This window comes from Polypterus senegalus, chromosome 8, assembly GCF_016835505.1.
Source record: "Polypterus senegalus isolate Bchr_013 chromosome 8, ASM1683550v1, whole genome shotgun sequence".
Taxonomy (NCBI): domain Eukaryota; kingdom Metazoa; phylum Chordata; class Cladistia; order Polypteriformes; family Polypteridae; genus Polypterus; species Polypterus senegalus.
The window spans coordinates 162,223,023-162,511,380 of NC_053161.1; the positions used below are offsets into that span (position 1 = coordinate 162,223,023).

Sequence of the window (288,358 nt, forward strand, 5' to 3'; positions counted from 1 at the left end):
CAGGTGACGATTTCAGTAGTGGACACTTTGATGTTTATGAATGTTTAAACTCTCAAAAGCTGGATGTGATTTTATCGATGAAACCGGTTGTGTGCTTACAACGCTTGACAGATGCCGAATGTTACTTCAACACAACAAATCCTGCAAATACTGTCGTAATTGAAACAAACCATGAAACTGAAACCGATTAAAGAGTAAGCTCATCGCACAGCTTGGTCATGTTACAACCGGAGGACCGAACTGACAACATTGTATACAAAGAGATCCTTAACAAATATTTATTGACATATTTTCCCTCAGTTTAAAAAGGTTTAATTTTCTTCTCAATAAAAATTTGAATGCAGTACTTTGCCGCTGCGAAGTGCGCGTCTTTTGATACACACACATATATATATATATATATATATATATATATATATATATATATATATATATATATATATATATATATGCCAGCAACACTCATAGCAATGACAAAGCAATTAAATTGTCAATCATATTACGCTATTATTAAAATGTTTCCTTTTCTTTCTCATTACTTCTTTAACACATTACTTCTCCGCTGCGAAGCGCGGGTATTTTGCTAGTATATATATAAACCAGCAATATGTATGAAATAAAGAATGGCGCTTTAAATGCACTACTTTCTTATCCTAAATTGGGGGTTGAAAGGGTGACCCTTCTCTTTTTAATCGAAATAAATTCATCACACATAACACATTTTCATACCTATCACTCTCATTACATTTCCATTTATTTTGTAAAAGGTGTAGCAAAGACTGACAAGACTGCAAGTAGGTTCAAGTAAATAAGGGGTTTCAAACTCATTTTCCGGCGTTCCAGTTTCTCTATTAGTAACTAATTACTGATGCAAATACCATACGGTGTCACCTTTATTTCGAGTGACTTGAATTCTAATTGTTTCTTTTTTTTCAGTTAGCACCTAAATAATGATGGCATGCAAAAGCAAGCCAGGAGCAGACCATTCTAGATCATACAATATTTGTCTCATTAAAACATTTTGGGGAAAAAAGTCAGAAAAATTGTGTGGTCCACAAATCATACAGATAATGATCTCAGGAAAAAAGAAAAACGGTAACGGAATGACTGGTGTGCCAGACTAAGAGCACCAAGGAGGCATAGAATTAAATAATGGATTAGAGCTAAATAGAAGATGGGCTGGTGTGAGAATGCTGTCCCTCCAAGACAATTTGCGTTCCCCGAGTTTGCTAGGCTGGTCACGTTTGCTTGCTTTTCTTTTCTTTGTTGTTAGGCTGCCCGTTATCGGAAAAAAACACGTACTTACACACACAGATTAAGATACGGAAGCGTATTAGGGCCACGCTTCCGTATTAAGACTATTAACAAGAAATTGACTGAAAAAAAAGACAGCCGGCGCTCACTACAGCCGAGTTTGAGAATGACAGAAAAAAACGAGACCGAGCGAGCGAACGTGCGCGCGCACGTATGTAAATTTAGGGCAACGAGACGTTTTACACGGAGCATGCGCTAAACTCAGAAACGGAAGCGTACGTGACCAGTTCCGCTCGCGCACCTCGTGTTTCGTTAGTGTAAACTGCAATTATTTGTCGGGTTTTTGCTATCGTAGACGGGTTAACTATGGATGATTCGCGTGTCCTGGTGGGTGTAGGCTGTTAGAAGTGAACAAGCTGCTTCCAAGAATCGCATCAACGAGGAATCTGAGGGTAAGTAAGCCGACTTTGGCCTTCTCACCATATAAGTGCAGAGTTTTGCATGACCGCCTATTAAATGAGGCTAAAACAAGCTGTTTATTTGCAGCTTCGTTTTTTTTTTGCGCTCGAAATTGAGTTCAATGTTGTTTTCTATCATTATTGAGGGGCTTTCTTTTAATTCTGTCTTGTTGTTAACACGATCACAGAGTGCGATTAATTTAATTAGGACGTATGAATATTAACTTGAGCAACACAGAAATACAGATTTTTTCCCCATCCCCCTTTGGTTGCACCTTAACTGACAATTGGATTTCTATGTTCAACTGACTGGATGTCATCTAATCAATGCATACGTTTAAAGACAACCAAATACGTATTTAAGAAATGGTTTGTACAACACCGTTTTGATGGAAAATACAGGCATTAATTTTTTCTTTAATATGACCCTGTAGTTAGGATATAGCGGGTTGGATAATGGAAGGATGGATAACAATGTGCCTTAAATGAAGACCAAAAATGCCTGTTGGTAAAAACTTACCAAAAGTACAGTAATAGAGATTTGGAGACGGCGGGTGGTTTTTTTAGTGCATCCTCAGAGCGGCAGGAGGCTGGATTTGCACCTCAGGTTTGGTAATGTCTGTGAGGAATTCTGTAGTTCTCGTTGTTCACACACATTCGTTTGTTCTAAAACCTCACAGAACAGGCACAGATTTGTTTTAAATGTCGAAAAATCTGCTAGACCTCAACCAGCCTTGTAACGTACATGCACACGTAAGTAACACCTCTATTTATTTTTTAAGTATTGCAATACACACCCTGACATGAAACCAGTCTGCCCACCAGCTGTCCTCTGCTATTGAGAAGATCCTGCAGTTGGCTGAACTTTGACAAGAATAAGGAAGGGTCTAACGTGAACAGTGCTGCTTTGTAGCCCAAATAATTTGTTGCTTGCTATCCATCGCTAACTTTACACCATTTGTTGTTTGTAGTATTAGGCCATTATGGATGTATTGAGAAGTTAAGCAAAATGAGACCTTTTATTGGCTAACTAAAAAAATGACAATATGCAAGCTTTCGAGGCAACTCAGGCCCCTTCTTCAGGCGAGGTGTAATTATTTCATCTCGCCTCTAGAAGGGGCCTGAGGTGCCTCAAAAGCTTGCATATTGTAATCTTTTTAGTTAGCCAATAAAAGATGTCATTTTGCTTGCCTTTTCACACCATTTGTTGTTGAACATTTGCCATCTTTGTAAAATTAAACAAATAGTATAGATTACTGGTTGCATTTAAAACAAGGACATACAATTTATGGGAAGTTTAACTATAATAACCGAATGCAAACATCAATCAATAAATAGATAGCAGCAATACCTAGTTACATGTGCACGGAAAATCATTTTACAATAAGGAAAGGAATAATAAAAATTTCAAATTCACAAAAAGGTATACCTGCACATGGAATAACTTTTTAAATAACATTCAGTTGGGCAACTGCAAAGGATAGAAAAAATGTCATTATTTGCATGTTGTTAATTTATCTTAGCATTTTGTCTTATCTGGGATAGAAAATAACTTGTGGCAAGTGGTTTGTATTCTGCAACATTCAAAGCTTAAAATGGCATTGTGCTGTCATTCTGTTTGAGATCAGTCCATAAAACAAACATAGCCAACCAATGTCTTAGCATCACAATATAGCATAGCTTATGACACTTTCTACTTAAATGAATTATAAAAACCTTCAGAGAATTCTTAAGCAAACACCAAATCATTAACAGGCAAGGCATGTGGTCAGTAGCCAAGTTACAGGCTGTCTCAGTGTAGAAAGGAATAACGCATTTTTGCTTAGATACTTGTTAAACATTACAAGAAAAGGCCTTTCAGAAAGCTGTTTCTTATTTAAATATCTTCAATGACATTTTACAAACAATTATCAAAATGTTGTTAGTCTACGTTACAGTGATTTATTAGAATATCTTTTAAAACATATTTTATATATTCTATTACATTCTGTTACTGGTATTTTTGAATTTGACTTACTGTTAAATATTTAATGCAGAGAAATGTGATTTCTCTCCCTCTCTCTCTCTCTCTCTCTCTCTCTTTCTGTCCCTTTAATGAATTAAACATAAATGAACAAGTAAAAGAATGTCTTTGTGGTGTAGCATTAAAAGTACATTTGGAGACTTGGTTAACTATTTTGAAGGTTGCAGCATTTTTACATTTTCTAGTCACTTCACAAAACAGTTATCACATTTTGTTTATTAAATATTTTTGTAACAGTCCTGTTCATACATTACAGTGATAATAGAGCGTGATTACACGTTACTTGGGTACATTAAACCATGATTTTTAAAAGTACGTTACAATATTGTGTAGTTAAAAATGAAATCAAAATTAGTTTGTGGGGTCTGAAGAAGTTTTCATAGACCTGGAGTTGCCAACTCCTGGAGGACCACCGTGGCTACAGGGTTTCATTCTGACCTTTTATTTATATTATATATATATATATATATATATACACACACACTCTCACCTAAAGGATTATTAGGAACACCATACTAATACGGTGTTTGACCCCCTTTAGCCTTCAGAACTGCCTTAATTCTACGTGGCATTGATTCAACAAGGTGCTGAAAGCATTCTTTAGAAATGTTGGCCCATATTGATAGGATAGCATCTTGCAGTTGATGGAGATTTGTGGGATGCACATCCAGGGCACGAACCTCCCGTTCCACCACATCCCAAAGATGCTCTATTGGGTTGAGATCTGGTGACTGTGGGGGCCATTTTAGTACAGTGAACTCATTGTCATGTTCACGAAACCAATTTGAAATGATTCGAGCTTTGTGACATGGTGCATTATCCTGCTGGAAGTAGCCATCAGAGGATGGGTACATGGTGGTCATGAAGGGATGGACATGGTCAGAAACAATGCTCAGGTAGCCCGTGGCATTTAAACGATGCCCAATTGGCACTAAGGGGCCTAAAGTGTGCCAAGAAAACATCCCCCACACCATTACACCACCACCACCAGCCTGCACAGTGGTAACAAGGCATGATGGATCCATGTTCTCATTCTGTTTACGCCAAATTCTGACTCTACCATTTGAATGTCTCAACAGAAATCGAGACTCATCAGACCAGGCAACATTTTTCCAGTCTTGAACTGTCCAATTTTGGTGAGCTCGCAAATTGTAGCCTCTTTTTCCTATTTGTAGTGGAGATGAGTGGTACCGGTGGGGTCTTCTGCTGTTGTAGCCCATCCGCCTCAAGGTTGTGCGTGTTGTGGCTTCACAAATGCTTTGCTGCATACCTCGGTTGTAACGAGTGGTTATTTCAGTCAATGTTGCTCTTCTATCAGCTTGAATCAGTCGGCCCGTTCTCCTCTGACCTCTAGCATCAACAAGGCATTTTCGTCCACAGGACTGCCGCATACTGGATGTTCTTCCCTTTTCACACCATTCTTTGTAAACCCTAGAAATGGTTGTGTATGAAAATCCCAGTAACTGAGCAGATTGTGAAATACTCAGACCGGCCCGTCTGGCACTAACAACCATGCCACGCTCAAAATTGCTTAAATCACCTTTCTTTCCCATTCTGACATTCAGTTTGGAGTTCAGGAGATTGTCTTGACCAGGACCACACCCCTAAATGCATTGAAGCAACTGCCATGTGATTGGTTGATTAGATAATTGCATTAATGAGACATCGAACAGATGTTCCTAATAATCCTTTAGGTGAGTGTGTGTGTGTATATATATATATATGTATGTATGTATGTATGTATATATATATATATATATATATATGTATGTATATATATATATATATATATATATATATGTATATATATATATATATATATATATATATATATATATATGTATATATATATATATATATATATATATATATATATATATATATATATATATATATATATATATATGTATATATATATATATATATATATATATATATATATATATATATATATATATATATGTATATATATATATATATATATATATATATATATATATATATATATGTATATATATATATATATATATATATATATATATATATATATATATATATATATATATATATATATATATATATATATATATATATATATATATGTATGTGTATATGTATGTATATATGTATATGTATGTATATATATGTATATATGTATGTGTGTGTATATGTATACGTACCTGCCTGTCGAAACTGACCCTGGCGATTTTTGTTTACTTTTTGTCTTGTATGTCACCAAGCTACGGCTACTGAGCTTATGTTCTCTTTTATTCATACTGTAGAAGTTATTCACAAACATCGTGCAACTTACCTACTGTGATTTCAAGTAGCAGGAGAAGTGAGCTGCTGTTTGGCTGCATCTCCTACACGTAGCAAATCAAGCAGAAGCTGTTACAGCATACGTAACTTTACAGAGGTTTCACTGATTTGCTTTTGGGAGCTGCTGTTGAATGTGCAAGTCGAAAATGTACAAGTTAAAGCAAAGTTTCTCACGGGAAATTTGAAATGGTTGAGTGATTCATATCTGAAGTCGCACAGAATGTTTCTCTGTGGTAAGACAGATGACTTTGAAGAATCGCATCCTCTTGTAAATGAACATTTTTTTTAATGTCACTCTTGAATTGTTTTTCTTATAAAATAGTAATAACTAAGGCTTGCATTTTGCAAGCCATTTAGTTATTCTTGCAAAGTAAATGGCACATTTATAATGATAATACATATAGGAACAAAGAATATACAGTAGAATACTAATAACATACTTATGAACTAAAGTGATATTCCACCTTAATAAACTAATAATCGTCTGTCCGGTTGCTATGCTTCTGTCAGGCTAAAAGATGGCACATCACAAACATTAATTCTCTTTTCACAAATCCTATACCAAATTCCTTGTAAAAGAGATGTATGCATTGCATTTGTCATTCCAACAGATGGTGTATCACAAATATTAACAGTGCCTTTATGGCATATAAAAGGGGCATGGTGCACTGTAAACGTCAACTCTGAGGTCTATGTTACTTAGATTTCAACTCCTCTTAGATGGATAGCACAGCTAGTTTTAAATAGTTGTATAGGTGCAAGTAATACACGTTAATTGTAGGAGAGACAGCAACATTTCTTAAGGGACATTGGCAATGTACGCAGTGTAAAGTACAGCAGATGGCAAAATTCAAAGATGATGTCATGCCTCATGGTACTAAAATATTGCTATTATTGTTACTGCCATTTAACCCTCCATTCTTTGTTTTCTTTAATGAATGATATTCTAATGAATTATAATGGTTCCAATGCATTTTTAATTCAAAAGATTATATTAATATTGTCATTTTTTTCTCTAAATACAATGTTTTTAGAATATTAGAAATATCTCATTCCTAAAACTTTCTTTAACAATGTCAGCTGCATGTCATGCTATAGGAATAAATAACTTTTTATATTGCTTACGTAGCGTTGATAATGTTCTGATCATACAGCCATCTCTAGTTCATAACAGGAGTTTCATTATCTATGGTGAATTCATGGATGCTATCTGAAAGTGCAGAAGTAGATCCATAAAATCACTGTAGTGTGGTACAGAGTTTAATATCACCCTCCACCCCCTAAAAGTGTACTTTACAAACATCTCAGTTACTTTTGTTAAATTTTTTTAATTATGCCTCAAGCACAAAACATATTAAAAGCTGCATTGAATGCATTCTTAATAATTAAGTCTCCTTAAAACCTAAACTGACATCAGCAGTTGTTAGCATTGCAATTATATGGTTGAAATACCTGGCCGTGTCACATTTGCATTTTTTGTCTAGGTGGCCATTCTTGCCCTACTCCAATTCCCTCCACTTTCCACAGAAGTACACATTCGGTGAAATGGCAGTTCCAAATCGGCTCAGTGTCTGTGTCTTGCTTTGTATCCAGTGCTGTTGGTATAGGTTAAGGTTCTTTGTGAAATTGTTTAGGATTTAGTGGATTTAAAAAAGGGGGTACCTTTTCAGGTTATTTTGCCACAGATCATTTCCTTGCTAAATCTTCATATTTAAATGCTGAGGTCTCTTTCCATTTTAACTATTTCTTATCCCACACTTGAGAGTTCATCTTCATAGCTTTTGGTTTACTAGCAGCAAAACATTTTTAGTATCACATTATGTAGTGCAAACATACATCTATTACTCATTTACTATATGCAACAAGACCTTAAGAAAAGACTTCTTTTGATCTTCATAACACTTATACCTCACTAGATAGGGTGTTCATCTCTGTGCAATGTGGCACCTTGACATGATGGGAAAATTATCTCTTAATATAAAAGATTCACAGGTATTACACTAAATATGTAATATCACGGGAAACGTGTCTTGGGTAAGCCACGTCAAACCGCCACAATGTGAAGTTTTTTTAGTAGGTCACGTTGCAGAGATGAATAAACACTTTACTGGTGGTTTGTAAGTGTTATGAAGACCCAACGGAGTGTTTAAGTTACTGTTATGTGAGAGTAAATAAGTAATAGATCCATCTCTACAGTCTTCTACTTTTGTTGGCTGCTCCTGTTAGGTGTCGCCACAGCGGATCATCTTCTTCCATATCTTTCTGTCCTCTGCATCTTGTTCTGTTACACCCATCACCTGCATGACCTCTCTCACCACATCCATAAACCTTCGCTTAGGCCTTCCTCTTTTCCTCTTCCCTGGCAGCTCTATCCTTAGCATCCTTCTCCCAATATACTGAGCATCTCTCCTCTGCACATGTCCAAACCAACGCAATCTCGCCTCTCTGACTTTCTCCTAACCATCCAACTTGAGCTGACCCTCTAATGTACTCATTTCTAATTCTGTTCATCCTCGTCACACCCAATGCAAATCTTAACATCTTTAACTCTGCCACCTCCAACTCTGTCTCCTGTTTTCTGGTCAATGCCACCATCTCCAGCCCATATAACAAAGCTGGTCTCACTACTGTCCTGTAGACCTTCCCTTTCACTCTTGCTGATACCTATAGGTCACAAATCACTCCTGACACTCTTCTCCACCCTGCCTGCACTCTCTTCTTCACCTCTCTTCCACAAGCCCCTTTACTCTGTACTGTTGATCCCAAGTGTTTAAACTCCTCCACCTTCACTAACTCTACCCCCTGCATCCTCACCATTCCACTGACATCCCTCTCATTTACACACGTTTTCTGTCTTGTTCCTACTGACCTTCATTCCTCTCCTCTCTAGAGCATATCTCCACTTCTCCAAGGTCTCCTCAACCCACTCCCTACTGTCTCTACAGATCACAATGTCATCAGCAAACATCATAGTCCACGGGGACGCCTGTCTAATCTCGTCTGTCAACCTGTCCATCACCATTGCAAATAAGGAAAGGCTCAAAGCCGATCCCTGATATAATCCCACCTCCACCTTGAATGCATCCGTCACTCCTACCGCAGACCTCACCACTGTCACACTTCCCTCGTACATATCCTGTACAACTCTTATATACTTCTCTGCCACTCCCGACTTCCTCATACAATACCACAACCCCTCTCGAGGCACCCTGTCAAATGCTTTCTCCAGGTCCACAAAGACGCAATGCAACTATTTCTGGCCTTCTCTAATCTTCTCCATCAACATCCTCAGAGCAAACATCACATCTGTGGTGCTCTTTCTTGGCATGAAACCATACTGCTGCTCACTATTATCACCTCACTTCTTAACCTAGCTTCCACTACTCTTTCCCATAACTTCATGGTGTGGCTCATCAATTTTATTCCCCTGTAGTTACTGCAGTCCTGCACATCCCCCTTATTCTTAAATATCGGCACCAGTACTCTTCTCCACTCCTCGGGCATCATGTCACTTTCCAAGATTCCATTAAACAATCTGGTACTCCACTGCCATCTCTCCTAATCACCTACATGCTTCCTCAGGTATGTCATGTAGAACAACGACCTTTCCATTCTTAATGCTCTTCATAGCTGTCCTTACTTTCTCCTCGCTAATCCGTTGCACTTATGATTTACTATCACCTCATCATCAAACCTTCTGTCTCTCTCATTCTATTCATTCATCAGCCTCTCAATGCATGTATTTCTGCAGTACCTAAACTAAAGTCTTACCACATGTCACATTTTCTTATATATATTGAAGCATGCAGTCTTTCTTTCACAGTTGTGGTTGTTATGATATGGTGTGGCTGTCCTGCTTTTATCTCATCCTGAAGTGACTTTACCTTGCTGGCTTTTTTAGCTGTAGGCTCATTCACACTTGAACTGGGGGAAGTCGCAAGTAACTGAATCACAAAAAATGATGCAAAATAGAGAGTGCGACAGTAAGAATGCAAGGATGAACACAGCCAGAGTGCTATATGGGCACTGAAAATAGTAGGAATAAAGCATGGACTGAAGACACTACTGATATTTTAATCTTTCCTCATAATTCATCCCCTGTAGCCCTGGAATCAGCCTAGTCGCTCTTCTCTGGACCTTTTCTAGTAATGCTATGTCCTTTTTGATAACCTGGAGACCAAAACTGCACCCAGTACTCAAGATGAGGCCTCACCAGTGTGTTATAAAGCTTGAGCAGAAACTCCTGTGACTTGTACTCCACACATCAAGGCGCTATATAACCTGACATTCTGTTAGCCTTCTTAATGGCTTCTGATCACTGCCTGGAAGTTGATAGCTTAGAGTCCACTATGACTCCTAAATCCTTCTCAGAAGGTGTACTCTCGATTTTTTCAGACCTCCCACTGTGTATTCAAACCTAACATTTTTACTTCCTATGTGTAATACTTTACATTTACTGACATTAAATGTCATTTGCCACAAATCTGCACAAGCCTGTATGCTGTCCAAGTCCTTCTATAATGATATAACAGATTCCAAATTATCTGCTAATCCAATTCTGCACCCGTCTAAAAACATCACCCTGAACTCACACTTCTTTTAGTTCAATGCCCAACCTCACATGTGGCACCTTATCAAATGAAAGTCCAGATAAATATGTGCTCCATTCTGATCATATCCTTTTGTTCAAACATGAAAATCGCTTTTTTTTTTTTAACCAAATGATAGTTACATAGTGGAGCAAAACCTATTAGTCTGATCAGCTGGTCACATGTGTACAATCTAAACATACTGTTGTATTTCTGCAAAGAATATGATAAGCATCTCTTCTTTTATGAATGAGCTAATTCCAAAGAGGCTGCAACATTAAGTCAGTTGTCTGTAATTTGTTTGGATATGAAAGATAAGATGCAGGATAAACTAATGTCAAAGGCTAAGTTTTCAAAATTGTGATTGCAGTTAAGTGGTAGCACATTCAGTTTAGTTCAACGCTTAAAACAGAAACAGTCAACAGAATGGTGCTAGAAAGCATGAAGTGAAGGTAAAGCTTGTCTACGACAGACAGCTCCCAAGTATTCTTCATCCTGCTTCAGCATGCTTCGCATATTTACGCACTCCCTACTACATATCCCATTAGACAGCGTGAATACGTAACATTAGGAGCAGAGGATGCCTGGTCCAGGAGCTTTGGGAAGAGTACACCAGAGCTGTACATCACGCCTTCTTACCCTGCATTTGTGACAATGGATAAGAACGAGCAAGCTATCTGTAACAAGCTGTCCGGTGGGCTTTGAGAGTGCACGTGGTTGGTTTGGGGGGAGGGTTGGGATTGGGCGTCTTCTATAAATGACTCAGTCCAGACAGGAGAGGGAAGAAGCTGGCTGGTGAGTTTTGCATGCAGATCTGTTTATTATATGCTTTAAGCCACTGTGGTATAGCAGGAGCCATGTCTTAAATATAGGGAAAAGCAATGAAAGCTGTAAAGAAAACTACACAGTTTAAGGAAAGGTCCCTGTAAGTGATTTGTAAGTAATGTGTAGTCAACAGGGAAGAAGGTGGGCTTCAAATAGGGGGGAAAAAAACAAATTACAGAAAATGTCTGCATAACTAGGGTTTCTTGTTTTGTACCTTTGACAATAAAGTGTATATGTTTATATATTTCTTGGAAGGACATAGTTCTGTTTTCAGTGTGCAAAATGTGAACAACATCTCATTTTGTTTTTTTATAACACCCCTCACAATTAGTTGAAAGTGTGTTGAACTTTTTAAATAAATTGTGAATCTTCCATTAATTGAGATTTTATTTTTCTCTCCCTATTGCCCAACCCTAATCTTCAGATAAATGTAATGCCTTGTTTCCTCTGTGGATTGTGCTTTTCTAAAAAGTCGTCATTTTACTAAATTGACAGCAATTGCATCCCCCCCCCCTTGCTATAAAAAAAACCCACCCACCTGCCTGAATGACTACCGGCCGGTAGCACTCACTCCAATCATCATGAAGTGTTTTGAGAGAGTGGTGCTGGTCCACATTCAGAGCAGCATACTGGACACTCCGGACCCCCTGCCGTATGCCTACCGGCCCAATAGGTCCGCCTCAGATGCCATCGTGGTCGCACTACATTATTCCCTTTCCCATCTGGAAAACAAAGACTCCTACATAAGGATGCTCTTTGTTGACTACAGCTCCGCCTTTAACATGGTTATTCCCCCATAAACTCGCCCATAAACTGTCTGCACTTGGCCGGCACCCCACCCTCTGAGACTGGCTCCTAGAGTTTCTGACTGGCAGGCTCCAGTCTGTCAGGATTGGTAATAGGATTTCAACCACCATTATCACAAACACAGGCACCCCACAGGGATGCATCTTCAGCTCCATCCTCTACACCCTGTTCACCCACGACTGTGTTGCCTCCCACAAAGATAACATCATCCTAAAGTTCTCGGATGACACTGCAGTGATAGGACACATCACTGGAAGAGACGAGGTAGCCTCCAGGAGGGAGATGGCCAGTCTCGTGTCATGGTTTGAGGACAACAACCTCACCCTCAACACAGACAAGATGAACGAGAGGAGACCTCACCGGCCACTGTTCATCCGAGGGCTTGAATTGGAGACACTTAACACTACACAGCTGGTCAAGAGGGCCCAGCAGTGTCTGTACTTTCTGAGGAGGCTGAGGAAGTTTGGTATGTTGACTTAGATCTGCGGCAAATTTTACAGCTGCATTGTTGAGAGCATCTTGACCAGCTGCATCACCGTGTGTTACGGCAACACTACTGCTATGGACTGCAAATGTAGTACTAGTAGTAATGAGAGTAGTAAAGACTGCTGAGAAGATCACCAGGACCCCACTGCCCTCTCTGCAGAGCATCTACCACTGCAGAGTCTGTAGGAGAACTGGCTCGACCCTCGGGGAACCAACTCAAACTGTTCACACTTCTACCCTCAAGCAAGAGGTTCAGAAGTATGAAATGCAGGACTTCCAGGCTAAAGAACTCTTTCTTTCCCAAGGCCATTAGACTCCTAAATAACTGACTGGAGTTTATAACCCTGGTTCACCTCATTCCGTCTACCTCGCACAACTGTAACTGTTTTTGACTTGTCCATCACACACCTACCTGCACATTACACTTTATACTTCTATTTTGTTTTTAATACTTTATGCTACCTCTGTTACTTATTATCTATCTGCTACTTATTTATGTTTATCTTTACACGTTCGTTTTTTCTTTTGGTGTAGACAGCAAAGAAAGAATTTCTTGTTTCCTTACTGTGTACATGACAAACTTAATTCTATGAAGGAATTAAAACTGCAATATCAAAAGCCCTTTTGCCTTTAAATAAGCAAGATTCTTCTGCTTTGTTTAGTTTTTGCATGGGGGATTTTTGCATTTTTCACTCAATCCTGCGTTGGCATTCAAGCCCCATTAGGAACAGTTAATAAGTCTTGCACAATAAAACATTAAGGAATACGTATTAAAATTATTATGTGATAGAAATAAATAGGCGTATGTACCTGTAGTTTAGACTGTTTTTCAGTGATTAGTTCTGGTATGTGTGGCTATCAGTTGTTATCACGGTACAAGTCCTGGGCTGGGTACCCGTGTGGAGTTTACATTTTCTCGTTATGTCTCCGTAGGTTTTCTCTGAGCACTGCAGTTTCCTCCTCATCCAAAAGAAGTGCACGTTGTGTAAATTGACTCAGTGTAAGTGTGTGCATCTGTTGTGTCATGTTACTGTATAATTTAATTCATTTTCTTTGTAGATCCACAATCCAAATGTTCCATTTTCACATGAGCCTTAACACACACTTGAGACACCGTCTTCGCAGTTTTTGGTGCACCAGCAACTATGGTTGTCAAAAATACCTAAATAGCAAGAAGTATCTATTTTAACATTTCAGTTTCAGTACTCAGTTTTCATGGTATGGATTCTACAGCCTACATTATAAATGTACTTTCACTTTGCCATGGCTCGAGTTGCAGCCCTGTTTCCTTCCACGTGAGTGTTAAGATGGCAATGACAGCAGCGTAGGGGCCTTTACCAGCACTCTTCACTGACAGAGAGGGCAGCTGGAGTGGTGTCTGGAAATATTTAATGGTTTTCTGTCCCCGCTTACCAGAACATCAAAGGTACATGCAAGCCTATATAGAAGATTTGCAAGATTTATCGATACGAAAAAATTTTGTGAGGCGCCTTATTTTGAAATTATGTAAAAAATGAATAAGTATATACTTGTAAACTGTTGCATTTAAATTAGGGAGGAGATGTTTGTTTTTTCCCTAAAGGGTAAAAAATTTCTTGTCAGTTAAATGTTTAACACATCAAGACAGGAATCTGCAAATATTGCAAGTTTTCAATGAATTTAAAAAGGCAAAAGTGGGACCAGAAAGGTTGAGAAATACTGGTGCAAGGAAGGTAGTTTGGGCTGAATGCACCAGAATTGGCTGATGTGGAGAAGTGGTAATCAAAATAAACCTTAACACTAGAATTCCTTAAGCCTAAGAAAAAAACCTCGTAATCCTGGCCTACCTTCTCACCTCTCCATTTGCTTCTTTTGTTTTGTAAATGTGTTGATCAGCACAAGCAGCAAGCGGCCTGCTGTCCCATCCACTCCCTCGATGGAGTTCAACTCAGGCAAAAGGTTTCTCCCAGCTTAAGTCAAAGCTCCTTATCTGCATGTGAGGTTGCTGGAGTTGTATAGGGTAAATAATACAGTATATTGTTATTTGGAATACATGCATTTCATGTGTGTTCCATGTCTGCAAAGATCTGGGTAAGTGTAGGATGGCAAGAAATGCTGAACACATACCTAAAACAGAAACTTTTCCATGTTATACAAATAATGACATCAAGTGTATAATGTGTTAAAGCTTTTATTCAAGAATATGCTGTAACCAAAAAAAAAAAAAAAAGCTTCCAATTTACATGTGGCAGACAATGAGTTGAAAACCCAAGCTCAAATGTCAATCAACAGGAAAATGATACGTATTCTTGAATGGTGCACAGGTAAGAACTGCTGCCTTATAACCCAAAGGTCCCGTGTTCGAGACTGGGTGCTCCGCGTTTTGAGTAGAGAGCTGCTTTTATTATTATTATTATTTCTTCTACAATACACTAAAAACATACATTTGATTTGAGTCTAACACCCGGTGTAAATTTTGGCTACTTTTAAAATTTAATGCTTTGTTGTTATTCATTTTTATTCTCTCAGTGACGCTCACTTGGTACAGCGAACTTGCCTCTCCCTCTCTGGGTTGATGGCGTTTATCTCCATTCTTTTCACAAGGGCAGTGCTGTTGCTGATGCCTGCTCAGAAATACAAGGTGGTCCAGATCTAATTATGCAGATCCAGATCATCTGGATGACTTTGATTTATGTGGGGACGATTCCAGTTCGGCGCGAAGACGATTCTTCATGTCGTCAGTTCGCACACTTCTTGATGGTCCGGGATTTTTCAGGTGATTTTCTATGTAATAAACGTATTAAGTTCTAGCGTAATGAAAATTGCATAATTAGATCTGGACCCCCCTATATTTGTTGTACCGGCAGTCAAAGATACAATGTCCCTTGACCGCTATCAGACTGGACAAAGACAGCACCGTAACAACAGACAGGTTCTATGTATTTCTTTGGTAAATGTGACTATGCAAATGCTAAATTTGTATAATTTTGGTTTTTGAAATCAAATTAATTTTTATTAGTATAAACCTTGTATTAGTATAAATACATATGAATATTTGAACGATACTTTGACGAATGCAATGTAGTCTATCAGTTACACTGCAGATCGAGTTAATATTGTAATTCTGGATTAGTACACAGGCTAAACAATATCAGCATCTTATTAGTCATTTAAGATACTTGAAAAGCAGCAGAACAGTTGGTGTTTTACAGGAGTTTGGAACCAATGAATTAACATAAAATTAATGTTTGATTTCATACAAGAGAGTACAGTTTGAACACATGTTAAAAAGGGACAGATTTGGAAAAAATTAAAGCATCAGGATTCAAAAAATTGACTCTGTTTGACTCGTCTATTAAATGTTACTCTTTATTAGGGCTGCCACAATTAATCGATGTAAAAGAATGCAAACAATGAATAAAAATAAACAGAAAAGGAAAAATGCAGCAATCTGGCAACGTATTTTAATTTTTTTTAATACTTGATCCTTAACTTGGTAGGAATTAAAATGAGACATTAAAATATGTTTAAATAATTTTGGGTACAGTTCTGGTGTAATTAGATCAGTTTTATTTTTCCAGCAGAGAAGAAGAACCTGCCGTTTTACTGTAGCACAAACATGGCTGTGACAGAAGAGGTGTGCCATGCTGATATGAGTACCATGAAGAAAATGAGAGCAAATATGAAGGAGGAGGAGGACAGTAAGTGACAACTGCTCTGTGTTAAACAGGAGAATGTGGACATTAAGGATGGGGAGGAGTGTGAACTAGAGTCCGTAGTCATGAACCCTCTGAGGTCTGAAGTAAAACACAAGAAATGTGCTGTTTTTGCTATACTGTCACATTTTATGCAAGTTTCATCAACTTTTCACACAGGGTTTTGGCACTACGTTGTTTTCATTTTTTTGCAGAAACTTGGCTGCAATATGCAAGTAGTGTGTCCGAATTATGTGGAACTTTTAAATTGCCTTAAACACATACAAGTTATAAACAGTGGTTTTGAACAAATGAAAGAATTTTATGTATGTAAAAAAAAAAAAAGCATTTTTTAAGAAGCTTATTGAACACTGAAATATGGTTACCAAGGTGTGAAGAAAGTAAAGATGCCAAAATAGTCTGGCTATTGTACCCAGAAAGACATTTATATTTCTAACACCGTCTTATTTTCACTAATCTCTTTCAGGAAAATGTGGCAGTTGAAAGGTCAAAGTTCTTTCCCTGTTGAGTGTCTAGTAGGGATGAGTTGTTCTCACATTGGTTACTCATATCTGAAATTGGGTAACAGAAAAGAAAAACACAAAAGAATGTCTAGTGAGGTGCTTGAAAGATGAGGGGATTAAGAGTGGGGTGGTGGATTTATGGAATTTCATCCATCCATTCATTTTCCAACCCGCTGAATCCGAACACAGGGTCACGGGGGGTTTGTTGGAGCCAATCCCAGCCAACACAGGGCACAAGGCAGGAACCAATCCCAGGCAGGGTGCCAACCCACCGCAGGACACACACAAACACACCCACACACCAAGGCCAATTTAGAATCGCCAATCCACCTAACCTGCATGTCTTTGGACTGTGGGAGGAAACCAGAGCGCCCGGAGGAAACCCACGCAGACACGGGGAGAACCTGCAAACTCCCCACAGGGAGGACCCAGGAAGCAAACCCGGAATCTCCTTACTGCGAGGCAGCAACCCTACCTCTGCGCCACCGTGCCGCCCATTTATGGAATTTTGAAACATTTATTTAAAGTTCCATGCTTGAGGACAGTCGCACCTTTCATATTAAAAAAACACTTGACACTGGGGATTTTTGGTGCCATTCCTCAAAAATGTTTCTTTGGTTTTAGAACATTTTCAGGCACATGTTCACAGGTAATTCAGACAGACTACATAACTATAATGTAAACTTGCCCTGATAATTAATCATTTTAGCTCCGAGTCGCATACGGAAATCTTAAAAGTCATTACTTTTTCACAATATAGTTAATCAACATATTTGTAAACTACAGCAGTGCAAAAAAAAAAAAAATCCGGCTAAGCTAGAAAGACTTGCATGCACATTCACAGACTACTAAGGATACTTTCTCACTCTGTCCGTTTGTTCAAGTCCACATCCAAGTTCGTCTATCCATCCCGGTCTCCCTGCCCCTGCTGGTTTGTTTTCCCTTTGTGTTTTGTGGGTCCACACCCAAGTCCGTTGGATGAGAAATGTTTAAACTTTTATTAAACATATTTACTGTGCCTTTATGGTAGTCTGTTGTCTGTGTAGCTGCAGGAGTGTAAGGCCAGCTCAAGCATGGGTAAAATGCGTGCCCAAAGAAATCTCTCAGTCCAAAAGTTTGTTTTAAAATATTTAGTGAAAATTCAAAGCAAATAATCCACACAAGAAAAAAGTTGTTACACACATAGAATAAAAGGCAAAAAAAAAAAAAAATTATCAGATAGATACTTTATTAATCCCAAGGGGAAATTCACATACTCCAGCAGCAGCATACTGATAAAGTATGCTATACATATTTATCTTCTCTAAACTTAGCTTTTCTTGTCAAATTTCAGTTGTTTCTATACTTAAAGATGCTTTATTTATTCTTCTGTACACTTTAAACGTACAGTGCTGTACATTCAATAAAGATCGTAATCTTTCATGTTACTTGGCACTAAATGCACACAAGGCATGTGCCCTCAACCTCTGGTAAGGCAAGATCACTAACTGAGTATAATGTATAGTCAGAGAGGCAAAAAATATAATATACAAATTCTATTCAGCTTACGGGGGTTGTAATAACCTCTCAATAGAATATGCACTAATATTTAGGCAAACATTTATACAACTTAAATAACTATCTCATGGCTCTTACAGTCTATCTGTGTTTTATTTTGTCCTTCTAGAGCTGACCCTGGAGGGATACTCGGGTTAGTGGTGAAAAGAATGGAGGCAGTGATGGCCTTAGGTGCCTTAAGGTTTACCTTGCTTTTCCAGATCTCTGGTCTTGGCACATGGTTTTGGGGCTTTCGCAGGATTGGCTTATGCGTTGTATGCCGTTACCCTGCCGGCCTGCATTTCACATGCGTAACCCTGCTTGAGCCCTCAAAAAAAAAAAATAAATAAAAAAAAAAATAAATCTGAGGTTGACACGCCAACACCTTGACTTCAAGACCAGGAGAATCTAGAACAAGCTCAACTCTTTTAATAATATCTTATTTATTAAGGCTGTGAATATTCCAGCCCAGATCACAGACAGACGTTAAGGACACAAGTTCCAAAGCACACGTGATTTTATTTATACAGTTCCAACAAGCACCAACACCCTTTACTTTTGTTTCTTCTTAATTTCCCTCTCACTCTCTCGCCTCTATCTCTCTCCATCTGGCAAGTTTCATCCTCCTCCTCCTCCCGACTCTGGTTTCTTTTATATCGCACCCAGAAGTGCTCCAGGTGCTTGAGGACTTATTTGTGGTGGAAGAGCTGCTCTGTAGGGCTCAGCAGCAGTTACGGCACCCCCTGGTGGCGCCCGTAGATCCCAACAGATCTGTACCAAACTCCAACTCCTATGAAGCCCTGAGGAAGTACTAGGCACTGCTGAAACCTGGGGGGGCTGCCATCTACTGCTCTGGGGGAGGTAACGCTCTGGATAGGCTGGCTCTCCCAGTCCTCCCAGCGTGGTGGCGTCCTGGCTGGGCAAGGGCCCCGGCCGTCCACCACAAGGCACAAACTAAAATACATAAGATTACATTCCAATTATATATAATAAAAAAAAAAATGCCTAGAATGAGTGATGACATAGATTCAGTTTAAAGAATCTAATTAGAGAGTCCAGATCTAATTATGCAATTTTCATTAAGCTATAACTTATCAAGTTTATTACATAGGGAATTCACAAAAGACTCTTTTTGTTGCCGACAGATGGCAGCACCTGCCCTGCATTCCAAAATGGCGGGGAGACGGCTGTCAGTCGAACAGCGGGTGTGATTTGTTCGCCTTTTCATAATTGCATAATTAGATCTGGACCACCCTGTATAATATGCACACACATTTAAATGCATGTGTGTATATTTCTTAATTCATTGTTCAGTATTATGAGTTTCAATATTTATTAAGATCTTCCTGTGGTGTATTTTTTTATCACTATACAACCATGCATTGTCTTTTTCTTTAAGTCTAATAATCTATGACACACATGCAGGTATGTTTATCACATTTCATGCTTTTTATTATCTAAAATGTATATCTATGTTTAACTCAGCTAAAAAATTCAGAGCATAATACTTTAGCAGTAAAATAGCTTGGTTCAGAGCTATTTAACTGCAATAAACAAAAGAGGACCAGAGTTTTTAACTAAACTCCTTGGTTTTTCTGTTCGATGGAGTGGCGGCCCTGAGGCTAGGGATCTGTGCCAGTAATCCAAAGGTTGCTGGTTCAAATCCCCTAAATGGCAGAAGTGACTCTGCTCTGTTGGGCCCTTGAGCAAGGCCCTTAACCTGCAACTGCTTTATCCTGGGTTTGATGTTAACCTGCAAGCAGCTCCTCTAACTTGGAGGGAAAACTCAGGAGTTAATGGCAGGACTGGCAGTCCAGTCACCATCATAAAACCTTACACTGTTCCAGTGTGGTGCTGAGGTGTCACCCGCTGCACTCTGGTCTCGATCCAGGTGGTTCGGCATGTGGTGGGTGCAGCAGTGCGCTCTCAGTGCAGAAAACCAACCCACCCCTCTCTCATATTAAGTACATTTTAAATCATCCATCTGAGCTGTTATGTCTTCATATGCTAATCCTGATTACACCTGAAATTCACTTATTGGGAAGAGACATTACCTTTAAGACACCAATACATTGATAATTACATTTCCTCTTACCTTTGCATGCAAGCTTACAGATTTCCATGTATTTTGCTAGAACATGTTTCACAGTTAAACGTGTCATATATATTTTTGTCCATTTTTTCAAAATCCATACATTAATCTTTGCTGCCCCCTCCTGCCCTCAACTAATATGCATTCTTTCTACTTTTCAACATCAGTGGTGCTTTAAATGCAAAGATGTTGACTGCAAAACAAAAGTAAAAAAAAATCCTAAAACAATTTGAAAAGCACTTCGGGGTTCTCCTGACTGCTTATATTTGGGCACCAGAAAGAGAAAATGATAAAAGAACACACACTTTGTCTTTAGAGGCAAACATTTTAAAGGATCTGAGACTTTTCATCCATCCTTGGACTGTTATGGATGTGGCTAAGGCTTCCTGTCCAAATGCGGCCATTTTGCTTTATCAGGAATTAAATATGCCTTTTAAGTGAACACAAAATTCATTTATTTTTTATCCAAAGTGATGTTTATTAGTATAACAACTACAGTGTTACTAATGCACATTAAACACAAGCTTATTTTAATTATACACGAGTGCATGGGCTGCTGTCTCCAGTTATAATTTCTGCACTTTCAGGCAGTCAAATTCTGTGACTAGTTCCACTTTAATGTATAGGAATAAGCAAAGTCGTCTTCAAATGAGATAAATACAGTTGGTTAAATACACTTGCCAGTTGCCACCTTGATCATTCACGAGTGCACTGAAGTAAAATGTTTTAATGCCCTTGACTAAACTGTTTAAATACACTTGGTAGCTTTATTTCACCCTTTGCCAAGTATTTATGGCAGGGCGGCAACTTGTGGCTCTTTTAACTGTCATCTTGTAGATCACAAAGAAATGTACATATCAGGTCAGGTTGGAGAGCATGCGCTGGTACAGTGCGTTGCTACACCCACCACATGACGAAACACATCTTTAAGATTTAAGTAAAGATTTACCAATGTTGTTTCTTGTCCCAGTGTGTATATAAACACAAGGAACTCCAGTTTCTGTATTACATCTTGCCTGAAGAAGGGGGCCGAGTTGCCTTGAAAGCTTGCATATTATAATATTTTTAGTTAGCCAATCAAAGGTGTCATTTTTGCTTGACTTCTCACTACATAATTGCTAACACGGTACAACTTCAAATCAAGTGCATTCAATAAATGATTAAGCTTCCCTGGAAGATGTATTTGCAAGTCTAGTGCAGTTGTTGCACCAAACCTAAACTAAAAGAATATTTGCAACAGAGCACCACACGGTGCTCCACACATAGGTGTGTCATGTTGTACGAAAAGAAATGCACTTTCTACTACAGTTCAGGTTTCACAGGAGAACCAGAATCTCACTGAGCTGTGCGGTCTGTGCACTGTTGGAATTGTAGGGGTGGAGTGGCAGATTCAGAGGGGTTGAGTCCACGTCTTGCTAGGCAGCCTATCCGCTAATTGTAAGGGTAAGTACTAACAGATAATTGTATTTTTTTTCCCCCTGTAGTGTTGATTCCCTTATCTACAAAGCATTTCTCCATGATGTCACATGATTAAATACTAAAGTCCCTTCACAAAGAAGAACCAATGAACTATTATGTATAAAAATTATAATTTTTGTTACCTTGGTGTTCTCATTTTCTTTTTTTCCCCCATTCACATGCTTGTGACAGAATAGCAGGCCAAACAGATTCTGAGGGAGCTCTAGGTTAGTAAAGGATTATGGGAAAATGAGACTGAGTTTGAGCACTGGAGTTTGAATCATTTGTATTTTAAGGTTTCTTATACATAATATTTAAACAAATCTAATCATCAAAAAATAAAGTGGTAAAGGTCAAAGTTGGAGCTGGGAGACTATTTGTTTTTTGTAATATATACATCCCTGAAGAATTGTGTATATATACTTGGCAGTATGCATGTCTATAGCTGCCGAAATTAGGTGTGGCCAAGCATGGGTAAACGCTTGCCGAAAGAAATTCCAAAGTACAAAAGTTTATTTATAAAATATTTAGTGAAAGTTAAAAGCAAATTTATCCACACAAGAATAAAAGAAAAATAGTTACACACAGAATAAAAGGCAAAAAAAAAAGAGGAAAAAATGTATCTTGTCTAAACTAAAAACTAAAAGTTCTTTACTTCTTCTCTACTTAGATTCTTAAATTCTTATATACAGGTGCTGGTCGTAAAATTAGAATATCATGACAAAGTTGATTTATTTCAGTAATTCCATTCAAAAAGTGAAACTTGTATAAGATTCATTCATTACACACAGACTGATGTACAGTATTTCAAATGTTTATTTCTTTTAATTTTGATGATTATAACTGACAACTAATGAAAGTCCTAAATTCAGTATCTCGGAAAATTAGAATATTGTGAAAAGGTTCAATATTGAAGACACCTGGTGCCACACTTTAATCAGCTAATTAACTCAAAACACCTGCAAAAGCCTTTAAATGGTCTCTCAGTCGAGTTCTGTAGGCTACACAATCATGGGGAAGACTGCTGACTTGACAGTTGTCCAAAAGACGACCATTGACACCTTGCACAAGGAGGGCAAGACACAAAAGGTCATTGCTAAAGAGGCTGGCTGTTCACAGAACTCGGTGTCCAGGCACATTAATAGAGAGGTGAAGGGAAGGACAAGATGTGGTAGAAAGTCTGAAGTCCCTTCATTGGTTGCCTGTTCAATTCAGAATACATTTTAAAATCTTATTATTTGTTTTTAAAACACTACACCAACAAGCACCCATCTATTTATCTGAATTGCTTCACCAATATACCCCCCTGAGAAGTTTGAGATCCTGTGATCAGAACCTTCTTTTAATTCCACACTCCAGACTCAAGTGTAGAGGTGACTGTGCTTTCTCGGTAATTGGGCCTCGTCTTTGGAATGATCTGCCTATTGAAATCCGAATGGCTCCTAGTCTGACTATTTTTAAATCTATTTTAAAAACACACCTGTTTTCTCTGGCTTACTAGGCTTTATTTTGCCTACCTAGATGTGTGTATGTGTATGTCATACACCTGTGTATGTATATGTATATTTATACAAATTATTTTTATGTGTTTCTGCTGTGCTTCCTTTGGCTAAATCATATATTTCTATTTTATATTGATGTTTCTAAATGTACAGCACTTTGGTCAGTCGTGTGGCTGTTGTAAATGTGCTATATAAATAAACTAAACCTAAACCTAAAAAGTGTACAAGCAATAGGGATAACCGCACCCTAAAGAGGATTGTGAAACAACCCATTCAAAACTGTGGGGGAGATTCACAAAGAGTGGACTGCAGCTGGAGTCAGTGCTTCAAGAACCACCAGGCCTACAGACGTATGCAAGACATGGGGTTCAGCTGTCGCATTCCTTGTGTCAAGCCACTCTTGAACAAGAGACAGCGTCAGAAGTGTCTCGCCTGAGCTAAAGACAAAAAGGACTGGGCTGCTGCTGAGTGGTCCAAAGTTATGTTCTCTGATGAAAGTAAACTTTGCATTTCCTTTGGAAATCAAGGTCCCAGAGTCTGGAGGAAGAGAGGAGAGGCACAGAATCCACGTTGCTTGAGGTCCAGTGTAAAGTCTCCACAGTCAGTGATGGTTTGGGGTGCCATGTCATCTGCTGGTGTTGGTCCATTGTGTTTTCTGAGGTCCAAGGTCAACACATCCGTCTACCAGGAAGTTTTAGAGCACTTCATGCTTCCTGCTGCTGACAGACTTTATGGAGATGCAGATTTTATTTTCCAACAGGACCTGGCACCTGCACACAGTACCAAAACTACCAGTACCTGGTTTAAGGACCATGGTATCCCTGTTCTTGATTGGCCAGCAAACTCGCCTGACCTTAATCCCATAGAAAATCTATGGGGTATTGTGAAGAGGAAGATGCAATACGCCAGACCCAACAATTCAGAAGAGCTGAAGGCCACTATCAGAGCAACATGGGCTCTCATAACACTTGAGCAGTGCCACAGACTGATTGACTCCATGCCACGCCGCATTGCTGCAGTAATCCAGGCCAAAGGAGCCCCAACTAAATATTGAGTGCTGTACATGCTTGTACTTTTCATGTTCATACCTTTCAGTTGGCCAACATTTCTAAAAATCCTTTTTTTGCATTGGTCTTTATTAATATTCTAATTTTCCGAGATACTGAATTTGGGACTTTCATTAGTTGTCAGTTATAGTCATCAAAATTAAAAGAAATTTGAAATACATCGGTCTGTGTGTAATGAATGAATCTAATATACAAGTTTCACTTTTTGAATGGAATTACTGAAATAAATCAACTTTGTCATGATATTCTAATTTTATGACCAGCACCTGTACTTAAAGATTCTTAACTTCTTCTTCTGTATGCTTTAGACGTACGGCACAGCACAGCACATAAATTAAGTGCTGTTCTTACATATTTACTTCACAAACTCAAAAGGCCCATAGGCCGGTTGGCACGTAGGCATGTGCCCAGGCACTGTTTAAAACCTTATGCCTTCCACACTTTACACAAGGCAAGGCTGGTCACTAACTGAACAATATTGTTCACTCAAAGCTGTTAGAAATGGCAAGAATATACCAATACAATTCTATTTACGGGGGCTATAGGAACCTCTTAGATTATGCATTGTTATCTAATAAAATATTCATGAATCTTGTAGAACTAGGAAAATGGTCTTACAATGTCACTGGAACCAATATTTCAGTACCAAACTTAAGGAAAATTTAACATTACCAGTTTTTTTTTTTATATAACAGTATCTGTAGTACCAATAAAATTGATGCATGACCATAAGTAGACAAATTGCTCTTAAGGCACAATAACACATGACAATAAACTGAGTAAAAACTGCTTAAAATAGCTTACAGTGGTGATAATGAGGTCATATCTGTCTGGAAATGTTTTATGTGTGTGTAAGAGAATTTCACCAAGAAATATATACTTTTTTTTTTTTTAATATACCAAAACACACAAGTTCTTGCCACTTTGATCTGTTTTTGAACACATTCCATAATAAGATAAACCAAATGAGTTGCAACTGTTTAACTTGTATTGTCATTCATTTATAAGAAGAGCTGAAAAGATAATGAGTTGAATCACTTTTTAATTATGTCTAACACAGGCCAAATAAATGAAGAGGTGCTTCTCATTCGTTCTCCGATTGTAGTGAGCACTTCTACAGATCTCCTTCCATTCAAACACCCAGCCATTTTCTAACCAGTGTAAAACAGTACAGGGTCATGCTAGGGTTTGATGCGTTCACATCCACGGTTACACCTGGAGGACTATCGGATGGGAGAGGACTGCCAATACAAAGGACAGTTGTAGGATTAATGCAAGATTTCATCGAAGGGGGTATGTGTCTCATCTATGCCGGCCATGACATGAGTTGCTCCATTTGTTAATACCAAAATATAATTTTACTGTTTCAGTTCTTTAAAGGACAAGGCACATCCTCCCTATTAATAGAATGTGTACTGCATTAATGGAGATTTGTAAAGGCTGAAACACACCCATTAGTAACATAATCAAACGGCATACTTCCCTTGCTAAGTATGAATCTGCAAACACGGAGTCTGTGTCATTTATTTGGTTTTAGACAAACTACTGGTCATTAATATAACCTGGAAGTGAAAGCACATGTCGTATATTTCAGTTGTACATTGAAGAATGTAATTCTTTCTCGCAGTTAATGTATGGAGTATCAATAATGAAAGCCAAAGTAATTTTTAAGTTCTGGATTTGTACACCAAATGGGTCACTCACACATGGAACGATTAAAACAGCAAAACAAAGGATGTTTAACAGGATTTCTGAAATAAGATTAATGTAAAACTGACCAGATTATTTTCACACAGGAAGCTTTAAAGTTGGTGACAAATGTCGCCAAATTGAAACCACAGAGAAAAGAGAAATTCACTTAGCCACTGATAGACAAAAGAGGATGAGCACATCGGCAAAACAAAACCTCGGAGGAAGGAGAACCTCACTTAGCTGCTGATAGACAACGGAGGCGAGCGTGTCAGCAAAACGAAACCAATGAGGAGCCGCTAATACACAACCGATGTCAATTGATTGAAGTGCCAGAATCCATAGTTTGTTGGAGCCTGGGATTTTTACAGTACCGGCTTACACAGCTAGTCTTATAAATGTCTACGCGTGGAAGTGTTGTGTGTCTGTCCGGCCTGAAAGCGGGAGGTTACAGCATGAAGCTCAAATAAAGCAACTCTTGTTTCCAAAGTAAAACTGCCGAGAAAAGAGAAACTCGCTTAGCCGCTATTACACAAGCGAGACGAGCAGGTCGGAAAAACAAAACCTCAGAGGAGAGAGAAACTCGCTTAGCTTATAATACACAAGCAAGGTGAGCAGGTTGGCAAAACAAAACCTCTGAGGACAGAAATTCTTTTAGCTGCTGATAGACAACGGCGGCGAGCAGGTCGGCAAAACGAAACCTCCGAAGAGAGAACCTCACTTAGCTGCTAATGCACAACTGATGCGATTGATTGATTTGAATTGCCAGAATCCATGGGTTTCTAGGTAACCCGGCCTTTATACAGCACAGGCTTACACATCTAGATTGATTATATTTAGTATAATAGGTAACTACGTGGTGGATATACCAGTATTTCAAATCTGTTGTTAAAGTTAGTATTTATATTGTATTATAGGAAAAGGTCCAATGTTGTTCATTTCAATAAATGAATGTACTTTTAATTAAAAGCCATCTGAAATAACTAAGTATAAACTATGCTAATCCACCTCATACATAAGAACTTCTGTCTTTCACGCTTCAATGTTTTTTGCTCTTTGCCTCTCTTTTGTTGTCATCACTGTCTCATCTTGCTTGTAAATCAGTTAATTGTTTCTGAAGTACAGGCACACAGAGAGCTTTTATTTGGTGGCCTAAGCATGAGTGTCGCCAACAAGCACAAATATACTGAATGACCTCATGTTCCTGCTGCTGTGAATGCGCAGAACTCTACTGGCCACACCATCATCATAATAATTTTTTACATTCATATACTGTAGTGCTTTTCTCACTACTCAAAGCACTCTCGGTGCAGGGAGGACCCTGGATGTGAACCCATGATCTCCTTCAGTGCTACCACTGCACCAACTGCACACCAAAATATAATAAGGAATGACTTTAAGGTAACGGCAAAGAAACAAATCGCTTGCGAGTGTCGGAGTGCGATTGCTGTGGTAGGAGAAAAAGCACATCTGCACTCGCTGATTTTAATCTGTGAATGGCATCTGTAATAGGAGATACCTTATTATGTAACATTCTGCCAGATAATAAAGATGTAGCAAATGAAAGAGCTGCAGTGGAGTGCGGCAAAACACTTAATGTATGCCTCAGAGTTGTGTTTCACAGCCTTTATGGTCTAATAACCCATTCCTTCTTGACATTCCCACAAGTGTGCTGTTCTTGGCACCCCTTGGTGAGACTAGCATGAATTTGAATATGGATGGTAGGTGGGGTCCCCCTTGTTGAAATGTGCTGGGATACAATCGGGGAGAAATAATGCACAGTGCGATTGATCACCTGGTCAATATTTGACCCAGAAGTGGGTTGCGACCCAGTGGTTGAGGCAAAAACTGCCTTAGAGTGAAATAACCACACTAATACAATATATGCAGCTGCCAATAAGTGAGTAGGTACTAAGAAAAAGGCTCCTCTAACTCCCCCCCCCAATGGGTAGAAGATTATTATGCAATCACAATGCTGCAGACCTTTGTTGGCTGGTAGAACAGCCTTTCTCCTGATGCATCCTAACGCCACCACCACCACCTATATTTGAGGAATCTATGATGCTCTTTACGACTCGGCATGCAAGAGACTATGCACAAGTACAACTTGATTTTGGGTAGTCTGTATTTCTAATACCAGGAGCAATTTGGCATATAATTTCAAAAGAATGGCTCTCGGAGGCCTAAATTGGCTCATAAGCCAGTCAACAAAACAAAAAAGAAATCCTGCCAGTCCTTAACCTGTTCCCTTTATATCTGTCCATTTTCATATTCTCCAGGCAGCGCCAAACAAGCCATGTTGTGTCAAACCATTAGGCTATGAAAAGGCAATAAACCATGAGATTTATATGTTTCTGTATGCGTGGAGTGAATCCCACTTCTGTTTTAAATTATTGCAATTATTGACAACAAGTGCTTTGGCATTTTAGTTCTGAGAAGTGACAACAGGAAGCCTAAACAGTAGGAAAACTGCATGATAACTGAAAGACAAAGATGGGATGATTTGAACCTGAAGTTTTTTTTTCTTTCTTTCATAAAATTGTAACTAAATGAAAATTTAAGACAGGTAAGATGTGAATTTGTTTTGACTAAACTGGAATTGGAAGGTTGTCATTTATATTTTCCTGACATTGTTCTGTTGTCTTATTCTGCAGATTTACAGAAGATCTGTGGCCTCTTTCCATGTTCTCTTCCTCAGACCTCTCTTCAGTACAGACTGCACCAGATGCAACATGATAAAAAGCTGAAGAAACCAACTTTTGGATCAGAGAAATTCACACTGGACTCTTTCCAGTATAGTTCCCTGCCCATTCCGAATTTTACAGGAATGGCCATTAACACTCATCAACAGGTGCACAATACAAATTCTTTGGCTTTATGTCTCTACCAAGATATGAGGAAAAGTTTTATTCACAAAGCTGGCTTCAGAGATGATCTCTGTATTGATATGAGACAGAAGCCTTACCGCTGTTCTGAATGTGGCAAACAGTTTTCACACAAGAGCAGTCTTCAGAGTCACACAAAAATACACACTGGAGAGAACCTGTATTACTGTTCAGAGTGTGGCAAACCATTCTCGCGAATGAGCCATCTTCAGGACCACTCAAGAATTCACACTGGAGAGAAGCCTTTCGGCTGTCCTGAGTGTGGTAAACAGTTTTCACAAATGAGGTATCTTCATAGCCATAAAAGAACTCACACAGGCGAAAAGCCATATTCATGTTCTGAATGTGAGAAACGGTTTGCTGACAGGAAAGGTTTCCGGTGTCATATAAGAACTCACACTGGGGAGAAGCCATATTGTTGTACTGAATGTGACAAACGATTCTCGGACAGGAAGAGTTTTCGGAATCATACAAGAACTCATACTGGAGAAAAGCCACATGGCTGTGAAGAATGTGGCAAAAGGTTCTCTGACAGGAAAGGACTTCAGAGGCATACAAGAATTCACACTGGAGAGAAGCCATATTCTTGTGAGGAATGTGGCAAAAGGTTCTCTGACAGGAAAGGTCTTCAGAGACACACAAGAATTCACACCGGAGAGAAGCCCTATTCTTGTTCTGAATGTGGCAAAAAGTTCTCGGACAGGAAGAGTTTTCGGAATCACACAAATTCACACCAGAGAGAATCACTATTGCTGTGTGGCAAACTATTTTCTGAAGCAAACAATCTTTAAACACACACTATGACTCAAATTTGAGACCTAGGAGGAAAGAAGGAATAAGTGATAATGTAATCATTAAGTCTTAATGAGTGTCTTCAAGTGAAATGGTTTATTGCATAATCTTTAAACCAAGCCTATTCAATGAGGAAATTAATAGTATTAAAGGATTCTAGGGAGAAACTTGCTCTGAAAGTATACCAGGGAAAAATGGTGTGGACCGCCATCTCTGCTGGAGAGTCAATCATGGTTATGACAATCTAAGTATAATATAACGCACTCTCCAGGGGGACAACATATAAACCCAAAGAATCACCAAAACATTCTTAAATGAAAGAAATCTGAAACAAATCTGCGCATTGCAGACAAAAAGAACCCATGATGTCTTACAAAATCCCAACTCGTCCCTGAGTGATTAGTATAGATGTGTTCAGTAATGCTGGAAAAAGACTTGCTACTTATTGTTGATGACTTCTGTGATTTTTGAGAAATAGAGCTTTTCTTTGACCCAAGTATGGAAATAACAATCGGACGCTGCAAGGTGGAGCTTACCAGATACAAGCTACCAGACAGGGTCTTCTCCAATGAGGGCCCTCAGCATAGGTGTATATATAGCGAGATTCTATGTTCGCTTCAGCCTGGCACATCTACAGTGCTGCTGTCATTTCATTTAAAAGGAGTATACAAAATGTGGATTTTTTGTTAACCTGTTACTTTTGCAGAAGACCACAAAACTGCACAGACGATGGGTGTGATGCAAGGAGAAACCTGCAGACAAGGCAGAAAGGGATCACACTTCGACTGAGAGCTCTAACATGTGCTTTCATTTTATTACTAGTTTGTATTCACTGTACAAAATAAGAATTTTTTTTTTTAAATCTGTGAATTTTACAGAATGCCTTTAAATCTGCACAGCCAATGGATGTGATGTAAGGAGAAACCTGCTGAAAAGGATCACACTTCACCACTGAGAGCTGTCTTTCATTTTATTACTAGTTTGTATTTTCTACTACAGGTATTCCCTAGTTTAGTTGTGTAATATAATCTGTCAGACTGAAAGTAGAAAGAAACAACACTATTTGTATTTTGACTAGTGTAAACTTATTAATGATGAACTATTTAAGATTTGTTTGCCTGTATGAATATGTAGTCATATTTTAGGTTTTGGTTTTCAAGTCCTTATACAGCAGCACAAAATATTATCGGCACCTGTCCAGAATATAACGGTATATAAAACACACACACGTGCTGCCTTAGAAAAATGAACAGTATTATTAAAAACCTCAAGCATTACGCATGGTTCCTCACCTCCGTCCTCCCTTCTGGACCATTGGCAGTCGCACCAGTAGATTCAAAGACCAGGTTCTAACCTGAGGTCATAAGGTTATTGAACAGTCCGGCATGCCAACACATGCTGGACGTGTATATGTTGCGTCTGTTGTGTGTGTATATATATATATATATATATATATATATATATATATATATATATATAAAAAGATGAGGGGGTACCCAAAAATAACAGGAATTGTTGGGGAGGGGGGTGGTGCATTTTAATAATTTTTGCTTCCTGAAACTTTAGTCTCCTTCAGAGTCTCCATGTGAATGAATGCATTTGTCCCAACAGTTTTCCCACTGGTGGAACATTTTTTGGAATTGCTGAAGAGGAGTGTTGTCCAATGCCTGCAGCGATTTTTTTTTTTAATTCCTTCACAGTACAAAAACACTTTCTTTTGAGTTGGTTTTTTCATATGTGGGAACAAGAAAAAGTTGCACGGAGCAAAGATCAGGCGAGTAGGGACATTAGCAAGAACTCCAAGACACGCAAGTCAGTTCAGAAATCTCTTCAGTGGTCCAATGACGATTTTTGTAAATTGCCTTGTGAACTTTTTCAAGCTATTCTTCATTCCTAATTGTGAAAGGTCTGCCAGATCTTGGTTGGTCTTCAAGTGACATTTCCCCTCGTTTGAAACGCGAAAACCATTCGTTGACCGGTGTTTTATTTAAAACTTCCTCTTTAGCAGCAACTTTAAGCATCACTGCAGTTTCAGCAGCTGTTTTCCCTAAGAGATCACAAAATGTAACGCAAACTCGCTGTTCTTTATGATCACCCATCACAAAAATCACAGAACATTTTAACAAGCACCAAGAAAAACGGACATGGAATGCTGTACGAACATTACAGAGCAACGTCACGTGGCAGACTGTCACAGAATACTGTAAGTGTGCTACACCTAGCAGCGAAATTCACAGCTAAGTCGAGATTGAGCATCAGGTACACATTCCAGTTATTTTTGAGTACCCCCCTGTGTGTGTGTGTGTGTGTATATATATTTTACATATATTGTGTATATATGGTACATTGTATTGTATACTTTGTGAGTGTTTGTGTGTGTGTGTGCGCGCACGCGCTTTGCCACTTCATTTAATAATTAATGTCACTATTCTGAGGAGGCATAATCAAAACTTTCATTGTGTTATATGCACATGATGAACTTGGGTTGTGTGCTCCATTTTACAGCGACATTATTTATACTTGTATATTATCAATATTGGCAGAATTATATTGTTTTTAGTGATATTCATGCAGTTTGGAACTGTTTTATAAGGTTTGGAACTGTGTGAAAATAATTATTGTAACCTCCTCTATTATTGAATAACATAACAGTGTACATTTAAATAAAATAAATCGGACACCAAAAAGTACTTTAGCTGTATTGAATGTTTCATGTACTTTGGGCACAACATTTTGTTAATATTTTGATCTCTCCTTTGTACATACATGGCATTCTGTATACCAGTTGTATTCTCAAATGATTGTCAGAGCTGTTCCAAGAAGTCTGCAGTACTTGCAAGTAAGTGTGCCTTGGAAGATGTTTCCAAATGGGTTGCAGTGGTACCCTCCTACCAGTTGCGTGCATCCCCTGGATGGACTTGGAACCCCTGACCCTCATTTCATACCTTACACTGCATGCTGTTGGATAAAAGGGGAGAAAAAACGATGAGTTGTTGCTGAGGCTGAGTTGTCATGACAACCGTATCACCCTGGCATGGGTACAGTCTTGACCGGGCCAATTGTTGACGCCCGGCTGACTTAATTCAGTCAGCTTGATCTCTCTCGTAGGTTCCTGAAGTTGTTCTCACTTTAACTCTTTCCTTGGGACTCGTGTCTCCTTTGTACGCACGGCTTACATGTCTGCATTATCAGTTGGTTACTCTGCAACGACTCGTGCGACCAAATGGACATCCTTCAACGGTATGAAATTAAGCAACCCTGGGAGGTTGGCATGCTGGTGCTTTAGGGTTGCTAATCACAAATTTGGTAAATGTTTTTGATCTTTTACAGATGGTCTTGTATGTTTAGGAGCCTGCAATCTGCAACGGTTTTCAATGACAACCATAAGCATGTGAAGCATCATTTTAGGCTCTTTTAAGGTCAGTGACTATGAATGTGATGTTATTTTTGATCCTTTACTGGGGATCTAGCCCTCTGTGGGCCTTGACCAGAGGGTGAAAAATGTCAAATTTCTGTTAGAATAAAGAATATTTAAACTTTTTAAGAATGAAATTCACCTTCTAATATTTCAAATATTTGATCCTTGTGAATTTTGTACTTGCACCAGTTCAGACTTTTTAGCCATCTCAATGTGTCTGGATAATAGGGTGTGACCACCAGACCTTGCACACAACCACACCAAAACAGTCCCAGGTGCAAATACACATTTTTTTTATTTCCAAAAATAAGTTTGTCCCTTTCCTCTCCTGACTCCAACTCACCTGGATGAGATGGAGCTGCTTCTTTTAGCTATGACATGAGAATACTTCTGGTGCCAGGGCATAGCCCGCTGGTGCACTTCCAGGTCAAACGTCTCTGAAAGTAAGGATTGTGAATCCTGGCAGCCCCAATTGAAACCAACAGGGCTGCCCCACGGAACTACAAGTCCCACCATACCCTGTGGGTGACTTTGTGGGAATTCTAACCCAGGAAGGCTATCATCTGGTGTATTGGGGTAGAAAATATTCAGCAGGGCTTCTCTCCCCCCAGTTCTTTCATTGCACTGGCTAGATAAGGATCCCTGTTCAGTTCTGGCCAGGATGCCAGCCCATGTGTGCTGGGCTGTTTTTCCTCCAAAGGCCCAGGGAACCTTGTTAGGGTACATGGTGTCATGCACTTCATGAAGTATCCCGTGATTTTAAATTTGAGAAACTAAAAGTGGGTCATTAGTGGATCTTCCAACAGCACAAAGATGTACATCGAAACCTACATAAAAATGGTTAGAGGAACAGAAATCCAAGCTTCTGCCACGGCCCCATTGATAACCCATGGATGGGCTGAAGTGGAGATGGCACAAACAAGACAGGACCTTGGATCCTGGAAAATATGAAGAAACTTTATAAAGGGGAATGGTCTCGGAATTCCCTGCTTGATGTTCTTCAACTTTTATAAGATGATATAGGAGCAAACTCGGTGTTGTTTTATTGCCAAAGGAGGTTTGCGCAAAATATGAACTGCTGGGGTGCCAATAATTATGGCGCTTGTGGTTTTTGTTAATTATTTCTTAATGAGAAATTTATTTTATGAAAGAATAAATATCAGTTAAAATATTGGATTTCTCTCATATTTCAGTGTGAGATTTAAAGTTTATGTGAAGAAAAATCCCACAAAACGGTGATTATATTGTTAATAGCCCATTTTTTACTCATCTTTCTCAGAGGTGACATTAGTTTTGAAGGATACATATTTTTTCCCCATGTCATTTTTATTTATTTACTTATGTATTTTTTTATAAGTTACGTTACATAGACCATTTAACTTTCCAGTACCAATCCAAACAGCAGATGGTGTGAATTGTGTTGCTGAGGTTCACTTAAGCCAGCTTTGACTTGTTTTGTTGGATCTGTTTTGTCATCAGGAGCGGCCATCAGACAAGTAACTGGAAAATATTCAAGCTGAAAGAATCTCTTTCAAGGTAAGTAAATCAGTAATTGAGGTCACACCAAATGTTTGTTGTAAGACCAGAAGATTTAGAGAATTCAACAGTGTTTTTTAAATAGGCGCTTTGGAAAATAGAGCATGATGTACTCGTTTTTTTTCTTATTTTGAGATATTTCAACCAAAAGTGAAGTTTTCTGACAAATTTCCTTGAAAATTAAGTGTACCAAATTTCAACTAAATGGATCCATTTGGAAGTGAATTTTGTTTTGGGGGGATTGGTGTTGGTTAGTCTATGAGACAAACCGGTGGACATGATGACAGCAATAAGCACCTCATAGTTTATGTGAGCAGATGTAGAAAAAGTTGGTGCCCCTACTGGAAGGACTGTGTTTTTGGTGTTGTATCTTCCTATCCATATTTTTATTGAGGGAGACTTGACAATTTTTGTGTATATCCATTTATTGGTTTTGTTTGTTTTTCATTTGGGGATTTGCTATACTCACTTTAAATATGTACAGCTTCACTGTTTTTGGGACGTTGCTTCTTTGCGTTTTGTGTGCCAGTTGCAGACACTGTTTGATGTGCACCTGAAACTAAAAACCCACTTTTGTTTTGAAATACAATTTTTTTGTCAGTGCCCCCCTGTCTGACTTCTCTCATTTCTGATCCCACTCGGTCCCGAACTGCAAGACTCCCAATGTGTAGTTTGGTGCCCTCTTTCCCACCACATGCACTTCAGAACAGGTCACCCATCTGAAGAGCAGCATGTTCAGACCTGGCTAGTACTTGGATGGGAGACCAACCAGGAAAAGCTTGGGTTACTGCTGGAAGAGATGTTGGTGAGGACAGCAGGGGCGCTTACTTTGTGGTCTGAATGTGGTTCCCAATGCCACAGTGCACTGTGCTGTAAAAATGACGCCATCTTTCAGATGAGATGTAAAACAGAGGTCCTCATTCTCTCTGGTCAATAAAGGTCCCTGGGCATCGTTTGTAACGACTGGAATGTATTCTGATGTCCAGGCTAAATTGCCCTCCATGGCCTAGTAATTCCGGCCCCCTAATAATTCCCTGTCTCTAATTGGCTATCTCTCTCACGACTTCACCACCTAATAGCTATAATGTGTGGTGAGTGGACTGGCGCAATAAGGGCTGCCATCTCATCATCTAGGTAGATGCCACACATTAGTGATGGTTGAAGTAGCTCCTCGCTCACTGAAGAGCTTTAAGTAATGAGAAAATTGCTATATAAATTTAAAGAACTACAGTAGAGTCTTGCTTATCTGACATAAATGGGCCGGGAAAATGTTGGATAATGGCAGGTGTTAAGAAAAAGCCTATTAAACGTCAAACTGTTATAATTTTACTACTACTGAAAAAATGAACTTACAGTTACATAATTGTCTGACGTTAAATACAGTATGTACTGTACTTAAAAAGTTCAGTCCTGTGATGATCTAAGGACATTTTTGATCGTAGTCTGCTTTCCTGATGAGTGCCGTTTCTTCGATGTGAAGTCTCGCCATCTTTGCAGCATCATTATGTCGATTCCTGTAGCTTCTTCTTGTTGTAATTAATTGCAGCTTTTGGACCCTTAACTCCGTCACTAATATAGTCAACATCTGTACAAGCGTGTAATGTTTACTACAGCATTGTGACTGCATGTGTGTGTTTGTGCTGTGACGTGCGAATCCCTGTCTTGCACCCGAAAATTCAAAGCTGAGTCTCAGTACTTTTAGCAACACCAGCTTTAAGCTTGAAACAGCAACAGCACGGTTATTTATTGTAGCGGGATCTGCCATTCACCTATACACAGACACAGCAGTCAGGCAGGGTCGGGGGGAAAGTAATACTGAACCCTACGCATTTATAATGTTCCTTGTTTCTTGTATCACTCATCGACGACAGGCGCTTATAGCATGGCCGCGATCTTTTCGGATTGGCTTTTACGTTGAACCGCTACAGCGCTGGGAGACTGCGATTGCTTTGCGACGCTCTTCCGCGTGTCGCCCCGTTGGGTGGAATCCCACAAGAGTTTAGAAACTCACTCACACCAGCCATGATTCTTTTCAAAGGTGAAGTGCAGGTTAATTTGCTTTATATATTTTTACTTTATATTTTGTATTAATCATTTTTATATGAATAGTTTTGGTTTGTGGAACGAATCATCTGAGTTTCCATTATTTCTTATGGGGCAATTCACATTGATATACTGTACGAGTGCTTTGGACTGTGAGCACATTTCTAGAACGAATTATGCTCGCAAACCGAGGTTCCACTGTAAGTAGCTGGAGCAGAGTCGGGAACAAGAAAAAAAAAAGACTATGCTCACGCTCGCAACTTGCAGTTCTTGTTGCTGATTGACGCGTATTTTTTTTTTTGCGGTGGGACGTCAGATAATATGGAATGTTGGATAAGCGAAGGTAGGATAAGCGAGACTCTACTGTATTATTATTACCGTGAATACTCTCGTTTAAGTTCTCCCGCAGATAAGTCGGGGCTTGATTTTACCATATAATTTCCGGTATTTTATAATGTCGGTTGTATAAGTCGAATGCAGAAAACTTACGCTATTGGTCCAAGAGATTATGATATGAGAGTGTAACCACAGAGCACACTGCCTTTTTTATTCTACGTATTGTGCCTACGTGACCACACGGTAATACCCAAACTATTCCGAAGCAACGTTTGCACTGTTTTTTATATCTCACACCCTTATACACCTTTATCACAAGAGCATTCCTTATCTACAATGGAGCGTTCAATCAGAAGAAAATATGAAGCTCATTTTAAATTAAGTCATTGTAGTGGCGAAAGATATTGGTAAGTACGCTGCCGCAACAAAATTTGATGCGTCTGAGAAACTGGTGCGTGTTTGGAGGAGGCAAGAAGATGTAGAAAAAAAAATTTAAGTGTTGTATTTTTGAATGGGTGTATAAGTCGGGATCTGATTTTATGATCGATTTTTTTTCAGGTTTCAAGACCCAACTTATACGCGAGTATATACGGTATTATTAAATTGGGGTGTCACAGGCAGTGCCACCCATTACATCGCCTTGCTGGTCTACACCATGTTGTTTCTTCAGATAAATCCATCCAGTGGTCAGCCATGTAGAAGTATCTACTGTATGTATTTACAAATGTACTTGAATTGTAACCATAATGCATCACCCAGGAGGAGGTCTATCAAAACAGTTTAATTGCCGGCAGAATTTTTGTATAGAATTGTTGCCTATCGCTATTTGAGGGCCAGTAATTTTTCATGCAAAATTCTTTTTGCGTTTTGAAACGGAAATTACGTATGACCACAACAGTCAGGTTACACAGACAAAGTGAGAGAGAGAAGGCTCACAGGCTCGCTGATCAACGTATACGACAGTCACAATCGAGGGCCTCACAAACACCCGAACAACGTGCTGAACAGAATCGAATTTGACGGATGCAGTATTCACAGGCTACCACGTCACACAGGCGTGTGATTATAACATTGAAAAAGATTATTGCCTACATCCAAAAGTTACAGTAGGAGAAATGGACATCATGTGCGAGTACTGGAGAGCACAGAGGGTTAAATATGAATCACGTGGGATGTGGTGTTCAGACGGCAACGTCAAATTAACACCTTTAAGCCATCCACTTGAACCGTTGCTGTCTCTTATTTCTGGCGCAAATCCACATTCAACTCATTTTCTACAAAACATTAGGAAATATAATTCGTGTTTTCAGATGAAATCGTTTGGCACCGTAGCTGCTACCGAGGAGTCTGGCTTTATGCCAACATTTAAAATCTATCATAGAATTGGGTCATTAATGCCGTTGCCTCATGACAGCCACAAATTTTTCCCTTCCACTCAGTGAGCGAAGCCACTGGGTAATCTGCTAGTGTTAAGATTAAAAAAATCCCTCTTCCAGTGAGGTCTCATTATGGTTTCTTAGTCCTGTACCATCATTTGAATACTAACACTCCTTCGCATCTACCTGCTCTCATGTTTCTTCTTCACTACACAAGTTGTGCAGTTTGCAGTAGCGCCACTTTGATCCTCCTTGTTTCGAATGCCCACTGCTGTATCTGAAGCTTGTGTGAATGGTCAGCAGGTAGCCTGTATAATCTACTCTTTTAGTAATAGAGATTTAATATGCAGTTTATACAGAGATTTGACTTGGGCCTTCTCAATAATATCATATCATATATGTGCAAAAGTTGTACAGTGAAAAACTGGACATGATTTAAAGACAATCAAATGATGGTGTTGCCGGAGAATTCTGCGCATACCATAAACTGCCCGAAAACAAAATCCGCAGGAGATCAAACCAAAACTATCCCTGGAAGCTAAAATAACAAAGGCTTTGATTTTCAGGTTTCTAGTGTATAATGTGAATAGAAAATGGAGAAGAGTGTCATGCATGGGAAAAGTGAAAGATCATCACAAGTGAGGAAGACTCACAGTGCAATGGATGGGTATCAGGCCTACAGCTATGGAGGGTCTCCACTCTCTCAATCTCTAACGTGCCCCCATCTCACACCAGAGGTGAGCAGTTTGGCTAAAGTTGGAACACAATTCAGGGCAACTATCGATTTGAGTTGATACTAAAATGGCGGCACTTAACAATGACATTATGAAGAAATCAACATTTGGGCATTCATATTTTTAACAGATTTACACATTTTAGATGTTACTTGATGGTCTGTATATAGCATAAAAATAACAGATGAAGATTTTAATGCTCAAGTAGTTTACAATTCAGAAGTACCTAAATGGAATAGCATGAATCTAACTCTGATTAACCTGCCAGCCATACGGACACCGGAGTAAACAGCCAGTCATTAGACAAAGCGGCACCTTTGGACTTCATTTTAAGCAGAGTTGGCTGAAACTTTTAAACTCCAGACTCTTGAACGCCATTCTAAACGCGCTCTGTGTATCTTTTTAAATGACTGCTATGCTATAGATTGATTTTAAATTCTGTATCTTTACTGGCTGGAACCTTGTATCTTTTAATCGTAAGCAGATTTTCACAAACACCTTTTTTGTAATTTATTAGTCCCGGGGTAATTAGGATCCGAATAGAGAAACAACCTGAGAAAGATAAACACTTTTTGAATATTCTTGTAATCCTTGTTAATTTGAAGTGAGGCCTTTAAGTTTGGGGTACATGCTGAGAAGAGCGAAGAGAACAAAGAAGAGAATGACAAAAGCAAGAAGAACCCAAAGAAGCTGGCAAGGAACTCTGTGGACAGAACAACAGTCTAAAGAAACCCTGCGGCCAGACTTGAAAGGACTCATCCTCCATCACATTTATTTTCTAAGTAACAAGAATCTTTTTCAAATGAATTTCCTAACCTGTTAAGTGAGAAGTTAATCAAAATGACACCTTTTATTGGACAACTGGAAAGATGACAATATGCAGGCTTTCAAAGCAACTCAGGCCCCTTTTTCAAGCAAGATGTAATTACATGTAATTAAGATGTAATTACATGTAATTAAGATGTAATTACAAGATGTGATTACATGTTACATGTGATTACATGAAGAAGGGGCCAGAGTTGCCTCGAAAGCTTGCATATTGTCATCTTTTCAGTTGGCCAATCAAAGGTGTCATTTTTGCTTATTTCTCATTACATCCATAATGGCAAACACGGTATAACACCCTAGTACTACTAACCTTTCAAGACTCTTTTCAAATACGTCTTCTCTTATCCGTTTTGCTGTTTATTAATTTTGCTTTGTAATAATATTGATGCCATGATTTGTTTTGATTTGTGGTCCTGGAGGGCTGCCAGTGTTTATTTCCATTGTTATGTCTGCTTCCGGTGTTGCTAGCGGTGTGGCCCCTGAGGTCAGGACTTGGGCATAATCGGCGGGATAAATGGACAGTTATGAGTACAAATCTTTATCCGATTTGCAGATACCAAATCTCTGAAGTGTTTAAAGTTTATCTTTGTGCTGTTTTCTCATGTGGACTGTTGGTTTTAACCCTCGTGTACTCTCGACCATGATTATTGTCTCTCAAATTAGGCCTCAGTTTCATCTCAATTTAATTTTATTTTTTTTATTCACATCTCCAGGTTTCTGCTCAAACGTTTATCAGCCAGTTTGCTGAAGAACAATTGATTTTATATGGTTTGATTTTTGTCAAGGGATATAGGGCACCTGGTGTGGGTGTTTGCTATACTCCCACAAGGGTGTGGCAGCTGAAAAGAGACGTCTTCAATAGAAAGCAGTGTGGCGAGTGGGCACCTGCTTTGGTGACTGGCACAGGTGTAGTGTAACCATTTGATCCTCTTGTGCCAGTCACTTAGCTTGAGGCAGTTGTCCATGTGCATGTAAGGCTGTACATGTGAGACAATGTAAAGCAGATAACCAAACACTCAACTGTTCTGCTTGTGCCAGCTAGTAAGTCTCATATCCTGAGGCAGTTGTCCATGTGCAGGTAAGATTGTACATGTGGGGGCATGCGATGATGTGGGATGTCTAGAACCCGACACTGTCGATAATGTCACCGATGAGCTGGACAGTGAGGCATAACAATGAAGCATGGGGATGGTGCAAAAAGTGCCAAGTGCTTTTATTAAAACAGCAACAACAAAGCAGTATTCAAATAAATACGTGCAGTGCTTTAAAAATCTTCAAATAAATAATCCAATAAAAGCTAGTGAAAAACATGGAGGTTCAAATCCAATAGAAACAAAATCCTTTAAAACAATGAGGTTACAACAATGGCTGGAAGTAGTCTTTTGTTTAAAATTCTGGTGCATACTTCTTTCCCCCGGCAAATCCCCTGCCACTCCCTCCTGGGCCCTGCAACAGGGGAGTCACCCTACCAGCAAAATGCAGCTCCTTCAATACTGGTCTGGTAGCCCTCTGATCCCTGGCTAAGTCGGGCTCCAGCTGGACCGAGACTTGGGTTTCTTCCCCCAGCGGCCAGGGTGCTCACGCTGGGACACAACACGCCCAAAGCCTCCACGATTTCCGCTATCGTCAACGGCCAGTCGATTCCACTGCCGGTCTCTCCAGCTCCTCATAATTGCTCAGCTGGAGCGACTGCTTCAATCTGCCTCTTTCCGAGAGTCGGCCAAGCACTCCTCCGGGGGGCTCCTACCAGCTGCCTGCCTTTGCTCAAGCGAGCCTGCTGTCGCTCGCTCGCACCGGCTTCCTGCTACCTTCTTCTTCTCCCTTAACCTTACGTTCTTTCTTCTCTCATTCTTTTTTCCTCTCCTTTTCTTGCCGCCACGCGCTTCTATTATATGATCCGGGGACGTGGATCAGGTGTGGCAATCGGCAGCTCCCGGCAACAGTTACGGATGTGGACGACTCTTCACCTGTGCACTTAAGCAAGGACCGCCCACATCACAAATTCCCGGGAACCACTTCTGGCCACACTACCACGTGCCCTCTTTAAGCTGCGAAGGCAGCGATTATTTATTTAAGAAGTGGCCTATTTGACTTGAACTGTGGACCTGCTACACCACATGGCACTACAATATAAAGCAGATACCAAACACTTGTAAAAAGAATATAGTTAACAGTAACTATAGCACAAGCAAAACAAAATAATGAACACGGGAATCTCCATGAAGATACATTAAAGGTAAAGTGATGAAAGCATCTGATGTGGGTGATTGCCACTTTCCCAGAGGGGTTAGTAGCTGAAAAGAGACGTCTTCAATAGAAAGCAGTGCAGTGAGTGGGCACCTGTTTTGGTGATAGGCAACAGTGTAGCTTAACCATTTGGTCTGCTTGTGCCAGCTTTCAAGTATCTTAGCTTGAGGCACTTGTACAGCCTTACCTGCACAAGGACATGTGAGAAAATGGAAAGCAGATAACCAAACACTCGTAAAAACATTATAGTTAACAGTAACTAAAGTGCAGGCAAACCAAACTAATGAACATGGGAATCTCCGTGAAGATATATTAAAGGTAAAGTGATGATAAGAGCACCTGGGGTGGGTGACTGGCATACTCCCACATGGGTTAGCAGTAGAGAAGAGACGTCTTCAATAGAAAGCAGCATGGTGAGTGGGCACCTGCTTTGCTGCAGCTCGGGTCCGATTATGACTGTTTGTTCTGCTTGTGCCAGTTAGTAAGTCTTGTATCCTGAGGCAGTTGTCCACGTGCAGGTAAGACTGTACATGTGGGGGCACTGCAGTATAAATCAGATACCAAACACTCGTAAAAACAATATAGTTTAACAGTAACTTTAGAACAGGCAAACCAAAATAATGAACAAGGGAATCTCAATGAAAATATATTGAAAGTAAAGTGATAATAAGAGCACCTGGGGGTGGGTGACTGCCATATTAAATTAATTAAAGCAGTACAGTATATTCTAACCACTTGGGCTGCTTATACTGAGCTAGTAAGTCTCTTTGCTTAAAGCAGCTTTCCACATACAGATACAGTGCATCCGGAAAGTATTCACAGCGCATCACTTTTTCCACATTTTGTTATGTTACAGCCTTATTCCAAACTGGATTAAATTCATTTTTTTCCTCAGGATTCTACACACAACACCCCATAATGACAACGTGAAAAAAGTTTAATTGAAGTTTTTGCAAATTTATTAAAAATAAAAAAACTGAGAAAGCACATGTACATAAGTATTCACAGCCTTTGCCATGAAGCTCAAAATTGATCTCAGGTGCATCCTGTTTCCCCTGATCATCCTTGAGATGTTTCTGCAGCTTAATTGGAGTCCACCTGTGGTAAATTCAGTTGATTGGACAGGATTTGGAAAGGCACACACCTGTCTATAGAAGGTCCCACAGTTGACAGTTCATGTCAGAGCACAAACCAAGCATGAAGTCAAAGGAATTGTCTGTAGACCACCGAGACAGGATTGTCTCGAGGCACAAATTTGAGGAAGGTTACAGAAAAATTTCTGCTGCTTTGAAGGTCCCAATGAGCACTGTGGCCTCCATCATCTGTAAGTGGAAAAATTTCAAAACCACCAGGACCCTTCCTAGAGCTGGCCGGCCATCTAAACTGAGCGATCGGGGGAGAAGGGCCTTAGTCAGGGAGGTAACGAAGAAACCGATGGTCACTCTGTCAGAGCTCCAGAGGTCCTCCAATCAGGCCTGTATGGTAGAGTGGCCAGATGGAAGCCACTCCTTAGTAAAAGGCACATGGCAGCCCACCTGGAGTTTGCCAAAAGGCACCTGAAGGACTCTCAGACCATGAGAAACAAAATTCTCTGGTCTAATGAGACAAAGATTAAACTTTTTGGTGTGAATGCCAGGCGTCACGTTTGGAGGAAACCAGGCACCGCTCATCACCAGGCCAATACCATCCCTACAGTGAAGCATGGTGGTGGCAGCATCATGTTGTGGGGATGTTTTTCAGCGGCAGGAACTGGGAGACTAGTCAGGATAAAGGGAAAGATGACTGCAGCAATGTACAGAGACATCCTGGATGAAAACCTGCTCCAGAGCGCTGTTGACCTCAGACTGAGGCGACCGGTTCATCTTTCAGCAGGACAACAACCCTAAGCACACAGCCAAGATATCAAAGGAGTGGCTTCAGGACAACTCTGTGAATGTCCTTGAGTGGCCCAGCCAGAGCCCAGACTTGAATCTGATTGAACATCTCTGGAGAGATCTTAAAATGGCTGTGCACCGACGCTTCCCATCCAACCTGATGGAGCTTGAGAGGTGCTGCAAAGAGGAATGGGTGAAACTGGCCAAGGATACAGCAGGTGTGCCAAGCTTGTGGCATCACATTCAGAAAGACTTTAGGCTGTAATTGCTGCCAAAGGTGCATCGACAAAGTATTGAGCAAAGGATGTGAATACTTATGTACATGGGATTTGTCAGTTTTTTTATTTTTAATAAATTTGCAAAAACTTTAAACTTTTTTTCATGTTGTCATTATGGGGTGTTGTGTAGAATTCTGAGAAAAAAATGAATTGAATCCATTTTGGAATAAGGCTGTAACATAACAAAATGTGGAAAACGTGATGCGCTGTGAATACTTTCCGGATGCACTGTAAGAGTGTACCTGTGGGGCACTATAATGGAGCCATATTAAGGCCAAATTCCACAACAAATACAGTCAAATGAAGTCTGTAGATATGAGAACTCAAAAATGAGTCCGCCAATCCAAATGAAATTTGGCACCTTTCTTAGCACTGTAAAATGCCTTGTGATTTTCAGCTGATCCGCCAGATTTTGTTCTTTAGAGATGATTTTTTTTTTTTTTGGCACAAATTTGTACCCCAGCTGAAGTACAGCTTAGGAAATGTGGATACATATTTCTTGCAATAAGTTAGGATTCTTCTGCTTTATCCCTCATAATGAAATATTTGACTGGAATCTTTTTTTCCTGATACAGCCACAGGTTTGTCTGGGGAATAAAATTGTTTGGATACTCCACTGTATGTTTTTTCTTAATTAACTGGCATGCATATTTGACCGTGTAAAACCCCCCACTCATTTTTCCTCTCATCCTAGGCTGTTTATTTTTTCTGTTTCAATGACTTGAAGATCTTGTTGATTTTCTACTATCCTGTCTCCTTTTGCTACAATTTTATATTATTCTAACTTCTGTAGAAAAGTATGTTTTCGATGCAGGAATGACTTTTCTGGATTTCAATGTTGTATATACCTTTTTGGCATAGTCTTTAATTTAAAATTCATTGTTTGTGGTGTAGAAATAGCAATGCAAAATGATCTCCTCTTTACATTTAGCCAGTCCTTCTCAGTACGCTGCCAATCTGACACCACACTGGAGTTCTTCTTTTTTGAAGATGTCACAGTAGCCTTACTTTCATAAACTTTCCTTGCTATTTAAAGATGGCCCTTTTAAGAAAATTGTACAGAAAACATCAATATGGCTTCCACTGTGGGTGGACTTCTCCATAAAGGTTTTGACTCACTTGTAAGTCATGAATTTTGTACAATGGATTGGCATAGCACTTCCATTGTTCCTGCTGTCTCATTGTTTTCTGTCCACCCTGGCCATCGGACCTTACTTATTCTATGTTAATTAATGTTGACTTATGTTTATCTTTTATTGTGTCTTCTATTTCTCTATTCATTTTGTAAAGCACTTTGAGCTACATTTTTTTGTATGAATATGTGCTATATAAATAAATATTGATTGATTGAATTAGCAGGGCATTGATTGAGCCTGGGTGCTTCTTTTAATCAGTCCTGTGGATTCAAGCACGACTGGCACAAACATCTGGTGATGGCTTTTGGAAGAGCAATATGGCTTCTCTGGGAAGTTCACTTCTCCATGAGGTTTTCAGTCATACACTGGCAAGACAGAAGTGAAACCTCCCTCATTAGTCATGACTTGTATTGTTAGTGATTTCATTCTGTTAAACTGGTGGCCTAGTACTGTACTCGCATTGTGTTTGTATCTGCTCCTTTATGAAAATCTTTAGCCCCATGCAGAACGTCTTCACCAGGTTTATTTCTCCCGAATGGCTTTGCGTGCTTACTGTCAAGGTTGGAGTGTAGCTCACTGTCTCATCATGATGTGATGTTGTACCCCTACTATTGTTATCCTAAATTAGCAGTGAAGGCTCCGTGTAGCATCTGCATTGGTCCTAATAATGTGCCCTTATGTAACTGATTTGAGGTCATGGTGATTTTTAGGGTCTCAAGGTGGGCCTGGAAGTTCTTTTCAGTTAGTTCTGTGGATCCTAGAACTACTGCCACAATGACTGCATTTCTTGGTACAGTGGAACCTCGGGTAATTTCCTTATAGGATTGTATGTAAATACTATTAATCTGTTCCGGACCATACGAGCTGTATGTAAATATATATATATATTTTTTTAAGATTTTTAATCAGAAAAAGTTAATTATATCATATAATGCACAGTGTAATAGTAAACTAAATGTAAAAACATTTAATAACACTGAGAAAACCTTGAACAGAGAAAACTAAAATTGCAAGAGTTCACGCATAGCCTTATGAAACGCTTGCAGTAAACACTTTTTTTTAAAATGAGTTTTAAGCACAGGGAAAAATCCGTAATTTATGCAAAACCTAACCATAAACAACCAAGAAAACTAATCTTACCTGAGTCGAGTTCTGGCATGAAGGAAGTGAGGAGGAACTGGGTGGAGAGGAGATTACAGTTTTGAGGTAAAGTCCCTCTGCACGATGCACGTCTGACCAAGAACAATGTACCGTACAGGGAGAGACTGAACACGTGCGTAAATCATCGGTGCGTACGAACCGGAAGGGAAACTGGCTTGTTTGTCACCCGAGTGAGTGGTCGTGAACAGATGCAAAAGTTTGGAAAATTTTTTTGAACGCAACCCGATTTGTACGTGTTCGAAAATGTTCGTGACCCGAGGTTCCACTGTATTTTGTATTTTTTTTGTATGTCTGTGTTTTAGCACTGAGTAGTTGTTTGGGACTACAACTTAATTCATCCTGATTTTCTTAAGTTGCCATTTGTTTAACAATGTCTAGTTATCCAGCATCTGTTTTACTGTTCCTTGAATTAGCGCGGCCCAAGTGACTAACACCTCCTCATTTTCTGTTGTGTGGTACCAGTGCATCTCTGGTGCTGGCATGTTGTGTTTTTTGACAGTTTTTCCAGTGAATTAATCTGGCAACTTCTTGTAAACTCTTCCCTAGACCTGCAACGATTAGTCGATGTAATCGATGACGTAAACTACAAAAAATCGTTGACGCATCATAAACAGAAATTTCAATAGACGCTCCAGTCACAAAAAGCCACATTGGTTTTTGTAACTAGAGTACAATGCACTACATGAACATCTGGGGGGCAGTATCGTTTGTTATTGTTTGTCAAGACTGCACACAGTCCTACCAATGAAGGAGAACGTCTGGGGAGAAGAAGAATGTAGAGGAAAATAAATGTGGTCGCAATGGCGAGTCGGGTAGAGTAGGGGGAAGGAGATGGAAAAAAATTGAGACAGAAACTTTCTAAAGTGTGGGAGCACTTCACCGAAAAAGAAAAAAAAGGTGAATGCACATCTGAAACGCAAGCATCCTGGAGCTGTTTTAGCGAGTAAAGTTAGTATCACGTGTTAACGTTGATATTTGTACTATAATGTGTATATCAAGGTTTTGACAATGATAGTTAACCCTTAAACCGACACATACATGGAGGTTAATGCACCCCTGGACGCCAAATACTTTTTAGCTTCACTTTTTAAGTAAATGTCACAATTCATAAAGAAAATGTGAAATTTTAGTGGAACACATTTTTTTTCATGTAAACAGCATCACAATTACTGCAACACTGATCATTTTACACACTGCAAATGGACTGTAAAAACTATTAAAAAAAAAAAAAACACTACTGCAACAATATTATATGTTCAAGGTGTTCAAGTCATTGATGAAATTCAGTAAATCACCGAGCCAACTGCGCTTGAACTGGCTGCACACAAACACACAGAGGTAAACGCTGATGATTGCAGGCTTGTCTATTGCAGCGGCTGAATCCCAGAGAAAGTGCTGCTGCAGTTCTGCCGGGGCCGGCAGTGCTCACAATCTGGCTGCTCAACGAATGTACGGCACTGACTGATCAGCTCCAGCGTGCTGCCAGATTGCTCTATGAAGCAAATATAGCCGGTTGCGGGGTTCAATGAATGTATGTCGCTGGATATACTTGCCCCCCTGCGTGCTGGTAAATTACACAACTACAGCCGGTTGCAGCATTCAGTGAATATACATCGCCAAATTTACTCGGCTCCGGCGGGCTGGCAAACTCACTGAGAAACAACTTTAGCCGGTTGCAGAGTTCAATGAATCTACGTCGCCGCATATACTCAACTTCGGTGTGCTTCCAACTTGCACTGGAAACCGACTCTAGCCAGCTGCGGCGGTTTAAGGGTTAATTGAATATGATTTCAGTTATGTTTGCTAATGTGTTTGGAGCTATAGTAAACGAGTAGATAGGAGTAACTGAGCCGTCCTAGTGTTTTGGTTTTTTTTTTCTTATTTTTCATATAATATTTAAGTTCATATTAATAGTAAACCATCTCTAACGTACGTTAGGTAACTTGTGTTTTGGAGTATATCAGTAATTAGCTTGTTACATATTTTAGTCCGTTATTTTGGCATTATATAGTACATGATGTGATAAACTACAACACTTTTTCTTCAGAGTGTGATGATTAAAACATCTTTCTCTGTCTGCAAAATCATTCTTGTGTATTCCTGCTACCTCTACTCCTTCTGAGAGTCTCTTTTTTCAGCAGCTGGGAACACTGGCTCAAAGACGAGAGACAGCCTCACACCAGAGCATGTCGAAATGCTCATGTTCCTGCACTGCAATAAGGAATATATGAACTGAATCTTTTATAAACTGTACATTAATGTTTTATTTTATTTGTATTGAAGCATTATTTAAACTTTTGGACTTTAAGACACACCGGTGGCCATTTTTGGTTAAGTTAAATGCACTTTTGTTTAAAGACTATGTGCACTTTAGTTTGTATTGTTGTATTGTTAATACACACGGTGTGTGTGTGTATGTATATGAGTATATATATATATATATATATATATATGTATGTATGTATGTACATGTGTATATATGTATGTATGTATGTGTATATATGTATGTATATATATATATATATTATTTTTTTTTTTTTGTTTTTTCCTTGTTCTACCACCGATGAGTTGTATTGACAAGGTGCACATGGTGCAGGAGTTGCTGTCATTCCTTCTCTTTTACAGAACAGCTGTCCAAGCTTTATAATTGATGTTGTTTAGAGTTTTATTGGTTTCACGGTTGAATACTTTCTGTACATGTCTATAGACTGCATGAGGTAAGCTTGAAGTCCAATGGTCATTGACCCTTCTGTGCATTCTGCTTCAAAAAGTCCCATACAGCCTTCAGATCTTGGGATGTAAATGCTTGAAATGCATTGATTTTTGTAAAGTCGTGGCCAAAAGATTTTACAATGACACAAATATTCGTTTTCACAAAGTTGGCTGCCTCAGTTTTTATGATGGCAATTTGCATCTACTCCAGAATGTTATGACGAGTGATCAAATGAATTGCAAAGTCCCTCTTTGCCATGAAAAGTTAACTTAATCCCAAAAAAACCATTTCTACTGCATGTCAGCCCTGCTACAAAAGGACCTGTTGACATCATTTCAGTGATCCTCTCGTTAACATGGGTGAGAGTGTCGATGAGGACAAGGCTGGAGATCACTCTGTCATGCTGATTGAGTTACAAGAGAGAGGTTCAAATATTGTGAAGAAGGCTTCAGGGCACCCAAGAAAGACCAGCAAGCGCCTGGACCGTCTCCTAAAGATGATTCAACTGCGGGAACCACCAGTGCAAAGCTTGCTCAGGAATGGCAGCATGCAGGTGTGAGAGCATCTGCACGTACAATGAGGGAGGCAAAGTTGGAGGATGGCCTGGTGTCTAGAAGAGCAGCAAAGAAGCCAAGAAAAACATCAGGTACAGACTGATATTCTGCAAAAGGTCCAGGGATTGGATTGCTGGGGGAAAGTCATTTTCTCTGATGAATCCCCTTTCTCATTGTTTGGGACATCTGGAAAAAAGAAAAGGTGTGTGGCACTACCATCAGTCCTGTGTCATGCCAACAGTAAGGCATCCTGAAACCATTCATGTGTGGGGTTGCTTCTCAGCCAAGGCAATGGGCTCACTCACAATTTTGCCCAAGAACACAGCCATGAATAAAGAATGGGACCAAAACATCCACCAACAGCAACTTCTCCCAACCATCCAAGAACAGTTTGGTGACACACAATGCCTTTGGCAGCGTGATGAAGCACTGGGCCATAAGGCAAAAGTGATAACTAAGTGGCTCTGGGAACAAAACATAAAAATTTGGGGTCTATGGCCAGGAAGCTTCCCAGACCTTAATCCCATTGAAAACATGTGGTCAATCCTCAAGAGGCGGGTGGACAAACAGAAACCCACCAATTCTGACAAACTCCAAGCATTGATTATACAAGAATGGGCTGCCATCAGTAAGGATTTGGCCCAGACGTTGATTGATAGCCTACCAGGGTGAATTGCAGAGGTCTGGAAAAAGAATAGAAGGGCCAACACTGCAAATATGGACTCTGTGCATAAACATAACGTAATTGTCAATAAAAGCCTTTGAAACTTAGGAAATGCTTGTAATTCTACTTCAGTGTACCATAGAAACATCTGACAAAAAGATCTAAAAACACTGAAGCAGCAAACTTTGTGAAAACCAACACTTGTGTCATTCTCAAATCTTTTGGCCACGACTGTAGAGTTGACGATATGTATACAGCAATTTTCTTGTTGAGGTATCCAGTTTATGGATGGATAATTTTTTTTTTTTTTGGCCTACCTCAATTCCTGTACTGTGGGACAGGATAGGGATTGCTAGCTGGATTATGGGTTGACGTTTTTTGTAGGCTTTTCAAGGACTCTTGCAGCTTCTTGTTTTTGCTGCTGCATTCTTTGCTGCCTTAGTGATTTTTGGTTTAGAAGTGCACCATTATTAATCCCTAAACATTCACAAGTTTCTTCTGGAACTAGTGCTCTGCCGACACAATTTTGATCAAATGCTGATATCTTCAGTGGATGTTAATTGTCTGTTTATGAAGGTTGCTTTGGCACATTTATCCGCTTGAAGCAATTCAGAAATGTCTTTTATTAAGCAAAGCAGTTGTTCTGCAGCTGTATGTCATTCCCAAATAGCAGGTGAACGAATATCAGAAGGTTCAGTTAATTTTCGACTGCTAATGTTGGGTCCACTACTGAGGGTTCGAGGAGGATGCTTGGTGGGTTTAATGCTATCCACAACAAGAGTGAAGACAGCAATTCTCCTTGAAATATCCCTCTTCTTATCTTTACATGTGTGATTGCGATTAGGCCTTTATTATGGTAGCGTGTCACCTTGATGTTATCGGGGTTAGCTGTTTAAACATATTTATACGGTGGTCCATATCCTATTGTTTAAGTCAGAAGTCTTCCAATCAGCAGCAGGTTTGAGTTCATTTCCTTATTCTCCTGCTGTTACTTTATGCCATTCTCTTTCTTTTGGCCAAAGGTTTCCCATTTCTTCCTGTTGTTTGCTTGTTTGTGTCCCTTCTTTACTGTATTCTTGAGCATCCATGTTTGTGGTTCTCCAGAATGTTTTGTTTCTTTTCTGTCTGGTTGGAAAGTTCCTTCCATAGTGCCCCTAGAACTTTTATGGACTGTCTTTTGAAGTAGTCTATCATGTACCTTTTTCTGTCGGTTTCTGTTCATATCTTCGCTTTCGGGGCTCTGCTGGAGTTATGAGTTTGTTGTTTGTCATTGTGACGTTTACTTCTTCATTGTTAATTTGCTACTTGGTACTTTTACCTGTTGTATTTTTGGCAGAAGTCTGAGATCTCACTCATTGTATATACTTGATTAACGCCACCTTTCTTCTTATGGCTTTTATGTTTTCTTTAATGCGGTTTCATTCGGGGTGGAGTGTAATTCTGTTGATGTTTCCTTACTTTGGTTTTCCTACAAAATAGTTTATCCACTTTCCTTTTGTTCAATCCATAAATTGCTTGCCTTGCTTCTCTTAATGTTCTTCTTGACCACTTCACTCTTCCGTAAGTTTGTGTGCTTTTCTGTTGATTTTGTTGTTGTTATTTTTTTGGTCACTTCCTCTGATTGCTCCTGTTCAGGGACAGCTTTTCTTGTCACTTTTTGTCTGCTGAACCACCGTTTCTTCCGTTCTTGAATCCTCCATAACACTCTCTGTTTATTGTTAGTATTTAAATATTTACGAATCACTGGTTTTTGAGGACATTCCACTTCTTTGTGATAATCATTTTTTAAGTGTGTCCAATCGTATTTCGGTATTTAGTTCCGAATGTTTTCAAATATGTCTTTTTAACTCAGTTTGGCTGCTTGTGCTTTCATGTTGGTGTAAATGCCAATTTTTCCTGTCTTATTTCTTCTTTTGCTGTTCTTTGCAGGTATTCTAATTTCTCTTGACTTATTTGTTTTCTTTCTTTAACTACTCCAATTAGAGATCTTAAATTTGCATCAGTTACCTTATCTAATTTAGAAATTGAGATTCTATTTCTGCGCTGCAGTTTTGTGCGCGCCCTCCTTGCATATCCTTTAGTTGGGAACTCTGGGTTAGTTGCATAGAAATAGCAGTACATGATCTCCTCTTTATCTTCAACTGACCACTGGACTGTGTGCAGTCCTCTTAACTTTTTGCTCAAGGTACATTTTTGGGGTCTTCCATTTTCCATTCTGGTGGGGCCACTGTGAATTCTTTTGTGGCTCTGAAGACTGCTCCTTTGTGAAAACTGCTTGCCACATTCAGAACAGCAAAATGGCTTCTCTCCTGTATGAATTCTTGTGTGTTGCAGAAGAATTCTCTTCAATGAAAACTGTTTGCCACATTCAAAACACCAATATGGCTTCTCACCTGTGTGAACTGTAGTGTGTCTCTTAAGGCTGATCATATGTGAAAATAGTTTGCCACATTCAGGACAGCCATATGGCCTCTCCCCCGTGTGAATTTTCTTGTGGCTCTGAAGATGGCTTCTTTGAGAAAACCGTTTGTCACATTCAGAACAGCAATATGGCTTCTCTCTAGGTTCTCCCGTGTGAATCCTTTTGTGGCTCTGAAGATGGCTCATTTTTGAAAACTGTTTGCCACACTCTGAACACCCATATGGCTTCTCTTGGGGCCTCCCTCCAGTGTGAATTCTTGTGTGTCTCTGAAGAGTGCACTTCAGTGAAAATTGTTTACCACATTCTGAACAGCAGTATGGTTTCTCACCCGTGTGAACTCTTGTGTGTCTCTGAAGATTGGTGACTCTTGAGAATTGTTTTCCACATTCCAAGCAGCAATATGGCTTTTCTCCCGTGTGAATTCTAGCATGTCTCCGAAGAGTACTTCTGTCACAGAATCGTTTGCCACAATCAGAACAGCAATGAGGTTTGTCTCCTGTATTAATTTGGGGAAGAAAAAAAAAAAGGTTACTTTCATACCACTGCACAATTGAGTTTAAGTCGCATTAAATAAACTGTTAATGAAATTAGGAATGACATATTGTAAAGCATATAAAATGCATATGTAATAAAGAAGGCAAAATTAACTACTCAACCTTGAAGCAGAAGCATTGTAGCCAAGAAGAATAGATCACATGCAATAGACCCAATTAACAATATTATTGGTAATTTTTTTCTTAACTGTATTACTGAATTATGTCAACTTTGCTCTTATACTCATAGCCACTTATGTTGGAGGGCCATATTTCAAGGTTGTTTGTATACATTGCAGCAAACCCACAAACCAATCAAAAGTAACAATGGTATTTTTACATACTCAACAAATAAATCATAGGTTTCCATGTTGTCTGCTCTTTCAGTATTTAAAATATGCAATTTGCACATGTATACCCAAGGCGAGTGAATCTGATTTTATCAACTATCGCACTAAATTTAAGCCACATACAGTGAAACGGCTTATTAGCATTGAATAGCTGAATAATTTTAGGCCATTTTATTGATGTAAAGTTATAATATGAATGACCAATCATAGATTGCGTGTAAAAGACAGGAAAGAAATGGCTTCTGCGACATGCATAGTTGGGCAAAAAGCTCAAGTCTGATTCTAATTATATGTCTCTATTGAGAATGGTGCATTTGATGAAGGACTTGATGCTACTCTTGATTTATATGTATTGCTTTTACTATAACTTTGAAGCATCACAGCGTGCAGTTTCACAGTTCAAGCATCATGGGCTCAATTACCATTCCCAGACAATGTCTGTTGCTCATTCTCTCTTGTTAGTTTACTAGGGCCGCAACAACTAATTGTCATAATTGATATTAGATTATTAAAAATGTTGGTCATGGATCACTTTAATTGATTAGTTGATTAGGCTGAGTACTTTGTGCTGTGCAATTGCATCACTGAACGCATTTGAAAAAGGACAGTGAAGACAGTGCGACCTAAGACTTGCAGAGTTTAGGAGCACTTTATTCTGAATGCAAAAAAAAATAAATAAATAAACATTTGAAAGGGAAACATAACGTTACAGGCTCAGTGGAGGAGGAGGAGGACTTGCCGTCATCCCAGTAAGCTGAATGTTACTTCAGCATTACATGATACAGATACATGTATGCAACATTTGCTAGGCTAGTTTTAGATGTGAAATGAGGAATAATTTGAGTCATACTTCAGACCCCTACAATGTGAATAAAAGAGCTGCATATGCAACCGAATTCCATGATAGGCGACTAAAAAAATAAGTGTCACTAGCCACGAGCTAGTAAACGTTCAGATTTTCACTTGTCGTATTGGGTGTTTTGCGGGTTCTCTGCTAAATGATGGTACTGCATTACATACTTGCAAACACATGTAACGTTGACATATACATGATTACTAAAATTTGGGTGTGAAGAAGCATAAGTCCCTGTCTGAGAAGTGGGTTTGTTTTTTTTTGTTTTTTTTAATATATAATCAGTCTCATTTGCACAAAAAGACAAAGACTCCAGCAACACACAGATAGAACAAAGCAGCAAGTGCAGCAGTGAATGCAACAGCACATTTAACGCAACTTAAAGGTGTATCGCTCATTTCAAGTCAAAAGGCAGGAGCGCAGTGGAAAAGCAAAAGTTCCAGACTAGCGGAACTTCCCCTGGCTTTTATACAATCTGGAGGAAGACACGGTGATGTGCAAGTACTTCTACAGCAAGCCTGGTCTAGAGGATAAAACATATTTTGTGGCAGGATCACAAAGTTTCAAAGGTGAAAATCTAACGGCACACTCACACTGGCAAATGACATTCAGACTGTGACAGTGTACTGGCTGCAAGCAAACACGCCAAAGTATCTGCAGTGGTAAAAGGTTTCCAGACACAAACACGCAAAGAAAGACTACTGATGATTCAAAACAATATGAACTTTCAGTTAAAGTAAACTTGGCATACTACTTAGCAAAAGAAAGAACTGAGTTTCACACAAATTAAACCATTTGTGTTGTCACTACTTGTGAGATATGACAACGATTTTTGTTGTGCTGAACCGCATAGGAGAAATCAAATCCTGGTTTTCTTCAAATTTTCTTAAATTAAATAGTGACAAAACTAATTGGTACAAAATCAACATTATCCAAAACTGATAAAAGTTTTATTTGTTATTGCTAATTCCTCTGTCTCCCCTTCCCCACAGGTTAAGAGTCTGGGTGTCATCCTTGATAGTACTTTATCTTTTCAGTCCCACATCAATAACATCACCCGGTCTGCATATTTCCACCTGCGTAACATTAATCACATTCCCCCCTCCCTCACTCACTCCCCACACCACTGCTATCCTTGGTCATAGCCTTGTCACTTCTCGTCTGGATTATTGCAATGCCCTTTTCTTTGGTCTTTCTCACAAATCTCTCTACAGCCTTCAACTGGTCCGGAATTTAGCTGCCCAGATCATTACTAGAACCCCCTCTACTCACCATACCACTTCTGTTTTGCAGCAGCTTCACTGGTTTCCAGTTAAGTTACGCATTCAATTAAAAAAATCTTCTGTTAACTTTTAAGGCTATCCACAACCTTTCACCTCCATATCTGTCTGACCTCCTGCACCCTCAGCTCCTCTTCCTCCATTCACTTGACTGTCCTCTTCGTCCTTTACCACCATGGGGAGCAGAGCATTCAGTTGCTCTGCTCCCCAACTCTGGAACTCGCTACCATCTGAGCTGAGAAATATTGAATCATTGTCACTTTTCAAATCTAAACTTAAAACTCTTATGTTTAAGAGAGCTTTTTCTCTTAGATTGCAATTGCTCTGTCTGATTTAAATTTTTGTATTTTAGTTTTGTTTATAATGTGTGTTTTATCTATTGTTCAGTTGCCTTGAGTGTTTAGAACGGCACCTACAAATAAATAAAATGTATTATTATTATTAACTAATTTTAAACAGTGCTGCAGATATATAATAAAAGTCATGATGGTGCAACAGATTCTTTCGTGGTGGAATATTGTGGTGGTCAGAAATTCACATGATGCTTTGCCAGTAAACCGAGACTTTCACAGAAAAGAAACTTGTAACTTATATTATGTGGTAAATTTTAAAGTACTGGCTTAATGTGATAAGATACCATGCAGTGAAGATAACTTTTCCTAATAGTAATCAGCTTCAGTCTCCGTTTGCCAACCAAAACAACTGCCAACCCACCAACTAGCCGTGCCACTTTTCACCAGGGTCACGGAGCATGACTACAGTGCCATGTGCGGGAAAGTGTGGGCTTCTAAATACCTCATGAATGAACCCAAATGAATGGTTAAGTTACTACAAGGAAATCTGTCGCTACATATAGTGATTTATCATGATCATGCACTGCTAAGGGTCAAGTGAGCATCACATTCTCAATTTACAATTACAAGCCCGTCTGTCTAAATAAAAATTTTATGTCATAACATTCTAATTTCTTACAGACCTTATTTTCTTCACCCATACTTGTGGCAGTCCTATTAAATAAAAATTGACATCATCACCGTCTAATTCATTACAAACCTTATTTTCTTCACCCATATTTGTGGCACATCCTATTTTCTTCAAAATAAACGGTTATGTAAAAATAATATTACTATTTCATAATTAAAGTGCAAATAAAGTTATTCATAGCATCACAAACAACTGTCAGATGCGAAGAAGACGCACATGTGAGATGAATGGGCAGGAAGTGTGCTGTAATGTGCAAGCTATTAAAGAAAGAGCCGTCTGAGGCCCATGTCTTACTCCTTTGTGGTGATGGGCTCCAGGGGCCTCGACATGACATATTTTAAGAGAATATAATTGAATTAATGCTTTATTAACAGAATTAATATCCAATATCACAATTTGTAATTTGGTTAGCTGTCTTGTTTGTTTAACTGCTGGCTATTTTTAGACAAACTAGTACGTTTCAGTTATATAGGGAGATTCACTCGAAAGAGGCCCTGAATATTCTTTTGTAACTCCAGTTAGGATGAAGCAATTTGAACCAAAAAATATATGCTCTATACCTTGACGTATGTGTAATCAATTGCATTGACGATGTGGGTTCGGCTCCACGCTCCCATCACTGTTCAGAGGCCCTTGAACCCAACACTGTCGATAATGTCACCAAGTGAGCTAAACAGTGAGACAACATTTGAGCAAGGGGATGGTTCAAAAAAGGTGCATAGTGCTTTTATTAAAAACAGTCCATCAAAAACAAAGTGTTCAAAATAAAGTGCAGAGCTTTCATAAAGTTCAATAAATCTATAAAAGAAATCGTGGAGGTTAAAACCAATAAATAGAAAAAACAATCCTTCTAAAAAGGAGGTTAAAACGTTTCATGTGGAGGCAGTCTTTAAAAACAACAAGCTTGGTGCTTCTCCCTGTCCAGGCTTCGCAACAGGGGAGCCACTCTTTCTGCAGCTGCCCTTTTCCTTTCATAAGCACGAGACTGGAGACCTCCCGATCCCTGGCTTCGGTCTGGCACTCATCCCAGCCTCGAGACTTGGTTCAATCCAATGGCCAGGACGCTCACATTGGACATTCCCCGACCAAGCCTCCTGACTCCCGCTGCCTTTCTGGCCTTCTGCGGCCAGTTGCCTTCCCCTGGTCACTCCCGCTACCTGCTCGCTCAGCGGGAGCAACTTCCAACTCCAACACCTGGGTGTCGGCCTCGCTCGCTCACCCACACGCTCTTCGTGGCGCTCTCTCCCTCTCGCACCGACCTGCTTCCCAATAACCTCCGTCTCTTTTCTTTTTCTCTCGTTCTTTTCCTGATCCTCTCCCAATCGACTTGCACTTCTTTTATACAGCGAGGGGCCATACCAGCTGCAGCACATTAGCCACGGGAACAATCACGGATGTGGGCAGTCCCTCACCTGTGCACTAGGTGAGAAACGGCCACACCACAGATCGCCCCGTGGCTTGCCATGGCCCAACGCCCCCTCGCTAAGCCGCCGCGAGAGCTGTGATTATTTATTTAAATGGCCTTTGCTAAACGAGCTGTGGACCCATAACACCACACCATCCTGAACATATCGGCAAGCATCTTGGGGGTAATAGCAGCAATTTCACGTTGGGTGTTTTCCTTCAAATCTTCCACAGTGCAAGGCTGGTTACCATAGACTTATCCTTTCAGCAGACCCCAAAGGAAGTCTGGTGGTGTCAGATCCGGAGACCGTGGTGGCCAAAGCCCCTTTGAAATTGCCCTGTTGCTGAAGAAGGATTCAATTTCTGCCATGCTCCTTGTCAAATGTGTGACACCTTGCTCCATCTTATTGGAAGTAAACCTTCTGTTAACTCACAATCATCCTAGTTGATTCTGACATCGCTTAAACGAACTGGTGACCCAACAGGTTCACACCATGAAGATGCACTGCTCCTGATGAGAAGCTGAGTGACTGAGTGAAGGGATACTGGTGGTATGCACCCAGAAGTTGGAAATGGAGGTTAAACATCATGAAGGCTTTCCGGCGCTTACCTCATACCCCGGCTTGTTCGAAGCTCCATACACTGAGGAGTACGTTGTTTCGTTCAGATTGCTTTGTCCTAGCGAGAGCTATTACAGCATATTTGGGGCCTCTTTCGAGCAAATCTTCCTGTATATTGAGCTATACTGTTTAGTGTCTGAAGGGGTCAGTGTTTTGTTAGTTCTAGGTTTGCAAGTTATCAGTAGTCCAAAGACTCCACATATTTTCAAATACCTGGTATGCAATAACTGCTAAACAAAACATGGCAATTGCTCAACAATCCACATGTGTGTCACCAGTGATTGCAAATTCAGGTGGTTATTTTTCTTCTTACATTGGCACCATAGCGGACAACATTACCTTAAAGATCAAGAATCTTGGGTTAGATTCTGTGTAGAGTCTGCGTGGTCTCTCTGGGCCCACAGCTTTCAAATGGTCCTGTATTAGTGATTGTGGATACATACGTTTAAAAGGGGAGAGGGGTGCACAGATACCCATCCATGCATTTTCTACTGCTTATCTGCATCTGAGTGGCAGGGGCAGCAGTCTAAGCAGAGATACCCAGGCGTCCCTTTTCCCTGTCACCTCCTCCAACAGTTTTCAGCAAGCCAGAGCTGTGGACCAACTATTTTAGAAGTTAGACATCTAATGCTAAAGAACAATCCAATAAATGTTATGCAACTAGCATTAACAGTTTAGGTTATGCAACATTGTCATATCTTTAACAGCACTCACTTTTACAGTTAAACTAAACGAGATACAAGTCTAACATTTGGCACACTATTTTTTTAGGTACAAAAACATTGCTTTCATAAAGTATGAAGCAAGTTGGAGATGTTTAGTTGTGAGGCTTCTGTTAACTTCATGTGATTTTGACCCCATGTTGTGAGCACCACAGTAGTCAATGAATGAGCTACCATTGGACAGGCTTCCCGACCAATGGGTGAAGGTGGGTAGACTGTGTTCAAATGGGATCAAGCTATTAAACTAAAGGACATTTAATAGGTTGATTTTTTAGAAATGGTTTATTTAACAAAATATGTTTGCCAAAATTAATTTGTTTGGAATGTTGGATTATAGATGGATAATACAGTGGCATTCAAAAGTTTAGGCCCCCTTGCTTAAAATGTCTGATACTGTGACCGTAACTTTTGCAGGCCACTATTGATACATACTGTATAACTAAATACCCAATATCTGGATTATGCAACAGAAGTAATGTAACAATGTTTTTTCATGGATGTTTTAATATAGTTTACTGTCTCCAATGCATTCATTGCATCAGGAATTTTTTGATCTGCATTCATTTTGAACAAAAGATTGAAGGTTTTTTCTCAGAAATCATTACAAACAATGCAAGGTAAGTAACAAATTAAAAACAAAATTGGGGTGGAGCATTCCTTGAAGAGGCACAAAGCATTACTGGATAAATAATGCAATTAGTATTATTAGCATGGGAAATAACAGTTTACAGGGTACCCAGTATTCAATCTGACAAGACTGTGTGTACCAAAGAGAGAGCAAACTTCAGGACAGACCGCCAATCACCAAGTTCATTCTTCCCTGCTTTTCACTACCTTCTATCCAGATCCTCTGGGACCTTGCATTTCTAGCTTAGAAACCCCATAGGGGTTGGTAGTGAATGTGAAAAGGGCAGGTGAACTCAGATATTTGTGACGCCAGAAGGTGGACGTAGGTAGACAAGAAACAAAGTTTTAACCAAATGGCAGGTTTTAGCCATCCTCTTTAAATCCTCACTCACATACTTATCAGAAACATTCCAGCTTTTACACAATTTAGCTTGAAAATGACACCTTAGAGAATAAAATCAATCAAACTGATCCCAGGTTATCAAGAAAAAAAAAAAAGCCACACAACTCGACACCACAAACAAACCAATGTACTCTCCTGAGGCCTGCCAAGTGCCTACTTTAAAGAATATAGTGATTTTTCTGAGAATTTGGATAGGTTGAAGATTAAAATTGCATAGTTTGCTTCACTTATTTCTGAATTCATGCAATTATTTCCAGCTATTTTAATAATGGAAAATTAGTGTTGGTGAAATCCTCATTAGCCTGCTGTTCTATTAGCCTTTGGCCTACCAGACTATTCAACTCTGCTTCAAGTTATTTTTATAAAATGGTCTTTATTCATTCTGAAGAATAAAGCATTCCCAGTTAATTATTAAACCATGGATATTTATGTACACAAACATGCATACTGGGCTAAGCATACAGTAAAACAAAAATAAAACTTCAAGAGTAAACATAAACAAGTCTTGATTTATACTGATAATGGAGGAGAGGGAAACCAAAATTCGAGTCAACAGTAATAAGTCAGTCAGTCATTTTCCAACCCGCTATATCCGAACACAGGGTCGGGGGGGGTTCTGCTGGAGCCAATTCCAGCCAACACTGGGCACAAGGCCTCCAAGTTAATCCAAAATGCGGCTGCAAGAATTATTACAAGAACAAGAAAATATGAACACATAACCCCAGTTCTTAAATCTTTACACTGGCTCCCGGTTAAGTTTAGGGCAGATTTAAAAATCCTCCTTTTAACATATAAAACATTAAATGGCCAAGGTCCGGCTTACTTGTCTGAACTTATCATGACTTACAAACCTGAGCGCACATTAAGATCTCAAGATGCCGGTCTTCTTATGATTCCAAGGATTAATAAGATAACAGTGGGAGGTTGAGCTTTTAGTTACAGGGCCCCTAAACTGTGAAATGGTCTTCCTGCTTCTATAAGAGATGCCCCTTCGGTCTCAGCCTTTAAATCCCAGCTGAAGACTCACTACTTCAGTTTAGCATATCCTGACTAGAGCTGCTGATTAACTGTACATACTGCATCTCTGTTGTTAGTCATTAGCACTAAAACAATAGTTATAATTGAATTCTAACCCTCAACTATTGGCCCACCTGCCAAGTTGTTTGCCTGCCTATGGTAAAGTCATCCCTGATGGAGGATCGCAGGAATCGTGAGAAAGAAAACTGAGCATCAGAATGATGAAGAAAGATGATTTAAGTGACTTTGAACGTGGCATGGTTGTTGGTGCGGACGAGCTGGTCTGAGTATTTCAGAAACTGCTGATCTACTGGTATTTTCACACACAACCATCTCTAGGGTTTACAGAGAATGGTCCGGAAATTGGAAAATATCCAGTGAGTGGCAGTTCTGTGGACGAAAATACCTTATTGATGCCAGATGAGAATGGCCAGTCTGGTTTGAGCTTATAGAAAGGCAACAGTAATTCAAATAATCACTTGTTACAACTGAGGTGTGCAGAAGAGCATCTCTGAATGCACAACACGTCGAACCTTGAAGCAGATGCTAGTCCTGTCAGCTAAAAATAAGAAACTGAGACTACAATTCACACAGACTCATCGAAACTGGACAAAAAAAAAAATTAGAAGAACATACCCTGGTCTAATGAGTCTCGATTTCTGCTGCGACATTCGGATGGTGGTGTCAGCAACATGAAGGCATGGATCCAATCTGCCTTACATCAATGATTCAGACTGCTGGTGTGGAGGATATTTTTTTTGGCACACTTTGGGCCTTTTAGTACCAATTGAGCATTGTTTAAATACCACCGCCTACCTGAGTATTGTTGCTGACCATGTCTGTCCCTTTATGACCACACTATACCCATCTTCTGATGGCTACTACCAGCAGGATAATGCACCATGTCACAAAGCTCAAATAATCTCAAACTAGTTTCTTGAACATGGCAATGAATTCACTGGACTCAAAATGGCCTCTGCAGTCACCAGATCTCAATCCCATAGAGCACCTTGGGGCTGTGGTGGAACGGGAGATTCACATCATAGACGTGCAGCGGACAAATCTGCAGAAAAGTGTGTGATGCTATCATGTCAATATGGATCAAAATCCCTGAGGAATGGATCCAGCACCTTGTTGAATCTTTGCCACAAAGAATTACGACAGTTCTGAAGGCAAAAGGGGGTCCAACCTGGCACTAGCAAGGTGTATCCAGTAAAGTGGCTGGTGAGTGTATACTACCTCTTGCTTTTCAGTCATTTGCTAAGGGAAAACTGTCCTCACTTTTCAGCTTAAAATATTAAACCTTATAAACTGCCCACATTTCTCAGAAAAACCACAAGATTTCTTGTTCAGGCCCATACCCCCAAATCTAAAATGTACACATTTTTACTTTTCACTTACTTTCTCTAGACTGAGTTTTAGCTGGTAACTGCTCTTCCAGAGTTTGAACAGATGAAATTTCCCCAGTCCTCTCCATCTCAGACTGTAATGACTCAGACCTCATCTTGAGGTTGACACACTTTAGAATTTTATGTTTGCGTGTCTCAATGCTGACAGAGGTCTCCTCGGCCTCTTGTTTCATGCCGACTGTCACCAGTTGATAGTCTTCCTCCTTAATGTAGAGACTCTCCTTGTTAGGGTGGGCCGACTTCCATTCACAGTCCTCCTCCTTAATGCTTACAGTCATTATGTCCACAGCATTGATGTCAACCTCGCACCTCTCTTCTTTCACATCCATCTTGGCATTACAGTAAATGGTGGCCAATGTTTTGTTTTTTTTTTGGCTGTTGAAAGAACAAAATTTAATTCCATGAAGACTGCACTATTCGAGAATAAAAGCATGTCAGTGTCTTTTTATGGAATTATATCCAGTTATGTTATCTCAATTGAGACATTTTAGAAAAAAATCACATTATAATATATTGGCATGAAACTCATTACCCTTATCAAACTATCTAGAAACAAACTATATCAAACTATCATTATTAAACAAACTTTGAAATGTGGAGTAGGGATGCTTGGTATACTGGTACTGGAAAAGTACAGAAAAACCCAAATGTTAAAATGATACAGTACTAGCATTTCAGGATTTTCGGTACCTGAAGTAATCATCTTTCCACTCAATCTCCCCTATCAAGAAACGAAACTAAAGGCTTCGACAAAATCGAGAAGTGGTGTGGAGTGTGGCACGACAAGGAGGCTGAAGTCGAGTTACCCCTTATTTGCTTTGGAACTGTCTCTGTAACTAGTACCGAGGTTCAAAAGATGGCAAAGTCAAAATTTTAGTACTTTGCCCAGTTTGGCTGACCAGTACTTAATACCTGGCTTACACATACAGTAATTGTGTTTAAAAGTAAAAGGTCTGTATGACAGGCCACCAGATTTGCTTCATATATTAGTGAAACATAAGATGCACTTATTCAATTTCTATGACAACTTAGGGCAGGTTTATACTTCACGCTCAGAACGTGTATGCACACATATCATGGCTGCCACGCGTTCCCAGTGTTCATTTGACACGTCCTCAGAAATTAACGTGACACGTGCATTAGTTGTAGTACCAGCAAAAAGTCGTTTTGGGGACAGTGTGATGAAGTTGGAACGTGACGTCAGAATCTCTGTTTATGTGACAGAAAGCCGCTTTGTGGATCCTCCAGGGTCGATGTGCCTGCTTCGAAGTTTGAGGAATGGTTCGATGTGGTGAAGCAAAATGCCGACATACAAATGCATTCGTAGTGCTTTTATATTTAACCATTGCATATTCCACGATACATTTTAAAAGTCTGACATACCACCTGCGGCGCGTGGTTTTTTTTTTTTTGCACCTTACAATACCGTCAGAATGTATAGCACTGTATTTGAGCCACAGAGAAAAAAAAAAAAAAGGACATAATGAAAATGTCTATTTTTTTATGATTAAAGTGGAAATTTCGGCATAAATCTTGGAATGTCCACTTTAATCTCGTAGTTCATTTTATCATTAAAGTAGATAGTCGTAAACGTCATCTTAAAACCGACACAGTTGTTAATCACTGCGAGCTTCTGGGGCTTCCTACTGAACTGACAGCAGCAATCGCCACACAGAACACATTAAATGTATGATATTACAGCTCTCTGCACATTTAGACTCCTTAGAGCGATACTTGCTAACACTTTCATGATGAAATGCATGTTACATTTTACAGATAAGTCGTCAAGTCAGTTAAATAATGAACACTGCTAATAATTACACATGTTGTGGCGGCACAGTCTGCCTCTCCGGGAGTCACATCCCTGGTGTTCCCTGCCTGGAGTTTGCATGTTTTCCTGCTGTGTTTCCACAGTGTGCACCGGTTTCCTTTCAAAAACATGAAGGTTTGGGGATTTGGTGACGCTAAAATGATGCCAGTGTGTGTGAGTGTGCTTGTGTTCACCTTGCGATAAGCTGATGACCCATCCTGGGATTGTGTTTCTTTCTCGCACCTGATGCTTGCAGGAATGGACACATCCCTGGATTGTTGGATGCAACCATTAAACATCCTTTTCAGAGATAATGCGGTAAGGTGTCCTCAGAATTTAATGGGTCTTTCTGGCAATTCACAACACAGCGAAGCTGAACCTGTTCTCCCCGCAATGATATCCCACACTGCCACCTGGTGGAATCTTCTAGATTAGTAAGTAGACACACTAAAATGCTAACGTAGCAGTAGTATCCACAGGCACATGCATCGTGTCATATGCAATATAATCCTGGCCTTAGTGGAATCAAAGTAGCATAGTATAGTCAAGTCGTTTCATGGTCTGAAACTTAAACTTTATCTTAGGTGTTATCAAAAACAGAAGGTGCCATCATTTAACTTTCTTTACAGTAAAGATTATGATAAAGTATTATGACAGTTAAAGATAAATAAAAGTGATTAGTATGATAAAAGCAAAGCAGCAAATGTAAAACAAATATCCAACAAGGGTAGAATCAAGAGGACTTGGAATGGTACCTCACATATTTGAGCAACAAGCTCAGAAGTTTGACATGTGAAACGATCACAGGATGTTTTAGATCAGGGGCCCTGGAGGGCTGCAGGTTTTCCTTCCTAATTAGAACTCAGGGCTTGCTGATAATGAAATGTGGTATTTAACTGTGTGGCTTGTTAGTATTTCCGCATTCACCCAAAAGAAATTGTAATTGCACTGTAGGGGTTTCCTTCTCTTAGAATATTATCCATGTGTTTTAAGGACGAGGACAGATTTAAACATAACAGTCCTTCCAGTTCCCCTCTCATTTATTTCTAAACTTTTTTTTTTTTTTTTTAAACATAGACATGTCATGGTGCATATACACAGGTTTAAAGGGAAGCACCTTGGCTGGAGAGCTGCTGGTTTATTTGTTATCTGTGTTTCAATATCAACTAATGTCCGATTTAAGAAAACTGGCAATGATTAAAACTTAAATGCAGCTGCTAAAAAGTAAAACAGGCAGTTAAGGGTTCTGAATTGTGGCAGGCAACATAACTAATTTTTAGCCCAAGAAACGTATTGCTTTAATAGTAAATAAATGGATTCTTATTAAGAAATTGGTTGAAGCAGCCCACCAGGACCGTGATTGAGGAACTCTGATCTACAATGTAACTAAAATGTGTCTATGAATGAAATTGCTAGCAGGCATATATAGTTAAATACCAAGTTTCAAGCTTCTGCAGCTCAAGTTATTACTGAAGCCACCTCTATAGAACACCTTACCCTAGTTCTTTGTGATCTTCACTGGCTCCCTTTTAAATACTGTTTTAATTTCAATATTCTGCTTTTAACATTCAAAGTTCTTCATAGCCTGGCACTTTCATATCTTTTGGATCTGCTACATATTTATACACCTGCTCATACTCTTATCTTCTTATTTAAATCTCTCAGCTATGCCGTCTGTTCATTTATCTACCAAGGGGTCTTGATCCTTTAGGTTTGTTGCTCCTCACCTTTGGAGCTTCCTACCTCAAGATATCCACAGCATTGATTCTCTTCTCATCTTCAGACCTTGACTTAAAACTTATCTTTTTAAACTTGCCTACTCCCCCTGATTTTGCCCCTTGACAGTGTTTTTGTGTTTCATTATCACATACATAATGTTATTTTAATTGTATTGTTTTTATTTACTGCCTATTTCTTTTATTATATTACATTTTCTTTTGACATTTTGTAAGGTGTCCTTGAGTGCACTGAAAGGCGCCTTTAAATAAAACGAATTAATAAACAATAATAATAAGTTGGTTAAGTGTTACTTTCTTTTTATTTCATAGATATTTTGGAATACAACAACAGCAGCACCGCCGTATTGCGTTTGCAAATGTACTGTATGCAACTCTAGGTGTTTTACTCTGAAATTAAAAAAAGAAACATAGAACTCAAAACGCTGTTTCTGGGTGAAATTGCTCACTCCACCAGTTTAAACAATTCGGAAATTCTCCGAGGCCACTAACTGAAGGGAAATACACCAAGCAATGAATATTAATGAATTAGCGGAGGTGTGTCTGGGCACTGCGAAGTAGAAACTGCACTGAAAAACGTGACTCGAAGGGATCCGCAGACAGAGCCCAATGAATGGCAAGTCACACAGAACTTCAATTAAAAGAAGTCGCGTGCTATGATACTGACTGAAGCGAATGGAAAAATCTCACATCTATAAAGTGACGTCCTCAAACTGAGATCACGTACCTTTCGCCACCAGCTGTTTCAAGTTTTCAAGCCGGTTCACTCAACAGGAGCATCTTGTAGACTGCACTCGGTTTACTGTTCACAAGTGAGAACAGATGAAGCGAACACGGTCGCTGACTTCAGTGAACGTCGCCACTTGGTTACGTCACATGGCACGTCATCTTGCCGCTGTCTACGTGCACGCGCTTTCACTCATTGCTGCAGTGTAGTTTATTTGACACGGTGTGCCACAGCCAGTCTTTTTTTTTCTCTCTGTTCCATTTTAAAACGAAGAATAAATGTTAAAGAAAAACACTTTGTAAATGGAGGCATGTGGTATAACTGTGTATATGTATATATATATATATATATATATATATATATATATTTATATATATATATATATATATATATATATATATATTATATGTAGTGAAAGTATACATCGTAGGCATAGTAAATACAATTTTAACAATGCTGCGTGCTGTTTTTCCAAGGTGCATAAAAGACATACTTCGCGTATCTGTGTGGTACTAGCTGGGCTTGTTTTTCCTTATAGGATCGTAGTCCATATTCTGTACAACATAAAAAGTAAAGACTAACAGGAGTGACCTTGACAGTAAATACGGGACATTTTTGAAGACTCTGCAAAAACATTTAGTTCTGTTGCACATTTTCATACAAAGACTAACTCAAAGTGCTTTGCAGGATGTGAAAGAGAAAGCTACAAGAAAAGAAAAACAAATACAGTTAGGTAAGAATAATGACTAATTGAGAAAAATAAAGAAGTTAATCCATATGAGCTTATATAACATAGTGTCCATATATATTATTATTATTTTTATTATTGTTTTTATTTTTATTATTATTATTATTATAAGTATCATATTGTAAGTCTCTACAGATAAGTACAATGATAAGATCAGGAGTGTATGTACATTGTTTTAATTTTTAGTGTTGATCAAGTTTATTATCATTTCTATAGTACACTGAACTTTGTACTTGCATGTTTCCTGCAGCCATTCCACCTCCATCTGGGCCCGGTCAGTACTTGGATGGGAGAGCATCTAGGAAAAGTTTGGGTTGCTGCTGGAAGGGGTGTTGGTGAGGCCAAGAGAGGCCTCTCACCCTGTGGTCTGTATGTGGAGCACCCAATTCCCCAGTGTAGTGACGGGGAAAATGTGATGTATAAATAGTGCCATTCTTTGAATGAGATGTAAAACCAAAGTCCTGACTCTCTGTGGTCATCCTTTGGCGCATTTTGTAAAAAGTAGGGTGTTCTCCAATATTCTGGCAAAATTGCCCATCACAGCCTGGTCTTTGTGGTCTCATACCTAACTAAATATCTCTTTCACACCTTCACTACCTAATGACTATTATATGGTGAGCATAACTGGCACAAAATGGCTCTTATTGGTGGTAGTTGAAGTGCCCCTAATGTAAAGTGCTATATAAATGTGATGTTGTTGTCGTCTTCTTTTCTGTGGAACATCTGACATTAATACCGTACCAAAAAATAAATGAAAAAGTACACAGCAGTCAGCAAACAACATATGCTGTATATATTGTACATACAATATATTTGCAAGTATTATATGCAGTATACACATTATGTTACAAAATTTGTTGTTTTGATTGATTGTTTGTCATCCTCATAACTTAAAGGTAGAAATGAATTGGTGTGAGTGCAGATGGTCCTATATCATTTGCTAGAAGGGAGAAGTGAGAGACAGCTGTGGAGGATAGCTGAGATCTTTAGGTGTCTTATTTGCTTTTTTAAGTTAGTGAGTGTTGTGTATGTGCTGAAGAAAAGGCAAATGGGGGGACCTGGTAACATTCTGTGTTGCCTTCACCACCTTCTTCAGTGAACCTAGCAGTTGCCATGCATGGATGTTATACTGTACAGCCAGTGTGAATGGATTCCACTGTGCACCTGTGGCAGGAACAAACCCTGGACAGGGCATCGGGCCATCACAGGACAAACACACTCTAGGGACAATTTAGTGTTGCCACTTCATCTAACCTGCAGCCTTTTGGAGTATGGCAGGAAACCAGAGGAAACCCACTCTGGCATGGGAAGAAGATGCAGACTCCATGCAGGGAAGAACTAAAATACTAATTCAGATGTTCTTAATGTGAGGCAGCAGCGGTACCATGGCACCACCATACTGCCCATAGAGGTAACAAAGAAACATATTCTCTCTGCCATCTTCTTGTGGACAGATGAGGCACAGATGAACCTGCATCAGATTGATAACAACAGCAAAGTACGGAGACCAAAAGGAACTGCCTAAGATCCAGAGCAGACCACCTCATCTTTTAAACTTGGCAGTTGGGGTGTTATGGCTTGGGCATGTATGGTTGCCACAGGTCCTGGCACGTTTCTTTCTTTTCATTGATGATGGAACTGCTGAGGTGTGTAGAAACATCTGATCTGCTCAAGTTCCTGTAAATGTCTCCAAACTCTTTGGACGGCAATGCATCCTAAAACAAGATAATGATCCAAACGTACTACAACACAGGAGTTTATCAAAGCTAAAAAATGGAAAATTCTTGAATGTCCAGTCACCTGATTTAAATCCAACAGAGCAGGCCTTGTATATGCTGAAGATAAAACTTAAGGAGATAAGCCCCCACCCAAAACAAGCAGGAGCTGAAGATGGCTGCATTAGAGGCTTGGCATAGCGTCACCAGAGAAGATCCCCAGCACCTGGGGCCTCATGTATAAACAGTGTGTACGCACAAAAATGTTGCGTACGAACATTTCTACATTCAAATGGCAATGTATAAAACCTAAACTTGGCGTAAAGCCACGCATATTTCCACGGTAGCTCATAGTCTGTCGTACGCAAGTTCTGCGCTCGGTTTTGCAGACTGGCGGCACCCAGTGTCAAAGCACTGCTACTGTTCCTGTGTGGTTACCGCATTTTGTTTATTAGTTTAATACATCTGATTGTAATTGACCTGTAACAATATAATGGTACACAGAATGGTCAAACTATTTCAAGTACCATAACTGCTTTAGCGTTGTTACTCTCACTGAACCTTCTTCTTTCAACTGCTCCCATTATGTGTTGCCACATTGGATCATCTTTTTCCATATTACTCTCACTGCACCACTCGGAGTATTTATATCACTGTATCTGAGTGTGAATCCTAGCTATACAGCAGCTGTTCGGAAAGAGAATTATTGGGATACAGCACCAAGCACACGCTGCCTCAGCCATGCTGTCTATTGAACTGCACTCATATGGCAAACACTTCAGAACCTTTCCTCGCGGTTCAGAAACAGTTTCATCCCAAGAACTCTAAATGCACTCAATCAGTCCATCAAGTGCTCCTTGTAGAACTGTCGGTACTTATAAGTACAATTACCTCACTGTAAACTTCTGATACAGTTATAATATTGCACAACCTGAGCCACTTGTTCCTGCCTCGTGCTGTATTCTTGCTGGTGCTGACGCGACACTGGAAGGATAGATGGATAGGATAATTAAACACGTACTACCGTACGAAGATATTTCAATGTTCCTTAAACATTTTGAAGAATCTGCGTTCTAAGCTTACAGATTGCTTAACGTCTATTACAGAGCTGATTGTATGGCGATTTGGAAATTTGGAGAAAGAAAAGTAAGGACAGGAATTGCAGGTTAGTACGTTTTGAAAGAGACCGCACTGCTGCATTAAATTATTTCATCGAAGGTTGCGCACAGCGCAGCAAGCATCTTGCGTGAGACACGAACAATGACTGTGCCACCTTGTTCCCATGTTTAATAACATACTTTAACTCCTATCATCGTGAAAATGATATCACGTATACATCTCAGCATTTTATTTATTCAGAGAGCTATAATATTATGAATGTCATGGATTCTGTGCCCTGTCGGAGGAAGAGAAAGCCCGGAAGCACGTAGTGATTCACACACATAGAGCACATAGAAGATCAAATACAAAACAAAGCATTCAACGTTCTACTTTAGTTATGATGGGATTTGAGAAACTAGTAAATTAAACAATTTTAACGTGAAGTTTATGATGTTCTACTTTAATGACAAAATAAACTACGTGATTAAAGTGGAAATTTCAAGATTAAAGTTGACATTTCGTGCTTTTTTCCCACTGTGTACCTTTTTATTCTCTCTACACTAATAAGCTTTCATAAGACACTCAGACAGTGGGCTACAACTCGCCTTTTCACGGCGACTTTGATATCTGACAACTTCTTTTTTATTTCAGGCACTGTGCGACTTTGTGAACTTGAGCTTTCGAGTTTCTCCAACACGCTATGTCACTCGATCAACTTCCTTTTGTTGTTTATACCACTCTTTAAACTAATAAATAGTACATTTTTCCTTGCCTCCACTTGGTATTCGCTGAAATTCTATTTTCCTTCATGCTATTGCTATTGCCTTTTCACAGAACGCTGAACTTAAGGGCTGTTTATATTGATTTGCATATTCAAAGAGGCCTAATTCTGGGAGGAGTTGGGGTAGGGCAGGAGGCGCATGCACGTGCGTTTCTTTTCGCGCTGATCGGGATTTATGCAGCGGAAGAGCATGGAAGCTGACGAATGCACAGATTTATGCATCTGGATTTTTCTGTGCGTACGCACATTCCCACTTTTGTGCTTACACCATTTATAGTGTGAGTTCTACGCATGGCGTTATACATGAGGCCCCGGTGAATCGCAGACTTCAACCAGTCATTGCATGCGAGGACAAAGTCCTAAATATGACAATGGATTTAATCCACCTGCCATTGCTGGATCCCTAACATTATGGTATCCTGAAATGGAGGGGGACCCTGTAGAAGTAGTCTTGTCATTTCTGCATGCTGTGACTGAAATGACTGCAAATCCCTGTAAATGAAAGACTTGCAATTGGCACCTATACAGTCATATCTAAAGTGTGTGATTTGCAATTTTAAACTGTGGAGCAGGGGAAGAAATGAAGAAAAAAATGTGTCTTTGTCCCAAGCCTTATGGAGTGCACCATATGGTAATTCTTTTAGGGAAATTTCAAATCCACAAAATGAAGTGGTTACATGGTAAGTTCAGTAAAATATTTTCCTGATTTAAAAAGTAAACAAGAATAGCAACGCATTAAAGACCTGTCAATACAGGACTGGTTTTAATATATTGTTACAATAAGCATCACCCTTATGTTTGTGAATAGTTTATAAGGCCCTATAAGGTAGGGTTCTGTATCCTTATGCTGTGAATTTCTTGCAAATTCCTCAATACTGCATTTAACTAAAAAACTACTGTCAGGTCCCCTTAGGTGTGACTCACATTGCTGTTTGCAGAATCAGCTGGCGGACATCACAATATACATTGGGATGCTAGATAGCAGTAATACTACAATATAAAATATACAATACTTTGAACCCAGGCTACACAGCCAGTATTCTTTTCTGATTATCACCCAAGCAGTCCACAAATCATTGAATGGTAAATAGTAAGCATTTTAAAAATATGCAACACTATGAGGCAAGTTGCTTGGTTTGCTCCTTCTCATAGTTCCAACATCATGGATTCACATTTCTTGTCTAGATGAGCCTTGTAAAAGCCCATGTGGAGTTTTCATGTTCTCCTTCCTGTCTGTGTGGCTTTCTCATCAGCATCTCCAAAGCCATGCATGTTAGGTTCTGCACTGGCCATCCATGTGTGCATGAGTAGACACTACAATTTCCACGCTTAACTCTTTTTGTGTTCTTTGATGTCCCAGTCTCACAATTGCCTGTTGCTGTTGATATTCTTCTTGAGTCCTTGGTTCACAGGTAAATGTATTGGTGACCGCTGTACTTGTTAGCTCACATTTGCCTCTTTTTTTCAGCTCTGCTCTCTTCTTTACATTATTCTTCATGTGATACAACAGCCTTCACGGCCTGTCTTTTATTTCACTAAATATTTGCATTTATTAACACACAACTAATGGAGTCTTACAGAGAAATTTCTAGAGACAGACAGAGTCACCAGAAAATTAATGGAAGGAATTATTAAAGATAAGATTGAGCAACACATGGCAAATACAGGAGTTATTAGGAACAGTCAACATGGGTTCAGAAGAGGGAGGTTGTGTTTTACTAACATGTTGGAATTCTATGAAGAGACAACAAAAGGATACGATCAAAGTGGAGCTTATGATATTATTTATCTGGACTTTCATTTGATAAGGTGCCACATGAGAGGTTGGGCATCAAACTAAAAGAAGTGGGAGTTCAGGGTGATGATTGTAGATGGGGGCAGAATTGGCTCAGACACAGGAAGCAGAGGGTGATGGTGTGAAGAATTTCATCAGAATTGGCCGATGTTAAGAGTGGTGACCAGCAGGGGTCAGTGTTAGGGCCGCTGCTATTTTTAATAAATATAAATGATTTAGATAGGAATATCTGCGGTGGGCTGGCGCCCTGCCCGGGGTTTGTTTCCTGCCTTGTGCCCTGTGTTGGCTGGAATTGGCTCCAGCAGACCACCGTGACCCTGTATTTAGGATTAAGCGGGTTGGATAATGGATGGATGGATATGAATATAAGTAACAAGCTGGTTAAATTTGCAGATGATACCAAGATAGGTGGATTAGCAGATAATTTAGAATTCGTTATATCATTACAGAAGGACTTGGATAGCATACATGCTTTGGCAGATTTGTGGCAGATGAACTTTAATGTCAGTAAATGTAAAGTATTACACATAGGAAGTAAAAGTATTAGGTTTGAATACACAATGGGAGGTCAGAAAATCAAGAGTACACCTTATGAGAAGGATTTAGGAGACATTGTGGACTCTAAGCTATCAACTTCCCAACAGTGTTCAGAAGCCATTAAGAAGGCTAACAGAATGTCAGGTTATATAGCACGATCTGTGGAGTACAAGTCACAGGAGGTTATGCTCAAGCTTTATAACACACTGGTGAGGCCTCATCTGGAGTACTGGGTGCAGTTTTGGTCTCCAGGCTACAAAAAGGACATAGCAGCACTAGAAAAGGTCCAGAGAAGAGCGACTAGGCTGATTCCAGGACTACAGGGGTTGAATTATGAGGAAAGATTAAAAGAGCTGAGCCTTTACAGTTTAAGCAAAGAAGATTAAGAGGTGACATGACTGAAGTGTTTAAAATTCTGAAGGGAATTAGTCCAGTGGATCGAGACTGGTATTTTAAAATGAGTTCATCAAGAACACGGGGACACAGTTGGAAACTTGTTAAGGGTAAATTTCGCACAAACATTAGGAAGTTTTTCTTTACACAAAGAACGATAGACACTTGGAATAAGCTACCAAGTAGTGTGGTAGACAGTAAGACGTTAGGGACTTTCAAAACTCGACTTGATGTTTTTTTAGAAGAAATAAGTGGATAGGACTGGTGAGCTTTGTTGGGCTGATTGGCCTGTTCTCATCTCGAGTGTTCTAATGTTCCTCTGCTGGGGGACCAGCCGTAGGTGTCCTTCAGTCTTTCCCAGGTTTTTACAGAGCCTAGGGCTGCTATGCAGCAGCACTAAATTTTAGAGCCACCCCTTATACAAAGAACACAAGTAACAATACCTTCTAGTGGGCACAAAAACAAGAGTCTGTGATACCTTTGGGCTATTCAGTCACTCATTTGTTAAAGTGAAATTAACGGATTTGTAAATTGGCAATTGAGGTTTGGAGGTGGCTCAGCTCAGTAACAGTGATGATTCTGAGAGGATGGTGTGTGATTTTTTTATTTTTTTTTTTCCTTTTGCTGTCTAAACAAATGAAGTCCAATGGTCTGACTATGACCAGGTACTCCAGTACATTTGTGCCAGGTGGGTTTCTGCACTGTGCCAATGCTGCTTACAGTATACAAACTTCACCCTGTGTGGTCCTTCCATAATCAGGGCATCCCGGCCGCGTAAGGGCCCTGGCTGTATGCTGCGACATATATAAATGTGTGACTTTTCTCCTGCCTGTTCTGGTGCTCCATCTAATTGTTTGGGGTTATAGAATGATAAAAGGGTAGGAAGTCCTCAACAACATTAGTAGTCAATCCTGACAGTGTGGTAAGCGCATGGGGTTTGAAGCTTTCCATTAAAGTCTACAAAATAAAGATTATAAAGAGGAAGAGGGTCACACTAGGCCCCTACCAAAACAAAACATGTACTCTTAAGAATGTACATTGAAGGGCTGGGCCACGGACGAGGCGCCAGTCTGTCACAGTCTTCTGTACAACTTTGTCTAAGGTCTCCTCGTCTTTTGATTTTGCTCTTATTTCTTGTCTATGAAGACACTGCATCCTACTGAGAATAGAAGTCAAAACAACAGGGAAGTAGAGACCAGCGAATGAAAAATAAGAAGATGAGAAAAAGAGACTTGTGCGTGTTTATGCGTCACAAAAATGCAGGGACAAAGAGTGGTCATGAATTGTATCCAAATGTAGACAGTAAACAGGGGGTGGAGACATGAGTTCAAACAACATCAATAGCAGCTTTTGGGACATTTCCACTAGCAGTGTCCTGTCTGGGGATTACTTCGGTGTCACGTCCAATTCTATGATGATTCCAGGTTGTGGCCCCCCAGCACCCACATATTGGGACTTTCTAGGTGTACAGTATTTGCTCCTACTACTGCTCTCATGGGTTCAGGCTTACGGAAGTTCATTATAGTGTAAACAAGAAGCACAGAGCGTTGAGAAAACATTGACAGTTTATCATCCTCAGAGTATAGGTGGAAAAAAAACAAAGGATAGCTTAAATGAGTTGTTGACAGGCAGGGTGGCGCCATCACTGGGGTGTCACTTTAAACACCAAGATCAGTCTGCTCAATAACAAAACAGCCCTCGTCCAGACCTGTTCAGCTCCTCCTTTAGTGATGATATGGGCTTGTAATCCGAATCACTCATGTCGAAAGAATGCACACTGTAGAAAAGACACAATAAAGAGTTACAAACACAGCAGTGCATCACTTCACATGCAGGAGTATCTCAGCAACATGTCCCCCCGAGGTCACCTTCCCAAGAATTCCTCCTGCTGTCTCTGGTCATCTAAATCAGATGATGTGTGTATAACTGTGCCTGTCTGTCACCAAACCCAGTGATGATTTGGTTTGATGTCCTCTGCAGACGTGCAGGTTATGTCTTGCTTGATGATCCATGTTCTCTTAATTTGAACCTAAAACTGGACACCTTCTAAGCCCTCTGTTCTGTCTGTAAAGACCTCCTTGGTCCATCATTATGTATGTCACTTCTTCCTGACTCCTGCCTTTCATTTTCTTCCACTGGCTTGTGTGATCATCTGCTGTCATGCTAAACTTTATTTTCTGTCTCATTTGTTTCTCCTGTTTTACTATCTACTGATTGGTGCTCCTCTGTTTTTTGTTTCCCACCGCCTGTGTTCCCTGTGACTCGAAAACCCTCATCATCTCCTTCTCCCTCTTCTCCTCTCCACACGTCAGTGTCCACACAGCCTGCCATCTCTCTCCCTGTCCTGTTGTCTCTCATCCAGATGTTTCCTCCTGATCTTGTTGCCTTTCCTAACTGAATTGATAGGCCTGACCAGTGGTGCTCAGCGATCAGTCCTTAAGACCCCGTGTGGCTGCAGGTTTTTCTCCCATCCAATCCCTTCTGTTAATTGGACTTCTGCCTTAATTATGCAAGCCGTTATTTCCCAGTTTCTTTGTTTTTTTACAACAATCCAGAAATCACAAAGTGGTTATGCTATATTTTACTGAATGAAGGAGGAATTTATTTGTGTTAGATGTGAAAGAATTCATTTTTCCCGTGTAGCTCCGCCCTCATAGTAGTGAAGCAGGACAAACTTTAAAAATAAATAAACAAACAGGTATCGCTAGCTAAGCGGATGCAAGGACCACTCTGAAAAGTGGCGACAGGTAGAGTGATTTGAATGGAGGCTGACGCGTGAATGAGGAGGGCCGCGCCCGGATCCCTACTCCTGACGTCATGCTTCCTCATCCTCTGAGCCCGCAGCCTCTGTCTCAGATTAGTGCGAATAAATCACTCCTGCAAGCGAACTATGGTTCTTAACGCAATGACAGAAGTCGCAAAATCAACCAGAATGTTCAAGGAAATTCTAGAAAAAAGCCTGATCTAAATCCGTTAAGTAGTTCTATCATTCACTAACTAAGTGGAAGTAAGGTACACACCCCAAGGCTGGAACATTAGTGAGGAGGGCCCCTCCCCTTAGCCCGCTGCATCTCTCTCAGATTCACGCAAATAAATCGGTACCACAAGTGAACTATGATACATAGCGCAATGAGAGAAGTCACAAAATCAACCTGAATGTTCAAGCAAATTATAGAAAAAAACCCAATCTAAACCCGTTAAGTGGTTCTCTCGTGAAAGCGGAAAGTCAGTGTAATAACAAAGATAGCCAAGAGCCATCAAAGGTTTGGGGTAGCCATCTGTATAATATGCCCTGGCTGCAAATGGGTCATTTTTTGAATTGTGTTCAGTTTGAAATCCAAAACAGGACTGACTTTAGTTTGAGAACATGGCAGCTTTAAAGGCCATGACAGGAAGTGACTTCATCTGGACCCGAATCGAAAGTGATGTCACCGAGACCTGAAGTGACACCATCCATGGTGCCGCAACCAGAAGTGGCGTCTTCTAGACCGGAAGTGATGTCATCAATAGTGTCTGCACCTAGCAGAATTTCCCATGGATAGTCTGCAGAGGACGGAGAGAGAAAGTTAGTGCAGCTCACCACCCCTGGTTTGGCATGGTACTACTATTATTTAGGCCCTCTAGCTGCCTCCCAATCGCACATGTGTGACAGCAGACAGACAGACAGATTTTATATATAGGATATATATATATATATATATATATATATATATATATATATATATATATATATATATATATATATATATATATACTAATAAAAGTATAGATACTTTTATTACTCACTCACTCACTGACTCACTGACTCACTCACTGACTCATCACTAATTCTCCAACTTCCCGTGTGGGTGGAAGGCTGAAATTTGGCAGGGTCATTCCTAGCTTCCTTACAAAGTTGGGCAGGTTTTATATCGAAATTCTACACGTAATGGTCATAACTGGAAGCAGTTTTTCTCCATTTACTGTAATGGAGATGAGCTTCAACGCCGTGGGGGCGGAGTTTCGTGTGACATCATCACGCCTCCCACGTAATCACGCAGCACATAGAAAATCAGGAAGACCTCAAAAAAGCGCTGAAGAAAACATATAATTGAGAAGGCAGCGAAACAATAAGAAGCGAGCGAGTGACATATACAACCATATTGATGAGTTCTGCTACTTCGGAAACAAAGCACGATGTAAACCTACACTTTAAATTAAGTTCATAGACAGGCTGCCGCTGGCGTTTGTAATTTAGTGCCTGCCCATATAAGGTCGTCTGTCAGCGGCAATCCAATAGCAAACTCCCACTAAATATTCACGGGTTAAGGACTGTGCTTATGGAGAGGAAGATGAGATGGTCAGTGTGGTGTTTGGCACAAAGAGAGAAACTTTAAAATGCCAGGAATAAGGTAACATTAAATAAAGCTATGGACATAGCACGAGATGGCACCAGCACAGCTGGGAACCTTCGATGCAAGTACACCGAGTGGCTCACGTGAACTGACGCAGTGCACAGATAAAAAGCAACAGTTCCAAAGAGCGCTGAACAAAAACCGAATTACACAATTGAAAAGGCAGGAAAAAATATGAAGCGTCTGATAAGCATATTCATAAATGCAGCTACTGTGGAAACAAAGCACACGGTGGAAAAAGTCAATGTCCCGCTAAAGGAAGACAGTGTAAAAAACCCGTGCATGCAGTGTGTCAGGTCTCAGATAAAGAAGAAGACGAGCTGTTTATTGATGCAGTAAGAAACGAATCGATGAATGAAACCTGTCATCTTTACAACGATTGACAAACACGGAATGTAACTTGAACACAACACATCCTACAAATACGAACCTGATTGAAAGAAATAATGATAATCAAATCCTTGATGACAGCAACACTCAGTAACACTCACAAAACAAATACTGTATATTGACAGTCACGTTATTTTTAAAATGTTCCCTTTTCTTTTTCTACCTTTTTAACACACTACTTCTCCGCTGCGATACGCGGGTATATATATATATATGTATATATATATATATATATATATATATATATATATATATATATATATATATATATATATATATATATATGTATATATATATATATCCTGCTCTACATACTCGAATAATGGATACTTTATTCGCCATCAATGATTGTTTTGGTAAAGCCATACTCAGTGTATTCATTAGATGAACTGTAAAAAAGTAAGAGCGAGGGGAGGATGACTCATTGAGGCATGCAGGCTGTAGTGCGCGTCAACTCTATCTGAATTGCGCGATCACATTTGAAAAAATATATCTTTTCAAGTTCTATTTAGTCCATATGTGTCAAACTCAAGGGCCGCGGGCCACATCTGGCCCGGCGTGTAATTATATCCGGCCCGCGAGATCATTTTATATACTGTATTATTATTATTAAAGCCCGGGTATATGAAGCGCTGGTAACACAATAAACTACAGATCCCATAATGCAGCGCTTCAGCCGCCTTGCCGAACAAGTTATTGTGAAGCTAGCTCACACGATGCTGAAGAGAAAAGTTGATTCTGAAAATAGAGCCTTTAAAAACCGATGGGAGGCTGAGTATATGTTTACTGAACCCGTGTGTCTCATTTGTGGAGCTAATGTGGCTGTAATTACAGAATTTAATCTAAGACGGCACTATGAGATAAAACATAAGGGTAACCTGAATGCAATGCAGAAGATACAGAAAGCAGCATAATTAAATAAGAATCTGACACTTCAGCGGACGTTTTAACCGTGCACAATCACAAAGTGATTTCAAGTGAAGCTGCTTTTATGGGAGACACAAATGCACCAAGTGCACCTTGCCCCACTTTCCCTGTTGCCAAGTACTGTTAAACCAAGTCGTCACTACGGTGTTCCCAAATACGCACTTTGCTGATAAACTGAGCGCACTGCGCACTGAGTTTGCACGGCGCTTTGGTGACTTTGAAGAACAAAAAAAGTCCGTCTACATGCGGCTCGAACCTTGTGCATGTTTGGTAGCACATATCTGTGTGAGAAGCTCTTCTCAGTGATAAAGACTAACAAAACAGCACACAGGAGTCGCCTCACTGATGAGCACCTGCAATCCATCCTGAGAATCTCCACAACACAGAACCTCACAGCAAACAGAAACGAACCTGTGGCCAAAAAAGATGCCAGGCGTCCAGCTCTAAAATGACATATGAGCAAAGACAACTGAATGATTTGATTTGTTATTGCTGAAAGGAACACATTTTATTTATATTTCCAGGTTTTGTTATGCAGCATGTTCATATTTGAATTTGTATAATTTTGACAGGATATATTTTTATGGAGAGCAAAATCTTTTGGGATATTTAAAATCTAAGTTTATTTTTTATATAAAATTACATAAGAGTAAAGAAATTTGAATGTTTGTTCTTTTAACGTTTACTTTATTTCTAACTTGTATAATTTAGACAGGATATATTTTTATGGAGAGCAAAATATTATAAGTTGTTTAAGGTTTGAGTTGATTTATTCACGAATAATATTCCTGTCTGTTTTTACCATTCCTACCAAAGATATTTCTGTCGACTAAATAAAAATTCCTTCTATTTAAAATTTAAATAGAACTTGAACAAATACGATAGTTCATAATATCCACGCAGACTTGCAACGTAGGCGGGAGTTATCCGTTTTAACAAGCAGCGTATTGCACTGATACTGAAATAGCTGTGTGTGTATATATGTAGATATGTATGTATATGTATATATGTTTATATATGTGTGTGTGTATGTATGTATATATATATATATATATGTATTTGTGTGTATATATGTGTGTGTATGTATGTGTGTATGTATATGTATGTGTATATATGTAGATATATATGTATGTATATATGTGTATATGTATATATATATGTTTATGTCTGTGTGTGTAAATATATATATATATATATATATATATATATATATATATATATATATATATATATATATATATATATATGACAACATTCATCACTCACAACAGTGACAAAACAATTACATTGACAATCATGTTACGTTATTTTCAAAATGTTTCCTTTTCTTTTTCATTGCTTCTTTAACACACTACTTCTTCGCTGCTAAGCGCTTGGTATTTTGCTAGTATACTAATAAAAGGCAAAGCCCTCACTCACTCACTCATCACTAATTCTCCAACTTCCCGTGTAGGTAGAAGGCTGAAATTCCACAAGTTAATACACACGCTGTCTCTATAGAGTTTCTCCACACTGAATCCTCCAGGCACTACTTACAAAAGGTTACATTGACAATCGTGTTACGTTATTTTTAAAATCTTTCCTTTTCTTAGCACAAGCACAGCTGAGAAGCTTCGATGCATGTGCTCCATAACGCGTTAAAAAATAATGCATTTAATCACACTTTGCATTACAAGCAGATTACATTGATCAGCACATCCCGATTCATTTTACCCTCGCACCACCTTAGTTTGAGAAGAAGTCTGAAAAAATATGAGGTTAACACAGAAAAACAGATCACCAATTCAAGCTTTATGAATAATCGATTCGCCATCAATAATTGTTTTGGTAAAGCCATCCTCCTTCCATTTTATAATTTTTCCGCCAATAGCCATGATTAAATGAACGGTAAATAAAGTAAGAGCAAAGCGAGGGTGACTTATTTAGGCAGGCATATATATGACAGCAACACTCATGACAAGTTCAATCATGTTACGTTATTATTAAAATGTTTCCTTTTCTTTTTCATTACTTCTTTAACACACTACTTCTCCGCTGCGAGACGCGGGGATTTTGCTATATACTTTAGCCCAGAAAGTGAAAATTACTTTTAAACACGGCAATTGTTTGGATTCACACTTTCTGCATATCGATTATAGGTTTTGTTTTTTATTTTCCCGGTAAAAATGAAGTCCAATGGCGATTAAGGGCCGGGCGTACCAGTACAGGCCCAGGGGTTTGCCCCCAAAAGCCATACGTTAAATTACTTCCTTCTAATAAAGAAAAGGCAACCCTTTCTTAACCTTTTCCTACCCAAAAAGCCTTTTCCCCTTGCCTGCAGGAAAAAAACTAATTTTTGGGATGAAGGAATTTAAGAGGAAATTTGAACGTCAATAGAAATTAATTATAACGCTGTTGAAGCTTTCAAAAGGGATCTACAAAAAGAATATAAAAAAGGGGCTTTAGGCCCTCCCCACACAGTCTTTAAAATGAAATTAAGCAAACCCGGGCCCAAGTACCTGTACTTCTTAACTTAATGTTTTAAGTTTTCCTAGCTTTTTTTTTTTTTCCCTTGCCTGTGAAAACTATCACCTGATAGGTATAATAATAAAAAATAATAAAATAATAAATAAAGTAAAAAAAGGAACCTTTAAAACAAAAACCCAAAGGGAAAAAAAAATTTCCCGGGAATACCCAAATGAATAAACGGGAAAATTGTTAAAAAAGGTGCAATCTTTTGGTTTTAATAAAATGTCCCTCGGGGTTAATTAAAGTGCACCCCAAAATTCAGATGAATTTGTGGCGGGCTACCATTTGATTTTAATTGACAAAAAATTTGCCCACTATCTTTTATGGCGGTTTTTTGATAATGTAACAAAAAGCAGCTTAAAAATGACAGAGGTTTTATCCCATTGGGTTCCCAAGGGCAAAAATGAGTTTTGACGGGCGGGTGCAACCTTCATTGGGGGGACCAAACCATAAGTCCAGGTGTTCTTTTGAAGGTCAGGAAACCCCTCCGTATGTATTTTTCCCAACCTATTAAAAATGAACCAAAAAAGCCAAAAAAATTTACAAAAAGCGGACCAAACCCAGTGATGATTTGGTTTGATGTCCTCTGCAGACGTGCAGGTTATGTCTTGCTTGATGATCCATGTTCTCTTAATTTGAACCTAAAACTGGACACCTTCTAAGCCCTCTGTTCTGTCTGTAAAGACCTCCTTGGTCCATCATTATGTATGTCACTTCTTCCTGACTCCTGCCTTTCATTTTCTTCCACTGGCATGTGTGATCATCTGCTGTCATGCTAAACTTTATTTTCTGTCTCATTTGTTTCTCCTGTTTTACTATCTACCGATTGGTGCTCTTCTGTTTTTTGTTTCCCACCGCCTGTGTTCCCTGTGACTCGAAAACCCTCATCATCTCCTTCTCCCTCTTCTCCTCTCCACACGTCAGTGTCCACACAGCCTGCCATCTCTCTCCCTGTCCTGTTGTCTCTCATCCAGATGTTTCCTCCTGATCTTGTTGCCTTTCCTAACTGAATTGATAGGCCTGGTCAGTGGCACTCAGCGATCAGTCCTTAAGACCCCGTGTGGCTGCAGGTTTTTCTCCCATCCAATCCCTTCTGTTAATTGGACTTCTGCCTTAATTATGCAAGCCGTCATTTCCCAGTTTCTTTGTTTTTTTACAACAATCCAGAAATCACAAAGTGGTTATGCTATATTTTACTGAATGAAGGAGGAATTTATTTGTGTTAGATGTGAAAGAATTCATTTTTCCCGTGTAGCTCCGCCCTCATAGTAGTGAAGCAGGACAAACTTTAAAAATAAATAAACAAACAGGTATCAGCTAGCTAAGCGGATGCAAGGACCACTCTGAAGCGTGGCGACAGGTAGAGTGATTTGAATGGAGGCTGACGCGTGAATGAGGAGGGCCGCGCCCGGATCCCTACTCCTGACGTCATGCTTCCTCATCCTCTGAGCCCGCAGCCTCTGTCTCAGATTAGTGCGAATAAATCACTCCTGCAAGCGAACTATGGTTCTTAACGCAATGAGAGAAGTCGCAAAATCAACCAGAATGTTCAAGGAAATTCTAGAAAAAAGCCTGATCTAAATCCGTTAAGTAGTTCTATCATTCACTAACTAAGTGGAAGTAAGGTACACACCCCAAGGCTGGAACATTAGTGAGGAGGGCCCCTCCCCTTAGCCCGCTGCATCTCTCTCAGATTCACGCAAATCAATCGGTACCACAAGTGAACTATGATACTTAAGCGCAATGAGAGAAGTCACAAAATCAACCTGAATGTTCAAGCAAATTATAGAAAAAAACCCAATCTAAACCCGTTAAGTGGTTCTCTCGTGAAGAGCGGAAAGTCAGTGTAATAACAAAGATAACCAAGAGCCATCAAAGGTTTGGGGTAGCCATCTGTATAATATGCCCTGGCTGCAAATGGGTCATTTTTTGAATTGTGTTCAGTTTGAAATCCAAAACAGGACTGACTTTAGTTTGAGAACATGGCAGCTTTAAAGGCCATGACAGGAAGTGACTTCATCTGGACCCGAATCGAAAGTGATGTCACCGAGACCTGAAGTGACACCATCCATGGCGCCGCTGTGGTGTTATGGGTCCACAGCTCGTGGAGTAAAGGCCATTTTTAAATAAATAATCATTGTGCTCAAGGACTTAGCGAGGGACGTTGGCCATAGTGGGCGTGGACGATCCGTAGGGTGTGGGCGTTTCTCACCTAGTGCACAGGTGAGGAACTGCCCACATTCATGATTGTCCCGCTGCTAATGCTGCAGCTGCTGTGGCCCTCGTCATTTTAAAAAGAAGCGCGAGTCGGTTGTGGGGTAGTGTAAGAAACGTTCGGGAAAAATGGAGGAATGAGAAAAAAGAAACGATTGGGGAAAAGATGAAAAAAAAGAACGAGATGAGGAAAAAAGAGAGGAAAAGAAGACGGAGGTTACAGGGAGCGAGGAAGCAGGTGAGACGCTAACAAAAAGAACACCGGATTTGTTTGTTGTTGGTTTTAAAACTGCTTCCAAGAGAAGATTTTAACCTCCGATTTTTAAGGATGTGTTTTTTCTATTTATTGGTTTTACTCCACGTTCTTTTTATGGATTATTTATTTAATGAATTTGAAACTGCACTATTTATGGAACACTGTTTTTTTGTTGACTGTTTTAATAAAAGCACTTTTGTACTTTCAACCATCCCCTTGCTCAGATGCTCAATTTGCCTCCATTGACTGGCTCACTCGGTTTCATTATCGACGGTGTTGGGTTCAAGGGTTCCCAAACAGCCATGGGAGCGTGGAGCCAGAACCCACATCGTCACAGCCGCAACCAGAAGTGGCGTCTTCTAGACCGGAAGTGATGTCATCAATAGTGTCTGCACCTAGCAGAATTTCCCATGGATAGTCTGCAGAGGACGGAGAGAGAAAGTTAGTGCAGCTCACCACCCCCTGGTTTGGCATGGTACTACTATTATTTAGGCCCTCTAGCTGCCTCCCAATCGCACATGTGTGACAGCAGACAGACAGACAGATTTTATATATAGGATATATATATATATATATAGGGCGGCACGGTGGCGCAGTGGTAGCGCTGCTGCCTCGCAGTAAGGAGACCTGGGTTGCTTCCCGGCCCTCCCTGCGTGGAGTTTGCATGTTCTCCCCGTGTCTGCGTGGGTTTCCTCCGGGTGCTCCGGTTTCCTCCCACAATCCAAAGACATGCAGGTTAGGTGGATTGGCGGTTCTAAATTGGCCCTAGTGTGTGCTTGGTGTGTGTGTGGGTGTGTTTGTGTGTGTCCTGCGGTGGGTTGGCACCCTGCCCAAGATTGGTTCCTGCCTTGTGCCCTGTGTTGGCTGGGATTGGCTCCAGTAGACCCCCGTGACCCTGTATTCGGATTCAGCGGGTTAGAAAATGGATGGATGGATGGATATATATATATATATATATATAGGATTTTATATAGAGAGAGATATATACATCTATTTGCTTCTTGCACCTGAGTGGGCATGGTGGACATCTGCCGACTGGCCGACCAACTGTAAGCATTACCAGGTAGGTAACCTCCTAAATATATTAGATTGTGATCAGACTTATATATATCTGGTCCTTTAGACAATTATTTACAAATTATCATGCAAGTGGGTAACACTGAAGTAGTTGCTACTTTCAGAGTCTCTGCTCACTGTTAATTGTTGGTCTTTAGGTACAATTAAGAAAGCAAACTCCACAGAAAAAGTGCATTAAAACAAAGATACAGAAAAAATACAAATATATCAATTTCTTTTAAGTGTAAATGTGACAGTACTACGCTTTGCCAAATACAAAATAAAAGGAATAAACGGGTCACCTAATTAAGCAACAGGATCAATTAAAGATAAAAATGGCTGACTGACTAAGAAACCGGGTGGGACAAAAACCTGCAGCCATAGGTGCCCCCCAGTACTGAGTGCTGAGAACCACAGGACAGTCGGTCATTTCTACATCTGAAATCCATTATAACTGGCGGCACACACAGTTAAGCTGGAAAAGGGAGCTGTTGCACAAAAAGTGCACTTCAGAAACTAAAAGCAATATCAGAACTTCTGACAGCAGTCGCACAGTGAATTCTGAGGTGTATTGAAACCTCTTATCTGCTTAAGTTCAGTGAATGTCTCCAAACTCACTGAATGGCTCTTCATCCTACAGCAAGATAATGAGTGAAACATACTGCTGAGGCAACATAGGAGTTTTTCAAGGCTGGAAAAATTCTTGAATGGCTTTCCATATGCTGGAAAGAAAATTTAAGGGAACAAGCCCCCCAAAACAAGCAGGAGCTGAAGATGGCTGCATTAGCGGCTTAGCAGAGCATCACTAGAGAAGATCCTCAGCACATGGTGATGTCTGTGAATCGCAGACTTCAAGCAGTCTTTGCATATGAGGGATATGTGACAAAGTGCTAAACTTTAAGAGATGTGTCATTGCTGTGTCCAAACATTATGCCCCAAAATGAGCCTACCGTGTATAAAAAATGTTGTCTTTTCTACATTCTTTTACGCAAACCCCCTTAAATGAAATCCTACAAGGTGCACAAGGAAAAATGTGTCTTTGTCCCAAACATAATGGGGGGCACTGTATTTGCCACTGAAGTTTCACTCTTGGGGCAATACCTTTAATAGCCATAGTCATAACTAAACTCTTCCTATAATTTGGTGTCAGTCATTGATAGGTTTGTGAGCATTAACTGCTCGCTTCAGGTCCTGCCACAGCATCTGACTGCCAGTTTCAAGTCCACTTCAAAACTTCAATTTATTTTCTTCTGAAACTTTCAGTATTAGACTTCATTTTGTGTTTTGGGTCTTTGTTCTGCTGTACAACCCAGTTATGCTTCAGTTTCGGGCCAAATACAGATGATGTGACATTACCCTTCAGAATATTTTGGTAGAGCATGGAATTCATGGTTCCTTTAATAATGGCAAGTCTTCCAAAGTATCCCCACACCATCACACTAGCATCCCCGTGTTTCATTCTTACTCTTGAACGGAAGACATAGTGGGACCTGTGTGCTCCAAAGAATTATGCTTTGGATTTGCTCGTCAGGTCAGGTTGGGGAACATGCATTTTTCCGCACTCAACACACAAAGAAACAGCTCGTGATCCTGGTTGGAAACCCCCCCCAGGCAGACACGTGGTCCAGTCCCACCCTCCAGAAATTACCCTGTATCTGCCGCAACCAGGTGTTACTTGGGAGTCCCCTTGGCCGGGTCCAGCCACTTGGGTCCTCAACAATGAGGATCCTGCGAATTGGGTCACCCTCGGGTAATCGCGCAACATGGCCGTAATGCCGTAGCCGACTCTCCCTCATCATTCTATGTGTCTTTAGAGTTTATTCAGGTGTTTCTTTGTGAATGCGGGATGGGCACAGAGGTTTTTCACCTTGTTACTCTACCATGAATCGTTTTAACTCTGTCTCTTCCTTATTGTGGAGTCATGCTGAGACTAAAGATCCCTGCAGTTCTTTTGGATATTGTTGATGGGATCCCTGAGAATTCTTTAATGAGACATGACTGCCCTTAGGGTCATTTTGGCAGGCTGGCCTTTCCTGGGAGGATTCCCCACTGTTCTGGATGTTCTCTGTTTGGAGAGCACAGATCTCATGGTGATGATTCAAGATTCAAGAGTTTTATTTGTCACACGCACATAGGTACAATGTGCAGTGAAATGGAAAGCTGGTCTGCTCCAAAATTGTGCAAAACAAAAGCAAACATACAATAGAATAAGTAATAAAATTAAGAAAAATATATTTTAAATTAAGTTAATCTATATTAAAATTAAGTTAAACTGAAATTTGAAACAGTACAAAGGGACTGTGCATTAAGTTGAAGTGAGTGTGCTATGAGTTTTAGGTCCGGATGTTTCTTGGCATATCAGAGTTCAGGATTCTGATGGCCTGAGGGTGAAAGCTCCTCTTGAGTCTTTCTGTTGTTGCCATTAGGCTGCGCAGCCGCTTGCCTTTGTTGAGCAGGTGGAACAGTCTGTTGCTGGGCTGGGCAGAGTCCATGATTATTTTAATCGCCCTGGTCCTAAAGCGCCTGGTGTAGATGTCCTGCAGAGAGGGCAGTGCTGACTTTAAAATTCTCTCTGCTGAACACTCCACTCTCTGCTGGGCTTTGCAATCTTGGACTGAGCAGTTCCCTAAACATGATGGGCAGCTCTGTGTTAGGATGCTCTTAATGGTCCCAGTGTAAAAAATTTTTTAAATTAGGTGGTGACAATTTGAATTTATTTAGCCACCTTAGGTGATAAAGGCGCTGTTTTGCCTTCCTGGCCTGAGTTTGCACATGCTGGGTCCATGTCAGGTCCTCGGTGATGTGCGCACCCATGTATTTTCAAGCTTCTCACCCTCCCAACAGGATCAAAATTTATGCTGATTATGGACTGTAGATCTACTGCTGCTTCTGCCAGAAGCCTACCACTAGTTTTTTGGTCTTGCTGGCATTCAGTGAGCGGTTATGAGCCTGGCAACATACTGCCAGGTTCTCTACCTCATCCAGATAAGCATTCTTAACGTTGTTGAAAATGAGTCCTAAGACCACTGTGTCATCAGCAACATTAATAATGGTGTTAGCGCTGTGCTTGGCCACACAACTGTGTGTGTAAAGGGAGTACAACTGGGGACTCCGTACACAGCCTTGTGGAGCTCTAGTGCTGACATTGACAGTGTTGGAGAAACAGTTACCTGTTCTCACTACTTGAGGCCTGGCTGTTAGAAAATCCAGCTAGTCTTGTTAACCATTTCCTATTTAGTAATTGTCAAAATCCTATTCTTTCTCCTCTCTTTATAGAATTTTCTTTGATTTAGGTATAGTCAACCCTCGTTTATCGCCGTTAATCTGTTCCAGACTCTGCCGCGATAAATGAATTTCTGCGAAGTAGGATTCTTTATTTATAAATCGAATATTTTCGCAGTTAGAGCATTGAAAACCTGTTTACGACCTTTTAAGTACATTTTCTAACATTATTAGAGCCCTCTAGACATGAAATAACACCCTTTAGTCAAATGTTTAAACTGTGCTCCATGACAAGACAGAGATGACAGTTCCGTCTCACAATTAAAAGAATGCAAACATATCTTCCTCTTCAAAGGAGTGCGTGTCAGGGGCAGAGAATGTCAGAGAGAGAGAGAGAGAGCGAGAGAAAAGCAAACAATCAAAAATCAATAGGGCTGTTTGGGCTTTAAAGAATGCGAGGCACCGCCGGACAAAGCAGCTACAAGGAAGGCAGCAATGTGAAGGTAGTCTTTCAGCATTTTTTAGAGGAGCGTCAGTATCCTCTAGGCCAGTGTGCGAACACCCTCTCTGCTCACACCCCCTCCGTCAGGAGCAGAGAATGTCAGAGAGAGTGAGAGAAGCAGAGAAAAGCAAACAATCAAAAATCAATACGTGCTGTTTGGGATTTCAAGTATGCGAAGCACTGCACGGGAAGCAGATCGTATAACATTAAAGAGTTTTATTTAATAAGTAATATGTGCTCTGATTGGGTAGCTTCTCAGCCATCTTGCAATAGCGTCCCTTGTATGAAATCAACTGTGCAAACCAAATGAGGAAGCATGTACCATAAATTAAAAGACCCATTGACCGCAGAAATCCGTGATTTCTTTAGTTATACTTACATTTAAAATCCGCGATAGAGTGAAGCCGCGAAAGTCGAAGCGTGATATATCGAGGGATCACTGTAATGTTCTACTCGAAACCTTGTTATGATACTTTGTTTGTATGGTGATGGTCAGTATGTGGTGACATTGAGACTCAAAAGGGCTGGCCATGTTCAGTCAGAATTATCAATTAACTTGGGTCAGCTGTTTGAATGAGTGACAACAAGGCAACAATTACCTTTTCACACTGGCAGTACAGGTATTGGATAACTTTATTACTTAAATGCATTACGTAACAGTTTATAAAATGTGTTATCTGTTTATTTTGGTTTCCTTTATCTAGTTATACATTTTACCTAAAGATCTGAAGCTATTCATTGCAACAAATACATAAAAATAGAGGATGTCAAGATAGGGGCAAATACTTTTTCACGTCATTGTCTTTTTGCTCTCCTATCTTACTCCTTCCTGACTGTCACCTCAGTCCAGCTGCATTGCTCTTTGTGCATCATAACCATGGTAGGCTCTTCTACCTTTGTAGACCATATTTCCATTTCTTATTTTCTTTTTGTGACTCTAGAGGAACTTCAGAGAGGCTTTAGCAGCGCTACTTAAAATGGCCTACAACTTCCAGCAGTCATGGCAATATTATGCTATTAGGCAGATTGGGGAGGTGTTGCTGGGAAGAAGATTAATCAAACAGGCTCTTTAAAAAGAGCCAACAATATACAGAAAGGGGTGGGGTGAAGGGACCATCTGTCTGTTTTTGTTTCTATTCATCACTCAGACCATTGGATTACAACAGTAACTACCATGGATCATAGTTTCATCTGATTGTACGTTCTGTCCTGTGCCTGCTTGTCAGTGTGGGTTCATCTTGGTTGGCGTTGTCTTCATTTAGGGAGCACTCCCAGTCTCATCAAATCTTCATACTGCAAACAGGAACCTGGTAGGACAAAACTTTACATTTTCTTCAGAGGACTGTTCACAGGGTTTTTCATCCCTCTCTCCATTGTCATCTGCTTCTGCTTTACTGGAATGTATTGGACTTTGTTGTTAGTGTTTTCTGTTTACTGTGTAGTGAATGTACTGTAAATAATTATGGCCGTTGGGGAACTGGGACAGGCATTTGTCTATGTGTTTATGTGTAATACTGTTTTTTTCTTTTAATTATGCAATTAATGTATCCTTTATTATCTTTATTATTCATTGGTTCATTAAGCCGTTAATTATTGTCTCTGTGTGTGAGTTTGGGGTCAAGGCTGGGTGTGTTCCTGGGGTCGCTGCAAAAAAATAAACAAATCACCATCTTTGGATGGTTTGAATCATAGCATCCCCATGACTGCTAAAATATGATGAGAGAATGAACACCATTGAATTCTGGGTTATAAGTGAAGTAATAGATTGGACAGCGGTGACAACAAAACAACAGTCTGCACTGAAGGGGGAGTGGGCTCCATAACACAACCTAAATTTAGGGGACTTAAATGAAAGTGTGGGGTAAAGATGGCTGACAATGAGACATGGAGAGAAATGTTTCAAAAATTTAAAGTAAACTCTCCTCTTGTCTTCAGCTCATGTCCTTCTCTCTATCCATCTATGCACACATTACACTGCAGTCTGGCCTCATTTAAAATGAACATCTTCAGTCTGTGTTTTGAACAGTCATTCATTATGCACCCATCCTCTTCGTCACTCGGTTCACTCACCAAAGTGTCTCTAATTTGCAGTTTTCACTCCTGATGCCCTCACATAAGAGATGAAGCCCTGATTCCTCCAGTTTATTGTTTGCCAGATTCAAATAAGTCAGCTTTGAGTGTGAAGAAGATAAAATAGAAGAAAGAGCTGCACAACATCCAGAGGTGAGATGACATTCTTTCAGGCTGTGGAGATGAAGAGACAGAGAGATGTAAGGACATAGGTAGTGACAGACAGAGCTGGCATTTTGATTTTTAAATTAAACCAACTTTGATAGCATCCTCATGAAGAAAACAAGTCTTTCAAACTGACAAGCTGATGCTAACATTGGACAGGAGTGTCCATTAGCGGGATAGACATGGTGATCCACATGCGTGTTCAATTGAACTTTTCTTAAGTCAATAACAGCAGAGTGAGGAACCAAAATATCTTTTTCAAATTGAGAATCCAGAGTTTGTAGTAAATTTGACATATTTTAAGGCTGATACTTATGCTCATTGGTCAACACTGGATATCTCACATGATGTCTGATATTGTTAGTTGATGAGAACACACACACACACACACACACACACACACATATATGTGTGTGTGTGTGAAAATATATGTATCATATTAAAATATAACCTGGTGAATGAATTCTACAGCCACATCAACTCAGTATTACCCGCAATTCAATTCATAATGCCTATACTGTATAGGTGTCACCCCAGACCTCAGCAAACACTCGATTCCAACTCAGTCCCTCACCATACTTACCACACCCTCCCTTATTACAGTGGCGTGCCAGAAAGTACAACACATATCCTGTCCAGATCTGCGATCAAGCTAGCACACAAATTGGCAGACACTTTATGGACTGTCCTTTTCTATGCCTAAAGCAAAAAGTCAACCACAGAGACAAGAAATGCAGTTTACAGCATTTCATGCAATGCCTGCCCTGTGGTACACATGGGACAAACATCTAATACACTCGCAACACATGTACAGGAACATTGCAATGCCATCAGAAGGAAAGACCCACAGTCTCTGATTTATGCACATACAAATTCCACCAGACACACATTTAAATGGAATACTGTGAAAGTAAAATTCAGGACTAATATTAAGAGTGCCAGAGAGCTGGCTGAATTGTGGCTGTCTAATGTGAATGCCATTAACAGACGCTTGGACTTGAGCCCAGCATATGCAGGCTTAAAAAAAAGAACATTCAAATAATAATTAAGACTTTATGAGCAACAACTTCCAAATTCCACCCCCCACTTGCTCTATATTGCCTTTGATTCCTGTATGTCTAATCATTTTCCTCTGATGATGACACCTGGCAGGCTGTCGAAAGCTCAGGAATAAAAATCTATTTTAAGATATGTGACTCATTTTCTCCCTTTACGGAACTCTCTCTCTCTCTCTCTCTCTCTCTCTCTCTATATATCTATATCTATATATATCTATATATATATATATATATATATATATATATATATATATATATATATATATATATATATATATATATATATATATATATATATATATATATATATATATATATATATATATATATATATATATATATATACTGCTCAAAAATTAAAGGAACACTTTTTATTGGGCCTGGCATGAAATCAATTAAACCTGTCTGATAATTTTCTGGTTGGTTAAGCAGCTGAGGTCATTGTTAATCACTTTCAGCTGTATTGGTGTTCATGGACTTAACGACAGGTGCACTAAAGTGGCAACAATTAGAAAACCCTCAAAACAGGACTGGTTTTACATGTGGAGGTCATTTCAAGTTTCTCCCTCTTGATCTTTTTTGGCTTGTTTTCCACTCATGCTAGTTATGGCTTGAGTAATCATCTCTACTGGCAGTATGAGGTGATTCCTTAACCCTACAGAAGTTGCACAGGTTGTCCAACTTCTCCAGGATGGCACATCCACACGTGCTGCAGCAAGAAGGTTTAATGTGTCTCCCAGCACAATCTCCAGAACATGGAGGAGATTTCAGGAGACTGGCTGTTATTCTCGGAGAGCTGGACAGGGCCGTAGAAGGTCCTCAACCCATCAGCAGGACCGATACCTGCTCCTTTGTGCAAGGCGGAACAGGCTGAGCACTGCTCGTGCCCTACAGAATGACCTCCAGAGGGCCACTGGTGTGAATGTCTCTACCCAAACAATCAGGAACAGACTTCATGAAGATGGCCTGAGGGCCCGACGTCCTGTAGTGGGCCCTGTGCTCACTGCCCAGCACCGTGGAGCTCGACTGGCATTTGCTCAAGAACACCAGAATTGGCAAGTCCGCCACTGGCGCCCTGTACTTTTTACAGACGAGAGCAGGTTCACCCTGAGCAGCTGTGATAGACGTGAAAGAGTCTGGAGAAGACAAGGAGAACGATATGCTGCCTGCAACGTCGTTCAACATGACAGGTTTGGTGGTGGGTCAGTGATGGTCTGGGGAGGCATATCCATGGAGGGACGCACAGACATCTACTGCGTAGGAAATGGTGCTCTGACTGCCATAAGGTATCGAGATGAAATCCTTGAACCCATTGTCAGACCCTACGCTGGTGCAGTAGGTCCTGGTTTCCTCTAATGCACGACAATGCCCGGCCTCATGTGGCAAGAGTATGCAGGCAGTACCTGGAGGATGAAGGAATTGAAACAATTGAATGGCCTTCACGATCCCCTGACTTAAACCCAATAGAACATCTGTGGGACATTATGTTTCGGTCCATTAGGCGCCACCAGGTTGCTCCTCAGACTGTACAACAGCTCAGGGATGCCCTCATACAGATCTGGGAGGAAATGCCACAAGACACCATCCGTCGTCTCATTAGGAGCATGCCCGACGTTATCAAGCATGCATACAAGCTCGTGAGGGCCACACAAGATACTGAAAAGCATTTTGAGTAGCAGAAATTAAGTTTTTGAAAAATGGACTAGCCTGCCACATCTTCATTTCACTCTGATTTTACGGTGTCTACACAATTGAGCCCTCTGTAGGCAGAAAACTTTTATTTCCATTAAAAGACTTGGCATCCTTTTGTTCCTAAGACATTGCCCTGTCGTTATTTGTATAGATATCCAACTTCATATTGAGATCTGATGTATCTAATGTGTTTCTTTAATTTTTGTGAGCAGTGTATATATACTAATAAAAGGCAAAGCCCTCACTGACTGACTGACTGACTCACTGACTGACTGACTGACTGACTCATCACTAATTCTCCAAGTTCCCGTGTGGGTAGAAGGCTGAAATTTGGCAGGCTCATTCCTTACAGCTTACTTGCAAAAGTTGGGCAGGTTTCATTTCGAAATTCTTTGCATAATGGTCATAACTGGAAGGTATTTTTCTCCATTAACTGTAATGGAGTTGAGCTGGAAAGACGTGGGGGGCGGAGTTTCGTGTGACATCATCACGCCTCCCACGTAATCATGTGAACTGACTGTCAACGCAGTACGTAGAAAACCAGGAAGACCTCCAAAAAGCGCTTAAGAAAACATGCATTATATAATTGAGAAGGCAGCGAAACAATAAGAAGCGAGCGAGTGACATATACAACCATATTCATGAGTGCTGCTACTTCGGAAAGAAAGCAAGGTGTAAACCTAAACTTTAAATTAAGTTCATAGACAGGCTGCCACTGGCGTTTCACATGCCCACAGGTAATGCGGGATACAAGTTTTATGAGAGGACGCAGGATATAAGCGAGAGTTTTGATCACTTTGTAACTAAGTTAAAATTGTAGGTGAAGGGCTGTGCTTATGCAAATTCTGAGAGACTGTGTTTGTGGGGGATTGACAGTTAATGCGGGTGGGGGAGTCACGTCATCATCTCCCCTCCCATTCATCTCATTTCACTGTGAGCTGAGCTGAGCACCGTCTTTCGAAGCAACTTCATCACACTGCCACCAAATACTCACAGAAAAATCCACAAGTTAATACACACGCTGTCTCTAGAGTTTCTCCACACTGAATCCTCCAGGCACTACTTACAAAAGGTTACATTGACAATCGTGTTACGTTATTTTTAAAATCTTTCCTTTTCTTAGCACAAGCACAGCTGAGAAGCTTCGATGCATGTGCTCCATAACGTTAAAAATAATGCATTTAATCACACTTTGCATTACAAGCAAAGGGAGCTTTTGTCAATGCATGATTTCCTGGTACACCGATTACATTGATCAGCGCATCCCGATTCATTTTACCCTCGCACCACCTTAGTTTGAGAAGAAGTATGAAAAAATATGAGGTTAACACAGAAAAACAGATCACCAATTCAAGCTTTATGAATAATCGATTCGCCATCAATAATTGTTTTGGTAAAGCCATCCTCCTCCTTCCATTTTATAATTTTTCCCGCCACTAGCCATGATTAAATGAGCGGTAAAAAAGTAAGAGCAAAGCGAGGGTGACTTATTTAGGCAGGCATATATATGACAGCAACACTCATGACAATGTCAATCATGTTACGTTATTATTAAAATGTTTCCTTTTCTTTTTCATTACTTCTTTAACACACGACTTCTCTGCTGCGAGGCGCGGGTATTTTGCTATATATATATATACCTGTATATGAATGACCTCCAAAGAGCGCTGAGACTTTTGATATCGTGAACGTGTCTGCAAAAACTGGGGTCTCCTGCCCAGCAAAAGTCGAGCAGCCAGCGTGCGCATAGCTGTGCCGGCCTTTGAGACGCTGACTGCGCTTCTGCCTTAAGTCAAAGTGAGCACTTTTAATTTTTTTTCATCCTCCCCCTGAGCTATAGCCCAGACAAGTGCAAACACGGGACCCCTTTTCTACACCACGGCAAAATAATATTAAGGCATTCACACTTTCTTTTGCACGTATGCGATTATGAGGTCCTCAGCTCGGATTATGAAGACACTCATAGAGTGGAGGACTGACAGTGCCATCACAGCTGATTAATGGCGGGGACGTCTCACCAGTCTACACAAGACCCACCGCAACTGTCCCCAAAAGGCGCTCATATCGTCAGCGAACACATCTCTCTACTATATAAAAGAAAAAGGCAACTTTCCTTTCTTTACACCTTTTTTCCTTTTATCCCAAACCAAAGCCTTTCTCTCTTAACACTGCAGAGGACACAAAACTAATTTTCTTTAATTGCTGGTGATGCCGGTAAGGCACATTACCAGAGGCACAAATTTGAGCGTTCACATAGAAAATGTAATTTCTATACCACAGCCGTCGTGTAGCGCCTTTCAAAAGGGATCTACTACCGAGAGATGATCCATATACATTTTAGCTGCTGTTAGTTACTTACCTGTTGTGTTACACAGTCTTTAAAATGTAGTTTACCCAACCACTCCAGTAGTGCTCAATGTACCTGTACTTCTTAAAACGTTAATGTTTTACTGTTTAATAACTTATAGACTATATTTTATTATTTTTCCCCTTGCACTCAGTGACCAAAGTTATACACACACATATAGACACATACATATATATACACACCTGTGTGTGTATGTTTGTATGTATATATATATATATATATATATATATATATATATATATATATATATATATATATATATATATACACATACACACACACACACACACACACACACGTATATATATAATTTGTGTGTGTGTATTTATGTATGTGTGTGTATATATGATGTAGATAGGTATATATATATATTGAAACAGGTGTGGCAGTAATCAGGCCTGGGGTTGGCTACGGAAATTGAACTCAGATGTGATACACCACAGTTAGGTTATTTTTTAACAAGGGGGCAATTACTTCTTCACACAGGGCCATGTAGGTTTGGATTTTTTTCTCCCTAAATAATAAAAACCATCATTTAAAAACTGCATTTTGTGTTTACTTGTGTTATATTTGACTAATGGTTAAATGTGTTTGATGATCAGAAACATTTTGTGTGACAAACATGCAAAAGAATAAGAAATCAGGAAGGGGGCAAATAGTTTTTCACACCACTGTATATATATAAGGAGCAGAGGTTGGATGGTGTTAAAGGTGCTTAAGAAGTTCAGAAACATAATTCTTACAGCACCACTGCCTCTGTCCAAGTGGGAGAGGGATCAGTGTAGCATATAGATGATGGCATCCTTCACTGCCACCTTCTCCTGGTATGAGAACTGCAGAGGTTCATGCTGATCACCTTTTCTTCTGGTTCAAAAGGCCCTTGATGTCACTTGTAATCCATGGCTTGTTGCTAGCATAGCAGCGTACTGTTCTTACTGGAACTACAATGTCCATACAGAAGTTGATGTAGTCAGAAGTGCAGTCAACAACCTCCTCAATTTTAATACCAGATTGTAATGTGACAAAACAGGACAAACACAGAGGTGGATGAATTCCTTCGCAAGGCACTGTTGATGATTTTAGCCTCTTCAGAATTGGCACACCTCACTTCTAAAAGTTATATGAAGGTGGACATGAGAGAAGATGAGCTGTCCCAAACTTATCCAGGAGGTCGAAGCAAGATGGTTGTTCTCGTCTGTTATGTGAAATGGACGTCTGAAGCGGAACTCCGTTAGCAGTGGTGTTATTTTTTCTCATATTTTATCATCCCGAGGTATCCTGTATTTACCCAACACAAGGAGGTTCTACTACCGTATATGCAAGCATATATAAACATGGCCGGCAGGAAAGGGGCTCAGAAAGAAGCGGAAAAGAAAGCTAAAGCTTCATCCAAGCCTAGACAGGCATCAAGTCCAAGTTCAAGGTAAGGCCTTTCAGAGACTGACCTGGAACAGACAGACAGAAGTGCAGATTTCCCGGGACATGGCGCTGCTGCATTGTCTCCAGCCGAGATCGAAAGTGGGAGCGAATGTGCAAGTGATTCAGGTCACGATAGCTTGTTGATTCCAGAAGATTAATTGAAACTGCAAATGGCCTTGCATTCAGTATTGTCATCTACTCCTCCGGGCTGGGAGCATAGACTTTAACTGGGCTTGCCACTTCACCGAAACGATCTGTTTGAAATGAAGGCACTATCAGAATTACTAGATTCTATAAACTCACTTCAGAATGGGAAAGCAGCAGGCCCTGATGGCTCCCCTTTTATTAGCAACATTTACAGAAGCTTGAGACTATACAATTCTACCTCAAACTTTTCACCAAGCATTAATTACCATATTTCCTAAACAGAATAAGGACTTATTACAATGTGCATCATACAGACCAATTTCACTTATGAATAATGATGTTAAGATACTGTCCAAAGTCCTAGTTAGAAGGATTGAAAAAATGCTTCCTTCGGCAATATCACAAGACCAAACTGGATTTATTAAAAGCAGACACTTAGCTTCAGATCTTCAACGCCTGTTTAATGTAATATATTCACCCATGAAGTCTAACACTCCAGAGATATTATTATCGTTGGATGCAGAAAAAGCATTTGATATGGTTGAATGGAACTGCCTTTTCACTACATTGGAGAAATTTGGGTTTGGCCCAAACATTTGTGCATGGTTCAAACCACTGTATACCAGTCCAGAAGCTTCAGTTTGTATTAACAACATTAATTCAGACTACTTTAAACTATAATGTGGTACCAGACAAGAATGCCCCTGTCACCACTGCTTTTTGCAATCACCATTGAGCCACTGGCAATTCACTGTAGAAATGCTTATGAGATTAAGGGGATTATCAGAGAAGGACTTGAACAGAACAGTTCTCTGTATGCAGATGATATGGTACTGTATATATCAGACTCACAAAATACTGTGCCTGCAGTCCTAACAGCACTAACAGAATTTCAAAAGATTTCTGGTCTCAGAATTAATTTGAGTAAAAGTGTGGTCTTTCCAGTAAATTCTCAAGCACACAATATTAGCTTGGACACCTTCCCTTTTTTCATCTCGGATCAGTTTGAATACTTAGGGGTAAACATCACAAGTAAAAATAAAGCTCTTTATCAACAAAACTTTGCCGTCTTTATGGAAAGAATCAAGCAAGACTTGCATAGATGGTCAACCCTTCATCTCACTTTAGCTGGAAGAACTAACATTGTCAAGATGAATACACTTCCTATACTTCCTAAGCTTCTTTTTTTTTCCAAAACATTCCAATATATATCAGTACATCTTTTTAAAGAAAATAGATTCAACCATAACCTCATTTATTTGGAATTAAAAACATCCACATATCCAAAGAGCGACCCTACAAAGACCTAAGGCGGAAGGCAGCATGGCTTTACCTAACTTTCAGTTTTATTACTGGGTAGAAAATATACAAGCAATAAAAACCTGGACACAAATAGACAAACATACACAGGTTTGGTCCGCAATAGAAATAAAATCCTGCAGTACTTCTTTATATTCCTTGCTTTGTACCCCAATAAGTACAAGTCATCACCAATATACTAACAACCCAATTGTGCTTCACTCACTCAGAATATGGAACCAATGTAGGAAGTATTTTAAGATAGAGAAACTTTTATCTGTGGCACCTCTGCACAAGAACCACCTTTTTCCATCCTCTCAAACATATGCAGTTTTTAATGTCTGGAAAATATTTGGGATTAAATCACTTAGAGATCTGTACATAGACAACGTCTTTGCATCCTAGGAACAATTACAGTCCAAACTTAACTTTCCAGCAATAAATTTTTTTGACTACCTTCAAATTAGAAACTTTTTTAAACAGAACCTGCCCGATTTTCCTCACCTCCCACCTACCTATATGCTGCAAAAAATACTGATTTGTCTTGAGGACTCAGACTGCATCTCCATAATATATATAAAAAAAAATTACAGTCCCTCCCTTTAGAAGATCCAAGAGGACAGTGGGAAAAGGATTTCTCACTCAACATATCAGAAAAGGAGTGGAAGGTAGCAGTGCAGAGAATTCACTTGAGCTCCATATGTGCAAAGCATACAATCATTCAACTCAAAATTATATATCGAGCACATCTGTCTCACTTAAAACTGTCCAAAATGTTCCCAGGTCAAGATCCAACCTGTGAACGCTGCAATCAAGTTCCAGCCTCACTCAGTCACATGTTTTGGGCCTGCACCAAAATAGCATCATTCTGGACCAAAACCTTTAAATGCCTTTCAGACAGCATTGGTGTCACAATCCCTCCTAACCCACTAACAGCTGTGTTTGGTGGGCTCACAGAGGGGCTTAAAGTGGAGAAGGACAAACAAACTGTGATTGACTTTACTTCACTATTGGCACATAGACTTATCTTGCTCAACTGGAAGAATCCTAACTCTCCTATTCTAAGTCAGTGGGTAACTGATGTTTTATATTATTTGAAATTGGAAGAACAATCTAATGCTCACTTAGAGGATCTGTGCGAAACCTTTTCAAAACCTGGCAGGTACTAATCAATAACATTTTACAATAAGCATTTTAATTGAGAATTATCTCCCCTCTTTTTTATCTATTTTTATCCATTTATTAATTTATCTATTTACTTATCTTTACTAGCTTAAAGTCTTACTCTTCTGGCCTAGATCTCTTTCTCATGGGTAGGGGTTGATTTGTTTTGAAACCAAGTCTTGCAAAATTTGACTTATCTGTATAGAATGTTTTTTGACTTTAATAAAATCCAAAAAAAAAAAAGAGAATCAAGATGTAACTTTTGTAATGTTACAGTGCTTGCTCGACCAGCCTACCCAGCCACAACAGCCTTCACCCCTCTCAGCACTCACAGAGCTCCCATAAATACTGTTCAGAATGAAACAGTCAAATAGTAACTTTCAGATTCAATATTGACCATATGCTTATATGCATAGAAATATAAAGGTAAATACACTGGGAATGAACAGAAAACACAATACAAACATTTAAAGAATGTCTGCAAGTGTGCCAAAGGTAGAATAATAAATAATATGGTCTCTGATATTCAGTTATTCGCATGCATTTCTCCACAGAGTGGTCTAGTGTCCTAATGATTGCCTTATTTGTCCTGTAGAAACCTTGGCAGTATTACATGATTGGGTAGATTCAGAGTGGTTAGAGTTGCTTGGAATTTGCCACTGTCTTTAAAAAGAAGCCAATAAGACAGCACGGGGATTGTAATCAACTGTTATTTATTTGTACGCATCACACACACACACAATTGGATTGAAATCATAACCACCATGGAATGCGGTTTCTATCTGGATGCATCTGCTTGTTTAATTTATTTATTTGCTAACTTAAAGAGCTTCTGTAAAAAGCCAAATTTCCCTTGGGGGACACAAAGTTTGTTCACTCGTTTGTTTGCTCCATTTATCATTACACTTTATGATTGGTCTGTTGAGTTGGAAGCTTAACCAATCGGTGTTTTCCATATAGTACTTAATTTATGTCAGCTGCAGAGTGGATGCATTTCATCAGTTCTTTAATGTGAGAGTTTTTCATAATTATATGTAAAGTAAGTTACAGTATTTTACGAGTAAGTTTGTATATTTTAATTTGTTTACCTACATTTCGGAGAATAAGGAGAATTTAAAATACAGTGCTTACAAACAGACGGGAAATATATGTATATTGTATTCTATTATATTAATGTAAGTAGTACTTTAATATTTAACCATATGTGAATATCAGTTTATATATTCAGGTATCTTATTGATTTCATGTTTCATCGTTGAACACTTTGATCTGTATCAAGGGAATTCTAAGCATATCTATTGGGCTTATTTTCCAGACAGAATGATATATTTTAAGCTTATAATGCTTAACATATATATGTTAATAAGTTGTGATTGCTGGTAATAACCTTTGTTTTTGACCATACTTTCATGCTTTAAGTACATTTTTCAAATGCATTTATAAATACATTCTAGAGATCTGAATTAATTTGAACCAGTTCTTTACAGCAACTGGACAAAGACAACCAGAGAATGAGAGTGTCGACTTTTGGACAAGGGCTTCATGTCAAAGCATGCATTTAGGTGACTTTTACAAAGATGAGGAGTACATTTGACTGACAATGAGACACAGAAAGAAAAGAGTCAGTTCATTGAAGGGAAATCTCCTTCTTTCTCCTTCTCATGTCTGTCTGTCCACATGTTACCAGCAGTCTATCCTAATTTAGATACAGAAGTTTTATTCTGGTTGTTTTGAGTACTGATGTGAACAGAGCCATAGTAAATAGATTTACAAACATAAATGCAAACACTTACCCCATTTACTCACCTCAGAGATGTTAATTTGCAGTTTTTGTTCTTCAGCCCCTCACACAGCAGGTGTGCTCCTGAATCTCCCAGATCATTACCTCCTATCTCCAGGCTAGTCAGTCGTGAGTGTTCAGCAGAGAGAGCCAAAGACAGAGCCGCACAACATCCAGAGGTGAGCTCACAGTATTCCAGCCTTTGAAGATATATAGAGATAGTAGGCTCCAGATTATAAAGGTAACAAAATAGAGAAGTTGAGCAGCATGAAGAGCAAGTGCCACTACCACCATGAAAATCACTTAGCATCAATGACACCTAAACACCTGACATGAAGATTTTACATCAGACAGTGAACTTCACACACACAAACACACACACACCCAACTTACAACCTCAGTTTCACCGTTTCTCTGAATTTCTATCATCCTTCAGTTCATTGTCACCTCCTTTGAGGGCCCTCTTCAGACCCTTGTGTCCCGAGTCTAAGGTGAGTCACGCTTTCTATTTCTTCTTCAGTTTTGTTTTTTCTCCATTCCTTCTGTTAAGACCCTGGTTTCTTTGAATACACTCTAAACATTCAAATATAAGAGGTGACAGACTAGAGCTTCACTAAGTACAGAAGAACCAAGAGAATTGGTGAACATTCGGATACAAGAAACCTTGTGTACCTTTAAGAATAATCTGGATGAAATATTAGCTAAAGAAATGGGCTTGATGGACTACATGGTTTCCTCTCGATTGTCAAATGTCTTATGGTTTTAAGGTGTTAACGTCAGGCACGACTTTTGGCATTTTAAATACTTCATTTAAACTAGAGATCAATACAATTATTATGAGTGCATTGCTGTTTTCCTGGGAGTATGTTGTGACATCACATTGCACTGATTTATAAGAACAAATCATCCATCTCTACATGTAGGCATTGACATTGGACATAAAGAAAATAAATGGGACTCACATTAGTGTCCACATGTGTGCTCAGATGGACAGTGCGCCAGGGCTGAGGGGAGGATGTCTTTATCAGAACACACTTAAAGGATAGGATTGGTATTTTCCAAGTTATATTTTCACAATCACAGTATACATTAATTTGGCATAGAAAACTATGTCCTTGTTATTTTCTTTTATATTTAAAAAAATTCCACAAACTCCTGCCTCCTCATGCACTTTGAAATGGCTTCGACAGGCCAGCAGTACAAACATGACATTAAAAGGTGTAAAACTTACTGAATGCATCCATTTTCAACCCAACAACGTTCCCAGATACTGATCTGTGCCTTGAGATTGCACACGTCTTAAAACAATGTTAACATGTCAATTCTGTAAAATTCTGTATAGTTCCTAGTTGGTGGAACGAGCTGCCCACCTCCAACCACATTGCGGACTCCCTCATTGTATTCAAGAAGCAATTGAAAATCCATCTGTTTTGTGAATATCTAATATTTTATTTTGTTTAAATAATTTATTGTTAACTGCAAAAGCACACAAAATGCTGTAGAGCACAAAGAGAGTGCAGGTAACGCATGCACGTCTGATTGAGAACAATGAACAGGGCTCTTGCAGCCACGCGGCTCGCTCGCTTTCTCCCTCTCTCTTTCTCTCTCTCTCTCTCTCTCTTTTTCTCTCTCTGCCTGCCTGTGCCGGGGTGGAGTTTGGGGGATGGTTTGCTTGCACGTACAGACTGCACTCGAACCATCCCCCCAACTCCACCCCGGCACAGGCAGGCAGATAGGCAGGCAAAAATGTGCAGCAATCTTCCCCTCCCCCTCGCCCTCCTCAGCAGGCACGTGGCTCGCTCGCTCTCTCTCTCTCTCTCTCTCTCTCTCTCTCTCTCTCAGCTCAGGCAGGCAAGGGAAACTGGCTTGTTCATATACCAAGTGTGTGGTTGTGAACCAAGGCAAAAGCTTGGCGAACTTTTTGGTCGTAAACCGAGTTGTACGTGAACCGAGACGTTCGTGAACCGAGGTTCCACTGTATATATATATATATATATATATATAAATATATATGCCAGATGCCGCACCGATCCGCCTGTCGATCTTACGGTCCATTCTTGTTATACATATATATATATATATAGCAAGAATGGACCGTGAGATCGACAGGCGGATTGGTGCGGCATCCGCAGTGATGCAGGCTCTGCATCGGTCTGTCATGGTGAAAAAAGAGCTGAGCCATAAGTCAAAGCTCTCAATTTACCATTCGATCTACGTTCCTACCCTCACCTATGGTCATGAGCTATGGGTAGTGACTGAAAGAACGAGATCGCGAATACAAGCGGCTGAAATGAGTTTCCTTCACAGGGTATCTGGGCTTTCCCTTAAGGATAGGGTGAGAAGCTCAGTCATCCGGGAGGGGATCTGTCCATGAACTGAATCTCAAGAGGTGGGTCATGCAGCAAGGCAACAACCTTAAGCACACAATTCATTTTACCAAAGAATGGTTAAAGAAGAATAAACTTAATGTTTTGGAATGGCCAAGTCAAAGTCCTGATCTTAATCCAATCTAATGTTGTGGAAGGACCTGAAGCGAACAGTTAATATAAGGAAACCCACCAACATCCCAGAGTTGAAGCTGTTCTGTATGGAGGAATGGGCTAAAATTTCTCCAAGCCAGTGTGCAGGAATGATCAAAAGTTACTGGAAACATTTAGTTGTAGTTATTGCTGCGAAAGGGGGCGGGGCGAGGGTTGGGGATGATGTCACACCAGATACTGAAAGCAAAGGTTCACATACTTTTGACACTCACAAATCTATACTAATAAAAGCCAAAGCCCTCACTGACTCACTCATCACTAATTCTCCAACTTCCTCTGTAGGTGGAAGGCTGAAATTTGGCAGGCTCATTCCTTACAGCTTACTTGCAAAAGTTAAGCAGGTTTCATTTCGAAATTCTACATGTAAATCAAATCAAATTGCTTAAATTGCTCAGAGGAACCAGACACACATACAGCCTTTACCTTTTCATTATATGGTAAATTACTGTGGATTGTGTTGGTGTGTTTAAGGGTGAATGTATCACAGTTAAATTTTGTATATATTAAGTGATTTACATTTTCCTCCTCTCTTGTGTTTCAATGTCTTGAGCAACTGAGCCAAGGTTGGGTGAACTACTTCCCAATAAAGTAAATAAACTTACTGGATTAAATGGAGTGAAAACTAATTTTTGACATTTTAACCTTAGGATGGCCAAACATTACTATGGGAAATTGGATGGAAATGCAAGGCGAATGGCATCACTGAAGCAATAGAATGAAGGTTAGTGGCATGCACATTCTACTTATCCAAGATTATGGATTGCCCAAAAAGTATTTGGTTTTGCTATAAGAAATTCCATTCATTATGTTTGTGTTATATTTTATCAACTACAAGTTGGGTTTATTGTTTTGACATTTTTGATAGATCTGATATCATACTTTCTGGTCTTGAACTTTGGCATAGTATTATGACTGCACTTTTTCATTTTTTATTCTTCATAACAGCTAAAACTACTTCTATGCATTTAAAGCAGAATGGTGTGCTTGGTTTTCATGGGCACTGCCATTTTGTATTTTTATTTGTATTGGGAATGCCATTTTTAAGCTTTGGTGCTGTGACTTACTAACCACTTGATGAACACCCTACATGATTAGTTGCAACATCACAGTAATGCGGTAAAAGATGGGTGTGTGTATTAAACAGCAGCAGAACTTTAAGTAATTGAAAGAAAGATGCTGCAAGAAACGTAGCAAACGTAGAATTGTGTATGAATTCTGCCTCTTCCTTCATTTATTTCTTAACTTTGTAATGAATCTGGGTTGTTGACACCTGCATAATCAGTGATATTCATTTTCAAAATGATTTGACTTTGTTATAATTTTTGGGGTGCTGCCATTTTGTTTATTATGTTCATCCTTGCAAGGCCGTGTTCATGCAGTTAACTGTTCCTAGGAAGGTTGTTGGTCACATGATTAGGACATCAAATGTCATGTGTCAAAGTTAAATCACAAAGCCAGTCCAGGAGGAGAAGAATACTTTTGTTGACACCTACATGGAGACATCCTGTACATGGAAATATATGACTGACTTACAGCTGGTGGTAACACTTCTTAAATACACTTTGTCAATTACAGAAGTGCATAATTAGTTTAATTTCTCTTCATTACTCCTTTCTAGGTACTGATAACAGGACCGTTGGAGTCAAGATTCTCTTACACTAGATTATGCTCGATTCTCTTATCCATACTTGCTTTGTGCTAAAGTAGCAGCGGCACTGGGTCACAGATCAAGGGACTTTAATTAAAATGCTTTCTAAGACTGCTAAAGGCAAAAGCAAAAGTAGTTAACAAGGAAAACAAGTTAAAAACCAAAAATCAGTTAACAAGGACAAAAGTCATTCAATATAATCACAATATAATCAATTTGTGAAAATCATATTAAATCAGTAAAAATGTACTCTCACACATGTTACACCATTAACACCCTAACTATTGAAAATGACTGCACCCAGATTCAAACATTCAAGTTTTTTCCACTTCTGAACTATAACTACATTTAGTTAGCATGACAGCAAGGCCAGGTTTATACTTCACGCGACGCGACACATGCTCCAGCGGACGCTCCTGCTACACAAGCGTTGTACTGTTCATACTCGCACACATACTTTACGTAAATCTGGAAGAATCCACCAGGTAGCAGTGCGAGATATCATCACGGTGAGAACAGGTTTGGCTTCGCTGTGTTGTGAATTGCCTGAAGTACCCATTAAATTCCAATGACACCTTACCACAATATCTCTGAAAAGGATGTTTAATGCTTAAATCCATTAATCCAGGGATGTGTCCATTCCAGCTAGCATTGGGCACCAAGCAAAACAACAACAACATTTATTTATATAGCACATTTTCATACAAAAAAATGTAGCTCAAAGTGTTTTACATAATGAAGAATAGAAGAATAAAAGACACCGTTAGAAAATAAAACAAGTCAACATTAATTAACATAGAATAAGAGAAACAATCCCTGGATGGGACATCAGCTCATCGCAAGGTGAATACAAGCACACTCACACACACTAGAGTCATTTTAGTGTCACCAAATCTGCATATCTTCGGATGGAAACCAAAGCACACTGTGGAAACCCAGCAGGAAAACATGTAAATTCCAGCAGGGAACACCAGCGACGTAACACCCTGCGAGACAGCAGTGCTACCGCTATGCCACCGCGTCACCCACATGTGTGTAATTATTAACAGTATTCAAACGAAATTAACAACAACAACATTTATTTATATAGCACATTTTCATACAAAAAGTAGCTCAAAGTGCTTATCTGTAAAATGCAACATACATACTTTAATGCATTTCATCATGAAAGTGTTATCAAGTATAAATCTAAGGATTCTAAATGCGCAGAGAGTTGAAATATCATACATTTAATGTGTTCTCTGTGTGGTGCTCTATTGCTGTTTGCCACTGCTGTCAGGTCAGGAGGAAACCCCAGAAAACAAAAAAGACGGCATAAAAGATGATATGTGAGACTTTTTAAACGAATCGTGTCATTACTAATCGGGAATATGCAACGCTTGAATATAAAAGCATCACGAATGCATTTGTATGTCGGCATTTTGCTTCACCACAGCGAACCATTCATCAAAAATCGAAGCGCGCATATCGATCTCGTAGAATCCGCATAGAGGCTTTGTTACATGTGGATAGTAAACAGAGACTCAGACATCACTTTCCGACTTTTATCACATTGCGCCCCCCGACTTTTTGCTGGTACTGCAACTCACGCATGCGTCAGGTTAATTTCTGAGGACCTGCTCAGAGGACACGTCAAAATAACTCTGGGAATGCGCAGCAGCCATGATGCGTGTGCGTCCGCGTTCTGAGTGTAAAGTATAAATGAGCCCTAAGGATTGGTGTGAATATACAGTATGTGGGTTGGGCATTTCTAGCTTCGATGATCAGTATTGCCTGTCTTTGTCATTATGGGCAAAGGAAAAAAGAGCAAAAGCAGAACCAACTGTTTGATAAGCAACCTAAAAAGTGATCATAAAAATGGTACTTCAAAAGAAAAATAATGTATTCATGTTCAAAAAGAGATGTACCAATTCTTCAATTAAAAAAATCTTAATATTATTTAGTTATTGTGCCCTAAATCTAAAACACCGAACATCTGGTTCAATTTCTTACTCCTTCTATGGCAACCATATTAGGTGGCTCATATTAAAATGCCAGTGTTCACTAGCACTCAATCCAGAATTTTCTCAACTGCATCCATTTGCATTTTCATACAACTGTAACTTCAAAGTAAATCATCCTTCCGACTTCCCTGCCTGCTCTGTGGACTAAAGCCAGTGGCACATTTGTAGCCGGCGAGCATGTCAGACTTAGCGACTACAGTTGCAGATCACACAACTTCATATCACTGGGAATGACAAATTACATAACTCTGTGATGATTTTAAAGCACATTTTCACATTTCCAAAGTATTGTGAGCGCTTTTCATTCTGATGCCCAATAACATACCGCTTTGAAATGCCTGTGAGCGTACAAAGGATTTACAAGTATGGTGAGTTCAACTGCAGTCTCGGTCATTTTATTTTCCTTTAAAATTCTGTTATGATACAACAAATGCCAGACATCAGTCCAATGAGCCTTTCTCTTGTTTGTGTAGTTAAAAAAACGCTTTCCTCCACCTTGTACACATTTTACTTTTGGGTGAGTGCTCATTCCTTCTCCTTTCTTGCAAGCTGAGTTGCTGGAGGTGTCAAACTACTTGACTGGTGGTCACAGGAAAAGCTGGAAAAGTCCCAGAGCTTGACGGGGCTTAAAATGTTTTGCCGACTCCTATTAGCTTTATTTCGTCTCTGTTTTTTTCTTTTTTGGGTCTCTAATAACTCCAGACATGCTTCTTTTTGCAAAGTCCAAAATGGTCTTTAGTTTATGCCTCTGCACTTTGGTGAACACCTGAAAATTTACTGATCTGACCTTTCCTTCTGATCCTTCTGATATGTCCTGAAAGAAAGACCATTATGATCACCGCAACTCTTAACTCATACATACTTAAATTGATCCTCTTCTCCATACTTGTTAAAAACAACCAAAATTTCTCCTTTCTCATGTTCATATACTGACACTGCATTCTGACCTGAATTAAACTGCAAAAAAAAATTCACAAAACCTACACACGTAATGCAGACACATACACTCACAGTCATTCACTCCGTGTTGACTCACCCCAGGATCTCTAATTTACAGTTTTTGTCCATCAACCCTTCACACAGCAGATGCATTCCTGAATCTCCCAGGCTATGATTATAGGTCAGAATCAGACATTTCAGCGGCAAGTGTGGACAAGAGAGAACTGAGGAGAGAGCTGCACAACATCCAGAGGTGAGATTACATCCAGACAGGCTGTAGAGATGAGAAGAGAAGAGAAGTGAGAACTGAGAGAGTTACAGATGTATAGGCCCATTTCCATACAACAGCCATTTTGCACGGCAGATACTGTTGAAAATTTTGAGCAAGGATCAATGCGCTGCATTATTAGTTTTTGTGCACTTAGCTATGAAAAGTCTAGGCCTGAAACAACTTTAAAAGGACACCATTTATTTTGTTAGAGAGGCCTCTTGCCTGCCTGTCCTTCTTACTTGCTTTGTGTTGAGTTTCTGCGAGTCGAGCTGTGAGACGAGGTCATCATGCTCTCTGAGGAATCAAGCAGGCAAACTTTGTTCTGAGAAATGAAGGTGCGGAGCTTCTTACTGACAGAAGATGGAAACAAACTGCATGTAAGGCCTTTGCCTGTGTGAGTAAAAGGCAAACTCATAAGCTAGCATATAAAACATATAAGCCATTAAAATGGCATCTAGAAGCATTAGGGCTCATCAATACCTTAGGCAATAAAATTAAAACACAATGTATTATGATATTAGTTAGTTTGAACACTATAGGGACTTGAGAGTTGGGGGACTTTTCTTGAACAAGTGCCGTGACGTAAGCCTCTGTCAGACCACTGGGCAGCTGTGTGCCATGATAGCAGCGCTGCTGCCTGCGTTCATGGGCTTTTATATTAGCACACATGTATATGTTTTACAGTAGCATTTAAGTTTAGGGCGGCACGGTGGTGCAGTGGTAGCGCTGCTGCCTCGCAGTTAGGAGACCCGGGTTCGCTTCCGGGTCCTCCCCTGCGTGGAGTTTGCATGTTCTTCCCGTGTCCGCGTGGGTTTCCTCCGGGCGCTCCGGTTTCCTCCCACAATCCAAAGACGTGCAGGTTAGGTGGATTGGCGATTCTAAATTGGCCCTAGTTGTGTGGGTGTGTTTGTGTGTGTCCTGCGGTGGGTTGGCACCCTGCCCAGGATTGGTTCCTGCCTTGTGCCCTGTGTTGGCTGGGATTGGCTCCAGCAGACCCCGTGACCCTGTATTCGGATTCAGCGGGTTAGAAAATGGATGGATGGATGGATGGATTTAAGTTTATATGGCAATGTTTCTTTATACAGCTTAGTGATAATAATAATAAGATATAGTAGCACATGAGTGACCTTAAAGAATCAATTGTTAAAGGCTTTTCTCTCAAGCATGAAGCGCCGTGTCACGGTTGTTCACAGCTTTGCCCTTATCAGTGAAGCTGTGTGCTGCCATTCACTGGCACAGTTGCCTATTATGTTAGCCTTAGCCTTTCATGATGCTAGTGCAACAAGTAACCATTTATTGAATTATAATTAAGCAGTCCAGTTTTCATACATGGGTCCTTCTGATCCCAACTTAAGTGTTAAGAATTGATTTACAACTGAAAGGCCATCGATCTTAACAGCTCAGGATTAGGCCGTAAGATTAAAGGGAGGGGTAATTGGATGATGCTTATCACCAGATGTCAAATATGTCCTGCCAGCAAAAATATTGTTATGAGAAGATTTATCGGGAAGAAGTCTGTTATGGAGATGTCTTCAGGGTCAAGAATATTGGTATGAGAAGGTCTGGAACACCAGGTCATTGTAATGGGTAAAGGTGCTGAGTGGGGACAACATCATGAGAACCTCTATACAGTAGATGTTGGGAAACGAGTCTGGAAGGGGGGGCATTGTATGATAAGAATTGTAATATATTCTGGGCTCTCTGGACTCACTTCATGAACTGAGACAGGCTTTATATGCTCTGTAAATGTTTTCTATGCTGTGCCGTAAAGTCTTCAATTCTGACTGCCTATCTAAAGACTCTGCTTGTTTTTTCTGAAGATTTGTCCACAACAATACTTTTATCACTCCTCCCTTTTGGCAAATGGTACAGGACCACTGGCATTCACACCAGCAGGTTTCTACTCACAAATGAAAAAGCTGATAAATATATGTGTTCAGGCATAACTACAGTTGTGGCCACAAGTTTTGAGAATGACACAGGTATTGTTTTCACCAAGTCTGCTGCTTCAGTGTTTTTAGATCTTTTTGTCAGATGTTTCCATGGTGTACTGAAGTAGAATTACAAGCATTTCATAAGTTTCAAAGGCTTTTATTGACAATTACATTATGTTTATGCACAGAGTCCATATTTGCAGTGTTGGCCCTTCTTTCTTTTCCCAGACTTCTGCAATTCGTTCTGACATGCTGTCAATCAACTTCTGGGCCAAATCCTGACTGATGGCAGCAGCCCATTCTTGCATAATCAGTGCTTGGAGTTTGCCAGAATTTGGGGGTTTTTGTTTGTCCACCCGCCTCTTGAGGATTGACCACAAGGTCTCAGTGGGGTTAAGGTCTGGGGTGTTTCCTGGCCATGAACCCAAAATTTTGATGGTTTGTTTCCTGAGCCACTTAGTTATAACGTTTGCCTTATGGCCCGGTGCTCCATCATGCTTGTAAAGGCATTGTCTGTCAAACTGTTCTTGGATGGTTGGGAAGAAGTTGCTCTCAGAGCAAACTCCAAGCATTGAAGTTTCCATAGAAACATCTGACAAAAAGATCTAAAAACACTGAAGCAGTGAACTTTGTGAAAACCAAAACGTGTCATTCCAAAAACTTTTGGCCACAACTGTATATACACACAGACACATACTTACACTCACACACAGAGCCCTCCATAATGTTTGAGACAAAGACACATTTTTCCTTGATTTACCCCTTGGCTCCACAGTTTAAAGTTACAAATCAGACCATGGAATGTCGTTTAGAAGAAAGAACACACTGGTGAGCTCAGTAATCGCAAAGGGACTGCTAGGCCAAGGAAGATCTCCACTGCTGAGGACAGAAAAATCCTCACTCTGGTAAAGAAGCAGCCCCCAAACACCTGTCTGACAGATCAGAAAACAGTCTTCATGAGGCCAATGTGAGTGTGTCAGAGATGACAATCCAAAGAAAACTTTATGAACAGAAATACAGAGGCCACACCGCAAGAGGCAGAGCACTAGATAGCCACACAAACAGGATGGCCAGATTACAATTTGTGAAAAGGGCCTGCAGAATTCTGGGAAAATGTCTTGTGGACAGACGAGACAAAGAATAACCTCATCAGAGTGATGGCAAGAGAAAAGTGTGGCGACAGCAAGGAACTGCTCAAGATCCAAAGCAGACCACCTTATCTGCTTATCTGTTAAACTTGGTGGTGTGAGTGATATGGTCTGGGCACATATAGCTGGCACAGGTCCTGGCACATTTCTCTTCATTGATGATGGAACTGCTGACGGCAATGGCACAATGAATTCTGAGGTGTGTAGAAACATCTGATCTGCTCAAGTTCCTGTAAAGGCCTCCAAACTCACTGGACAGCACTTCATCCTACAACAAGATAATGACCCAAACACACTGCTGAGGCAACACAGGGGTTTATCAAAGGTAAAAAATGGAAAATTCTTGAATGGCCAAGCCATTCACCTGATTTCAATCTAACTGAGCAGGCCGTTCATATGCTAAAGAGAAAATATAAGAGGAAAGGCCAAGAAACAAGTCAGGTAGCGTGACTGGTATGCCCCCAGGTGGGCCACAATGTACTCATGTGAAGGGGGTCCTATGTGGAATATTGCATATTGTGACTGGCAACTGGCATCACCCATGACTCTGTCTGGATTGGATCTCTAAATGTACAGGAGTAGGAGTAGATCAATCTGGTAACGTACCTGGTAAGTCTTACAAATCCCACAATAATACAATGAGTCATCTTAGAAGATATTGATTAAATTATTCATTTAAAAATGAATATCATGGATTATTTTTTCTTCCACATGTGGTATTCTAGCTGTAAATATTTCTGTTTAGAATATATTTTTTGATTTTACATTTCTAACGCTACTGATTTCTCTGTGTGTTAGCTGGGTGAATTCCTGGTGTTCTGCCTCACTTCGCGCTGTCTGTGCAATGTGGCCGCAGAGAGATTAAACATCTCGGCACATCCACATAAAAACGACAAGGGTGAGCTTTCTTGAAGGCTTTTACTGGATGTACCTCATTGTAAACTGAAATATATACAAAAGAAACACATAGGTATATACAGATGTAGAACCAAAGACAATAAATAATGATTTACAAAGCAATCTATAGAAGAGAGTATACATTAACCAATGAAGCTTTAAAAGACAGTTACAAGGCGAGTGATTTCCACGGTTGGATCAAGACAAAGAGAAGCGTGTAGACAGAGGTTGAAATTGCTGTGTACCACAACTAACCAGACACAGGGGTTTATATACCTTAGAGATACGTTTTGGACGTGACCGAAACACGAGATAAAGGGGTGCCTATGTGAGGCAGAAGGGGTGCATTGTATTTAAAAGTTCATTATGGGACCCGTGTGCTTTACGTGAGTGTCATGGACATTTATATCGCCATTGAGAGAGTGGGACGTGACTGGCAGGTGTGTTAATAAATGACAAGACTAAGGGGGTGCACAGTTCAACAAATAACAGTGATAATTAACAGAATGTGGGGCAGAACACCTGGCATCCCCACTTAAGAAAGGAGAAAAAAAAAAGACTGGTGGGTACTGATGAACAAAATAGGCAACTTCCATTTTTCATGTTATTCCCTGAAATAACACTGAAATTCTTTTTGCGGGCCACATTGCAATTTTGTGATGCAAAACTCAACATTTTTGGATCATTTTACAATTTCTTTGAAATATTGATCTATTTATTTAAACTTCTATTGGATTGATCCTATTATTTGTCCTGTGAGTCTTTATCATTTTTTTTTTTTTTATTGTTTTATGTTTCTGTTGCTTATGCACCCAAATGTCCCCTTGAGACTAATAAAGTTTGTAGCAAAGGACTACTGTAACTGTGAGGAGTTCAGGACTTGTAGTGTTCACTCCGGAGTATTGGTCAGGACACTGAGGCAGAGAATTCCACACCTCAGCTCAGAATGAAATTGACTTAATTTATTTGAAGGTATGCACGTGTATTTGAATAAGTATATTTGTGTGTGGTCTACGATAAAAAGAATACATAAACTTATTAGTAAATTACACAAAAATCCGTTAGTGTTACTCAAATCAGACACTAGCTTATCGGCAGTATGAGATCCAAATCAATAAAATTTATCAGTAAACAGTATCAACAAACTTATAGTAAAGTACATTGAAGTAATATAATATTGCTGCATGTAAATAACACTAAGGCACATTCCCAATATATAAACGTTAAATAGTACACTTTAAACATTGCATCTTAACGTATAACAAACAGAAGTAAAATGCAAATGAACCCACCTCTGGAATTTAACTCGCACTTTTTAATACAGCAGAGGCTTGCTTATCCTACCTTCGCTTATCCAACATTCCGTATTATCTGACGTCCCACCGCAAAAATCAATCGGCAACAAGAACTGCAAGTTGCGTGCGTGAGTGTAGTCTATTTTTTGTTGCTCCCGACTCTACCGCAGCTAATTACAGTGGAACCTTGATTTGCGAGCATAATTCGTTCTAGAAATGTGCTCGCAGTCCAAAGCACTCGTACAGTACATCAATGCAAATTTCCCCATAAGAAATAATGGAAACTCAGATGATTCATTCCACCACCCAAAACTATTCATATAAAAATGATTAATACAAAATATAAAGTAAAAATACATAAAGCAAATTAACCTGCACTTTCCCTTTGAAAAGAATCATGGCTAGTGTGAGCGAGTTTCTAAACTCTTGTGGGATTCCACCCAACGGGACGACACGCGGAAGAGCGTCCCAAAGCAATCGCAGTCTCCCAGCACTGTAGCAGTTCGCCATAAAAGCGAATCCTTAAAGATAGCGGACATGCTATAGGTGCATGTCGTCGATGGGTGATACAAGGCACAAGGAACATTATAAATGCGCAGGGCACAGTATGGAGTATGGAGTAAGCATCCTTGCGTTTGAGGGGACAATATACTTGAGTATCGTCTGCATAACAATGGAAAGCAATTTTATGCTTTCTAAGAATAGAGCCAAGAGGTAGGAGATACAAAGAAAATAGCAAAGGACCAAGTATGGAGCCTAGCGGAACCCCACACGATAGTGAAGCAGAGGAAGATCTAAATTCATCCAGCCTCACTGAAAAAGATATCTGAGTCAAGTACGATTTAAACCACGCCAAGGCAGTACCACGAATGCCCACACAGTGCTCCAGACGAGATAATAAAATACTATGATCTATAGTATCAAAGGCAGCTGCTAAATCGAGCAGAAACTAAAATCACATAATCACAGAATTACTTTTCCCCCACCCTGCCTGACTGCTGTGTCTGTGTATAGGAGAATGGCAGATCCCGCTATAATAAATAACCGTGCTGTTGCTGTTTCAAGCTTAAAAAAGCTGGTGTTGCTAAAAGTACTGAGACTCAGCTTCGAATTTTCGGGTGCAAGACGGGGATTCGCACGTCACAGCACAAACACACACATGCAGTCACAATGCTGTAGTAAACAGTACACAATCGTACGGATGTTGACTATATGAGTGACGGAGTTAAGGCTCTAGAAACTGCAATTAATTACATTGAGCAAAAGAAGAAGCTACAGGAATCGACATAATGATGCTGCAAAGATGGCGAGACTTGGCAGCGAAGAAACGGCACTCGTCAGGAAAGCAGACTACGATCAAAAATGTCTTTAAATCATCACAGGACTGAACTTTTTAAGTACAGTACATACTGTATTTAACTTCAGACAATCTGTAACTAAGTTAATTTTTTCAGTTAATTTATTCTGTTGTTTTGTTGTAAAACATGATTATTAGGTTTGTAATGCGTAGAATTATAACATAGTTTGACGTTTAATAGGCTATTTCTTAACACCTCCCATTATCCAACATTTTCGCTTAAGCCCGTTTATGTCGGATAAGCGAGACTCTACTGTATTATTATTAATAAGTTGCACTTATAGAGCGCCGTTCACAAACCCAAGGTCGCTTTACATACAGAGTAAAAAAAAAATAAAATTACACAGATGACAAAAGTTCGTCGAAGAGGAAAGTTTGAGTTGAGATTTAAAGGTGGAGAAGGAGGAGCAATCTCGGAGAGACTAAGAGAGATCCAGAGTTGAGGGTCCATAACACTAAAGGACCTGCCTGCCAGGGTGAAGTCTGGTGTGTGGGACAGTAAGGAGATCACTGCTCGAGGGCCTGAGAGAGCAACAAGGAGTGTAAGGAGTTAGGAGCTGAGTGAGGTAGAGGGGGGCAAAAGGCTTTGAAGGTGAGAAGCAGAATCTTGAATTTAATCCTTGATGGAACCACTAATCAGTGAAGTTGGGAGAGAACAGGGGAGATGTGAGCAGAACACTTTGTGTGGAGGTGAGGACTCTGGCTGTGGAGTTCTAAATATACTGTAGCCTCTGTATACATTTTGCAGGGAGGCCAATGAAGAGGGAATTACAGTAATCAATACGAAACATTATGAAACAATGAACCAGAGTTTGAATTTCATTAAAAGACAGAAATGGACGGGCAATGTTACGGAGATGATAGGATGATTTTTTTTTGTTAATTCAGGACACAACTCTTAGTTATTACAAACAAATGTTTATCTGTGCAGAAATAGCTACTGTAGTACATGTGCATCTCTTTCGCTTTTTGAACATCCCATAATATGTGCTCTCGTGCATGCTGGGAGGTTCACCTTGAAATGTGAGCCATGTCTTTTAATTATTGTTGTCTGTCTAACAACTTAGTGTAGTCTAATCTAATTTTGCTGCCTATTGCCCCGTTCACACTTCTGTGTTTACCTGTGTTAATTTTTGTTCTCCTCTGGATAATCCATAGCACACCCCAGTGATAGTGTTTTTTTCTTTTTATTTTATTTAATGTGAAATGCTGCACATATTTCACACAAAGACACACTAAAATGCACAATGCTGTATTTTTTTGTCCATGTTAAAGCTCACTATTCATAAAGCTGCTGACCCACCCCACCGCTACCTATCGTCTGTCCTTTCCAGTTTCTTTATTCTTGGTTGGAAGAAACGCAAGCTCCACGTGCTATATTTTGAGGTCCTGGCATCATTTCAGTCTTTTACACATCTTTAGAATTGTAATCACCAAGATCATAACCGGCAATGCTGGGCATTGTACTGCAAACGGTTCACCGACAAAAGCGCGATAGACATATGCGCCCCGACAAAACCGCGACGGACAAATGAGCGCCGACAAACCCGCTAACTGGTTTTCGACAAATGCGCGCCGACAAAATCGCGAGAGAGTATGGCGTTATTTCAGTGCCACTATTCTGAGCGCACGTAAAAAAATATTGCAAGTGCAAGTGTTGCATTTTGAGGAGAAATTTATTTTGAGCGTACAAAAGCTGAATTTGAGTGAACAAAATGCATTGCTGCGTGCAAAAAATGTATTTCAGTGTTTGCACTTATCCATATACACACACACAATAGCACCCCTCTCGCTCAGTTTTTCATTTGCGCTTGCTCGCAATGTGTTGCTTGCGCTCACAACATTCTCTGCTGCAAGCGCTCAACTCTCTGTACACCGTTATAAGTGTGCCACAAAACCAACCAATCACAGACTTGGTTTCAAAAATTCTGATTGGCTCTTACGGTCTCCAATCAGCTCGCTACCTGCTGCATTCCGGAAACAGTCCGAAATGTAGCTAAATCCAGCTAAACTCAATTAAACCCCAATTTGCGGATAATATCTTTAATTATTTTATTTTAAAATATATTATTTGTTAAGACTATCGTTGGTGTAGTATAATGTAGTTGCATTATACAACCATGCCAACTGACTCTCCAAATTATATTCTGATTGGAGACCGTAAGAGCCAATCAGAATTTTTGAAACCAAGTCTGTGATTGGTTGGTTTTGTAGCACACTTATAGCGGTGTACAGAGAGTTGGCGCTGCAGCAGAGAATGTTGTGAGCAAGCAACACATTGCGAGCAAGCGCAAATGAAAAAACTGAGCGAGAGGGGGTGCTATTGTGTGTGTGTATATGGATAAGCGCAAACACTGAAATACATTTTTTGCGCAGCAATGAATTTTGTTCACTCAAATTCAGCTTTTGTACGCTCAAAATAAATTTCTCTTCAAAATGCAACACTTGCACTTGCAATCTTTTTACGTGCGCTCAATATTTTTTTACGTGTGCTCAGAATAGTGGCACTGAAATAACGCCATAAGAGAGGCCAAGAGAGTGGGACGCGTATGTGCGCACTATGTACACATTATGTGCTAGGTTATAACTGTTATAACTGCTGATGGCATGCCGCGAACAAATAACTCAGTCGAGGGTTGGCATAACGCGTCGTATACAAAGCGGAATTACCAGCAGTCAGGCAGCCAGCAAGTCTAAATACGCTCAACTATCAAGACGTCCTGCTGCAATTCTTCCTACATCTGCAGGGCGTGATCTTAAGGACTATCTGCGTGCCATGCTGATGGCATGCCGCGTCTCATAATATTGACTTCTAAAATAAACATTATTATATATGCTTTAAACTAGTAATTCATATTTAATGAAACTTTTGCGATTTTGTCGGCACGATTTTGACGCCGTGTTTTAATCGGCACTATTTTGTTGGCGCTCATATGTCTATCGCGCAAATGTCGGGTCACAACCACAAACAAAATGTCTACACGTGGTAGAAAACGTGTCCAGTAATTTTTTTCTCTTTTTAGATCTATTTACTTACTATTATGGAATGAGTGTGTGAAAATGTTTCCAGAAAAGAACTAAACACCTCTCTTCTTGTGTAAATGGTGTCAGAAGTGGAACAATAGTTTCATCACAAATTCGTTCTGTGACGGAAAACGACAAATTTTGCTGTGAATTACATTTCACACGAGTTGTTTATGATAACCAAAGTGATGGAGCTGCCGTGTGTCGCAAGGACACCCGTAAGTTGATTACTGTTGGTGATAGCGAGTCCCCGTGTACAGTACTAAGAGTGACAGGCATTTGGCATCAGTCTTACAGTATATGTAGTCATGTGAAGGGGGGCCTATGTGGATTTTTTCTTCTTTTTAGATATATTTAATTACTAATGTGGAACGAGTGTGTGAAAATCCTTCCAGAAAAGAACTAAACACCTCTCTTTGTCTGCCAATGGAGTCAGAAGTGGAACATCATTTGTGTCACAAAATCGTTACACGATGGAAAAACACCAAGTTTCACTATGTACTCCATTTCACAATATGTGTTTAGTTTAATCATTACTAGGGAGAATCTTGGTGGCACAACTGTAAAATGTTGATCTCTACAGTTTGGATTCCATGTCACAACATGAAATTAGATTGAAATGAAATGGAGGGGCGGCACGGTGGCGCAGTGGTAGCGCTGCTGCCTCGCAGTTAGGAGACCCGGGTTCGCTTCCCGGGTCCTCCCTGCGTGGAGTTTGCATGTTCTCCCCATGTCTGCGTGGGTTTCCTCCCACAATCCAAAGACATGTAGGTTAGGTGGATTGGCGAATCTTGCTTGGTGTGTTTGTGTGTGTCCTGCGGTGGGTTGGCACCCTGCCCAGGATTGGTTCCTGCCTTGTGCCCTGTGTTGGCTGGGAGTGGCTCCAGCAGACCCTGTGTTCGGATTCAGCGGGTTGGAAAATGGATGGATGGATGAAATGGAGGAGTTAAAACAGTCAACATTTAGACACAGAGATTGGAAATTAAAGTGAAATGTCTTATTTTTCATGATCCATTACAGTCTGGCCTGATTGAAACACAAAAGTTAAAATCCACAACACAAACACGCGCTTTCACCATGTTTACTCACATTAGGCGCTCTAATTTGCAGTTTTTGCTCCTCAGTCCCTCACACAGCAGATGCACTCCTGAATCACCCAGTTTATTTTGATGCACCGACAGAGAAGTTATTTGTGAATGTGGTGCAGCGAGAGCCAAGGAGAGATCAGCACAACATCCGGAGGGGAGACGACACCAGTACAGGCTGTCGAGATGAGCAGAGAAAAAAAAGTCAGGATATTCAATAGACAGATACAAACAGATACAGACAGATATGATTTACACAGAATTGTAAAATAAAAAAATTGGGAGTGGTCTAACGTAGATTTTCTCATATACTCAGATATCGGGATGGATGTTTGGGAAGTAAACCACAAAACAATAATTATATTTTTATATTATGTACATTAAAGAACCATCAACAACAAATTGAATCAAATTAATAATTTGATTATTAATTTAATAATTAATAAATATTATAATTATCAAAGTAAAGTTGAATAAATCAGACTCGGCAGCTGCACGAATGAAAGGTACCACTTCCGGTTAATGGAAATAGCCCAACTGTTGATAGAAATCTATGTTTTGTGCCTTATACTTGATTGTATGCAAAATTTGGTTGACCTAAGTGAAAGCATACTTAAGTTATCGTGTTTACATATTGTCACACACGTGCGCTTGGGAGTCAAACAAAGGGACCAGAAAACGCCAATTCCACTCCAGGCCAGGGGCGGCGGGTTGCACTAAACCTCTCTCTTTTCTCTCTGCAGACCAAATATAAGAAATCCTGCCTGTCCTGGCCCCAAGGATGTCATTTCCTGGGAACCAACTATAAAAACCCCTCATCCTCCTTACTTGATCAGTTCTACTTTGGACTTGCATACGTACACATTGTACTGAAACTATACGGGTTGCTGCCCCAAACCTTCATTGTGCGTCCAGTCATTTATTTCACAATATGCACACACAGACTTGGGGAGGTCTAAAACATCGAGATTCATCAAAATCTCAAAATGGAATTTTTGGGCAATTACAATACTTTTCCTCTACTTCGTATGCAAGAAAGTCAGGGAGGACTAAAACGTTGAGATTCATCAAAATCTCAACATCGACTCTTTGGACGATTATAATACTTTCCCTATATTTGGCAGGGAAACAAAACAATAACATGTATTCTTACAGTACTGGGCCTGTGCTGACAGACAGTTAACTGGCTCACCCCAGTGATTCAGCCCCTAAATGTGTGTAAAATCTAACTTAACAAGCAGTACGTTTTTGTGTGTGTGTCTGGTTATTTTTTTTTCTGTCCATTCAACCGTCTGTTTTCCAGGTCACGTGTTCAGCTGTTTCAGCAAAGATGCCCAGATGTCCCTTTTTCCTGCTGCCTCCTACAACTCCTCTCGGGGAATACTGAGATGTTCCCGGGCCAGCTGAGAGAGATAACCTCTCCAGCATGTCCTGGGTCTCCTCCTAGTTGAACATCCCTGAAACACCTTACCAGGGAGGCATTCAAATCAGATTCTTGAACCCCCTCAACAGGCTCCTTTCAATGTGGAGGAGCAGCGGCTCTGCTTTGAGTTCCTCCTGAATGTCTGCGCCCCTTTCTCATTTCCGCCACTTGTATCCGCAGTCTGGTTCTTTCAATCTCTATGCAAAGCTCCTGACCATGGGTCAGGGTAGAGTGATGGGTAAATTGAGAGCTTTGCCTTTCACTTCAGCTCTCTGTTAACCACAACTGACGAATACAATGTCCATATGACTGCATTGATCCACTAGTTGATCTCCCATTTCCTTCTTCATTCACTCATGAACAAGACCTCAAGAAACTTAAACTCCTACACTTGAGGCCAGCACCTCACATTAAACTTAAAAGGGCATTCACCTTTTTCTGACAGAGAAACATTAGACTCAAACTTAGAGGTACTGATCCTCATCCTGGCTGCTTCACACTCAACTTCAAACTACCCCAGTGCATGTCTGAGGTCACAGCCTGATGAAACCACCGGGACCACATCATCTGCAAATAACAGAGATACGTTCATGCAGCCACCAAACTGGACCTATCTCCACTCCTTGGCTGCACCTAGAAAGTCTGTCCATGTGACAGGGGACAGCTATCGTGGAATCCCACACCTGCCAGGAACAAGTGTGACTTACTGCCAGCAATTCAAACCTAGCTTTCACTCCAGTTGTACAGGAACAAAATAGCCAACAGCAACAGGCCCAATACCCCATACTCCCAAAGCACCCATCACAGGACTCCTTGAGGGATGTGGTCATATGCCTTTTCCTGTTCCATAAAATGCATAACTGGTTGGGCATACTCTCATTGAAACCCTCCAGAATCCTTATGAGGGAAACAAGCTGGTCCATTGTTCCATGATCAGGATGAAATTCACATTGTTCCTCCTAAATCAAAGGTTCATCCAATTTTCCTTCCCTGAACCATAGCATAGCACTTCCATGGGAGGCTGATGAGTGTAAACCCCTCACCCCAAAAACACTTTGTTCTAATGGAATTTGACCTTTTCATGAAATTGTCTTTGTCCCTGTCGCCAGATTTTTGATTTGCTCATCAAGGCCCATGGACCCTGCAGTGTTATTTTCATACCTTTGCTTCATGTGGACAAATTCAGCTTTAACTTTTTCATTTTCCAGCTACAGCCCTTATAAATGACCCATTGGTTGATTCTTTGTGACACAATTAGAAAGGTCCCTAAACTTGCACAACTTGCTCTTTTGGAGTAATTATAACCATGATTATAGTACTAGGGTGTTGTACCGTGTTAGCCATTATGAATGTTGAGAAAAGCCAAGCAAAACGACACCTTTTATTGGCCAACTAAAAAGATTACAATATGCAAGCTTTCGAGGCAACTCAAGCTTCTTCTTCAGACAAGATGTAACCTGAGTTGCCTCGAAAGCTTACATATTGTAATCTTTTTAGTTACCCAATAAAAGGTGTCATTTTGCTTGTCTTTTCTCTATAACCATGATTATGAATTACTTTCATGACTTGATTACAATATGATTTAGCCCACTGAACAAGACATTTATGAAAATTCATTTGCATTTTTGTCAAGTACTTGATGTCTTTGAATACTGCAGTTTAGTGGTTGTACTGTATGACAGAATATGTTGCTGAAGTTTTAAATTGCTTGTTTGTTTTTGCAGCATTATTCAGTTACATTTTGTTTATCACTGCTACTTTCAGCCTAATACATTGTGAAATTCAGTGTCTCCGGTTCATTCTCCCATGTGAGGCTATTTCCTTCCTCTGCCATCATCCAACATTACCATCATTGCTTCAGACTTTGCCTGCTCCTGACATACAGCTCCAATGACCTTTTCTTTGATGTATCCAACACCAATTAATTGATGATGGCATATCCAATTTGGGGTTTGGAGGTAACAGCATCTGCACTCTCCTTCACCAGCAGATCCAAACCAGGATCCTTCTCAAGATCACCAGCAGCAATGTGACCAGGCCAGTGAAGTGAAAGGCAGTGGAACAGTTGTAATACGTTCTTTATTGTCTCCCTCATACTCACACACATTCTACGACCTCTCAGAAAGGCTCCATGCTTTCTGACAGTGCTGCCCCAGCAGAATTTTCATGCCTAAGGTGCCTGTGGTCACCAATACTATTTGGATGGACCGATCAAAATCAACCAAGCTTTGTCTACACTTTCTGTCTTTTCAAAGCTGCAAAAATACTGTAGATTTCATTATATATTGTTCTTCCAAGCGATGACTGAAACGTTCTTCCCCTTTGTTTGGAAGTACTTTCATGGAACAAAGCCACTGCTCCATTAGTGTCTTTAGAATAATTAAAAAGTGACTGTGTGTCTCTGCTGATCAAGCGAGGAAAGAGTTGGGAAAAATCTGCAAAAACAAGACCTCAGGGCTGGATGTAATCGGCGTCAGCATACAAGTCCCAGCCAGCTCTGTGGGGTCCTTCAGCTCTTGTTTTCCCTTTCCCTGAATTTGCAGAAGGTTCCCCAGCCATGGAAAACATCCTGTGTAGTCCCAGTGTCACAAAAAGAGCATTCTGGTAATCTCAGGAACTTCAGACCAATTGCTCTTACTTCAAACATCATAAAGACCATTGAGAGGCTGGTTCTGAAATAGCTCTGACCCCTAGTTTCAGAACATCTGCATCCTCTGCAGTTTGCCTATCAGACACATACAGGTTTGGAAGATGCTCTCATCTAAATGCTCCACAGAGCCTACTGCCACTTGGACAAATCTGACACCACAGTCAGGATAATGTCCTTGATTTTTCCAACGCAATTAACACCATTCTGAATCTTGATGCCTCCACAATCTCCGGGATTACAGAGAGCAACTTGCAATTTTGACAGACTGTGTGTCAGAAATGGAGGGGTGTAATACTGGAGCACCTCAGAGAACTGTTCTCTCTTCCTTCCCGTTGACCCTCTACACAACACACCTAGGCTGCATTAATAATGGAGATGAGTCAGAGTACAGAATGGTCATGGAGGACATTGTCTTGTGGTGCTGGGATAACAACCTGAAACTCAGCATCAGCAAGACAAAAGAGCTGGTGGTGGACATCCAGCAAGCTAAGTAGTCTCTGAGACCAGTCACCATCCTGGGCAGGGGGGGGACGTGGAAGTGGTGCAGAGCTAGAAGTACCTGGGGATTCACTTGAACAACAAACTGCCCTAGTCTGACAACTCTGTGGCACAGGACAAAAATGGTCGAACCAGACTGGACTTTATAAGAAGACTCAGGCCTTTTGAGGTGTGCAGCAAGCTGCTGCTATTCTACCAGTCCATAGTAGCCAGTGTGTTGTTCTACGCTGTGGTCTCAGTGGAGCTCAAAAGATGCACAATACCTGAACAAACTTGTCAGGAAAGCCTTCTCCATCACAGGCCCAACCCTGGACAGTCTGGAACCTGTTGTGGAAAGGAGATGTTGATAAAATCGGATGCCATCCTGAAATGAGGTGTTCTTTTGGAACACATTTAGCCACAGGCTCATTCCACCATGGTGTGGTGAGAAGTACCTCTTGGAGTTTTTTCTGCTCACTGCTATCAGGCAATTCAGTGTTCCCACCAGATGTTCTCGTTAAGTTCATTTTGAAATATCTGCACAATATACTGTACATGTATTTGTTTATTGATTGATTGGCTGTATCTTTGTTTTCATGTTTCTGCTAATGTATGTGTTACCGACCTCAGGCCTAGGGGAACCTGGGCCAGGTACAAACCACTGTTGCTACAGGGTGTAGCCACAGCGATATGGTGTAAAGCTTAAAAGAAACAGACAGCAGTCCCGAGTCTCAGACCATCCTTCTGTTTCTCTCTTTTTTCTCCTTTTCCCAGAAATATATATATACTTCAATTTCTGCATAGATCAACATGGCAATCAGTGAAAACAATGGTGCAAGCCAATTTCCTCTGCATAACAAATAGTGTAAACACATTTACTTTGAGTCCTTGATTAAAAACCAACTTTCCAAGGAAGCAGACAGTTCTGTATCCCCACATTGTATGTAGATGAGATACTAAGTCAAAGCAGTCTGACTATTCAAAGCAGGTGACTCTTTAGCAAGACAGGTAAATATTTATGTCCTGTAGATAGCCATCAGCAATAACCTGTAGCAGAATTTTCTAGAAATTCTGCCTTTTCTAAGTAACACACCGAAATGTTATTTTCTTTATAATGCTGAGTTGTAGCCCATTACACTCTCCCCTACTTTTTTTGAGATGGCTCCTGACATCTTGCTCTAAAGGCTCAGCCTTTGGTTCAGTGTCTATTGTGTCTCAACTAGTGGTCTTAGATAATAATCAAATCCTGGGTATGCTGGATACACTATTGTGTGGCTTGGCAACAGATACATAGGATTCTGTATAACTGCATGGACACCAGGATTCCAAGGCTGGTATGATGGCTGCCCCAGTCTGTAGTATGTGAATACCTCTCTGGGTTTGACAGTGCAAGATCTTCTTAGCGTGTCCCCTTCTCTGTCACTCTGGTGTTCTGTTGCTAGGTCTTCTTGACCATTTGTGGGTTCCACTACTTCATCAATGTTCTCCACCTGGGGTTCAGCAACACTGCTCTCCATTTCCAGTCCTTGTTCCCTTGATGTTCCTTGCAAAGGATTTCTGTCAGGTTGTCGTGGTTCTCGTGGTTCAGGGTAGAACTCTCGGGCCTTGGCTCTGAGCCTGGAGCGTGACTCAGATTCTATTACCTCAGATCTGACATGTGCTGGAAAGCATGGCAAGCAACGGGGACCATATGAGGTTTCTGCTTCCTCATCGGAGTGATCAGACGCTGAGTCTGGTGTCTCACTCTTTGTTCTTGCCGGTCTTTGCATTTTCCTTTTCACTGTGTTTGATTTAGTGTCTTTTCAAAAGGTAAGTCATTGACAGGCAGCAGGAGGTTGCGTGTAGTATCCGGGGTGCTCTGCTACCAACTTCTGGCTGTACCTTATACACTGGGCTGTCTTTAATTCTCTCCACAATACGACATACCTCTTTTTCCCAGTAGTCACGGAGTTTTCCTGAGCCTCCTCTCTCAGATAGGTTTCTGACTAAGACTCTGTCACCTGGTTGAAGAATAGCGCCCCTCACTGTACGGTCATAATACTGCTTACCCTTGGCCGATGCTTTCCGACTGTTATCTGCAGCAATCTGGTAAGCTTCTTTCATCTGGGTTGCCCATTTTTGTCTGTTTCCTCATTGTCAGTTGTAAGATTAAACAACAAATCGATAGGTAATCTTGGAGCTCTGCCATACAAGAGGAAAAATGGTGAATAGCCAGTTGATTCGTGTCTTGTACAATTATATGCATGCACAATTTGTGGTAGGTAATCTTTCCACTTTGACTTTTTCTCTTCTTCCAAGGTTCGGAGCATCTGAAGCAGAGTTCGATTGAATCGTTCTACTGGATTCCCCTGTGGATGGTAGGGAGTGGTGCGGGAGTGAGCTATTCCAGATAGTTGTTGGAGCCTCTGAAATAAGTTATTTTCAAACTCACGCCCCTGGTCATGGTGCAGCTTTGCAGGGTAGCCAAAATGGGGGATAAAGTCTTGGAAAATCTTCTCAGCTGCGGTTTTTCCAGATTTGTTTTTGGTGGCATATGCTTGTGCAAAGCGAGTGAAGTGATCCATGAGAACCAGAACATAGTCATAACCTCCTTTACTTGGCTCAAGACGGAGAAAATCTACAGAGAGCAGTTCAAAAGGTTCGCTTGTAGTAATAGAGCCCATAGGTGCTCTGTCTTGGTTACTAGGGTGCTTCTGTTTGATGCAGGCATTGTCGAATTACATAATCTTCAATCTCTCGCTGCATGTAAGGCCAATAAAATCTTTCTCTGGCTAGATGAATCACCTTGTCAGATCCGATATGTCCCATATCATCATGGAGGCTTTTAAGGACAACTGGTTTCAGCTTATGTGGCAAAACAAGTTGCTTTCTTTTTCCTACTTGCCTGTACAGTACTCCCTTGTAAATGGTGAGTTTGTTCCATTCATGTATCAGTCTCTTTGTTTCAATTCCCATTTGTTCCTTGTCCTTCTTATTTGGACCCCATCCTCTGCTTTTGAGGTTAATGATTTCACTGATGGTAGCATCTTCTTGCTGTGCGACCCTAATATCATTTAGTGTGACTGTATCAGCACTTTCTGGCAACACACCGTCATCCACTGAGGTGAACTGTAGAGCAGCCACCCATGGCACTTCTTTATCTTTAGCTGCTTTGTCCCCCTGCCAGACAGCTGAGACGACTTCTGGAGATATTGTTTCATTATACTCAGTGATAGTGGCCTGTAAGTTCACAGGGAAGCGGGACAGCGTATCTGCATCTGTATTTGCTTTCCCAGGGCGGTATTTGATGTCAAAGTTAAAGTCTGCTAATTCTCCAACCCAGCGATGACCCACTGCATTCAGTTTTGCTGTACTCAGAGCATATGTCAGAGGGTTATTGTCAGTATATACAGTGAAGGTGGGTGCATAATATAGATAGTCTCTAAATTTTTCACAGATTGCCCACTTCAGGGCCAAGAATTCTAACTTGCCAGAGTGGAGATGGTAATTTCTCTCAGCTGGGGTTAGTGTTCTTGATCCGTAGCCAATTACACGTAGTTTACCCTCCTGCTGTTGGTAAAGTACTGCTCCTAGTCCTTCGTTTGATGCATCAGTGTGCAAAACAAAGGGCAATTCAAAATTTGGAAAAGCAAGTATGGGTGGATTGGTGAGTATATCCACAAATTTAGAAATGACTGTACGATGTTCATTAGTCCATTGAACTGGTGTCCTTGAAGGTAGCTGTACATTGGATTTTATCCTCCCTCTTGCTGTAGTCGCCAGGCTGGATTTTCCAGTATTTCCAATAGTACCATTTAAAAGTTCAAACAAAGGTTTTGCCAACCTGGAAAAGTCCTGTATGAAGGAGCGGTAATAACTAAGGAAGCCCAGCAAGGATCTGACTTCTCCAACTGTTGTGGGTTCCTTTTCCATTAACTGTCGGACTGCTTCCAAATCCTTAGGGTCAATCTGCACCCCCTCTTCAGACACTAGACGACCTATGTACGGATTTGTAGTGGAATAACTCACATTTCTCTGGTCGTAATTTTATTCCGTGTTCTCTCATTCGAGACAGTACCCGTCTCAAGTCTTCCACATGGTCATGAAATGTTTTTGAAAAGCAAAGTACATCATCCAAATATGGGGTGCAACATTCATCTCTCAATTGTTCCAGTACCCCTTCCATGCATCTTTGAAATGCTGCAGGAGCGTTGCTCAAGCCAAAAGGAATGCGTACCCACTCATATAGTCCCAAGGGGTACTAAAGCAGTGATAGATCTTGAGTCCTCATCCATGAAACCTTGATGATATGCACTTCCTTGATCCAGGATTGAAAACCATGAGTAGCCCCCAAGATTATCCAGTAGGTCTTGAATGCGTGGCAGGGGGTGTCTGTCAGGGATGGTTTTACGGTTTAGCTCTCTAAAGTCCACACAAAGACGCAAACTTAAGTCCTTTTTCCTGACACAGACAACTGGAGAAGAGTAAGCTGAAGTGGACTTCTTTATCCAACCATGGTCCAAAGGTTCTGGATGTATTCCTTCACCTCTTGGTATAAGGGCTTTGGAATAGCATTGTACCTTTTCTGCACAGGAGTATCATCCTTCAAGTGGATTTTTAGCTTCAAATCTGGAATGCAACCAATTTCACCATCTTCCCGTGAAAATACATCTGATTCTTCATATAACATGCTTAACTACCTCTTGTTCTTCCTCTTTTAAGTGGGACAAATCTACTGGGGGGTTCCATTTCTCTCTAGCAGTAACCTTGTATTTGTTGCTTTCCTGTTTAACTCTACTGTACTCTGTGTGTGCAGCATTGACTTGGCCATCAATTGGCTGACTGAGTATTACTGGGTCAGATGGTGGGGGAAGGACTGGCCAGATATCAATAATTTCTTCTAGAGTGCCTAATATTGTTCCACTAGGAAGGTAGATATCATGTAAGGTGTAATTTTGAAGAGGTATGGTAATTAGTTTTGAAGTACCAGTTGGGCTGTCAACAATGGCAGGGAGTAGTTCAATGCCCTCTGGGCAATGACTCTCTGCTAGTGGCTCAAAAGTCATTGTGCCTCCTCTAGGCAAAGCCCTAATTTTACATTTCACTTGACATATCTGACATGCTGGGATAACAAGCCCCTTTTCCCCATCCTTACTGTAATACCTGGTGATATTGCTTCCCCAGGTTTTACTCCTACTGCAGAAATGATATTATCTGCTGTGTCACCTTTCACGTTTAATGCCTCACTCAGCAGCGCTAAGAATGGTGGTATCGGTCTGGTCACAGTTCTCTCTGATCAGTTCCTCTATAACATTGAAGCCTAACAGCGGACAGTTAACATGACTTTGACTTACTAACAAAGGAACATCAATGGCTACCTGCCCATGTCTGGAGCTCAGTATCTGAAGTGTCACCTCAATCCACCCTTCAAATGGAATCTCAGTGCCATTTGCTGCAGTAATACAGAGTGCACTTCCTGTTAATAAACTCTCAAGTGACTGAATCTTAACATCAGGCAATGTCTTCCTTACCCACTCTCTCCCACTATGCTAACCTGTGCTCCTGTGTCTAACAGCATTTGTGTTTGAATTCCATTGATTACACACGTGACCATGCAGCGACTCCCAATTAGTTGGGCAGCACGTTTCTTTAGGGGGCAGTAGATACGTGTTTTGCATTGTGGGAACCTCAGTCTGGGGGGACCTGTTACTCCTGTTGGTCACTGGTTGTTCCCTCTCCAGTGACCTTCCCAGTTTTCCGATTCCCATCTTTTAGTACAGCCAACAGCTCTGTGTCCCATCAAACCACAGCGAAAGCAGTGAGTACACCGTTCTTTTCTCTGCTGGGCACATTCTTGACATCTTCTTTTAGGACTATCTCTTGAGACCTGAGTGTTCAATTGTGGCAGTGCACGGACATCTGTCCAGTACTGTTACCAGTATGCTTTGTGATCTTTTCAATATTTTCTTTTAACATAGACACTTGAGCTGTCAGCTGTTCGATGGTAGTATTATGAGCTTGATGTGCATAGAGAACTTTCAAATTATCACTTTCATTATGGTTCACAATCTTGTCAAATTGTTTTGCTAGTTCGACACTCGAGCAGTTAACTGCTTTATAGCTGCACTGTCAACTTGCATTCTATTGTTTGCTTGACTCAGTTCAGTCTGATCAGCCTGTGAACTGTCCTTTTGTTTACTGAATTTACAGAGACAGACCTATGTTCACTCGGAGTGTGAAGACGCTTTATTCTCTCTGCTTCCTCCCTGGTAGATTTAGTTATCTTCTCTAGAATTATATCATCAGTCACCTTCAAGTCAGTAAGAAATGGTTTTATGTCTTGTCTGATGTTATTATTTTTTTCATTGAACCCTTGATAAAGGGTATGAAGAAATATGCCCTGAACTAATTTTCTGTCATAACTGAATTCAGCTCCGTGCTGTTCTGATGCCTGCAGCACATGTTGTCGAAGATCTATTATCCTATATACAAAATGTTCGGGTGTTTCCCTATCTTGTTGCTTTGTGTTGCTCAGTTCCTGAAACAGTTCTGTGCTGCTTTTATCCCTAATGTGTAACCTAAGAAATCGTTTGAGTTCTTCTAATGTGAGATCATCTCTACTCAAGAGAAAATTTTTGAAGATACCTGGTTTAACAACTTTTAGTACAGACTTAACAATTTCAGACTCAGTAAATCCCTCATGTAGCCCTACATCTATTTGTTTGCAAAGGTTACTGTATGAAATTTCAGAACCCCCATCATAGATTTGCCCACCATGGACTTTGAACTCCCTACGAGGCAGAAAAGCAGTAACATCAGTGAGTCTTACCACTTGATCTGACGCCATATAAGGAAAGCATCCTTTCTCCAAGTCCCCAGAGTTCCTTCCATTTTCCAGGTTTGTGCCAAGATGTTGAGCTTGGCTCGACTGAGTATCTTGATCCAGTCCTGTTGTGATAACACCTGTACAATCCTTACTCTCACAGGGTTGAAATCCTTTCTGGTTAGGAGTTGTGAAATCATATCCTGGAGGTGAAGTAGGTGTGACATGCCTTCGTCCTCCAAATTTCTCAACTTTTCACTCTTAACATAATCAAAAAGGAAATAATAAAGTTCTTGTTCACCTAGTTGTGAGAGTTCTACAGTTTCATCGCCTATACTTGCAGCCAGAAGGCTGAGTTGATTGTAATCCAGCAAAATTAATTTCTTATGGATATCCCAGATCAGCATCTTGCGTGGTCCGGATGTTGCCATCTCCCTTCTGTACCTGAAGCTGGGCTCTCTGGATGACACAATTACAGAGTCGTCCCCAAAGTTTCACAACAGGAAGTACCAGGTGTAGTGATGACTGTTTCCATGACAGAGTGCTGATCCCGGGACGAGCCCCCAATTGTTACCGACCTCAGGCCTAGGGGAACCTGGGCCAGGTACAAGCCACTGTTGCTACAGGGTGTAGCCACAGCGATATGGTGTGAAGCTTAAAAGAAACAGACAGCAGTCCCGAGTCTCAGACCATCCTTCTGTTTCTCTCTTTTTTCTCCTTTTCCCAGAAATATATATATACTTCAATTTCTGCATAGATCAACATGGCAATCAGTGAAAACAATGGTGCAAGCCAATTTCCTCTGCATAACAAATAGTGTAAACACATTTACTTTGAGTCCTTGATTAAAAACCAACTTTCCAAGGAAGCAGACAGTTCTGTATCCCCACATTGTATGTAGATGAGATACTAAGTCAAAGCAGTCTGACTATTCAAAGCAGGTGACTCTTTAGCAAGACAGGTAAATATTTATGTCCTGTAGATAGCCATCAGCAATAACCTGTAGCAGAAATTTCTAGAAATTCTGCCTTTTCTAAGTAACACACCGAAATGTTATTTTCTTTATAATGCTGAGTTGTAGCCCATTACATATGCATCTGAATATCCACTTGGGATTAATTAAGTTTATCTTCTTCTTCTTACCATTTAAGTTAAGAAGAAATTTAATTTTAAGAAAGAAAAAAAATATATAGTTAAGGCAGCTTAGTAATCCCAAATCAAATTTTAATAATGAGGCCAGTGCAATGCAAGTCCTGTTGGATGTTGGACTTTTTAGATGATGGTTTGGAAGAGCCAGTTGTCTATGAGGGCTACATCTGCAAGAGATGCCAGCTGATCCAGCACCTCGAGCTCAGGGTCGCTGAACTGGAGGAGGAGTTGGCTGACCTGCGTTGTAATAGAGAATTGGCGGACTTGGCCCAGGTGTCCTTTAGAGATAGTGTGCACCCCTAAGGTGGCGGGAGGAGATTCCAGACCAGACAGGTAGGAATAGGTGGGTCACGGTGGCAAGGCGTAAGGTAAAGGGTGCACACTGTCCGGGGGCATCAACCCCAGAATTAGAAGTGTCTAACCGTTATCATGTCCTGGCGGAGCTGGACGGTGACTCTGATAATTCTGAGGTGGTAGGCAGGGTTGAGGAGCCCCAACGGGCTACCTCAAAACCAGTTCCCAAAAAGAGAGAGGTAGTGATAGTTGGGGACTCAATCATTAGGGGGATTGAAGCGCAGGTGTGCTCCAGAGAGAGAGAGTCTCGTGCGGTGTGTTGCCTTCCGGGAGCACAGGTGGGAGACCTCCTGGAAGGGTGGATAGGCTCTTGGCCAGAGCGGGGTGGATCCAGTTGTCATTGTCCACGTTGGAACAAATGACATACATAAGGGTAGTCTGTCAGTTCTGCGATCCAAATTCAAAGAGTTAGGTACCAAGCTGAGGAGCAGAACTGACAAGGTAGTCTTCTCCGAAGTTCTGCCTGTGCCACGCCAGTCCAGGTAAGATTGAGGAGATTAGAAGGCTTAGCGTGGCTCAAATCTTGGTGCAGGGTAGAAGGGTATAGGTTTATGGGGCATTGGGACTCCTTTTGGAACAGATGGGACCTGTTCGCCGTGACGGGTTACATCTGAACCGGAGGGGCACCAATGTATTGGGGAGGCGTATGTGTAGGCTAGTCGAGGATTGTTTAAACTAGGGAATAGGGGGCAGGGAGTTTAGGACAGGCCAGATTTAGATCTATACATGGAAGAACAAACAATGGTGTAGAAATAAAAATGCATAGTAATGTAAATTTTAAGCAAACACGTAAAGATAGAAGGATTAACACATTAAAAATAGCTTGCCTTAATGCTAGAAGTATCAAAAATAAGGTAAGTGAGTTGGAGTTGTATGTAGCAGAGCACAATTATGATATTATAGCAATAACGGAAACCTGGCTAAATAACAAAGATGGGGATGAGTGTAACATAGAGGGATACACATTTTTAGGAAGGATAGACAGAACAGAAAAGGAGGTGGGGTTGCTGTTTATGCCAAACAGGAATTAAATGTAAGTCATCTTCAGTTGGATGATGAGCCCCATCTTAGTGAGGACATGTGGCTTCGCCTGGAAAATATTAGGGAAAAGGTCTCATTTTAGGAGTGTGTTATAGACCACCCAATTCAGACAGTAATTTCAACACACATCTTTTAGTAATATCAAAAGGCAAGTTTACAGGGGATATTATAGTCATGGGGACTTTAATTATCCAAATATTAACTGGGATAACCTTACAGATGGAGGAGCACAAGAGCAGGAGTTTTAGAAGTAATCAGCGACTGTTTTTAACACAGCATGTTAAAGCACCAACAAGGGGTGAAGCCTATCTGGATTTAGTATTCTGTAATAATCAGGATAGAATTGAGGGTGTAGAGGTGATTGAACCACTAGGGTCAAGTGACCATAATGTAATACAATTCTCAGTATTTTGTAAGAGTACAGATGCAAAGACTAAAATTGTTAAGTTGAACTTTAGTAGGGCTAATTTTGAGCAGATGCGACAAAGTCTAAGTAGGATAGACTGGGATAAGCTTTTAAATGTGGAGACAGTCGAGGAGCAGTGGAACAGGTTTAAAATGTTTTACATGTAATGCAGGACAGATACATACCTAAATTTGGAAGTAATAGGAAACTAAAAAATCTCCACGATGGATTAATAAAGATTTAAAAAGAAGTTGCAAAGGAAAAACTGCTGTATAAGGCATATAAGACTAATGACTGCAAAGAGAACCGTAGCGTATGAGAAAATGAGGGCAACCATTAAGAAGGATATCAGAGAGGCTAAAAGACAGTTGGAGAGGAATATAGCAGATAAGGCGAAAGAAGACCCCAAGAGATTCTTTCAGTATTTTAGTAGTAAAAGAACAGTTAAGGAGGAGGTCAAGTTCATCAGGAATAGTAAAGGGAATTAAAAGATACAGACAATGAAATAGCAGATGCCCTAAACTTACATTTTTCTGAGGTGTTTACAAGTGAGCAAGTGGATAACCTGCCAGAGGTAAACACAACTACTAAGGAGGTACTGAGGGATTTGGAAATTGTAGAGGGAGAAGTGCTGCTCAGATTAAATAAGATGAAATCAAACAAATCACCAGGCCCAGATAATATTTATCCTCGTGTTCTTAAGGAGGCTAGTGAGTACATATATAAACCCTTGACACATTTTTAGGAAGTCACTGTGCACTGGAGAGATTCCAAAGGACTGGAAAATGGCAAATATCATCCCATTATATAAAAAGGGTGACAGGGCAGATCCAAGCAACTATAGGCCAGTAAGCTTAACAAGCATCACAGGAAAATTAATGGAAGGAATTATTAAGGATAAGATTGAGCAACACATGACAAGGAGAGGAGTTATTCTGAACAGTCAGCATGGGTTCAGAAGGGGAGGTCGTGTTTTACTAACATGTTGGAATTCTATGAGGAGGCAACAAAAGGATACGATCAAAGTGGAGCTTATGATATTATTTATCTGGACTTTCAGAAAGCATTTGATAAGGTGCCACATGAGAGGTTGGGCATCAAGTTAAAAGAAGTGGGAATTCAGGGTGATGTTTTTAGATGGGTGCAGAATTGGCTCAGACACAGGAAGCAGAGGGTGATGGTGCGAGGAACCTCATCAGAACTGGCGATGTTAAGAGTGGTGTTCCACAGGGGTCAGTGCTAGGGCCGCTGCTATTTTTAATATATATAAATGATTTAGATAGGAATATAAGTAACAAGCTGGTTAAGTTTGCAGATGATACCAAGATAGGTGGATTAGCAGATAATTTGGAATCCGTTATATCATTACAGAAGGACTTGGATAGCATACAGGCTTGGGCAGATTTGTGGCAGATGAAATTTAATGTCAGTAAATGTAAAGTATTACACATAGGAAGTAAAAATATTAGGTTTGAATACACAATGGGCGGTCGGAAAATCGAGAGTACACCTTATGAGAAGGATTTAGGAGTCATAGTGGACTCAAGCTATCAACTTCCAAACAGTGTTCAGAAGCCATTAAGAAGGCTAACAGAATGTTAGGTTATATAGCACGATCTGTGGAGTACAAGTCCAAGGAGGTTATGCTCAACCTTTATAATGCACTGGTGAGGCCTCATCTTGAGTACTGTGTGCAGTTTTGGTCTCCAGGCTACAAAAAGAACATAGCAGCACTAGAAAAGGTCCAGAGAACAGCGACTAGGCTGATTCCAGGTCTACAGGGGTTGAATTATGAGGAAAGATTAAAAGAGCTGAGCCTTTACAGTTTAAGCAAAAGAAGATTAAGAGGTGACATGATTGAAGTGTTTAAAATTATGAAGGGAATTAGTACAGTGGATCGAGACTTGTATTTTAAAATGAGCTCATCAAGAACACGGGGACACAGTTGGAAACTTGTTAAGGGTAAATTTCGCACAAACATTAGGAAGTTTTTCTTTACACAAAGAACGATAGACACTTGGAATAAGTTACCAAGTAGTGTGGTAGACAGTAAGACGTTAGGGACTTTCAAAACTCGACTTGATGTTTTCTTGGAGGAAGCAATTGGATAGGACTGGCGAGCTTTGTTGGGCTGAATGGCCTGTTCTCGTCTAGATTGTTCTAATTCTAATTCTAATTCTAATTCTTCTTTTGGCTGCTCCTGTTAGGGGTCGCCACAGTGGATCATCTTCTTCCATATCTTTCTGTCCTCTGCATCTTGTTCTGTTACACCCGTCACCTGCATGTCCTCTCTCACCACATCCATAAACCTTCTCTTAGGCCTTCCTCTATTCCTCTTCCCCTGCGGCTCTATCCTCAGCATCCTTCTTCCAATATACCCAGCATCTCTCCTCTGCACATGTCCAAACCAATGCAATCTTGCCTCTTTGACTTTGTCTCCCAACCATCCAACTTGAGCCGACACTCTAATGTACTAATTTCTAATCCTACTTATCCTCATCACACCCAGTGCAAATCTTAGCATCTTTAACTCTGCCACTTCCAGCTCTGTCTCCTGCTTTCTGGTCAGTGCCATCGTCTCCAACCCATATAACATAGCTGGTCTCACTACTGTCCTGTAGATCTTCCCTTTCACTCTTGCTGATACCCATGTGTCACAGATTACTCCTGACACTCTTCTCCACCCATTCCCACTTCACGATTCACTATCTCCACATCATCCAACCTCTTCTCTCTCTCATTCTCTTCATTCATCAGCCTCTCAGAGTACTCTTTCCATCTACACTCTCCTAGCTTGTAAGTATATTTCCATCTTTATCATTTATTACCATAACCTGCTGCAATCTTTCCCAGCTCGGTCCCTCTGTCTAGCCAATCAGTACAGGTCCTTTTCACTCTCCTTAGTGTCCAACCTCTCATACAACTCATCATACACCTTTTCTTTAGCCTTTACCACCTCTCTCTTCACCTTGTGCCTTATCTCCTTGTACTCTTGTCTACTTTCTGCATCTCTCTGACTATCCCACTTCTTCTTTGCCATCCTCTCCCTCTGTATATTCTCCTGTATTTCCTCATTCCACCACCAAGTTTCCTTTTTCCTTCCTCTTTCCAGATGTCACGCCAAGCACCCTTCTTGCTGTCACCCTTACTACATCTGCTGTAGTTTCCCAGCTGTCTGGTAATTCTTTATTGTCACCCAGTGCCTGTCTCACCTCCTCCCTGAACTCAACCTTGCTGTCTTCCTTTTTCAACTTCCACCATTTGATCCTTGGCTCTGCCCTCATTCTGTTCCTCTTCTTGATCTCCAACATCATCCTACAGACCACCATCCTATGCAGCTTAACTACACTTTCCCTTGCCACCACTTTGCAGTCTTAAATCTCCTTCAGATTGACTCTTCTGCATAGGATGTCATCTACCTGTGTGCATCTTCCTCCACTCTTGTACGTAACCCTAAGTTCCTCCCTCTTCTTAAAATACATTTTCACCACAGCCATGTCCATCCTTTTGGCAAAATCCACTATCCTCTGACCTTCTTCATTCCTTTTCTTGACACCATACCTACCCATCACCTCCTCGTCTCCACCGTTCCCTTCTCCAACATGCTCATTGAAATCTGCTCCAATCACCACTTTCTGTCCCTTGGGTACACTGTTCATCACTATATTCAACTCACTCCAAAAATCTTCTTTCTCATCCATTGCACACCTAACTTGCAGTGCATATGCACTAACAACATTCATCATCACACCTCCAATTTCCTGCTTCATAATCATTACTCTGTCTCACACTCTTTTCACCTCCAAAACACTCTTGACATACAGTTCCTTCAGAATAACTCCTACCCCATTTCTCCTCCCATCCACACCATGAGAGAACAATTTGAATCCATCTCCGATCCACCTGGCCTTACTCCCCTTCCATTTAGTCTCTTGCACATACAATATATGAACCTTTCTTCTCTCCATCATATCTGCTAACTCTCTCCCCTTACCAGTCATACTTTCAACATTCAAAGTTCCTACCCTCAGTTCCACTCTCTTTACTTTCCTCCTCTCCTCCTGCCTTCAGACACAACTCCCCCCTCTTCTTCTCCTTCTTTGGCCAACAGTAGGCCAATTTCCGCCACCACCCTGTTGGCTAACAGTACTGGTGGCAGTTGTTGTTTTTGCTTTACAAGAAAAATCCTTCTGTTAGTCTAATTATGAAGAAAAAGTAAAAGAGCTGAGCCTTTTCAGTTTAAGCAAAAGAAGATTAAGAGATGACATGACTGAAGTGTTTAAAATTATGAAGGGAATTAGTCCAGTGGATCAAGACTGTTATTTTAAAATGGGTTCATCAAGAACATGGGAACAGAGCTGGAAACTTGTTAAGGGGAAATTTCTCACAAACATTAGGAAGTTTTTCTTTACACAGAGAACCACAGACTCTTGAAATAAGCTATCAATTAGAGTGGTAGACAATAGACCTTTAGGGACTTTCAAAACTCAACTTGATGTAATTTCCGAAGAATAAAGTGGATAGGACTGGTGAGCTTTTTTGTGCTGAATGGCCTGTTCACGTCTAGAGTGCTCTAATGTTCTAAAAGAATCGCCATCTTTAAGCCACATTATGCAGCTTCCAGCTGTTGGGTATGTCAGAATTGTCAACCACAGCAGCTGCTGATCTCGTTGCCAGACTATGTCAATTTAAATGACTGAAAATCGCTGTCCATGTCCTGTTTACCAGCTGAGTGACAACCTTCTAGCACAGTTGTGTTTACTCCTTTATCTGATGTGTGGCCTGATTGAGTCAACACTGTATAAAGAGTAAACAGCTGTGGCAGGGGTGGCCAATGTTAGTCCTGGAGGGCTGCAGTGGCTGCAGGTCTTTGTTTCATCCCAGTTGCTTAATTAGAAACCAATCCTTGCCAATCTCAAGCTTGTTAGTCTGCAATATTGGGTTCTTATATCGCAGATTATTTTTTGGATATCATCCAAATTTAAATCCTGAAACGGATCATTTTCAGTCTGTCACATTTTTCTCTTGAGTGTTTTATTAAAACAAATGGCACATGATGAATCCACATGGATGTAAGTGGAAACAAGTTAGATGGGGAACTAAAGGCTTCTTTGTCATTTGCATCTTATTGCTAATAAGGAACCATTACAGACAGTGAATGCATCCATTTAAGATTAAAATAAGCGAGGCCACTTAAATGAAGCAGAAAAATGTCACCTGAGCAATAAGTGCTTCATCAGCAATAATTGATCTCTCATTAAGAAACTGGGTTGGAACAAAAACCTGCAGCAACCGCGGCCCTCCAGGACCCAACACTGCTCAACCCTGAGATATGGCGATTTCAGTGGTAAGTAAAGCGCGCAACATCAGTTGAATGAGCTTCTCTTCTGTCTATAAGGTCCAAAACATCTGCGTTTCTTTATTTCCTTGTCACTTTATTTCATGCATTGTACTTCTGGATGAGCATTGTGAGAAAAGGCTGGCAGCTCAGCCCAGCCAGGACACCTCTGAAATGGAAGGATAGGGGAAGGCAGCTACTTGTGGACACTGCCTCCCCCAAAATGCTAGATGGCAGCTCCCATGGAATGTAGTGGTGCCCCGGATTCCCGTAGAGCATTCTGGGACTTGGAGTTCGGTTTCTCAGCCTTGTTGGGTGCCATGGGTGCTGCCTGGGGAAGCTATGACAGGACCTGAGGAGTCATGCTTCTCTTATAGCCCGGAAGTACTACTAGGAAGTCATGAGGACAGAAGCCCCAAGTACATCCAGGCAGATTAAAGACTTGAGTTCTCCATCTGACCTGGACAGACAGATGAACTTCCGGGTCGCGAACTATTTAAAGGATTGTTGAAGACCCAGCAAGTGAGCCAGAGTGGGGTGGAGGTGGACAAAGCTTGCTGAGAGTTGTGGAGGAGATATATAATAGAGAATTGCGATTATTATAAATATTATATATATACAGTATCTCACAAACGTGAGTACACCCCTCACATTTTTGTAAATATTTTATTATATCTTTTCATGGGACAACACTGAAGATATGACACTTTGATACAATGCAAAATAGTCCGTGTACAGCTTGTATAACAGTTGTAAATTTGCTGTCCCCTCAAAATAACTCAACATACAGCCATTAATGTCTAAACCGCTGGCAACAAAAGTGAATACACCCCTAAGTGAAAAATGTCCAAATTGTGCCCAACGTGTCAATATTTTTTTCTAGCACTGCCTTAACTCTCTTGGGCATGGAGTTCACTAGAGCTTCACAGGTTACCCATAGAATCCTTTTTCCACTCCTCCATCACGGAGCTGGTGGATGTTACCAACATATATAAATGGTATATATATTCTTTTTTAATATTTTTAATATTTTTTTTTTTTCTCCAGCCGTCTGGAGTTTGTTTTTGTTTTTTCTGTCCCCCCCTGGCCAATGGACCTTACTCTTATTCGATGATAATTAATGCTGATTTATTTTGTTTTCATATTGTGTCTTTTATTTTTCTATTCTTTATTATGTAAAGCACTTTGAGTTACTGTTTGTATGAATATGTGCTATATAAATAAATGTTGTTGTTGTTGTTGTTGTTGATATCTTGGCTGCAGTATGACTGTAATTTTAAAATATCCAATTATCTAGAAAGCATGCTGGATAAAAATCAGTTTTGGAAAATCTGATTTTGCTTGATATGTGTGATATTTGCAGTCTTTCATTTAGATTTAATGAGTTTAGATGTTGTCCAACAGAGTATGGCAGGGACCAAGTCTGGATATTGTAAATAAGTATCTGGCAGTGGTGTGAGGCTACACAAGAAGTATGGTACACTAGTGACAGAGTGGGAGTGGCACTTATATAGCACATTAATGACATCACTTCCTACAGAGTGCAACTTATAAAATCTTTTGAAGGTAGAGCACAGTGTATTTAGTAAATTTACTTAAAACAGGTTTCATTACTCACATGACCGATCTGCAAACACTGAAGCATGGTGCCAGTCCCCTGGAGCAATCAGGGCTCAGATCTGATTTATCCAGATGAAGACTCTTACATTCTCCACGGCATCTGATGACAAAGTCCAGCACGGCACAGTCCAGAGCCGATAAAGTGTCTTCAATGTGGAAGTTTAACTCCTTCCGCATGACATCTTTGGTAAATTCCTCATTCTGAGTCTCATAGAGCCAGTGACACATTTGCATTTGTAGAGCATTTTCTTTTTCTGGACGGAGATGATCTGGCTTATCTAAAGCTTTTGTTTTCACCCATTCCAGGATCTGAACTGCTGTCTTCTTGTCAAACTCCCCCAGGATTCCTTCCAATGTTTCAGATGTGGAAGGTCTGGCCAGTCCTACCAGGAATCGAGTGAGAACATTGAACTGGTCGTTGTCACAGGAGTTTAGCCTCACGAGCAGTTCCTCGATATCACCTAATGGATCAAGGTAAAAGGAGCAGGCAGCCACAAACTCCTGTAGCTTAGGGCAGATGAAAGTGTAGGTAGTGTGCTTAAGAGTGCCTTCTTTATGCAGGAATGCAGAGAGGGATGGAGAAGAGAGATATGGTTTGAGACCAAAGGTGGATATCTCTTGTTTCTCAGAAAAGATATGAATCCCTTTGTCCACCCCATAATAAGCCATTTTTCCAAGTTTGATCAGAATTGTCCTCTGTTCTTCGGCGTCTTGTCTGTGACTGGTCAAGATGTTATGAAGGAACATCACAAAGAGCTCAGTGACAGTTTTGGGAGTGGGATCTCGCTCTTTTTCAGGTGTCGTGAAGTGGCTTTTCAGCACAGCGCAGATAATCCAACAGTACGAGGGGTTGAAGCTCATGCTGTACAGGACAGCGTTCTGCTCCACATATCTCATAGCCTGAACACCCAGATTTTCATCCCCAAGCATCTTCTTAAAGTATGTCAGTCTTTTTTCAGGGACAAAGCCTAAGATCACTGCACCTAGATTAACGCCATACCCCAGGGAATGCAATGCTGTTGGCGTGCCTGTGAGCAGGACTGAACAGCCCTTCAGTAATGTCATTCTGACCAGACTAGCAAACAGAATGCTGACAGAAACATCGTCATTGGGGTCTGAGCAGAGTGGCCAATGGGACAAGTTCAGTTTGTGTTTATAGTCATTTAGTCCATCTAATATAAAGAGGAGTGAGTTGGGTTGCTGCAGGATTTCTCCTAGTCTTCCATCACCAAGATATTTATAGTGACTTACAATCAATTCATTCAGCGACATCCTTGGCTCCTTCCCATCATCTAGGAAGTTGAAATCCCGAAATTTAAACAGGAATACAAATGCAAATCTCTGGTAATGACTACCTCTTGCCCAGTCAAACATAATCTTCTGGACCATGGTGGTTTTCCCAATCCCTGCCTCCCCTATGACCAATGCGGTGTTGGAGGGATTTATACCTCCCGGAGTTTTAAACAGCTGCTCATCCCAAATTCGCACACATCTGTCCTCGATCCACTCTTCCACCACCTCTGCATAAGGACTCTTATTATTCAGGAATTCCTCCCATTTCACCCAATGGCCATCTTTAAGGACAATCAGCTCTGTGTATTGGGTCTCAAAGTCCACAGCTCTCATATGGGAATCTCCCAGAAAAGACGACCGATCATCCAGACTTCTTATGGATTCAGACACAGCAAGTCTGTGTGTCTCATGGAGGTCTGAAAGTCACAATGAAGAAATTAGTGGCACAGTACTAGGGAAAAAATAAAAGGCCGATCAGAGGCAAAAGGGGAGAGAGATACCTTTAATATGAGGCTCAAGAAGAGGTGGGTGGACATTGGTCTGAATCTCCACCAACAGCTTCTTTCCTAATGATAAAAGGAATGAAAGGAATACAGTCACAACAGCGAGAGGGGTGCTTCTAAGTGAAGATTTAGTTCCTGTAAAAATGCAGAGTTCTGAACTTAAACTGGGCTCTATAATTGGTAGCATGTAGAACCCATTTAAATGGTAACTGGATGTCAATGTATCACTTTGTGTACCTACAAAGATGAGGACTTTATATGTTAATCACAGAGGAATGTTTGCCAGTTTGTCTATCCAGCTGAGGGAGACATACAACGAGGAAAACTGCTGACATATTGCAGGCTGTTCTCAATATAAAGAGGACACAGAGATAACACCCCCAAAGTGGGGTGCCAGGGGTAGCAGAACAACTCATCTGTCCCACACAGAACTGAAACACCCAAATAAATTCCAACCTAAACCCTTTCTGTTGGCTGCACAAGTTAAATTAGCAATGTCCACCCCACCCCAACTTCTCATGGTGATCTTTAGCAGAATGAAACCTGACTGGCTGTACACCCTACTGTTACTGTGTTGACTTTTCATTCATCAACTTCATAAACGTCTCTCCTAGCAAAGTTTATACCCACCTGAAATGACAAATGTAAAAGTGGTTAAAGTAACCGATGTTATGAAAACTGAGAGAGGACATGCAACATCATTAGTTGTTTCTTAATTGTGTTCTCGAGATAACAAAATAATTTTCTTGAAGTGCAACACTATTCGTTTTTTTTAATTGATTTTTGAGATAATGGAACCATTTTTTCGAGGTTATGCAATATAAATATATAAATATTATATACAGTATATATATATATATATATATATATATATATATATATATATATATATATATATATATATATATATATATATATATATATATATATATATATATATATATATATATATATATATATATATATATATAGATATATATATATATATATATATATATATATATATATATATATATATAATGTGGACTAAGCCCTGGACACAGACAGGCAGACATGGTATTAAGCACCACCACACGTTTATTTACAGACTATATGCACAAGAATAAAGTGCCACACAACCCACTTTACCCCAAAGTCCAGGCATCACACTGCCTCTTTGTTTCTTCAGGCCGCCTCCTTGCCTACTCCAAGACCTTGTCCTTCCTTCTTTCCCGACTCCAGCCCCCGAATGGAGGGAGGTGGCCCCTTTTATAAGCACCTGGATGTGCTCCAGGTGTGCTCTGGCAATCTTCCACTGGCACTTCCCAGTGTGGCAGAAGTGCCGGCTGCATACCCGGAAGCACTCCGGGTGTCCCTGCTTCTCTTCGCCCCTCAGCACTTCCGGGTGTGGTGGAAGTGCTGAGTTCCAGGGCTCCCAAGGCATCAGCTCCCTAGCCGCCAGGGCTGTCGCCCCCACGTGGTCTGGAGGAGGTACAAGCCCTCTTCCGGTCCTCCTGGGCATGCCAGCTGGGTAGCAGCCCCAGCCACTTGCCTAGATAGATAGATAGATAGATAGATAGATAGATAGATAGATAGATAGATAGATAGATAGATAGATAGATAGATAGATAGATAGATAGATAGTGAATTAGATGCTATATAGCGCCCAACCCAGCACAGACTTACACAGAGGCACGTGTAAAAACTCAAAGACTTTATTTCTTTCTTCAGCTGGAGGGCACGTCTTCCCCGTGAACCTCCCAGCCACAACACAGTCCCAAGTACTAAGCACAACACAAATCACATCCCTTCTTCTTGCACCACCACTCCTCCCAGGCAACCTCGTCTTCTTCCCCCCAATTCTGGCTCCTGAGTGGTGGTTGCTGACCCTTTTTATAGCCCACCTGTTTCTGATTGAACTTCTGGGCGGGGCTGTATATTTGTCTAGGCCGGCTCAGGGACCCATGCAGCACCCCCTGGCGGCCACCCCAGATTCCCAAAGGGTTGTGGAGAATTCCATCTCCTAATCTCCGATGGAGCCCTGCGGGAAACTGAGGTTACCATCATCAGCCAGGAGTGCCACCAAGCATCCCGGGAGGTACTGAGGAGCCCATGGCTGCTCACCCAGAACTATAAGTAGAAGGCGCTTGGCGAGCATGGGACCTGGTCGCCCTCCACAGTGTTATATATATATATATATATATATTATATATATATAGTCACACGATGCGTAGTGGGGGCCGTGGGCGGACCCAAATGATATCGCGAAATCCTATGCCAGGAGGGAGAGGGGTACTAACCTTTCTCTCTTTTTATTTTCCACAGAAGAAAGATGCACCACCGCCATGAGTCTGCCTGCACCACTACCCACACTACTTTACTTCTGCCCTTCCTCAGCATTCAACCTGTGATGTCAGCAATCCCACCATTCAACTTCGACTCCTACCCAGCATACCCTCTTCTTCCGGTCCCTCCTCCATAAATGTTCTTCCTCCGCCATCTTTGGGCGGTCAAAAACTGTGTATTGACGCATTGACCGTTGTGGATGTGTTTGTCCAATTATTTTGATATTTTTACAGTATATGGGGCCGGAAAACCCCAAACCTTTATGCTTGTCGTTGTATTATTTTACAATCTATACTAATAAAAGGCAAAGCCCTCACTCACTCACTCACTCACTCACTCATCACTAATTCTCCAACTTCCCGTGTGGGTGGAAGGCTGAAATTTGGCAGGTTCATTCCTTACAGCTTCCTTACAAAAGTTGGGCAGGTTTTATATCGAAATTCTACGCGTAATGGTCATAACTGGAAGCAGTTTTTCTCCATTTACTGTAATGGAGATGAGCTTCAACGCCGTGATGGACGGAGTTTCGTGTGACATCATCACTCCCGCGTAATCACGCGAGTACATAGAAAACCAGGAAGACCTCAAAAAGGCTGAAGAAAACATGCATTATATAATTGAGAAGGCAGCGAAACAATAAGAAGCGGCGAGTGACATATACAACCATGTTCATGAGTTCTGCTACTTGGAAACAAAGCACGATGTAAACCTACACTTTAAATTAAGTTCATAGACAGGCTGCGCTGGCGTTTGTAATTTAGTGCCCACCCATATAAGGCCGTCCTCACAGCTGGCAATCCAATAGCAAACTGCCACGGGTAAATATTCACGGGTGAAGGACTGTGCTTATGGTGAGGAAGACAGCTGAGAATAGTCAGGGTGGTGTTTGACACAAACTCAGCTCGGAGGGGTGCCGACCGAGGCCCAGGGTGCAGTAAAGAGGCCAACCTGTGCGAGGTACAGGGATGCACCATGGGTTGGTGCTCAGATTGTGTCTCCGCCCTGTCCCTCTAAGTCGAGGCCGGACCCTGCTATCCTCGAGTGGACCTGCTTGGCTCTACTGCCCTCATGGGACGGGTCGCTTACCCAGTGGTCGCTGGCTGTGGGGCACTGTCAGGGATGCCAGGGCCATGACCCGGGGGGCCGCCAGGAGGGACCGGAAGAGGGTCAGAGCCCCTGACCACGTGGGGTTTGCCTCCGGTTACTTTGGGGGCCACGGGTCGAGGGCATGGAAGCCCTTCCCTCATAGGCCGTGGTCACAGGGAGGCTGTGCCTTGGGACTTGTTTCAGCACCACACCAGGAAGTGCTGGGGAAGATTTATGACGCCTTGAGAGAGCAGCCGGAGGACAGCTTCCGCCAGCTGGGCGTAAGGCTATGCCGGGGCACCAGGGGTTTATCGGGGCACATAAAGGGCCGCCCCCCATTCCCGGGCTGGAGTCGGGGGGAAAGGGCCAAGCGGGAGGGGGCGGCCGGGGGGTGGCCAGGACTTTTTTGGGGTTTGGGGTTTTTTTGCCGGGGGCTTTGACCATTGTTTGGGGTCTTTTTGACCCCAAATAATTTGGAAAATTTGTAAAAAAAACGTGTTGGTTTTCAAGTCCGCCTTCTGTGCCCGGGCCCTTCACAAAAAAATATATATATATATATATATATATATATATATATATATATATATATATATCTATAAGGGGCCGCCCCCCGACACAACAAGCGAATGGTATTAAGCATCACCCACGTTTTTTAACTATATAAAAAAATGCCACACAACCCACTTTTTCCCCGCAGGATCACACTGCCTCTTTGTTTTTTCAGGCCCCCTCCGCCACCCAAGACCCGTCCTTCCTTCTTTCCCGACTCCCGCCCCCCAAGGAGGTGGCCCCCTTTATAAGCACCTGGATTCTCCCGGTGTGCTCTGGAATCTTCCACTGGCACTTCCCCGTGTGGCAAAGTGCCGGCTGCATCCCGGAAACACTGGGGGTCCCCGTTTTTCCCCTCAGCACTTCCGGGGTGGTGGGGCAGCCCCCCCCAAGGCATCAGCTCCCCGCCCCCCCAGGGCTGCCCCCCCCTGGGCGGGGGGGTACAAACCCCTTCCGTCCTCCTGGTGCCGTGGGGAGGCCCCCGCCATTTTCCCAGATAGATAAAAGATAGATAGATGTGGAATTGATTATAAGGCCCAACCCAGCACAGACTTAAAAGAGGCGGGAAAACACAAAGACTTTTTTTCTTTCTTAGCTGGAGGCGCTTCCCCGGAACCTCCCCCCCAAAAACAGTCCCCAAATATAAACCCACAAATCCATCCTTTTTCTTGCCCCCCCCCTCCTGGGGCCTCGCTTTTTCCCCCCAAATTTGGCTCCCCGAGTGGTGGTTGCTTTCTTTATAGCCCACCTGTTTCGTTGAAACCGGGGGGCTGTATATTTGTCTAAAGGGGGGGCGGGACCCATTGCGCACCCTGGCGGCCCCCGTTCCCCAAGGGGGGGAATTCCATCTCCCAACTCCCGGGACCCGCGGGAAAATGGGTTACCATCATCGGGAGGCTGCCACCAAGCACCGGGGGGGGTACTGAGGAGCCCTGGTGCTCACCCAAAATAAAATAGAAGGGGCTTGGGCCGGGCATGGGACCTGGTGCCCTCCACAAAAATTTATATATATATATATATTATATATATATAGTAAACGAGGGGGGCCTGGCGGACCCCAAAAGATTCCCAAATCATCCAGGGGGGAGGGGGGGTACTAACCTTTCTCTTTTTTTTTCCCGAAAGAAGATGCCCACCCCCATGGTCTCCTGCACCACTACCCACACTACTTTACTTTCCTTCCTCAGCTTTTCCCGTGATGTCAGTCCCACCATTCAACTCATCCCACCCCGCATCCCCTCTTCCCGGTCCCTCCTCCATAAATTTTTCCCCCCAGGTAAAAAAAAATATTTGGGATTGACCTTTTGGATTGTTTGTCCAATTATTTTGATATTTTTACAGTATATGGGGCCGGAAAACCCCAAACCTTTATGCTTGTCGTTGTATTATTTTACAATCTATACTAATAAAAGGCAAAGCCCTCACTCACTCACTCACTCACTCACTCATCACTAATTCTCCAACTTCCCGTGTGGGTGGAAGGCTGAAATTTGGCAGGTTCATTCCTTACAGCTTCCTTACAAAAGTTGGGCAGGTTTTATATCGAAATTCTACGCGTAATGGTCATAACTGGAAGCAGTTTTTCTCCATTTACTGTAATGGAGATGAGCTTCAACGCCCGTGAGCTGAGTTTCGTGTGACATCATCAGCCTCCCAGTAATCACGCAGTACATAGAAAACCAGGAAGAGCTCCAAAAAGTGCTGAAGAAAACATGCATTATATAATTGAGAAGGCAGCGAAACAATAAGAAGCGAGAGTGACATATACAACCATGTTCATGAGTTCTGCTACTTCGGAAACAAAGCACGATGTAAACCTACACTTTAAATTAAGTTCATAGACAGGCTACGCTGGCGTTTGTAATTTAGTGCCTCCCATATAAGGCCGTCCGTCAGCTGCAATCCAATAGCAAACTGCCACGGGTAAATATTCACGGGTGAAGGACTGTGCTTATGGGAGGAAGATGAGATGGTCAGGGTGGTGTTTGACACAAACTCAGCGAAACTGCGAGAGAAAGTTTTAAGTGCCAGGACTAAGGTAACATTAAATAAAGCTATGGACATAGCACGGATGGCACCAGCACAGCTGGGAACCTTCGATGACATGTACACGAGCGCTCACGTGAACTGACGAGTGCACAGATAAAAGGCAACAGTTCCAAAGAGCTGAACAAAACCGAATTACACAATTGAAAAGGCAGCAAAAATATGGAAGCGTCTGATAAGCATATTCATAAATGCAGCTACTGCGGAAACAAAGCACACGGTGGAAAAGTCAATGTCCGCTAAAGGAAGACAGTGTAAAAAACCCGTGCATGCAGTGTGTCAGGTCTCAGATAAAGAAGAAGACGAGCTGTTTATTGATGCAGTAAGAAACGAATCGATGAATGAAACCTGTCATCTTTACAACGATTGACAAACACGGAATGTAACTTGAACACAACACATCCTACAAATACGAACCTGATTGAAAGAAATAATGATAATCAAATCCTTGATGACAGCAACACTCAGTAACACTCACAAAACAAATACTGTATATTGACAGTCATGTTACGCTATTTTTAAAATGTTCCCTTTTCTTTTCTAGCTTTTTAACACTACTTCTCCTGGATATCGCGGGTATATATATATGTATATATATATCTACATACATGAATAATGGATACTTTATTCGCCATCAATGATTGTTTTGGTAAAGCCATACTCAGTGTATTCATTAGATGAACGGTAAAAAGTAAGAGCGAGGAGGATGACTCATTGAGGCATGCAGGCTGTAGAGGCCAACTCTATCTGAATTGCGCGATCACATTTGAAAAAATATATCTTTTCAAGTTCTATTTAGTCCATATGTGTCAAACTCAAGGTCAGAGGCCACATCCGCCCGGCGTAATTATATCCGCCCGCGGATCATTTTATATACTGTATTATTGTTATTAAAGCCCGGTATATGAAGGGCCTGGTAACACAATAAACTACAGATCCCATAATGCAGCGCTCAGCTGCCTTGCCAACACTTACCGTTAATCAAGTCTACCTTTATGATGCTGCAAGTTATTGCGGCTAGCTCACACGATGCTGGAGAGAAAAGTTGATTCTGAAAATCGAGCCTTTAAAAACCGATAGGAGGCTGAGTATATGTTTACTGAACCCGTGTGTCTCATTTGTGGAGCTAATGTGGCTGTAATTACAGAATTTAATCTAAGACGGCACTATGAGACAAAACATCAGGGTAACCTGAAAGACCAGAATGCAATGCAGAAGATACAGAAAGCAGAAGAATTAAATAAGAATCTGACACTTCAACGGACGTTTTTACCCGTGCACAATCACAAAGTGATTTCAAGTGAAGCTGCTTTTATGGGAGACACAAATGCACCAGTTCACCTTGCCCCACTTTCCCTGTTGCCAGTAATGTTAAACCAAGTCGTCACTACGGTGTTCCCAACAACGCACTTTGCTGATAAACTGAGCGACTGAGTTTGCACAGCTTGGTGACTTTGAAGAACAAAAGTCCGGCTACATGGCTCGAACCTTGTGCATGTTTGGTAGCACATATCTGTGTGAGAAGCTCTTTTCAGTCAGAAGACTAACAAAACAGCACAAGGAGTCAGCCTCACTGATGAGCACCTGCAATCCATCCTGAGAATCTCCACAACACAGAACCTCACAGCAAACAGAAACGAACCTGTTGCCAAAAAAAGATGCCAGGCATCCAGCTCTAAAATGACATAAGAGCAAATTCTTCAGGCCGCCTCCTTGCCTACTCCAAGACCTTGTCCTTCCCTTTCCTGACTCCAGCCCCGAATGGAGGGAGGTGGCCCCTGTATAAGCACCTGGATGTGCTCCAGGTGTGCTCTGGCAATCTTCCACTGGCACTTCCCAGTGTGGCAGAAGTGCGGCTGCATACCGGAAGCACTCCGGGTGTCCCTGCTCTCTAAGCCCCTCAGCACTTCCGGGTGTGGTGGAAGTGCTGAGTTCCAGGCTCCCAAGGCATCAGCTCCTAGCCGCCAGGGCTGTCGCCCCACGTGGTCTGGAGGAGGTACAAGCCCTCTTCCGGTCCTCCTGGGCATGCCAGCTGGGTAGCAGCCCCAGCCACTTGCCTAGATAGCCTAGATAGATAGATAGATAGATAGATAGGTGAATTAGATGCTATATAGCGCCCAACCCAGCACAGACTTACACAGAGGCACGTGTAAAAACACAAAGACTTTATTTCTTTCTTCAGCTGGAGGGCACGTCTTCCCCGTGAACCTCCCCCAGCCACAACACAGTCCCAAGTACTAAGCACAACACAAATCACATCCCTTCTTCTTGCACCACCACTCCTCCCAGGCAACCTCGTCTTCTTCCCCCCAATTCTGGCTCCTGAGTGGTGGTTGCTGACCCTTTTTATAGCCCACCTGTTTCTGATTGAACTTCTGGGCGGGGCTGTATATTTGTCTAGGCCGGCTCAGGGACCCATGCAGCACCCCCTGGCGGCCACCCCAGATTCCCAAAGGGTTGTGGAGAATTCCATCTCCTAATCTCCGATGGAGCCCTGCGGGAAACTGAGGTTACCATCATCAGCCAGGGAGGCTGCCACCAAGCATCCCGGGGGAGGTACTGAGGAGCCCATGGCTGCTCACCCAGAACATAAGTAGAAGGGGCGTCTTGGCCGAGCATGGGACCTGGTCGCCCTCCACAGTGTTATATATATATATATATATATTATATATATATAGTCACACACGTGCGAGTGGGGGGCCGTGGACGGACCCAAATGATATCGCGAAATCCTATGCCAGGAGGGAGAGGCGGGGGACTAACCTTTCTCTCTTTTTATTTTCCACAGAAAGAAAGATGCACCACCGCCATGAGTCTGCCTGCACCACTACCCACACTACTTTACTTCTGCCCTTCCTCAGCATTCAACCTGTGATGTCAGCAATCCCACCATTCAACTCGACTCCTACCCAGCATACCCCTCTTCTTCCGGTCCCTCCTCCATAAATGTTCTTCCTCCGCCATCTTTGGGCGGTCAAAAACTGTGTATTGACGCATTGACCGTTGTGGATGTGTTTGTCCAATTATTTTGATATTTTTACAGTATATGGGGCCGGAAAACCCCAAACCTTTATGCTTGTCGTTGTATTATTTTACAATCTATACTAATAAAAGGCAAAGCCCTCACTCACTCACTCACTCACTCACTGACTCATCACTAATTCTCCAACTTCCCGTGTGGGTGGAAGGCTGAAATTTGGCAGGTTCATTCCTTACAGCTTCCTTACAAAAGTTGGGCAGGTTTTATATCGAAATTCTACGCGTAATGGTCATAACTGGAAGCAGTTTTTCTCCATTTACTGTAATGGAGATGAGCTTCAACGCCGTGGGAGCGGAGTTTCGTGTGACATCATCACGCCTCCCACGTAATCACGCAGTACATAGAAAACCAGGAAGAGCTCAAAAAAGTGCTGAAGAAAACATGCATTATATAATTGAGAAGGCAGCGAAACAATAAGAAGCGAAGCGAAAGTGACATATACAACCATATTCATGAGTTCTGCTACTGAAACAAAGCACGATGTAAACCTACACTTTAAATTAAGTTCATAGACAGGCTGCGCTGGCGTTTGTAATTTAGTGCCTGCCCATATAAGGCCGTCCGTCAGCGGCAATCCAATAGCAAACTGCCACGGGTAAATATTCACGGGTGAAGGACTGTGCTTATGGAGAGGAAGATGAGATGGTCAGGGTGGTGTTTGACACAAACTCAGCGAAACTGAGAGAAAGTTTTAAGTGCCAGGACTAAGGTAACATTAAATACAGCCATGGACATAGCACGAGATGGCACCAGCACAGCTGGGAACCTTCGATGCATGTACACCGAGCGGCTCACGGAACTGGCGCGTGCACAGATAAAAGCAACAGTTCCAAAGAGCTGAACAAAACCGAATTACACAATTGAAAAGGCAGCAAAAATATGAAGCGTCTGATAAGCATATTCATAAATCCAGCTACTGCGGAAACAAAGCACACGTGGAAAAGTCAATGTCCCGCTAAAGGAAGACAGTGTAAAAAAACCCGTGCATGCAGTGTGTCAGGTCTCAGATAAAGAAGAAGACGAGCTGTTTATTGATGCAGTAAGAAACGAATCGATGAATGAAACCTGTCATCTTTACAGCGATTGACAAACACGGAATGTAACTTGAACACAACACATCCTACAAATACGAACCTGATTGAAAGAAATAATGATAATCAAATCCTTGATGACAGCAACACTCAGTAACACTCACAAAACAAATACTGTATATTGACAGTCATGTTACGTTATTTTTAAAATGTTCCCTTTTCTTTTCTAGCTTTTTAACACACTACTTCTCCGCTGCGATACGTATATATATATATATATATATATATATCCCGATCTACATACTCGAATAATGGATACTTTATTCGCCATCAATGATTGTTTTGGTAAAGCCATACTCAGTGTATTCATTAGATGAACGGTAAAAAGTAAGAGCGAGGGAGGATGACTTATTGAGGCATGCAGGCTGTAGTCTTGCGTCAACTCTATCTGAATTGCGCGATCACATTTGAAAAATATATCTTTTCAAGTTCTATTTAGTCCATATGTGTCAAACTCAAGGGCAGGGGCCACATCCGGCCGTGTAATTATATCCGGCCCGCGAGATCATTTTATATACTGTATTATTGTTATTAAAGCCGGGTATATGAAGCGCTGGTAACACAATAAACTACAGATCCCATAATGCAGCGCTTCAGCTGCCTTGCCAACACTTACGCGTTAATCAAGTCTACCTTATGATGCTGCAAGTTATTGCGAAGCTAGCTCACACGATGCTGAAGAGAAAAGTTGATTCTGAAAATAGAGCCTTTAAAACCGATGGGAGGCTGAGTATATGTTTACTGAACCCGTGTGTCTCATTTGTGGAGCTAATGTGGCTGTAATTACAGAATTTAATCTAAGACGGCACTATGAGACAAAACATCAGGGTAACCTGAAAGACCTGAATGCAATGCAGAAGATACAGAAAGCAGAAGAATTAAATAAGAATCTGACACTTCAGCGGACGTTTTACCCGTGCACAATCACAAAGTGATTTCAAGTGAAGCTGCTTTTATGGGAGACACAAATGCACCAGTGCACTTGCCCCACTTTCCCTGTTGCCAAGTAATGTTAAACCAAGTCGTCACTACGGTGTTCCCAAATCGCACTTTGCTGATAAACTGGCGCACTGAGTTTGCACGGCGCTTTGGTGACTTTGAAGAACAAAAAGTCCGTCTACATGCGGCTCGAACCTTGTGCATGTTTGGTAGCACATATCTGTGTGAGAAGCTCTTCTCAGTGATAAAGACTAACAAAACAGCACACAGGAGTCGCCTCACTGATGAGCACCTGCAATCCATCCTGAGAATCTCCACAACACAGAACCTCACACCAAACAGAAACGAACCTGTTGCCAAAAAGATGCCAGGCGTCCAGCTCTAAAATGACATATGAGCAAAGACAACTGAATGATTTGATTTGTTATTGCTGAAAGGAACACATTTTATTTATATTTCTAGGTTTTGTTATGCAGCATGTTCATATTTGAATTTGTATAATTTTGACAGGATATATTTTTATGGAGAGCAAAATCTTTTGGGATATTTAAAATCTAAGTTTATTTTTTATATAAAATTACATAAGAGTAAAGAAATTTGAATGTTTGTTCTTTTAACGTTTACTTTATTTCTAACTTGTATAATTTAGACAGGATATATTTTTATGGAGAGCAAAATATTATAAGTTGTTTAAGGTTTGAGTTGATTTATTCAGGAATAATATTCTAAATAAAAATTCCTTCTATTTAAAATTTAAATAGAACTTGAACAAATACGATAGTTCATAATATCCACGCAGACTTGCGTAAGAGCGGGAGTTATCCGTTTTAACAAGCAGCGTATTGCACTGATACGAAATAGCTGTGTGTGTATATATGTAGATATGTATGTATATATATATATATGTTTATATATGTGTGTGTATGTATGTATATATATATATATGTATTTGTGTGTATATATGTGTGTATATGTATAGATATGTATATATCTGTTTATGTGTGTGTGTGTAAATATATATATATGACAACAACACTCATCACTCACAACAGTGACAAAACAATTACATTGACAATCATGTTACGTTATTTTCAAAATGTTTCCTTTTCTTTTTCATTGCTTCTTTAACACACTACTTCTCCGCTGCGAAGTGCGGGTATTTTGCTAGTATATATATATATAGTTTTCTTGATATAACAGAATAATTTTCTTGACGAGGCACAAAATCATTAGTTTTATTTATTTTTATTTTTTTATTGTTTTCTTGAGATAGCAATATTTTTTTTTATCTTTTTCTCAAGATAACAGAAAAGTTTTCTCAAAGTGCCATATTAGTTTTTTTTAATTGCTTTCTTGAGATAATGATAATTTTTTGAGGAAGTGCAATGTCATTCTTTTTTAAATGATTTTCTTGAGATCTAAATCATGGTCTTGAAAAATTGTTATATTCCGTTCTCTGGAGAAAACAATATAAACATGATATTTCATATCCTCTCTTGGCTTCTGTACAATATTACAATGATCCTTAAAAATATATGAATACACAACATACTCAATTAAAAGTTCACTCAATTTCCTTTGATTAAATGCAAAATACCACATTAAAATCTTCTTTTTCTTCTTCCTCTTCATCTTTTCCCACTTCTACGTAGGGTCAATTTTTAACCAACCTTCTCCAAACGGCTCGGACTGCACCTCCTCCCTAGTCAGACCCTTTTCCTTCAGATCTTCTTTTACTTTACCCATCTGCCTCAGCTTTGGCCTACCTCATTTTCTCTTCCCCTTGTACTTCCATTCCCATCACTCTTTTGCCCACATATTCATCGTCTCTCCTCATCACATGTCCATACCACTTCAACCCTAATTTCCTGTACTTTCTTAGACTTCTCTACCAGTTTTGTTGTACCTCTGATAATCTAATTTCTTATTCTGTCTTTTTCTGTAACTCCACACATCACATCCAACTAACCAGCAGGGGTAAACCAACCCAACTTGGTGCCAGTCCAAATAAGAGGGGTTTGGTGTCAGGAATAGCATCCGTTTGTAAAACTTTTGCTCTAATCTTAATAGTGGAATCAATCCAATCAGCTTCAGAAAAATACCACATTAAAATTCTTGATTATTACTTATTTTATATTAAATACATATCATCAACTTAAACTGACTCGTTTAAGAAAATAGCTGGCATCTATTAAAAGTACAAATAAGTGCTCTGCACTATGTGATGAACAAACACACCCCATGAAAATATCAAAGAGCAAATCTTGATATTAGGATAAAACACATTTTAACATTAAGGAGTAAAACAGCAAATTGTTCATGACCCCTTTCAAGTAACATGGGCAATAGAGAAACGTTAGTTCCATCTGGAATGATTAGCTAACAGTTCCAGTGGATCTAAGATGACACCACACTGGCATCGTATCAAGACCAGAATATGTATTACAGGACTTTTAAAAATGAGTGATGCTATTAACATTTAATTATACAATGCACAATTCCACAACTGGAATCTACTTAGGTGTTTAATCCGTTTTCTATGCATTACCACACAGCTCCGCTCTCTCTCGTTTTTAGAACATTAGAACAATCTTGACAAGAACAGGCTATTGAGACCAACAAAGCTTGCTGTTCCAAACTGCTTAATTCTTCTAAAATAACATCAGGTCGAGTTTTGAAAGTCTTACTGTCTACCACACTACCTGGTCACTTATTCCAAGTGTCTATCGTTCTTTGTGTAAAGAAAATCTTCTTAATGTTTGTGTGAAATTTAACAGTTTCCAACTGTGTCCCCATGTTCTTACTGAAATCATTTTAAATCATTTTCAATCAGGTCACGTCTTAGTCTCATTTTGCTTAAAATAAAAAAAAAATAAAAAAAAAGCTCAGATTTTTTTTTTTTTTAAATAATTTTATTGTAATCATTCCATACACATCGTTCAATTTTAAAAAAAAATAGCATTGAAATTGATAAACAAGTCGACCCCCACCCCTGAGAGAGAGAGTATGGCCAACGGGTTAAGACTTAAGGCTTGTAAACATACCTAAATTGATGAGTTTAATAGACCAATAGAGATGAATGAAAAAAAAAAAAAGAAATGAAGAGATAATTGCTTCTTCTGTGCTTTAAGAGCTTATTCTAAAATATTATTGATTAGATCCTGCCAGGTTTTGAAAAAATTATGTACATATCCTCTAATTGAATACAGTAATCCCTCCTCGATCGCGGAGGTTGCGTTCCAGAACCCCCCGCGATAGATGAAAATCCGCGAAGTAGAAACCATATGTTTGTATGGTTATTTTTATATATTTTAAGCCCTTATAAACTCTCCCACCCTGTTAACATTATTAGAGCCCTCTAGACATGAAATAACACCCTTTAGTCAAAAGTTTAAACTGTGCTCCATGACAAGACAGAGATGGCAGTTCTTTCTCACAATTAAAAGAGTGCAAACATATCTTATCTTCAAAGGAGCACCGTGAAGAGCAGATAATGTCAGAGAGAGCTCGCTAAGAAAAGCAAACAATCAAAAAATCAATACGTACTTTTAAGTATAGGGAAGCACCGCGATACTGCTCACACCCCCTCCGTCAGGCAGAGAGAGACAGAGAGAAGCAAACAAAACAAGCGCCATGCGGGAAGCATATCTTATAGCATTGAGGAGTTTTAGTTAATATGTAATACGTGCTTTGATTGGGTGGCTTCTAAGCCATCCGCCAATAGCGTCCCTTGTATGAAATCAACTGGGCAATCAAACTGAGGAAGCATGTAACCTAAATTAAAAGACCCATTGTCCGCAGAAATCGGCGAACCAGCGAAAAATCTGTGATATATATATTTAGATGTGCTTACATTTAAAACCCGCGATAGAGTGAAGCCGCGTAAGTCAAAGCGCGATATAGCGGGGGTTACTGTATTTGATTTTTTCCAATTTCATATACTGTAGTGTAAAACATCGGTTTCCCACTGACTTAAAAGAGGAGAGTTAGTTAAGAAGGCCTTTAGAGTTTCCCAGAGTGTTCCTACAGAAACCTCTAAGGGATGTATTTGTCTCTAGGAAGAAATTGATTTGTTTGGAAATAAATTCTGTACAGTTCTCGTCTGCTAATAGAAGTGGGTTAAGACGCCATCTGTGAGGTGAGTGTGTGGGGAATAATGGCTTTAGCTCCAAGATCAGAGGTGCATGGTCAGAAATAACAATAGCATCGTACTTACAAGATTTAATCGTAGGCAAGAAATTATTATCAATAAAGAAATAATCTATTCTCGAGTAGCAATGATGTACTGGTTATTATAAAGAATATGTTCTTGAGTTTAGGTTTAAAAACCTCCAGGGGTCTGATAAGTTGTGGTCAGTTCAAAACTGTGTAATGGTCTTTGCAGTGTTAGATGTCGTTCCCCCTGTGGTAGAAGTCCTATCCAAGAGTGGTTTTAAAGCTCAATTAAAGTCCCCAGCCATTATAATTTTATGAGTGTTCACATTGGGAATGGATGTAAATACATTTTGTATGAATTCCTTATCATCCACATTAGGTGCATAAGCATTTATCAAAATCATTTTACAGTTAAATAAGTTGCCCATGACCATCACATATCTCCCTTCAGGATCAGATACTACTGTTCTATGTATGAGAATTCCCACCCCTCTAGTTTTCTTTGTAAAGCTAGAATGGAACATTTGGCCAGTCCAGTCTTTTTGCAGCCAGAACTGATCCTTGCTTAGTAAGTGGGTTTCCTGTAAAAATACTATTTTAGCATTTAGACCTGTTAGGTGAGAGAGTACTTTCTTTCTCTTTAATTTGTGATTCAGGCCTTTAACATTCCAGCTTACAAAGTTAACTGTCCCATCATGGAGACATTGATTCTGAATTTTTGATGTCATTTTATAGTCTTAACTGAAAGTGAGACAGCTTTAACCTTAATTTCCTATTTCCCCAAGAGTTATTGCCATGCAGCCTATTGTTACGTGGGTAGTTATAATTAGAAGGATTAAAAGTATTGATTAAATATAGATATAGCCTGCTCTCTTTCTCTCCCCTCCTTATCCCCCCACCCTCCCATTTTGCCTCCCCACGTGAGGCTGGACCCCACTTCAAGAAGTCCCGGTCCTCTGACATACCCAGAGACAGAGCACATCCAAAGCAAAACAAGCCCCCACGCAGCAACGTTTTAGGATTAAAAAATAGAGATATCTATTGCCAATATAGTCTAAATACTATATGCCTAAAATATACTCATTAATAAACTATAAGCATAAAATATAATCTTCAGCAATCTTAAAGTGTTAAGATAATAAACCCAGGGAATGGTGTTAGAAAGTGGTCCAGGCTAAGCATAGTAAGTCTTAATGCAATAAAAACAATAAACCAAGGGTATGATGTTAAACAATCTCCTTTAGGGTAGTTAAAAAAATAAAAATAAAAAAAGTTAATTTCTTCCACACACACACACACATCTATACCTGTAAATAAAACATAAACAGAAAGTGTCCTAGTAATGAAAAGGATGTATAATTATATTACCCCTATAATACCCGTATCATTACAATTGGATCAGACAGCAGGTTAGATATCTTTGCCATGCCATGAGAGGATGCAACTCACTATTGTGTTTCAGAACAGTGTCGGGATCAGCTTTCTTAGTTCCTTTTCTGCTTCCTCCTTGCTGGAGAAGACGTAGTATTGGCCTTGAAAACCCACTTTCAGTTTGGCAGGATACAAGATAGATAGATAGATAGATAGATAGATAGATAGATAGATAGATAGATAGATAGATAGATAGATAGATAGATAGATAGATAGATAGATAGATAGATAGATAGATAGATAGATACTTTATTAATCCTAAGAGGCTGTATTTAATATCGGCTTGCAGTAACCGCTGTTTAATGTTGTAGAAGGCTGCACGTTTAGCAGCTGTTGCGGGAGAGAAATCAGGGAAAATACGAATGTGGTTATTTTCATAAATGATCTCTTGCTTGTGTCTGAGGAGTGCCATCACATCTAGCTTACATAGTAACCTCTTGAAATGGATAAATAAAAGACCTAGGTCTAAAGGTATTTGATCCGCGTATGCGATAAGCTGCTGCTATCTCGGTATCTAATTTAAAGTCCTCTCCAATTATAGTTCAGCTGCGAATTTCACTGGGTTTGGACTTTCACGATTCTCAGGTAGACCTTCGATTCTAATATTATTCCTTCTGCTTCCATCTTCCAGAGCAGAAAGTCTGTCTCTGAGTTTCTTGCATTCGGAATTGGCAGTTGTCGCTTTCCCATCAGCGGTGGATGCTAGATTTTCGGCTGTTTCAATTCGAGGCGTGAATGTCTGCTTAACATCCTCCAGCTGATTGGGAAGTATGCTCAGTTTAGGTATGGTTTCCAGAATGTGCTCTTCTATTTTATCCAGCTGACCTCTAAAGGCTGCCTCAAAGTGAATATATATGCGTTTCTCCGAGTCTTTATGATCCTGTCGCAGCTCTTGCAGCTTCCGTCGCAGCTTTTCACTTGCCTTCTTACTTGCCTTCATATCATTCATTATCTCTTGCTTGAGCTCAGCGATCATCATCTTCAGTTCAGATAGATCATTTTCTGCTTTCATGCACTGTACGTGAAGCAGCGACCTCTATTACAGCCGGTGTTCCCGGCTCGCATGGAGTACGTGAAAGCGCAGACTGCAAGGCCTTTTCCAGTTTCAAATGATCTTCTCCAATCGGCGAGCGATCTTGACCTGCGTCACATTCACTGCCTATTTTGCTCTCAACTGGAGACGATGTAGCGGACCGTGATCTCGAGGAGTCTGGGCTTTCGCCCATCTGTTCCAGGTCAGTCTCTGAAAGGCCGTACCTTGAGCTTGAACTTGGACTTGTCGGTCTGGGCTTGGATGTAGCTTTAGGTTTCTTTTCCATTTCTTTCTGAGCCCCATTCTTGCCGCCCATGTTTATATATGCTTGCATATATTGTAGTAGAACCCTCGGGTTGGATAAATACAGGATATCTCAGGATAATAAGGAAATAATATAAAAAATAACACAGCTGCTAATGGAGCTCCGCTTAGATGTCCATCTCTCGCAACGGATGAGACCAACTCAACCAAAGCACAATTCTTTTAATCTTTCTTCAAAATTCATCCCCTGTAGCCCTGGAATCAGCCTAGTCGCTCTTCTCTGGACCTTTTCTAGCGCTGCTATGTCCTTTCTGTAGCCTGGAGACCCAAACTGCACAAAGGACTCCAGATGAGGCCTCACCAGTGTGTTATAAAGCTTGAGCAGAACATCCTGTGACTTGTACTCCACACATCAGGGCGCTATATAACCTGACATTCTGTTAGCCTTCTTATTGGCTTCTGAACACATCTGGCAGTTAATAGTGTTGAGTCCACTACGACTCTTAAATCCTTCTCATAAGGTGTACTCTCGATTTTCCGACCACCCATTTTGTATTCAGACCTAACATTTTTACTTCCTATATGTAATACTTTACATTTACTAACATTAAATTTCATCTGCCACAAATCTGCCCAAGCCTGCATGCTATCCAAGTCCCTGTGTAATGATTTAATGGAATCAATAAACCAATCCACCTGTCTTGGTATCATCTTCAAACTTAATGAGCTTGTTACTTACATTCCTATCCAAATCATTTATATACAAGGTATATTAAAAATAGCAGTGGCCCTAACACTGAACCCTCAGGGCCACCACACATAGCATCAGTCAATTCTGATAAGGCTTAAAAATCTTGTGTCAAAGTTAATTCTGCACCCATCTGCAAACATCACCCTGAACTCACACTTATTTTAGTTCGATGCCCAACCTCTCATGTGGCACCTTATCAAATGCTTTCTGAAAGTCCAGATAAATAACATCATAAGCTCCACTTTGATCATATCCTTTTGTTGTTTTCTCATAGAATTCCAGCAGGTTAGTAAAACACGACCTCCCTCTTCTGAACCCATGCTGACTGTTCAGTAAAACTCCTGCTCTTGTCATGTGCTGCTCAATCTCCATCCATCCATTACCCAACCTGCTATTTCCTAACTACAGGGTCACGGGGGTCTGCTTGAGCTAATCCCAGCCAATAAAGGGTGCAAGGCAGGAAACAAACCCCAGGCAGGGCACACACACACACATACACCAAGCACACACTAGGGACAATTTAGAATCGCCAATGCACCTAACCTGCATGTCTTTGGACTGTGGGAGGAACATGCAAACTCCATGCAGGGAGGACCCAGGAAGCGAACCCGGGTCTCCTAACTGCGAGGCAGCAGCGCCACCCACTGCGCCACCATGCCGCTCAATCTCATCCTTTGTAATTCCTTCCATTATTGTTTCTGTGATGCATGTTAAGCTTACTGGCCTAGTTGTTACTTTTTATCCATCCATCCATCCATTTTCTAACCCGCTGAATCCGAATACAGGGTCACGGGGGTCTGCTGGAGCCAATCCCAGCCAACACAGGGCACAAGGCAGGAACCAATCCTGGGCAGGGTGCCAACCCACCGCAGGACACACAAAAACACACCCACACACCAAGCACACACTAGGGCCAATTTAGAATCGCCAATCCACCTAACCTGTATGTTTTTGGATTGTGGGAGGAAACCGGAGCGCCCGGAGGAAACCCACACAGACACGGGGAGAACATGCAAACTCCACGCAGGGAGTGAACCCGGGTCTCCTAACTGCGAGGCAGCAGCGCTACCCACTGCGCCACCATGCCGCCCTGCTGCTCAATCTCATCCTTTGTAATTCCTTCCATTATTGTTTCTGTGATGCATGTTAAGCTTACTGGCCTAGTTGTTACTTTTTATATAACAGAATAATATCTTCCATTTTCCAGTCCTCCAGTATTTCCCCACTGTGCAGTGGTTTATATCTGTAGTCGCTATCCTCCTTAAGAACTCGAGAGTAAATATCTGGTCCTGGTGATTTGTTTGATTTCAGTTTATTTAATCTGAGCAGCACTTCTCTCTCTACAATTTCTAAATCCCTCAGTACCTCATTAGTAGCTCATTTTACCAATGGGAGGTTATCTACTTCCTCATATGTGAAGACCTCAGAAAAATGTGACTTTACAGCATCTGCTCTTTTATCCATCCATCCATTATCCAACCCGCTCTATCCTACAGGGTCACGGGGGTCTGCTGGAGCAAATCCCAGCCAACACAGGGTGCAAGGCAGGAAACAAACCCCAGGCAGGGTGCCAGCCCACCTCAGGGCACACACTAAGCACAATTTAGGATCGCCAATGCACCAAACTTGCATGTTTTTGGATTGTGGGAGGGAACCAGGGCACCCGGGGGAAACCCACGCAGACACGGGGAGAACATGCAAACTCCACACAGGGAGGACCCGGCAAGCGAACCCGGGTCTCCTAACTGCAAGGCAGCAGCGCTGCCCACTGCGCCACCATGCCGCCCACTCTGCTCTTTTACTGTCTGCATTTTTCAATTCCCCTTTGCTATTCCTGATTCACTTCACTTCCTCCTTGATTTTTCTTTTATTTCTAAGATACTGAAAGAATTTCTTAGGGTGATCTTTTGCTTTATGTGTTATGTTCCTCTCTAATGGCCCTTTAGCCTCCCAAATATCCTTTCTAATGGTTCCCCTCATGTTCTCATATGCCCTGTGATTCACTTTAGAGTTATTAGTCTTAAAGGCCTTGTTAATTCTTTTTTTCCTTTGCAGCTTCTTTTTCAACTATTTATTAACACTTTGCAGAGTTTTTTTAATTTCCCACTAATTCCAAATTTAGGTATGTGCCTGTCCTGCTACATGTAGAACATTTGTTTATCCCAGTCTATCCTCCTTAGACTTTGCTTCATCTACTCAAAATTTGCCCTACCAAAGTTAAACTTAACAATTCTAGTCTTTGCATCCACACTCTTCCAAAATACTGAGCAGTGTATTATATTATGGACACTTGACCCTAGTGGTTCAATCACCTCTACACCCTCAATTCTATCCTGATTATTACAAAATACTAAATCCAGACAGGCTTCACCCCGTGTTGGTGCTTTAATATACTGTGTTAAAAAACAGTCACTTATTACTTCTAAAAACGCCTGCTCTTGTGCTCCGCCATTTTCAAGGTTAACCTAGGTAATATCTGGATAATTAAAGTCCCCCATGAACATAATATCCCCCTGTAAACTTGCCTTTTTAATATTACTAAAAAGATGTGTGTTGAAATTACTGTCTGCATTGGGTGGTCTATAACACACTCCTAAAATAAGACCTCTTTCCCCAAATGCTTTCCAGGCGAAGCCACATGTCCTCACTAAGATGGGGATCATTGTCCACGTAAGGGGACGTACATTTAAATTCTGTTTGACATAAATAGCAACCCCATCTCCTTTTCTGTTCTGTTTATCCTTCCTAAATAATGTGTATCCTTCAATGTTATACTTGTCCCCATCTTTGTTATTTAATCAGGTTTCCATTATTGCTATAATATCATAATTAAGCTCTGCTACATAGAACAAGTGAGTTGGAGTTGTATTTTTGACACTTCTAGAATTAAGGAAAACTATTTTTAATGTGGTACTCCTTTTAATTTTGCCAATTCTAACCCAATTATATGTTGGGTTAGAATTTACATTACGATGCATTTTTATTTTTACACCATTGTTTTTTCCTTCTTAATCTGGACTGTGTTAAACTCCATGCCCACCATTCACTAGTTTAAACAATCCTCATCTTACCTCATTCACCCCCCAAGACATTGGTGCTCCTCCAGTTCAGATGTAACCCACCCCATCTGTTTCAAAAGGAGTCCCAATGCCCCATAAACCTATACCCTTCTACCCTGCACTAAGATGTGAGCCATGTGTTAAGCCTTCTAATCTCCTCAATCTTACCTGGACTGGCGCGTGGCACAGGCAGAGAAGACTACCTTATCAGTTCTACTCCTTAGCCTGTCACCTAACTCTTTAAACTTGCATTGCAGAACTGACAGACTACCCTTATGTATGTCATTTTTTCCAACATAGACAATGATAACTGGACCACCCCCCTGCTCTGGCCAAGAGCCTATTCGCCTTTCCAGGGTAAGGCGACACACCGTGCAAGACTCTCTCTCTCTCTGGAGCAGACTCCCTAACGATTGAGCTCCCACCTATCATTAACTCTCTCATTCTAGAAGCTGGTTTTGTGGTGGCCTGTTGGGGCTCCTCATCCCTGCCTACCACCTCAGAATTATCAGAGACACCGTCCAGCTCCGCAAAGACCTGAAAATGGTTTGACACTTCTAATTCTGGGGTTGATGCTCCCGGACAGTGTGCACCCTTTACATTACGCCTTGTGACTGTGACCCACCTATTTCTACCTGTCTCGTCTGGATTCTCCTCCAGTGCCAGCTTAGGGGTGCACACTCTCTCTCTAAAGGACACCTGGGCCAAGTCCGCCAATTCTGTACTACAACGCAGGCCAGCCAACTCCTCCTCCAGTTCAGCAACCCTGAGCTCCAGGTGCTGGATCAGCTGGCACCTCCTGAAGATGTAGCCCTCATTGACGACTGGTTCCTCTAAACCATCATCTAAAAAGTCCAACATCCAACAGGACTTACATTGCACTGGCCTCATTTTAAAATTTGACTTTGGGTTTTCTTAATAGTGGATGCATTTCCTTTTTCTGTTATCATAGATCAAGGATTACTTGTTGTTCAGACCATCACTGTCACTGTTCTCTTTTCTTTCATATTAAAATGATTAAATAAAACTCTAGTCATTTCTAAGCTATCCCATAATAAACCACATATCCCATCAGCTTCACTCTTAAAGTCACAGGTACTCAATGTGGAGATATTTAACTCTGAGTTTAACTCTAAACTCTAAAACGTTTTTGAGCCATGACAGATTTGATCAATGCTCAATTTGCAGAGCTGTTTAAAGATCATGCATAATGGCAGATTGCCCCAGCCCATAACGAATTTGTGTGAAACACTTAGGGATTTTGGCATCAATTGTGCTTTGTCATACATGTATGCTTGGCAGTAGGCCGAGAGGCTCAAATAATGTTGTTTCACAGCTGGACCAAGTGCTGTCACCTAATCACCTTTGCCCCTCTGCAGACCAGCAGAAGAACCAAATAAACAGTGATGTCACGCCAAACCCACCCTCTGATGACATCACTTTTGACCTTTGCTGATGACAACTTTACTTTCAAGAACCCACCTACCGATGATCTCACTTCCTTTTCCGGCCACCCCGGACCATCCCCTTCCTGTTCTGCCATATTAATGCCCCTGCTCTACCGTCTATATTCAGTTCTATTGTGAACTCGACTGTAACCACGTGTTTTCTTTATTTTCAGTATATGGGGTGGCCATCCCCAAACCCTCTTTGTGTCTCCCGCTCCCCTTTTTACAGCTTTATTTGTAAGATGTGGCTTATTCAAGGAGAATTTTGGACTTTATAAACTTGCTTTGTAGAATACTCCTCTGCTCTGAAAGAATAAGCTTCTGGATTTAAGGCTGAATCTGATGTGAAACAAAGACACTTGTACGAAGGGACAAAAAGGGAAGTTATTTCTAAGGAAACTCATGTTTTAAAATAGACAAACCAATATTTTTTAATACGTTCATTATTGAATCTCTTGTCCTTTATACTTTATTATTTTCCTTCCATTATAATGGAGTCCTGGCTGAGATGAATGGTGCCTGGCCAGAAGGCAATTATGACGAAAGGACAATGGGAGAAATGTGTTCTCCCTCTATGTTGGGTGTCAGCTCCACCTAGCAGCACCCAATTACCCCATGGTCAAAATGTTGGACCAGAGATTTATTTATAGTTTCTGTATAGTAAATGGTAAAACTATTGAAAATCATCATCTATGCAATATAAATGGTAATCTACTTGCTGACATATCGAACCAGTATCTAACTTAATAATGCAGAAGGAATACAACTTCTCTGGAATGATTACCGGTTATGATTTTAATGACAATTGAATGTTTACACAGTTTTACAATATATAAGCGTGTCCCACTACATAGGCTTTATTTGTTGACTGCTAACACACAACTGAACTACTACTGTTCTTAGTGGAGTGGATGTATATAAGGTATTTCATTCATGTGTGCACGTTAAATTGGATAATTGACATGAGAGTACCATTCTTGTATACACAAACACACACACACTACAGGTCAAAACTTTTTTTAACATCTCAGTTTTTCCAATTTTTGTTCAAATTTAATGAGTTGATATGCACTGAATAACCTTAAATTGGTGATAAGGTAAGCAGTAAATTGCCAGAGGTTATATATTTAAAGATCAGGCGAGAAAAAATTGAAAAAAGGAAATATCAGAATATTGCAAATTGGCCTTGTAAATTAAGCCTTGTAAGCTGAAGCAAACAGTGTCCCTCTATGTTAAAGCAGAGTTGGAACATGCACTGTGTTACTACACAGTCAGTTGACAGTAGGACTTTAGGGACCTTCAAAAATCGACTTGATGTCATTTTAGAAGAATTAAATGGATAGGGCTGGTGAGCTTGGCTGTGCTGAATGGCCTGCTCTCGTCTAGATTGCTCTAATGTAACCAGGATCTGTAAGTCAGTCTCCTCCTTACATGTACTGAGTGACTGGACTGGCTCCTGTATGTGATATTGACACACTGAAAGTACTCCTACATTCAAAATAAAAGAGGCCACCCTCAATTCAATTGAGAGTCAGTGCTGGGAGGTGGTGAAAAGAAGTTAATAATAAAAATAATAATATTTTTTATTTATATTGCACTTTATATTTTACCAATCTCAAAGTGATACAGAGTAAAAATAAAAATAATAAAACAAGAAAATCTATGTATACTTTAACAAAATATCTTTCTAAAAAGATGAGTTTTTAGATTCCGTTTAAAAACATCAGTCGACTGTGGGGCTCTCAGGTAGTAAGGGAGTGCGTTCCACAGTCTCGGCGCCACAGATGAAAAAGCCCTATCACCCATACTGCGAAGCTTGGTTCTAGGGACTTGGAGAGTGCTAGTGTGTACAGAGTGGAGAGTGCGTGAGGAGGTATGAAGGGTAAGGAGTTCCTGTAAGTAAAGGGGGGCATGTCCATAAATGCACTGATGGGTGAGGAGAACGACCTTGTACTCTATTCTGAGTGGGACAGGGAGCCAGTGAAGGGTTTTCAGGATTGGGGTGATGTGGTCATGCTTTTGCACCCTCATCAGGATCCTGGCAGCGCAATTCTGAATATACTGGAGTCTCTGGATACTCTTGCCGGGAATCCCGATGAGGAGCGCATTACAGTAATACAGCCTGGAGGAGACAAAGGCATGGATTAGCTTCTCTGCGTCTGCCAGGGTGAGAGTTGGGCGGAGTTCAGCAATGTTCTTGAGATGGTAGAAAGAAGACTTACAGAGGTGTTTGATGTGGGTGTCAAAGGCAAGTTGAGGGTCCATTTTAACACCCAAATTGGTGACAGATGTGGAAAGGGGAATGTTTTGGCCAGCGAAAGTGATACTGGTGATGGTAGAAGAGCGGAGATGGTGTGATGTGCCAACTAAGATGGCTTCTGTTTTGGATCTGTTTAGCTGAAGAAAATTGAGCCTCATCCACGCCTCTATCTCCTTCAGGCAGGTAGTCAATGTAGATATTGGCAGAGGAGCAGTAGAGGAGGTGGGGGTAGTCCTGAGGTAAATCTGAGTGTCATCAGCATAGCAGTGAAAAGATAAACCATGTCTGCTAATGACATTTCCAATAGGGAGCATGTAGATGGTGAAAAGGATGGGGCTTAGCACAGAGCCCTGGTGATGCACAGGTGATGTTTTGGGTATGAGATTTTGTGCTGCCCGGGGTGACATGCTCAGTTCTGCTGGTCAAGTAAGAAGTGAACCAATTGTGAACATTTCCTGAGAGTCCAATGGTGTATTTCAGGCGGTGATGGAGGATGTTGTGGTCTATTGTGTCAAAAGCAGCTGTCAGGTCAAGGAGGATGAATAAAGAAGGGGAACCAGTATCTGCTGTTATCAGAAGATCATTGGTGACCCTGACCAGGGCTGTTTCAGTGCTATGGCCAGGGTGGAAACCAGACTGAAACTTTTCAAACAGATTATTCAGTTTGAGGTGATCATGAAGTTGTGTTGCAACTGTTTTTTCCAGAACTTTAGAGAGAAATGGAAGATTGGAGATGGGCCTATAATTGGAGAGAACTTCAAGATCCAGGGTGGGTTTTTTTCAGTAGAGGTTTGATGACAGCAGTTTTTAGTGAAGAAGGAATATGGCCAGCCAGGAGGGACTGGTTTATGATCCTGGTGATAAGTGGAGAGACGGCAGAGACGTTGGCCCTCAGCAGGGAACTGGTAGACAGTTTCATTTTCCTGATGACGTCCTCCACCTCTTCCCGTGTGGCAACAGAGAATGAGCAAAGGGGCTGGACAGTCTCAGACAGTAGGTCGACAGTTGGGGGGGCAGGATATCCGCGATGGAGAGGTGTAAGCGGATGTTATCAACTTTTTGTTTGAAAAAATTGATGTGCATATTGCACCTCTCATTGGTGGCCTCAGAGTGGGCAGGTGAAGGAGGTTTGAGAAGGTGATTTCTAGTTGAAAAAAGTTTTTTGGGGTTCCTGAAGCTGTTGCTGATGATAGTGGAATAGAACCTAGACCGTGCAATCTTCAGAGCTTCTGCATACGGCCTCTTGTGTTCCCTGTAAGCCTGTTTGTGGACAGTCAGCCTAGAGGCCTTGAGCCGCCGCTCAAGGACATGCCCAGCCACCTTCATTTTTCGCAGTTCGCAGGTGTACCAAGGTGCTGAGCACGAGAATGAAACGGACCTGGATGTTAAGGGGGCGTGGAAGTCCAGGAGACTGCTCAGGGACTGGTTGTAAAAATCCACAAGGTCAGCAACAGAGAGGGAGCTAGTAGGGTCAGAGGAGAGAAGTTTAAGGTCCAGGGCCAAGGCATCCACATTGATGTTTTTCAGATTTCTGCAATGGATCTGTCGTTTTAGTTTGGTATGGGGAGAAAGAAAGGGCAGCTCCATTGACACTACTTTGTGGTCTGAAATACCAAGATCATATACCTGTAGACTACTGATTTGTTTGTTTGTTTGAAAAGAAGTGGAAGAAGGAGCTTGTTGTGCTTGTGTATCTTTGAAGTGTAAGCCTTTGCAAGGTGTTCTGTTGAATAAAAGGGTTCTTAACCCTGGGACTTCTGTCTGCTTTGCTGTGTCTGGGGTTTTGAGGTGCTGGTCACTATATACAGTATATAGTGTGTCATTTCTGAGACCCCGGCACCCCCCAACTGTGTGGTATATTGAAACTCTTAACACTGGCAGAGATTGGCTCTTTGTCACCGGTGCAGCTACAAGCTCACTACACGCAAAGCGTCGACATGGGAAACATTTAAAATTAGCCGCTGACCTGGCCTTGCTCTCCTTTTTCTGTCTTCTTTCCTCCAGAGTGAGGTGGCTCCAGCTGCTGATCTGCAGCCACTGAACCTACTTGATGAGGGAACCTACAGTATCTGTTCCTTTAAGCTGAAGAAGTAAGCTAATCCAGGACAGCCAACAACGTCACTGCTTGATTGCTGTGTTTTTGTATACTGAAGTGGCAGCTCCCATTTGAATAAATGTTGAGACTGTTCCTGTTTTGAATACAATAAAGCTGATTTTCTCAGAAACCTGATGACTAAAGCACCCCCCTGTTCAGGCAGCAAAATCGGATAGAAAACATTACTGGGGATGAGCGGAGAGCCATACATTCACTAAGGGAAAATACAGAAATCATTATCAAACCAGCAGACAAAGGGGGTGCTTTAGTCATCATGAACACATCATATTATATACAGGAGGCACAAAGACAGTTGTCCAATACTATGGATTATCACAAGCTGCAAGAAGACCCAACAGATCTCTACAAAAAGGAACTAAAAAAGATAGTAAGTAGCTTGCCTCTTGACATCAGGGATCATGTAAACAGTTTAATTTCTGAGAACCCCAAAATGGGTTACTTCTACATGCTTCCTAAAATCCACAAAGAAGGGAACCCAGGAAGGCCTATCATCTCAGGAATTGGCTCCCTTACAGAAAAGGTCTCAGGTTGGGTGGAACACATTCTTAAACCCCTCGCCCGCAACACAACCAGCTACATCCAGGACACCACTGACTTCTTAAAAAAACTGTCTGCTTTAGGCCCCTTACCTGAGGGAACCTTACTGGCCACAATGGATGCTGAGGCACAGTACACAAACATCCCCCATGATGATGGCATATTGGCATGTGAAACGTACCTCAGACAACATGATTTACCCACAAAGTGAGTAATAGAAATGATAAAATTCACTCTGACACGTAATCTATTCTCTTTTGGACAAGATTGCTACTTGCAACAAATGGGGACTGCAATGGGCAGTCGGTTTGCACCTCACTATGCAAACCTATTTATGGCAAAATTGGAGGAAGATTTCATGTCAATGTGCATCTTAAAACCAAAGTTGTATCTCCGTTACATAGATGACATCTTCATAATCTGGACTGCCAGTGAGAAGGACCTCCTCCATTTTCATAATGAATATAATTCTTTTCACCCCAACATAAAGCTGAAGCTGAATTACTCAAAAATAGAAGGTAGCTTCCTTGACACCACAGTTCAACTGAAAAACAACACCCTTGTAACTTCTGTTTTCCACAAACCAACAGACAGATGGACCTACCTAAGAAGTGACAGCTTCCACCCCAAGCATATAAGGCGCTCCATTATTTTTAGCCAAGCAATACGGTACAATCATATTTGCTCAGACCCGACAGACCGGGATCAACAACTGCAGGAGCTCAGACAAGATTTCATCAAACAAGGCTATACCCCCAAAACAACAGACACTCAAATACAAAGAGCTACTGCCATACTCAGAGAGAACCTTCTGGAATATAAAAACAAAGACAACAAGAACCGCATCCCCCTTGTTGTCACCTACAACCCACATCTTGAAACACTTCGAAAAATTATAAAAGAACTTCAGCCAATGCTAAACAGCGACCAAACACTGAAAAGTGTATTTCCTGGCATACAGACAACCACCAAACCTTCAGCAACTTATTGTCCGAAGCTCCCTAAATGAGCTGACAGCAAATGGCACATCTCCCTGCCTACAGAAAAGATGTAAAACGTGTGCCCACATCTACAATACAGACCATATAGTTATACCACACTGCCGACTTGAACATCACATAAAGGGATCATTTTCCTGCAGATCATCCAATGTTGTCTACCTAATTCTCTGCATGAAATGTCCTGACACTGCACTCAATGTGGGAGAAACTGGACAAACACTCCGCCAGAGAATGAATTTACACAGGTTTCACATTAAACACGGTAACACAGATGGTCCTGTAGCGGCCCACTTCAACAGCCATGGACACTGTGAGAGGGACTTTAAAGTCACAGTGCTTATGGGCAACTTCAAAACACAGCAAGAGAGAAAAGAATGGGAAGTTAAGCTCATGTTAAAATTTAATACATTACAGCATGGCATGAATAGAGACAAGAGTTTTATGGCCAGGTATGAGGACTGTTTGCATCTCTCAGACTGACACAGACCACCTGTCTACAGACCCATATTGTTTTGAAAAACTTATCACAAACTTCAAAGGACTTTGTTGGACAGTTATCTTATCCAAAAATCTTGACCATACATTGTTCTTCTCTCTCTTGTTAAATTAATCTGAGCCTGAGTTAACCTATTAATTTTTTACATTTAAGATTTTTCCTTTAAAGATGTACCATTGTTGTTTCTTGTCCTAGTGTGTGGATATAAACACGGGAAACTTCAGTTTCTGTATTACATCTCGCCTGAAGAAGGGGCCTGAGTTGCCTCGAAAGCTTGCATACTGTAATCTTTTTAGTTAGCCAATAAAAGGTGTCCTTTTGTTTGGCTCTTCTCTACATTCATAATGGCTAACACGGTACAACACCCTATCTATATATGTGTAAAATCCAACGTCTGTCTGCCTGACTGCCAGTATGTCTGTCCACTTTTCATGAGAGAACTACTTAACGGATTTAGATTGGGCTTTGTTCTATAATTTGCTTGAACATTGCAGTTGAGTATATGACTTCTCTCATCGCGCTAAGTATCATAGTTCATTTGCAGGAGCAATATATTCGTGAGAATCTGAGAGAGACACAGAGGGCCGAGGGGAGGGGGTGGCGCCCTCCTTATTCACGTGCCAGCCTCAGGGCGTGTGCCTTATATTTGATTAGCTAGTGAATGAGAGAACTACTTAATTTATTTAGATTGACCTACTTTCTATAATTTATTTGAACATTCCAGTTGATTTGGCGACTTCTCTCAACACGCTTGCAGGAGTCATATATTCTCGCTAATCTGAGACAGAGGCTGCGAGCTGAGGGGAGGGGTAAGTGTGATGTCAGGAGTGGGTAGCTGGGCAGGGCCCTCCTCGCTGTCATGCTCCAAATGAGATGACAGATAGTGTCGTGGGGGAATCTCCTCCCAGATCCGGACCAGGGCAACACTGAGCTCCTGGAAAGGCTGAGGTGCAACTTGGCAGCGTCGGATGGACTGAAACATAATGCGACACCCAAGGGTGTTCTATTGGATTGAGGTCAGGCGAGTGAGGTGGGGGCCAGTCAATGATATCAATTCCTTCATCCTCCAGGAACTGCCTGCGTACTCTCGCCACATGAGGCCGGGCATTGTCGTGCACCAGGAGGAACCCAGAACCCACTGCGCCAGCATAGGGTCTGACAATGGGTCAGAGGATTTCATCCCGATACCTAATGGCAGTCAAGGTGCCGTTGTCTAGCCTGTAGAGGTCTGTGTGTCCCTCCATGGATATGCCTCCACTGACCAACCACCAAACTGGTCATGCTGAATGATGTTACAGGCAGCATAACATTCTCCACGGCTTCTCCAGACCCTTTTACATCTGTCACATGTGCTCAGAGTGAACCTGCTCTCATCTGTGAAAAGTACAGGACACCAGTGGTGGACCTGCCAATTCTAGTATTCTATGGCAAATGCCAATCATGCTCCACGGTGCTGGGCAGTGAGCACAGGGCCCACTAGAGGACATCAGGCCCTCAGGCCACCCTCATGAAGTCAGTTTCTGATTGTTTGGTTAGAGACATTCACACCAGTATCCTGCTTGCTGGAGGTCATTTTGTAGGCTCTGGCAGTACTTGCCCAAAGGAGCAGATACCGGTCCTGCTGATGGGTTAAGGACCTTCTACGAGGGGCCCTGTCCAGCTCTCCTAGAGTAACTGCCTGTCTCCTGGAATCTCCTCCATGCCCTTGAGACTGTGCTGGGAGACACAGCAAACCTTCTGGTAATGGCACGTATTGATGTGCCTGCCATCCTGGAGAAGTTGGACTACCTGTGCAAACTCTGTAGGGTCCAGGTATGGCCTCATGCTACCAGTCGTGACACTGACCATTGCCAAATGCCAAACGGGTGAAAAAAAAAAAGATGAGTTGGGAAAATGTCAGTAGCCTCCCTCCACCTGTTTAGCCATTCCTGTTTTGGGGGTCGGCACATTGTTTTTCCTCTAGTGTACCTATTGTCAATTTCATTAACACCAAAGCAGCTGAAACTGATTAACAAGCCCCTCTGCTACTTAAATGATCAGATTAATAGCCCACAAGTTTCATTGACTTGATGCTATACTTGAATTAAATATCGTTCCTTTAACTGTTTTGAGCAGTATATTTTATATATATATATACCTGTAACATGAAGGCCAATTTGTACTTAATAACAGAGGTGGTCCACTGTGTTGTATTCCTGTCTCCCTCGCTCTGCTTCACCCCATCGTGTATTTCAGGAGTTCATGTTAATGTGAGTAATAGGAGTCCATAAACTCACCCGATTCGGTCACCTCCATTATTATTTCATGTAGGTTTTGCTTTGGACATCTCTCATATTCTTCATTCAGTGCCTCCCACAAGCTGACCAGCGCCATCCCATCTTTTGACATCATTTCATCAATGAATGACTGCACACCTTTTGTACCCTCTGACTCTTGTTTAGCTTTGACAATCTGAAAGACAAAGAGCAAAAGTCCAGTTTACAGTGGATCACAGGGTGAGGAGTCTGGTGTGAATTAGTTACAGTGGGACACTTGTCTTGTTTCCTTTCCCCCACTCCAGACCTCAACTATGTCTTCTCCGTGTTTATTTTCTCAGTGACTTAGCTACCCACCTCTGACCTTCCTCAAGCTCTCTGAACTTAAAAATGCAAGACTCTTAGCAGTTCAGTGCTAGTGTGTCCTTTCATTTGTTTGCCTCTTTAAACCACTAGACCAAAAAACTATACTGGGATAACGTCACCGGCACCATCAGCACCGCAATTACAATTGAAAAAGGTGCGCAGGACTGGAAGAAGTGGCGGAAACAAGTTCTCAACAACATGGAGTCTGCCACTTAACAGACAGCCAATTGTGCAGCCAGCCAATAATGATGAAGGTGATGATGACGAAGCTACATCTCTGGTCTTGTGACTTTTCCACATTGTCGCCACTTACCCACAAAAGCGTTTCAATACAGTAACAAGGACAAAGAGCGCCATCTAACAGTGGGAAACAATGAGGAATCAGATAAAGTACAGGTGGCAGTGTTTGTGGTAGAAAAAAAAGGAATAAAAAAGAGAGAAAAGTGACAGCTCTGCATTTGGAGAGTCATGAATGGAAGAGAAGGAAAAAGTAAAATAAGGTATTGTGGAAGAATAATTTTAGGGTAACATGGCACTCACCTTCAAGTACCTCCTCTTTTTTTACATGTTTTGTGACAAAACAACTCGGGGGCAAGGCAGCCACCCAACCCGACAGACAGAAATGGATGCACACTTATAAAACACGAGTGCTTTTATTTATTTTCACTCATGGAGAACACCTTCCTCGTTCCCACAACACAGTCCAAGCACAAACACAATACTTTGCTTCTTTTTCTCCTCCACTCCTCCTCGGCCTGCTTCGTCTCCCTCCTCTGGCTCTGGCCCACCGAGTACTGTCCGCTGGTCCCTTATATAAGGCACTCAGAAGTGCTTCAGGTGCTTGTTGACCTACTTCAGGCAGCAATTCCAGGTGTGGGGCTCAGGAACTGCTGCAGTGCCCCCTGGTGGCGCCCCCGGATCCCAACAGTGCTGTATCCAACTCAATCTCCCATGAAGCCCTGCGGGAGTCCGAGGTACGGCTGCCACTCAGGAGGGCTGCCATCTAGCGTTCCGGGGGAGGTAATGCTCTGTCAACACTTGCTCCCCAAGGGCCCCGGCTGCATGTTACATTGTATATCCATCCATCCATATATCCTAACTACAGGGTCACAGGGGTCTGCTGGAGCCAACTCCAGCCAACACAGGGCGTAAGGCAGGAAACAAACCCTGGGCAGGGCACCAGCCCACTGCAGGGCACACCCCCACACACCAAGCACACACTAGGGACAATTTAGGATCACCAGTGCACCTAACGTGCATGTCTTTGGACTGTGGGAGGAAACTGGAGCACCCAGAGGAAACCCATGCAGACACGGGGAGAACATGCACACTCCACACAGGGAGGACCCGGGAAGCGAACCCAGGCCTCCTTACTGCGAGGCAGCAGCGCTACCACTGCGCCACCATGCCATCTTACATTGTATATTTTATATAAAAAAAATATATGGCTGCTAGTTTAGCTATCTTCAGTCAAAACAAAAATAAGATGGAGCTGAAGAGTTGATCTTGTGGTATTCTTTATTGTGCAGGGTAACTTGCAGAAGTGGAACAATTTTTTTCTTTTGTTTGTTTTTTGAAAGTCTGGTGTATTCCAGACACTGAATGGCTTTTCTAGGTATCTTAGGGGCTTCATCTTTGATTATCTGCTACTCTCTTCTTGTTCACTTTCTTCTCATTACTATTTTCTATGATTTTCCTCTGTTCTGAGTTTTTATCTTCCTGTTGACCCTGGAGTTCTTCGAGGCTCTGGAGAAGCCCCTGTGCTTGATTCCGTTCTCCTCTCTTCTCGTTTGTGCTTCCTAGCTGTAGTCACAGCTTCTACACTTGGGCTTCTCGTTGGCTCTTGGTCTTGCAGATAAAGATGCTTCTCTACACCTCAGAATTTATTGCGCCACAGCAGTTCCATCATCAATGAAGAGATGTGGCAGCCATACATGCCCAAGCCATAACACCCCCACCGCCAAGTTTAAAAGATGAGGTGGTCTGCTTTGGATCTGGGGCAGATCCTTTTGATTTCCACACGTTGCTCTTGCCATCACTCTGATGCAGGTTCATCTTTCTCTTGTCTGTCCACAAGACCTTTTTCCAGAATTCTGCAGACTCTTTGAAACTGTAAATTGGCCATCCTGTTTTTGTGGTTTACATCTTGCAGTACGGTCTCTGTATTTCTTGTCATAGAGTCTTCTGCTGATAGTTGTCTCTTACACGTCCACATCTGCCTCCTGAAGGTCTGTCCAACAGGCATTTGGGACTTTTTCTTTACCATAGAGAGGAAGAGGATGAATGGATGGATAGAGAGGATTTTTCTGTCATGAGCACTGGAGATCTGTATAGGCCTACCTGTCCCTTGATGGGCCCATAGCCAGATCACTTGTGGATTCAGGGCACCAGGTTGAGTCAGGTCAGGGAGTGGTATTCACTAAGGAGACTAAAAGTAGATTAAATATTTAGAGACCTATTGTTTATGTCAAAGTTCTGCAGACTTAAGAGTCCACAAAAAGCTTCTCCTTTGGAAGAAAGTGGAATTTGGCTCAACTTTTAGAACCCGGCTGAAGACTCACTACTTCAGTTTAGCATACCCTGACTAGAGCTGCTGGTCAGTTGTGCATACTGCATCTAGTTTATCACTAGTACTAAAATATAAGTAATATGATATTATTAAACTGTTACTAATGCTCACCTACTCTTTTTCTCTTCTCGGCACTCACATGTGGCACTTGGTGCCGCTGCTCTACTGCCAAGTTGTTTGCCTACCTAAGGAAAAGTCATCTCTGATGGAGGAGCACTGGAATCATTGGGTTGAGGGGTCCTTTCATCTGATTGGCCGGCCCAGCGCTGACTCGGCTGCGGAGTGGCCAATAGGTTGGGATGTGGGACTTGTTGGCCAAGGTGTCCAGGACTCTGAACAAATATGTATCCTCATATGTGATAGTTCTGTATTTAGTGAATGGTATAATCTGTTCTTGCATTTGGCCTTATACTTTGTACTGTTGTGTTGTATTTCTGAGATAGCTAAGATAGATTAGCCATCGAGCTCTGTGAAGAAGACTACTTATGTTCTGCTCTGTGTATTGTATTTACCTCATTTTTTTGACATGCATTGCATGCCCAACCAATTTGGTAGAGAGTAATCCTCTTCACAGAGTTTGATTGCCAATCTATCACAGTCACCTTGGAAATACACTACAAAAGCACAACGCAAATGCAACCATTCACTAAATACAAAGCGATCACAGGAGGATACAGATTTGTTCAAATGCATCAAAAACAAAGTAGAAATGAATGAACATAAACGAATCACATGTCTCTGAAGAAATCAAAACATGAGGGTGGAGCACAGGCGCAAACTGTGTGTTTATTGGTTATCATTGGAGCCAACCAAATAGAGGAGAACAGTGGTGATCTGCATGCATACCAGATGGCCACACACTCCTGTGCAGTTTTCATGAACTTTGAAAAGCATTGGGCGGTGTGGAAAATGGTTATGGATTTTCATTATTTATATCAGTTAGTAGCGCACGAGGAGGAAAAATCAGTGTGGAAAAACCTAATTAATTTTAGAATAACCCCATTATGATATGCTGATACAAAATTAGCAGAAAATTATCATTTTACTAGTTTGTCCAGCTTTTCAGAACTACAAACTAATTTTGCAACCAATGACTTCACTAGAAATGTCAGCTAAAACATTTTTTACTTTTTTATGAACAAATGTGAACTTTGCCCTGGTCCTTCTGTGGAGATTCTGCCAATTCTGGGAGAATCAAACATATTTTTAATTTAAGGTGGAGGCACCTGGATAGGACCCTGACTTTGTTTTTATTTATTTATGTTGAAGTTTTATTAATTTTATTGCAATCCATACAAATCAATCAAGTTTTTACAAAAAGAAAAATTGAGTTAAGGACAAATCGATCCCCACCCCTGAGAGAGAGAGCAAGGCAAACGGCGTGAAACATACCTAAACATACCTAAATTAATAAGTTTGATAAGCCAATAGAGATGGATGCAGAAGACAAAGAGATACGGAAATAATTGCTTCCTCTGTGCTTTAAGAGCTTATTTTAAAATATTACTGATTAGATCCTGCCATGTTTTGAAAAAAGTCTGTACGGATCCTCTAAGTGAGTATTTGATTTTTTCCAATTTCAAATAATATAACACATCGGTTTCCCACTGACTTAAAACAGGAGAGTTTGGGTTCTTCCAGTTTATCAGAATAAGTCTGCATGCCAAAAGTGTAGTGAATGCAATCACAATTTTTTGTCTTTCTCCACTTTAAACCCATCTGGAAGAACCCCAAACACAGCTGTTAATGGGTTAGCAGGGATTGTGAGATGAAGGCTGTCTGAGAAGTAATTAAAAATTTTGGCCCAGAATAATGACTTCAGACCAGGGGTCTCCTACCTTTGCCTCGTCGCTGGTCAGGATCTGCCTGGTGACCAGGGTTTGCAGGATGTATGATATTTTAAATTTAAGTATGAAGACCAGGTTGGGCTTGAAGTACTTGGTTAACTTGAACAGGTCTTCATGACTGTAACTTTGTATAACCTTTGGAGTGGTCAGTTTGACAGCTGCAGTGAAAGAAGACAAGACAGAAACAGAGTGAAGACTTGTGGGGACTCTGGGTAACAGGTCAGGCCAATATGACTCTTTATAGCCAGAACACACCACATTAAACTGCTGTGGGATTAAATGTCGCCAAAAAGGAACCAGCTGTGGTATACTGAAAAAATAAGAACATTAAGGTCATTTACCAACTTGCAAGTTAGCACATTGTTGTCTGTGGTTAATCCAAATCTACAATCATCTGCCAGTAATTCCAGTCAACTTTTGCTTTGAGGAGTATCCTCTGATGAAGCACTGCAACAAAGTCGCGGTATGGAATTTTAAACACTTTACTTTAATTACAGTAATTACTCTTTAGTTTTTTCCTGTAAAGTTGGACAACATTAAGATTATCAGATCTCCTCTATCTAAATGCACCCATGTAGGACCACAGCATTGCTATCCTAAGAGATACGTGATCACCAGAAACTTTGAAGACTGCAGGAGAAATGATGTTCAGCTCTGCCCATTTGTTTATTCCTTTAAAGAATAAAGTAAATGTGGCCCAACTGAGGGGATGAATGGGAACAATGTGGCAATAATGGGTCCTTACTAGATGATTAGGTTCAAGTTTATATGGTTTATTTAATGATGCATCTAACTGGCACTCCTTGTAATTCTTATATTTTCATGGAGGTTCTGTTGTCATTGTTGAGGAGCTAACAATACTGGCAGAGCTGACAGTGTTTCCTTTCGTGTTTGAATCAATTAAAAGTGAGACGTGGACACACATGTATACATGGGTGTGCTTTGTTATCCCATGACTGGTTGTATATTCCAGTCTGACTTGAAAGTTGTCCTTTGCCAGCCTTTATGCATGCTGGGATTTTTCACTCCAATTTCCTTTCTGCTCTCTTGGCCCCAGTGTTCTCATTTTCTGATCAGTGTGAATATTCATCAAGCATCTCAGAATTACTCCTAAGAATTGCACTAAAAGTTGGACTAGGATAAGAATTTGTCCCACCTCAGAGTAGGACATGAGAAGTATTTATGAAGCATACCTACACCAACGCCCAGCAAGGAATAAGAGTTCACGTTTGAGAATGAAAAACCCACGAGCCTCACAGTGGCACTCATGAAAGTGTTCTGTCATTCCCTTCGAAAGTATCCTTCGCAGTTTTCTGATAGGTCTTCATCACAAAGGGAGGAGTTGGGAGCCTGCACTGATAGCATATTGCCACGCCCACCACATGCTGAAACACCTGGATTGGGACCAGAATGCAGCACCGCACTGGAAAAGTGTAAGTTTTTTACAGTGGCTGGAGTGCCAATCCCGCCATCAACCGCCATGTTTTCTCTGCAAGTTGGGGAACCCTCTTGCAGGGCTGGATGCAGGTTAATGTCACACCCAGGATGGAGCAATATGCAGGCTAAGGGCCTTGCTCATTGGAGTCATTTCTGGCATTTATGGGATTCGAACCAGCAACCTTACAATTGCCACCACTCCACCCCACCACAAAGATAATAATATAATTAACAATAATATTCAAAGAGACGTGATTACATTTAAAGTTTATGCCGGTCTCATGGAATATTCTAGAGTTGTGCGATGAACTGGGCTACTTCTGATCAACACAAAGAATAAAACTGTAAGAAGCACAGAGATGGGGATAGACAGCGAAAGAGAGTTAACAGGCACGTTTGTTTAACAATAACACTATGTAACACAATTTTTGTTCCTGGCTTCCAAGAGTTATATTTTAACTGCTTATGTCTAAAGCCTATGGAAAAACGACTACATTCAGCACAAACTTTTGATTTTATGACCACAGCCCAGATAATGTCGTATTTATAGTGACAAAACAAGGGAATTTTTATCTTTTCGTTCATGCGGTCTGATAAAGAACAACACTTGCATGGTAAATAGGCAAAGACAGTCAAAACCACTCAAAAAGGTGCAGAAATGAGTAGGTTTTTTAGATTTGCAACTGTACTGCAAATCGCTTTCTCGTAGAAGCCCCCAAATGTAGTCCCCATCATGTTTTCGTTATACTGTCCTTGGTAACGACGTTCAAAGTCCAGTATATCCTGATGAAAGCGCTTGCCTTGCTCCTCTGAGTAAGCTCCCATGTTCTCCTTGAATTTGTCAAGATGAGCGTCAAGGATATGGACTTTGAGAGACATTCTGCATCCCATTTTGGCGTAATTCTTTATGAGAGTCCGAACCAACTGCACATAGTTTTCAGCCTTGTGATTACCCAGGAAGCCGTGAACCACTGCAACGAAACTGTTCCAAGCCATTTTCTCTGTCCAGTTCAGCTACTTGGCGAATTGGTAAGATCCACCATACAGAAGTAGCAGTTGCTTGAGTGGTCAGTCAGTTGCCACCAAGTTCACGCGATAGCAAACTTCATGGCTCTCTTTTCTCCCCTGTACCAACCTTCAAGAGTTTTCTTGCAATATTCGCATGTGAAATGAGGTGCCCAGGGCTTGTCTTGATCCCCGACAGGCATGCCGAAGTATGCCTTGTAGGCCTCGCACATCTTACGACATGCTTTCACGGAATACTTTCTTGCTCTTGTCTTTATAAATTGTCCACAGACGTAGCAAAATGCATCTGCTGGGTGCAAGCAACCTCTTGATGCCATCTAAATCAAATCAAAAAAATAACGTAAACCGAAATGTTGGTTCGAGTCACCTGTGCTTTTATACTTGTATGACTACTATTGGGCAGTCCGAGACCGTTCTAGAAAGTTCTAGATAATTCTGGAAAATTCTAGAAACTTCTGGACAATTCTAACAGTTCAAGAATATTCTAGAAGACTACTCAGTATTGAATGCGAATCGAGAATTTTCTCGAAAACAGACAAATTTCAAAATATCATTGTCCTGATCACAAAAGCAAAGTTTTTGTGGAACAACAGCTATTTTCTATTTTTTTTAGGCATAACGGGTTAGGAAAACACACTTTGTACCCAGGAACAAAATAAAAATAAAAATTTGTTACATAGTGTAATTGATTCACAGCCGTAGTTATAGAAGAATCGCCTTTTTGCTGTTAAGGTCACAGGAAACGCCTTGTAAAACACATTACTTTAACATGGCTTTCTCATAGCTTCATCTTAGTTAAATCCCGATGCTCTATATATTCAATTAATTATCATTATTATTCATGGTGGCTCCAAAATCCGTACCAACCCCTACTTTCTCTTCTGTTCTTTTTTCCATTTTCTGTGGTGTCGATCTGCGCCGCCACCACCTAATCAAAGCACTGTGATGTCCTTACATTGATGGATTAAAGGCCAGAAGTCCACATGACCATCATCATCAAATTCTTCCATGAGAACCCTGAATACAATCAGGACTGATTGAGGACATTTATGTTAGGTAGAATGCCCAGTGTGGGCTGGGTGGTCTCGTGGCCTTGGAACCCCTGCAGATTTTATTTTTTTCTCCAGCCGTCTGCAGTTTTTTTCTTTTGTTTGTTTTTTCTGTCCTCCCTGGCCAACGGACCTTACTTTAATTCTATGTTAATTAGTGTTCCCCTATTTTAATTCTTATTTATTTTGTCATTTTTAATCTTTCTTCATCATGTAAAGCCCTTTGAGCTACATTGTGTGTATGAAAATGTGCTATATAAAGAAATGTTGTTGTAAAATCAGTTACCGAGCCTAACCACTGTTCCTGAAGTCACGTTCACTCTTGTTCCCAATAGTCTTCCAAAGTCGTGTGCTGTACCTCTCTCTGTATTACAAGATGTATTTATCTAATGCCCTGGGAGTCTCCACTTGCCTTCCAGGGCTTGTAAAGTACAATGTGAATCTTCGCAGTGTTGGCGGAATGCAGTGCTCCTCTTACTCGTGTGACGTTTTGCTGCGAATCCCCCGTCCACCTCTGCTTACCTTTCAGGTAATACGCTAGCTGCTACAAAACGATTTGCATCCATGACCACCCGAGTGTTGATACTGTGGAGTTACTTGTATCACATTCACCACAACAGGAGCTGAAACAGGCACTCGGGAAATATTACAGTACACAGAATCACAACACGCCGCAGCTTTCAGCTGTGAATCCACGTTGCGATTACAAAGTAGATAAAGTTGTGAAAACACAAATGTACAGTGTTTGTTCAATATGGTTGGAATGTCGAAGCTACAGAGAAAGCAAAACTGTGTTAAGTGCACTTCAGCGTTTCTCAACCTTTAAGTATTTGTGACCCGAGTTTTCATAACGGTTTTAATTGCGCTCCCTAACGTTTTTTTGAAAGGAGCCCACTAATACCAATTTGTTCTTTTTTAATTAATGATATATCACAGATGCATATTTTATTATACCTACTTTTATCGACATTTATCTAACTCTATATTTATTTTTCTAGTATCAGAATGTAGTTTAAGTTAATTTGTTTAGGTTTCAAAAGATGTATTTTTCATATTGTTAAATCTTGTTTTCTTTTTTTCACATCTTCGTGCCCCCCTAGGGGGGGTGGCACCCCACAGGTTGAGAACCACTGGTGTACTTAAAAAAAAAGAAATATATATTACAGTGAATGTGCACTTGATTAATAAGCAACCTTCCTTAAGTTGTTTATACTTTATAATGCCTTCAAACAGGTTAGGAGCGTAAAGCAAGCAAATTGGGTCAGTTACAAGGACAAAAACGTCACTTTTTAATTTGTTTTTGCTGTTCTGTGAGTTTTATGATCATGTTGTCTGGGTGGAGGAGTGATATGTTGCATATTTTGTATGTAATTAGCATTGTACATGTTATAATGTTATAAGAGCAATGAAAATGAATAAGCCATTTTTTCCTCTACCCCCAAAACTCTGTTTTTTTAATGACTGAATTACTGGCCACCTGTAACAGGGAGGGTGGGTTTTATTGCTTAATGGTTTCCATTTCCTTTCCTGGTTGTTTATTTGAAGGATGTTGACATGAAACAGAAATCCTTAGGGGGCTGTGTCTGAGCTATTCGATTGGTGAATGGCCCAGGAAGTTGTTTGTTTGCAAGGAGCTGTGCAGGGCCAATAAAAAAAAAAAGAGAGGCTTGCAAAGGCCATACTCTCTTTTTTTAGCCATGTTGCATCCTGGTGAAACAGGACCAGATGATGACCTAAAGAAAGCAGGCAATCTAGGCTTGTGCAGATGATGAGCTGAACAGGGTGAATCAAATGCAACTTACAAGATATTGAGCCACCTGAAATTACACATCTAGCATTATCAGAGGGTATGGTTTTGGTTTGCAGAGCCGCATTCATTTTGCTCGCATGGCATTAGTTATAATAAAATTTGTTACCACATGCACTTCAGAAGAAGCTAAGCATATTCGCCCCCCAGCCAGTACTTGGATGTGAGACCAGCTAGGAAAAGCTTGGGTTGCTGCTGGAAGAGGTGTTGGTGAGTCCAGCAGGGGGCGCATACCCTGTGATACCTGAATGTGCATCCCAGTGCCCCAGAGCAGTGACCGAGACACTGTGTTATAAAAATGGCGGTGTCTTCTGGATGAGATGTAAATCCAAGGTCCTGAATCTCTGTGGTCATGAGAGGTCAGTCATAAAGAGTAAAGTCCAGGGTAAATTGCCCTCAATGGCCTAGTCATTCTGGCTGCCTAATCATTCCCTGTCTCTAATTGTCTCTCTCTCTATCACCACTTCACCTTCTAATAGGCAATGTGTGGTGAGCATACTGGCACAATAATGACAGCTGCCCCATCATCCAGGTGGGTGTTACACATTGATGGTGGTTGAAGTGGCTCCCTGCTCAGCACTTTGAGTAGTGAAAGAAGCGCTATACAAAACGTGAAGAATTATTATTCTTGTGATTACCTATAATACATAGTTACAGTAAATGTGTAGCTCTTTCACTTGGCTTGTTTTTGCTCTGTCTAACTGCCTGAAGCTATACATAAGAAGGGTTTTGGGGAGGAGATGAGGATGAAGTGCTGAACTGAAGTGGTGTAACTGACAACAGTGTTGTAAATGTAAGGTATTTGACGCATTTCGGTTAAGTCTACACAATAAAGAATGTAAAGGTGAAAATAGAGTCACCATAGGACCCTATATGGCAAAACAGCCCGGCTGCATGGCACTTCAAGCATACCAACAACTTATAGTTATTACAGTACATGAATTATTGTAGTAAATAGAAAATAATCCAAATAATAAGAATGTACACATACCTGGATCATTTATTATCTCTGTGGAAAAACCAAAAAGAAATGAGTTACTGTAAGCATACCTGATGGATGTTCTCTGGCTTCTTTTTGTACAAATGACACCTGATTTAAGATCACACAGCTGACTGTAGTGATCTGCTCTCATATAAACTCTTATGTGCCAGGGTTTACTTTCCATCTGCCACAAATCACTTTCACTTTGTTCAGCCTCATGTGGCACCTGGACTCTTCAGTCAATCCCGGCACCACTGAGGCACCTGTCCATTGCCGGAAGTACAATTAACAGGGCTGCAGCCGTTGTGCAAACCACCCATTGGCTGATTATCCCACCTACGAATCAGTAAACCTTGGAGTGGAAACTGCTGCAGTGTGTTGCTCTTCAGATATCTGTAACCATCTCATGCATCCAATCCAAAGTCTGCCTCCCAACACTGCGCTTGGGGGTTGGAGGGTCTCATCCCAGAGCAGGATACCTGCCTTTTCAGCGCAGACTCACCTCCGCTCACTTAAATCAGGAGAATGTCCAGTCCTCTGCCAATTCGACTACATGAAATGAAACCCACAAATTCAGTTCAGTTTAATTTTGTATATCACTCTTTGTGGAGTGCAGGCACAGAGCACTGTGGCACGTTCACACGTGGATTCAAATACAAACTTTACAACTTACTGCTTACATAAAGAATGCATTTTAAGACACAGATTTGTTTAAACAGACAGGGAAACAAAAGAGTCAGAATATGATTAATAAACGTAAATGGAACCTTTCAGTACCCAATCATTAATAAATTAATCGACCTATGGAAGGAAATAGGTGGGCATTACTGTTTGTTTTGTTTTTTTTTTTAAATAAAACATCAATGGTTTCTACCTTTAACACTATTTACAGGGTATGGTTTGTTTTGTTAAAAAATCTGGGTGTGATTGCAAAACCCTTGTTATTTTTGTGTGTGGTCCCCACCTGTCACTGTCAAGGGGCCGCCATCAGCCCTATAAAGGCCAAGCAAACAAGCAGTCCCTTGTGAGTCACTGACTATGACTGGAGGTGTGGCGAGATGCAGTGATTATTGTTTCAGTGTCTGTTTGTTTGTGGATTAACTGGATTTTGAACCAGGATTTCAGCTACTGGATTGTCTATTGGGACTTGTTTGCCTTGGATTATCTTTCTTGCTGCAGACAATTCCTTTTGCCTTTTATTTTTATTACAGAGCATTTTTGTTGATAATAAATTTGTATTTTTTTTTTTTTTGGTCTTTGACCTTTTGTGAGTTGCCGGGTATTGATCAGCCCAAAGTGTGTGGGCAGTTTCAGATATTTTTAGGACTTCCGTGTTTAGGACCCCAAAGTTCATGACACAAATTGACATCAGAGAAGTAAAACTACTTAGGGAACCAGGGAGTGAAACTTCTGCAGGGTGAGATGGAGTGCAAGGCTCCCAGAATAAGCCACAAAGCAGGCCAGGACCTTCACTGGGTAGCTCAGAAGAGGCTCAACCCAAGCCTGACAATTCCCCATCTGCTACCTACAGGCTTTAGCTTAGACAGGCTGAAAATGGGAAACTGGTTTTAAAAAGGTCCAAATTCAAAGAAAGTCCAGAAATAAGGGAAAGGGTGACCATAAACCTATGGCTTGTGAACAAAAGGGCAATTTAAAGGCTTTGTTAACAAGTTCACCAATACTTCAAATATTTTGACATTCCAGAATATTCATTAGCATGATCTAATTGAACTATATTTTTATTTTATTGGTTGCATTTCTGTAAAATGAGCCGAATCGTTTTTCTTACCAGATTCCTTGCGCAGGTAACAGAGTCGTAAAAAGTTAACTATGAAGAAAAGAGAGAAGAGAGTTCACTGCAACTGATTACAATTTACTTCAGCATATTCTTCTAAAGTGTGTTTTCAAATATTTCCCAATCATGCACAGAAATGCAGAATTGTTAAAATGAAATAAAAACTGCACTGAACACAAACACAGCATGTAATGAGTCGTCCTCTGAAAATAAATATATTAACTTTACAAATCAGCCAGCACAGCATCACAGAGGATTAATGAGAAATGCATGAAATCACTCACTTACCTGATGTTATACTTAAAATTCAAATCTTTCCAATTAAAATACTACCATTTTAAATTTTCAAATTTCAAATTTTTAAAGTTTATTTTATCTAATCCAATAAACAAGCCACAGGGGACGCACAAACCAGTGTGTTTCTTCATGCCGGTTCCAACCCCGGATAAATGGGGAGGGTTTCATCGGGAAGAGCATCTGGTGTAAAATTTTGGCAAATCAATATGTGGACAATGATACAGATTTCCATACTGGATCGGTCGAGCCGTGGGTTAACAACAACCGCCACCAGTACTGTTAGCCAACAGGGTACTGGCGGAAATTGGGCTACTGTTGGCTGATGAAGAAGAAAGCGAAGAAGAGGGGGGAGACATGTCTGGAGGCAGGAGGAGTGGAGGAAAGTAAAGAGAGTGGAAAGGAGGCTAGGAACTTTGAATGTCGTCAGTATGACTGGTAAGGGGAGAGAGCAGATATGATAGAGAGAAGGAAGGTTGGTATATTGTGTGTGCAGGAGACTAAATAGAAGGGGAGTAAGGCCAGGTGGATTGGAGGTGGATTCAAATTTTTCTATCATGGTGTGGATGGGAGGAGAAATGGGGTAGGAGTTATTCTGAAGGAACAGTATGTCAAGAGTGTTTTGGAGATGATGATTATGAAGCTGGAAATTGGAGGTGTAATGATGAATGTTGTTCGTGCATATGCACTGCAAGTTGGGTGTGCAATGGGTGAGAAAGAAGATTTTTGGAGTGAGTTGGATGAAGTGATGAGCAGTGTACCCAAGGGACAGAGAGTGGTGATCGGAACAGATTTCACTGGACATGTTGGCGAAGGGAACAGTAGAGAGGAGGAGGTGATGGGCAGGTATGGTGTCAAGGAGAGGAATTAAGAAGGTCAGAGGATAGTGGATTTTGCCAAAATGATGGACATGGCTGTGGTAAAAATGTATTTTAAGAAGAGGGAGGAACATAGGGTTACGTACAAGAGTGGAGAAAGATGCACACAGGTAAATTACATCCTATGAAGAAGAGTCAATCTGAAGGAGATTGAAGACTGCAAAGTGGCGTCATGGGGAAAGTGTAGTTAAGCAGCATAGGATGGTGGTCTGTAGAATGATGTTGGAGATCAAGAAGAGGAAGAGAGTGAGGGCAGAGCCAAGGATCAAATGGTGGAAGTTGAAAAAGGATGACTGCAAGGATGAGTTTAGGGAGGAGGTGAAACAGGCACTGGGTGGAAGTGAAGAGTTACCAGACAGCTGGGAAACTACAGCAGATGTAGTAAGGGTGACAGCAAGAAGGGTGCTTGGCGTGACATCTGGAAAGAGGAAGGAGGAAAAGGAAACCTGGTGGTGGAATGAGGAAATACAGGAGAGTATACAGAGGAAGAAGATGGCAAAGAAGAAGTGGGATAGTCAGATAGATGCAGAAAGTAGACAAGAGTACAAGGAGATAAGGTGCAAGTGGAAGAGAGAGGTGGCGAAGGTTAAAGAAAATGCGTATGTTGAGTTGTATGAGAGGTTGGACACTAAGGAGGGAGAAAATGGGCTAGACAGAGGGACCGAGCTGGGAAAGATGTGCAGCAGGTTAGGGTGATAAAGGATAAAGATGGAAACGTACTCACAAGCGAGGAGAGTGTGTTGAGCAGATGGAAAGAGTACTTTGAGAGGCTGATGAATGAAGAGAACGAGAGAGAGAAGAGGTTGGATGATGTGGAGATATTGAATCAGGAAGTGCAACGGATTAGCAAGGAGGAAGTAAGGACAGCTATGAAGAGGATGAAAAATGGAAAGGCCGTTGGTCCAGTTGACATACCTATGGAAGCATGGAGGTGTTTAGGAGAAATGGCAGTGGAGGTTTTAACCAGATTGTTTAATAGAATATTGGAAAGTGAGAGGATGCCTGAGGAGTGGAGAAGAAGTGTACTGGTGCCAATATTTAAGAATAAGGGGGATGTGCAGGACTGCAGTAACGACAGGGGAATAAAATTGATGAGCCACAGCATGAAGTTATGGGAAAGAGTAGTGGAAGATAGGTTAAGAAATGAGGTGATGATTAGTGAGCAGCAGTATGGTTTCATGCCAAGAAAGAGCACCACAGATGCGATGTTTGCTCTGAAAATGTTGAAGGAGAAGTTTAGAGAAGGCCAGAAGGAGTTGTGGACCTGGAGAAAGCATATGACAGGGAGCCTCGAGAGGAGCTGTGGTATTGTATGAGGAAGTCGGGAGTGGCAGAGAAGTATGTAAGAGTTGTACAGGATATGTACGAGGGAAGTGTGAAAGTGGTGAGGTCTGCGGTAGGAGTGAGAGATGCATTCAAGTTGGAGGTGGGATTACATCAGGGATCGGCTCTGAGCCCTTTCTTATTTGCAATGGTGATGGACAGGCTGACAGACGAGATTAGACAGGAGTCGCCATGGACTATGATGTTTGCTGATGACATTGTGATCTGTAGCGAGAGTAGGGAGCAGGTTGAGGAGACCCTGGAGATGTGGAGATATGCTCTAGAGGGAAGAGGAATGAAGGTCAGTAGGAACAAGACAGAATACATCTGTGTAAATGAGAGGGAGGTCAGTGGAATGGTGAGGATGCAGGGAGTAGAGTTGGAGAAGGTGGATGAGTTTAAATACTCAAGTACTCAAGTAATGGGGATTGTGGAAGAGAGGTGAAGAAGAGAGTGCAGGCAGGGTGAAATGGGTGGAGAAGAGTGCAAGGAATAATTTGTGACAGACGGATATCAGCAAGAGTGAAAGGGAAGGTCTACAGGACGGTAGTGAGAATAGCTATGTTTTATGGGTTGGAGACAGTGGCACTGACCAGAAATCAGGAAACAGTGCTGGACGTGTTTTAATATTTTTGTCTCATTTGTTTAACTGGTTTCTCTTTGTCTTCTTTTAGGACTTGAGTGAAAATCTGATGATGTTTTAGTTCATATTTATGCAGAAATATAGAAAATTCTACAGGGCTCACAAACTGTATATCTCTAGGCTAGCTTGGGATTGTCTAGGAATTCCTCAGGAAGAAGTAAAACCTCTGCAGTAGGCTGGTGCCCTGCCCAGGGTTTGTTTCCTGCCTTGCACCCTGCGTTGGCTGGGATTGGCTCTGGCAGACCCCCGTGACCCTGTAGTTAGGATATTGCAGGTTGGATAATGGATGGATGGATGGAAGTAGAACCTATATCTGGAGTCAGGAAAGTCTAGGCTGACCTGCTGCCACGATGACCCTCAACTAGAAAAAGCATATAAGAACATGAAATTAGACAAGATGAGGACATTAAAAATGAAAAAAAAGCTGCTGACTTCACTATTCTTCAACCTCAGTAGACTGTCACCAAGATCGTGCTTTCCAGCTGTTAAGTACAAAACATCAGAAAGGTTTTCTCAGATTTTTTTCATGACTAATTCAACTTTTCAAATAAGGTGACTACTAAATCATAATCTTAACAAAGCATCCCCCATACACATAATATAAACCTCTTTAAACACTGACCAAATGATTCCTGCTTGCTGTGTCCATGCCAATGTATGCAGAGAACACAGTCCACTCAATGTGTGGCATCAGTGAGTTGTGGTGTTATGGGTCCACAGCTCGTTGAGCAAAGGCCATTCATTTTAAATAAGTAATCGATGCGCTCGCGGCTTAGCGAGGGGATGTTGGGCCATAGTGGGCCGCGGGACGATCCGTAAGGTGTGGGCGTTTCTCACCTAGTGCACAGGTGAGGAACTGCCCACATTCATGATTGTCGCGTGGCTAATGCTGCAGCTGCTGTGGCCCTCGTCATTTAAAAAGAAGCGCGAGTCGGTTGTGAGGGGGAAAAAAAATGGAGAGAGAAAGGAAAGGAGAGGACGGAGGTTACCGGGAGCAGGAGAGGAAGCAGGTCGGTGAAAGAGAGAGCGCGAGCCGCGAAGAGCGAGCGGACGGGCGAGCGAATGAACGCTCGTGGACAGCTGCGTGGAAGCTGGGGTGTTAGGCCGACACCCAGGTGTTTGTGTTGATGTCGCTCCCGCTGAGCGATCAGGTAGCGGGAGTGACCAAGGGAAGGCGACTGGCCGCAGAGAGGCCATGGAAAGGCAGCGGAAGTCTGGAGACTTGGTGCTGGAACCCCAACGTGGCGACCTGGCCGTTGTGGGAAACCAAGTTCTCCAGGACTGGGATGAGTGCCATACCGGAGCCAGGGATCGGGAGGTCTCCAGTTTCGTGTGTGTGCGTAGAAGAGGGCAGCTGCAAAGAGCGTCTTGCCTGCTGCTAGGCCCAAACGGGATAAGCAGGTGAGACGCTAATAGAAATGTTACACCGGATTTGTTGTTTTAAAGAAACTGCTTCCTGAACGAACATTTTACCTCTGATTTTAAAGGATTATGTTTTTCTATTGGTTTTAACCTCCATCTTTTATTGGATTATTTATTGAAAAAATAACTGCACTATTTATTGGAACACTGTTTGGTTTTGGTGGACAGTTTTTAAATAAAAACACTGTTGCACCTTTTGTATACCTTCCCCTTGCTCAGTAATTTGCCTCCATTGACTAGCTCACTCGGTTACATTATCGACGGTGTTGGGTTAAGGGTTCCCAAACAGCCATGGGAGCGTGGAGCCAGAACCCACATCGTCACATGAGTTTATCAAACAAGAATCCAACAGTAGAGAACTTTTTAGCAAGTGTAGAGTGTCATCAATGAACTCACAGATGGTGGTCAACAACGGAAGGTCATATCTGACGAGTTTTAGGGCACTTTTTAGTGTTAGACCCTGTGGGAGACAATTTGGTTTTGAATTAAACCAGTCATGAGCAATGCATATTCTCATATCAATCATTCAATTATTTCTTTTTGTTGCGTGTGTCTCTTGTGCTTCTCCGTTTGGTGGATTATTATTATTATCATCATCATCTATTTTATCAACTTTAGGTAAAAGAATGCTGCCAAACTAAATTGTTATGAATTATTTTAGGCCCTTAAGCTTAATGTATATGAAAGGCAAATTATGGAAGGGAATATTAAAGGTGAGATTGAGCAGCACATGGTAAGGACAGGCGTTTGACTGAACAGTCAGCATGGGTTCAGAAGAGGAAGGTCATGTTTTACTAACATGCTGGAATTCTGTGAGGATGCAACAAAAGGATACGGTCAAAGTGGAGCTCATGATATTATTTACCTGGACTTTTATTTGAGAAGGCGCCACATGAGAGGTTGGGCAACAAACTAAAAGAAGTGGCAGTTCAGGGTGATGTTTGTAGACGGGTGCAAAATTGGCTCAGACACAGGAAGCAGAGGGTGATGGTGTGAGGAATCTCATCAGAATTGGCTGATGTTAAGAGTGGTGACCAGCAGGGGTCAGTGCTAGGGCTGCTTCTATTGTTTTTTTATTTACTTTTTTTTTTTTAGAATCCATTAAATCATTACAGAAGGACTTGGACAGCACACAGGCTTGGGCAGATTTGTGGCAGATGAAATTTAATGACAGTAAATATAAAGTATTACACATAGGAAGTAAAAATGTTATTAGTTTTAATATACAATGAGCGGTGTGAAAAATCGAGAGTACACCTTATGAGAAAGATTTAGGAGTCATAGTGGACTCTAAGCTATCAACTGCCAGACAGTGTTCAGAAGACATTACGAAAGCTAACAGAATGTCAGGTTATATAGCGCCTTGATCTGTGGAGTACAAGTCACAGGGGGTTCTGCTCAAGCTTTATAACACACTGGTGAGACCTTTGTGCAGTTTTGACCTGTTTGCTATAAACAATTCCATAGAAGAGAAACTAGGCTGATTCCAGGACTGCAGTATATGACTATATGGAGAGACTGAAGGAGCTGAACCTTTTCAGTTTAAACATACAGAGATCAAGACAGGGCATGACTGAGGTGTTGTACATTATGAAGGGAATTAGTGGATCAACGCTGTTACTTTAAAATGAGTTCATCAAGAACAACAGAACACCTTAAGGGAAGATTTTGCACAAACATTAGGAAGATTTTGTTTACACTGAGAGCCACAGACACATGAAATACATTACCAAGTACTGTAGTGTGTGATCGACTTGATGTTACTTTAGAGGAATTAAGTGAATAGGACTGTGAGCTTTGTTGCGCTGTTCTCATCAAAATCTTTCTAATATTCTAATGCTGTAACCTATGTCACATTTATGACAAGTCAGCATCCATGGCATTTAGGGAAGAAATTTTAGAAAACATAGAAGAGAACATAGGAAAAAACCTTGGTTGGTCACCCTCTCCTTTCACATCTGTTAAATAAACACATCATTACTTTCCCAGAATTAATTTAATCCAGTTCAGGGTCATGATGAGTGGAGATGTTCCTGCCACCCTTGGACGGGATGCTTGTCCATCAGAGGTCCTACTGCCGCACACAATTCCAGTTTGAAATTGCCAGTTATCGTACACATCTTTATGTACAGTTATGTCCATAAGTATTTGGACAGTGACACAGTTTTCATGAATTTCTCTCTTTACGCCACCAATGGATTTAGTAATAATAATAATAATAATGTTTTATTTATGTAGCGCCTTTCATACACTCAAAGACACTTTACCATTCAATAAACACATTAACAAGACAGTAGAAATTACATACACGAAAAAGAATAATACTCATTGAAAAGATGTGTTTTTAACAGAAGTTTAAAATTAATAATAGATTTTTCCTCATGAAGGCTGAGAGGAAGAGACTTCCAAATTTTAGTTACTAACCTGTGTTTAGATACAGTGAGTAAGTTAGCATCCGAAGATCTTAATGCACGGGCAGGAGTGTAAGGAAGCAGCAGCTCAGACAGATAATGAGGGGATAAACCATGAAGGGCTTTAAAGGTGAGAAGAATAATTTTATTTTTGATTATTGAAGAAACTGGTAACCAATGCAAATCATAGACAGGAGTGATGTGAGCAATTTTTTTTAGTGTGTGTAAGTCAAACGAGCAGCAGAATTCTGAACATACTGTAATCTATTGATACATTTAGTCAGGAGGCCATAAAACAAATCATTGCAATAGTCCAGACGGGTAGTGATGAAAGCATGAATGAGTGTTTCAGTATCCTTCACACTGAGGTAAAAATGCAGATGAGCAATGTTGTGAAGATGAAAAAAGGCTGTCTATACTATTGAACTAATGTGTGATTGAAAAGTAAGGAGCTAATCAAAGATGACACCCAAATTACGGATGATGCTGAGGGTTCAACCAGGATCCCATCAACGTCAATTTTTAGCCCACAAAGGGTAGAAAGGACAGATTTGGTACCAACTAATAAGATTTCTGTTTTATCAGGATTGAGTTGTAAAAATGTATCTGTCATCCAATGGCTGATTTCCGGAATGCAGTCAGTCAGTGCAACAGGTGAAGATGTTGCAGTGCATCAACGCTTACATAAAGTTGTGTGTCATCGGCATAGCAGTGGAAGTTCAGACCATACCGATGAATAATCTTACCTAATTGGAGCATATAGATGTTAAAGAGGATTGGACCTAGAACTGACCCTTGAGGGATATCTTGTGTGACTGAAGTAGTGGCAGATTTGTATTCCCTAATGAAGACGTAATACTGGCGACCACTGAGGTATGATGTGAACCAAGAAAGAGCAGCACCAGAGATACCAATAGCTGAAAGATGGGAAAGTAAAATGTTATGGTTAACTGTATCAAACACTACGCTCAAGTCAAGAAGAACTAGAATAGCGGCCATCCCAGAATCTGCGGTTATAAGGAAGTCATTGGCTAGTTTAAGTAAAGCATTTTCAGTACTATGTAGGGCTCTGAATCCCGATTGAAAAGGCTCAAGCAGGTTATGCAAATGTAAATAATCATCGAGTTGAGCAGCAACAACCTTTTCTAAGATCTTAATCATAAATGGAAGATTAGAAATCAGGCGATAAAATTTTAGCTGTAACAGACCTGAGCCAGGTTTTTTTTTTAAACAGGGGTTAGGGTTACAACAGCAGTTTTTAAATCACTTCGAACAGCAAAGGTGCAGAAACTACAGTTGATAAAGTGAGAAATGGGGGCAGAAAGTCTGTCAGTGCAAGCCCTAATCAGTAAAGCAGGGGCAAGATCTAGGTGACAGGTAGATTGATTTAATTTAGATATTACTTCAGCAATATATGTTGGTGTAGTAGGGTTACATTTAAATAAATAAACTGTAGATTTAGAAGTACTGTATAATCAGTCGACAGAGGTGAGGAATTGTTAGTAGAGAAACTTTGATATACGGTCATAATTTTTGACTGAAAATAGTCCAAAAATAGATTACAGTGCTCAACAGAGAAATAAGGATTTTTAACAGCAGGTTGACAAAGTCTGTTAACTGTATTCAAAAGAGATATCGGGCGACAAGTACCAAAGTCAATAAGAGTGGAATAGTACTTTGAACGTTCAGCCGATAAGGCACATCTGTATTCCTTCAGGTGTTCGGTGTAAGCCAGGGTGTGAACAGCCAGATCAGTCTTTTTCCAGAGTCTTTCCAAGTGGCGACCAGCTTGTTTCATGGTACGCATTTCTGCTGTAAACCATGGAGATGACTGGGTAGTAGGAACAACCAAGGGTTTAATTGGTGCATAATGATCCAAAATTTGAGAAAATGTGGAATTATATAGAGATAAAATCTGCATAGGGCAAGACAACCCAGAAACATCATGGAGACAGGATGCACCGACAAGTGCACCAAATGTTCTTGATATTACAATAGGTTATTTTTGATTTTAAACTTATTTTAGGGAGAGGATAAGTGAAGCTAAATTCAACCATTTGAAATAAAGCAATCATTATGTTATTGAAGTGTACGCTTTCAGCTTTAATTTAAGGTTTCATTTAATTTAGCTTAAATTTATGTTTAATAAAAATATTGTATGAGCCGCTTAGGAATGACAGACATTTTTCTGCATAGCTCCCCCCATTTCCAGTGGCTCAAAAGTATTTGGACATTTGACATTTGGACAAGTAAAACAAAAAAAAGTGCTATTCATGCAAGTAAAAACAGTCCATTATTGTGCTGAAAAAACAAATCAAGCCCATCAGAGAGATAGCAGAAATACCAGGGCCTCATGTGTAAATGATATGTATGCACAAAAATGTTGTGTACGCTCATTTCCATGATCACTTCCAGATGTACAAAAGCTACGCACATTTTCACGGCAGCCTCACACCATGCATTTGCACTTTTCTGCTTGGTTTTGCAAATTGCCGACTCCCAGTGTGAAAGCAATACTATAGTTTGTGTTGTTTCCCTCGTTTTTCTTATTTGCATCAATGAAGTGGGCTTTACCAAATACATTGAAATTATTTGCATTTTTTCTATTATAAAAGGAAATCCTGAGATGAGAAATTCTCAAAGATCATCTAAAGTTCCGCAAAACAAGAGATTTTGCAAAGTCCTGCCCTCCTCTCAAACATTTACAACCATGCACACAGTACAATCATTTCTCATTCGTGTGCTCTCAGCTCCTATAAAAGTTTACGTTTTGCACACTAAAATTCGTTTAAGAAAAGTACTCAGTTTCATCCTTTAAAGATGCTTTTCTGAACAGTATTTTTAGGCATACAATCTATTTGTTTCCTTTGATGTGGTCCTTTTATGGACAATAATTTTATACATTCAAGATGACATGTCAAAGACTAAGTGAAGAAGAAAGGGCAGCGCATCAAAAAAGAGGCCCAAAAACATTAGAGAGAAAAGAATAATAATCTAAGTGCAAATTTGGAAAATAAGGAAAGTAATAATCAGCCCAGAACAAATGGAATTGAAAACCTAGCAGGTCCAAGCGGGGTCAGAAATAAAAGACAAAGAGTAGAAGACAAAGTAGAACATTGTAAAGAGGCAGAGCAGGTTATAGAATATGAAAGTACTAAAATTCAAAAGTCTCAAAAAAAATGATAGTAAAGATTGCATGAGCACGAACAAACAGAAATTATTAATCAGTGAAATAAAGGAACAACGAAAAGAGATTGAATATATGGACATAGGTGATATGTCAGAAATATGTAGATATTGTAAGGCTTTAAACTTTAAGTCGGAGACTTGTAGATCGTCTAATTCGTGTTGCCATCAGGGAAAAGTAGTGTTTCTTCCCAATGAAGAGGCGTATCCGTGAGAATTAAAAGATTTGTTGTTTGGTGAAAATGAAACCCAGAAACACTACAGGCAAAATATTCGAATCTACAATAATCTGTTTGCATCATTCAATGCTCAGAACATAGCTTTACACAACTCACGACCATACGCAATGAGAATCTGTGGTCCTGCAACAATTAAAGTTACTACAAGTTTAATTTTGAATTGAAAGAGTTAAACGATCGGACATGTTAGAAATTCTACAGCCAATAATGGATACAAATCCATACGTCCAAAAGTATCGCACTTTACATGAAATGTATCTGCAAAACACGGGCAAAGAGGTTTTCCTGGGTTTTGGATTTGTTGTTTGGTGAAAGTGAAATCCACATAAGCGTGCGGCAGAGACGTGAAGTGGCTGGCGTGTAGTGCAGACAGGGGCGTTGGCAAACGAAACGAGCAGACATTAAAGTAGGTATATTACGTTTTACAGAAAATTTGTTAACTTCGTTTAAATAATGTATACGGTTAATAATTAAACATGTGCGAGCAGCATGGTGGTGCAGTGGTAGCGATGAGCTGGCGCCTCGTCCAAGGACTGGTCCTGCCTTGAACTCAATGCTTGCTGGGACTGGCACAACCCTGTATGGGTTTGGATCTACTGACTCACAAAAGATAGTAAGAGTGATGAAAACGACAGAGAAAAGTGTAGGTAAAAAACAAACTGAAGTTTAAGGCAGGTATCAAAATGAACAGTCGTCAGAGCCAAAATGGAGATTAAAAGTTCAGTCGGAAACAAGAACAAGGATTTGTTAACACTGAAAATAAAACAGAATCTTTCTGATTCGCAGAATGAAAGTGTTTGCCCATCAAGCTCAAATAATTCTGGGAAACAACCCTGAAAATGGCTGATACGATTAATCTAAAATGGCCTCACAGAAAGATGGAAGTAAATTTACACATTTGTAAATACGCATGATACTCCAAAATAAATTTGGATTCCCCTAGAATCTAGAAACATATTGTGCCATTTAGGAATGGGATAGCATGCATTTTCTGGTCCAATTTTATCAATGCATGTTTGCAAGAGTTGAGATGTAAACCATGCTGCATTCCTCTTTATCGTGTCACCTCCTCTAAACAGATGATGGATTAACTGAAGTGTCCTTACCTTTCGGGTCATAGCTTGCACTATGTTCTAAAATTAAAAAAATACAGGAATGTTACAAAAATTATTGAAACATCTCTTACTTTATATAACCAATGTAAGACTGTCCGCACCTTGCATTTTTTGCCATTTAAATACCAGCAAAGCCGCCACTGTCACGCAGACAGCAAACAACGACCAGAAAGCCAACATCCAGCCTGAGACTCCTGGAGAAAAATCTGCAGAAGGAGGAAAAATGTAAGAAGACTGGAAATAGCAGAAGGAGTGTCGGCCAGACACCAAGTCGTACAATATTAGCCAGGCTGACGACAGGCAGAAGTGAGGATACAAGACCAGTGAATGGCTAACACACAACTGTCATGCTTTGTTAAAGTTTCCATCCCCAGCATTAGTTTTTTTAATTTATTGCTACTGATTTTCGTAATTTATTTTGGGATATTATAATAGTAAATTGCTAAGAACAATTGATAATACACATTTTTGTTAATTTCTCTTTTTTGATAATTTTCAATCTTATTGTCATTTCTCCATGTCTGTTCAATTTGTCAATTTTTTTTTTCTTTCTTCTTGTCTGTGGAACCTAAGGGGGCAGGTCCCCTAACAGTGCAGCTGTTATGTACAGTATCAGCCTGGGTTTCATCTTAAACTTAAACTTACATTTTAGAGCTTAACTGGTGAAATCTGAGATTCTCCAACAATCAAATCTACTTAACTTACCTACATTCCTTACGTTAACAACTTACTGACACTCCTGGGATAAAGGGGTCCACAAAAAACGTTGATAGGAAAAGTGTGTCTTCTCCCTTTTACCTCCTCTTACTTGAATGCTCTGGACAACCCTCCTCCTTGCATGCACTTCATAATCTCACTTCAACTATCCCTATCCGTAATCAGCCATTCATGTCTTTTCCTAGAATGACTTGGAAACACCAGTGACTACCAGATCTCGCTACTGCCAGTGGACCTCATAGTTCCTTGTTCTCTTGATCTTCAGATCTGCCTCCCCAGTTTATATGGGTTATCATAATCTGACATCACCCAATGAGTTATTTACCCTGCGATATGTGGTCTTTATGACTTGAGCACATACCTTGGTAGACATTTTCATCTTTTCACCCCTAGGATTCCTCACATGTGATGTGAGAATATTTAATTGTGCTTAAGCAATTTCCTTATGGGTGTTCACTATTCATAAAAAATGAGGCTTATTTGTACTCTTCATGCATCATTATAGAAAGCAATTCATTAATGAAAATGTAACAATAAAAAAAAGAAATTGAGGCAAAACATCAAAGTCAAATTAGCTTACACATCAACCAGGAGTTCCATCAAGTCAGAGTACTCACAGTAAAGGACAACCTCTGAATGCCAGTCAGGTTTTGGCTCTGTACTTCTCATCAGACAGGAGAACACATTGAACTCCTGCTTGATGGGGATGATGCTGTTAACTCTGAGAATCCCCCCCTTGTCCCGCTCTTCCGTTATGTCGTACTCAGATGTCATGTCCACTCCATTCATGTCTCTCAAGGTAATTTTTGGTGTGGTACCCCACTGCTCAGACTTGCATTCCAGTCTTGTGGGGTCTTCCTCTGTAACGCTGATGGAAACAGAAGGCCGAGCTTCCAAAGCTATGGAAGACACAAGAAAGAGAAAACCTGAGCTTCATATAGAGAAAGAAATTTCCATTTGGAAACAGGACATCAGTGAAATCCTGCCATGTTTTGAGCCGGATACTGCAGCACTCTCCTGTCTCCATGACCCTGTACAGTAAATGAATGTTGTCATCTCATGACAGATATTTTCAGCTACATTATGGTGGCATGTCTGAGTTGTTGACCATCACAGCTCATAGTCGAATTAAGCTGAATTTCATGATAAACCCCAAAAATGGCAGGTGACCAAAAACATTTTCTTTCTTAGCATATTCAACCATACAACATCGTCCCGGCAAATGCGTTGCAGTTCAGATACACTGACAAAAGTCCTAATACTGGATTCGTCATCTTTACCTTCTTCTTCTTTTCATTATTATTATCTCTATTATAAAATTAACAGACAGTTTTACACAGCTGTTGTGGTGTGACATTTTGTAGATGAGTTGATAAATATTTTGTATGTCTGCATTTGTAACTTAGACTAAGCAAATATAATATTAGTGTTACATCACGGATAGGAACAGCAATGGTTTAACTAACCACCCCTAATTAGGACTGACTGAAGACGTTTATGACAGGGTTGGGGTAAGCGCCTCAAACCAGTTTGGCAAGTGATTATCTGCAGGACCCTCTCAATCAACCCACGGACCCCCCCCAGATTACCTATCTGGCAAGCATCACCTCAACAGATGGTATTGGTGGCAGGTGAGAAAGGTATTGTGTGCCACCATTGGCCTGAACTATGGCTGTTTGAGATGGGTTTGAATTTGAAGCCATTCTGTAGCACGACACTCTATTGGTGTAAGGGTTTGGATAATGAACGTATAAATTCTGTTGCTTTGCCCCTTCATCTCTCTCTCTCACACACAAAACATCATGACAAGGAAGCATCTCAAACACCATGGACTGAAAAGAAGACCACACTGAGAAGCACAACTCGGCAGCCATATTGAACAGGCATGATGACTGTTCTGAAGAAAGCCATAAAATGAGGACTTAACCAGAGACATTTTAAGTAACTAACAAGTCTGTGTGCCGCCTGAAACTACACATCAGGATCTAACAGGTTGTATGGTTGCCAATATTCACTTGTACTTTGCTTATTATTAATATTTTATGAATATTATCAATATTACATTATTTAAAGTGTAACTCAACTCCAGTTTGTCTTTTACTCTATGAAGTTGTTTGAGGTTATAAGATGTAGAAGGGAAGGTGTGGAGAAGTTAGAAAGTACAACACCTTAGAAACAGTGGTAATTCTGTGAGATCCGAGGCATTCTGATAAAGGCTGCATATTAATAACACAAAAGGGGAAAGCAGAGTAATAGAGAACTCTATGAAGGCAGAACAACATAGAAGCTTACAACATTAGAATACACTGTTTACAGATTTATTTATTTTTTTAATTCATGAATATTGATTCTACTAGACTTTAACTCCACTGGATTCTGAAATGTTTGATTAGACCAACTGCATGTAATCTTCTAGAATGGTGCATCTTAATTATAAAGAAAAAAACTTTGAGGCGGGTGATCAAAGTGTATATAACCATACTTTTTAAATTAAAAACAAAAATAAATAAATTTTAAAAATGACAGAAGAGTAACCACACTATTGATAATCAATACTCACCATAAAAGAACATGCTGTCAAAAAAAAGATGAAGAGATAAAATGCACACATCTGTCTCGGTTTTCTTAAAACTGAGATTTCTACTGAATTACTCTGGGCATTAAGGTGCATACACATAGTGCCTTGTAATGGCAGATACATGATAGTCATCTCCATAATTAATGAATGAATTATTAAGGATAAGATTGAGCAACACCAGGCAAGGACAGCAGTTATTCTGAACAGTCAGCATGGGGTCAGAAGAGGGAGGTCGTGTTTTACTAACATGCTGGAATTCTATGAGGAAGCTTATGATATTATTTATCTGGATTTTCAGAAAGCATTTGATGAGGTGCCACATGAGAGGTTGGGCATGAAACTAAAGGAAGTGGCAGTTCAGGGTGATGTTTGTAGATGGGTGCAGAATTGGCTCAGACACAGGAAGCAGAGGGTGATGGTGTGAGGAACCTCATCAGAATTGGCCGATGTTAAGAGTGGTGACCAGCAAGGGTCAGTGCTGGGGCCTCTGCTATTTTTAATAAATATAAATGATTTAAATAGGAATACAAGTAACAAGCTGGTTAAGTTTGCAGATGATACCAAGATAGGTGGATTAGCAGATAATTTTGAATCCATTATATCATTACAGAAGGACTTGGATAGCATACAGGCTTGGGCAGATTTGTGGCAGATGAAATTTAATGTCAGTAAATGTAAAATATTATTCAAAGGAAGTAAAAATGTCCACCTTATGAGTAGGATTTAGGAGTCATAGTGTTCAGAAGCCATTAGGAATGCTAACAGAATGTCAGGTTATATAGCGCCTTGATGTGTGGAGTACAAGTCACAGGAGGTTCTGCTCAACCTTTATAACACATTGGTGAGGCCTCATCTGGAGTACTGTGTGCAGTTTGGGTATCCAGTCTACAAAAAGGACATAGCAGTGCTAGAAAAGGTCCAGAGAAGAGCGACTAGGCTGATTCCAAGGCTACAGGGGATGAATTATGAGGAAAGATTAAAAGAGCTGAGCCTTTACAGTTTAAACAAAAGAAGATTAAAAGGTGACATGACTGAAGTGTTTAAAATTATGAAGGGAATTAGTCCAGTGGGTTGAGACTGTTATTTCAAAATGAGTTCATCAAGAATATGGGGGCATAGTTGGAAACTTTTTAAGAGCAAATTTCACTCAAACAGGAAGGAAGTTTTTCTTCACATAGAGAACCACAGAGAGTTGGAATAAGCTACCCAGTAGTGTGGTAGACAGTAAGACTTGGTAGGGATTTTCAAAACTCGACTTGATGTTATTTTAGAAGCATTAAGTGGGTAGGACTGGCAAGCTTTGTTGGTCTGAATGGCCAATTTCTGCCTAGATTCTTCTAATTGCTTGATGGAAAACTGTGTATTTTCCCTCTTGTAGAGTCAAGTGCGTTAAAAATCCACTTAGGATATGTATCTAATCCATTTAAAGCAGAAAGTGAAAAACTGAACCATAGGCAGGCACAGGAGAAGTAGGCAGCAGCAGATGGAAATGGGATGAAACATTAATGAGATGGACAATAATTGGGTTTGAAAAATCCAAACTGTGCACACCTCTAATATACAGTGCCTTGTGACTGGCAGGGGACGCTCCAGCTCCTCAAACACCCAACACAAACAGGCTCAGACAGAAGCATAAAAACCCAGAGAGTCTTTATTGTGGAAAACTCTTTGACAGTCAACAATTCTCACCACAATCACGAATACAGTAAAGCACACTAGCAACTCTTTGTCTTCTCTTGTTCCCTTTCTCACAGTCGCTTCCTCCTCCACTCTTCCTTGCAAGCTTCGTCTCCTTCCTCCCAACTCTGGAACCCCTTTTATCTACCACACAGGAGTGCTTCTGGTACAGGAGCCCATGGTGTCCGATGCTGACTTTTGATTACATTTTATGATACAGGTTTTTATGTTTAATTTTTGCTTTCCTTGTGTTAATTATTTTTTTTTGATGGATATCAGTTTCTTGTCGAGCCCCATAGGTATCAGGTAGGAAAAATAAAAATAATCCATTCAAACAAATTACATAAATCATTCAAACGGAATATTTTAAATTTTGTTCCCCGACTCTTATTTCAGTAGTTATTTATTTTTGCTGGCATACAGTTTAATGAACTGGAACAGGAAGCATGTAGTCAGCTGATAGCTTCCATCTATTCTCCACTGTTCAGTGCCATAATTGACTAGATTTGACAATTGACCGCTCAGATTTAGTTTTATTTTCTTCTTGGACTCAAATATTTGGATATACTGAAGGTTGTGGCGGTCAGGCACCAAATTATTATAACTTCGTCAACACTTCAAAGTCTGTTAAAGAACAGCAGATTGTTTCACCGTAAACACTGCAATTCTTCTTCCGGGTTCACTGAACTGTATGGCAGAAAAAAAAAAAAAAGAAGAAGCTAAAAACTGGACTGCAAGGGCTAAAAAGCTAAAAAAAATAACAATACCGTATTTACGCGTGTACCACGCAAACATTATTTCCGGAAATTAGCATTAGAAAATCAGGTGCTCGTCATACACGATGAAATGTAATTCTGTAATGTTTACTTCTTCTGCTTGGGCTCGCTCGCGCTTTCTCTCTAAACTCATCCTATACAATCACAATGTGCGTCGTACACGGGGCAAAATGATTTTCTCGATTTTCTTTGTAAAAATTAGGATGCGCATCTTAAACGAGGACGCGTGGTACACAAGTAAATACGGTAATCTGTTTGAATTTGAATAATTCGTCCAAACAGATTAGAAATTTGATCGAAAGGATTAATAATTCGTTCAAACAAATCATTCATTTGTTCAAATGGATTAATAATTCGTTTGAACTTTTTTATTTATTTATCTTTTCCTGTAGTATGGAAATGTTTAATTTTTCCTACCTGATGCAATTTGTTCAATTGGATTATTTTTACTTTTCCTACCTGACACCTACGGGTCTCCGTAGTTTCTTCACAGATCTTTTCATGTTTTCCTATTTAAGAATGCTAACATTTTTTTGTGCTGTATTTGTTATTTTTATGCCGCATTATATTAATTTTATCAATTTGAATAACATTTGTAATTATTTACTGTTGCCTTCATTTTACTTATCGCCGCCATGGTGTACTTGTTATTGGGTCTGGTGGCCATCTTGTTCAGAGCACAGCACTGTCACTGATATCTCGTGATGTTCAGAAGTGCACTTCATGATGTCATCAGCCGAGGGGTATTTAAGATGGGGATGCACTTCTCTTGGCAATCCAAGATATTAGATTACAAAGGAAAAAAAGATCTCGTGCTGTGTAGCTAGTTGTTTTTTGGGACTTTTTGGTTCTTGGTTTTCCTCTCCAATTCATTCTACGAGTTTGTTTTATGTCTTTGACTCTGCATTTTTATTTTCCTGGCTTTAAATCCTTCACAGATGTTTTATTTGTGTGTGTAGTTCATAATTACTGGCAGAGCTCACACCAGAATATCTCTGCACCATTTTGTTTTTGTGACAGTTGCCATTTTCTATTGTGTGCTGTGCTGTTTACTGTGATGGCACTGGTGGCCAGTCGCAGAATGCAAAGGTCACAGGACTTATAATATCATTGAATCCTTCTTCTTTAAGGTGTCAATGAGTAAAGTTTAGTGTCCTAGTTCTGACCGCTTATTTTCACTCTAGTACTTTAATGTTTCTTGTTTAGTGCAAGAGATGGCTGAAATGTACAGTACCACCAAGAAGACTCAGTGTTAGGATTCCCTTTGTTTTTTTTTTCTTTGTTTACTATCAGATTTTGATGATCATCTTACTGGGTTCTTGATATAATGCCTTTCTCTCACGGCACCATGTGACCAGCAGGGGGCACTGCGGCACCCCAAACTCCAGACACAACCACAGTGACAAAACTCCTGCATTTAAATTAAAGGGTAATTATAATAAATTACCTTAAAAAAAAGGGTGTCTTCAAAATAATAATCACAACACAAGCACAGCTCCATAGGTGAGCTTTGTCCTGTTTCACCCGACTCCAACTCGCCTGGATGAAGCATAGCGGCTTCCTTTCTGCTGGACCTGGGAGTACTTCCAGTGCCATCACACTGCATCCAGGAAATACTTCGAGGTCAGGTGAAACCTCCCTCTGACAGGAGAGCCTGCATACAGCAGCACCCCCTGGTGGCACCCGAGGACCCTAACATGGCATCCCACCAAAGCGTTGTACTTTGCAGGGCCACTTTATATTTTTTTCCCCATTGGACATGAAATATGTCACGTGAATTTTGACCGGCAACGTAATTGGTCAGTTCATCTACACTCTGGTTCCACAGTCACAATTTGTGTCACACGGTTTTAAACAGAGTGATAATTTATAGGTTTACTTGCATCTGCTTAATTTCATTTTTGACCGGGAAGATATTAGCATATATGGTTATACGTGTTTGTTGCAGGTTATAACTAAATAACGTGTATTTAAATAAAAAAAGTCTTCATAATTATTATATTTATTCAAGAACACTGTAATAGCCTAATATAAGACATGCAAAATTAAAAAAAAAAAAAAAAGAAAACTCATGGGCCATTTATTCTCACTCCTTAAAAAATACAAAATGAACTGAACATGAACTAGTTCAAAATTGAAATGGGGAACTATGAACGTGAATTTGTTCATTTTAATCGGTGTGAACTGAACTTTGAGCTAGATCTTGTGAGGTGTGAACTTGCACAGCACTGAGCATGACAGAGGCATATGGCCACCCAGCAGAGAGTTGCGGGCCTCACATGGTCTCCCTTTGTCCATCCCTTACAGTGCCTGGTGAAAGCATTCATCCCCCTTGCCGTTTGACATGCTTTGTTCCATTACAATCTGGAAATGAAATGGATTTTCATTTGGATTTTATGTAATGGAATTAACAATCTAGTCCAAAAGAAAATAAAGCACCTTGTATGTACATAAAAAAACAAAAAAAACAAGTTTAAAACTGAAACATTGTGAGTGTATATGCATTCATCCCCTTTGCTTTGAAACCCCCACATAAGATCTGGTCCAGCCAATTAACTTCAGAAGTCACATAATTTAGTTGATTAGGGACCACCAGTGTGCAAACACAGTGTCACATGATCTGTCATATGATGTTTGGAACAGACCTGGGGCCTCATGTATAAACGGTGCGTACGCAGAAAAATATTGCGTAAGAACATTTCCATGTTCAAATCGCGATGTATATAACCTACACTTGGCGTAAAGCCACGCACATTTCCACGGTACCTCATACCTTGTCATACGCAAGTTCTCCACTCGGTTTTGCAGACTGGCGGCACCCAGTGTCAAAGCAGTGCTACTGTTCCTGTGTGGTTATCCTTTCTTTTTTAGATCCACATCCCTGACACTGCTTTATAAATACACTGAAATTAACTGCATATTGTTTATTAGTTTAATGCATCTGATTGTAATTGTAACAATATAATGGTCCACAAAATGGTCAAACTATTCCAAATACCATAACTACTTTAGCGTTGTTACTCTCACTGCACCACTCGGAGTATTTATATCACTGTATCTGAGTGTGAATCAAAGCTCTACAGCAGCTGATCGGAAAGAGAATTATTGGTATACAGCATCAAGCATACGCTGCCTCAGCCATGCTGTCTATTGAACTGCACTCATATGACAAATGTTTCAGAACCTTTCCTGTACAGACCTTGCAGTTCAGAAACAGTTTCATCCCAAGAGCTCTAAATGCACTCAATCAGTCCATCAAGTGCTCCTTGTAGAGCTGTTAGTATTAATTAGTACAATCACCTCACTGTAAACTTGCGATACAGTTATAATGTTGCACAACCTGAGCCACTTTATAAACTGCGTATTTACATATGATGGCGATATCATTTTAAGATGAAATGCAGCAAAATATTTTTATTATATTATACAGATAAAACTTTAACTTTAACTACACAGTGCCCGCAGCGCTAGCGATGAGCTGGTGCTCCTTTCACGGATTGTTCCTGCCCCACGCTGTATTCTTGCTGGTGCTGACGTGACAATGGAAGAATAGATGGATAGAATAATTAAACATGTACTATGAAGATATTTCAATGTTCCTTAAAAGTTTTGAAGAATCGGCGTTCTAAGCTTACAGATGCCTTAACGTCTATTACAGAGCCGATTGTGTGGTGATTGGGTATTTTTAGAAAGAAAAGTAAGGACAGGAATTTGAGGTTAGTACGTTTGAAAGAAACAGTCTTGCTACAATAAAGTATTTCATTGAAGGTAGCGCATGGCGCAGCAAGCATCTTGCGTGAAACATGAACAATCACTGCACCACCATGTTCCCATGTTTAATAACATGCTTTAACTCCTATCATCATGAAAATGATATCATGTATACATCTCAGCATTTTAGTTATTCAGAGAGCTGTAATATCACTAATGTAATGGATTCTGTGTCCTGTCGGAGGAAGAGAAAGCGCCAAAGCATGTAGTGATTCACACACATAGAGAGCACATAGAAGATCAAATACAAGACAAACCATTTAACGTGCTACTTTAGTTACGATATGATTGAGAAACTAGTAAATTAAAAGATCTTAAGATTAATTTTATAATGTTCTACTTTAATGACAAAATAAATTACGTGATTAAAGTGGAAATGTGGAGATTAAAGTTGACATTTCATGGTTTTTCCCCACTGTGTGCCTATTTTTCTTTTCTCTGTACCCTAATAAGCTTTCATATGACACTCAGACGGTGGGCTACGCCTCACTTTTTCACAGCGACTTTGATATCTGACAACTTTTTTATTTCGGGCACTGTGCGACTTTGTGAACTTGAGCTTTCGAGTTTCTCTGACATGCTATGTCACTTGATCAACTTCCTTTTGTTGTTCATACCACTGTTTAAACCAACAAATAGTAAGTTTTCTTTGCCTCCACTTGGTATTCACTGAAATTCTTCTATTTTCCCCCGTGCTTTTGCCATTGCCTTTTCACAGAAGGCTGAGCTTAAGGGCTATTTATATTGATTTGTATATTCAAAGAGGTGTAATTCTGGGAGGAGTTGGGGCGGGACAGCAAGCGCATTTTCACGCTGACTGGAATTTATGTAGTGAAACGTGGAAGTTGGCATACGCACAGATTTATGCATCTGGATTTTTTTGTGCGTAAGCACACTTTCGCTTTTGTCCATATGCCATGTTATAGTGCAAATTCTATACATTAAGCTCCTGCTCTGAAAGACCCTTGACTCTGCAACACCACTAAGCAAGCAACTTGAACAAAATGGAAAACATATGGCACCACTACAAACCTGACAAGAGAAGGCTGCCCACCACAGCTCACAGACTGGGCAAGCAGGACATTCATTAATCAGAGATTCACCAGACACCAAGGATAACACTGACCACTTAAAGCTGTACACTCCACAGAGTGGAAGAGTGGCGAGACAAATGCCATTGCTTAAAGAAAAAAAATAAGAACACACATTTGGAGTTTGCCCAACAGTATCTGGAGGACTCCTCAATCACATGGAATAAGGTTCTCTGGTCAATTTAGAGAAAAATTTGGCCATCATAGTAAATGCCATGTGTGGTGCAAACCCAACACTTCCCATCACCACGAGAACACTATTCTCACAGTGAAGCATGGAGGGGATAGTGGCAGCATTATGATGTGGGGACAGGAACAATGTTTAAAACTGAAGGAAAAATGGGTGGCAGTAAATGCAGGGCAATTCTTGAAGAAAACTGTTTGAGTCTGTCAGAGATATGAGACTGGGATGAAGGTTCACCTTCCAGCAAGGCAATGAATGACCCCCAACATGCTGCTAAAGCGACGCTGGAGTTGTTTAAAGGGAAACACTGAGATGTCTTGGAATCAAATCCCAGGCCTCAATCCAATGGAGAATCAGTGGCATGACTTGAAGATCACGGCACACCAACACAACTCATCAAACTTGAAGGAATTGGAGCAGTTTTGCTTTGAGGAGTGGGTGAAAATCCCAGTGGCCAGATATGATAAGCTAACAGAGACATTCAACGCGAGACTTGTAGCTGGAATTGCAGCAAAAAAGGGCTCTGCAAAGTATTGACTTCGGGTGGGGGCGGGTGAATAGCTAGGCACACTCAGGAGTTCTGTTTATTAGCTTAATTATTATTTGTTTCTAAACAAAACCTATTTTGCCCCTTCCAAATGGTAGGCATGTTGCGTAAATCAAATAGTGCTCAACCCCCAAAAAATCCAATTTTAATTCCAGGCTGTGATATGGCAAAACAGGACAAACACCGAGGTGGATGAATACTTTAACAAGGCACTGTAAAGTATGGACAAGGCGAGACTGCTTCCCAGGGCCAAGTGCTTCCCCACTACACTAGGTGGCCATATGCCTCTGTCAGGCTTCCCGTTCGCACAGCAGCAGGGCTGCATGGGAGGTGTAGTTTTGGTGGGTAGCCCTGGTAGGATCCTCTGGTGCCACCAGAGGGTGCTGCTATATGCAGGCTCTCCCATCACAGGGAGGGTCCATCTGACCTGGAAGTGTTTCCTGGATGCAGTACGATGGCACTGGAAGTACTCCCAGATCCAGCAGAAAGGAAGCCGCTATGCTTCATCCAGGCGAGATGGAGTCGGGTGAGACAAGACAAAGCACACCTGTGGAGCTGCGATTATTATTATTATTATGAAGAAACATTTTTTTTAAGGTTATTTATTATAACCACCTTTAAATTTAAACCCAGGAGTTTTGTCACTGTGATTGTGTTTGGAGTTTGGGGTGCTGCAGTACCCCCTACTGGTCACATGGTATAGTCAGAGAAAGGCCATAAAATCAAGAACCCAGAAAGACGATCATCAAAATCTGATAGCAAACAGAGAAAAAAATAAAATAAAAAACACTTTATAATGTCCTCCTGATCAGGAAAGGGTCCACTAACCAACCTGGTATGGATGCCCAGAGCTGTCTTAACAGCATCATAGGCCGCAGGGACCCCTGTTTTGGTAGCAAAATGTTGTCAGAAAAAACGTTGGCCCCTATTCTCATGGGGCCCCTGGGCAACTGTCCAGCGTGCCCAGTGTGCCCATGCATTAAGAGAGCCCCAAGGATGCCCATCCACCCACATCCTTCAATTAAAAAGGCCCCCCAGCCAGATAGGGAAGCATCCATCTTGTCTAAGATTCCAGCAAATGCTTGTCCTCAATTACAACCACTTCTTATTACTTTAACATGGGCCCTAGTGTGTGCTTGGTGTGTGGGTGTGTTTGTGTGTGTCCTGTGGTGGGTTGGCACCCTGCCCAGGATTGGTTCCTGCCTTGTGCCCTGTGTTGGCTGGGATTGGCTCCAGCAGACCCCCGTGACCCTGTATTCGGATTCAGCGGGTTAGAAAATGGATGGATGGATGTTCATCTCCTGGTGTTTGTTGCCTGAAAACACTCCTTGCTACAAATTGAGCTACAATATATATTTTATTTTTTCTTTAGTTAATAAATTGTCTTTTTTTGTTTACATTTTCATTACTTATAATAACCCCTGGAGTCCAGACTTAATTTACTTTAATAGACTTAACACAAGCCCTACTGTTGTGTGCATAAGATAGAGATATACTTCTTTACCATCGTTTATCAGTTTTTTTTCTACTGTCGATTTTCTGCTCAATGACTAATTTTGAAATCCACTGTTTGCATTGAATCATCTGACATAGAACTGTGGTAAAGATACATGTATTATAAATCGCTGTTCACTTGACAGAATCACCATTAGGGTTAAAAGAAACCAATGGAATAACAATTTCATTGTAGGATATGATTAACTATATCAAAAAAAAAAAAAATTAAATTGTGATAAGGCAAGAACTCATTTGACTAAAATAAAAATAAATCCCACAAACCAAATACTTACCTGCCCAGGTGAGGCGTGAAAGATGCACAAAAAATATCACAAAACAGCTCCATCTCGAGTGGACCTTCATGCCTGCAATAGAAACAAATGTGACTGGAGTCTGAGCGACCATGAGCAAATATTAGCAGAACCAGAGTCTCATAAGGTTAACCAGATGGTGCCTCCAATGGAACATTCATTCATTTTCTACCGCTTCTCCGAGACAGAGTTATGGGGGAGACAGTTTTACACTTCCCGCGATGCGTCATCCAGCCGACGCTACTGCTATCAAGCGGTGTACTGTTCATACTTGCGCGCTTGTTTTTGTAAATCTGGAAAATTCCACCAGGTGGCAGTGCGAGATAGCATTACGGTAAGAAGAGGTTCGGCTTCACCGTGTTGTGAATTGCCTAAAGCATTAATCCAGGGGTGCGCCCATTCCAGCAAGCATTGGGAGCTAGAAAGAAACAAAATCCCTGGACGGGACATCACCTTATCGCAAGGAGAACACAAGCACTCACATACACTGGCGTTATTTTAGCGTTAAATTTTAGCGTTACCATTGTCTTTGGAAGGAAAGCACAATGTGGAAACCTACCAGGAAAAACATGCAAACTCAAGGCAGGGAACACAAGGGCCGCGACTCACTGCGAGACAACAGCGCTACTGCTCTGCCACCGCGCCTCCCCGACATGTGAGATAGATGGATACTTTATTAATCCCAAGGAAAAATTCAAAGTGTTCATTATTTAAACTAGGTTAACGATTTATCCGTAAAATGTACTTTAATGTATTTCATCATGAAAATGATATCAAATATAAATCTAAGGATTCTAAATGTGTAGAGAGCTGGAATATCATATATTTAATGTGTTCTGTGGGGCGATTGCTGCTGTCAGTTCAGTAGGAAGCCCCAGAAGCGCGTAGTGTGTCTGTTTTAAGATGACGTTTACGACTGTGTACTTTAATGATAAAATAAACTACGAGGTTAAAGTGGACACTTCTAGATTAAAGCCGAAATTTCCACTTTAATCACAAAATAGACCTTTTCACTGTGTCCTTACTTTTTACCGGTGGCTGAAATATGATGTAGTGAATGTGCAAAAAAAAACGGTATGTGAGAACTTTAAAATGCATCGTGTCATTACGTTGGGGAAAAAGCGACGCTTCAAAAAAGCACCACGAATGCATTTGTATGTCGGCATTTTGCTTTACCACATCGAACCATTCATCAAACACTGAAGCGGGCACATCGGTCCTGTAGGATCTTCAAAGCAGCTTTCTGTCACATGTGGATAGTAAACAGAGACTCTGACGTCACACTCCGACTTTATCTCACTGCGCCCCCCGAGTTTTTGCTGGTACTGCAACTCGGGCATGCGTCGCGTTCATTTCTGTAGTGAGGCCCATACTTCGTTTTACCTCAACCACACTTGCTAACTCGTGCTGTGAGAACCCAAGGGGTTCCCAGTTCATCTGGGAGATATAATCCTCTCAGCAAGCTCTGGGTCTTCCCTAAAGTCTCCTCCCAGCTTGTTGTACCAGTTAAATCTCCACAGAGAGGCATCTGTATCAGTTGGCTCCTCCTGATGCGGAGGGTCAGTGGCTCTACTTCAAGCCTCCCCTGGATGTCTGCACTTCTCACAATATCTCTAAGGGAGAGCCCAGCCACCCTGTAGAGAAAGCTCATCTTGGCGACTTGCACCTGCAATCTCATTCTTTTACTTCTTACCAAAAATGAGAGAACATAAATCAACTGGCAAATTGAGAGCTTTATCTCTAACTCAGCTCCTTCTTCACCACTACAGATTGGTATAACAACTGTATAACTACACTCACCACCCCATTCCATCTATTGATCTCACCATCCATTTTCCCCTCATTTATGGGCAAAACCCAGCGGTACTTAAGCTCCTCTACTTGAAGCAGTAACTCACCTCCCACTAAGGAGAGGACATTCCACCTTTTACCTATTGAGAACAATGGCCTCAGATTTAATGGTGCTTATCCTCATCCCTGCTGCTTCACACTTGGTCCCAAACCTCCCCGATGTGTGAAGGAGTTCACAATCAGATGAAACCAACAGGGTCACGTCATCCGTAAGAAACAGTAATGCAATTCCAAGTCCACTGAACTGCATCCCCTCCCTTCCCCTTCCCGGGTGAGCCTTGATATCCTGTCCAGGAAAATCACAAACTGGATAGGAGAGAAAGCACAGCCCTGGCAAAGTCCCACACCCACTCGGAATGGTACTAATATTTTTCCAAGTATGTGGAGACAGTTCTCACTGCGATTATACAGAGACCAAATAGCCCTTATTAGAGGCCTGAGAACCCCATACTCTCCAATCACCCCTACAGAATCTCTTGAAGAACACAATGATGCACCTTCTCTAAGTTCACAAAACACATGTAGAATGACTGGGTGTTCTCCCATAGCCCCTCCAGAATAATCATGAGGGTAAAGAGCTGGTCCACCGCTCCTCGGTCTGGACGGAATCCACATTGCACTTCCTGGATCTGAGGTTCCACAACTGGACAGAGTCACCTTTTTAGTACCCTGGCTTTAACTACTTTAACATGGCCTTTTTATAACTTCATTTTAATCTTAATTTAACTTAATCCTGATACTCTATATGTTCAATTTCCTCAAAATAACTATTCATGGTGGCTCTAAAATCCGTACTGACCCCTACTCTCTTTTCTGTTTCTTTTTCCGGTTTCTTTGCGGTGGTGGCCTGCGCCACCTCCACCTACTCAAAGCTTCATGATGCTCCAACAGTGATGGACGGATTAAAAGGCAGAAGTCTACGTGACCATCTTCATCATCAAGCCCTTCAGTGAGAATCCTAAATCCAAAGAGGACTGTTTCATTTATGTTAGGTAGAATGCCCAGAGGGGACTGGGCGGTATCATTGTCTGGAATCCCTACAGATTTTATTTTTTCTCCAGCTGTCTGGAGTTTTTTTTGTTTTTTCTGTCCCCCCTGGCCATTGAACCTTACCCTTATTCGAAGTTAATGTTGATTTTTTTGTTTTATAATTGTGTCTTTCATTTTTCTATTCTTTAATATGTAAAGCACTTTGAGCTACTGTTTGTATGAAAATGTGCTATAGAAATAAATGTTGTTGTTGTTGGCATAACTGTTCCCAGGGAGACTTAGAAGTGTGATCCACTGATAGTTAGGGGGACAAGAGGGTGCTCTTTTAAAAAAAAAACAACAAAAACTCTGGTCTCCCACTCCAGAGGTATAGTTTCAGATGAACATGCAACACTGAAAATAGGACAAATTATGCGATTTATAAAAAAAAAAATATGTTTGCTAAATGCAACATATAGAATGTCTACTTCAGAACAATTTGTATTTTTATACATTCAAGATTAGGAGTACAGTATTTAATGATATCAGCCACTATAGTAGAACTTGTCTCAACAACCTAAAACAACAGTGAATAAGCTTATCAAGTGCTTACTCTTCCAAATCGATTACATTTGTTTTGATACACCCCACCTTAAGCGTGCTCCCAGTCAGCCCCACCCAGGCACACATTTTTCCAAACCATCACTCAGTCATGTTTTGAGTGAAACTCCAAATAGTGAAATGAGTGTAAGACCTCCAAAACAAGGACCTTCCCCGGACTACCCAGCTAAGTCTCACCCCAAGTCAGTCTGTCCCCAACTACCACCTGCAGGCTTCAGCCTACTCGGGCCCAAAATGAAGAACTGGCTTTCAAAGTTCAAAATAATCTTTGAAAATACTTTAAGAATTCCAAAATACATCAGAAATGCCTCTCTTGGGAAAGGAAATTGTAAACCTCAGGCTAGGTAAATGAAGAATGTATTTTATATTTGACTTGAAAGATACATAAACAAAAGACTTGTCTAAAAGACCAATAAAATGCAATCAAGCCACAATACACAAGTCAACAGAATCAAAAATCTAAGAAAATCAAAAAATCCATTCCCACTATGCTCAAGACAATCAATGAATCACTGGGACAGAATGGACTCAGCAGCGGAGAAGTCAGGACAGCTTGGCCTCCTGGAGCTCCAACCACAAGACACAAAAATGTCTGAATATTTAAAGATGAAGATGCCAAATAATACATGACAAATAAGCACAACATAAATGATACAGAAGCATAAAAATAATAAAATAACCCAAATAATTAAAATGAGAATACATATAAGCCTCTGAACATAACAAGTTCTTTCTACCATACAACACAAGACTAAAGTGAGATTTTGTTGTTGTAGTGACAGTCAGAGGTCCAAACGTCTACCACTGTAGGTTAGGAGAGCAAGTGGGAGTTTTAATTCACTACACTGATATGAAAACCACATTTCACTGTCCAGCAGGATCTTGTTCTTGTAAACCTGACATTTACATACAATCAACTTTATTGTCCAAAGACCTGAGGCTGAAGGAGCAGGCGGTGGAGCAGGTTAGTAGGTTTGAAGTTCTTAAGCAGAAAGACAGAAAGTTCCACATGCTGACCTTTGCATTAAAAAGCCCATCAGCGTTTATCTCTGTTAAGGACACTCAGGAGTTTTAGTACTGAGACGGGCGTATCAACAGTCGTGCTGTTTGTAAATCAGTGCTCACTTTTAATACGACCATTTGAGTGAAATTCTCTCCCTGTGAAAAGTGAAGTGAAACTTTCTTGGATTATTAATCAAGCAAGTGAAATAATTAGCATCAACCAATTACACCTTATTTTGAGGGGACACTGGTGCATGCGTATCACGGACACTCCTCGCGGTTCACAAACAAATACGCTGCTGTTCTTTGGGTGACTCTGTAAAGCGTCCTTAACATGTGAAAGGTGATATATAAATAAAGTGCATTATCATTATCATGATTAGAACTCAATATTAAGAATATTAGAAGGAATGTTATTACCCCCACTAAGCTATAGTTAGAAAGTTTTATTAACCAAGACAAAAACTCTTCATACCAGTAGCTGTAAATGTCATAAACAAAAATGAAACGTAAATCATATATTCAGATATCAAACTTTGATAATTTCTACCTACAGTACATTTAACTATTTAAACTGTTATTTACTTTTATGGGTGTTAATTTGAACTTATAACTGTGTTTACTGTACTTTTAACTTTTGACACATCACAGATCATTTTCTACCATGTTAACCCTTAAACCACCACATACTTGGGGGTTAATGCACCCCTGGATGCCAAATACTTTTTAGCTTTACTTTAAGTAAACATCACAGTTCACAAAGAAAATGTGAAATTTTACCGGAACACATTTTTTTTCCCCATGCAAAGAGAATCACAATTACTGCAACACTGATCATTTTACACACTGCAAATGAACTGTAATAAACTATTGCAACAATCTATTATTATATGTTCAAGATGCAACGGACGCCATTGATGAAATTCAGTAAATCACCGAGCCAACTGCGCTTGAACTGGCTGCACGCAAACACACAGAGGTAAATGCCGATGACTGCAGGCTCGTCTCGTGCAGCGGCTGAATCCCAGAGACAGTGCTGCTGCAGTTCTGCCGGGGCCGGCAGTGCTCATGAGCGGGCTGCTCAGTGAATATACAGCACTGAATGATCAGCTCCAGCGTGCTGACAAATTGCTCTGTGAAGCAGATACAGCCAGTTGCGGGGTTCAATGAATGTACGTCGCCGAATGTGTGTCGCCGCATTTACTTGGCTTCGGCGTGCTTCCAAATTGCACTGGAAACCGACTCTAGCCGGTTGTGTCATTCAATGAATGTACTTTTCCGAATATACTCGGTTCCGGCGTGCTGGCAAATAGCATTGGGAACCGATCATAGCCAGCTCCGCCAGTTTAAGGGTTAAGATAACAACATTTACTTATATAGCACATTTTCATACAAATAATGTAGCTCAAAGTGCTTTACATGATGAAGAAAGAGAAAAAAGACAAAGTAAGAATTAAAATCAGAAAACACTAATTAACATAGAATAAAAGTAAGGTCTGATGGCCAGGGAGGTCAGAAAAAACAAAAACTCCAGACGGATGGAGAAAAAATAAGATCTGCAGGGGTTCCAGGTCACGACTGTAACTGCCATTCTGTTATTTAACAAAATCATACAGACTGAGGGGAAGTAGTCATATGCCAGTGTAAGTATCCAGAACAAAAACAGAGGTTACAACATAACTGGGAGCATAACCAAATATCCACCAGATATGAAAACTCATCATATTTTAGATGGTCCAAACGTAGATAAAGATAGACAAACTTTTGTCTTATTTCTAAATTTCTGATTCTGACCTTCCAGCCAGGCTACCTGTTGGGACTCCTTCTCTACATAATGGTGTCTCCACAAGTCTGCTTTTTTTTTGTTAAATGCCCCGATGCCTTTCCACAGTCCTCATTGCCTGTCATTACTATTATGAATGAGTCCACAAACAATCTGCGCTGGTGTCTAGAAGGTTGTCAGTTCAAATGCCATTACTGCCAGAAGGGATCCTACTCCATTGGGCCCATGAGAAAGACCCTTAATCTGAAAACTGCTCCAGGGCCGCAGTAAAATGGCTGACCCTACATATGTGGTGACCCCCAAAGGTCGTGCAGCAAGACAATTTCCTCTTTGTGATTAATAAGGTATATGAAACAAACAGAAAAAGCTTAGAAATAGGCTTTACCCCAGGTGGTCTGACTCAAACCCTACTGCCAGACATTGGCCTGTGCAGGCCCCCAAACTAGGGAACAGATATTTAAATTTCAAATTACTTTAATGGTCCCAAAATATATCAAACTGCTTCTCAGGGTTAAAGTGTAAAAAAAAACCTTTGGCTTGAGGAACCACTACAGAAAGAATCTTTATAAAGAAAGGAATTTATTTTATTATCATTACTTACAAACCAGATCACTCATTGAGTTCTCAAGAAGCTGTTCTGTTTAAGAGTCCAAGGATTAATAAGTAACAGGAGGAGGTGGGAGGTCGAGCTTTTAGTTACAGAGCCTCAAAACTGCAGAATCATCTTCCTGCTACTATAAGAGGAGCCCCTTCAGTCTCAGGCTGACATCTCACTACTTCAGTTTAGTGTACCCTGCCTAGAGCTGCTGTTTAACTGTACATACTGCATTTGTTTGTTAGTCATTTGTACAAAAATATATGTATCACAATATTTTAAATAGTTTCTAACCCTCTTCTATCCTGATTCTCTTCTTGGTATCTGGATGTGGCACTTGGTGTCACTGCTCTCCTGCCAGGCTGCTCTCTTGCATATGGAAAAGTCATCTTACACAAAAGAGCATTGGAATCATCAGACGGAAAGACTCAACTATAGAAAACCCAGGAGCAGGCAGGGGGCCAGTAGGTCAAGGTATCCAGGACTATGATTTTGTTTTGACTTTATCATTTTTAATTTTAATCTCCTCCATTGTCAACTGGCCATTAATGAACAGTGTAATGGATGGCAAACATCCCAGCCAGGACTGAACACGGACTCTTACCCAGCTGGGTGGGCAGTGCAATGGAAGGACCAGAGAGAGTTAATGATGGGTGAATTTTTTCTCCCCCCTATACACTAAATGGTGGCATTCCCGGGCTCCGATACCCATTCAGGTACCCAAAGGGCATGCTGGAAACTGGAGTCCAAGAGTACAGCCCTGTTGGGTTTTGTGGGTGCTGCATGGAGGTGCTGCAGGGGTTTACAATCGTGGGACTTTGTGGGAGTTCTGCCTGACTCAGAAGTGCTTCCAATGGGTCATGTCCTAGCACTGAAAGTACTCCTGGGTCCGAGATAAAATGAGCAGCTCCAGCTCACCTCGAGGAGTCAGAGTTGGGAGACAGCGGGCGACACTCATCTGGACGAGTAAATGGATCTTGTATTTATAATTGCGGCTGTGCTCACAAAAAAAAAAAAATGGTAGTGATGAATAAAGATCCTTTATTTTAATTTGAGGTTCTGTTGATTGACATAATGTCAATAGTTTGGGGCTCAGTGGCGCCATCTTGTGTTTACAACAGATATTGTTGGTTTCCAATTATGTTTAATCATTTTCTACTTTGTTCTTTGGGTGTTTGAACAAATCTACCTTTAGATGTCTATTTAATAATTAGTATAAGCTGTACTTTTAACTGAGAATTATTCATTCAGTGGAGAGCATTTCTCAAAAATAATTGTATTTTATTGTTTTTGAAAATATTTAAAAAAGGTAAAAATTGCCAGAAAACAAAACAAAAAAAAAAAAAATAGCAAAAAGGTTTGCCTAAAGACACAAAACACCATAAAGAAGTTGTATGCATAACCATAAACCCAAGAGAGAAGTAGAAACCAATAAATCAATTCTTATTGATATGTACTCCCTAAATGACAATCAGCCACTCAATGATTCACTCCCAGCTTCGGAATATAAAGACTTAGGGTGGTCCTTTAGCAGTGACATCAACATGGTCCCTTCTCATGGGGGAGTCCAGCCACAAAGCACAAAGAACATAACAGAACACAGACACACAATACATAGCTGTTAAATGATAAATAAACTGAGCAAAATTAACAACACATAAATAAATAAAACACAATACCATAGTGACTCAACCTGTAAAAGAACAGGCTGGCAAAAAGTGGTGGGTGACTCATCATGGGGGTTGGAGCCACTTGCACTAGAGGAGCTTGAAAGAAGGCAAGATAAACACCTTGGTAAGTTGGACCCAGCAAGGGGAAGAAGGCAGCTGGTGTGGTGTGAAGGCTGGACAGGACAACCTTGAAGAGGAAAAGCACCGTCTCCGGAGACCACACTGTTGGAGACGTTAATAGAGTCTTTCATTTAATGAGCTAATAAATGGTCCTATCAAAGACCACTGCATCGCTGCTTGTGCCTGTGAGTAAGGCCTTCCTCTGCCATATCTTGAAATAAATAAAAGGCATAGAAAAGAAAAATGAAATCTAAACCAGGGGAACAACGTCTACCTGTACCATAACCACAAGGTTTTGCTTAACTAGGTTTTCTATTTTTTTGTCACATGTTGTTTTCTGAATTCATTCATTCAAATCTGAGCCAGTAACAGCTGCACTTTGTAAACCTGTACTCGAGTATATTCTCGGAGGAATATCAAAGTGTACACAGAAGGACATTTTTAATGTGGTTAGGTGACCAGAGTCAATTTGTTTCCACCTTAAGGAAGGACGATGACACACTGAAGAGTCACAGATTATTTGAGCCCACGTCACCTAACACAGCACACTCGCAATTCAGTTCAGGGTCACCAGTGGGCTATGATCACCTACTCTGACCCCATGACACTCTGAACCGGACTACGGAAGCAAGCTTATTCTACGGAAAAAATATCCTATTAAAACATTTTGTACATATGCTAATGATTTGTGTATTATATAATGCATCATTTTTTTAATGTTGCAGTCCCTTTTATAATATGGCTATTTCAGTGTTTGCGCTTATCCATATACACACACACAATAGCACCCCCTCTCGCTCATTTTTTCATTTGAGCTTGTTAGCAATGTGTTGCTTGCGCTCACAACATTCTCTGCTGCAAGCGCTCAACTCTCTGTACACCGTTATAAGTGTGCCACAAAACCAACCAATCACAGACTTGGTTTCAAAAATTCTGATTGGCTCTTACGGTCTCCAATCAGCTCGCTAGCTGCTGCATTCGGAAACAGTCCGAAATGTAGCTAAATCAGCTAAAGTCAATTAAACCCCAATTTGCGGATAATATCTTTAATTATTTTATTTTAAAATTGGGGTTTAATTGACTTTAGCTGGATTTAGCTACATTTCGGACTGTTTCCGGAATGCAGCAGCTAGCGAGCTGATTGGAGACCGTAAGAGCCAATCAGAATTTTTGAAACCAAGTCTGTGATTGGTTGGTTTTGTGGCACACTTATAACGGTGTACAGAGAGTTGAGCGCTTGCAGCAGAGAATGTTGTGAGCGCAAGCAACACATTGCGAGCAAGCGCAAATGAAAAAACTGAGCGAGAGGGGGTGCTATTGTGTGTGTGTATATGGATAAGCGCAAACACTGAAATACATTTTTGCACGCAGCAATGAATTTTGTTCACTCAAATTCAGCTTTTGTACGCTCAAAATAAATTTCTCTTCAAAATGCAACACTTGCACTTGCAATCTTTTTTTACGTGCGCTCAATCTTTTTTTACGTGCGCTCAGAATAGTGGCACTGAAATAACGCCATAGCAAGGTGGTTTTTTTTATGCATGTATGCGTTTCAATTTTCAGCAGGGGCATCACTAGCTTCAGCATTTAGTTGGGGTTTAACCCCAATAATGCCATTAACTTCAACATATATTTATTGGTTGGGGATTGCACACATATATATATACACACACACGCATACATATATATACATATACATTATATGTATGTATATATATATATATATATATATATATATATATATATGCACGTATGTATATACATATATATACATATATATATATCCATCCATTTGCTAACCCGCTGAATCCGAATACAGGGTCACGGGGGTCTGCTGGAGCCAATCCCAGCCAACACAGGGCACAAGGCAGGAACCAATCCTGGGCAGGGTGCCAACCCACCGCAGGACACACACAAACACACCCACACACCAAGCCCAATTTAGAATCGCCAATCCACCTAACCTGCATGTCTTTGGAATGTGGGAGGAAACCGGAGCGCCCGGAGGAAACCCACACAGACACGGGAAGAACATGCAAACTCCACGCAGGGAAGATCCGGGAAGCGAACATACACATACATACATACACATACATACATGTTATATATATATATATATATATATATATATATATATATATATATATATATATATATATATATAACACAGACAAACATATACAGTTAACGATATATACAGAGTCGTAATGGGCAGACCCAAGGCTGGCCCCAACCCTGGACGGCACGCCATCCGAATGCAGAGCACATCCGTGCCCGACTCAACACAGCGTTTTTAATTGAAGCCCCTCCAGAAGACTTCGGCTGTTTACGAGGAGGAAACCTGATCCGATGAAACCTTCTAAGTAGCGACTGAGATGTTAAAGATGACAAAAACACACAAACACCAGAAACTTACGAGAAAAGGCTTTGAATTAAGCAGTGTATCTTAAACCATGGTTGGGGTGGCATACACGTCTGTGATGGGTCATCACAGGACTGTGTAATAAAACTTGACGAATTCGTGCGAATGTGAATTCTGTGATAAACCGTCCTCTGTTTAGCGTAGCACCGATTGCGGTAGTATGCGAAACAACGCCGTTTACGCAACACACAGAACCTTCGCTTCAATGGCACGATAATATAATCAATATTCCCCACGACACCGTCTACTCATGTCACAACCAGTGAAAAAGTCAGACTGAAATGACAGACAAGCAAAGAAACAAATAAGGAAGGGGTCAGTGGGCGGGTCAGGGAAGGGACTGCGGAGCATAAAATGGCAGAAATGAAAATAACGACGTTTTAGAGGTTTTATCAAAATAGAGGCAGTATACTTATAGTGCTTTGACAGTGTTTTATACTAAAATCATTTCAGTGATCATGGAAAACAGTTTGCTGCTTCTTTTTTGTATTCGATGTCACTTCACACGTTGAATCGTGTAAAGAAGATACTACATGAAGTTTAATGTGATACTTAGAGAGGTTAGGAGCATGCGCTGATAGAGGCAGCTCGATAAATCTGAATCTACTGATGGTGTGAAGGAAATGTTTAGAACATTGAAAACTGCAAGAACACCAGAAAATTTTAAAAGGCTGACACGAGCTATGCATTCAGCACGATGTCAGTTATTAAGAATTTGAAACCGAACTGTTCGCTGAATGTTTCATCAAGGTTTATCCTATCACAGTATAATTAAATATTAAAAACATTATTATTATTGTTATTATTATTATTTACAATTCTTATTAAACTGTTAGATGAAAACGAGAACCGTTGAAGTATTCGAGAACATCCTACCGGTCTGCAGATATTGAAGAAAAAACAAGCGGCTTCCCTGAACGCTTCAACCTTGGCAAGTTCTTTACTTCACCATCGCACCGTCTAAAGGAATTGCACTTGCCTGCTTTATCCGTTAACTGGGATTTGAGACTCCTTATAATGGTTCAGACTGAAGCGCTGCACGTCGACCCCCCGCTGCGCTCAGCTGTGCTCAGCTATTTGTGCGCGCAGTTTTGTCTCCTGCGTCCGCAGCTCAAGGGGCGTGGCCGGCGATTCATTTTGGTGGCTCGAGCTGGTGGAGGGGGTCATCAGAAAGTACGTGATTTTTTCTAGAACTCAAACCTGACTCAAAACCCAACACCACCTTCAAACACTCACCGGATACACCTAAGCTGCATAATAATCAAACGGACAGGAGATCTTTAGGTCAGTCATTGATTAGGTGACTAGTTCAATTTCAGTTCAGCACATCATTTAACATATGATTTTTTTTTTTTTTGACATTTGGATGCTCATTTGGATAAACTGAAAAACGCAAACGAGCGACAAATCAATAGGATTACGAAACCTTTAGCAAATATTACCACAAACTAACCTGCGTGTCTTTGGGGTTTGAGAGGAAAAGGTGATACAGGGAGGACATCGAAACATTTGAATCAAGAACCTCGAATTCTCGAGGCATCACCTTGATGACTCACAAGTAAAACAACATCGTTTAAAAAAGGTTATTTGAATAAAACATTTTCCTCCTTCTTTATCTAAATGTTCACGTGATTATGCTATTGGTTTGGAAACAGCTTTCAAAATTAAAAACGAAGGTGTCTTTAACCACACAGGTTTCCAAATTTTCAGAATTTAGCGATTTAATACTTTAAGGCAACAGACCGCAACGAATGGCTTAATTTTTACTTTTATATTTTTTCGTATGATACACTTGCCATGAAAAAACGTAACTGGATTAAGCGACTTTAATAATGGGTGTATGGCCGTTTCAGTCTTAACTGATCATTTAAGTCTTTCTTGAGGTAAATCGTTTATTTTACGCATATACGTCGCTCCCGAGCTGCTATTTCATGTAAGAGTTAATTGTGAGATTGCAGATCCTCGGGCGGGATCATCGCCAGAAGGAACAATGCCGATCAACACGGCCGCAGTTCTTAAATCAGTACACTGTCTTCAAGTGCCGCAGTGTGACTAACTAACCAATCAGATTATATCTCGCCTGGAGAAGGGGCCCGAGTTGCCTCGAAAACTTGCATATTGTAACTTTTCTAGTTAGCCAACAAAAGGTGTAATTTTGCTTAACTACATCCATAATGGCTAACACGGTACAACACCCTACTACAAACAAATAAATAAATAAAATATACGGGCTGGGACACAGGGCAGTCAAAGGGCAGAAGCGGACTGGGTCTCAAAACCGGCCGGGGCATCCTTCAACGAGTGAGTTGACGAGGTCGAACCACTCGGCCTATTATTCGTTGTAATTTTCTTAAAATTTGTGAGGAGTGCGCGGCTCGCTACTTGCTATGAGCCTATGATATGAACTCTAAACTCTGTTGCCAAACTTAATCTGTACACTGTTGTTTAGACACAACGCAAAACTTGACGACATGCTTAGAAATAAAATGTAATGAAGAATAAACATGTAATAACATGGCTTACACGTTATTAGAGTACATGTCAAAGTGCCAGTACCCTATAGCTTAAGTTCGCTGCTATCATCAACAATACTGTTAGTGTCAAGTTGGCTAAAATAGTTTTTCTCCACCGACATCAACATGAACGCCTCAAGATGTTCTAACGTCCTTGTGCTTCTCAGGCAGCTTTTGATTCTCTTCAACACAGAGAATGATCTTTCACACTGCACATGCGACACAGGCAGCGTTAACAGTAGCTTGTAGGACATTAAAAACAAGTAAATGTTCCGTCCTAATATGAAAAATTCCTATCCTGTGCTTAATAACTTTATTTCATCATACTAATAATCACAGCTGAAAACCACTAAGTATCGCTAACGCCCAAGACCAGAGAACAATAAGATGCAAAATACATAATCTAAATTAATTATTAGTATTGATGAATTTAAATACTAGATTTGAGATAAAACAAATTGCAATAATGTATATGTGTTTTGTCTTGGTAGAGTAATATTTTTCTAGTGGTGGTGCCAATAAGGAGAAGAGTGTTTGTGATTGTGCTGCACTGGTGGTTACTGGTGCTTGGGACTGTGTTGTGGCTGGGGGGACTACGGGGAAGACGTGCCCTCCAGTTGAAGAGAAATAAAAGTCCTTTTATTTTACACGTGCCTCCCGTGTCCAATCTGTGTTGGGTCAGGCACTATATAGTGCCGTTTACATCTGGCGTAGTCGGCAGGATTCCGGTCTGTCTGTTTGGGTCGGAACCTGCAGTTAAATTGGGTAAGGACCCGACACAGTAGTGCGAGGCACGTGTACAGCACAGCCGCGCAGAAGGCGCGATCCCGAAGCGCGCACACGTTTTGCCCTGAAACCTCAAGGGACGCTGCGCTGATGGGGAAGAAACGGTCCGGGAGGACGCAAAAGTCAACCGTCCACCACCGGCAGGAGGTAGGTAGCAGATTGTGGGAATGTTACTCTGCCTTTTTGTCTACCTGCCTCCTAGACACCGAGGGGCGAGATACCCGTTGGTGACCGGAGGATGGGCTTCCATGGCGGGTCGGCGGAGTGAGCCCCGGGGAGAGCGAGGTCGACCTGAGTACCTTCTTCGGCCTCTGAGATCCTGCGGAGAATGGCTGGTAAGGGGGTGGGAGCCGCGTGCCGATTCCCCATCGACACAAGCACCGAGACGGGGACGGCGAATCTCCACTCCGAACCTGAGAGACACCTGGAGGAGCCCCTGGGCGGAACACCGGACGGGGGTGGCTCGCGGGAGGGGACAATTGGAACATAAGTCCACCGCCGACCGGAGAAACTGTCCTGTGTCAGGCTGCACGGGGTGTGGAGGCTATCGTCCTACCCCTGCAGTCCCTTTTTCAGGTGTTCCAGGCCCTGCAAGAGGCGAAGGAAGGGCTGGAGAAGAAGCTCGGCGTGCCGATTGGAGACATCCTGCAGTGGGTGAAGCGGCGCGGGGCTGATTCTTTCAGCCCGACAAACGCAGCAGCACAGGTAAGCGAGGCCTGTTCTGTGGAAGGAGGGGGGTGGAGGGCTGCGGGGGCCGTGATTAGTACTGCTTGCCAGGAAACTCCACCTCCTACAAAAGACAAGGCCACGGAGACTGATACGGAGGAGGTGAGTGAGAGGAGGCAGCTAAATGACAGCAGTTGTCAAACAACCCTCCCACAGCCACCGAAGTCTGTCTCGCATGTGGCCAAAAGGGTGCAGATGGCACACAGTCCCCGTTTCTCCCATAAGGGGTCTCAGACCGTCAGGGCACCCCAGAGGAAGAGGAGAACTTGTGAAAAGGCGGGGACTCCTAACAGCGGCAGCGCGAGCCTGTTTACTCAAAGGCAGTGAAGGGCTGCGCTGCGAAGGGGCAGAGACACAGAGAGTGCTCTGCTGAGCTGCCGTCAAGGCAGGGATTCCCAGCCTGCTTCCACACCCGCAGGGTTTGGAGTAAGGGGGAGCGGCGTTGCTACGAATGCGGCCGCTGTGGACACGGTTGGAGGGTTTGTTCCTGGAGAACGTCCAAAGGGCATGGACGTCGGGACAGCCCCTCTCGGTTTTCCAATTTTGTCTCCACAGGTCAGGTCCGCGAACCGGATGACGCCGTCTCCCCATCTTAGAGAAAACCAGCCCTCACAGGATGTGTCGATAATCCCGACGGGTCTCATCGAAGAGAGGGGCACTGTGACAGGCACCTGGCATCCATGCCCAGTCGGGATGCCCCTGCACATTGTATTCAGGGGGAGCAGCCCTGGACAGGGCAATACCTCCCCCTGGATGCTAGATGGCCACCCCCCTGGGCTGGTGTAGTTCCTCAGTTTCCCACAGGGCTCCCTGGGAATTGGAGTTGGGGGCAGCCCTGTTGGGTCCCGCAGGTACCGCCAGGGGGTGCTATGTTTGGGACTCCTGAGCCCGTGTGGACAACAGCTTCATCACACCTGGAAGTGCCGCCGGATCTTGGTGATCAAACACCTGGAGCATTTCCAGGTGACCTATAAAAGGGAGCCAGCAACCACCACTCATTGGCCAGAGTCGGGTGGAGGAGGACAAGGTTGTGAGGGAGGAGTGGTGGTGGTGGTGGTGGTGCCAATAAGGAGAAGAGTGTTTGTGATTGTGCTGCACTGGTGGTTACTGGTGCTTGGGACTGTGTTGTGGCTGGGGGGATTACGGGGAAGACGTGCCCTCCAGCTGAAGAGAAATAAAAGTCCTTTTATTTTACACGTGCCTCCCGTATCCAATCTGTGTCGGGTCAGGCGCTATATAGTGCCGTCTACAATATATATATATATATATATACACTATATAGTGCCGTCTACTATATATATATATATATACATACACACACATATTTAAACATATATATACATATACATACATATCTACATATATGTATATACACACACACACACACACACACACACATACATACATACATATATACACACACTCTTTGGGGTGCGAGCAGCTGTTGCTGGGTGTGCCAGAATCCATCAAGGAAGAAAAATGAAAAACATTATTTGTACAAAATCTTAATTTATTTATCCATTCCTAAATAATTAAATGGGCAGGCTATTTCGTATCAGTGCAATACGCTGCTTGTTAAAACGGATGAGTCCCGCTCTTACGTGCAAGTCTGCGTGGATATTATGAACTATCGTATCTGTTCAAGTTCTATTTAAATTTTAAATAGAAGGAATTTTTATTTAGTCGACAGAAATGTCTTTGGTAGGAATGTAAGTTAAATGTAGTCATCATTGCATAAATTTTTCTTCACCATAGAAATGATAGATACTTTATTAATCCCAAGGGGAAAGAGTAAATTCGCCTTACATTCCAACCATAGATATTTGTGTCGACTAAATAGAACTTGAAAAGATATATTTTTTCGAATGTGATCACGCAATTCAGATCGAGACGACGCACACTACAGTACATCGAGCCCGCGTGCTAATGTGGTTTTGCCTGCATGCCTCAATAAGTCACCCTCCTCTCGCTCTTACTTTTTTACCGTTCATCTAATGATTACACTGAGTATGGCTTTACCAAAACAATCATTAATGGCGAATAAAGTATCCATTATTCATAAAGCTTCAATTGGTGATCTGTCCTTCTGCGTTAACCGCATATTTTTTCATTCATCTCAAACCAAGGGGATGCGAGGGTAAAATGAATCGGGAAGTGCAGATATATATGTATGTGTGTGTATATATATGTATGTATATATACTGTATATTCAAATAGTTTTACTGTGAAATAATGCAAAGAGTACGTGACACATGTTTCACCCTAATTTTGTGGTCATCAGGGGTACATACTCAGTGCACCCCTTCTCGGGAATTGAACCTCGGACGTCGGCGAAGCCTCTTCCATTGTGCCACGGCGTGTGGTTTGTCTATTTGAGAGTATGTAGATTGGAATATATATAATATATATATATATATATATATATATATATATATATATATATATATATATATATATATTACACACTCGCACTTCGCAGCGGAGAAGTAGTGTGTTAAAGAAGTTATGAAAAAGAAAAGGGAACATTTTAAAACTAACGTAGCATGATTGTCAATATACAGTAATTGTTTTGTGAGGGTTATGAGTGTTGCTGTCATCAAGGATTTGATTATCATTATTTCTTTCAATCAGGTTCGTATTTGTAGGATGTGTTGTGTTCAAGTTACATTCCGTGTTTGTCAATCGTTGTAAAGATGACAGGTTTCATTCATCGATTCGTTTCTTACTGCATCAATAAACAGCTCGTCTTCCTCTTTATCTGAGACCTGACACACTGCATGCACGGGTTTTTTTTACACTGTCTTCCTTTAGCGGGACATTGACTTTTTCCACCGTGTGCTTTGTTTCCGCAGTATTTGCACTTATGACGCTTCATATTTTTTTGCTGCCTTCTCAATTGTATAATTCGGTTTTTGTTCAGCGCTCTTTGGAACTGTTTGTTTTTGTCTGTGCACTGCATCAGTTCACGTGAGCCGCTCGGTGTACATGCATCGAGGGTTCCCAGCTGTGCTGGTGCCATCTCGTGTGATGTTCACGGCTGTATGCAATGTCAGCTAAGACTCGGCACTTAAAAGTTTCTCTCGCAGTTTCAATGAGTTTGTGCCAAACACCACCCTGACCATCTCATCTTCCTCTGCATAAGCACAGTCCTTCACCCGTGAATATTTAGCGGCAGTGTTTGTATTCGTTTGCCGCTGACGGACGGCCTTATATGGGCAGGCACTAAATTACGAGCAGATGTCTATTATAGTATATGGACGAGAAAATAGGTTCCAGTTATGACCATTACGCGTAGAATTTCGAAATGAAACCTGCCCAACTTTTGTAAGTAAGCTGTAAGGAATGAGCCTGCCAAATTTCAGCCTTCTACCTACACGGGAAGTTGGAGAATTTGTGATGAGTGAGTGAGTGAGTCAGTGAGTGAGTGAGTGCTTTGCCTTTTATTAGTATAGATTGTAGTACATCATTTCTCAACCTTTAAGTATTTGCGACTGAGTTTTCATAATAGTATTAATCACGCCCCATAAGGTTTTTTTGAAAGGAGCTCACTAATACCAATTTCTCCTTTTTTAATTGATATATCATAGATTAATATTTTATTATACCTGCTTAACTTTTATCGACATTTATCGAACTATATTAATTTTTCTAGTATCATGTAATGTAGTTTAAGTTAATTTGTTTTGGTTTCAATAGATGTATTTTTCATATTTTCGATTCGTGTTTTCTTTTTTTCACATCTTCGCCCCGCCCCACAGTTTGAGAACCACTGTTGTAGTGTATAACTTCTCCCCACCTTCCCTTCTACATCTATAACCTCAGGCAATTAGGTGTAGTAAAAGACAAGCAGGAGTTAAGTTACACTTTAAATAATGTATTATTGATAATATTCATAAATAATAACAATATGCAAAGTACATACAACCTGATAAATGGTGATGTGTAGTTTCAGGCGACACAGACTTGTTAGTTACTTAAAATGTCTCTAGTTAAGACATCATTGGTGGTCAGCTTTCTTTAGAACAGGCCGCATGCCTGTCTCAATATGGCCGCCAAGCTGTGCTCTTCATTGTGTTGTCCTTTTCAGTTCATGGTGTGTGAGGTGGTCATTCATCAGTTTGGTAAGAGAGAGAGAGAGAGAGAGAGTGAAGGAGTGAGCAAATGTATAGGTTTTCTGTCCAACCCCTACGGCCAATAGGGTGTCATAGTACTTAAAAGCTTTTGATACAAGCCAATTCCAAATAGCCATACTTCAGACCAATGAGAGGATTGAACATTTTCACACCTGCCCCCCAAACCATATGTTAAGGTAAAGCTTGGCAGTTAGGCAGCCTGGCTTTGTGTGGGGTTTCAGAGAGAGAGACTTTAGCAGAGAAACACTTGCCAAACTGGTTTGAGGCACCTCCCCCTCCAGCTGTATCGTAAAATTCAAAGAGACCCATTCCTAAAAGGGGAGAGTAAAAATGAATGTTTCTCACTAATGTAACACTAATGATACATTGCTTTGCCTAAGTTAAAAATAAAGACATACAAAATATTTATCAACTTCTATGCAAAATTTCACATCACAACAATATGGTAACCGAAATTTTGCAGTGTTCGAAACAGAAATCGGCAAAAGGCAGTTTTGACCAAATTTTTCTCTGCAGCATTTTGTACTGACAACTAAAACAACTTGAGGACGTAATACGGTACATTATATAGGACTAGATAAATTGCAGTACCGGACAGATAATGTTTAGTAGTTTAGAAAATTAATTTGAATATTGAACAGTAAACAGTACATACAATTTATTTAATGAAACGGCCGGCTCATGACCAGACCAGAGTCCGCGGGCCACCAGGCATTGCCCAATTGCCCGAATAGCCAGTCTGCCCCTGTCAATGGGCACTGGCCCGGAGCTCCAGGAGCATAGGGGCCCACAATGTTCCTGATGTCTATGCACTGTTTTGCTGTTAAAACAGGGGCCTATGATGATAGTAAGACGGCCCTGGGTAGACAACGACAAATACAAACGTAATGGCTCCAAGACACTTCAGGCTGAAGTACGGACATGACATTGGTGAGCACATCATTCCGTGGGGTCTGAGGGCTCGTTTTTAAGTTGAACAGACGAAGGCCAAATGTGCAGTAACCAGGATAGGCGGGCTACAAGCAGAATGACACAGCGTTACAATGTCGCTATAATTTCATTTTCCATGTTCAATTTTTCGATAACACCCCTTGTTTAACTGCTTCCTAACACCGTTAGTTTTAACCTGAGCTTGGGATCGAGAGATTACAGTATAGCATGGAGGTCAACTTCTGTCGTTTACTTCTTTCTCTTCACCTTTTCCACTTCTATGTGGGGTCGACGTGCTTAATCAACAAACAGCTCAGTTCTGCACCTCCTCGCCAGTCAAGTCCTTTTTTTTTTTCAGATGTCCTTTTCCTTTATCCATCCACCGCCACATTTGGCCTCCCTCACTTTCTTTTCCCCTGTATTTCCATTCCCATCACATCAGAGGAAAAGAAAAATAGCCAATATTTGTCATCTGTATGGCTAGTTTAGTTTTTTTTACAGGTTTATCGCTAGGATATATAAAAAAAGATTAAAAATAATTTGAAATATACAAGAAATGTATAATGGAGTCCCATTAAAGTAACCTTTTACCTACAAGTAAGCAGTTTGTTCAGGAAATGATGTCATTCTGTAAATTACTTTTATAGCTAAAAATCAGTTCAATTAAGACGACCTGCCAAGAATAAAATTTGCGAAGTTACTTAATGCTTTTCTTACTATTGCTTATACAATGAACATTATGTCAATAGATTTTTTTTTTTTTTTTGTATGAAATAGCAGTAGTAAGATCCCATAAACATAGTCTGTTTGTTTCAGTCCAATCAGCCTGAATCTTACCATTTTGTTTTTATTGCCATAGCAAAAATAAAGTAAATCGTCATCAACACCATCAAAAGTACAATATGGAGGAAAACTGGATCTCATACTTCATTTCTCTAAAAGTCTCCCATTTCTTTCCTTGCAATCTCTAGAGGACATTCCATAGTTGGAAGAAGCGGACCTTAGAGATCCAGGGGGAAAATAACATTATTATAAACAACGACAAACATAGTAAGTCTCCAAAACATAGATGACAAAGGACTAGGACATGGCTGGAGCAGGATACACTCCGTTAAACATCACTAAGCACTCATAGTGTCCAGCAGCAGTATTAAAGGACATGGTCCTCTCATCTGAATGAGGCTCTAAGTACATCATAGGTCTAGTTTGGAGTTTATAGCTGAGGAACTTAACAGTAGTAATAAAAATGTATGACTGAGAGCAGTGTCTACAGCAAATACTTGTCTCAAAGATTTATATTTCTTGTCACCTAAAAAACAAACACCAATTGTATAAAACTTAACCAGAGTCTCATTAATTTAATTTAATTAAATTAACATCCAATATCAGCTTTCGTAAACAAATACAGGCCACACAACGGTTAATTATCGGCACTTTCTGTTTAAGCGCCAGCTGTGGTAAGCACCCAGGAATGTTGGCAGAATGCACCTTAACAAAATGCAGATTTTACTTGTATAGCACCGACCAGCTATGGACTTGTATCATTTCAGACAGAAGTGGCCCAATAGACATTTAAGAATGGTTGATTCCACAAATAAAAATTAGATTTGCTTACCATAAACAGTATTCATCCTCAGTCTAACACTTTTGCTTTTCATTACAGTTTCCTCTCCTGTGAACAGCCAGAGGATTAATCCACCCTGGCTAGAGGCCTTACAATGGAGCCACCAGTTCAGTACAAGTCGAGCACTCCTCGGCTCCAAATTCAATAAAAGTCTCCACTTTTAGTTTCATTTAAGGGGGCAGGCACAAGTGTGACAGTTCTCAGCTTGATATTCCATTCATGAAAGCTGAATTTTAATCAATAATTTATGACATTAAACCATTACCAGCTTTAATCCGTGTCCATGTGTCACGATTGAAGTAGTACAAAAGCAGAAATCTTTCCCACACTAATTAGATTTTAAACATGCATCAAGTCACATCTTCATTTTTATTGACCTAAATTGTATATAATGATTCAAACTCTTCATGATTTCTTCTTCCTTGGGACCCCACAATCCTGAAAGCAATCTATGACCAGGCTTTCTCAATGGCTTATTATGGAATACCTCATAAATAGGAGGGCTTCTAGTGAACTTAAGGTGGAATGACAGAACAGCAAGCACATACAGCAGGCAGACCAAAGTGTAAAAGCCAAGCTCTACTCTTTGTCCATCACCTCTATCCTCAGTTGTTTCCTCTTTACTACCTGTGTATAATTTGATAATCTAGCCATCAGTGGGGCAAACCAGCCCAACTTGGTGCCAGTATCAAGCCCAGCTAAATCAAAAGGGCTAGTGGTACGAAGGGTGTCCAGCTGTAAAACATTGGCCAAAATCTAAAAAAAAAAAATGGAATTAATCCAGTCAGCTTTGGAAAATGATAGGGTATACCTTATAGACAACACACTGTGGCCTCGCCTAAACCCATTGGGAAGTGAGTGAGGGCTACCAGGCCAGGGGCGGGCTTGACTAAAGTAGTTACTCCAGAAGAAGACAACGACAGAGGGGATGAAAGAAAAGGGTCAGGTAAAGGTAAGAGTGGGGGCACTAAATGACTGTGTAAGGAAGACAGCTGGCAGATGTGATGGAAAGGAAGAAAGTGGGAGTGTTGTGTGTGCACGAAATGAGACAGAAGTATCCAAAGAACTAAGATAGTCTTGGCAGTGAGAATAGGAGGAGTGATGTACTTGACACTCGTCACCCTGAGCCTTGGTGAGACTGTAGTTAATGAACATTTGTGTATGTGCTCCTTGAGCGGGCTGTGAGAAAGATGCTACTATGTTGGTCACAAATGGATGAAAGGCTTAGGGCAGTACGTGAAAGAGAAAAGGTGCTTGTTGGCAGTGATCTTAATGGGCATGTGGGAAAGAGCAAAAGGATGTTTGCTGAGGACATTGTGATCTGTAGCAAGAATACAGAGCAGGTTGAAGAGACCCCGGAGAGGTGAAGAGGTGGAGATATGGTCTAGAGAGGAGAGGAATGAAGGTCAGTAGGAACAAGACAGAATACATGTGTGTAAATGAGAGGGAGGTCAGTGGATTGGTGAGGATGCAGGGAGTAGAGTTGACAAAGGTGGGTGAGTTTAAATACTTGATCAACAGTACAGAGTAACAAGGATTGTGGAAGAAAGGTGAAAAAGAGAGTGCAGGCAGGGTGGAATGGGTGGAGAAGAGTGTCAGGAGTAATTTTTCCATCCATCCATTTTCCAACCCGCTGAATCCGAACACAGGGTCACGGGGGTCTGCTGGAGCCAATCCCAACCAACACAGGGCACAAGGCAGGAACCAATCCCAGGCAGGGTGCCAACCCACCGCAGAGGAGTGATTTGTGACAGATGGATATCAGCAAGAGAGAGAGGGAAGGCCTACAGGAAGGTAGTGACACCAGCCATGTTATATGGGTTGGAGACGGTGGTAGTGACCAAAAAAGACAGGGGACAGAGCTGGAGGTAGCACAGTTAAAGATGTTAAGATTTTCATTGAGTGTGACAAGGATGGACAGGATTAGAAATGAGTACATTAGAGGGTTAGCTCAAGTTGGACGGTTGGGAGACAAAGTCAGAGAGGTGAGGTTGTGTTGGTTTGGACATGTGCAGAGGAGAGACGCTGAGTATATTGGGAGAAGGATGCTAAGGATAGAGCTGCCAGGGAAGAGGAAAAGACGAAGGCCTAAGAGAAGGTTTATGGATGTGGTGAGAGAGGACATGCAGGTGATGGGTGTGACAGAGCAAGATGAAGAGGACAGGAAGATAAGGAATAAGATAATCTGCTGTGGCAACCCCAATGGAAGCAGCTGAAAGAAGAGGAACATCATCTAATTTGGTAAATTAACATTTTGTGAAAAGAAAAAAAATCAACTTGTGACTTACAGTAGAATAGGAAGGGAAAGCCAAACAGACTTTCTAATGTGTAGAAAATATCATGTAAAAGAGATAAAGAATTGAAAGGTCAGAAATGGATAAAGTGTGACAGTGCAGCATCAAGTGGTGGTGATGGACTGGGAGATCAGAGTCAGTAGGAGAATAAAACCAGAGCAAGCACCACCAGGAATAAAGTGGTGGAGATGAAAAGAGGAAGGGTGTAGGAACAGGTTTAGGGAAAAGATTTAAATAGAGCAGTCATTTGAGAGTATGGAGGAATGGTGGGAGGACAGCAAAGTTGTATTAAGAGCAGGTGAAGAGGTGTTGGGTAGGAGACAGGAATGAGCCCACCTAAGGACTAAGAGACTTGGTGGTGGAACAGAGAGGGGCAGGATGTGATAAAGGCCAAGGAGATGGCAAAGAAGACATGGTACCAATCAGAGAGAGGGGAAGACAGAGAAATGTCTAGGCAGACAAAAATAAGGAGATAAATAGGGCAGTGGCAAGAGTCAAGGCACAAGCCTTTGTTGAGATGAATGAAAAAATTAAGATAAAAGAGGGCAAAAGAATGGTATTCAAAATAGTGAAGACTAGGAACAAGGCTGGAAAGGATCTTAGTCTGGTAAATCAGATGAAAGATGAGCAAGGTGTGGTCTTAAATGAGCATGAAAGGATCATGAATAGATGGAAGAGGTACTTTGAAAAGCTGCTGAATGAAGAAAACCCAAGGGCAGTATCTGGGGATGGAGTCTCAAATGAAGGGCTAGTACCAAGAAGAAAGAGGGAGGAAGTAGAGGAGGCACAGAAAAGAACAAAGAATGAAAAGGCAACAGCATCAGATGAAACATCAGTGGAAGTGTGCAAGAGTTTAGGAAAAGAGGGAGTAGATGAGTTGTGCGATCTAATGCAGATCTTTTAACAGGAGAGAATAAAATAGGAGGGGAGGAACAGCGTGATTGTACCCATTTATAAGGAGAAGGGCAATTTTCAGGATTGTGGTAAAGCTCATTGTCACATGCAATGAAATTTTGGGAGATGGATAGAGAGGAGGCTTAAAGAAAAGACCACCACTAGGGAGCAGAAGTTTGGTTTTACGCCATCTGATCGCAACTGATGCAATCTTCGCATTGAGACAACTAACAGAGATGTATTAAGAAAATCAGAAAGGGCTGAATATGGTGTGACTGAGTGCCACATCAAGAGGTCTGGAGGTACATGGGAAAGAGAAAGGAGTACCAGAGAAGTATATGAGGATTGTCCAGGAAATGTATGAGGGAGTGAGGACTTAAGAACTCAGGTTAAAAGTAGTGTTGGGGTAACGTACAAGATCCCAGTTCAAGTAAGTCTGCACCAGGGGTCTTAATTCCTTACTTTTTTGATCTGGTTATGGATGTGTTAAGTCATGGGATAAAAGACCAATTCCCCAGTTGCAGGCTTTTTGCTGATGTCATTTGTGTTGTGTAGCGCCAGGAAAGAGGAAATGGAGAGGAAGTTGGTAGAATGGAGAAGATAGAGGGTTCAAGATAAATATGAAGAAGATGATCAGAATTCAGAAGTTAGCCTGCAGAGAGAGCTACTGAAAAGAGTGAATACTTTCAAATATTGAGTATCAGTTGTAGCCCAAGAAAAGGAAAACTAGATTCAGAGATAACCCATAGAGTGCAGTGTGGATGGAACAATTGGGATAATACATTTTATTTATATAGCACTTTTCCCATGGAAGAAAGTATCAGAAGTATTGTGTGATTGAAGAATTAAGGCAAAGGTTAAAAGGTCAGGTTTATAAGACAGTGGTAAGACCAGCAATGATGTAAGGAGCCGAGACATGGGCAGTAAAGGGAGTGCCAGAAAGAAGTTAGAGGTGACAGAAATGAGAATGTGGAGATGGATGTGTGGAGTTACAAAAAGGACAGAATTAGAAATTTTACAATCAGCGGTACAACAACATTGGGGAGATAATCTAAGACAGTAAAGGAGAGTAGGTTGAAGTGGTCTGTACATGTGATGAGATGACAAAATGAATATGTGGGTGAAAGAGTGATGGGAATGGAAGTACAAAGGAAGAGAAAGCGAGGCCAAAGCTGAGACAGATGGGTAAAGTAAAAGAAGATCTGAAGAAAAAGGGTCTGACTGGGGAGGGTGCGCAGGACCGACCGAGCCATTTGGAGAAGGTTGATCAGCACATCAAGCCCCCACAGAAGCGGGAAAAGATGAAGAGCAAGAAATATCTTTATCTGATAATCACTTACCTTCAATTATGCATTACAAAATGTAAATGATGCAAGTCTGTGAACACAATAACTCAAAAGGAAAATTGCAATGAAACTTTGTTTTGTAAAATATTACTTGCTTTGAACAAACAGCTTTAATAGAGTTTGCCTTGCAGAGCTAAGAATGTCTTATTTTAGTGCATATTTACACTCCATATGCAGCACAATTGGGGAAGGAGATCAGACATTACACACAAAGATATAACTCTTTCATTTCATATTAAACTGTTACCAATCGTATTTGTATTTAGAGAGGGTCATTCACCTGAATACTATACCCTATGGGGACCAGCACCTCTTCCCTTCACTCCGGCTTCTTTATAATTTAATATTCTATTCCATGTTGTTCTAAGTTCTGCTGGCTTATGTCTTTACTGTAATTGTTCAGATCATAATTAGTATTGATTGTTTTATTTAGTCCAGACACTGGGATTTCTCTTCTTTCCTTTGTAGAAAACTCAGGATCTGTTGTGTTTAAGTAGCAATATAACAAATGATCTTTTCCTTTCTTTGGTTGACCACTCTTGATTTCTTACCTAAAATAACATTTTGTTGTCACATCTTTTCAATTTTAATGGAGCAGCAGCACTTGTCAGGTTGATTGGCATCACACAGGAGGTGGTCATGTTTGAAGATTTTGTACCAATGATAAAACTTTCACCTGCTCTGGTCTAGAAATGGCTGCTGGATACCATTGAACTTCAGAAGACATTCTTCCAATACAAGTTTTTTTTTTTACATCTTTTTATTAATACTATTAAAGCGATTTCCTCTTTCAATAGACTTGGATAAAGCTTGCACCATGAAGCCCATCACTTGAACATACTGATTAAAGGTTGGCGGGGTTAATATCACATACACACATCACTTAATTCTCCTTCCTCTCTGGTGTGAATTACTTAAAAATGGCCCTTTGTGAGAAATGCTTGCCACATTCAGAACAGCAAAAAGGCTTCTCTCCACTGTGAGATCTTGAGTGCACATGAAGACTGCTTTGACAACAGAATCTTTTGTTACACCGATGACAGCAAAATTGCTTCTCTTCGATGTGAATTAGTGCATGATTGTGAAGACATTTCTTGTAAAAAAATTGTTTCCCACATTCAGAACAGGAATATGGTCTCTCTCCAGAGTGAATTCCTGTGTGTATGTCAAGACTTTTCTTGTCAGGAAATTGTTTCCCACATTCAGAACAACAGTACAGCGTCCCCCCAGCGTGACTTCTTGTGTGTGGGTTACAGTGGCTACTTCTGGAAAACTGTTTGCCACATTCAGAACAGCAATATGGCAGTTTCTGCTTCTTATGGCTACAGCCATCACTTCTGCATTTGGATTCATGACTAAAACGTTTCCTCACATCTTGGCACTTCGACAAAGTTGCTGCATTTGCATTGTGTATCTGTTTTTGAGAGGTAATGATAGCTATTCCTGTTAATTTCATAATAGGCAGACATCTTAACTGCAAAGAGCCTCGGTTCTGATTCCCTGATCCAGGTGTCAATTTCTTCAGGTTTTCGTCATGATCTGGAAGTTGCGGTTTACTCCGAAGTAAAGTCTGAGGAAGTGAAGATGGGCAGTGGCTGCAAATCTCTTGTAAATCTGTAAAAAGACATTGATGAATGATTCAGACTACTTTCCAAACCAAAATAAATCCAACATTAGAAAAGCATTTAAAAGTAAATTGCTTCTGTAAAAAAAAAAAAATCCAATTGACAAAAAAAAAAAAAAACCTCCAAATCCAACATACTGATAGGAAATGCGATCTTTATCTCGCTTACATTTTGGTTTGGTTGATATTTTACGATACAAAAGCTTTTGTTTAAAGTCAACTCAGTCTCCAAACAAAATCCAGGTTCATTCAAATGATATCCTTTTCAAGTTCATGTTTTCTGTCATGTGTACAGTAAGATTCTTACTTGCAGGACTCCTACTGACCAGTAACAGCAGTACCAAAAGCTACAGTAAGGTTATAAGGTCATTAATATCTTGTGTACAGATTTCAGCAGTGTACATTTTATTTAACATGTGTTAAGCATATTCTCACCACTTTCTAATGCCATGATTAAGAAGTAGAACTATCTTACCTTGAAGGATCTGTTCTTCTTACTTGAAAGAGCTACCACACCTCAACAACAGATGATGAATAAAATAAAACATGCTGTATTAAAAGTACTCACCTCATAGGAAAAACTCTGCAGCTAAGGATATCAAAGCTAACATGAACAACAGAATTACAACTAGATTGTAGGTGATAGAAAATTATAAATATCCATTTTATTTTATTAAGCATCTTACAGAACCACTTTGTAACTCCACCTCCTTGGCTTAGTGTTTGTTTAAAAAGTACACAGACAACCATAGTTAGTTTAAGCTCAAATAACTGTCAAAAGGACATATGAAGGAATCGAGTCATACATAACAGAGCTGGTGTTACGTGACAAATGGATAACCTGTCTAGTTAACGTCTTGAGTTTCTTTTTAAAAGTCGCGAGTCTGTTGATAGCACCTCAAGCTTTCAGCAACATGGACTCACAGTGGCAAAACGTCAGTAAATTCCAAACGTCATTTGGGTCGTAGGAATAGTTAGCAGAATATCACTTTACGCCCAAACTTCAGAAGTCAGCTTGAGAAAAAAAAAATGGACAAGCCAAAATTCAAAGTCTTTTTTTATCCCCCCTAGCAGTATACGCACAAAATCAACAACAACATTTATTTATATTGCACATTTTCATACAAAAAAATGTAGCTCAAAGTGCTTCAAAAACCACTTTAAAAACCAATATGAAACCAAATACTTGTAAAAGGAAAGCAAGCAAAAGTTTTTTGCCCTAGATCAGGGGTGGGCAAAGCCAGTCCTGGAGGGCCACAGTGGCTGCAGGATTTTGTTCCAACCCAGTTGCCTAATTAGAAAACAATCTTTTGTCAATAATTTAATTACTGCTTTAAATTTGTCAGGTCATTCATATTCTAGATTTTTTTCTTCCTTTCTACGGATATAACTCAAATGATTTGAAGTCTAAAAAAGGATGAGTAATTCTCAGTCCTTTACTTTTTTTTCTCTTCACTTTCTTCCATCCATCCATTATCCAACCCGCTGAATCCAAATACAGGGTCTGCTGGAGCCAATCCCAGCCAACACAGGGCACAAGGCAGGAACCAATCCTGGGCAGGGTGCCAACCCACCGCAGGACACACACAAACACACCAAGCACACACTAGGGCCAATTTAGAATCGCCAATCCACCTAACCTGCATGTCTTTGGACTGTGGGAGGAAACCGGAGTGCCCGGAGGAAACCCACGCAGACACGGGGAGAACATGCAAACTCCACGCAGGGAGGAACCGTGAAGCGAACCCGGGTCTCCTAACTGGGAGGCAGCAGCGCTACCACGCCGCCCACTTTTCTTACAAGTTTTTAATTAAACAAAACAGGTGTAAATGGAAACAAGCTCAATGGAGAAATGCTGGTTTCTTTTGTGATTTACATTTTATTGCTAATAAGGAGCAATTAGAAACCAAAATACAGCTGTTTTAAGACGAAAATAAGCAATAAAAGATTCAAAATCTTAATGTGCGACACAATTAAAATGAAGCAGAAGTGTTACTTGAGCAATAAGTGCTTCTTATTAAGCAATTGGGTTGGAACAAAAAACCTGCAGCCACTGCGACCCTCCAGGAACGACTTTACCCACCCCTGCTCTATAAAAACACATTCTCAAACAACAAATCAATAATTTTTTAAAAACTATCAGATTACCACAGAAAATTAGAAAGTGTGCAACTGTGATTTTTATACCATGTATTGGGTGACGCTACTGCTGGAGGTCATGACGTGTAACAACAAAGATAGCAGCAGATATACAATTTCAACAAAAACAGCGGTTCCCAATGCAATTTTTCAGAGCTGTAAACGACCATTAATCAGAAGAATAATTTAAAGACTTTGATTCTCCACATTCAAAAACTATAATAGGAAAGAAAAAACAACAAGGATACTAAAACTAAGCCAAGACAAAAACTCAAGAACAAAACAAAAATGACAACAGGTGTTCTTCAAACAATCATGTCCTTCAGATAGAAGGCCCAAACCATGTATGCATTTAAACACCAATAAGTGGATTTTATAATTTATTTTTATATGTCACTGTACAAAAATCTGTTTGATTTGATATACTATATTAATCCACAAGGGGAAATTGTCTTTTCGCATGACCTTTGGGGGTCAGAGTGTAGGGTCAACCGGACCAATTTACAGATTAAACGCCTTGCTAAAAAAAGAGTCCTAACGAAGCAGCATCCCTTCTGGCAGTAATGGGACTTGAATTAGAAGCCTTCCAGATACGAGCACAGATCCTTAGCCTCAAAGCCACCAATCTGCCATCTTAACCACATCCACTTTTACCCGAGAAGCTAAAATTGTAAAGTGGCACACTGACTGTGTCTGTCTACTGCTGGACACCGGTAATCAAAACAGGCTATGACAGGAAAACTACGCTAGATATCCGGGATTGTAGTTAGTATTGTTGGGTGGGAAACGACAAATTATGGGGTACATTTAAAGAGGGTTTCCTGTACTTGATCTGACAAGCCAGTGTGCGTATGTGTGTGTGTGTGTGTGTGTGTGTGTGTGTGTGGAGAGCCACTGCTTTACAGTGTTACCCTAAAGCTTCTTCTTTCTTCCATACTTTATGATGTCTTCTGTCTATCTTGTACTCTGGTCTTGGAATGCTCAGAGAACGAGAGTGAAAGAACAAAATCGGCACAACTACTTTATACAAAAAGTGAAGATTTTACAAAAGCAGTAGGTTTCAGCCTCCTCTTGCCATGCTCACCAGAGGAAATGCTGCCCCTTGATCACAACTGCACTTGAAAATTGTATTTCAGAGAATAAAATCAACCAAACTGAAGCTACATAATTAAAAAAGGACAGAACCTCTTAGATAGGAATTCACACAAACTGCCCAAAAATAGTTAATACTAGTTGAAAAACCCAGCATTGCCCGGGAGGAAAAGTAGTTTTTTTAATTGTTTGAGAAAACCAATTAAAAAAACACAACTTTAAAAATAAAAATAAATTAACAAACAATAAAGACTCACTAATGTGCTTGTCTTGCGGTCTTGTATGTATGTTATCATCCAGTTAATGCTCAGAACCGGCCAACTCTATTTAATTTGAAAAGTAACAGGGGCGCGATGCTGCTCAAACTTAAAGAATGCTGGCAGTCGCCTGCTATATACTAACTGTGTAAGCAGCACAGGATCCTAGAAAGTATTGAAATCGTCAGAACTACTCTGGGCATCGCTCTGCTATGAGGATGTGTGTTGCCGACATGCTCGCATTGTTTGTGCATTAGCAGCTAAGTGACTGTCTTTCTTAGGAGGTTTCCTTTTGGCAGTCTGCTGGCCTCGCTTACATAACCTCGGAGCTGGAGCCCTCACTGAGACTGTAAGTCTCACTTCCGGGCTGGACAGAAACACACACTTCCACGCGTAGAACTCATATTTAATTTCAAAAGCAACAGGCGGACGCGGTGCTGCTCAAACAAAAAGAATGCTGGCAGTCACCTCTAGTTCGCCCTCTGGTCGTCGTTCCGAGTGTCCACTGGATGATAACATCCATACAAGACCGTAAGATCACCCCCATCCTACCCAGAAGGGGGTGGAGGATAGGGCTGATTTCACCCTACAGTGTTTTTAGTCGGCCATTGAGAAACATGTGTACCAAGTTTCATGAAAATCGCTCCAGACGTTCGGGTGTGATGCTGGAACATACATACACATACATACTGTACATTGCCATATATATATTGTCAGGGATGCCAGGGGCCATGACCCGGCCGGGATGTTGTGGGGGACCGGATGTGGGTCTGCCCCCACCCTGGATCACGTGGGGGTCGCCTTCCTGGTTGCTCTGGGGGCCACGGGTACAGGGCATGGAAGCCCTACCCTGTAGGGGCCCATGGTCACCGCCAGGAGGCGCCCCAATGCCTTGGGGACCTGTTACCCCAGCACTTCCGCCACACCAGGAAGTGCTGGGGGAGAAGATTTACGACGGCGCCCGGATAGCAGCCGGGAGGACAGCCGGCACTTCTGCCACGCTGAGGCGTGGCCAGAGGAGGAATGCCAGGAACACCTGGTGCTCATCCGGGAACCATATAAAAGGGGCCGTCTCCATTCATTCAAGGCTGGAGTCGGGAGGAGGAAGGACGAAGCACAGAGGAGGTGTGGAGGCGGCCCGAAGAAAGTCATTTGTGAATAGGACTGTGTTTGGAGGTTGTGTGCACTGTTTGGACTGGGTCTTAGTGACCAATGAACTTGGGTCTGAGAGACCATTTATTGTAAATAGTATATTTAATAAACGTGTGGTGGTGTTTTAACAACATGTCCGCCTGTCTGTGTCCGGGCCAGGTTCACAAAATTATATATATATATATAGATTATGCTTTCTAAGTCAGTAAACTATCCCTGCTTGCCACCATAAAATATTAAACTTCACCACATATTCAATTTTCACATAGAAATTTGAGACCCTCCTTTTTGGACTAGATGCCCAATCCTATAACATACATATTTCATTTTACACTTACTTTCTCCAGACGGATTTGAAGGTACTGTCTGATCTTCCTGAATTCTATCAGATGACATTTCTTCAGCCCTCTTTGTGTCAGACTGCAATGATTCAGGACTCACGTTGAGGTTGTCAGGCTCCTCACCTTTAGGTTTTATCATTTCACTGCTGACAGACTTCTCCTCAGCCTCTTCTTTAACGCCCACAGCCGGCAATTCATAATCCTCATCCTTAATGGGCAGATGCTCCCATTCAGAGTCCTCCTTTTTAATATTTACAGTCGTTACGTTTGTGGTATTTATGTCAGCCTCACACGTCTCCTCTTTCACGTCCATCTTGGTGTTATAGTAAAGGGCAACAGCTGGTAAAAGAAGATTGAATGCCATCAAAAATGGACCATGCAGAATGAAAAATATGTTAGCTTCTTTTGACAGAACCCCATTAGTTGAGGTTTTGTCAAGTCAGATAGCTTAGAGAAATCACATTCAGCATATTCAGCATTGTCGATCGTAAATTGTCCCTAGTGTGTGCTTGGTGTGTGGGTGTGTGTGTGTGCCCTGCGGTGGGCTGGCACCCTGCCCAGGGTTTCTTCCTGCCTTGTGGCCTGTGCTGGCTGGAATTGGCTCCAGCAGACCCCAGTGACCATGTGTTAAGATATAGTGGGTTGAAAAATGGATGGATGGATATTCACAGTAACATATATCAAATTATCAGGTATATACTGTATGTACAATTATTAGGCAAGTGAGTATTTTGACCATTTTTTATGCATATAGCTGTATAAACATTAATGCTTATTAGATTTAAGCATGTCAGGTGATGTGTATTTGTGTAATGAGGGAGGGTGTGGTCTAAGGAGATGTGCATAATTATTAGGCAGCCTGTTTTCCCTCAGGCAAAATGGGCCAAAAAAAGAGAGATAACTGACTCTGAAAAGTCAAACATTGTAAAAAGTCTTTCAAAGGGATGCAGCACTCTTGGAATTGCTAAAATATTGGGGTGTTTCCACAAACCTTTCGCCAAGCATTAATCACTGTCTTTCCAAAACAAAATAAGGACTTATTACAATGTGCATCATACAGACCAATTTCACTTCTGAATAATGACGTTAAAATACTCTCTAAAATCATAGCTAGAAGGATGGAGAAAGTGCTCCCCTCGGTAATATCACAAGACCAAACTGGATTTATTAGGGGCCGACACTTATCTTCAAATCTTCGACGCCTGTTTAATGTAATATACTCACCAACTAAATCAAACACCCCAGAAATATTATTATCATTGGATGCAGAAAAAGCATTCGACATGATTGAATGGAAATACCTTTTTACTATATTGGAGAAGTTTGGGTTTGGCCCGAACATTTATGCATTGATTAAATTACTGTATACTAACCCAGAAGCTTCAGTTTGCATCAACAACATTTGCTCAGACTACTTTAAACTAGAACGTGGCACAAGACAAGGATGCCCTTTGTCACCGCTGCTGTTTGCGATTGCCATTGAACCACTGGCAATACATTGTCGAAATACTGATCAGATAAAGGGGATTAGCAGAGAAGGACTGGAACAGAAAATCTCATTATATGCAGATGATATGGTACTGTATATTTCGGACCCAGAAAATTCTGTGCCTGCAGTCTTAGCAGCACTCACAGAATTTCAAAAGCTCTCTGGTCTCAGAATTAATCTGAATAAAAGTGTACTCTTTCCAGTGAATTCTCAAGCATATAATATTAGATTAGACACCCTACCTTTTATCATTGCAGAACAGTTTAAATACCTCGGGTAAACATCACAAGTAAACATAAAGCTCTATATCAACAAAATTTCGTCTGCATGGAAAAAATTAAACAAGACTTGCATAGATGGTCAACCCTTCATCTCACACTAGCTGGAAGAATTAACACTGTTAAGATGAATATTCTTCCTAAGCTCCTTTTTATTTCAAAACATCCCAATATACATTAATAAATCATTCTTTAAGCAATTAGATTCAACAATAACCTCATTTATTTGGAATTCAAAACATCCACGCATCAAAAGAGCGACCCTACAAAGACAAAAGGCAGAAGGTGGCATGGCTCTACCTAACTTCCAGTTTTATTACTGGGTGGCAAATATACAGGCGATAAGAACCTGGACACAAATAGAAGAACATACACAGGCATGGACCGCAATAGAAGTAAAATCCTGCAGTACTTCTTTGTATTCCTGCTCTGTGCTCCAATAAACACACGCTATCGGCAATACACTAATAACCCAATTGTGCTCCACTCACTTAGAATCTGGAACCAATGTAGAAAGCATTTTAAGACGGAGAAGCTTCTATCTGTGGCACCCTGCAAGAGAACCACCTCTTTCAACCTTCACAAACATATGCAGTTTTTAATATCTGGAAAAAATTTGGAATTAACTTGCTTAGAGATCTTTATATAGACAACGCCTTTGCATCCTATGAACAATTACATTCCAAATTTAACATTCCAGCTACACATTTCTTTCACTATCTTCAAATCAGGAACTTTGTTAAACAGAACCTTCCAGATTTTCCTCATCTTGCACCCTCATCCACGCTGGAAAAATATTGCTCAATCTCAAGGAATTAGACTCCATCTCTACAATATATAAAATCATTTTACAATCCCTTCCTTTCAAAGATCCAAGAGGACACTGGGAAAAGATCTCTCAATTAATATATCAGAAAAGGAGTGGAAAGTAGCAATGCAGAGAATTCACTCGAGCTCCATATGCGCAAAGCATACAATTATACAACTCAAAATTATATATCGAGCACATCTGTCTCGACTAAAACTCTCCAAAATGTTTCCAGGGCATGATCCAACCTGCGAACGTTGCAACCAAGTCCCAGCCTCACTAGGTCACATGTTCTGGGCCTGCACCAAATTAACATTATTCTGGACAAAAATTTTAATTACCTCTCAGACAGTCTTGGACTCACAATCCCTCCTAACCCATTAACAGCTGTGTTTGGGGTTCTTCCAGAAGGGCTTAAAGTGGAGAAAGACAAACAAATTGTGATTGCATTCACTACACTCTTGGCACGCAGACTTATTCTGATAAACTGGAAGAACTCTCCTCTTTAAGTCAGTGGGAAACCGATGTGTTATATTATTTGAAATTGGAAAAATCAAATACTCAGTTAGAGGATCGTACAGACTTTTTCAAAACATGGCAGGATCTAATCAGTAATATTTTAAAATAAGTTTATAAAGCACAGAGAATTTATTAATTTAGGTATGTTTACAAGCCTTAAATTTTACGCTTTTTGCTCTCTCTCTCAGGGTGGGGATCGATCTGTTCTTAACATAATTCTTTTTTTTTTTGTAAAAACTTGATTGCTATGTACGGATTGTAATAAAATTAATAAAAATAAATAAATTAATAAAAATATTGGGGTGTAATCACAGACCCATCAAATGTTTTGTTGCAAATAGTCAACAGGGTCCCAAGAAATGTGTTGAGAAAAAAAGAAAAAAGGACACAAATTAACAGCCTAAGATTTGAGAAGAATCAAACATGAAGCTACCAGGAAGCCATGATCCTCCAGTGCTGTCATATTCCAGAACTGCAACCTACCTGGAGTGCCCAGAAGTAGAAGGTGTTCAATGCTCAGAGACATGGCCAAGGTAAGCAAGGCTGAAACCCGACCCACCACTGAACAAGACACACAAGTTGAAACTTCAAGACTGGACCAAGAAATATGTGAAGACAGCTTTTTCTAAGGTTTTACGGACTGATGAGATGAGAGTGACTCTTGATGGACCAGATGGATGGACCTGTGGATCAGTAATGGGCACAGAGCTCCACTCCAACGTGGAGGTGGGGTACTGGTATGAGTTGGTATTTTTAAAGATGAGCTAGTTGGACCTTTTTGCATTGAAGATGAACTCAAAATCAACTCCCAAACCTACTGCCAGTTTTTAGAAGATAAAGACACCTTCTTCAAGCAGTGGTACAGGAAAAAGTCTGCAGCTTTCAAGACCACCGTGATTTTTATGCAGGACAACACTCCATTGCATGCATCGAAGTATTCCAACTGCGTGACTAGCCAGGAAAGGCCTCAAAGGTGAAAGAATAAAGACATGGCCCCCTTCCTCACCTGACCTAAACCCAACGGAGATTTACGGGGGAAGAAGAACAGAACACCTCTCTGAACAGTGCGTCTGGGAGACTGTGGTTGCTGCTGAACAAAAAGTTGATTGTCAACAGATCAGGAAACTGACAGAAACTGACATGGTAGACAAAATAAATTTAATTTCATGTGGAAGAACAGCTTTAAAGTTAAAAAGAGTGTGCTAAAAATACACTATCAGACTGTGGACTTAAAGGAGCACTCCACCCAGACTTTAATATTATTTTTATGTTCAAAGATCAACGACACTAATATGTGCAATCTCAACAAAACAAAAAATAAATGTAATGCTTTGTTATGGTCTTTTAACCTAAAATAATTAACTGGTGGTTTGGTATTCGAAATTTAATGCTTATGTTTTTCATTGTTACCCTGTGTATTAAAAAAACCTAACAACTTCATGCCTGATGCTGTTTATATTGTATATTCTTTGAATAAGCATTTAATACAATTAAACTGTATACATGGCGCTACACAAATACTCATTTTCGTTGATTGGAAGAATCCATATACAGTTCAACTAAATTAATGGGATAATGAGGTCTTATTTTAAATAGGGAGAAATGAAATGGCCTCTCCAAGGAGCTGTTTTGATTTGATGGATTTTATTCACCCCCAATGGCTGTCCCACCGCATTGCTTTTACGACTGCATCTTTAACCTGCATGTTATTGTGGACTTTTCCTATGTTAATTACATTTAAAAAGAAAGAAATGCACAAATCAAAGCTGTTTTGTGCAAAATCGACTTTGAACACACAGATTTCGGCGATCTCGCGAGTACTGATACTGAAGGGAAATAATAATTATTTACAGAAAAGAATGCATTTTTATTGACGGTTTCGCATCCAGGCTTTTTGAAGTTATTAGAGGATTTGATAACGTAACGTAAAGTGATCGAAACACTGAGGCAAATAAATCGCACTTCGCGTAATACACAGAAGTCCGAAAGAATCGGGTTGCTTGTGATTCAAGTCTCGTGACGTAACTCTGACTGAAGCGAACGAAGAAAAATCCCACATCCGTAAAATGACGACCCCAAACCCGTTTAACTTACCTTCTATATCTGTCTGATGTGCCACACAACTGCAAGAGTTTACCGTCCCGTTTATTGCTCATAAGAGAGAAGAGACTCGCACACTTACTTGGGTCTCTGTCGCCCTTGATGACGTAACACGGCACGTGGCATAGCCCTCTGTTTACGTACACGCACGTTTGCTCGCTTTGATTTACATGAACGTGCGCGCTGTCGCCTGATCTTTCCGTCTCAACGCCCATTTAAAAACAATGAATGAAATCTAAGTAAAATAAAAACTTTTGCAAAGTGGCATATCTGATGTAAAATTAATTTGTAGAGTTTGTTTTAATTTAAAGCAGAAATGTAGCTTTCGTTTTTAAGTGCCAATAGAAAATATTAAAGTTTTCAGTTTTAGGCGCCCGTTATTCCACACAGATTTTATAACAGCGTTTCGCTTCACTGTCTGATTTCATCGAGACATTATAAAACTGTGAGGAGCTCAATGGAATACTCCACCGCAAAAGGATGCGTTTTATATTATTCTTATCCTGTGTTGCTTATAACGATAGCCAAGAAAAAAAAATCTCATGTTTCTATGGAGAACGAATGTAGTGAGACGTTAAGCAAAATGACACCTTTTATTGGCTAACTAGAAAGATTACAGTATGCAAGCTTTCTAAAGATGGGGCATGAGTTGCCTTGAAAGGTTGCATATTGTAATCTTTTTAGTTAGCCAATAAAAGGTGTCATTTTGCTTAACTTCTCACTACATCCATAATGGCTAACACAGTACAACACCCTAGTACTATGGAGAATGGAGACAGCACAGTCCCAGACATAATAGGCTTTAATTGGGATCAACACTAAACAAACAACCAACAGTACCAAAACATTAATGACAAAAATCTGCTTACTAATTTCTCATAATTTAAATTTTGAAAATCCAGGTGTAGGCTTACAACATTCCAAATGTATGTATTTTATGTTAAATTATTGTTAAATGAAACACTTTTGTAAAATCCTTTGATGTACATCTGGGGAGCATCCTGAAACTTGAATGACATTTTGAATTGAAGATCCTGCCGCTCTGAACATTTATTGGTCAGAAGTCCTGCCAAGTAATCTTTTAAATAAAAGCAACACTATTTGAACATTCCATTTTTGATTGTTGGTCATTGTTGTGTAAATTGGGATTCAGAGCAGCTCATCTTCACTGTGTTATGCTCCAGCCAAGGTTAGCTCCCTGCTTTAAATTTATTTTGTGTTTTGCTGTAATTTTTTAAAATTATTTTTATTTGTTTTTTTTCTTTTTACATAATATTGTTCTATTTATTCTTGATTTAGTATTTATGTACTGTGCATTCCTGTTGTTGGTTTATGCTCTTTGTTTTCTGTGGGTGGATGGTGATACCTTTATGTCACTGCTGAGGAACTGCCATGCAATTTAATAATTCAAGCTGGTGAGCAGACCCTCAGAGGTACATTGATTGTGGTGGAGTGTGTTTTGCATTGTGAGTGTTGTTTTCTTTTGATATTCCTGGTTCACTGGATTTTGCTGTTTGCTTCTGAATTTTGTGTTTGATTTGCAATTTCAACTTGCTTTCTATAGAGTGTCTTTTTGGCAAATCCTTTTTGACTATTTTTGTGCTTCATTTGTTTATTTATATTAACTCTCCATTTATAAAGATTCTTAGTTAACCTTTATTTTAATAAGCCAGAGGTAGACGGATGCATGTTAGGATTAGGTTGCCTGGGCTAAGGCCTTTTTTTGGGACAGACTAGTGAGGTATTGGGGCCTCATGTATAAACGGTGCGTACGCACAGAAATGTTGCGTAAGAACTTTTCCACATTCAAATCGCGATGTATAAAACCTACACTTGGCGTAAAGCCACGCACTTTTCCACGGTACCTCATACCTTGTCGTACGCAAGTTCTCCACTTGGTTTTGCAGACTGGCGGCACCCAGCGTCAAAGCAGTGCTACTGTTCCTGTGTGGTTACACCTTATTTTCCTGATGCGGCTTTATAAATACACTGAAACTAACCGCATATTGTTTATTAGTGTAATGCATCTGATTGTAATTAACTTGTAACAATATAATGGTCCAGGGAACAGCCATAGTATTCCAAATACCATAACTGCTTTAGCGTTGTTACTCTCACTTCTCCTTCTTCTTCTTCTTCATCTTCTTCTTCTTCTTCTTCTTCTTTCAGCTCCTCCCGTTAGGAGTTGCCACAGCGGATCATCTTTTTCCATATTACTCTCACTGCACGACTCGGAGTATTTATATCACTGTATCTGAGTGTGAATCACAGTAGCAGCTGATTGGAAAGAGAATTATCGGTATACAGCTTTAAGGACACGCTGTCTCAGCCACGGCAAAACGTTTCAAGCCTTTCCTGTACGGACCTCGCGGTTCAGAAACAGTTTAATCCCAAAAACTTTAAATGCACTCAATCAATTGCATCTTGTAGAACTGTTTGTACTTATAAGTACAATCACCCCACTGTAAACTTATACTATAGTTATAATATCGCACAACCTGAGCCTCTTTATAAAGCACGTATTTAAATATGATGACGATATCATTTTTAAGGTGAAATGCAGCAAAATATGTTTATTAAATTATACACATAAAACTTTAACTTCATTTAAATAATCTATATTCTTCACTGGGACTGTCGTGAACGATAGAATAATTAAACATGTACACCGAAGATATTTCAAAGTTCCTTAAACGTTTTGAAGAATCAGCACTAAGCTTACAGATGGCTTAACTTTTATTACAGAGCTGATTGTGTGGCGATCGGTTACTTGGGGAAAGAAAAACAGTGATGGCTACGCCAATATATATTGAATATAACAAAGAAAGAGAAAATAACAACACAGCTAAAAACGCAGCGACAAATTTCGTCAAAAGTTAAATGCTTGTGTCATGAGCACGAGGCGGCTATGCAGTGTCTGCAACGGACGTGGCGATCCACTGTGCATAAGATACTTTACTGACATTAGCGGGCGAAGGAGCCACCGATTCTTCCTCTGCCCAGTGCCACCACAAGCCTAGAGCCGCCCCTGAGTACTGCTGCAATAAATTATTTCATCGAAGTGAAACACATGTTTAATAACGTGCTTTAACTCCTATCATCATGAAAATGATATCACGTATACATCTCAGTATTTTAGTTATTCAGAGAGCTGTAATATCACAAATGTAGTGGACTCTGTGTCCAGTTGGAGGAAGAGAGCCAGTTTAAGAAGCAAGTAGTGATTCACATACATAGATCACATAGGAGATCAAATACAAAACAAAGCATTTAACGTGCTACTTTAATTACGATGTGATTTGAGAAACTGGTTAATTGAACGATTTTAAGATGAAGTTTATGATGTTCTACTTTAATGACAAAATAAACTACGTGATTAAAGTGGAAATGTCGAGATTGAAGTGGACATTTCGTGCTTTTTCCCCACCGTGTGCCTTTTTTCTCTGTACCTAATAAGCTTTCATATGACACTCAGACAGTGGGCTTACAACTCGCCTTTTCACGGCGACTTTGATATGTGACTTCTTTTTTATTTCCAGCACTGTGCGATTTTGTGAACGTGAGCTTTTAAGTTTCTCCAACACACTATGTCACTCGATCAACTTCCTTTTGTTGATTATACCACGGTTTATTTGAACGAATAGTATGTTTTTCCTTTGCCTCCACTTGGTATTCGCTGAAATTCTTCTATTTCCCCTGTGCTTTTTCCATTGTCTTTTCACAGAAGGCTGCGCTAAAGGGCGATTTATATTGATTTGCATATTCAAAGAGGCGTAATTCTGGGTGGAGTTGAGGCGTTACATAAAGCGCGTGCACGAGCGTTACTTTTCACGCTGATCTGGATTTATGTAGCGGAAGAACGTGGAAGTTGGAGTACACAAAGATTCCTGCATTTGGATTTTTCTGTGCGTAAGTACATTTCAGCTTTTGTGCTTACGCCATGTTATAGTGTGAGTTCTACGCACAGCGTTATACATGAGGCCCCTGATCTGGTCTCTCAGTGTATTTTGTGGCCTCCACCCCTTCACCATCTTGTGTGCTGCATGTCATTACAGGTTTATCTACCTGTTTAACTAAATCTATTAATTTTATTATTTTGATTCAATTACAAGATGACTCTCTAATATTTAATTCAATAATTCTGATAGCAACAGTGGTGAATGTTCAATAATATATTAAACAATGTGTTGTTAGCCACTTAAAGCTGACAGATGTCAAGCCAGAGCTCTAGTCCTGCTTACTAAAGAGCTGAAGACTCAAGTGCCATAATCTGAGACAACAACTCCATGACTCCAACTCCACAGTGTAGGGTATATGGAATGGAGAAATTATGACTTTGTGGATGAGAATTATTAATTCTAGTAAAGCTATCATTGCTTACAATTGTGTTGTGTATATTATACACTTTATATATATAGATTTACTTTATTTTGACATATAAGGGTAATTTGTCTCAGTTCCTTTTAATGAACTTACAAATAAATAAATTGGTTTACTTGATTAAACGTTGTGAAGAAAAGTAATGTACAACAGAATACTTAACGCATTATATGATTATACATATCAAATAATTTTGCAAAGCCATAACTTAGAATTTTCAGTAGATACTTAAAGTCAGTTACCAAGTGGAAGACTGTTGTTTTTGTCTTTTATTCTCAAAAATTACAGTAATTTATACAGTTGCACCTTATTTAAAAACAAATTGAATTGTATTAGACATTCAATTTGTTTTTAAATAAAGTGCATTAGCTTTATATGCTTAAGACAGCTGGGCTAACTTGGGCCAGCAATTTCTCAGAATAGTCTCAAAATGTTGCAAAGTCTCCCATATCATATAGAAGAGCACATCCTTGGCTAAAACCAGTGCAAGTCTCAGCCATCTTTGTTACACCCTTTTCTTTTAAATAGAGTGAAACTTGTTGAGGAGTTATTTCTTTTGATTTTCTTAGAATGCCCAAAAATGTCTCATATTATATAGAAAAGCATGCCAAATTTCAGCATTTTGTTTCAGTACCATTTTCATTTAAATGCAATTTTGAATACATAATAAATTCCCATGTGCCAAATAATCTAATTTAGGGAAGCTATGTCTAATAGCTGTAAACCAGCATGCTTTTGACATTGTTAAGCGAGTAAAGCAAAGCAAGTGTGAAAAAAGATCAAAATACTTCTAAGTTTCCAAAATGTGTCATATAATACTGTATGTGTAAAAAAAAAAAGAAAAGCTTATCTATTACCAGTATAAATTTAAGCATTGCTACTACATCGATAAATATTACCACTTTAACTGGAATGGCCAGTGACGAGTCCACCTCCAACCATCATTATGCACTGCCCATAAACGAAGACCAAGTAAGGAAACAACTGAGGAATTGTTGTGTTGGGACCAGATGAAGTAAGTCCTCGAGTACAGGCCTGTGCTGACCAACATTGTGGTGTCCTCTGTCACCTGTTCAGTTTGTCCCTAAGGCTTCAGAAAGTGCCACTGCTGTGAAAAACATCCTGTATTGTTTCTGATCCAGAAAGACAGGCGCTTCTTCACCTAATCAGGCCCGCACCTGGGTGTGGACAACCATGACACTTGTCAGGGGCCCGAGCTAGATACGGGCCCCCCTTTTAAGTGGCGTTTTAAAATATACGCACATATTTGAAACACGAAAGGGGCCCGAACTCTGTCAGCTGCCTGGGGCCCAGAATTTCCTAGGTGCGGGCCTGACCTAATGACTACAGACTACTGGCACCTACATCTCACATCACGAAGACCTTGGAAAGACTTGCCCTGGACCATATGAGTCCTCTTGGTTTTAGACCACCTGGATCCATTGCCGCATGCCTATAGGACAAAGATTGGAATGGAGGATTACAATTATCTATCTGCTCCATCAGGCCTATTCTCACTTGAACAAAGCTGGTAGCACTGTGAGGATTCTGTTTTTTGATTTCTCCAGTGCTTTCAATACCATGCAGCCATCCCAAATATGCAGGTGGATGAGCCTGTGGTGTCCTGCATAATGGACTATCTGTCGGGCTGAGTGCAGTTTGTGAGACTCAAGGATAGTGTCTCTGATACGGATGTGAGCGACACTGGAACACCCCAAGGAACAGTCTTGTCAGCTTTTCTCTTCACTCTGCACACCTCCGACTATAAATATAACAGCAGGACATGTCATTTGCGGAAATCCACAGATGGTTCTGTTCTTATGAGGGGAATCAATAAGGTGGATGAGACAGAGGAGAGGAGTCAGGTGAAAAACTTTTTTTCTTAGTGCAGAAGGAATTGTCTACATACACCTTAATTTCTGCTAAACTAAGGAACTGATTAATGACTTTCGCCAGACCAAACAGCCTCCATGTCTGGTCACTATTCAGGGAGTGGATGTAGAGGTGGTGCACTGCTACAATTACTTTGGGTTCCCCTTCAGTAACAGGCTAATCTTGTAACACAGATGAATTTTTACAAGAAACGGTAAAGCAGGCTCTTTTTTCTAGGAGACTGCATCCCTTCAACATGGGAGGTGACATCTTTCACACCTCCTACAACCCTGTTATGGCCTGTGTGATTTTATACACTGTGGTGTGCTGGGTTAGTAGCATCACTTTAAGAGAGGCCCATCAAATTAACGGGCTAATTAAAAAGGCAGCCTCAGTTACAGGACACACTCTGAACCCTCTAGTTGGTGAGTTACTGTATTTCTCAAAATTTTCCCATAATCACAACAAATGCTTGATACCATCTGGAATAGAAAACCATTGGCTATAAGTACAACATGTCTAAATAACCAAACTTTATTTAATATGAGCTGAATACTAAAAGTATTTTAATCTTCTTTTGTTTAAACTGTAAAGGCTCAACTCTATTAATCTTTCCTCATAACTCATCCCCTGTAGCCCTGGAATCAGCCTAGTCGCTCTTCTCTGGACCTTTTCTAGTGCTGCTATGTCCTTTTTGTAGCCTGGAGACCAAAACTGCACCCAGGACTCCAGATGAGGCCTCACCAGTGTGTTATAAAGCTTGAGCAGAACCTCCTGTGACTTGTCATCTCCTATGACACTCTATTAACCCACAACACCAACTCTCCTTGGCTTGCGTTTTAAACAGAAGCCTATGGAACTGAAGAAATAAAAAATGGGTTAAATCACAAGAAAACCCAGCAATGTTCAGGCCATAGACACATTTTTCCTTGATTTAGGCCTCTGCCCCACAGTTTAAAATTACAAATCAGACAATTCAGACATCGTGAATAAAGTGCACATTGCATTTCATTTAGGTAGCTGTAGTCTATATAATTCAATATTGCAAAGCTAAGTGAGGTTGTGAATAAAAATGTCACAAGTTTTCTGGCACTATTTCACATGAATACGGCTATCTATGAATTGGTTTACAGTTATAAGAACTAAACAATTGGTATGATTTATACCGCAAACTACTTTAAGTAGTTTGCCATACTTCATCTCTTGGTCACAACACAGAGGCTCCACAAGGCTGTGTTCAGAGTCCTCTTCTGTACTCCCTCTACACATATGACTGCATGACTGCTCATGATTCTGACATCACTGTCATGCTTGCTGATGACAAAACTGTGGTAAGTCTGATGTCTGAAAACACTCGGCACTCGGGTCCTCGCTGAAAACATCTGTGAGGTAATTGGTCTCTCTTGACTATGTCATTTTAATCCAAATCCTTTCCATAATGCCTTCCTAGGATATAATAAATCTGTAGCAAACTCTTCCTCAAATGTACGCTGCATTAATACTATCCCTACTTATTAAAAAATAAACTTGATCCATTAGGCTTCAAAGTCAAGACGGACGTAAAGAATTTATGGGTAATTATTGACTCTGACCTGAATTTTAAATCGCATATTAATCAAATTACTAGGACAGCATTTTTTTCTCTTAAGGAATATGGCAAAAGTTAGATCCCTTATAACCACAGAGGCTCATGTGATTGTTCTTGTCTTTGTCATGTCAGTTATCCCGTGCAGTCTTCCAATGAGAGTGAACGCAGCTCATATGTATGGGGGAATCAAAATAGTTTAAGTGCTTAGGGTCTCTAAAGGTCTTAATCTGGCCCTGATGCATGGGTGGCTAAGGTCTAATCAATGGTAGTGGGCTAGTCTGGGTAATAGTTCAGTGTCAAACTTTGACACCAGTTCATCCATGTTCAAGAGACAAAAGCCAATGGCTTAATGTGGGAGGAATTGCCTGGTGAACAACACGCTTGGGGGGTGGCAGTGGTGCGTTTAGGTGTGTCTTGGTGGAGAGAGTGTAGAACTGAAAACTCGATACTGACCAGGCTAATCTCTTAAAAGAATGGCTACTTTGTGTCAGTAAGCATTTTCTGGTCTGTGCATATGCAGAGAAACATGCTTGTATGACATTACTGGTTTGCATCCTAATAGATTCGGCACTCGGGTCCTCGCCCGAAAACATCTGTAAGGTAATTGGTCTCTCTTGACTATGTCATTTAAATCCAAATCCTTTCCATAATGCCTTCCTAGGATATAATAAATCTGTAGCAAACTCTTCCTCAAATGTATGCTGCATTAATACTATCCCTACTTATTAAAAATAAACTTGATCCATTAGGCTTCAAAGTCAAGACAGACGTAAAGAATTTATGGGTAATTATTGACTCTGACCTGAATTTTAAATTGTATATTAATCAGATTACTAGGACAGCATTTTTTTTGCTTAAGGAATATGGCAAAAGTTAGATCCCTTATAACACTGCAAGATGCTGAAAAATTGGTTCACGCTTTTGTTTTTAGTTGACTAGATTACTGTACTGTAATGCACACATAGGACTTACCAAAAAAGACATAAATCGATTGTAATGAGTGCAGAATAGAGCTGCCAGAATCTTAACTAGGAAAAGAAAATCCAGTTTTGATGTCACTACATTGGTTACCTGTGTCATTTAAAGTTGACTTTAAAATACTCCTTATGGTTTACAAAGCCTTAAATAATCTCGCTCCATCCTAAATTCCGGAATGCCTGTCACCTTACACCCCAAAATCGTAACCTTAGATCTTCAAATGAGTGTCTGCCTATAATTCCAAGAGCAAAACTTAAAAGAACTGATGAGGCAGCCTTCTGTTGTTATCCACCTAAAATCTGGAATAGTTTACGGATAGAAATTCGCCAGGCTAATACGGTGGAGCACTTTAAAAAACTGGTAAAAACTCATTATTTTAACATGGCTTTTTCATAGCTTCATTTTAGTGTAACCCTGATATTCTGTATATGTATTGAATTATCATTTTTATCATGGCATCACAATCATACTAACCCCTACATTCTCTTGTGTTCTTTTTCCAGTTTTCTGTGGTGGTGATCTGCACCACCACCACCTGATCAAAGCACCGCGCTGTCCATACTTTGACGGATTGAACGCCAAAGGTCCACATGACCATCATCACCCGATTGTTGAAGCCTGAGAACCATGAGGACTGACTGAGGTAATGTATGTTAGGTAGAATGCCTAGAGGGGCCTGGGTGGACTTGTGACCTCGGAACCCCTGCAGATTTTTTTTTTTCTCCAGTCTTCTGGAGTTTTTTTTTTTCCTCTTTTCTCTATGTGCCTGGCCATTGGACCTTACTTTATTCTTTATTTAGTACTGTCTAATCTAATTTTTATGTTTTTATTTTTTATAAACATTTCTTTCTTCGTCTTGTAAAGCACTTTGTGCTACATCATCTGTAGGAAAATATGCTCTATAAATAAATGTTTTGTTACTTTTTTTTTGAAGAAAATGTAATAAAACCCAAACAATTATGTATACACTATTTCTTTCTTCTTCAGTTCTCCATCACCATATATATTGATTAAATTATGTCCACTGAGTTAATAACATTGCATTTACAATCCCAGATGTCATTCAACAAAATGCATAACAGAGTTGTAGGTTTTTATATTTCTGATGCTCTTAATTGAATATTCATAACATTTTATACACAACGTTCCTGTTCATTAAATCGCACGGAGTAAGGAGCCTTGTGAAAGGCACTATATATCACTTATTGAGGCTACTGAAAGATGTGCATTCAAATCTATGTGTGATCGGCCGCACAACATCAAAGATGAGAGCTTCTTTCTACTGCATATAAAAAGAAAGTAAAAATCATTGACAAGACTAACGTTTGCGAAGAACGACACATGTCTGCAAATAAAAAAGTTAACGTTAGCCTCGTGTAATCAAAAAGTATAGAAACCCCACAAATCATTATGCGAAGAGGCTCACATTCAGTTCACTTACTGTCTTTTTTTATTTTCTCGCTGATTAAAGGCACGCGCTCAAGACACAGCCGACACCGGGACACCCAAGCTGAGCGACCGGTTACAATCCAGCTCTCGACACAATCAGTTTATGGTGTTGGGCACAGGGAACATTCCAAACGAATATACCGGAAATCCCGTCGAGGGTTTTGAAATGCTTAACTCTCAGTTCTTTAGTGACATCTCCTGGACATTTGTAGTAACCATTATTCACTAACTAACGGATTTGACTTTAAAGGAAGTAAGTCAGCCGTATCCCTAATCTTAACCATAGTATAAGGGCGGACCTCTGTAGGTTTGCGTGTATTGGCGCCCATCGGCGTGAACTCCACCGCATTGGAGCTCCAGGGTGGTGGCTCCGGGCTGCAGAGATACAAGCATATAATAGAGTGCAACTGAAACATCGGACCCTGTAAGACGCTGAGAAACACAATCGTCTTTGCGGTCTGATGCGATCTCATTTCTCGAATTCTTAGTATCGAAAATAAAACTGCAAAAAAATATAACCATTGCCGACAGTCTGAATGTACCATAAGCAAAAAAGAGCTTTAACAAAAAATCTAATTCATTGTCTTAAATGTATTTTGATTTGAAAACGAAGATGAAATCCTTAAATGAACATAGAACGTTATTATTACACCAAACATCAAGTAATGAAATGTGTCAATTGATACATATTACTATATGGGTTATATTTCGTTTAGCTCAAAATTAATTATCTCACTGTGTTCAAGAGACACTCTCATAGCCAGAAGCCCAAATTGTCAAAAGCTTTTGGTTTGACTAACCAAAGAAGCTCTTTTCTTTTTTTTTTTCCTTTTAATATTCTGCATTGAGTGCATACCTTAGCTCTTCCTGAGAAGTCAATTACATGTCCGATCTATGTTCCTCTAAAGAGAAAAGGCATATTTTCTGTACAGCCATTACTTCAGTGCCTTGATGATGTTAAAGCCTGGATGGCATTTAATTTCTTAAAATTCAATGAAAAAAAAAAGACTGAGATGATCGTTTTTGGTGGCCCCACTGAGAACCCTAAAGTGTATTTAAGTTCCTTGGCCCAGTACAATAAGCCAATTGTCACAAATCTTGGGGTCAAGGTGGATGCTGATCTTAAGTTTGATAGCCAGATTAAGTCGGTCATTAAATCAAGCTTTTTCCAGTTGAGGCAGTTGGCTAAAATAAAGCCAATTCTTTCCCGGCACCATTTTGAAACAGTAATCCATGCCTTTGTTACTACTCGGCTGGACTACTGTAACGCACTTTATGTAGGAGTCAGTGCCTCATCGATTACTCATCTCCAGAGGGTCCAAAATGCTGCTGCTCGTCTTTTAACTGGCACTCGGAAATTTGAGCACATTTCCCCTGTTTTAGTTACACTTCACTGGTTGCCCGTTTCTTTTAGGATCCATTTTAAAATTCTTTTATTTGCTTTTAAAGCTCTTCATGGCCTTGCCCCACTCTATCTCTCTGAGCTCCTACAGCCTTATTCACCCACTCGCTCTCTCAGGTCAGATGATCAGCTGCTCCTGAATGTACCAAGGACTAAGCGTAAACTTAGAGGAGACCACCTCCTTGACTTACAAACCTGAGCGAACATTAAGATCTCAAGATGCCGGTCTGCTTAGGATTCCAAGGATTAATAAAATAACAGTGGGAGGTCGAGCTTTTAGTTACAGGGCCCCTAAACTGTGGAATGGTCTTCCTGCTTCCATAAGAGATGCCCCTTCAGTCTCAGCCTTTAAATCCCGGCTGAAGACTCACTACTTCAGTTTAGCATATCCTGACTAGAGCTGCTGATTTACTGTACAGACTGCATCTCTGTTGTTAGTCATTAGCACTATAACATAAGTAACATGATAATTATATTTGAATACTAACCCTCACCTATTCTGTTTCTTTTCTCGGTACCCAAATGTGGCCATTGGTGCCATGGCCCACCTGCCAAGTTGTTTGCCTGCCTATGGTAAAGTCATCCCTGATGGAGGATCACAGGAATCATGGGAAAGAGGGGTCCTTTCATCGGAGCTACGTTTCAGCCGTGGCATGGCCAAATGGAGATGCAGCTAGATGGATGAGGTCTCCAGGACTCTAAAAATATCCAAACCTAATCATGTCATATCATCTACTGTTAAACGTACTTCTAAAATTTTTATTATTATGCTGTCTTAAGGAATTGTTCTGTTGTGTATATTGTATTGTATTGACCCCCTACTTTTGACACCCACTGCACGCCCAACCTACCTGGAAAGGGGTCTCTCTTTGAACTGCCTTTCCCGAGGTTTCTTCCATTTTTCCCTACAAGGTTTTTATTGGGAGTTTTTCCTTGTCTTCTCAGAGAGTCAAGGCTGGGGGGCTGTCAAGAGGCAGGGCCTGTTAAAGCCCATTGTGGCACTTCCTGTGTGATTTTGGGCTATACAAAAAATAAACTGTACTGTACTGTACCACCGTGCTTTTACTGTAGCAGCTCCCAAGCTATGGAATGATTTGCCTCTAGAGATTAGACAGGCCTCTTCTCTGTCTGTTTTTAAATCTCTTTTAAAAACCCATCTCTTTACCCTGGCCTTTGACACCTTGTGAGAAGCTCATTTTAGCTCATTTTACTTTTGTTGTTTTTAGCTGATTTTTTCCCATTTTATATTGTTTTATTGTAGGGCTGTTTTATTTACAGTATGTATTATACCATTTTTATTCTATTCTTATTTATGTGCAAGAATGTTGTGTTGTTTTACCTATCAACTATTTATTGTACAGCACTTTGGTCCTGTGCTGGTTGTTTTAAAGTGCTTTATAAATAAAATTGGATTGGATGTCCTAATTTGCCAAATACTTTAAGGAGATATACTAAGGGTCTCATAAGAGACCTTGTTTTCTGATAAGGAATAATATCCACTTAGAATGGAAAAAAAAGTGCCATAAATAATATGCATAGGGAAGCACCCTTATTTGCAGTAAGCCATCTTCTATTTTATGCTTCTGAGCCCCACGTATCTTGCTATTACAAAATAATATAACAATTCCGCTGTGTCTACTCATGCTGAATCCATCTTGACATTCTCTCTGCTCAATCTGGTGGGCCTGGACACGGGATTTTAGATGTCTATCTCAACCATATCAGAGAGTTGGAGATTCACTTTAGAGTGTCCACCCACAATGCAGACATCTTCAGACACCAAAGCCGGTCAATCCATTAGGTGACATAGGGGACCATCTATAGTGCATACTTATCAGAGGGGCTCTTTTCGTGCCATTGAAGAGGGGACACCCCCATACACATACTCCTAACCCCCCTCAGTGAAATCCAATGATGCTGAGGGGGCTCTGTTACCCACTGGGTGCCATTTATGAAAGTAAAAGTGGGGGTAGGGGTGGGTGTTTATGTTTGTGTGTTTCTTGCCTAGCGTCCAGTGCTACATCTTTCCCATGCATGATCCTGCCCTGGATGACTGATTTAAGAGACTGGAAGGGCATAATCAGTGTCTAGTGATTAATGTGCCTGTTTTTAAACTCCAACGTTGAACGTTTGCACAAAACTTTTAGATACTCGTTGGTGGCTGGGAGTCCACGAGCACATGGAATGTGTGCCAGCGTTAGATACAATGGGCTCTGGCTGACCACATGATACAACCAGCCTTCTCAATCTGGGACTAGAGGTTCTGGATTTAAACATTTTCAATACAGTACTTCTGTTTATTTAATAGACATCCATTATAATCATAAACCTATTATGTAGTAATTTACACTCTTAAAAATCCTGGTTCTTTAATGACACTTTATGGTTCTTTACTTGGTTGTTTGGTTCCTCATTGAACTATTCCTTGACCAGGCACCATTGCATTCTGGGAAGGGTTCTTTGCATATGAAGTTGGTTCATTGTGCTTTGAAAAACTTCCTAATATGTAGAAGAAATCTGAAATCTTTAATGTATGGTAGGCTGCCTAGCAGGACACTAACAGTTTAAGAAAGTCTAAATTTATCCTATGGTGTTGTATGCAGTTTAGAGTACTTTTAAAATTAAAATTAAAACTCTATTCATCGTTATTTACAGTGTGGATTCTGTTACAGAAGTAAATGAATATGGATTCTTTCTGGAACCTTCATGTATTTTGGCCTTTGGGGATCAAAAAAATGGTTCCCCTATGGCTGCATTTCTCAAACTTTAGGTTTTTGCGACCCGGGTTTTCATAACAGTTTTAATTGTGTCCCCCTAACATTTTTCTGAAAGGAGCCCACTAATACCAATTTGTTCTTTTTTAATTAATGATATATTCATAGATGCATATTTTATTTTACCTACTTAACTTTTATTGACATTTATCTAACTCTATATTTATTCTTCTAGTATCAGAATGTAGTTTAAGTTAATTTTTTTTGGTTTCAATAGACGTATTTTTCATATTTTCGATTCTTGTTTTCTTTTTTTCACATCTTCACTCCCCCCTTTTTGTTACCCACAGTTTGAGAACCACAGCACTAAAGCATACTAACCCCTGAGGCTATATACTGTACAGATCCCAGAGGGTATGGTAGGCGGTGTTTTAGTCACAGATCCTGGTAAACAAGAGTAAAAACACATACATCTGCATTCCAGCTGGTGCACTGACCTTCACTCTCATTTCTCAAGAAAGTCAGTCAGACAGGATATCTGCTCACAATGGCAGCCGCTAACTCTTCCCTGGCCACTGATCAGTATTCCTGCCCGGTGTGTCGGGAGGTCCTGAAGGAGCCGGTCACTATCCCATGTGGACACAGCTACTGCTTGGACTGTATTGATGACTACTGGGACAAGTCAGATACCAAGGAGACATACAACTGTCGTCAGTGCAGGCGGTCATTTAAAGTGAGGCCAGAGCTTAACAAAAATGTCTTGCTGGCTGAAGTTATAAAGAGTCTAAAAGAAGTGAAAACTGATGTCACTTACAGTCAGAGTTACGCTGGACCTGACGATGCAATTTGTGATTTGTGTCCAGGGAAAAAACTGAGAGCTGTGAAGACCTGCCTGACATGCATGGCCTCCTACTGTGAGACTCATCTGCAGCCTCACCGAAAGTATGAAGCTCTGAAGAGACACAAACTGGAGGAGCCAACTAGAAACCTTGAAGAGAAACTCTGTGCAAGGCATCAGCAATTTCTAGAAGTCTTCTGTAGGACCGATGGGGCCTGCATCTGCTTACTATGTGTGGCAACTGAACATAAGAGTCACGATACAGTGACACCGGATGAAGAGAGAGCTGGGAGACAGGTGAGGTGAGGATTAGGAATGGGAAAGACTGACTGGGGAATTGACCTCAGTTCATGGAGACTGAGGTGTTATTGTGTTCTTCAAGGGCTGAGTGGAATTCAGTTTTTCTTGAAGAATTTTATATACTGTTCACCATATACAAATCGATGTTCAGCTTTCCTAAAGTCTGAAAAATTAATGAAAGAAAAGAAGCAAACTGGGCAAATCAGCTTCTGCTTCCAAATGTCAGTTTAGTCTGAGGTTCCCAGGTCTGTGTGACTCTTCTCCAGGCATTCTGCCTTTGTTCCACACTATAAAGGCTGAAGTGTTTGGTTAATTTGCTAACTCTAATTTAGCCATTTATGACACAGTGTGTTTGTGAGTGAGTGTATGCAAAATATGCCACATGCTCAAAAATTGTTAGCTGCCCGAAGATGTCTATCGTTAAATCAACAAATGTCATTATTTTTTTTTTTTGCTGTAGTTATTTGGAAAGAACTGAGTCATGAAGTGCCAAAACCTATTCAAGCAAGCAGAAATAATCCCTGGATGAGGTGTCAGTCCATCACAGGATTAACACACACACACACAATTGTCAGTTTGGCATCACCAATCCATCCAACCCACATGTCTTTGGACTATGGGAAGAAACTGAAGCAAATCCACGCCATGTAAACTCCATGCAGGGGGCACCTGGGACATGAACACTGGTCTTACTCAGCACTACAACTGCACCGCCATGCCATTGTTATTTGTAACTACTTACATTGAGTTGTTTCACTTGTTTGATTTTAATTGTGTTTGTAGTAAGTTATACATGCAGTCCCCTCCATAATGTTTGGGCCAAAGACACATTTTTCTTTGATTTACTCCTCTGCTCCACAATTTAAAATTATAAATGAAACAACTCAGATTAAAGTGCACATTGCAGACTTTAAGGGGATTTGCATACCGTTCTGTCCCACCATGCAGAAATGACAATACTTTCTCTACATGGTTCCCCATAACCTTTGGGACACAGCGATGGCAGGTCTATTAAAGCCGTCATATTTAGGATTTTGTCGCATATCCCTTGCATGCTCGGCCGGCAGCTGCCTGTTCCTCTTTATGTCCTTATTTTCTTCCCATTCTTTTCTTTCAAATCATCCTTGCGGACTCCATTTTCTATCTCTGTCCACTCCTCAGACATCTCTCCTCTGTTTTGTCTCTATGCAGAATCAGCTGGAAGTTAGAAAGGCAGAAATGAAAAACAATATTGAAGAGAAAGAGAAGAAACTGAAGGAGATGAAGGAGACTGTGATGATGATTCAGGTGAGTTGTTTGTCCTGTTCAGATGCTGTCTTGGAAATTAATGACAAATAAGTAAGTAAAATTTATTTATAAAGCACCTTTCATTACATGTAGAACTACACTTCAGCAAATCGCTTTGAAAACCCACACAGATCGCTCCAGAAATTCCTTTCTTCCTTGTGCCATTGGACTTTTCAATAAGAAACATCGGAGATAATGATTAAAGTTTTGATATATACTCAGCAAAAAAAGAAACGTCCTCTGACTTTCAACTGTTTTTACTTTCAGTAAACTTAATGTGTAAATATTTGTATGAACACTAAAAGAGTCAACACCATAAGACATAAACTAAAAATGTTTCACAATGTGTCCCTGAGTGAAGGGAGGCTCAAAATCAAAAGTACCAGTCAGTATGTATCTGGTGTGGCCACCAGCTGCTTGAAGTACTGCAGTGCATCTCCTCCTCATGGACTGGACCAGATTTGTCAGTTCTTGCTGTGAGATGTTACCCAACTCTTCCACCAAGGCACCTGCAAGTTTCTGGACATTTCTGGGGGGAATGGCCCTAGCCATCGATCCAAATCGATCCCGCTCCAGGGTACAGGCCTCGGTGTAACGCTCATTCCTTCGACGATAAACATGAATCCGTCCATCACCCCTGGTGAGACAAAACCGTGACTCATCAGTGAAGAGCACTTTTTGCCACTCCTGTCTGGTCCAGCGAAGGTGGGTTTGTGCCCATAGGCGGCGTTGTTGCTGGTGATGTCTGGTAAGGACCTGCCTTACAACAGGCCTACAAGCCCTCAGTCCAGCCTCTCTCAGCCTATTGCGGACAGTCTGAGCACTGATGGAGGGATTGTGTGTTCCTGGTGTGACTCGGGCAGTTGTTGTGGCCATCCTGTACCTGTCACGCAGGTGTGATATTCAGATGTACCGATCCTGTGCAGGTGTTGTTACACATGGTCTTCCACTGCGAGGATGATCAGCTGTCCTTCCTGTCTCCTTGTAGCGCTGTCTTAGGCGTCTCACAGTGCGGACATGGCAATTTATTGCCCTAGCCACATCAGCAGTCCTCATGCCTCCCTGCAGCATGCCTAATGCACGTTCACGCAGATGAGCAGGGACCCTGGGCATCTTTCACAGTCGGTAGACAAGTCTCTTTAGTGTCCTGCATTTTTAGAACTGTGACTTTAAATGCCTACTTTCTGTAAGCTGTTAAGGTCTTAACGACCATTCCACAGGTGCATGTTAATTAATTGATTATGGTTAATTGAACATGCATGGAAAACATTGTTTAAACCCTTTACAATGAAGATCTGTAAAGTTATTTGGATTTTTAAAACATTATTGTTGAAATACACAGTCCTGAAATAGGGACGTTTCTTTTTTTGCTGAGTATATATCCTGTAACCTTTTTTTTGGTGTAAATATGCATTATCTAACTACCTTACCTTAACCTGTCTTGTTTCTATTTGTTTGTTTTATTTCATTCTGCCTGTTATTAGATGCAACTGAGAAGGCAAATTTCATGTTTTCTTGTGTAAACATGACTAAATAAAGAAACTTTAAACCTTTCACAGACATGACATCACAAAGAGCTGTACAACAAATTCCACATAAAAGTGCCTTCCAAATATAACAAAACAGGAAAAATAAGAATAAAATAGAATAACAAGAACAAAACTAAACATTAACAAAATAATAACAAGTAAACACTACTCAGATGTGTTCAAATGCCTGCTTAAACAAAAATATCTTAAGTTGCTTACTAAAAGAATCAACTGACTCAAAGAATCAACTGGCACAATGCTAATGGAGGATCATTCCAAAGCTTTGACACAATGGACTGAAAAGCACCAACCCTACTTAGCTTATGCTGGGTATGAGGGATGACTAAGAGGCCCTGTTGCCCAGACCTAAGTGCCCGACAGGCTGTATGGTGGCGCAGGAGGCCAGTAATCTACTCAGGGGCTTGTCCTTAGAGAACTCTATAAATAAATGTCAAAATTTTAAACCAAATTATGTAATAAACCAGAAGCCACTGCAATGCATACAAAATGGCAGTGATAAGTGCCCTCCAAATTGATCGAGTTAAAAGCCTAGCAGTTGCATTTTGGACTAGCGGAGAAATGGAAGATTTATTCAGACCAGTATACAGGGCATTACGGTAGTCAAGACACAAGGAGATAAAAGCACGTACAAGCATCTCCATTTCAGGTCTTGAGACTACAGTCCTCAATTTAGAAAGGTTTCTTAAATAAAAGAACCAGGAGCGCCAGATCTTACATGTGAATCTAGGCTTTAAGAAAATAACCCTCAGATTACGTAAATTCAATTTGTCAATTGGAGAGATGAAAGCCATCTTGAGGCTAATCTCAGAATGAAGTGGGAGCAACAATTAGAACCATGTCTTTCCTGAGTTCAACTGCAAGCAGTTATTATAAGGCCATTTATTAATCTGTGACAAGCAGACAACCAAAATGGACATTTTTTTTTTCAAGTTGATTAGGTTTTAATGAGATATAAAGCTGTTTTAGTAAAGGTGATATGAAATTCACTTTAAACAGTTTATAGTGTGAGACAAAGGAAGGATGTATAAGGAAAATAGCACCGGTCCAAGAACAGAGGAGCAGTGACGGACTGAGAGTTGAGTTAGTGCCAAGGCTGCCATGAAATGAAGAAAAAGAGAAATATGAAAAAAACAAACAAAATATCTGGTTTAAAAAAATCGGTTTGTCTTCTGTTCTGGTTAATCAGAGATGGTATTCTCTGTTTCAACAACCTTTTCATGCTGATGATCGTACCAATGATCAGGTACTGACAGGCCAGTTTCATAGAGCAATGACCACTGCTGGTAGTCAGCTATCCGATTGTGTTGATGAGTGTATTCTTTTGGTGAGAGCACTAAGCATCAAGTGACAATATAACTCAGCATTTCTCAACCTTTAAGTATTTGTGACCCGAGTTTTCATGACAGTTTTAATCGCGCCTCCCTAACGTTTTTTTGAAAAGAGCCCACTAATACCCATTTATTCTTTTTTAATTAATGATACATCATAGATCATATTTTATTATACCTACTTAACTTTTATCGACATTTATCTAACTTTCTATTTTTCTACTGTAGTATCAGAATGTAGTTTAAGTTCACTTGTTTTGGTTTCAATAGATGTATTTTTCATATTTTTGATTCTTGTTTTTTTTTTTTCTTCACATTTTCACGCCCCCCTAGGGGGGCCCGCCCCACAGTTTGAGAACCACTGATAATGTCTTCTTGTTACGGGCATATCCTGCTCTTACTACATTTCTCAAAAAAATTAAGGGTACACTTAATCATCCCAGTCTAACACCAAGTCAATTAAACTTCAGGGGTATCAATCTGTCCAGTTAGGAAACATAAGCGATTGTGAATCAACTTCACCTGCTTTGGTGGAAATGAAAGAGACAATTGGTGCACTGGAGAGGCAACAGCAAGACAACCCCTAAAAAGGGAATGATGGTCACATACGATTGCTCTCTCCTAAGTAGGGCATTTTTTTTGCACCAAGAAGAACTTTGGGCTCACTGCACCAGCGTAAGGTCTAACAATGGCTCTGAGGATTTCATCCCAGTATCTAACAGCAGTCAGGGTCCAATTGTCTAGCATGTGGAGGTCTGTGCGACCCTTCAAGAATATGCCCCCCTGCACCATCACTGACCCACCACCAAACTGGTCATGCTGAATGATGTTGCAGGCTGCATAACATTTACCACTGCATCTCCAGACTCTTTCACATCTGTCACATGTGCTCAGGGTGAATCTGCTGTCATCTGTGAAGAGAACGGGGCACCAATGTTGGAGCTGCCAATTCTGGTATTCACTGACAAATGCCAATTGAGCTTCACAGTGATTGGCTGTGAGCACAGGTCCCAATGGAGGACGTTGTGCCCTCATTCCACCCTCATGGAGTCTGTTTGGTCAGAAACATGCATACCAGTAGCCAGATGGAGGTAATTTTGTTGGACTCTAGCAGTGCTCCTCCTGTTCCTCCTCACACAAGGAGCAGATACTAGTCCTGCTGCTGTGGTGATGCCCTTCTTTGCTCTTGTCCAGGTCTCCTTGTGTAATGGCCCATCTCCTGGTGTTTCCTCCATGTTCCTGAGACCTTCTTGTGACGGCACATATAGATATGTCATCCTGGAGGAGCTGGACTACCTGTGCCTCATGCTACCAGGAGTGACAAGAACACTAGCCAAACACAAAACTAGAGAGAAGAATCAGTCAGGAAGGCTATGGAGAGAGGAAATAACTGTGTCCACCAGCTGCAAAGCCGTTCCTTTTTGGGTGTTGCCTTGCTGTTGCCTCTCCAGGTTACCTGTTGTCACTTTCATTTGCACCAAAGCTGGAGAAATAATTTCAGAATTGTTTATACTTCCTGACTGGACAGATTGATATTCCTGAAGCTTCTTTAACTTGGCGTTAGACTGTGGTGATTAAGTGTTCCTTTAATTTTGTGATGTTGTGGTCATCAAGTACAGTGGTCATTAAGCAAATATGTTTTCGGTTTCCTGTTATGGAACACGAGGTCTTGGTGATTGGCTGCAGTGGTACAACTGGTACAGATGATAAGATCCCTACTGTCTGGATGTTAATAACTAGTTGTGGGACCTACTGATACTAATATTCTGACACTTCTACACCAAGTTCCTTGACAACTGACCAATGTATCTACAATAACTGGTGACTTTGTCTTGTCTGTTTATAAACTGCTGCAGTCTCCAGCATAGTGCAACCCTCTAAGTACTGTATGGATAATGGCCTCTTTAGGTGTCTTACACATTCAGCATTAGCAGTGGACTTGACTGTTTAGAATTTAGTGTTGATAATATATTGTACTGTGTGCTTGATCTTGTGCAATAATAATTAGGCTTCCTGTCTCACCCTTAAGGTTTCAGCTGTTTATTCAAGCTGAACTGACTTTTGTGGATAGAAATGGCCAGTCTTGGTCTTGTCCATGTGTGGTTTGCCTCTCTAAGAGTTTCTGTTCCTTCATACTAAATCCTTTCTTCGAAGCATTTTGCTTTAATAATCAGGGAATACTTGGCTTTACCAGTTTCATTATCCATCCATCCATTTTCCAACCTGCTGAATCCGAACACAGGGTCACGGGGGTCTGCTGGAGCCAATCCCAGCCAACACAGGGCACAAGGCAGGAACCAGTCCTGGGCAGGGTGCTAACCCACCAAGGCAGTTTCATTATTCTTGACCATATTCATTAATTTGTGTTTGCCTTGCTTGATGTAAATGCTCATGCTGACTATAACTAAAATGTGTGTGGACTGAACTTGTATGAGTTGACATGTACCGTTGTATCTCTTGATATTCAGTACAATTGGTCAGAATAAGTGGAGACTAGACATTATTATTATTATTATTATTATTATTATTATTATTATTATTATTATTATCTCCACTTAACATACTAGGGTAAACTGGTACATCTGCCAGAGGTCAACTAGACCTCTCAGGCTTTGAACTCGGCTTATTGTTCATCTGAAGACTCATCTAAGAATGTGGGCCGTGCAGAGGAGTGTGATCTTCTGGATCTCTTTCATGCTGACTCTACAGGGGAGTTTGTCCAGATGTTCTTGGATCCTGGTTTTGATGCTTTCCAGTGAGGCTACAACTGCAGGAGCTACTCTTGTCCTTGTGTTCCACATGCATCTGACTTTGATCTCAGGGTCTTCATACTTGACGATCTTGTCAGCCTCCTTACTCAGGATGTTGTTGTCATCCAGTCATCCAGTTATTATGGGGCTGATGGTCTCTTCAACTTCACCACACAGACAGAATTTGTTGTAGACTGCTGTACCCATGACATACTTCTCTTGGTGCCGGGCGTTCAATGCCTGATTGTGAGTGGCTGTGATGAGGCTTTTGGTTTCCCCTTTGAGATTTGCAATTTGAAGCTATGTGTGCATCTGGTGCTTGTTGATGTACTGTCTGTTCAGATTCTTGAGGGAACTGGCCATGAGGGGGCATCTCATTCCAGTGCTGTGTCCTTGCTTCCATGATCTTGGACTTGAGCAACAGTTTGGTTTTCTCACTGCTAGCTGTAGTGGTGTTGGGGAAACCAAACCTTTATTTTCTCATGGCTTCTTCTTCTTCTCCTCCTCAATCATACTATGCGCTGAGGAGGTGATGCAAATAATTCATCATCCATTTCTAAGTGTGTTATCTGTCCAGATGAAGAAACGGACACTCTTGAGTGAGGACAGAATACCTTTATGGAGCTGAAAGGTTTAAATTTAAACTTTAAACCTTTTGAGCAAAAATATTGATATTCACAGTAATATTTTAAATGTTACACTTTAATTGTAAGCACTTTGATAAGTTTTAATGAATCAAGACACAGCTCCCTCCAATATTTTCCTTTCTACTAGTTAAGCGTGAACAAACTGACTCCCTCTTCTTTTGTACTTTTCTATTTATGATTTAATTTCTCCAAAGCAACTCAAGTGACTGAAATGAATTTCTGTTTTCTTCTAATCAGAGCGCTGCAGAGACAGAACTGCAGGAACATGAGGAGATTTTCAAGTCTGTAATTCAGACCATTGAGAAGTTGAGGTCAGAGGTCATTGTGCTCATTAGCAGTCAGAAGAGGATGGTAGTGAGAAAGGCTGAAGAGGTAATAAAGCAACTGGAAAAGGAGATCAAGGATCTGAAGAGGAAAGATGCTGAGCTGGCCGAGCTTTCACAGACAGAAGACCACATCCATTTCCTAAAGGTGAGAGGGCTGACCTAAAGGGCACCAGCAGGCCTGTTTGATACACAAAACCCTTCGTCTAATGTATGCTGCCCTTCTGTTCTTCCTGTGTAGAAGTTACCGTCCCTCTGTGTTCCAGTTGAAGGTAGAGATGCACCCAATACCACTGTTAATGGAGAATTTCTTTCTGAGAGCCTGAAGAAGAAACTATGTTATCTGAAGAAGATCCTGGAGGAAATGAGTGGCTGGGAGTTTGTGAAGGCCAAGGAAGCCGGTTGGTTTGTGTGTCCTCAAGTGACTAGATAGGACTTGACGTGGGAGATAAGGCTGTGCTGCTCCTCACAAGTGCTACAGGCTGATATTCTGCTATTCTCTTTCTCTTCTCAGGGGTTAATGATTCAGGTCACATCCTACAGAATCTGAGGATAAGAAATGGACTTTTAAAATGTAAGTTTGCTTTGAGTTTTGTTACGTTTTGAAAAGTAAAGTGGATGGTTCTGAAGATTCACTACAAGCATAATGGTGTCCTGTAGACAGCACATCTTCAGTTTGAAACTGTGGAAGGGTGAGTGTCATCCTTGTGGCTTTGGCTAGAGACCACTAGGTGGTGTTGTCACATACTAACCCTATTTCTGTACTCTATTGAGCTGGTATAAAGCCAACCTCCTACTGTCCAGGATGCAGGGATGAAAACAAGACATGTCTTACTGGAGGCAGTGGACTCAGAAAGGAGAGGCAGGGTGTTCCTATGATCACAGTAGATTGCGGTGAGATTGGCTAAAGTAAAAACATCTAAATCAGGGTTCTCAAACTCTGGTCCTGGAGGGCCGCAGTGACTGCAGGTTTTCATTCTAACCCTTTTCTTCATTAGTGACCTGTTTTTGCTGCTAATTAATTTCTTTTGAACTAATTGTATGTGACTTGCTCTTGAAGACTCAGACCTCTTAATTGTTTCTTTTTCCTTAATTAGCAGCAAACTGTGTCCATTATAATGTATCTGAAAATAAAGAAAGATGAAGGTCTCAGGAATGTTGATTTGCTCAGGTCCCCAAAAAATTTTAACAGTGCTCCTAGAAAAGAGAAAATCAACAATTTCAGAGATGTCTGCTATTGCACAATGAGAGCAGCAACAAGCCACAGAATTAAAGAACGGATTTAATTAACAACAAGAATCAGAGCCTGATTTAGCAACTGGTTGAAGTGAAATTGGTTGGAGTTTGAGGCCCTGACTTAGCTGGTCTTCTGTTGGCTCCCTCACTTCACATTCCATTTCTCTTTGAGTGCCATTTAAGGAAAGAAATGAAGCAAATCAGAGGAACAACAAAGAAATTCAGGAGATCAAATCTTAAAAAACAAGACAATTAAAAGGAATTCACAAGAAGTTAATTAGCAGCAAAAACAGGTCATTGATTAAGAAAACGGGTTAGAATGACAACCTGCAGCCACTGTAGCCCTCCAGGACTGAAGTTTGAGAACCCTGGTGTAAATCATAACCATCACCACTTGTTGGAGTCACTTCAGCTGTTGGTGTCCATATTGTACAAATCTGAGAACATTCTATAAAATCTATAGAGCCTCTTGGTGGGTTCTTTGTTCAAAACGTGCTGCACAAAACCAGATTGCTACTGATCTCATTTCCATTCAGCTTCACCTTAAAATCTTCAACATGTAATTGACCACAGACCTAACTGATCAGCACTCATTGTGACAGGTGCTCTTCACTTCTCTGTGGTCAATGGCTGAGGCTTCTAACAGCAGTCCTTTTGCCTCACATTCTGATCTTAAATATAAAATAGACCAATATTATGGCCTTCTTCCCCTGGTTCTCCTGTTTAATTGTTCATATTTGTATCACAGAAGACCAACCAGCTAGTCTAGGCAATTTGAAATTACAGTTTTATAAAATACAACTGATAAGCAGGAATTTCTCACACCACTTGCTGACATTTTTACTGAATAATCTGTGAGAAACACTTTAAAAAATTGTTTATTAATTTTTGTGAATTTTAAGCTTATTGTTCACCCACAAATGGGTGTTCATTCTGACATTTCTCTTCAAATCCATTCTAAATGTTTTCTCCATCCACATAGGAAGGAAGAAATGAATTTAATATTTGACAAGTCAGACAAGCCAAAGCTAAATTGAAACATGAAACTAGTCAGGCCTCATGTTCAGTTGGTACATCTTCAATATAAAATATAGCCAATTCATGCATTTTTAAAATGTTTTTCTGACATTTTTCTGACACTGACATTTCATTTCAAATCCAAGTTGAAGGACTGCATGATACTGACAGACGTTAAACACTTCACATTGTTTTCTTCTTCTTTCTCTCCTCATTTTTTTCATATTCCACATTTCTTCCTTGTTCATTTTCCTCCGGCGTATCCACCTGATGTTCTTCTGTCCACCCTGGCCATCGGACCTTACTCTTATTCTATGTTAATTAATGTTGACTTATGTTTATTTTTTATTGTGTCTTCTATTTTTCTATTCATTTTGTAAAGCACTTTGAGCTACATTTTTTTTGTATGAATATGTGCTATATAAATAAATGTTGATTGATTGATTGATTGATTTTGTTCTTCCTCACTCCATTCTTCACCCTCTTCCTAACACTTCTTGCTCCTGTACTGGACAAGCTGTCCACTGCACCTCAGACCTTCATCACTTTGATGATTGGTTCTTTCATTTTATTGATCTCAGATGAGCTCATTTATTCAGTGACATCACAGTAGTCATGTGACACTCGGAGGTTCACGAAATTTACAAATGAAATTCTTTGTGATGGATGCTCTGCTGCTCTCACAATCAACTTTCAAACATTTTAATGTCAGCAGATTTCTTCATTTCATTTTGTTCTGTCCCTTCAGATTCTTGCCCGCTCACCCTGGACCCAAACACAGCACACAGACGCCTCCGTCTGTCTGAAGGGGAGAGGAAGGCAACAACCGAGATGACAGAGGCCCCTTATCCTGACCATTCTGACAGATTTGACTTTTGGTTGCAAGTTCTGTGCAGAGAGGCTCTGAGTGGAACTCGCTTGTACTGGGAGATCGAGTGGAGTGGAGAAGGGGTGACAGTGGGACTGGCGTATAAAGGGATTACGAGGAAAGGAGACAAAGAGGAGTATCGGCTTGGATATAATGATAAATCCTGGAATTTGTTCTGCTCTGATTCCAATTACATTGCTTGGCACAATACCATAAAGACAGAAATCATTGTCCGCCGCAGTCACAGGATAGGCATGTATCTTGACTGCCCAGCTGGCACTCTGTCATTTTATAGCATCTTGGACACAATGACCCTCCTGTACAGGTTCAAAGCCACCTTCACCGAGCCACTTTATCTTGGGTTTGGGTTTAAGTTTCATTCCAGTGTGAGAATCTGCCCTCTGACCCCGTGTGGCTGGTGATCAGTGTCTTCCATCACACGGGTGGTAAAGAGAGACATTCTACAGACCAACTGAGCATAAACACCTCCAAGTTAATGGACAATGCAGTGCTCTGTTAATGTTTTAAAAATTTAAACTTGGCCTCATGAAGAATAGGGAGCAAAGCCACAGGGACAGAAGGGACATGAGAGTACCCATCTGACGGAATATTTGGTTTGAGAAATTAAACAGCAAGTTTAGAGCAGAAATCAGAACTTTGTTTCAAATTCGGTTGATTTACATGTAATACATCCAATGACATGGCAATTAAAACCACTGCCATAAAACACCAGGACATTCAGTTCAATTCCCGGCCTGTTCACTAACTGTGTGGATTGCCTGTGTTCTTTCAGTGGATTATTGCATCAGTGCTTCAATTTCCTTCATAGATTGTGATTTTGCTGCGTGTGTGGTTCATTACTGCATTTAAGAATATCACTTTATATATTGTATGTGCATGTGAAAGACCTGTGATGGATTGCCATTCTTATCTTCTCCTCTTTCTGGTGACCCTACAATTGTTTAAAGTGAAGCTTTGTCTTTCCCAATTTTCTTCATCAGACTTGGCAAACATGATGAAGGTGTGGAACAGTTACATTACTAGGTCAATGTGGTGACCCTACCAAGTTGGCATGTGTACTAAATCAGCTGACCATGCTGCAAACGGAGAATTCCTATTGAAAATTTGACCAAGAAGATCAAATCCTAAGAAGCTGTAAAATGTTTTTTTTTTCTTTTACAAATGTAAATTAAAACAAAGAGACTAGAATAATGAGTCTGAAGTGAAACATTTACAAAGATGACAGATGGTGTCTTAGAGAAGGCATTGCAGTGAGGGAAATAAACTGAATGTGAAAGAAAATGAGTCAGTCTGTATGTTTTATAGAGCCTTTCATTGTAACAAGAAAAATGAGAAACTCCATTAATCAAAGAATTGCCTGGAGAATGGGCCTGAGTTGACTCGAAAGCTTGTTTATTGTAATCTTTTTATTTAGCCAATAAAAAGTGTCATTTTGCTTGGCTTTTCTCTACAAGGAAATAAAGGAAAATGCTAAAACGGGAGCTTTATGTATGTATGTATGTATGTATTTATTTATTTATTTATGTAAAGAAATTCAGTAAAAAGAAAAAATAAAGTTTAATCTATTCACCTATATGTGCAGTAAAAAGAGTGAAGTGTTGCAGTGTGTGAACGACAATGGTCCTCAGCAAATAACAGCATTTCATTGAAACTGTGATATGGACAACGACCGCCAGAGGGAGCGCGTGTACTGCACAGAGATAAGCAGGCTGAGTTTCGTTTCTCAAAGTCCAAACACAGGAAGGAGACAAAGCACCGAAAGACCGTGTGAGAAAATAAATGAATACATAGCTTTTTAACATTTGAGGAATTCATTTTTTTTTTTCATTATTTTTTTTAAATTCTGTGAATTCCAGCATCACACAAAACAATTGAGTCCAATTTGTTTTTGCGTTTTCTGATTTGTTTTTGTGTTTTCTCATTTGATTTTTTTTTTATTTCTGATTTGTTTTTCCTTTTTCTGATGTGTTTTTGTGCTTCCAGTTTGCTTTTGTATTTTCTCACTTGTTTTTGCATTTTCAATTTATTTTTGCATTTTCTCATTTATTTTTCAGTATTCAATTTGTTTTCATGTATTCCATTTGTTTTTGCATTTCACATTTGTTTTTGTGTATTCAATTAGTTTTCGTGTATTACAATACAATACAATGTATTTTCATTTAGCCCAAAATCACACAAGAAGTGCTTCAATGGGCTTTAACAGGCCCTACTTTTGACAGACCCCCATCCTTGACTCTTTACTAAGAAGACAAGAAAAACTCCCATAAAAAAAAAAACTGTAGTAGAGAAAATAAAATGGAAAAAAATCTTGGGAAAGGCAGTTCAAAGAGAGAACCCCTTTTCAGGTAGGTTGGGTGTGCAGTGGGGGGGTAAATACAATACAATACACAGAACAGAACACAAATAATCATCAATATAGTATAAAAAGAAAAATATTGCATGTACGGAGCAGAATTCAACAGTAGATGATATCAGCCATCAAGCTACCATTACTGGCCATTCCACAGCTGAGTCAGCGCTGGGCCAGCCAATCCAATGAAAGGACCCCTCTACCCGATGATTCCTGTGATCCTCCATCAGGTATGACCTTACCTTAGGCAGGCAAAACAACTTGGCAGGTGGGGTGTGGCATCAAGTGCCACATTTAAGTACCGAGAAGAGAAACAGAATAGGTGAGGGTTAGTAACAAATTATAACTATCGTATTATGTTTTAATGCTAATGACTAACACCAGGGATGCAGTCTGTACAGTTAATCTGCAGTAATCAATTTGTTTTTGCATTTCTCATTTATTTTTACATATTCAGTTTGTTTTTGTGTTTTCTCATTTGTTTTTTGCATGATTTAATTTGTTTTTGTGCATTGCATTTCTGGGCCACCATAAGACTGAAAGATACCAATATACAGGAAAGGCAAGGTGAAAGAAATCTAAACTCGTAGCTCTGTGCATGCTCTTCTTTCTTTTGTGAACAGTAAATGTGTGGGAAGAACATCATAAATTGAATTCTTACTGATTACATTCATAACAAAATTCTACCATATTTCAAGGGATGTGGTATATTGATTCACTTAAATAAAAATCCACCGTAAAAAAAGGACACAATAATCACACAGTAGCAACATTTCCACATTGAAGACCCAGAACTGGACCCAGGACCCTAAAATTAGAGTGACTGAACTCTTGCCTTACTTCCATTTTACCTTCTAATCATGTATTTGGCTATTATGCTTCTTCTTTTTCAAGAGCAGTGGGTGGCTTTGAGCAGAGATGTCGGTACAAGCCGATGACCAGTAACGTGGGCACTGGGGGTCCCTTTGTGTCAGATTTTAACAGTGAGGGGTCATGATGGGAATCCTGTCTATTTGAAGTTAAGACAAAGTGCTGTACTTCTGGACTCTTTAGATGAGGCTCCTCGGGTGTGTCCCTCAGTTGTTACAAATTGAGGCCTAGGACCTTCAATGGGCACAAAACTGCTAAAATGCTGGCACAAAAGAAAAAACTGTCATTTCTTGAATTAAATAAAGATTAAAAAAAAATGCAAAAATGTTAAATAATTTCCAAATATCTATAAAGTAGTAAACACTATTTATACATTTTTTGTTTTTTTAAATAAACTAGGGGCCTTCGCACCCTGCTTGCTTCACTCACCAACCCCTTGCCTGCGCTAAACACCAGCAACTTCATGTCTCAGCAACTCACGTATGTGGATTTCATTTTCACCAAACAACAAATCTTTTAATTCTCACGGATACACCTGTTCATTGGGAAGAAACACTACTTTTCCCTGATGGCAAAACGAATTAGACGATCTACACGTCTCTGACTTAAAGTTTAAATCTGAACAATATATTCGATCGATTTTCGCTGTTCCTTTATTTCACCAAGTAATAATTTCCGTTTGCGCTAATGCGATCTTTAATATCATTTTTTGAGACTTTCTGAATTTTCGTTCTTCCATTATCTCTAACCTGCTCTGCATGTGTACTGCGCCAACATTTATGAATTCTTTACAATGTTCTACTTTGTCATCTACTCTTTGTCTTTTATTTCCGGCCCCAGGCGTGGTTAAATCTCTTGGCACAAAGTCTCATCTTGTGGGACATGAAAGTATCTCTCTGAGAAAGTCACATCTCGTCTCTCTTCCCAAGATTGTTTTATTATAATAGAGAGATTATTCTGTTTTGTGGTTTATTTTTCATTTTGACTTATTTAAACCAGGTTTATTAGATTACAGTCTTGTTTGTGTAACACGGGTAGGATGTTTACAGTGACTCAGACTGTCATGCCACCATAAAGACACACCGACTTTACAGACCATTACCCTTTGGTAGATAACTGTACATTTTGATTCTTTTTACTGGTGAATAGTTTATTTTTCAAGTAGCCCCTAGTGCTCAGTTTGCTTTCTGGTTTCTGACTTCTTTTTGACTTCAACTCCTGATTTACATTATGTGTATGTAATTGCCTGTTTGATTTCAATCTCCCGGTTTGTTATTGCTAACTGAGACTTTGTCTAAAAAAGCCTCTCCTGGGGCCTCATGTATAACGCCATGTGTAGAACTCACACTATATCATGGCGTAAGCACAAAAGCAGGAATGTGCGTATGCACAGAAAAATCCAGATGCATAAATCTGTGCGTACGCAAACTTCCACGTTCTTCCGCTAAATAAATCCCGGTCAGAGTGAAAAGTGACGCACGTGCATGCACCTGCTGTCCCGCCCCAACTCCTTCCAGAATTGTGCCTCTTTGAATATGTAAATCAATATAAATAGCCCTTAAGCTCAGTCTTCTGTGAAAAGACAATGAGAAAAGGACGGGGGAAAATAGAAGAATTTCAGAGAATACCAAGTAGAGGCAAAGGAAAAACATACTATTTGTTGGTATAAACCGTGGTATAATCAACAAAAGGAAGTTGATCGAGTGACATAGCATGTCGTAGAAACTCGAAAGCTCAAGTTCACAAAGTCGCACAGTGCCTGAAATAAAAAAGAAGTTACATATCAAAGTCGCCGTGAAAAGGCGAGTCGTAGCCCACTGTCTAAGGGTCATATGAAAGCTTAGTAGGGTACAGACAAAAAAAAAATAGGCACACAGTGGGGGAAAAGCACGAAATCTCAACTTTAATCTCAAGATTTCCACTTTAATCACGTAGTTTACTTTGTCATTAAAGTAGAACATTATAAAATTAATCTTAAGATCTTTTAATTTACTAGTTTCTCAAATCCCTTCGTAACTAAAGTAGCATGTTAAATGCTTTGTTTTGTATTTGATCTTCTATGTGCTGTATGTGTGTGAATCACTATGTGCTTCCTCCGACAGGACACAGAATCCATTACATTTGTGATATTACAGCTCTCTGAATAATTTAAATACTGAAATGTATATGTGGTATCATGTTCATGATAATACGAGTTTAATCATGTTATTAAACTTGGGAACATGGTGGCGCAGTGATTGTTCATGTCTCACGCAAGATGCTTGCTGCGCGACCTTTGATGAAATACTTTACTGTAGCAGTACTGTCTCTTTCAAAGTACTAACCTCCAATTCCTGTCCATACTTTTCTTTCTCCAAATACCCAATCGCCACACAATCAGCTCTGTAATAGACGTTAAGCTTAGAACGGTGATTCCTCAAAACTTTTAAGGAACATTGAAATATCTTCGTAGTACATGTTTAATTATTCAACAACAACAACAACAACATTTATTTATATAGCACATTTTCATACAAACAGTAGCTCAAAGTGCTTTACATATTAAAGAATAGAAAAATGAAAGACATAATTATAAAAAATAAATCAACATTAACATCGAATAAGAGTAAGGTTCAATGGCCAGGGGACAGAAAAAAAAAACTCCAGACGGCTGGAGAAAAATAAAATCTGTAGGGATTCCAGACCATGATACCGCCCAGTCCCCTCTGGGCATTCTACCTAACATAAATGAAACAGTCCTCTTTGGCTTTAGGATTCTCACGGAAGGGCTTGATGATGATGATGGTCACGTAGACTTCTTCCTTTTAATCCGTCCATCATTGTTGGAGCATCATGAAGCTTTGAGTAGGTGGAGGTGGCGCAGGCCACCACCACAAAGAAACCGGAAAAAGAAACAGAAAAGAGAGTAGGGGTCAGTACCGATTTTAGAGCCACCATGAATAGTTGTTATGATGAATTGAACATACAGAGTATCAGGATTAAGTTAAATTACGATTAAAATGAAGTTATAAAAAGGCCATGTTAAAGTAATGTGTTTTCAGCAGTGTTTTAAAGTGCTCTACTGTATCAGCCTGGCGAATTCCTATTGGCAGGCTATTCCAGATTTTAGGTGCATAACAGCAGAAGGCCGCCTCACCACTTCTTTTAAGTTTTGTTCTTGGAATTCTAAGGAGACACTCATTTGAGGATCTGAGGTTACGATTTGGAATATAAGGTGTCAGACATTCCGATATATAAGATGGGGCTAGATTATTTAAGGCTTTATAAACCATAAGCAGAATTTTAAAGTCAATCCTGAATGACACAGGTAACCAGTGTAGTGACATCAAAACTGGAGTAATGTGTTCTGATTTTCTTTTCCTAGTTAGGATTCTAGCAGCTGCATTCTGCACTAGTTGCAAACGATTTATATCTTTTTTGGGTAGTCCTGAGAGGAGTGCGTTACAGTAATCTAGTCGACTGAAAACAAACGCTGAACTAATTTCTCAGCATCTTTCAGTGATAAAGAGGTCTAACTTTACTTATGTTTCTTAAGTGAAAAATGCTGTCCTAATGATCTGATTAATATGTGATTTAAAATTCAGATTACAGTCAACAATCACCCCTAAGCTTTTTACCTCCGTCTTGACTTTTAATCCTAATGTATCCAGTTTATTTCTAATAGCCTCATTGTATCCATTATTGCTGATCACTAAAATTTCAGTTTTCTTTATTTAACTTGAGAAAATTACTATTCATCCATTCTGAGATACTAGTCAGACATTGTGTTAGTGAATCAATAGAATCGGGTCATCAGGTGCTATTGATAAGTACAGCTGTGTGTCATCAGCATAGCTGTGGTAGCTCACGTTGTGCCCTGAGATAATCTGACCTAACGGAAGCATGTAGATTGAGAAAAGCAGCGGACCCAGGATAGAGCCTTGTGGAACACCATATTGGATATCATGTGTCTTCGAGTTGTAATTCCCACAACTAACAAAATATTTTCTCCCTGTCAGGTAGGATTCAAACCAATTTAAGACACTGCCAGAGAGGCCCACCCATTGACTAAGGCGATTTCTAAGAATGTTGTGATCAATGGTGTCAAATGCAGCACTCAGATCTAAGAGGATGAGAACAGATAAATGGCCTCTGTCTGCATTTACCCGCAAGTCATTTACTACTTTAACGAGTGCAGTTTCTGTGCTGTGATTTGTTCTAAAACCTGACTGAAATTTATCAAGAATAGCATGTTTATTTAGGTGGTCATTTAACTGCATAATGACTGCCTTCTCTAGAACTTTACTTAAGAAGGGCAAGTTAGAGATGGGTCTAAAATTTTCAAGAGCCGAGGGGTCAAGATTATGTTTCTTAAGTAGGGGTTTAACTACAGCAGTCTTAAGACAGTCTGGGAAGACCCCCGTATCTAATGACGAATTTACTATGTCCAGAACATTATCAATTAGCACGCCTGATACTTCTTTGAAAAACCTTGTTGGTATCGGGTCAAGGACGCAGGTGGAGGGTTTTAATTGAGATATTATTTTTTGTAAATCAGGTAAATCTATCCTAGTGAAAGAGTTTAATTTGTTTATAACAGGATGTTGGGGTTTAGGGGGATTCTATCCATCTATCCTTCCAGTGTCGCACCAGCACAAGCAAGAATAGAGCATGAGGCAGGAACAATCCGTGAAAGGAACGCACACTCCTTGCTAGCGCTGCGGCACTGTGTCCTGGCATGTTAAATTATTAACAATATAGATTATTTAAATGAAGTTAAAGTTTTATCTGTATAATATAATAAACATATTTTGCTGCATTTTATCTTAAAAATAATGTTGTAATCATATGTAAATACACGCTTTATAAAGTGGCTCAGGTTGTGCAATATTATAACTGTATCGCAAGTTTACAGTGAGGTGATTGTACTAATAAGTACAAAGCGTTCTACAAGGAGCACTTGATGGACTGATTGAGTGCGTTTAGAGTTCTTGGTATGAAACTGTTTCTGAATCGCGAGGTCCGTACAGGAAAGGCTCTGAAACGTTTGCCGTATGAGAGCAGTTCAAATAGGCAGCATGGCTGAGGCAGAGTGTGCTTGATGCTGTATACCGATAATTCTCTTTCCGATCAGCTGCTGCTGTGATTCCCCACTCAGATACAGTGATATAAATACTCTGAGTGGTGCAGTGAGAGCAATATGGAAAAAGATGATCCGCTGTGGCAACTCCTAACGGGAGGAGCTGAAAGAAGAAGAAGAAAAATAATAAGAAGAGGAAGGTGCAGTGAGAGTAACAACGTTAAAGCAGTTATGGTATTTGGAATAGTTTGACCATTCTGTGTACCATTATATTGTTACAGGTTAATTACAATCAGATGCATTAAACTAATAAACAATATGCGGTTAATTTCAATGTATTTATAAAGCCACGTCAGGGATGTGGATCTGAAAAAGAAAGTGTAACCACACAGGAACAGTAGCACTGCTTTGACGCTGGGTGCTGACAGTCTGCAAAACTGAGTGGAGAACTTGCATACGCCAGGGTATGAGGTACTGTGGAAATGTGCGTGGTTTTACACCAATTTTAGGTTTTATATATCGTGATTTGGGCATGGAAACGTTCGTAAGCAACATTTCTGTGCCCACGCACCGTTTATGCATGAGGCCCCAGGTCAGTTCAGCCACCTGTTCATTAAATAACACAGAGATGCCAATTTCATAGATGAGCCCCCTGGCAGTTCTCATTATTTTAAAGATTCCTGCTTCTCCTGGAAGCCTTCCTACCTCATCATATTTTATATGAAGTCATTCTTATTAAAGATTAAATGTAAACTTTTGAAAGAGATTGTGGACAATTTTAAACGTCCAATGTTAGTTTTGCAAGCAGCACCAGACAGGGGACACTTGACACTTCCACAGTACTCCACCAGTCAGTGGAGGGGACAGAGGGACACAGCGGAACAGAAAGTGCTACAGAGGATTGCCTAAAGGCTTTTTCAAAAAGATCGTGGACAATACAGTCTGTCCAGCGATTCAGTTGGCAAGCAGCCAACGGGAGACATGCATATCATTTGCCTTTTCTAATCGTCTGTGTGCTGATTTCCTTTACTAAATGTTTTTTTCTTTTTCCTCTAAATGGAAAATGATCCGAGAACGGTCAGGACAAACTGTGTGATCAGACTTATTTGAATACTGCAAGAGAATAGTTGGAGCACCACTCTGATAACGCTGTATAATTAGAATGCAGCAAACACAAATGAAAACACGCGATAACTTAGAATACGTTTCTCGACAGTTACCAAATGAACTGTCTCATTGTGGCAGATCTTCCGGTGTTAAGGGGCGGGCCCCGGTAAACAGACACCGGAAATGATATTAGCGATGCTACCGCCGTCAATCATCCGGTCTGTAGAGGAAGGAAAAGAAAAGGCATTAAGGC

General features: G+C 40.5%; 5 protein-coding genes across 10 annotated transcripts; 2 read left to right on the forward strand and 3 right to left on the reverse strand.

The window, feature by feature from the left end:
• The first annotated feature begins 1,534 nt into the window (after positions 1-1,534).
• On the forward strand, positions 1,535-31,437 carry LOC120533317 (zinc finger protein 239-like). Of its 4 annotated transcripts, none has more exons than XM_039760152.1 (4): positions 1,535-1,706; positions 13,695-13,761; positions 16,322-16,441; positions 28,958-31,437. In XM_039760152.1, the coding sequence occupies exons 3-4, from the start codon at positions 16,360-16,362 to the stop codon at positions 29,977-29,979; spliced, it is 1,104 nt and encodes a 367-aa protein (XP_039616086.1). In that variant the 5' UTR covers positions 1,535-1,706; positions 13,695-13,761; positions 16,322-16,359; the 3' UTR covers positions 29,980-31,437. The 4 variants fall into 4 exon arrangements, with proteins under 4 accessions (XP_039616086.1, XP_039616087.1, XP_039616089.1 ...); XM_039760153.1 differs by having other exon boundaries at positions 16,325-16,441; XM_039760155.1 differs by lacking the exon at positions 13,695-13,761.
• Positions 31,438-47,504: 16,067 nt separating this feature from the next.
• Positions 47,505-67,897, reverse strand: LOC120534661 (gastrula zinc finger protein XlCGF7.1-like). Its single transcript, XM_039762252.1, has 5 exons — positions 67,776-67,897; positions 63,495-63,877; positions 53,639-53,796; positions 53,272-53,566; positions 47,505-47,530 (listed from the first exon to the last, which is right to left on the reverse strand). The coding sequence occupies exons 2-5, from the start codon at positions 63,829-63,831 to the stop codon at positions 47,505-47,507; spliced, it is 816 nt and encodes a 271-aa protein (XP_039618186.1). The 5' UTR covers positions 63,832-63,877; positions 67,776-67,897.
• Positions 67,898-75,087: 7,190 nt separating this feature from the next.
• On the reverse strand, positions 75,088-226,506 carry LOC120533245 (NACHT, LRR and PYD domains-containing protein 12-like). Of its 3 annotated transcripts, none has more exons than XM_039760022.1 (17): positions 226,106-226,506; positions 214,076-214,147; positions 202,279-202,560; positions 201,046-201,150; positions 200,936-200,962; positions 189,428-189,466; positions 187,648-187,665; positions 181,329-181,495; positions 176,577-176,751; positions 144,671-144,736; positions 142,876-144,586; positions 121,622-121,795; positions 111,117-111,227; positions 110,704-110,880; positions 103,503-103,676; positions 92,385-92,558; positions 75,088-76,622 (listed from the first exon to the last, which is right to left on the reverse strand). In XM_039760022.1, the coding sequence occupies exons 2-17, from the start codon at positions 214,143-214,145 to the stop codon at positions 76,526-76,528; spliced, it is 3,567 nt and encodes a 1,188-aa protein (XP_039615956.1). In that variant the 5' UTR covers positions 214,146-214,147; positions 226,106-226,506; the 3' UTR covers positions 75,088-76,525. The 3 variants fall into 3 exon arrangements, with proteins under 3 accessions (XP_039615956.1, XP_039615954.1, XP_039615957.1); XM_039760020.1 differs by having other exon boundaries at positions 226,003-226,506; XM_039760023.1 differs by lacking the exon at positions 111,117-111,227 and having other exon boundaries at positions 226,003-226,503.
• Positions 226,507-239,970: 13,464 nt separating this feature from the next.
• Positions 239,971-252,320, reverse strand: LOC120533321 (zinc finger protein 510-like). Its single transcript, XM_039760162.1, has 3 exons — positions 252,254-252,320; positions 246,975-247,316; positions 239,971-241,986 (listed from the first exon to the last, which is right to left on the reverse strand). Exons 2-3 carry the CDS (start codon positions 247,288-247,290, stop codon positions 241,283-241,285), a joined length of 1,020 nt encoding a protein of 339 aa, XP_039616096.1. The 5' UTR covers positions 247,291-247,316; positions 252,254-252,320; the 3' UTR covers positions 239,971-241,282.
• A 14,781-nt stretch (positions 252,321-267,101) lies between these two features.
• LOC120533270 (tripartite motif-containing protein 16-like) lies at positions 267,102-280,183 on the forward strand. The gene is made up of 6 exons (XM_039760078.1): positions 267,102-267,689; positions 268,884-268,979; positions 275,492-275,725; positions 275,819-275,978; positions 276,092-276,151; positions 278,579-280,183. Exons 1-6 carry the CDS (start codon positions 267,102-267,104, stop codon positions 279,118-279,120), a joined length of 1,680 nt encoding a protein of 559 aa, XP_039616012.1. The 3' UTR covers positions 279,121-280,183.
• The last annotated feature ends 8,175 nt before the right edge of the window (positions 280,184-288,358 follow it).

Excerpts from the sequence above, each read along its gene's own strand:
- LOC120533317 (XM_039760152.1), top strand. The coding sequence starts at position 16,360 with ATGGCTGTGACAGAAGAGGTGTGCCATGCTGATATGAGTACCATGAAG. Across the intron at positions 16,442-28,957 it reads TATGAAGGAGGAGGAGGACA|ATTTACAGAAGATCTGTGGC; the intron begins GTAAGTGACAAC and ends CTTATTCTGCAG.
- LOC120534661 (XM_039762252.1), bottom strand. The coding sequence starts at position 63,831 with ATGGATGTGAAAGAAGAGAGGTGCGAGGTTGACATCAATGCTGTGGAC. Across the intron at positions 53,567-53,638 it reads ATCTTCAGAGACACACAAGA|AGACACACAAGAATTCACAC; the intron begins GTTCACACGGGT and ends TGCACTCTTCAG. Across the intron at positions 47,531-53,271 it reads ACACACTACAGTTCACACAG|TTTACGTCATCGATTACATC; the intron begins GTGAGAAGCCAT and ends GATTTTTTGTAG.
- LOC120533245 (XM_039760022.1), bottom strand. The coding sequence starts at position 214,145 with ATGAAGGTCCACTCGAGATGGAGCTGTTTTGTGATATTTTTTGTGCAT. Across the intron at positions 111,228-121,621 it reads TGCAAATTAGAGCGCCTAAT|TAAGAAGCTCCGCACCTTCA; the intron begins GTGAGTAAACAT and ends ATCTTCTGTCAG. Across the intron at positions 76,623-92,384 it reads TGCAAATTAGAGACACTTTG|TGTGCATTCTTTCGACATGA; the intron begins GTGAGTGAACCG and ends TCTTTTCTACAG.
- LOC120533321 (XM_039760162.1), bottom strand. The coding sequence starts at position 247,290 with ATGGACGTGAAAGAGGAGACGTGTGAGGCTGACATAAATACCACAAAC. Across the intron at positions 241,987-246,974 it reads TTCAAATCCGTCTGGAGAAA|ATTTACAAGAGATTTGCAGC; the intron begins GTAAGTGTAAAA and ends GTCTTTTTACAG.
- LOC120533270 (XM_039760078.1), top strand. The coding sequence starts at position 267,102 with ATGGCAGCCGCTAACTCTTCCCTGGCCACTGATCAGTATTCCTGCCCG. Across the intron at positions 268,980-275,491 it reads AGACTGTGATGATGATTCAG|AGCGCTGCAGAGACAGAACT; the intron begins GTGAGTTGTTTG and ends TCTTCTAATCAG. Across the intron at positions 275,979-276,091 it reads TGTGAAGGCCAAGGAAGCCG|GGGTTAATGATTCAGGTCAC; the intron begins GTTGGTTTGTGT and ends TTCTCTTCTCAG.